At 41.5% G+C, this 277,296-nt stretch overlaps 1 protein-coding gene across 1 annotated transcript; it reads left to right on the top strand.

Annotated features, from left to right (window-relative positions):
* Positions 1-31,809: 31,809 nt before the first annotated feature.
* COLEC12 (collectin subfamily member 12) lies at positions 31,810-240,899 on the top strand. Its single transcript, XM_036905816.2, has 10 exons — positions 31,810-32,020; positions 49,944-49,994; positions 189,164-189,286; positions 196,168-196,266; positions 197,016-198,062; positions 207,626-208,114; positions 209,038-209,174; positions 210,373-210,482; positions 217,100-217,245; positions 239,116-240,899. Exons 1-10 carry the CDS (start codon positions 32,014-32,016, stop codon positions 239,133-239,135), a joined length of 2,229 nt encoding a protein of 742 aa, XP_036761711.2. The 5' UTR covers positions 31,810-32,013; the 3' UTR covers positions 239,136-240,899.
* The last annotated feature ends 36,397 nt before the right edge of the window (positions 240,900-277,296 follow it).

Raw genomic sequence — 277,296 nt, forward strand, 5'->3', positions numbered from 1 at the left:
TAATGTTAAACAATCTTTGCTGTCACTTTACTGAGATATTAAGTACACTGCCTCATATTTAAAATTTTTGGTTTAACAGTTTATGATACAGCTACTTGAAATTCTGGTTTTAGGTTCAGTTTTTTTCTATACTTGTTTTAATGATTATCATAGCTCAAAAGATTGGGTGCACTTTCTTTTTTTTAGCTCCAGGCACCAGTTATGCAGTTTTTCTTAAAATTTGGTTAGAAAATTTTCATCTTTGCTCATCTGAGAATGTTGCTTTTTTCTATATTTGACAAATGGTTCAAAACCACTTACATTCTTCATTTGAAAGAATTTTAAAAAAAATCTGTTTCCAAGTCTCACCAGGCAGATACAAGAGTTCTAAGAAATGAAACGCATCATTTAAGCAAGAAAGTTACGTAATAATGGAAAGATTTCTAAACATGTTCTGCAGAGGCTATCTTTTCTCTAGTTTTTTATCTTTGACATAACACTTAAGCTGAAGCTTCCGACTACCTTATAGATATTTCATTACATTTTACCTTAATCATTTTTTTATGTCAGAGATCTAGATAGTGGATAATTTAGAAACACAAATTGTTATTTATTATTATTACATATTTGAAATAGATAGAGAAATTGAGAACATGAAAATCCCACCATCCCTTTTATTTTTGACCCAGGTGGCCTTAGCAATAACTTGCATCCCTAAATCACTGGGCATTTTATTATCATTGCAATGCAGGGCACACATAGTAGGCACTGAGCAGCTCATGGCTGGGTGAGTATATGAATTAATTAATGAATGACCCGATTTTTTGGCTTCTCCTGTAGACCGTGATCTGAAGGGAGGGGGTCACCTCTTTCTTATCTTTGTATCCCAAGTATCTAGCATAATGTCTGCACTTAGTGGGTGCTAAATACTTTTGGAAAGTGGAAAAAAAGAAACAGGAAGGAAGGAATGGAGAAAGAGAGGGAAGGCTTGTGTATGTTATCTGGATGATTCAGTGAAAAGGAATGCTTGGTAGGTTTGCCCAGTTCAACTTTGACCTTGTTTAAAGCCCTTTCAGCGCTTATTTTTAATGAGAGTAGTCAAAAAAGATTCTCTGGGTAGCAGTTACCTCTCTATATGTAAAATTTTTTCCCAAGGGATAGAGGACCTAAGGAATTCTATTTTCTTTAAGTCTTAAAGCTCCCCTAATTGCCTATGGACAGGAAATTATTATTTGCCTTTGAATGTCTTCTTTCACTGTGTTTTTAAAAGATAAGCCCACACAGGCTTGAGGCGGGATTGTGCTCCTCCCACTACAGCCCTGGAAGTCCCGGTGGGATAGGATACAGTAGTACTTGGAGTCAGTCAGAAGTGAAAGTGAATAAAGCATAGTGAATAAATGACTGCTAATACTCAGCGCTGCATGCTACACAGGGGATGCACACTCTCCCCCGGACGCTTTACCTCACGCCAGGTTGTTTAATCAATGCCTCTAACAAAGTTATATGATTACCTGAAGTGAGAACCTCCTAATACTTTTGGAAACCAACCCACCATGAGCACTTGCTGTGAAAGTATTTAAATAATTAAAAACATTCCTCTATCAAAGGAGTCTCCTTCTGACAGTGGAATCCATAACTTCTGTAGCCTTTCTTTTCAAAACACATGATGAAAGAGATGGTTGTGTTTTGTAGGACACCAGCTTTTTTTTTTAATGGGGCCATACTTTGTTCAAAACCTTATGTGATGAGAATCTTAATCATAGATTGGGGCACCCAGCTTCTAACTGGAATATATGAAGTCTTCCACCAAGAGGAACAAATGGTGTAAGGGGATGTGCATATTTTTTTGTTTGGAGCTTGATGAGCTGTTTTTGTTTACATAGGAAGTTACTAGACAGGAAATCTCAGCAGCAGGTTTCAGGCTTAAATCTCTGAAGATCAGTGAGAATGGAAACAGAAGTGCCTGGATGCATGTGTGTGCGCACACGCACACACACACACACACAATTACCACATCTTACTCACTGGAGGAAATACAAACAGCCTCAAGAAATGTCCTTAGATTTAAGATGGGACACATCTGGAGGGGGAGGTTAAGCAGAGGGTATGATGACACTCAAGAGAGGGAATACCACCCTCAGAGAGTTTTTTTTAATGACAACCATTACAATAGCAATAGCTTCCAAGACTGAAGCTATTGAAATCCCCCCAGATAGGTCCAGATGGTCTGAAGCCCTCTCAGAATGAAAGGGCCCTGCTGTGGAGTTTAGAGACGTTACTGATGAGATTAAAACACCTTTGTAGCTATCAGAAGGAGCAGGCACTATCTCTGTAATGTTCATCCCTGGATTGTCACCCACAGTGAAAAGTGGATGACATGGAGAAGAAGGAGCATTGTCACTGCAACAGAAAGAACGGTCATCAGGGAGCCTGGAAAAGGAAGCTTCTGTCTAGCACACCAAGGGATTCTGATTTGTGCAGCAGGTTGCTCCTGTGGCAGAGCAGAATACCCAGCCAGATGAAGATCTAGCATTATGATCTTTGCATTATAACCCTCCATCCTCCAAGCAAACTTAGAAAGCAAGGTGGGCCCCAGCCTCCGGGCCACATGTGGTCATCTCCATGGCAAACATATGGGCTATCATTATTGAGAGATATGTTACAGGTTCAAAAATCTATTTTCTTGAGTTTAGTTAGTGTAGATATTCATTTCACACCTTAATGAACTGATGAGAGCAAGATTTTGAACCAAAAGGTTAAATCTGAGGCCCAGCCTCCAGGTCTCCATGACCTCATGACCTCAGCTGCCCCAAAGTCCCCAGCTGACCTAAAGAAGTGTTGGGCCCACTTGTGACACCAGCCACCTTGAGTGCCCAGGGAAAACTAAGGGGCCACATTTTAAAGCTGGCTAGTTTACTGCAGTTCCAAATAATTCTCCATTTTGTGCCTTTTCTGATCTTGGATTTCAGCTTTCAGCGTTGGTACCATGTGTACCCCCTTCTTTTAGTCTAATTTCCTGCTTACCTTTATGGGGCCCTTAGCTGTTTGTGAAGACTTTGACATCCATGGTCTCATTCGGCCAATGTAACAACCCTGAGAAGTAGGTCTTTTCACTATCCCAGTTTCATAGATGAGAACAACAAGGCTCAGAAAAGCAGGGGCTCATACAAAGTGCTCAGCTGCTAGGCCATGGGGCTGCAGCCTGAACCCAGACATTCCACACTGATTTCTGTTATGACATGTTGGTTATATCCTTAAACCACTGATAAGCTTTTTTCAACATCATAGTCCTATGAAAATATTTGAGCATGTACATCAAACACATGTATGAATAGTTATCTATAAATTGTAAAATGTATGACAATGTTAATGCATTATGTACATTATGAGCATACAAAAACATTTTCGAAAGAGTAAAAAAAGAAAAATGATGTTTTAAAAAATAATTCATTTCTTATATTAATTGAGCAAACACAATCTTTGCCCTAACTACAATTATTAATAGTGTTAATTTTTAAGGAGATGTTGTGATGGTCAAAACCTTAGTATTAATGAAAACATTGTTTTAATGCTTTGTGATGTAGTGATTTTTCAAGTTTGGTTCTCAGTTCAATATATTTTGACACTTAAAAAAAAATTTACAGAGGTAGCACAGAGCCACATATACTCCTTACCCAGTCCGTGCCATTGTTAGCTTCTTACATCACTGGGGTACATTTGTCAAAATTTAGAAACTACATTGGTGCATTATTGTTCACTGAACTCCAGATGTATTTAGATGTCAGTGGTGCACTGTTCAGTGGTGATATTCACATTGTTGTGAAACCATCACCACCATCCACCCCCAAGAGTGTTTCACCTTATAAATCTGAAAATCTGTACTCATTAACCAATAACTCCTCATCTCCCTCTCCCCACAGCCTCTGCCAGCCACCATTCTCCTTCCTGTTTCTATGACTTTCTAGGCACCTCATAGAAGTGGAATCATATAATATTTGTCCTTGTGTGTCTGGCTTATCTCACTTAGCATAATGCCTTCGAGGTCCCCATGTTGTAGCATGAGTCAGAGTTTCCTTCCTTTTTAGGATGGAATAATTGTCTATTATATATATATATCATATTTGTTTATCCATTCATCTGTTGATGGACATTTGGGTTATTTCCACTGTTCGGTTACTGTGAATGATGCTGCTATGAACATGGGTGTATAAATATTTGTTCAAGTCCCTGCTTTCAATTCTCTGGGATATCTACCCAGAAGTGGTATTGCTGGATCATATGGTAATTCTGTGTTTCATTTTTTGAGACATTCTTGGTCATTTTCCATCTCACTACAACCTCATTTTTATAAAATCAATCTCAACGAAGATATATTTCAAACTTTGACATATACAGAAAGTGAACTCAAAAAACAAGGGCAGTCTTCTTTTCTGAGTTAACAGTATATGTGAATCTAACAAACTATGGTTCAGTGAAAGTTTATGTTAACTATTAGGAAATCTTCATTTTTCTTATTTTTAAAACAGAATTTTAATATAGTCAAGAAACTTTTCCCCCCACTTCTTGTACACCAATGGACGGCTTCTCTAGATGGCCCGGGAGGGAAGAGGGGTGTGGGTGACCACCTGAGTCTGACTTTTAGTTTGCTTGTCCTAATCTCTGCACCTTGGGAGGTGGAGAAGGGGAAGGGAGGGTTGAGTCCCAGGCCTCTCTCCAGAGTGCTGTGCTCCCCACTGGCACCGCCACCCACTCCTGTTAGTCACTCCGTCCCATTAACCCTTTAGTGTCCCAGGCCCTTGGCTTAAAACAGCTTTCTGAGAGTTAATGCATTTTCTTAATTTTCTCACAAGCAAGTACAGCTGAAGGCTGAGTTCCTGGGGTGCCTCTGTCAGGATTGCCAGTAAGAGTTTGCTCAGTGAAAGTGCCCCTGGGCTTGGCGCCTCCTGTCAGTGTTGAAAAGCATTCACAATTTGCTACAAGCTTTTGCGATTAATTGATGTAGGTAGAAAAGCTCCTTCTGGGTTCTAAATACAGGGCTTTGGCTGTCTGTACATGAGACAAAGTAGTTACAAGCCTTTCTCACCACTTTCTTATGGAAGCCGTTAGCAGAAGACTGCGAGGCAAGCTGCAGAGTTGGGATGATGACTGCGTCTGAGTACACTGCTATGCATACACGTTCGAGTAGAATTTAGAATGACAACAGGCTTGGAGTTATTCTATTGTCATACATCTAGACCCGACATTTGGAAAGGCAGCCATTTTTAGATAGTTTAGTGCAAGCACACTTATTTAGACTGTCAGTCCGTTTATTTTCATGTTGGATTTTCCTCAAACATTCTTGGTGCTTTTCTGGTGATGGGGCCTGCCAGGACGCATATCAGCACCTCCCACCTCCCCCCAACCCCCGAGAGCAACGCTGACACTCTTCTGGCTGAAAAAAATGAATTTTCTCATTACAGCTTACTCATTTGGCAGAAATGCCACATCTACATGCCAACTCAAATAAAAAAGAGAAAAGGGGACACGTGCAGAGGGAAGGAAGGAAAACTGTTTTCTGATTAATCAAGATGTGCATTTCAGCACTTCATTTTTTACCCCTACAATAGCACTGAGCCCCACACACTGACATTTGGGGCTGCAACAGAATGTAAGCCTTGCTACATCATGAAAGAAAAAGATGTTGGTGTAAAAGAAAGTGCAAAATAAGTTGAGATCTTAATTATTGCACCCTACCGTGAGTGCAGTCCTATGACTAAATGCAACAGCAAGTCGCAAGAATCCCTCTGGTCAAGAATTTTTCTTAGTAAGAAAACAGAATTTTCAAAACTGCTGTTACCTACGTGGAGATCATTTCCCCATATTTTAATGATGAAAGTAACCTTGATTTATGCAAGGAAGAGCCCACAAGCACAGGCCTACCTTCCGTTCATACATTCAGTACTGGACAAATGATACATGTGAGTAAAGAGCTAGAGGGCAGATCATTTCAGGCAGGGGGATGAGGAAGGGTTGTAGGGAAAAGGGAACGTGAGGTGGGATCTGGAAGGACGGCTGATGGAAAGAAGGCTTTTGAGGCTGAAGACATGGTTGGGAAGTCATGGGGGAAGCAGGTAAAGAGGTACAGAGGGTTGAGAGCAGCACATGCGGGTCCAGGCTGCCTGGAATGTTGGGTGTGTTGTAAAAAAGTCTGATAAGGATGGCTGGACCCAGAACGCAGCTGCCCTTGGCCAGAGGTGAGGGAGTTGCAGGGGTCCATTCGATTTTTGAGTATGGGAGTGAAAACATTTCTATGCCTAGGAGAAAGAACATACGGCGATGTCCTCGTATGGCTGCTCTAAGGTTGAGGGAAGAAAGCCCGTCTGACATGAAGAACCTCAGGGACTTTATATTTGTTTTATGGAGTCAGGCACAGGCAAAACAACAATCCAAGTTTATACTAACAAGTGCATTCTGACCGTACATCATATATCATCCACTTTCTAAATGTACATTTTAAAATCTGCTCTCAGTTCATCTGCCCATCATCACAGGAAGTCACAGGGATTGTCAAAGCGAGTAGGAGCAAGCCCATCAGTGTGACCTTTCCCTGTGTGGGAGATGCCATCAGTAATGTTTAGTTCTTGGGGGCGCTTGGTTTCACACTTTCACTGCATGAACACTGCCAAGTCCAGTTTGGAACCCAGTCCCCCCAGCACCTTGGTACCAGTGCCATCACTTGGGTCCAAACACATTTCCCTCAATTTCAGCTTCAGTAGACCAGAACCCTACCAGAATTACACAAATATGCCATATCAAATAGGGAAATATGAAAGCAACAAGTTTCTAAGACAAAAATTGAATATGCATCAACACCAGCTGGCTCTATCCATTGATCCTCTGGATATTGTGGTGTCCTTTCAACATCCATTCTCTCTTTTCTTTGTAATGATTCCAATTTTAACTTCAATATCCACTCACCCAAATATAGGTGGGTGCTTTAGGGAAAAAGATTATACCCTTTCACTGGAAAGTTGGATGTATGGTTTAGCTGATCCCATAATCTCGGCTGCTGGCCACCCTTCCTTCTCTGGGATTGCCACAGGGACCTGTGCTGGGGAATAGGAAGTATGGACAGTTTGTGGGGGTCTTCAGAGAGCACCTCTGGAAGAACTGGCCTACAACACAGTTTCCCCTGGAAATCCAGGAGGAAACAATTTAATGGGGACAGATGGTTTTAGGTAATGATTTTTATTCTTTCTTTCGACAAATACTGCATGTCCCATCATGTACTGGGGCTAAGTTCCTGCCCTCACAACTCAGAGACCAGCAGAGGAACCTGACATGTAACTAGATAATGGCAACACAGAATGGTGAGGGAGATCATCACCCTGTGCACCTGTACATCCCCATAGACCCATCATGAGTTGTAAGCATATTGGCTGTTCACTCTTCTGATCCCGTGGCTGATGGGGAGCTGCCCAGCATCACCAGAAAGTTTCATATCACATATTGCTAGCTTGGGAGAAGAGCAGAATTCAGAAGTATGGTTAAAAATGTACAATTCAAAATTTGAAGTACAATTTCTACTGAATGCATATCACTTTCGCACCATTGTAACATTGAAAAAGCAGTAAGTTGAACCATTGTGAAGTCAGGGACCATTTATATGGTACAAGGACCCACAATTGAAAGGAATGTTTCTTCATGAGTTACGTGCTGGGATGAGGCTGAAGGCGCAGCTGGGTGGGAAGGACAGGATGGGCATGGCAGGCATGTGAGGCTACATGAGCCAAATAAGAAGCTAAGATATTTAGAAGCAGAGGCCCTTTGCTAAGCCTTCCTGTGCAGGCACGGGGTGGAGCAGGTAAGTGGTCACCCGTGGTAATGAGACCAATGTCATGTCTGGACACATAACTCAGACCTTCCAGATCAGTTGTTTCTCCTCTGGGGAAGAGAGTTAGAGGTGGGGAAAGAGGAGTAGTTCAGGTTTGTTGAGTTCTTACTGTACTTTACTTATTTTATCTATTATATTTAATAACCATGACAACCGCTATTAATAAAAAGATGCATTTGACATTCTGATAGGTTCAGTCATTTTCTAAGATCACACAGCTAGCAAGTGGTGGAGCAGGGACCTGAATCCAGGCCATTCTGGCTCCAACACTCAACTCTACACTTAGTTTTGCTTATGCAGAATCAGTTTGAAACTTCACTTTGAATGAAACCACTTGGTATTAATTAGAAGAAGGAGAAATTGGCAAATGCTATTTTAAATTCTTTGAACAATTCTCTGGAGAGCACATTAAATACCCAAAAGCAAAGCAAAAATGTATATTAATAAGAATACAGACATTCAAAAGGCAATTGTTCACCATCAGTTCCAAAAAGAATAAAAGGAGGGGAGTTCAATTTCCCCAGTTTCTCATGCCAAGTGCTCAGCCTCCAAGTTTCCCTCACTGCTCTTTCTGCACCTCTTCTCCTTACACGTTACATGTTACACGTTATAGCTTCATTCCATAAGATGTAAGTAGTATTTATAGGAAATGCTGATCACTGCCAACAAGTGAATACTCACATTAAAACACAATTTAAAACAACCTTCTCTCCAGTTGTTTATAATAACATCTTGGAAGTTTGAAATTAAAATCTGTATCCCATCCAGCCCTTTCTCCGCCTCTTACATTACACAAAGCCAAGAACTTGCCCTTGAACATACTTTAACTCCCTGGCCCACCAGCCTGACATGCTCTGTAGCTAATTATCTCAATCCCTAAATATTAGTCCTTTCTCTCGTCTTCTCTGGTTTCCTGGACATGATTCACCCTCCCTGGGTATTTCCTTGTTTATTTCAATGAACAAACTCTCTGTCCCTTAAACAGACTCTTTCCTCTTCCTTTGCCCTATCTTCCCTCAACACCTTTTGCACAAAATGTACATGAACGTCTCCTCTCTCACAGCAAGAGTTCCTAAAGTTGAGGTAGTCCAACCTTGTTAAAGAGACAAGGCCATTGAGACCCAGAGAGAGTATGTGATTTCCTAAACTCACACAGCTAGAAAGAGGATGAATCAAATAAAGAGTGTAGAACCCTTGCTTGGGTTCTAGTTCAATGCACTTTTTACCAGCTTGCAACACCCACCACTGATTCACACCCGTCCCACCTGCTTGTCAATTTGGGGTCAGATTGTGCCTGCCCAAAGCAGATCATATGTTCCACTCTCTTTTTTCAGGTGGCACATAGCATGGTGGAGGTCCAGGTGCAGTCACCTTGGGTGCTGTCACCCATGCCCCAGATGCTACATGGATGCTCCTCATTCTGCAGTGAGAACTTCCAAACCAAGATACCCTCCGAAGCCTTCCCTCCACAGCCGTTCGCTGGTGTGTGCCATTCCTTTTCCGGGGACATTTTAAGGCCTAAACATTTTAGCCTAAACATTTCAAAGAGAGAATTATAAAGGCAAACTTGTGAGGGTGGGTGGGCTGGCTGGGACTTCTAAGGCAAGGAACAGAATTGCTAAGCTATGCAAACATTTTGCTTTGGAGAATCTGGGAGGGATGTGACAAAAATAGTTTTGCTTTATTCCCATTGCCTTAAGTTTCTTTGAGACTATTCTATTCAGATGAACACAGCACACCACTCAGAAAGGAACCATACAAGGCAGACTTCTGTTTAGTTTGCCATGTGGTATTAGACAAAGCTGCCCTGGGGCCACTTTGGACTCCCATGTCCTGACATCTGCCCAGTGTGCCTATAGTCCTTCATGGGCCTTTAATAAAGCCTGAAATCCTTGTAGTACTGGGAAACAGAAGGTTAGCTTCTTGACATCCAGAAAGGTGGCATCGGTATGGGAGGAAAAGCCCCAGCACATATTTGCTGGGCCAAGACAATGGTTAACCCGCTATTAAAGGCTGGCTTCATGGGTAAGTAGATTGTGCCTGACTTAATGCTCTGCAGTTGCATTCTTGAAATTCTTAGTAATTTTTTAAATGAATCTCACATTTCCTTTTGCATCAAACCCCATGAATCATGTAACTGAACTTGCCACCCCCTGCCATTAACTTCTGTGTACAATGCCTTCTCTGCGCTACACTGAAGGGACTATGTTCTCTTCATTCTTGTTTCCCATCAGTACCTAGCAAATTGCATATTGATTATCATTCGATCACAACTTTTATTTCTGCCTTATCAATGCTCAAAACTTCATTATAAATGTCAATCTCTATGGGGGCCTTTCATCTTATTTCTAAGCTTTTCCTAGCTCTAAAATTCTATGATTGTAATTTCCTTCTTGCTTAGGTGCTAATTAATTTTGTAACCAGTCATTTACACCACTTTCCCAAAATCACCTTCAGAAAGCTTGAGAGACAGATTTCCTTCATTATAAATGAAAATTAAAATGTCTTATAAGAATTTCAGAATATAAGATTGTTCAAAGCCCTTTTTCTAAAAAATGAATTAAAAACCAGATAGTCTTTTAAATTTCAGTTAGCCAATGATAAAAATTTTCTTCTAAGAATTAGATTTTGGGCAATTTTCATGGATAGAAGAAAGCTATCAGGGACAAGAGTGAAATAGATTATTCTATTATGAACCACATCTGGGTAATATATTAATAGTCATTTAATAATGATTAATATTTTTATTAGGTTAATTTTAACAGTGTTTGGTGACAAGGAACTGGGCAGCTAGTAACTAATGTCTTGAGTAGACAAAATCCAAAACAATAAAAGGTAAAAAAAAACAAGGCAACCTGAGAGAAAGATGCTCTTCTACAATTCCCCATAAATCTCCAAGTCAGGCTCCTCTAATACAGGAAAGAAACTGAGTTCCCTCTTTTTCACATAACCCTGGGTTCTCTCCTCATTTTTGGAAAGTACAGTGGCTCCAATCATTCACTTCAGGTCAACTGTGCTCATTCCCTCAGCAAATGTTTCCCGTGGACTTCTAGGCACAGAAGTAGGTGTGTGCCACTTGGGCACAGAAGGGAAGGACTTTGTTCCTGCCTTCAAGGAGTTCATTCTCTAGACTGACATGTATACTGACACTTCATGCCATAGACTGAACTTTGACCAGGACCTGAATCTCTCTTGAATCACCTTTGTCTAGTAGATGCCTAGTACAGTGCCTAGAATATCTAAATGTGCAATAAATATTTCATAACTGACAGGCTGAATGAATATTCACTAGTGAGGTACTAATCAGCTTTTCTTTTTCTTATAAGTTTCAGCTCTCCTTAGATGGTGCTAACAAAACCACTGAACAAAAACACCTTTCAGAGTAGAAGGTAGAGAGGTCTGTATGTCAGGCTATATCAACTTGACCTTCTATACCTTAACTTTTTCATTTTGTTGTCAAATAGGGAGGAGTTGTAACAAACGGTTTAGGTGTTAATGATGTTTTCAGTTAATGACATGAAAAACCAGAGGCATCCTTAACTCAACAACCCAGGATTGGCTAGACAAGATAGAGTACATATATAAAGTAGATTTCTATGCAGTTATTACAACTCCCATTATAGAAATGTATTTGTGGGCATAGAAAGTATTCATGATATAGCACTAAGTAAAAAAAAAAAAAAAGAACAGAGTAAAATATAGGCCCCCAAACACCCTGAGAGTCACTTGCATGTCACCGCAATGTAGATCTCCACGAAGGGGCCTGCAGGTGGGTTTGCTGGGTTTGACTTGTAGTTTTCATGTATTTATTGTTGTTCCTGCCCTAGAAAGTACCTGTACTCTTCTATCCTGAGTTTCAGGATGAGATTGATGATGAAATAAATAAGGCCTAAATCCAGAGCATTACATTTAAGAGACGACTTTGGGTGAATGTGTGCAGATAGGCCATGGTGCTTATAGGTTGAGCCAGGACTGTCTGAGCAAATAGACTTTTCCTGAATCAATTTATAATGCTGATCTCACAGTTAAGAGCTTGTAACTCAATCCAGATCATTTCTGTGAACATATATAAATTGATGTGTGCAAAACTGACCTTAAAATACAAGAGTGACAGAGAAGACAAGTAGTGACTCTACATCATGTTACTACACTAAAGGACAGTGACTGTAATGGGGTTTGTGGGGGGGACTTGGTGAAATGGGGAGCCTAGTAAACATAATGTTCCTCATGTAATTGTAGATTAATGATACAAAAAAAAAAAAATACAAGTGTGAGAGGACATAGGAAGACAAGGTGGAAAGTAGATGACCTGAGCCCCGGAGGTCAAGCCCTGCCTCTGCCACTCCAGAGCCAGGCGATCTGATAGAGGATACTTGCTCTTTCAGCTTGTTATTTGTATAAATAATAATAGGGGTTGTAAATAGCCACTTCCTGGTCTAATTTCCTGGGCTGAGTCCCACATGGGAAAGGGCTTTGTAAACTGAAGAACTTTATCAATCTCTAAGATGTTAACTGTAATCAGATGACAGTGAAGAATGTCTGGGTGTTGGGAGATTTGGATTTTAATCCTTGCTCTAGGTGTATAACGCTTGAGCTCCTCGGGCCTGTTGACTCCTGGTCAAATGCAGAGTTGGCTGCCTTCTAAAGATGCTTCCAGCATGAAGATTCTATTATGTTAGAAAGTAACTTTTATGTTTCACTCTTGTTTTTAGTTTTTTCTCATTTAATGAAAGACAAGTCTTGAGTTTGACTTTCTGGACTGTCTGTGAGAATGTGTACATGGGGAAGGGGTGTTGGAGACCCTGAGGGAAGATGAGAGGAAGTCTGGGAGGAAGGGGCAGTGTGATAAGATAATACAACAGGCGTCACAGATTGGAAAAACAGACCACCCGGAATTGCAGACCCATGATTCCATGTTCTGAGGTGACAGGAACGCCCATATCGGGTGGTACTGATGCCTTGAGAAGCTCTGCTCTGGCTGTGTGTGGATCTATCAGATTTACTTCCCTCCACGTCAGTTCTACCAAGAGCTGCCTCTGCCATGCCAAGTATCCTTGGACCTGATTTTGTTAGATCTTTTGTTTTCTCAATGTGTTTCTGTGAGAAAAAACGACTTTCATCTTTTATAGATACAGTGGCTTTGATATGTGAAGAACTCTTTGAGAATAATTACAGACAAGTCCACATTGACTATGGGCACTCTTCTACTGAAATAGATTTCTTTCTGCTGTTCCCAATTAAGATTCTATCTCCTGGGGTTCAGCTTTAAAGGTTGCATTTCCTCCTTGTGGATGCCAGAGATGGGTTACAGTTAGTATCTGGACAATAAAAGACCCAACTGCTTCCAGCCAGGCCCTCACAGGTGAAGGACAGTAGGACACCAGAGGCTGCACCTGTGGTTCAGGAGGTCAGACAAATGAGCACAGTCAGGCAAAGGCAAAAAATGGCTTTGGCACTTCTGATATTATTCTGGGTGGTTAACTCAGCAGTTTATTTTTATCCTGCCTTTCTAGGCATGAATTCTGAAATAGAAAACAAAGTGCCAAAAATTAAATTCACAAAACATGTCATTGTATAAAGACTCTTTCAAGATTAAAGATGGAGAGAGTTGGAGATCCCAGAAGAGTAGCTTCCAGAATCACAGAATACAAGTGCTGGGGAGGGTCTCGTCCTTTACAAACAAGGATTCAGAGGTTCAGAGGGGTTGAGTGACTTGCCTATAGCACCCAGCTTGCTTAAGATGGGGCCAGCAAAACTTTTGACTTGTAGTCCTTTTTTTTTTTTTAATGACAGCACAAGGCCTGCTGAGTTGAAAAGAATTTTGAGCCTCATATATCACGTCAGGTAATGTTATAGAAATATATCATCAGCTCAACTTGAATGGCATCTAAACAAGCCCCCGTGCTGAAGTTTGAAGAAATTAGTACAACAAGAGATAATCTAAAAGCCACTTGTTTCAAGAGAATGCAACCTCTAAGAATAAGCTTGTTATCATTTCTCTCCAAAACAGCATCTGTTGATAACACTGCAAAATTGAGTGGCTAAATGAATGAACCCGGAAGTCTGAGCAGATGTGGAGTCGGTTTTGATCCTCTCTCATCCTACCTTTGGACAAGTTACCTAATCCCCCAAGCCTCATTATCTACATCTGTAAAATGAGAAGAACCATAGTCTTTACCTCATAGGGCTGTTGTGAAGATTAAACAAAACTAAATACATTTTAAGTGCTTATCACAGTGCCTGATACATTACACATACCTAGTAGACATTCACTGTCATGATTCTGGTTATTGGTTTATATTAGGGCCAAATTCTTTCATTCGTTGCTCAAGTGTTTTTTAACCTCTCTACACCAGAGGCACAGAGGAGGAAAGAGTGCATACGATGCAGTATTTGTCTTTAAAAACAGGAACAGATCATTACAAGGTAGTGAAAAGGCCACGCGGGAGTCCCATGGAGGGGTTCTTGGCTTGTTGCAGGAGGATTTAAGGATATCTCTCCTGGAGAAGGTGAGGTCTGGGTAAGTAGAAGTTAGCCAAAGGTGGTGGGAAGGGAGTGGGGGGAGGGGAGGGGAGTGGGAAATGGGAAGGGTCAGGGCTGGAGGGTGGCAAGTGAATGTGAACGGCAGTAGGCTGGCCATAAGTATTGAGTCACACCTGCCATTGTGATGGTGCTTTTACTATACATTTTGAAAATTACAATTTCAATTGAATTGTGTTTAATAGTTTTAGTAAATGTGTAGATTAAAGGTAGTTGCCAGGTTAAAATGTATTCTGTAGGTGGTGTGTTCCTAGTTATAGGCTGACCATGTGATTCAAGCATGAGCCACAGAGAACTGCAGTTTGATTCATTTTAAGTATCAAAGCTACATCAAGAAAGAGAATTCACCAAGAAGAGGGAGAAAGAGGGGGAGGGAGATAGAGGCAGGGGTTGGGTGGGGGGAGGGGGCAGAGAAAGAAGGAAGGAAGGACAAGGAAAGAAAGAGAAAGAAAAGAAAGAAAAGAAGGAAAAGAAAGCCTGTTCTTTGGAAGTGAGTTTGTCATGGAAACTGTTTTCCTTTTCTGCATGATTTGTTTTGAACATCTTCCAGGTTTTGACGGAGTTCATTTTGTCTTTATGATGAACTTTGCATAGTTCATACTCAAATTCCTCCTGTTAATGCTATCAGGAGTGGAAATGTGACTGCTTCATAGGTTTTTGATTCTCATGGGCTATCTTTCAAAACCCTGAGGAGCCTCGTGATAGACAAGCAGAATTAACAAAATCATGCTTAAGGGAGACTGACTATAGGTGCCTGTGTTTGCCTTTCAGAGCCCTTGTGGCAAAGTTCTGAAGCTTGACTGTCTTTCAGGTATGTTCAGATGACTTCAATGTGTTAAGCATACCTCACTAGAGCTAACTAGTCCGTTTTACTACTAATGGCATTCTTTCAGAGAGTGTCATGACTTTGTGTCACATGTCCCTAGAATTTAGAGATACTAACATTATTTAGAATCTAAATGATGTTCCCAACTTGGGAACTTCCAGATGGCAAAAGGTGGACTCTGTATATAGACAGGGTACGAAATGAACTTCCGTCTAACAGAACATTATTACCTCTGCAGAGACCACTGGACTTCCCTGGGAAGCTGCCCTCCCCCCGATCTTCCTCTGCTTATTCCATTATGAGATTTGTCTAGCAGTCTTTGTCTTATCTATAGCTTGATCTAAGATCAATGAATAAAATAATGACATCACTTGAAGTTATGCTTAGACATACCTTTTATCTGATAACCAAGGTTTCATCCTGTTGAACTGAAGCCAAATATTTAATAAACATTATCATTCATCACCTCTCTCCTTTATCCAATTAAAATTGATGTGTTGAAATTTCTTTAGTCCAAAAAGTCGGCATCAGTATTTCTAGTCCTAAATACTCTGTACAATATGATTTGTGTTTTTGTCCCTTTGGTATGTGGTGGCTCTAAATAAGATTCATATTGCCAAGGGTGCTCCAACTTCGATATCTGCACAACAAGGCAGAATGTATGTCAGGACCAGGGTAATGAGGTGGCAGAAGGGTTTGACATCAGGTCAGATAACTCACCTGAGAGTGCCAGGGGTTCGATGAAGTTTGGTTTGCATCTCTTAGCAGATTGGTGCAAAAGCAAATAAGAGCTGACTGCCAGGGAAAAGGGGTGGGTCATAAAACCAGGCAGGTCTAAGCTCTCAATGCTGGAAAGTACCACAAAGTCCATCCGAGCATTGATCCCCTCTGCACTGTCCCTGGCTGGTGGTAGTAGCAAGAGAGGCTCTGAGACTAAGCACACAGGCTGGCCCTGTAAAGGGTAAACCAGCTGATCAGACATCAGAGCCTCCAGGCAAAGACCTTAATTTTAAAGCAAACTCTCATCCCAAGGGAATGCTTTGTAAATTTTTCACCTAGAGTAGAAACTAAGCTGTGGGTTTGGTCTGACCTGGGCCTTTGGGAGTCAGGGAAGTGGTAGCCTTTGAGTAAGATGTAAGAGTGTGTGGTAAAGAACAGACCTGGTCAGTCTGGATAGTCTTGTGGCTCCCACCCCCTGAGCCTGAGGTGTGAGGACTTTGTAGGAGAAGCCTATGCCATCAATAGTCATGAACAGTCAGGGACTACAAAGTACTAGGGAGCACACTCAGACAAGAACAGAACATTCGGTGGAGATAACATACTTGAATTAGCCAACATTCTAGACACAGGCAATTCAATTGATCACAAAGATGAGAGGGCTTTTAAAAGCATCTGAAAACCGATCATCAACAATAGCTGATACTTATTGAGAGCTCACTGTTTTAAGCACTTTACATGGATCATCTCATTTAATCCTCACAACAGTTCTGTAAGCATATTATTTTCCTGATTTTACACTTGAGGAGTGTGAGATTCACAGAAGTTAAGCAACTTGCCCAATGTCACCCAGCTGATTAATATCATGACTGGGATTGAAATTCAGGCTTGCATGACTCTAAAGCTCATGGTCCAATCCTTAAGCTGGTGATACAGAGCACCTGTGCCGTAATACACATGTGCCATGAACCCTTCCTAGATGGGCCACCAATATTTGATCTATTTTTACTATTTATTGTTTTCTACAGCTGAGGGTCCACAGTGTAATAGAAGTAGCATGTCTTGCAGATACAATTTGCTGTGGTAAGATGCATATTCTACTGTCAATCCAACACCAAAGAAAGATATGTTTATGTGAAGGATTTGCTTCCTGATCATATTTATTAATCATGTCAATGACTAGTTTTATTTCAAGTGATTAATCAGGTCAAATAGCAACTTTGTTGAAAGATAGCCAACAGAATCATGAGACACTAGACGTTGCACTTTGTTTTGAATGTACCACCCCAAAATCTACATTCACAAGTGCTCAGCAAACATACAAAACTGAGAGCCTCCTCTGTGTGTTGTCAACAACCAAAGAAATCAAGTCACTCTAATGAAAGATCCAGATACTGAATAAATGGTTGCCAGAGGGGATTTCAACTATATGAATCTCCATTCTTTAAGGGAGGTGAGGAAATAAGAATAAGAATATTTACACATTCTTGAGATAGTCCTTGCTTGGCATGTTTTCTTAAGAACCAGTGCAATTTCACTCTATCAAGATGATAAAATACTGTTGAAGTGATTGAAAAATGTTTCAAATGATTTTTAGCAACAGTTTTACTGATTTATGAAAATATGAATAAGGAAATTAAGGGGAGGAAAGGACTGATTTTATGCTCAAAATATACAGAAATTTTTCAGACTTACATTTAAATGAGAAAGTCTCTTTCTGCTTTTATACATACACACTCAGATACTCTTATAAACATCTCATTTTTGGGGACTGAGTTATTAGAAATAATGCACATTTAATTAACATTACATGACTGTCCTCTATTAGTTCCAGTTTTATAGCTAACAAAGAACAAAAATTACATTCAGGGCTAAAGATAAAAGCGATCTGGTTTTTTAATTTTATTGTTAGGAAAAAGTCAGTGCACATATAAAGACCAATAAAGCACTCCTGATGAGAACCAGAATTTTCAATATAATTCTTTGGAAAGGGACAATTATTCACCCTGAAGAATCAAATGGATCTCAACCATCTTTGAGAAGACAGAGGGAAAATGGTTCAAAACAATCCATTTTGGCATTCCACACCAGCCACCTATAGTCTCCAGTTCTCATTACTTCCCTGGCCCAGCAGAGAACTGAGAGCCCTGCTGTCTAGGGACATGCAGCTTCCCACAGACCTGAAGCAAGTCCTGCTGCTCAGACAACAGAGACATGGTGAAAGGCAAACCCTCCGCGGTCATACAGCCATGCATTTGAGTCTTGCTTCTGACCCTGATCACCTGTGGACCTTGAGCAAGGTACTTAATGGCTCAAAGCCTCAGTCTCCTCATCTGTAAAATGGGCACAGTGGGAACAACCATACTGGCAAAGCAATCTGCAGATTGTTTGCGCCCTTATGTGATCAGTAAATGTTAGCTGCTGTCCTTATATTTTCAGAAGGCAAGTGCCTACTGGGCTGTGTTTGATATGTCTCTATTTTCTACCCTTAACAGAGTGCCTCACCCAGAGAAGTGACTGGGTGAAGGTTTACTGAATGACCTCTGACTGTGCTCTTTAGCTTGCTGATGGTAACTATAGGCACAGCTTCGGATAGTTCTGAGTATGGGAAGGAATGGGTTTGGTAAAGGCCAGTGTGTTCTCACTGACCTGCATTACCAATGGGTTAGGGTTTGCTTTTTGCCTGGAAGATGCCTCATTTCCTTTCTGTGGATTTGCTTTGCAGTGGCCAGTATTTCTTTGACTCATGGTTGATAAATCATAGATGCTCCAAGTTGGGCCTGTGTGTCTTTGGGGCCAACCTCTCACTAGCTTCAATGGCCTATGGAGAATTAACTCTGAACTCCCCCAACCCCTGCTGAACTTTCTTTTCTAACCTCTTCTTGCTATAAATCTACCAAACATAGCCAGGTGTTTGGCACATTGAAATCTAACAAAACAAAACAAAACAAAGAAATGAAAATGGTTTTCATGTACATACACCTTTAAAAAAACCAAATTCCAAAAATAATTTGCATAAACCAGTTATTTCCAAATTTCCTTTCTTTGAACTTCATTTGCACATTGCTCCCCTTTCCAAAAGCTAGTCCTCTCTGCTCACTATAGAAATTATATGTCCAATAAAATCATTGCATATTTCACTTAGAAAATGAAACACAAAAAACATTTCCTTATGAATTAGTACAAGTTCCATTTGGGGTTAAAAATTGGGGGACCAACCAGTCTACTCTTTCTTAAAAACCAATCCTCCTATTTCCTTAGATAACATTTCCTCATCCTTTAGGAGTGATTGTCAATGCCACTTCCTCCTGGAAGCCCTCCCTGACTCCCTTAGACTGTCTTAGGTGTCTTTAATACAAAAATAATAACTGCTAAGAGTGCCATGCACTATTTTAGACTCCTTGCATGTACTACCTCATTTAACCCTCAAACGAACCTCAGGGGTGAGTCACTATTACAATCTCTGTTTTATACTTAGGAAAACTGAGTACAAGGCAGGAAAGTAAGTTGGCAGAATTGGCATTCAGACATAGACAATATGACTTCAGAGCCGTTGTTTCTAACTGCTACACTATCCTGCCTCCCAGTGCCCATGACCTACTTTCCTATCACAGCACTTGCAGTAAACATTCATGAATTGCCTGCCCAGGACCCCTCCCCTCTTCCCAACACCTTTCTCTTTCAGACTGCCTACACAGGCGCCATGCCTGGACTCAGGGGTGAAACATGCCATATAGGCTAAACCAATCAACACTGCCCTCCTCACAGTGATTGGTTCAGGGTAGGCACATGCCTCAGGCTGGTCCAATCAGAATAAATCTTGAGACTTGCTGGGATGCTGGGATGCCAGGACACAGATTCTTTCTTCCCTACTTCGTGTGAATGATGGAGCCTGCAGCTTCAGGCGTTGCTTGGAGCCAGCCTGGGATCATGAGAGGGTTCTGATGACAAAGAAGCCTACAGCATGGAGGCAATGCTGAGACATGAAGACAAAGAAGAGCTGGATCTGGTCACATGCTTTGAGCTGTCTAGATCAAGCTTATCACCAAACTTAACAGACATCTGTCAGTTTCCTTTGTTGTTAACCCACTTGGAGTTGGGTGTTCTGTTACTTGCATTCAAATTCAAAACCTTCGTAATTCATCAACACTACGCATAGTTTTTTTTTTTTTTCACTTGTTTAATATCTTCTTTCCCCCAACAAAGGCTAAAATCCTTGAGGACAGAAACCACTCTATCTTGTCATTATTGTGTTCCCAGTGCTTGATTCCTAATAGACTCTGCATGAATGTTTGTTGAATGAATAAAATGAATGAATGGCAAATATTGGGTCATGTGTGACCTGAACCAAACTCTCATTTTCCTTAGATTTCATGCCATTTACAGGTGCTTGGAATCTCCAACATGGACCTGAAAAGTTTAGGGCAGCCAAGCCAGACACTGAAATGGAATTTCTGATTTCCAGAATGGTTTAATTGTACCACATTAACTAAGGTCTCCAGTGAATAAGTTTCTAAATCCTTAAAACAATAATATAAAATCCAAACAACTGCAAACAAAAGATTCCCATTAGAATAAAATGATAATCAAGTACTTTAAGTAAAAATGTAAATACTATATTAAAGAATCAGAAGTATTTGTGCACAATATAAACTTGGAGTAAGGTAGCTTTTACCTAACAGTCTTCTTTTTCATTTTGTTTGTAGTCTAAAATAACAACAAAAAAACCCAGGGTTAACTAGAAACATTAATTAAAGCTATGATCAATTTTACTGCCATCATATTTTGAGGCCTAGAACATCAAAGATTTACCTCATCTTATCTATAATCGTAATTTACATGTGAATTATAGTGAACATATACATTTGAGGCATGACAGTGGCAGAATGGTGAGCCGAAAAGAACTCTTAAAGGCCATCTAGTCTAATTCCTTCATTCACTAATGTGAAAACAGAAGCCTTAGTGGAAAAAAGACTCACCCACATTTAATCCTAACAATTCAACAAGCATTCTTTGGGTGCATATTATATGTCAGATGTGATGTTAGATATTGAAAAATAAAATGATACCTGCTCTCAACATGGTAACAACTTAGCTGGGAAAACAGATGTGTGCCAACACATGCCTGTTAGTGTGATAGGTTCTGCAATGGAGGTATAATACCAGATTCCTTGAAGCCACAGAGTAGGGATCAGCCAACTCCGGGAGTAGAGGGTTTGTAGAAGTTATTTTCAGAACAGGACATCCTTGAGTCTCGAATATTTTACAGGTGAGCTGTGGAGAGGAGAGGAAGGAAGCGTGAAGGTGGTGATCCAGGTGAAAGAATTTTCATTAGTGCAAAGGTCACAAAGAGAAATGTGTAGTCAGAAACAGGCTGACAGAGAACTGTCAATAGATTTGAAGCCAGAGCTCAGGCTGAGAGGGAATCATGCCTGCCCTTTCCACCATGCTGTACTAAGGAATTTGCACTTTATCCTTGAGCTAACTGAGGACTTTCAGGCTGTGGAGTCAGAGAATCTGATGTGCATTTTAGTGAGCTGAGGGGATTGAGGACCAGCAAGGGGAGGAGTTAGTAGTCAGACTGGTAGCAGATACATATGGAAGGTGAGAAAAAAAGAATGAATGAGGATTCTGACTTGAGCAAATGGATGGATGATAGTAATATTAACCAGATTAGGGCATACAGAAAACAGCAGTTTCGTGGGAAAAGGGGTAGGTGGAATTTCAGTTTTATTATGAGTGTGTGAAGTGTAAGTGCTTGGTGGACATACAAGAAGAAATGTCCAGAATTCTGGTTCAGAAGGCATGGTGAATCCATGTTTTGAAACACCCTTTCCCCACTCCAAACTCGCAGCAGTGATGGGGGAATATAGCTAGAGAAAGTTAAGAAGATATTGCTCTCTCAAAAGCATGACAACATTGGATGAAATTTAGAAGAGATGTACAAAATATTAAGCCCGATGAAGCTGTGGGCCTGCTGGGCTCAGGGTCTGGAAGCAGGTGGAACTGTGGTTTATCCTATCGGGTAATAGGACTCAAAAAACCTAGGCGAGGTAGAAAAGGTGATTCAAGCTCAACCCTGGAAACTAGGGGCTGGTTTTTACTCCTGCACAAACGGGAACTGAGAAGAACTTCAACTGACCTACCATTTGGGCCCCTACCTTATGTGAGCTTCATACCTAGAGGGCTAAGGAAATGCAAGCACTGCTTACAACCAGTACCTGGGCCAAGCTACCCTTGGGCTTAAGGATCAGATGTGACTATTCCCAATATTACCCATTCACAGGACCTGGAGAATCACTGTAAGACTTGGCTCTGGACAGAGGGCTCAGGGGTCCTGCTGAAGACTTCTCAAAGTTACTAGGCAGGTCGTGATAAGCACACAGAAGAAAGAGGGAAATAAATAGAAACCTTCACACTCAAAAATAAGCCTGTACACCAAAATGCTCAAAACATGTGAAGAAAACAAATGCAATAAAGTATAAAGTGTTAGCTCTCGCCACAACAATGCTGTGCAAGAAAACTCAGCTTAAAAATACAGCCATTTATTTTCAAGTACATGTAGTTGCTGGCAGGCTGCCACTTGGCTGGGCTTAGCTGGACTCTAGGTGCTAGGAACCAGGCTCCAAGCTGGTTTCAGGTCTGTGCGTATGTCTCTCAATTGCTGCCGAGGGCATGTGATTGGTTTCACATCTCCCTTCCTGTGACAGCAGTTACCTGGTTCATGTTCCTCTCCTGACAGATCATCAGAGAGCAGGAGGGCAAGCCCAAAAGCACTGGTATATTTCAAGTCACTTCATGGCGAAAGCAAGTCATATGGCAAGCCCAAAGTCAAGAGGCAGAGTATACTCCATGAAGCCAGAATAAAGATGTGAACACAAAACCTTCCAGGGAAGTTTTTAAAAAATCTTAAGTGACTACAATGAACTTTGTGCCAGTAAATTTGAAACCACATGAAAGGGAAAGGTTTTGTAATATCTAGTAAGCAATTGCATATTTGTGTCTGGAGCTCAGAAGAGTCCAGGCAGTAAACAGAGGTCATCAGAAAAGGACAGTTACTGAGGTCTTGGAGGCAGAACAAATGGCGTGATCCTTAGGAGCATCATTATTTTGAAGCAAAGTAGATATGACCAAGAGTGAAGAGTGATGGAGTTGGTGGGAGAATCAGAGAGATGTGATGACACCTGTCAGAAGGAAGAGAGAGATTCAAGATGAGTGTCAGCACAAGTTAAATGAATCAAGGTTGGAGTGCAAAGTGCCCATTGGATTTGCCCTTTGAATGGCTTGAATGACCTTTGTTAAAGCAGGGCCAGTGCCACCATGTGGCAGCAGACATGTGGCTGATGTTTGAAGAGGGAACAGGTCCTGGGAGTAGAATTTGCAAGTGTAGATGAGTTCAGAAGCTTGGTTCTGACAGAAAGAAGAGTGTAGGGCTGAGGGTGGGAATGTCAATTGGTGCAGCCACTGTGGAAAGCAGTGTGGTGGTTCCTCAAAAAACTAAAAGTAGAAATACCATACCACCCAGTAAGTCCACTTCTAGGAATTTACCCAAAGAAAACAAAACTCTGGTTCAAAAAGATACATGCACCCCTATGTTTATTGCCACATTATTTATAGCCAAGATATGGAAGCAACCAGTGTCTATCCATAGATGAACATCATACATATACACACAAATAATATTCAGCCATAAAAAGAAAAGAAATCCTGCCATTTGCAAAAACATGGATGGACTTAGAGGGTATTATGCTTCAAAACCAGGTGGAAAAAGACAAATGCCATTAGTGATTTCACTTATATGTGGAATTTATAAACAAAACAAAATGAGCAAAACAGCAATAGATTCATAGACCTGAGAACTGACTGGTGGTTTTCATGGCAGGAGGGGTTGGAGTGGGTGGGTGAAATAGGTAAAGGGGATAAAGAGGTACAAAATCTCAGTCATAGTATAAACTAGTCACAGGGATAAACGTACAGCATAGAGAATATAGCCAGTAAATCTGTAACATCTTTCTATGTTGACAGTAACTATACTAGCTGGGGTGAGCATTTAATAATGTATGCAACTGTTGAATAGCTATGTTGTAGACTTGAAACCAATATAATATTGTATATCAACTATACTTCAATAAAAAAATGAAAAAGTGTAGGAAGTAAAAGAATTAAGGAAGAGAGAAAGAGGGATGTAAAGGTGATGATAATAGATGTCAGTGGGGTGTGAGAGTGGGGAGAGGTGGGGTTTGAGAACACAGGTGGAAGGGGAGCCCTGAGTGGCAGATTAGATGCCTCTTCCTGTGACAACCAGGAGACGTGGCAAAGCCAGGTGCTGAGAGAGATAAGCTGTAGAGCAAGTAGGAATGAGGGAGAGAGTGCAGGAACTTGAGGGGTTTCCTGCCAGATAACCACTGATTTTCTGCTAAGAATAAGAGGGTGGCCATTAAACAGGCTCCTCAGGAAAAAGGTCAGGAGTGGTTGTGAGGAAAATGGGAAACAGGGTGCCACAACATTGAGAGACTAGTTCGGCTCCAGCAGAACTAACCATGGTCTGTGATGGGATCAGGAGCCTGGGTTCTGAATTGTGGGCATTGTCTTTGCAGCACAGAAAAATGTAAGATTCAAATATATTATAAAGATTTATAAAGGTTTCATTAGTGGTACTTTCTCCATAGGAGATTTTTAGTGGAATGTAAGAATTCTCTTCCCACTATTCCCTATGTTCTTGCAATACTGTAGATTTAGTTATACAATTCCTGTTCTTTCTATTCAGTCTCAAGGTTTTCACTCAGCTAAACTGCAATTACTGGAAAATCATTCAATGTGAGATGTGCTTGTTTTGAACACATCCAATAGGAATCTTAATGGAAACTTGTTCTTGACTGTCTTCAGCTTAGCAAAGTTGTGGAAACTTTCTGGGGTTTAGCTTCTATTATATGAAATACTAAATATTGTAATTGTATGCAATTGAAAATCCACAACTTTTTAAATCTATAGAGTAGGTCTACTTCAAGAGTAATGTGAGAATTCACTGCATCATAAGACAAATAATTTCAAATTCAAGAAAAAGTCTATGAATAAAAGATCTTTTTCAATAAGTTATTTGCACTTCTGGTGCTCTTTATTTTTAAATAAATCTCTTAAAATTTTGATAGTAGCATTTTTAAGTGCTAAGAAAGCACATTCAAGGTAAAGAAAAAGTTAAGCTTGAAGTACAATGTATTGTCTCAGTGAAAGATATAAGTAAGTGGAAAGAATTATTGGATCTTAACCTTGAATTTAAAATGTAGTGCAAGTTATTTATAGGAGTCAAAAACTCCAATGAAAACAGCTAGTTATTTATAGGAAGTAAGAAGTAAAATAAAATTTTTCCAATCTTGAGAGACTATAATATCAACAGATAGTACCACACAGGAATAAAACCATACTGTGAAACCTCACCAATCTTGATATACTTATTTGGAATTTAACAATTTTGACAAAAGCTTAGTAGAAGTTTACCTTTTCACCATTATTAATCAAATTATAATATAAACTATATTCATAAAGTTAATGTTTAAATCACTTCAGAGAACAAATTATGTTCAGATATCATGAGCATACCATACTTAGTAACAATGTACATGGGAATTATAAACAGTTTAATCTGTGCCTGAAGGTGGTTCTCTTAGGTATCTCTACTATTTTTCCACTTATTTGCTCTTAAAAATGAAACTGTCTCTTTAAAAAGATTCCATCATTCAGATTTTAAATTAATATTACTAGGCTCTTCCCAACCCAGTCAAATTGTTATTTCATATAAAATAATTGAACAAAACTATTTTACTTTTGTTCAGCTTGGTCTTCTGTTTTACCTTAAAGAGAAAAATAGAAGATAATAAATTAATATGAGAAAAAATACTACAATCTAATGAGCTTCTCCTAAGTGACAGGTAGTATGAGAGCTATTTTAAAACATTATCTCCAATCCTTCCCAAAATATTGCAGGACAGGTATTGGCCTCATTTCTCAAAGGAGGAAATAATACTCAAAGTGACTTCTCTACAATAGCAAGTATTTTCTGAATCTGCTAAATAAGACAATGTGTATCAAGGGCTAAGCACAGAGTCTGGAACACAGAAAGCACCAGCTATGGCTACTGTTATTACTGTAAAGAAGAGGCTTATTTTAAATAGGTGACAACTGATGGAAAGATAAAATAGCTCATCAATCTTTTGAACCTGTGAATATTCATTCATTTATTCCTTCAACAAACATTTACTGAATGCTTACTGTGCACTGGTAATAACAGCGTGATATACAAAGATGTACCTCTGAGGTAGTCCAATATACATACATACACACATATATATGTAGTTGACTACCAATTTGTGTATATATATATATATATTTAGGTAAATCTTTGTAGCTGATTACTATAGCTGATCAACTGATTTGTAGCTGATAAATAAATGTGAAAGTTGGAAACTCAAACATTTGGGGTATATATATACTTTATATTTTTTTTATAGTTTTATTATTTTAAGTATTTTACTTTCTTTAATTGAAGTATAGCTGACATACAATATCACATTCACTTCAGGTGTACAATATAGTGATTCTAAAATTATATATATACATTACAAAATGCTCACCACCAGAAATGTAGTTACTATCTGTCATCATACAAAGTTATTGCAATATTATTGACTATATTCTCTATGCTGTACTTTTCATGCTTATTCTGGTAGTATCCCTGAGAACCATCAGTGTGGTTGGTTGTGGGCTGAGGAACAACTTCAGACTGATCCTTTGGACTGTGAAACAAGTGGAATAAAATACTGGCTTTTTGGACAAACGGGGAAAGCAGCTCTCAATCAGAGCCCCTTTTCAAAACCGTAAGTTTGTGTGAAAACTAAAGAAATAGAAATACTGACAAAAACCCTAAGCTTTGAAAGACCTAAAACCTGTGTCTTTATCCAGAAAAACTTTTCATGCAGTTCTGAAGCATACTCACATCTCAGAGTATGGAGACATAGCACCTGGTGTCCATTACAATACCATTAATCTCTTTGAGGGATCATAACATTTTAGAGGACTTGCTTATCAGCACCATGGCTGCTCTGGCAAAACAAGGTTTATTCTTTGTCAAGTGCAGAAGAGAAAATGAAGATGACCAAGCTGAAGAAGCCAATATTCTCAGAAAACCAGCTCATTCTCTTGCCATACTTAAAGGCTTAATTTTCAGACCATGGAGTATCATCCATAGATGGTTATCCTAAGGGAATATGTTCCATACATTTTGCTTTCCTGGCTCTGCATTTTTAAGGCATTTCCCTACATTGTTAATCTCCTTTCCATTTATTCAGTTTTTTATTGTCTGTTAATTGCTGGAGCTATTGTTATAAAAATGAAGAAAACATGGTCCTTCTCATAAGAAGCTCATAGAAAACTGTGATGATTCTCCAAGTTCCGTGAGCATGAAAATCAGCTCGGGAGTGATAGAAATGGAGCCTCTCCCTGCAAGATTCTGATTTGGAGATCGGAGGTGAAGCCCAACCACTTTCACTTTACACCCCTGAGTGTTTCTGATACAGATGGTCTGCAGACTCCATTGTTCAACCCACTAGTGTGTGGGGAGGGCGCAGCACAGTGTCAAGTATCTAGTAATCATGTAAGTCTTGCTTCCTGGATGAAAGGTCCATTTCTAAGTGGGGGTTGTGTTTTTAAAAGACATGGACCAACGTACTGATCAGGAGATCAGGAGATCAACGTACTGAAAGGAGAATATTTTTGGAGGTGGAATGCTAGGTGCAAAGCTTCGTCAATAGAATAAGCACATGATGTATGGGGAGACACTAAATAGCCTGGCTGAAATAGAGCAAAAGATGCTGCATAAGGAGAGAAGAGAAATGAGTGGCAAATGGGAGGTGGTGGTGGCTGTGACAGTTGCCAGAAGGTGACTGGCTGCTAGCTGGAGAGGAAGCCTAGAGATGGTCAGAGATCAAGGTATCCTCGTGCTCTCAGTGGGCAGCACAGACTGCCCACTCTTCTCCCTCCTCCACTGTTCTGTCCTGCCTTGGTCTCCCTGCACTCAAGGAGTTCACTGGGCTCAGCCTTGGTTCCCCATCCTCATGTCAACAGCCTGGAGCTCTCTGAAGGCACTAGGCTGGGAAATGGTTGAGTTCCATTTATTCATTTCCTAGCTCTCATCTGTCCTGCCTTGCCACTCGGGCTGCTGTGTATTGGAGTCCGGAGTGGAGAGCCACAGTGAGTGTGGGGAGGCCACATGGAAGGTTCTTGGGGAGCTCCAGATGGGTGGTCTTTACATGGGGAGACGGAGAGAAGCAGGGATGAATGAGATAATATTTTGAAGGTACAAGCAGAGCTTGGTGAGGATGTAGAGGTGATGGTAAGGACGAAGGCAAGGAAGTTGGGTCTTTTCCTTAGGAAAAAGGGACACTAGGACAGTGGTGGAGCGAGGAATTAATGTAGGGACACCTTCTCCCGGGTTAATAAATGTAATGTAAATGTGGGGCACAGTTGCTGCTTCTAGAGGTGAGGGGCTGGGGTATGACCTGAAGGGCATGTAGCCCCTTTCCTCTGAGGGGAGTTCAAAGCATATTCACGGGTATGCCTCAGGCCTTTCCACCCGTCAATGCTCCTCTTCCTCGCCTTTTCCCTTCCCTCCCTGAGCCCCAGCTCAATCCTCAACTCCTCCCAGAGATCTTGACCAGAAAAATCTTGATCAGCTGATAATCTGCAAGGACCTACAACCTTCAGCCTTTGTATGCTCCGGAGTGGGACTCGGAGAGGGACCCGAGCAGGCGAGCTGTGGGATGTACCACAGGACTCAATGCATTCTGGGGTGAAGGCCGTGGGCAGGTGGGTGGTGAGGGTTCGGAGGCATCTTCCACAAGCCCTCCTTAGAACTGTCCTCCAAAGAATTGCTGAGCTTGCTTTCTCATCAGTGTGTGAGTCTGGCTCATTATAATAACATCATAGGTTTCAGTTTTTGTGGTTTTTTCCCCCCAACCTCATAATTTTTCTGTTAGAGATATATTTTTTTATTGTGGTAAAATACCCATAAAACTTACCATTTTTAAGTGTGCAGTTCAGTGACATTAGGTACACCCACATTACGCAGCCATCATCACCATCCACCTCTAGAACTCTTTATCTTGAAAACCTGAAACTCTGTAATCATTAAACACTAACTTCCCATTCTCTCCTCCCCACAGCCCCTGGACACATTCTACTTTCTGTCTCTGTGAATCTGACTACTGTAGGTGACTCAGGTAAGTGGAATCATACAATGTTTGTCCTTTGTGACTGGCTTATTTCACTTAGCATAATGTCCTCAAGGTTCATCCATCTTGTAGCAGGTGTCAGAATTTCCTTTCTCTTTGGGGCTGAATTATAATTCCATTATTATGTCACAATTAGTATATATCACAATTTATATATCATCCATTCCTCTATTGAATGGGTATCTTGGTTGCTTCTATGCTTTGGTTCTTGTGAATAATGCTGCCATGAACGTACAATAGGGACAAATACGTATTCAAATCTCTGCCTTCAGTTATTGTGGGCATATATTCAGAAGTTGGATCATATGGCAATTCTATGTTTAGTTCTTTTTTTTTTTCTGGATAATAATTTTTTATTGAAGGGTAGTTGACACACAGTATTACATTAGTTTCAGGTGTACAACACAGTGATTCAACATTTATATACATGATAATTCTAGGTACCAGCTATCACCATACCAAGTTGTTACAATATTTTGACTGTATTCCTTATGCTATACATTACATCCCAGTTACTTATTTATTTTACAATTGGAAGTGTGTATATATATATATATATATATATATATATATATATATATATATTGTGTGTGTGAGGGCATCTCTCATATTTATTGATCAAATGGTTGTTAACAACAATAAAATTCTGTATAGGGGGGTCAATGCTCAATGCACAATCATTAATTCACCCCAAGCCTAATTTTCGTCAGTCTCCAATCTTCTGAAGCATATATGTTTAGTTTTTTGAGAAACCACCATACTGTTTTCCACAGTGGCTGCATCATTTTACATTCATTGACATTACCAGCAGTGCAACAAGGGTTCTAATTTCTTTACATCCTTGCCAATACTTGTTATTTTGTTTTTTTAATTTTAGTTTTTTATAATAATCATATTAATGGATGTGGAGAGGAATCTCATTGTGGTTTTGATTTGCATTTCCCTAATGATTAATGTTGAGCATCTTTCCATATGCTTATTGGTCATTCATGTATCTTCTTTGGAGAAAGGTCTATTTTGAGTGCTTTGTCCATTTTTCAATTGGGTTTCTTCTGTTGTTGAGTTCTAGGAGTTCTTTATATGTTCTGGATATTAATCCTTTATATATATGGTTTGCAAATGTTTTCTCCCACCCTGTGGGTTGCTCTGTTGATAGTGCTCTTTGATGGCACTGAAGTTTTTAATTTTAGTGAAATCCAATTAATTTTTTTCTTTTATCAACTGTGGTTTTGGTGTCATATCTGTAATTCAGGGTTTTAAAATCACTTTTTTTCAATCAAATATTAGAGCCAAAATTCTAATCTTCAGTTAGAGAAATTATTACACAAATAAATCGATGGGCTTACTGCATCCCACCATTGGTTAGTAAGGTTCTGAGCTGAGAACTCATCACCTGGGCTGCTTTCAGCGACCCTCCCTTACCCTGCAAGACAAGCAGGCAGCTTGGTGAGAACTGGAACAAGGCTCTGAAGTATGCTTCCTGTAGCTTCATCAAGCCCTAGCGTGGAAGAGTGCCAGTTTTTGTCTTTTTCTATGCTAGTCATCTCCAAGTTTTCCCTTCATGTTCAAAAAAGAAAGCTTTTGGAATGGAGTCTGTGAAATATTCTGGGCACTGCCTTTTACTATAGCAAAGAAGTCCCTGTTTAGAATGAATCAGTGGGTTGGTTACACCGTGTTACCAACTGCTCAGGAGAGAAAATCTGAAAAGCTGCAGCCACTGCCCAGCCAGCACTGCGTTGCTTTGGGTGTATTAAGTGCGTGATGACCTTTCGTTTCATGGTTATTGAAAGAAGTTCCTCCGCATCTTCCTCCCCACAGCTTCACTCACCACATAGTTTATGTTTTAGAGCCTAAAACAATAGATCTGCTTGTTCTAAAAGGTGAGATGACAGTGGGGCAACCCGATGGGCCACAGTGAAAGCCGCTCAATAGCCCAACCTCCTTTCCTAGTAAAACTGGAGTCAACCTGATCGTTTCAGGGACGTTGAGGGAAAGAATGACTTTTCCAACCAACGGGAGTGTGGTGGGTTTTGGGGGCTGTTTCTTTTCTTGAAGGTCCAAGATTTGTAACCTGCTCCAGGTTCTGCAGCAAAAGCGTCTAACGGTGACTTCGGATGTAGGCGCAGCTGCCCCCGGGTGACAGTGAGCACGCTCCCTCGTGCCCGTTTCCCTCGCGCGTCAACACGCGCGCGCGTGGAAGCTTTGGAGCCGGAAGGCGTTCTCCTACGCAATCCTGGAACCCTCCGTGTCCACAGCTGTCGGGGGAAGGGGCAGGCCTCCTCCGCCGCCCGGGGACACTGCTGCGCCTCAGCTCTCCCTCCCCACACTCGAGGTCGTTTGGCGTCTAGAAAAGAGCCCAGCAGCGGCACCGAGGTGAGCGCTTGGCCGCCCCGAGACGCTTTCTCCCGACCTCGTTCCGCCGCTGGTCCACCGACAAGGAGACAGAACCGGGCGAGCGAGGGCGCCGGGCCGAGGCGCGGCGAGAAAGCGGGCGCGCAGGGCCAGCGCGGGCCGAGGGCGGGGCGGGCGGGGGGCGTGGGCGCGGCGGGCCGCGCGCCCCGGAGGCCAGGGGGAGGGGCGCGGGCGGGAGCGGCGCCTCCCGCCCGGGGGGAGCGGCGCGCGCGGCGGCCCCGAGGCTCAGAGCGCCGAGCGCGGCCGGCGGCGGCGAGGGAGGGCTGGGCGCGGACGGCCGGCGCGCGGCGCGGCTGCCATGGGCGCGCAGTGAGCGGCTGCTCGGCGCGAACTTCCTCGGCGGCGCGGGGGCTCCTGGCTGGCGGCGCGGCTCCTCGGTCACCATGAAAGGTAGGGCGACGGCGGACCGCGGGGCTGCGGGACTCCGGGCGGGGCGGAGCGCATCCCCGAGCGAACTTTCCGCGGGCTGCGGGAACGCGTCGCGGGGTGGGGGCGTGCACACCGGGGGCGCTCCCCGGCCCCGGAGTCCGCACAGCCAGAGACCTGGAGGTTGGGGGATTTGAAGCGTGTAAGAGCCCCTCCCCGTTGTGTCTCTGCAAAGTAGTGTGAAGTCCTAAGTCGTTGTTTACGGATTCCAGTTCCCAACTTTTTAATTGAAAAAATATGCCGAGGAGAGTGGAGGCACCCGCGTTCCCCGCGGTGCGTCTCCGCGCTGCGGCGCTGCGCGGGCTCCCGGGTCTTCGCTGCCCCGCTGGTGCCGGCACCCCCTGCGGGAGGTGGCCGAGCCGCGGGCCGGTGTCTGCTCCGGGACTCGGGGATGCTCTCGGTGCTCCCTCCCCGCATCTGGCAATGATTAGGTGCCCGCGGAGTTCAGCTGGCTTGGGGAGCGCGTTTGACATCATTCTCCATCAGACCCACTGCCTGGAAAGTAACTGCCCTCGCTTCCGCGTCCCTTGCGTGTGCCCGCCTGTGAAGTTGGTGTGCCCACGTGTGTTCAAGGGTGTCACAAATCATCCTGTTAATCGTCTCTGGGCAGTGTCCTCTGCAAGCCAGTTTAGGAAAGTGTCATATGTTATGGTGCCTTTAAGCGGAATCGCAGGAGGACTTTGCGGGGCAGCCTTCTGTTTAATAGAAACACAGAGATTTGTCAGCAGAATCCGATGTATGTGTGAGATAAATACAGCGGCGGTATCAAAGGGACTCCTTTGGGGATGGGCCGGCGTGGTGTTTCACACAAACTCGAGTTCTTGGATTTGAGCTAGGATAACACGTTTCCGTCCCCGCGCGGGCCGGGCTTGCGTGAGGGCGCTGGTGCGAAATGCCGCCTGGCCGCCGTGGCCGGGGCTCCCGCCGCACAGCCGCAGAGACCACGCGCCGAGACCTCTTGGATTCGCCGGGGTTGCTGTCCGAGGAGGAACCCGGGGAGCCCCTCGCGCTGGAAAAGTAACTTTTGGCTCCAGGTTTCGCAGAAAGGAGGATCTTGCTAAACTATACGCAGCAATAACGTCCTACCAGTTGTCTGTGCTTCCAAGCAAGGCTTTAGGTCTCCTCATCAGATCTTGGGAAGGGAGGGGGCAGGAACTCCAGGTGAAAAGTGGCCCGCCCCAGGGGACGAGAAACAAAAGATGTGATACAATTTTCTGACTAAAGAATGTTAAAAACACCGGGTGCGTGTTCCTTGTATTTCCACTGTTTTTTTCCCTCTCATTTGTATTTTAGGAAACACGTAGTTTCATTAGCTAGAACTGATTCAAGGATCCTTCCAGAAAGGAAAGAGTTCACAGGGCTAAACGTTACCCTGGAGCTCAGTTACTATCGCTTTAGCCAGAAGTTAATCTTATCATTGCTGGTCACCGAGGTCAGTCGTTTTGAACTCTTGGGAAGATAAGCCAGCTGCTCACTCCCGTCAGCTCCCGTGTGGGTTCCTAAATCCTGAAAATCTTGTTAGCTTTTGGATGGATAAATGACTATTACTGCAATTTGGGTGTTTTTCAATGTTAATTCAAATCTGCGAATGGAAAACATACCTGAGAGTCCTAAACATATTTTTGTGAGATTAATGCTGCATTCTGGACCAGTTTGTAGACCCCCTGGAGCAGACTCATTGCTGTAAGAAGGTTGCTTACCAACTACTGCTGTGTGGTTTGCATTCATTTGTCTGGTTGGTGAGGTGGGGAAGGAAGGGAACTGTAATCATTTTTTTAATACCTACTAAGTGCTATAGGCTCTACCAGTACTCTATCAATTAACCCTCTCAACAACTCTATAGGTATTTTAACCCCTGCTTAATAGCTGTGGAAACTGCAACAGGGAGAAATAGGAACTGGCAAACAGGAGGATGGTAGGCATCTAAAGACAAGCTTTGCCAGTTTCCCTGTGTTGCTTGGAAAGAGCTAGGACACCAGATATGAAAATCTCTGGTGCAGACTAGAAGAAAAATGCATCTCAGACAGCTAAATACCCAAGTAACCCGCAGTTGGTACAGCAGCCAGGAAGGGGGTGGAGCCAAGAAATTGGACACAAACATAGTGTGTGTTTCTAGCCAAAAAGGAAAGCTGCCTTTACCAAGTGGAATTATTTTGACAATTTGCCATAGGTAACCAATCTAGTTTTCCTTGGGTTCATGATTATGTAGAATAGTTTTAACTCATTATGCTTAAGAAAGCCTACGTTTCATTAGAATTTGACTTCCCTAAATGATAGAAGTCAATGACAACCTTGCAAATGCTTAACATTAAAGTATCAACTAAAACATTCTTTAACCAGACTGAAAATTAGTGGTCAACTTAGAAGTCATGGAAGTTTATTTTCCAAAGCAAAAATTTAGCTCCTGTGGGAGTTAGATGCCTGTTGGACTTCTCGATTCTGTCGTTTAAACCTGGGACATGGCCCTTGTAATAACCCAGGCTTTTGGAGTTATTTCTGTATCTGCCCGGAGCCACAACGCCACCTATCTGTTGCATTCAGCAAATATGTCTCTATTTCCTCCATCTCTGGAGTCTCAAGTACCAAAATAATGACATCATTATATATTTTCCAGAAGAAAATTACTTGCTCCATTGCTGCAACACTTGAAGATTAAGACGTGATGTTGGTTTTAATTTATTTCCTATCTCATTTTCAATTAGCTGTATTCCTTTGTAAATCCATGGTTTTAGATAACACATTCTTTATGAAAGAATCTGACTCCTCTAGAGTTAGGTGCATCATTATTAAGTCACATTTCTAGTGCTGAAAGTTGGGAATATTGGAGAGTTTTAATGCAGCAGCACTTGTTGCCTAAGAGACGGCCGAAAGCAACCACCAGCACAGGGGACAACAGAGGCCAAAGCCACTGTTACAGTTTTATTCAGGAAGGAAGTTAGTGCCATCAAAGCATAGTATTCAGCTGCTGCTTTTTTGTGCTTTTGTGTATAAATATTTCTAGAGTACTGTTTGGTAATAATACTTTTAAAATGCACTAATAAGCAGTATATCTCCCTACTGCCTGTTGTTTTTCTGGACTCACAGTCTCCTTGCTTTCTCAGTGTCTTAAGATTTCTTGTCCTTAACTGGGATAAGCAAAAAGTGTAAGTGCCGACTGCATTTAACATTGAAATAATCGTTTTTTCTGAAAGGAAATGGAAACACAATGAGGCCTTTTCCCCTTCACCGATTGGGAATTGGGGCTGCCCCTTCCTCTGGAAGGCAAATTTACAGTCTAATTATACTTTTGACTTTCCATTAGTTTGGGGATGCTTGACATTCTTAATATGAGGTTTCATTGTTTCATTGTCTCCTATGCAGTTTCCCAAGATTGTTTCCCTGGCCCCACTCCCCCCAGCCATGAGGCTTATCCACTGTTAATGGTGTGAATGGGGAAAGCTGGCAGATATTAGCTTTCAAGTAGTAGCATAACTAGGTGTCTAATTTTCTGAATTAATGCTTATCTTGTTAAAATATAATTTCAAAACAGTTGATGCTGATGCAACTGCTGCCAAAGTAAGTTAAATGGCCTTTGAATTATTAGTTTTAAAATGGGAAAACAGACATTTAAATTTTGTGATAGAAATAGTACATTTTGCCTTGGGTAAAACCAGCATGTGAATAATCTCTCAAGAGCAAGCCTGACCCATGTCTTCCTTGGTGGGAGAAAGGGTGTGGTCTCAGGAGAGGCAGCCCAGAGCAGGGGCAGAGCACAGCCTTCCTGCAGGCAGTGTGTGCGCACAGTGCTTTGGAGCCTTAGTTGGTGGAGGAAAAATGCAAAGCATCAGGCAGGTGGGGGCAGGGGGACAGCATTCCAGGTCTTCAAGGTAATCTTCTGTGAAGAGAGTCCATCCCCCACCATGGGTAAGCTCTGTCAGGCTCTCCTGCCCCTTCCATCTTCTGCCCTTCTGACTCTCCAGAAGCACAGGCTTATTAGCTTCTAGAGCTGCTGTCTATGGCCTTGCGGCAGGGAACAGGGTCAAGTGTTGGAAGATAAATGCCAGGGACTGATCCGTATCATGGTTTGTGCTCACAAACAACCTAGGTACAACTGATGGGCCACTTAATATCCCTACTTATTATTTTTCCCTTTAATAATAACTGACGTGGAGCACCTGCCAAGCCAGGCATTATTATTTCCTCCACTTTACAGATAGGAAAACTTACGCCCGAGAGACTGAGTTATACTTGTCAAAGGACACCCAGCTGGTCAGTGGGGAAATTGGGGTTCAAGCCTCAGTCTGACTCCAGAATCCACGTGTTGCCCCTCTAGCTTAGGGTCCCTCCCAGCCACACCCTAAAATTGCATTCTGCCCGCACATCTTCATTAAGTGCTACTGTGTGCCACACTCCACTAGGTACTGAGTGAGCAAGGTAGAGGAAGTCCTACCATCTGGACTCAGACCTGTAATAACCTGGCATCAAAGGTCTGAAGAAATTGATGTGCTCTTCAGTCAGCCACTAAAGGAGAGGCTAGATGGGAGCTCTTGCAAAGTTAAAGCAGATTCCCTGGGTTGCTGCTGTGTGTAGAGTTTATTTTCTGGAAGGTTTTGCTTAGGACTGGCTGAATTAATGTGAATAGCTCACTGAAACCATCAACTCTGAAAACAGCCCTTGCACCTGTCTTGCTGACAGGTTTGCCATGAAGCAAGGAGACATTGTCAGAAGTGCCATTTTCAAGAGGAGACTGTAACCACCTGTAGGTGATCAGTAAAAATTTTAAAAATAATAAAAAGTAAATATTTTAAACAACGGATGGGGAGGTAGAGGCATTCTTCATAGAAAGTATTTCGTTTTTAATTGCTGACAGCACAGTTTCTAACCATATCAAACAGCCAGAGCTTGAGGGAGGTAACTTTTCTATCAAGCAGTGATTTGATTTCTCTTTATGTGAATGATATTTGAAGTGCCCAAACTAATAGAGTATCTTGAAAATATACTGCTGATTGCTTAAGGCAATGTAAGAAGAAATTAGTATGTAAGAAGCAATGTAAGAAGAAATTAATAATCCCAAACTCAAGTTCCAAAGAGATCCCGGAGCTCTTTTAACCCCTGAATTTATTGTAAATATTATAGTCAATACTCTTAAAAAATATAAAGGAAATGTGTTTCTCAACATGGGAGAAGATTTAAAAATTAAGTAAGTTTGTTGGACTTGGATATATTAAATAGGATTCCTTCATACTTGCGGAATGACCTGGGATTATAAAGCCATTTCTGAAGTTGTGTTCACTAGCCTGAGAGATTGGACATTTGGCATTCTGCGTGAAAAACCAATGGCACCGGGTCTGTGGAAGTAGCTGCACTTCTTTGGGCCTAAGTCACTTCTTGGTGACGTAGAAATGTTAGGAAACTAGTTGATATTTATACAATTTGGATTTATTATTCAAAGGCAAAATAGTCCAACTTTATAGTTGATAATGTATACCTTAAAATACCATCATTGCATAAAATGTAATTGCACATAGTGATCCTAGGAATAGAACCTGATCGTTTCAGTGTGGTGGTGAGTGTGGGCTCTGAAACCAGAGGGCCTGGGGACCACATGCAAGTTACTCAACCTCCCAGGGGCCCCCTGGTTTCCTTATCTGTCAACTGGGGAATAATAATAACATCTAGCTGATGCCATTTTTTGATATGTTTGCTGTTTTGAGGATTAAATAGGCTAGTATAGATCAAGTTCTAGTGGAGTCTAGCACTTAATGAAAACTCAAGACATTTTCCTTACTGCTATGCTGTATAATGATAACCTGCTTCTTCCTCCAGGCGGTAATGTAATTGCCAGTTATGAACCATTTGTGTGAAGTTAATCAAGCGATATGGTTTATACCATGGAGAAAAAGTTCAGTTTTGAAATGAAAGCAATTTTCAAATTACAAGAGTGTTCAAGCTGACGTCTGGAATAGGGAGAACAGGGTTAGTGTTGGTCCTTCTCCAGCAGCCACCACACATGTGATGGTCATTCTTGTAATGTAGCAAAAAATCAGCCCTACTGAAAATGCAGGGACCATATTTATAGTGATGTTTGTAATTATAGTGAAATGGTATATTTTTTTCATTTGTTGATAGTGGTAGGAAGTTGATAAATATATGTAAATACATTAATTTACCTAGGAGCCCTGACTTTCCCAGGAGCACTATTGTTCCTGTGCCACCTAATGATGACATAATATTTTAAAAAATGTATAGCTCAAATCCAGTGTCCAGTTTTATCCAGTAAGGATATGACATCAAAGAATCAAAACATAAATTTATCTCTAAATACATATTAGGACAGATTTATATATATATATTTAAAAACATAGGATATCATGTCTATGTCATTGGTAGTATTAGTTTTCCATTCAGCTGTCATATTTCTATTTCATTTATTATTTCAACTGGGCCACCAAGTCCTAACTAGCTTTCATTTATTCTTTATTGAGTATATTCTTTAAATATATTCCAATATTCTTGGTATTAAGTATATTCAAATATTCTTCAGTTAGTATATTACTGAAATATATCCAAATATTTAGGGTATATAGCCTCTGTCCTTAAGAAACTTGCAGTCTGGAAGGCAGGGTAAGACTCATGCATAAAGAACCAAAGCAGAAGGTGAGAAGTGCTCAATCTGAGGGTCAGGCAGAAGACTCCGGCGGAGAGGTTGGCCTGGCTGAAGACACGGGTATTTTCGTCTGGAGGAGAGATTGAAGCTGATTCATTATCTTGAATTATATGTCATATTTCAGATTACATGACTCTAATAATACTCTTTAAGAGGCAAATGGTGCATCAGGACCACCCTGAAACTGTCAAGTATGATATTTCATTGTGGGAAGTGAGAAAAACATCTTAGTTTTCTCAAACTATGTCTTCTGTGCTCAATTTTGGTCCATCATTTGTAATTAATTATAGTATATTACTTTGGCACAATTGTTTGGATAACCTAAACATAAAGTTAAGTGGTTTCAAAACAAAACAGATGGGTCAGGTTTTTTGTTTTCTGGTTTTTGGTTTTTTAACAAAGACTACTAATTTTTTGTGTGCCTCCAGAGAAATAGACAGCCTTAGTTTTTCTTGCTAAATGATCCGTGTATTTGAGGCCCTTCCAGGGCTCTTATAAAATTTGAGGGCAAGGATTTAAGTCCTCATCCTGACTCTCATATTATTAACCTGACCGACATGATTGGATAAGAAGGCCCCCCCATAAAAGAAAGGAGGCACATCACCTCCCCTGCAGCTACCCATGAATGATAAATATGGGGGTCAAGGTTTTGTGTGTCATTTTTTTTCTTATTTTTTAGGTTGTTGAAGTTGGCTGCTGGGGGAAATCTGGTTTAGTCCCCACTAGCAATTTAGAGGTAGAAGTAACAACAAAAAAAATTGCTCCAATTTTATTGGACCATAAAGGAAGGGGAAAGGTATCATCTTTCTCATTATCCTAAAAACAAGTATCTGCTATTTTTTACAAGCATCAGAATTACAAGTTGTGCCAGAAACTGGAGTCATTTTATGTCTTTATAATTCTGACTTAAAAAAAAGACACCTATATCATTCAACCAAAATGATCCTATTGTTGCAAAACATAAAATTCAGAAAGTAGCTGAGTAATCAAAATAAATCTCCTGTAACGTTTGGAATAATGAACAAATATTTAAATAGCTTCAAATTCCTTTATCTATTTGGGGTGGTGGCAGGGAGATGGCTGGAGCATTTGTGGGAGGCAGATCTGATTAGCTGATCAAAATTATCCTGAACTTCAGGTATTTTATTACACTTCTCTGAGCTCATTTGTTTGCAGAGAACTTCACAACAGTGGCCCAGAAATGCCAGTGGGGCAAAGTAAACCATACAAGGGGCCACGTAAGATTTTATTTTTGTAAAGGTATGAAACCAGGGCAGATAGTACTTAAATGTCTCTTAGGGTTAAATCAAGGTTAGAGAATGTCTCTCTCAGTTTTTATAGCCCAAATACATAAAGATAAATCTTCGTTATCACATAGGTATTTCAGTGCCAGTTAGCTGCAGCCCAAATTGAATCCACCCCACGTATTACTCTTCTGCTAAGCAAACTCCATTCTGTCACCCTCCCCAAAATGCTCCCTTCAGACTACAGCTTTGTGTCTTTTGAAACTAGGTGGCTGAAGTAGTCCCTACCAAAACCTACAACTATCTTGTATTTCAAGAACATTCGAGTCCTGCAATATTTATTTTGGTCCTTAAAGCAGAGGAGCTGCTGTCACCACCTCTGCCCCCTTGCTTCAAAAAAACCCCTCCTATTTATTAAGCCCCTGGTATGTGTCGGTTGTTTTCAATGTATCAGTTCACTTTTCCCGCACAATAATGTGTGAGGGAGACATCATTGGTCACATCTTCAGGGAGACTGAGGGGCAGGTACGAGTTTATGTTGCCTGTACCAGGTGGAGCCCATGTTCAAACCCAAGTCTTTTAATTCCAAAGCTCAAGCTTTACCATTACATCAGCCTCTTGCCTTAGGAAAAAAGTCTTCCAGAATAGCACAGCCACATCCAAGGAGTTACCCAAATTCCTTTGCAACCCAGATGACACACTGCGGAGGCCACAGTTCCCACAGACAACTATACGAAAGCGACCCCATGGAGCACTGGCCAGGGGACCATGGCTATAGACTCAGGGGTCCAGATGGCACCAGCCATTCAGCTCCAGGGGTGTAGGGGCCCTCTCTCCCCTTCTCTCCACCCAGGCCTGATGCAGTAGGCAGTGGTGGTAGGGACACACAGAGCCAGCTTGCCAGAATGCTTAGAGCGGAGCACATTCAGCTGGTTTGGAAGCAGCCAAATAGTCTAACAACTGATGGGACTGTACCATTTTTTTCTAACAGTGTTGGGGCTGCCTCAAGGTAGAAACAGCTTAGGGCAGCTGGCAGAAATACACATGGGGATGGGGCTCTGAGCCCAGCTTGGAGAAGAAGTCTAAATCCAGCCTAGTCTCTGTCCACGGTCCTTCGGCCTGGCTCTTAGAGAGCCTGAACCTGTTCTTTTCAGCCTGGCAATTGTAGGAGCCTCCTGTAGGCCTGGTGGTTAAGACGGCAAGTCCAGATTCCTCACTCTGTCGCCTCAGGCTGACCTCCGCGTGCCGGCTCTCTGGGGCAGGCTGCCTTCCCTGGTTGGCAGCATTTGCTGGTCCCTAGAACTGCTCTTTCTGTCTACCTGACCCTCATCTTCCGTTCTCATTCCCTTCACATTTGCTTTCATTTGTTTTTTATTTTTATCAAAGCTAGAGGTGTGCATAAAGAGTCAAATGATATCACAGATTAATTATCGCACAACAATCTCCTGTCTACCCCACCATTTCATCATTTTCCAGTCCCCAGGACATTCTCTTGGGAGCATTTTTAGCATTTTCCTTTGGCATTTACTTCTCTTTTGGTTAATTACTGATGCCTGACAAGCCATCCCCAAACCCTGTCGCTTAAAACGACAGGTGTTTATTTGTTCATGATTCTGCCGTTCAGGCCAGGCTCGGTGGGCACGGCCAGTGTCTGCTTCCTGAGGTGTTGGCGGGGCTAGAGCATCAGTGGGGTGGCTGGAATGGCTGAGGGCTGGCTGGTTCCCTCTCCTCCCCCTTCTAATTTCTCACTTTCCAGGATCCTAGTCCAGCAGGGTACTCGGGCATTTCACGTGGCAGTTGGCTGCACAAGGGTGATAACAGAAGCTGAAAGGCCTCTAAGGCCCAGGCCCCAACGTTACTTACTGCTACTTCTGGCAGATTCCATCAGCCATAGCAAGTCAGGCTCCTCCCAGGTTCAAGAGAGTGGAAATGGACTTGCATGTGGAGGGATGGCAGGAATTGTTGGTAGCCCTTTATGCAGATGATCTACCACAACGCCAGGAGATATGCTTATGGTATCCTTCCTTACTATTATTATTAGTTTTAGACATTACATATAGACTTCCCTTTGTAATAGATAAGTATTAAGTTCTTTCATCCTTCACCTCCAACTAATAACCCGTCATGGATCCCTCCTGTTGTCCTACATCATCTCAATATAATTATAACACAGTATTAACTATAGTAGATCAATATATCAACACTCAGGGTGTGTACTATTCAATATTAAATCAGTAGTCAGTGTGTGTACTATTACAGTGATGTAAATACTATTCACAGCTAGCTCATATTTCTTCTTGCATAACTTAGTTTCCTCTGGGGTTAATAATCATCTTGGTCTGTGGTCATCCTGCCCAAGGCAATTTATAGATTCAGTGCAACAAGTGTTGGCAAGGATGTGGAGAAAATGCAACCTTCCTACACTGTTGGTGGGAATGTAAATTGGTGCGGCTGCTCTGCGAAGCAGTATGAAGGTTCCTCAATAAAGTGAAAAATAGAAATACCATACAACCCAGTAATTCCACTTCTAGGAGTTTACCTGAAGATAACAAAATCTATGAATCAAAAGGGTACATGCACTCCATGCCACATTATTTACAATAGCCAAGATAAGAAAGCAACCAAAGTGTCCACCAGTAGATGTATGGATAAAGAAGATGTGGTACATACATACTGTGGAATATTATTTAGCCATAAAAAAGAAGAAATCCTGCCATTTGCAACAATATGGATGGACTGAGCGGCTATTATGCTCAGTAAAATAAGCCAGGTGGAGAATGACAGATACAATATGATTTCACTTATATGTGGAATCTATAAACAAAAGAAAAAATGAACAAAATAACAGTAGACCCATACTCACTGAGAAGTGAGTGGTAGTTATCATGGGGAGGGGCTAGGGAAGATGGGGATAAAGAGGTACAAAATCTCAATCATAATATAAATTAGTTATATGGATGAAAGTACTGTGTAGTCATAGTTCTATAACATCTTTCTATGTTGACAGAGTAACAACACTAGTTGGGATAAGGATTTAATACTGTATATCACTACTGAATCATTATGTTGTATACCTGAAACAATATCATATTGTATGTTAACTATACTTCAGTAAAAAAAAACAACAGCAGCAGAAGAAAATAGTCCTCTTACTTTGTTTTACTTCCTACGTATATATGCATTATTATTTATCCCCAAAGTCTCTTCCACTTTCCAAAGTCTCTGAGTAATGTGTTCAAACAGTAGATTTCAACTTCTTCAAGAAATCTTGCCTGGAGCCTTCTGACCTGTTCAGGGTTAAGATTATGTTGGGGTGTGTATGCACACGAGCTCATGCACACACCCAACACACACTACCTTTCTGGGCTTGCTCTTTGTGTTAATGGAATGCATCCTCCAATAACTTCTCAGTCAAAGTGTGTATGAGAGGTACATTTCTGGGGAAATCTGCATGTCTGAAGAGATCTTTATGTCACCTACTCATTTAATTGAATGATCTCTGTGTTGGAAATAATTTAGCCTTAGAATTTTGAAAGTACTGATCTCTTTTCTTTAAGCCCCAGTTGTGCTGTTGAGAAGTGTGAAGCCAGTCTTTTTTTTTTTAATTCTTATAAGTAATCTTTTCTCTGTCTGGAAGCTTTTAGGATTTTCTTTTTGTCCTCTGTGTTCTGAGGTCTTATGAAGATGTGCCTTGGAGTGGATTTCTTCTTCCTTCCTTTGTGCTGGGAAGTAATGAGTCTCTTCATTCTGAAGACACATATCCTCCATACTGTGAAGTGTTCGGTTATTCCTCTGATGCATCTCTTCCTCTGGCTTTTTCCTGAAACACCTGTTATTTGGATATTGGACCCACTGAGTTGGTTCTCTAATTTTTTCTTTATTCTTTTCTATTTATTTGCCTTTTTTCCTACTTTATGAATATTTTAACTGTGTCTTCGACCTCTTCTAGGTTTTTATTTCTGTGATATTTTCAATTTCCCAGAGTTCGTTCTTTTTCTTTGATGGTCCCTTTATATTATGGCATCCTGTTGTTATTTTATGGATACATTATCTTCTCTTATCTCTGTGAGGGTTTTAATGGTAAGGTTAAAAAATTTTTTTATCATCCTGCATAATATGTATTTCCTCCAAATTGTTTTATCTGGTTTCTTTATTTCATTTGTGTCTTTTTATGTGAGAGTCTGCATCAGATGTCTGGTGGCTTCTCATATGTAAGGACAGAGTATTATAAAGATTAATTAGAGCCTCTCTGTTTTGAGGGGTTTTGTGAACTGTAACTGACACTCTAGCTTGACCTGGCTGGGCTGTTCCACCTCCTGAAATCAGGATTATTCGTTTTTCTCTTAACTGGGCAGATTCCCCAGGAAAAACCTTCTAATCTTTAGCCTTGAAGGGTACAGTCTGTCTGACCAAGGGGGAGAAGAGGACTGAGTGAACATTCAGTATGATTTCCCCTAACTCCATAACAGACCCCCTCACCTCAGCTTCTCTGGTGTCTTCTAGACAAGAGATCTCTTTTGTTTTAACTTCTCTGAATAATAAACCTTTGGTCTTCTGTTGTGACCAGGGAGGGATAGTTACCCAGCTCTGTGGGGATCTTGGGAGGTTCAATGGCTTTTTTGTTCATACACCACACTAATCACTCATTTAAACTGTGCAATTCAGTGTTTTTTTTTTATTCACAGGGTTTGAAACCATCATTACAATCAATTTTAGAACACTTTAATCACCCCAAAAAGAAACCCCATACCCATTAACAATCACTTTCCTCCAAAACCCCCAGCCCTAAGGTAACTTTAATCTGCTTTCTGACTCTGTGAATTTGCCTAATGTAGACATTTCATGTAAATGGAGTCATACAATATACAGTCTTTTGTGACTGGCTTCTTTCACTAAACAAAATGTTTTCAGGGTTCATCCATGCTGTAGCATGTATCAATACTTCATTCCTTTTTATTGCTGAATAATATTCTATTATATGGCTATAGCACAATTTATCCATTCATCTGTTCTTGGACATTGGGGTTGTTTCCACTTTTTTTGCTGTTATGAATAATGCTATTACAGACATTCATGTACACATTTTTGTGTGGACATGTTTTCATTTCTTTTGGGCATATAATATATATATACACACACACACCTAGGAGTGGAATTGCCAAATAATGTGGTATCTTTATGTTTAACTTTTGAGGAACTGCCAGACTATTTTCCAAAATGGCTGCACTATTTTGCAGTCCACTAACAACATATGAGGGTTCTCATTTTACCAAGTCTTCACCAACTCTTCTTATCTATCTTCTTTATTTTGGTCAACTACTTCTTAACATACTTTCATCCAGTCCTCCTACTTTAGGTTCATCTTTATTCTCCTTCCACTGTGAGCTGTGCCCCAAATTCCTAAGCCTTTTCAGGATTCTGTGGTGTAAATCATTGCCTCTTAGTGTTCTCTGCAGCTAGCACAGTGTGCCATTTCTTGGGTCTGTGGGGTCAATGACCATTGTCTTGCCAATGAGTTTTAGCCCCAGGCAAGTTCACTATGGATTCAGTGAGACCAAGGAATGACAATGGAACGTTCTTGGGGTGAAAGCATTTATTACTTGGCTTGTTCTCCCGGCAGTAGTTGAGCACTAGAATTATGTCTGCATCCAGCAGTCTTCAGGTCTGTAATCCTCTTTCATCTCTGCCTCCGGGCTCTCTACCCCACAGTCGTCTCAGTCTCTGTCCTCAGAGCTGCCACCACTCCAGTCTCTGCTCTCCTGCAGCCATGCAGCAGCCCAGAGCACTGGGCCGAGCTCTTTATAGAGTCAGTAACAACATATTGCCCACACGTGTGCAGTGAGCTAGCTGACCAGGGCCAGGCGAGACTCCTGGCCATAGGAACCTTCACTTTCTCCACAACCACCATGGCATGGAACTCTGCAGAGAGGGGTCTTAGTCTTGGTCTGGCTACTCACAAGCTTTGAGGTCCTGGGACAACCTTCTCTGAGCCTCAGTTTTCTCATCTGTAAAACAGAAACATAAGGAATGGGTAGTATCTGATTTTCAGGAGGGATTGACTAAATATTAGATCTCTTATCTTCCTCAAAGATGGTGATATTAAAAAAGACAAAGATTTAATCTCCTTCAGGAATTCATCAGCTAGCAGGAGAGATAGGCATGTGTATAACTCTAAACTGCTTGATTTTTAACAACTATTGAGCGCCCATAATGTGTCATTAGTGAACTGACTGCTAATGGTACGGTGTGACAAGTTTCCTGTTTTCACACGGCTTTCTCTGGTGGAGTGAAAGTACAAACTGGAATATGAGGCAGCTGGAAGTAAGTGCCGTCAGACCATTCAGAGGGAGAGGAGGTGGAGGAGAAGTCAATTCCTACCACAGGGATATTGCACAGCATGGTCCACAGATTGATTGGAACATTTTAATATGTATAACTCTCAACTCTCCAAGCCAACAAAACTAAACTTCACTGGACCTCATAGTGCTCTGGAATACCGAGGCTCAAAGAATAAACCGGCAGCAGAATTATGTGCAGCGTTTGCTGTCACACAACCTCTGGCTAGTGTGGCTCTGGGCCAGTTATCAAGGAAAGTAAAAAAGAAATAAAAATCACATTTTGAGATAGACAAGCAAAAGAAAGTGTAGCCCATAGGTATTAAAAGGAAAATGCTGAAGTACAGCTGTAGAAGCTAAGAAAATACAGACTTGTAGATATAAATCTCAAATTCAGTTGTTTAGTGTGTTAAGGTTACTTCTTCCCTGCAGACAAGCTTCTGTCAGAAGCAGGGATCAAATTATGGCTACTGCAGAGGGTAGAGGTCTTAAATCTTAACCAAACTCTTACCCATGTAGGAAAATAGCTGTTATGTGGCTTAGACTGTGTCACAGACAGCTTTGGAAAAGTGGCAAATTGCTAAGGTGACTGGATATTCTCTAGGGAGAATGAATGCCCTTTTTTGAGTCTGTCCCCTTTGCAGACCCCCAGTACTGTAAAGACAGTCTGGGACACACTTAGCTTGGGTCTACACAATGTGAGGAAAAGGTTCAGAGAGCAGAATGCAACATTGCACATAGTATCAGGCTGTTTGTCTTCCTCAAACCCATCTGTCAGCCATCATTGACCCTATCTTAGTCTTTTGCGGTAAAAAAGTGTTCAGGCATTAAGAACACCTGACCTCTCATCTCCTCCCATTTGGTGCTTGAAGCCAGATGTGGGTTGTCACACAGCCACAAGCCCTATTGGCCCTTGCCTTGCATCTTTCTCTTTCCCATTTCCCTGAATGCCCAACCATCGCCAGCCTGAATCAGCTGTTAACTGTACAGCTGGGAAAATTTGGCAGTGATTTTTGGGGAACATGTACATTAATAGAGTACAAATAAGCATTACCTGCCCATCTCTACCCAGCTTTCAAAGATATGAAAAAAGAGGATTCTAAAGTCAATCCTTGAAAATATAGAGTGAAACAATAGAACAAACTTTCCACCCTCCACTTTAGCACTTCTCAGCATCTCTAATAGTTCAAAAGCCATTAGGAATTCCCAACAAAGGGCGATAGTAGCAGCGTTTCCAAGTTCTCTTTTCCTACAAAGAAAAAACATTAAAAACTGATTTAATATACCTCTCTGTGTTCTAACAAGTTCTAAGACACTTCTGCTTTCCTTAACAAACCCAGTAAGATGGTATACTTGTACGTCTCATGTCTCATTTGATTTCCTATCAAATTTTAGAGTTGGATGAGATAGAACTTGTATTCTTTTATTAGCTGCATTAAGAATCCTAATCCTTTTAAGATGGGGTTAAGACAAGAAGAAGGAGAACTTCCTTGAGTCCTATTAGGGGTCACCTGTAAGGCCTTTGTTTTCTTGAACCACTAATAGGTTTGAGGATGTTAACTTAGAGGCACAGCTGAATTACTTTAATAACAAAAATATGAGACATTTGAAGTTCCCAGGGAAATTTCAGGAAGGAGAGAGGAGTCAGTCAGGCTAAATGCTGCAATGGAAGAAGATCAGAGAGGAAAAAGAAAACAAACAAACAAAGTAATGGTAGGCCTACTGAAAAGCTTGGGGGAGAACAGAAATGCCTAACAGGAAATTTTAAACCGTTTGCTGTTGGGGACACAGCATAAACTGCTCTTCCATTTCCACTGTGAAATATTCTGTGATGCCTCCTGGGCCTCCGACATCTGTGTGTGAGTAGATTGTTTTGTAGATGTGGCTTGGTGGCGAGGGGCTGTTGCTGACAGGGGAAGCTGACGTCTCGGGGCATAGTTACCTAGTTCATGTCTCATCAGTTCCACTAGGCTGTAAGCATGTGTGTATTGAATGAATGAATAAGTGCATGGATTTCCAAGCAGAAGCAGCAGGTAAGGGTTTCTCTTTAACTGAGACTAGACCAGGGCTCTCAGCCATTAATGAAATAGAACTACTTAGTAAAGTAGACATAGAGTAGGGGCTTAATCTGTATTAGTTGAACTAACCAGCCACTGAGAAAGGTGCTGTTTTCTTAGTTGTAAGCATTTCTTCCATGTGGAAATAATTAAAGCCCTAATCCTTGGCATAAAAACACTAATTATGAAGACCTGGCCATCTAGATTTGAAATAATATCTCTGTTCTCTGAATAAGGGAACAGTGGTAAAACACAAAGATGTGCACTTCTCCACTCTGGTAGAAGTCATTGCTCCCTCACATGTGTTTTCCAGCACTTCCTAACAAACTAGGGTTCTGAGGTTCACCACATTGTATTACAGATAGCATACATCGTGGGTTTTTCCATAACATTTCAAGGTTCAGGTCCTGTGTCCCAGTTAGGAATTAAAAAAGCAATCACAGAGGTTTTATTTTCCCCGTGCTTGCCTCTCTTCCTTGAAAGCCTGTCAGCTTCTTGAGGGAAGGGAGCGTGTTTCACTCACTTCTGAAGCCTCACTGCCTGGCAGTTCTGTGATTCATAGTAAATGCTGAATCAGTGCTTTTAAATTGAGCTGTGTTGGGGGAGAAAGCTGGGTGCTATTGGGCACAGTAATGGTGACCAACTCAAGAATAATTGGTTAGGGCTCTTTGGAAAGACCTGGTCTTGATACCTTTACTTGTCATCAAACGTGTCCTTTAATTACATTATAAATTGCCAGAGTCACACCTGTGAGAACTGTAAAATGAGTTGTTTTTATCAATGTGATCAGAAATTGCACCATCTCCATATTAGGAGTGGGATGTAGGCTTTTTGGTAGAAAGCTTGGCTTATATAACATCTCTCTTGTTTCCACAGCAGTCCTACACTTAGAAATTCCCACAGCACGTCTGTCTTCTGAAATGCATTCACTAGGAAACCATGTGTCAGTCCCATTTATCCAATGGAAGGAGAGGGGAAGGATTTGGTTGTCATTTCTGGAGTCATGCTGGGCTCCCGAGATGCCACAGTTGGTGGAAGAGATGACCCCAGAGCCCACATCTCACAGGGAGAGCTTTGGGCCCATTATGAGGAGATAACTTAACCCTTTGGACAGTTGATTATTTGACCATTCATCAAAATTTAGTAAGCCCCTGCTCTGTAAGAGGCACCATTCTGGGCACTGAGGATTCATGCATGAAACAAGAAGGAAAACGTTTGTGCACACAAGATGCATGATGATGCACACACACACATAAATAAGGATGATATCAGAGAGTAATAGTAAAATGCGGTGGTGAGACAGAGAATGGCTGGGTGGTCTGGGAAGCCTCTGAAAGGCATCACACTTTAGCTGGGACCTGGATTAGAAAGAGTCACATAAAGTGCAGAAGAAGAACATTCCAAGCAAAGGGAACAGCCAGGGCAGGGACCCTGTGGTTTTTCTCAGAAAGTGTGGTGTGGCGTAGGAGCAGAAGGAAAGCCAGTGTGGTGAGCATCATGGCGAAGGAGGGTAGGGAGCAGCTGGGGATGGCAGCAGCTGGGTCCCGCACTGCCCCCACATGCCAGGCCAAGCAGGTTAACCCAATGTCTTCTCTTCCCCTGCAGACGACTTCGCAGAGGAGGAGGAGGTGCAGTCCTTCGGTTACAAGAGGTTTGGTGAGTTCCAACTCTTTCCCTCTCTGTGCTCCATCTGGGATATAGTAACTAGGCCATTGCCGGATTTTTGACACACATGAGCATGTGTGGCTCTGAGGCGCAATCTTGGTTGGAAAATGAGTTTCTGTATAACATGTGGATGATTACTGAGGGCAGTGGAATGGAAACCACACCCAGGCTTGGGATGCAATGAGATGCTTACAGGGTTTGCCAAATAGAAACAGCTGTCTTAACAGGCCAAACATGATGGAAAGGTAAATCTGTGACAAGACTGGAGCCATATATGTGGGATTTCTCTATTTGGTATTTAGAAAACATCTTTGCCCCTCATTCCTCAGATCCCATATTCATAACTTAGTCGATGTTAGTGGACAACTGAGAGGAAGACTTTTGCCAGGAGCCAACTAGACACAAGTGCTCTGCGGTAGCTGAATAACAGCCCCCAGAGATGCCCCATCCCAAGCCTGGAACCTGAATGTTCCCGGTTGTGCACAGTGGCCTGCAGATGTGATTGAACTGAAGAGCTTGAGATGGGGAGATAGCCTGGGTTGTCTCGGGGTCTCTAAATGCAATTGCATGTCCGCACAGGGGAAGGAGAAGGAGACTTGATTAGGAGAGAAGGTGGTGTGATGATGTGGGCAGAGATCGGAGTGATGCACTCTTACGGTGGAGGAAGGGCCCCAGCTGGGGAATGCAGGCAGCCACTGGAAGCTGAAAAAAAACAAGGAAATAGGTTTTCTGTTCACAGCCTCTGGAGGGAGCACAGCCCTGCCAACATCTTGATTTCAGCCAACTGAAGTTCATTTCAGACTTGTGGCCTCCAGAACAATAAGGCAAAAGTGTGTGTAGTTTGAAGCCACCACATTTGTGGTGATCTGTTATAGCAGCCGAAGGGGAAAGCATGCTTCTGCCTCCCAGGCTGCTGCGCACAGGCGTTCTTCTCTCAGAGACCAGGCTTCCCATGCTCTGCAATTTGTCTTTGAACTGCCAGTGAGTGTTGCAGAGTTCTAAAGGCAGTGCAAGGAACTGAGTTTTTTTCCATCCAGCTTGTTTCTGTGCCTTGGCAAGACAGAGAGAGGAAAAAGAGTTAAGTGTGTGTGTGTGTGTGTGTGTGTGTGTGTGTGTGTGTGTGTGTGTGTGTGTGTGGTGAGAGAGAGAGAGGGAGAATATAAAAGAGAATGAATCTACTTCCTGTTGCTTAAAAAAAAAGTTCTGGCTGGACTTTGATTAATGTTACCAACCCCCAGCTGCTCTGGCTCCTTCCTTGCTTCAGCATTTTTCCTTCTGGATACACACTTCTGCATTTCTTTCTGGGGAAAATAAGGGCTTTAAAACAGGAGTGCAGTGGCAGCAGACCCAGAGCTTCTCCAGTCGTGTGCCAGCAGAGTGGCTCATGCCCAGTCCCTTCTCTCCTCCATAGCCCTCATCTTTTATCTACACAACTGCATATTTCTGGATTGGTACCCTGGGTTCTGCTTTCCCGTGGTGGGTTGACTTAAGGTGGTAGTAGGGGTAAAGAGGAAATCGACAATTTTAAAGGAAAACAAAATAAAGCAAAAATTAAAGAGCAGAAATAAAGAGGAAAATCAAACTTGTAAAAATAAAGCAAAACAAATGTTGACATGCCTATATATTTTGGAAATCAGTAGCTTCCAATTTTGTATTTGGAAATCAATAGAAGTAGGAAGACCCAAGTGAAAAGGTTTCTTTAAAAAGCGTGACCTTGAGGGAAAATTTCATAAATTTTATTTAAAATTTCAGTAACTAGCTAGATGAGTGTGTATTCGGTAAAAAACACACAAAAAAATAATCAGTTTGCTGAAAGGATTTAATTTATGGTGGTTAAATTGTGTGGGGAAATCACAAACTGATGACTCAGAGGAGACATGATAACAACTTACAAATATGGGAAAAGCATAAACAGATGTGTGGGGAGAGTGATACCAAGTGGTACAAGTAGAAGACAGAGATGAAATTAAAATGGGAAACCTTGACTAGGCATTTCAGTGTTGAGAATGCCTTGGATTCAGCTTTTAGGCAAAGTGATAGATATGCAATTAGGGGTAGAGTAGACCTTTGGAGCTGGAGAATATTTAAATCAGTTTTTAATCATAGAGAGAAGGAAGGTAAGGCCCAGATAGAATTAAGTCCTTACTCAAGCAGGTTAGCTGGAGCCAGGGCTGGATGCAGGTCTTCCCTTAAGTTAGCGTGATTTTGGGGAGGGGTCCAGACAAGGGGCTGAGGTGACTGCTCAGCTTCTGTCCTAGAAGCGCCCCAGCAGTTCTGGGATGCTGGCTCCACCAGGGAGGCCTCATCGCTTTTGCAGGGCCTAGGACTCTGGACCCGGTTTTATAGAAGGTAAATGGGCTTTCAGTTCCTAAGAATTGGCCAAAGCTGGTCACTGAAAGCAGCAGAGCCCAAGAATCCCATTCCTTCAGGTTAAACTTCAACCACTGAAGGACAACAAAGTGGGTGTGAGGTGGTGGGTGGGAGGCACCCAGAGGCAAGGCAGCCCTGCTGGCTCCTCCTCTTCCTCTGGTGACTTGAAACCAGGCGTGTAAACTCTGTGGGCCTCAGATGCTCAGCTGTCTGGTGAGCAGATAGCTGCCAAGGTAGGTAAGTTCACCTCACAGGCCTTCGGCCTACGAGAGATACCAGATGGACAAGGGCTTTGAAGGTGCACCACTGTAAAAACACTCTCCTGAGATTTACGGCTGTTAACACTCTGTGGACATTTTGGTACCACCACTGTTGAATGTCAAAGAGTGACAGGTCTGAAACCTCACTCCCAAAGAGATGTAAAGGTGTGACTTAACTCAGAACATGCTAATGTTGTTGGCTTTTATTTTTGCAAAAGTAGACTGGACAATATATAGGGTTTAGTTATTATCTAGTTTTAGGTATGTCTTGTTTATGTAAATACAATGATCATGACCTGAATTTGGACTACAGATGAACCAGGAAAAGTTCATTATTCACGTGTGTGTAGCCAGTTGTTATCTGGGGACTTGTTTCCAAAGTTATTCGTATATAGTTATTCAGAAATAACGTGCTATAGAAAGTCAAGGCTGTTCACATAATAATATTGTGCTTTTTCAAATTCAGCACTATGTTACAATACAGAGTAAAATGGGTGATCTCCAGTATCTAGCATGGTTTGGTATTACTTTAGGACAGTCATCTCTTGTTTATTTGGGGATTCATTACTATATTTTGGCCCTAACCAGGCCTTCTATTTTTCTTCAGTCTCTCCATATGTAATGCTTGTTAGCCCTTTTCCCAAAGTTCTGAGCGGGTGTCTGGAGAAAGAGTTAAATCTTACTAGTTTGCCACTTATCTGCTCCTCTGACAAATGCTTTGATAAGGGGAAATGTTGCAAGGTTAATGAAGTGAGCATTTGGAACTTTAATCAGGCTCTGAGGGTTGGCGTTTCTTGGCTTCAGTATGCAGAGCTAATTAATTTGGGGTGTGACCATAGTTACAGTTTGGCAGAGTACATTCCCTGGAACATGAGGTACATATATTAATTTTCATTTTCTAGAGATAGAATATTTTATATTCTATAATGGTATCTTTCTATTTATTTCCCAGTTACTGTTTTCTTAAAAAATATCACACTTGCCTCTAGTATCCTTTATTATTATAGTTAGCTGAAAGGGAAAGATGATCAGTTCATATTCTAAGGGAGAAATATAAATTTATAAATTCTGTGGTTTGTAATAAATTGATCCAGAAATGTATTCTAAAACCTTCTAATTAGTATGATTAACATGAATGCATTGAAGGTTTTTTTTTAATTTAAAATGATACAGAGTAGGAGGAATGAAGAATGTCATTTCAGTTCCAAGGGATTAGTGCATGAAAATCCATAGGAGGAAGGAAGAAGTGTGGGAAGAGGGGTGAGTTCCAGATCCTGCTTTTTATCCCACGTAGAAATGATCATAACAAAGCCAGCTCTCATTTGTGTATCACTTTTGTGTTCTCAAATGACTTACAAAAACGTATCTGTCCACAACCACTCCATGAGGCCAGTAGGTCAGGGGTCATCTTTCTATTTGACGGCTGCTTTCCCTCTTTCCTGGAGACAGTGCAGTGCAGTGGTTAGGTCTAGGGGTGTATGGGTGCTGGAACCAGGTGCAGGGGTTTGGATCAGAGTTCCAGTGCTTACCAACTGTGTGACCCTGGACATACCATTGTCCAAAACTGTAAAGTCTGTTTCCTCACTTGTAAAGTTTGGGGTATAATAGGCCAACTCCATAGGGTTGTTGTGGAATTAAATGTGATGCTATATTAGCACAGTGTCTAGCTCCCTGGCACGCAACCCATATGTGTTGGCCAACATTCTGATACTATGTTCCTTCTTGAACCTTTTGGTCCTTTTCTTGAACATGGTGCCTAGGACCATGTTGGCCCTGGACTCTTCCAACTTCCAGCAGCCTAATGGATTCTTGTTCCATCACACCCCCTGCTTTACTGCTGAAAAGTGGGAGAGGCAAGAAGACCTGGGGACAGTGACTGTCTGCCCCAGCACCCTGGCAAACAGTGTGGGAGGCTCACAGTGAGCACCACACCAGATGGCCCAGCCTCCCTCAAAGCCTGCTTCGCCCCCTTTCTGTGCTGGTTGGTGGGTGGGGGGTGCTAGACTGACCTGGTTTCATTGGTTGCATTGGGTTCTCGGGTGTAATAGTAGGATGTCCAAGGTTGGAATGATGGAGGAGCAAGAGATGCGTGGCTCTACCTGTGGAAATCACGGGTAGGTTTCAGGATTGATACTGAACAACTGGGGTCACCTGGAAACATTTATTGCTCATATTTCACAAAGTTTTGGCAAAATTGCTTCTTTGGATTCAGCGATAGGGAGTATTAATAGCTATGAGAGAAAAAGATATGAAAAATTACAAACTGTGACTCAGTAACAAAAAGTAAAAGGAAGCATTTTCTATGGAGTAGAACTCAAATCCTCTGTTGAAGCGAAGTGGAAAATTTCCAAGAGAACTGCTGAACCATCATGTAGGGGTCATAATCCAAAAGGTGATGTCGGATGCCTTTTCCAAAGTGCTCTCACCGTGGTGTGTCCTTGAATGGTTCTGTTCACCCACAGCTTCATAGGCCTCCCCGTACCTATGGTTTCAGACAAGCTGGGCTTTCTCTTTTCCCTTTCTTCCCTTGAAACATGATTTGAGATTAGCAAGAACATTCTGAACAGTTCGGCCTACACAGTGCTAGGCTTGTGGAAGCAGCGTGAGAAACCTATACTGAATAGAGCCCCACCCTCTCCCTTCCCTCCACTGTCCCCTCCTCACAAACCCGTCCTCCAAAGAGATCAGCATATGAAACTTCAAATCCATGGCTCTAGTTAAGTCATTGAGCTGTTGCTTGCCAAGAGTTTTAGAGGAACTGAATCTAAAACTATAGAGGACCACTTGGGCTTCTGAAAAAATAACAGCATGTATATGCTTAGCCAGGTGGCCAGAAAGGTTCTTTCTGAGACATGATGAGTTTCTGCTTTCAGTGCGGAGAGGTCTGAAAGACTGCCAGGAGGATGCTGAACTGTCTTTGGGAAGCTGCACAAGTTAAACACTTGGATGTCTTGACTTCTGGTTGTTCGGGCTTAGGGACCAGGCTGCCTGTCCCTCATATTCTGCGATTCTTCCCAGAAGCCTGGCTTCATTTTTGGGTTTGGAAAAGGCGCCACTTTGAAGTCATCCACCTCCAACAACAAAGGAGGGCTCCACGCATCCCTCTTCCCACAGGGCGTCAAGACTGACAGCGACAGAGTTCACCCCTTTCCCTGGTAAGAATGCCAGGAATTTCCATCATTTCCTGTGGGGAATGCCTAAATGAGCCCAGCGTGAGCTGACCTTTCGGCAGCCTCTTTCCCAAACATCTCTTAATGGAAAGGGTACCCCATCAGGCAAAGGACAGAGTTAAGGGCAGGAACAAGAGTCTGACTTGGTGGCTCTGTGGAATTTCTTTGAAATGTTCAATCATTTGCATCATTTAGTGGGAGGGTTTTATTTATGTGACTTTGTAAATCCTAATTTGGTGTCATGTGGTGTGCGGAGAAGTAGGTAAAAAACAGCTTTTCAAGCAGAATCATCTCAAAGGGAATTCACAGAGCAGCTCCACTGCCCCTCTGCTCACCGCTTCCAGTTGAGTGGGTGGGGCCCCAGAGACCTGGGAGAGAGAGATTACCCGCTGTCACTTTCTTTTCGGTAGCTGCTGGATATCTCCTAACTTTTATCACAACCTTCCTTGCCACATGTGTCCAAGTTTCACTTCTTTTCCCATCAAGAACTCCCTGGTAAGGCCAGATCCTCATTGCTAGTCTCACTTATCAGTGAAACTTTGTTCCTCACTATATTCCCATGTGATTATGATTTTTTTTAATTTCCATTTTCATGTGAAAGAAACCATTAAGTATCCTTTCTTGAATATGTGCTAGGTAGTTTCCCACTCAATCAGTTAATTCTCCCAGAAATCCTTTGTGGTAGGAATTATCTGCAGTTTGCCAATGAGGAGGCTGAAGCTCAAGATGGCAAGGCCAATGTTTGGGTTCCACTTGACTTCAGTCGCTACTGATCTTTCCACTCACTCTACCCGTGGCTGAGAAGCTCACAGCTATGTCCATTCTCAGAGCATCCCAAGACTCTGATGGCAGAAGAAATGATGGTAGATGTATGTGGATTAAACAGTAGTTGTTTATACATGGTGTTACATTCCATAATTTCTTAATATGTATAAATTCAATACTTGAGCCCTCAATTTTTCAACCTCTTTAAGTATAATTCCTCCCTGCCCTTTCCTGGTTTTCATTCACTTGTGAATCCTGGTGAGAGTATGGGAAGGGAGAAGAGAGGGCATAATTTTATTTTTCCTACAATTGGGTTCCAGCTGAATGTGGTTTGTTTTTATTTTTGGAAAAATTAAAGAAAAAAATCTACTCAGCCATTTTTCTGTTAAGACAGCATGAAGGCATTAGGTTGTTTCCAATGTTTGGTTGTTGTGGGTAGGGTGGGAAAGAGTTCCTCCTTTTGGCAGCAACTCCAAGCAACTTATAATAGATAAACTCCGAAACTTTCCCTGAAAGATTTGAGTTGTTCATTTGGAGGCCTGTGGGAAAGGAAAAACAGCCTAGAGCAGTGGGTTTTGATGGAAAACCATGGTCCTCAGCAAAGCTGTGAGTGGAGCGGCTCCTTTTCTCTCTCACATTCCCTCTTGGTATGCTTGGTGCTCAAGCTGGTGGCTGGTTAGGAAGCAAGGCTCTTCACTCTGACAGTTCTGGCTCACAGGCTGGCTTTGCCCCTTACCGGCCAGTCATCCTATTCCTTTAAACCTTACTTTGCTCATCTGTGAAATGGGAATAGCAAAGATACCAACTTTGCAGCACATACGGATTATAAAACCTATAAATAATATATACGAGGGGCCAGGTAGGTGCATGTAGGGCTGCACTAAACCATGGCTGTCATTAAACTACTAACTACTCCCAACCCCCAGCTCTCTTTTCCTTCCTGCCCCAGGCCCCCACGTTGTGTGTTTTCTGCTGCCTCAGTTGGCCCTTCAGGAGGCCTCATGGTACCTGATCCTTCCCCCTCTATCAAAATCTTACTGCCCTCACTCCTGTATTCTCTGCCCTGCATCAGGGCCATAATTTGTTCAGGGAATATCAAAGGCATCTATTTTATTCGAGGGCATTTTTTTTTTTTTAATTTAAAGGCCTGGTGGCCACCAGCAAAGCATACACTTTAAGTAAGGAAGCAAAAGGCAGGTAAATACATTTAAAGATGGTAGCACATACTGAAGAATAACTTCCATGGATGGATTGGTGGCAAAGCATCCTCATGGCTAAGAAAGTGGACCCTGGAGCCAGAGTGCCTGGCTTCAGTTTCCAGCCTTGCTACTTACTGGCAAGATGGCTTGGACAAATTAACCTCTTAATGTCCTCACCCAATAGGTAGGGATAGAGATAGTATCTACCTGTAGGGATGGGTGAGAACTGAATGAGTTAATACATAGAGCAGTGCTGTGCACATAGAAAGAGCCACAGAAATGTATGCAGTATGAAAAGTGGCATAAATGGTCATGAGGTGGCTGCAGCAGGTCCATGTGGGTAAAAGGTAGTATTTATTTCAGTGTCTTTAGAATTAAAGAACCTGCCCCAGAAGGCCATCAGTAGACTTTCTCACACATGTCACTGACCAGCATTGAGTCAGTACTTTCCAGTATGGACAGAGGGAATGAATGGGCTAATTCTGGTTGGCTTGGGCTAATCATTTAGGGTTGAATGGTGGTGAGAAATTAAGCACTGAGACCACTGTTACAATATATAATGTAATATCCATAATATATAACATTATAAATATATATTATAATATATAATACCATTATATTTGTAATTCAATGTTAAATTAGACAATTATTAGTTGTTTAATGACAATGTAATTTAATTATAATCTGATCCATTATTATTTATCATTGTTCCACTTATAAATTTATAATGTTTTATGTGACACATTGAAAAATTCAATTTATTCACAAAATAAGTACAAGTATACTTTTAAATTATTTATAACTTCATTATAAATGAAGCTTACAAGGTGCTGAACTCCCAAGAACTGAGTTCTTAGTTTTGGACAGTTTATAAAAAGAGAAAACTTCAAAAACAAGAAATCAGTGTGATAGAGAAGGAAATGAGTAAATGAATGAACAAAAGTTATTTTGCTTTCTTGGAATTCTCAGTAGTGTTACACAGATTTTGAAGAAATATTTTATTTCAGAAGAGGAACTTTAAAAAGAAAAATAAAAGGAGAAAGTTCCACATCTTAGTGAAAACAACTCTTGCCACAGGAAATATTGTGAAATTGGTCCCCTGTTCTGAGACACAACTATAAACACTTTCTGCTTCTTCCAACATTTCATTTTTATCCTTTTTATTCATTTTTGAAAACTGACACTTGGCTCTGATTAAACAAGCTTGTCTTTTCATAGACTAGGGTAGTTTGTTTTGATTTGGTTTTGATTGGTATTAATATTCCACATACAGATCAATATCTTTCACACAAGCAGAAGATGAAGGACTCCAGAGGTGTCAGGGAACAGGAGAATGGAACTAGAAGTCTGCAAAAGTTCTGGCAGAAATCCAGACTACATTTTTATATCAAAGGCTAAAGATACCCTCTATTCCCTAATATTTGAAATAACCTTTCTAACACATCTTCTGTGTTGTGTGAAGAAGGGACATTCATAAGTAAAATGATTGTTGACATTTTAGATTTTGAATCTTCAATCCAGGCTTAAGCATTCAAAGCAGTATAAGTGAGAAATAACCAAATACTTCCCTTTGAGTTTTATTTGGTACTTATAAAAGGAAGTCCTCATATTTAATACTTTCTGGCCATCTGACAATGAATATCAAGAGGTAGTAATTGCTCTACCTCACATTCCCCATAGAAGTCTTACTGCTCAATTTCTTTTGGAAATAATGGAGGGACATAGGAATCCTTATCATTCTGATGAGCATTCACTGATTGCCCTCCATGTGCTGTAACTAGGATTCATAGATGAATAACACAGGGTTCCGGCTCTTGACTATTTTATTCATTATCATCAACATTTATAATTCTTTTTTTTTCAATTTATTGGAAGACAAAAAAGGTATAAAAATCCTATGAAAACAGAAATTTTCCCCTAAGAATGCCCATACTGGTAATAGCCCAGTCAATAAGCCTCCAGGCTTCCTCAAGAGAGTCATTAAGTATATGGAGAATAGAGGACTGCCATTCTGTGATGGAAGTGTTATGAAATAGGGTACCAGAGAGTCCCATGTAATTCTGCAGGTGGGAGTAAAAAAAAGAGTAAAAGAGATGGCCCAGAGAAAAGGTAAGTGAAGCATTAGTGGGAATTTGGGGAAGAGATTCAGGCAAGGAAAATTGGCCTTTAACAGTGCCCTTTCTTGGGAAATGTATGCACTTTGTGAGTTTTGCTGAGAAACTGAAGCAAGCAAGACTCATGGGAAAATGTCATTCTCATTCAAAGCAATAAGAAAACGATGTGACGTTTATTAACCAACCATAACGTGTTGGACATCAGACACAGTAAAGAAAGGAGACAACATTTGCCTTTGGGAATTTCAAATCTAATGAAAGGCAGAGTATTCCAACAGTGGTGTATTTGCATAAAAGAAAAGTATCAGCCAACCCTACAAACTGCTTCCCCTCCTACCCGCAGAATTTCAGAAGGCACAACAGAGGGCACCACATGCCCCATGGAATGTCAGCCGCCTCTTTCTGTCTCCAGTGTTGTCAAGTTCAGTATTGGCAAAACTTCAATGGTTTCCAGATCACATTTGAACCCTCCTTTGCAGCCACCTCTCTCCAGCTGTGCAAGTGCAGAGGGCATATATGGAGTCCCTTTCCTTTGCCTCACAGAGCAGGTTCAGGAGGAGGTGTGAGAATCTGTCTGATATAAACCCGTGAAAGAAGGTTGGAAGGTAATTTCCATCTCCATATGGTATACATACCATCTACCGCAGCTGTTACTAAACTGCTACCATGTGAAGCCACTCTACTTATTAACAGCAGCTACATTCATTTAAAATACAATTCAGAAAGTGTGTAATCAAACATTTGGTTCAGAAGCCTTCACCATTTGTTCCACTAAAAGTGTACCACCTATGAAGAGTGAAGCCTGTAAATAAAGGATCTCAGAGGGGCTGAGTGACCTTAAAAATGTAAATTTACACCATAAGCCTTTATTTGTTTGTTATGGAAAGAGCAATAACAAGACTGCTATGTTTCAGGGGCACTCTGAGGATTAATTAATATAAGTGAAGTGCTTAGCACAATGCCTGGCACTTAGAAAGGTATTCTACAAATGCTCATTACTAACCAAGGGAGAAAGACAAAGATAACTGGATTTTTTAAAAAACTGAGTTCAGTACTTCATTTGCATGCTCTCTCTCTTCCTATCTTTCTGTCTATACACACACACACACACATACCTACTTGGGTGTATATACTATGTATGAGTGTGTACATGCATGGCCATCACGGCTTATTCAAAGAGGTTTTAATTGGAAGCATAGAGAACAGAACTATAGTCTTCCTTTTGCTACATATTAACTACCTAGTTTTTGCAAAATTACATAAACTCTTTGGGTCTCAAATAAGCTCTTCTGCAAAATAAGGGGGTTGAAGTAGAGGATTCTGAAGACTTCTTTAGGCCATACAGTGCCATGGGTTTGCATCTGTAATGTTAATGTTTGACCCAAGGCTCTATTCTGCCACTGTACTCAATTAAAAGAAAAAATATATATATACATTATCTATATTATGCTTTACTCTTACTTACTCTAATGATTCAGAATAAATATTTTGGCACCCTCATTTCAGATATATTTTCCCAGGTAATTGATACAAAATTAAGTTGGCAAAAATTAGCAGATGGAAAACTCTCTTCTCATTAGTTTTTTCAAAATGTTAGTGATCTCATGATTATTTTCCATTTGGTTATATGTTCCTTTCAGGTAATTTTAGAAGTTTTGAAGCGTTTTCTAAGCTAAAGTGTTTTGGATTCACTTTATTCTAGATGTCCATACTCAAACAGGGAAGGTTCTTTTCCCTCCAAGCTTCATATATTCAAATCCACAGATCTGCAGATTTAAGTGAGAGTATGATACATCCATTAATAACCCCCAGAAAATTCAGCAGTTTCTCTCAGTTCAGTGACCTGTTTATATTTATCATTTTATGAATTTTTATTTGTGCTTCTCATGTTAATGAAAGAAATATTGAATGAAAACATAAATACACTAGTTGTCACCAAAGGAAAAATTCACTTTAGTCATGCCCTTTATTGAGAAGGTGGTCCACTGGGAGCTGTGACTTTCCTATCTGATGGATTAGTGAGCAGGTATTAGAGTCTATCTCACACACACACACAAAGTACCAGGTAGTCTTCTGTGTTTACGGGCTTTTGTCTTCCTCCAAAACTGTGGTGACGTTAAGTGGAAACACTTAGATTTAGAAAGCTTGTGAACTTGTTCTTTTCCCAGCTGGGAAATTATTGGTCAGTTCCTTCTCTCTCTGCCTTTTTGTAAATAGTTAACCTCACTTTGAAAATTGTGAATGAGTCAGCTCTGGAACAAAGGGAAGAATAAAGGAGGGAAAGAAAAAAGGAAGACTATTGAAATTTTTTACCCATTTCTAATTGTGGATACCTAGAAAAGGTGGATTCTAATAAATTGAAAGTCTTTTATTTATTTCCTTGTTGGGTGGATTTGGGTGCACACACAGTTGCAGGCAGCTGAAGAGTTTGGAGTTTCCAGGGTGCTAAAGGCAGGAAGAGGAAGGAAAATAAATAGGGGGCAAGAGAGAAAAGAAGACTGAAGGTAGCACAAAACTCTGCAGGCTTGGGACTGGGGATGTAAGGCGTTCTTACTTAGTTCTCAAGGGCCAGGGATTACAGGAAGAAGGGAATGAGCAAACCCTTGCATCCTTATAATTACTTACTTTTAAAAAATTTCATTCAATATGTCTTTGATTAACATGAGAAGCACAAAGAAAAAATTCATAACATGGTGAACAGGTAATTGAATTGAAAGAAACTGCCAAATTTTCTTGGGGTTATTAATGGATGCATCATGCTTTTAATTAAATGTTTCCCTGCCATGGTGTAAATTCAATTAAGAGAGAAATAGTGTCTGTTTTATTCGCCATTGTACTTAGGACAGTTCCTCAGCTCTACAAACATCAGAGAAAGGAAGAGCAGTATGTTTTGCATGCTTGTGATGTGTGTTGTACTCAGGGCATTTTCTTAAGTCTTACCGAAGCTCTCCCCAAAGGCTTCTGTGTGGAGATGATCATTTTCTGAAGGTGAATTCTGGGGAGGCCAAGGCCCAGACCCCAACCCATGCATTTAGCCACAGCAGACTCACGTGCAGCAAAAGCAAGGTGCAGCAGGGGCTGGGTCTGAGAAGGAAGCAGGCAAACTAGAGCTCACATTGGGGAAGGGGGATCAGAGAATTTCTAGTGTCAGAGACTGAGGGAAGCAAGGAGCTGCTCTGAAACTCCTGAAAATCTCTGAGGTAGGTCCAGGAATCTGCATCCTTCTTCAGAAAGACACATGGAAGGTCCTTTTGCTTCATCTGAATTTATTTTGTGCTTAAACTTAATTAAGATTATAGGCCTCTTGTGAAGTGCACATACACCAGGCAGTTTTAGGAAGGATGGTAGTTACTAGTAGTCATCTGCACTTCAGGCAGGAACTTCTGTATTTAATGAGATTCCTTTCTCCCTAAAACCTAACAGAAATCAGGGAAGTCATTGTTTTTAAGAGATTTGTCCTTCAGAGGTATGAAATGCTCAAGGAGTGTTGGATCTAATGTGCCTGGGATTGGGGAAGAAAAATGTCAGGTTGTAGGCCAGAAACTCAGGAGAGTGTAAAATACAAACTTTCCAGAGATAACAATTTTGTTTAGGTCTATTTCTGCATCCACTTCATCCCAGAAAGCAAGGATGGGCTGTCTTTAAAGGGGTTTGGGGAGAATGCAATTCCAGGAGAAACTGTCTTTAATGTAGGTCCTATAACTCCAGGAGGAAAATGTGTTCCCAGCCTGGGACAAATAAACCTTTGAAGCTGAAATCAGTCAAAGGGAAAAATAAAGTGGGAGAAACCCGTTTATTGCTTACAAGACATCATCTACTCACCCATGTCTCTTCCTGTCCTGGCTGGGAAAAGCTCCCCCAAAAAACCTCTCTGGTCCCTGGTTGTCTTCGCCTCTCCACCCCCCTTGTAATCACCTATTGATATGGAGATGGTACTTCTCTCCACTCCTTGGAAACACCTATTGATACAGAGAAGCACTAAGGCCAGGGGAGAGATTCTGGAAATACTGCAATTTTACCCACAGTCCCCAGAGAGACAGCTGTCTCCAGGGCCCAGCTTTGCAGAGCCTGAGGGGGTCAGCTTCCCTGGGTCATGGGAGGAAGAAGGACTCCTCAACCAAGTTCTATGAAAACGGTTAACTTTAGGAATAGCGGCGAGTCTTGGGCCTTCAGATGAGAGCACTTCACATAAAACTCAACACCTGTTATGTGCCTATTATATTCTACACATGTGCCGGTCCCTGGGATTGGGTTGCTAAGGCATGGCATCTGTATGGTCTCATGGTCTAACAGAAGTAAAAAAACAAAACAAAACAAAACATAATCATACTGTAGTTTGAAAGATACTTGAAAAGACATAGAGGATAAATAATGGACCCAGATTCTAAAGTTATTATTTCTGCCAGAGGGGAGGAACCCCTGAACAGAGAAAGCAATAGAAAAGGATGATTAAGGGACAGGCATTAAAATGAGAAAGCCCCCAGGCAATCAATGGGAGAGGCAGAAGAAAGAATGGAGACAGAGCAGTAGCGACAAGGAGCATTAGGTACCTGTCTTCACAGGTTCCTGTCCCAGGAGGGAAACAGAATCCCTGCCTCTGGGATCCAAGACCCAGTGACAGTCATTAATTGCTGGGTCTGTTGGGCACCTGGTTGGGGGCTTGGTGCTGTGGAGAATTCACATTAGCAAGCCTTGGTCCCTCCTGTCAGGATGTTGTAACCAGGCTAAGAGGATGAAAGTTATTCACATGAAACATTAGCAAACAGTCCAAGTCAGTTTATCGGTAGAGATCTGTGGTGAAAATGAGTCTAGATGAGGAATTTAGCACAGGAAAGAGGAAAACAACAAAAGGAAAAGGCAGAGAGGCAGGAATGAGCACAGGGTGTGTGTGGGATGGGGAGGAAGGCCACCAGAGAGGGCAGCAGTCAGAGAACCTGCCTGCCTGGAGCTGGGTCTGTACATTGTGGGGCGACGGGGCCAGGCTAGGGAGCTGAAAATGAGGCAGAAGAATTCAGACTTGATTTGATTGAAATAACTAGTTTCTGTAAATGTTTCAGCAGAGCAGACTGTGCAGCCAAAGGTACTGAGAGTGACCGGCGTGATGTCCCGAGGTAGTATTAGACAGAAGGAAGGGAAGGCAGAAGCTGGGGTGGCGGGAGCCGGGGCTGGCACGGAGAGTAAGCTGATAATGTCCTGTGACAGCGGGAGTGAAGTGACAGAGACCCTGTCACCTGTGCCTCCAGGACGTCGCTGACTTACCTGGGACGCAGATAGCATCTGCCCCCAGATTCAAAGGCCAGGGAGGGAGGTAGCCGCCCAGAGGAGCCCTGCGGCGCTCTCAGCCCCCAGAGGAATCCAGGCATGTGCGATGTTTGATGTTCATGACACATGCCGCCGATGTAATTGCATTGAGACAGTGAGGCGACCAATTATTTTTCTTTGTGTGTATGGTTTGTTATTGTTTTTTATTTTAATAGGTCTTTTGGTTGGTTTGGTTGGTCATTGCCAAAGCTCTTAAGTGCAGCCATGTATAGTCAAGTACCAAGAAAAAGCACTTTTTACCAAGCAGCTGTGGCTTCACAGTGCACCACTATGGTCTTGGAAACATTTTTGATTTGGGGGAAAACAACAAACAAACCAAACCGAAAACACAGCACTGTAAAGAATAGTACAAACCTCAGGGAGGGCGATTCTGCCCCGAAGGGCGAGTGGACCGCCTTCTGGAAGGGCAGGTGCTGATGGCTGGCTCCAAGGTCAGAAGGTCTTTTTGGGAACCACGCCCAAGCAGGAGGAAGTGGTAAGACACAGCTGACCTGCACGAGGAAGGCAGTGGGATTGCAGGAGTGAGGGGGCCTCTCAGTTTGAGCCTGGCTTCTGCAGAACCTGCCACTGTGTCCCCAAGCTCCCCATCACTCCTGCAGCCTCCCGAAAGCACAGCCGCGGAAAGAGGTGGATCTCCTGTTGGTGCTGGAGAGCTCTTCAGTCTAAGAGTGCACTTTCTCTTAATATACTCTGACCAGGGAGAAATTGACATGGGCCTGTGTTACTTTGCCTTTTTTCCAAATAAAAGAAATATTCAGGCTTCAACATTTTAACCATGGTTTGTGTGTGTTGGTAGAATGCTTACATGTCCATATGCATGTGGTCACATGCTCAGTCTCACATGAGCACTTGATAAGATGCATGTAGTGCACAGGGGCCTCATGTGGCAGCCCTCCTCCATTATTTTTTTATAGAAGCTTCATTGAGATATAATTCCCATATCATACAATTCACCAATTTAAAGTGGACAGTTTGATAATTTGTGGTGTCTTCAGATTTGTGGCAATGATTACCACAATCAATTTTAGAACATTTTCTTCACACCAGACCAAAACCTTGTACCTGTCAGCAGTCACTCCCCATTTCCCTCCAATTCCCCATACCCCTATCCTTTGGCAACACTAAGTTACTTTCTGCATCTATGGATTGTCCTGTCCTGGACAGCTCATATAAGTGAAATCAAACAATATGTGGTCCTTTGTATCTGGCTTATTTCACTTAGCATAATGTCTCAGGGTTCATCTGTTTTGTAGCATATGTCAGTACTTCATTCCTTTTTATTGCTGAGTAATATTCCATTGTGTGAATATACCATATTTTATTTATTCATTTACCAATTGATAGGGATTTGGTTGGTTTCTACTTTGGGGCCAATTAAGTTGAATAATGCTGCTGTGAACAATTCTGTACAAGTTTTTATGTGGATGTGTATTTTCACTGCTCTTTTGTTTATACCTATGAGTGGAATTGCTAAGTTATGTGGCAACTCTATGAATCAGTCTTTGGAGAAACTGCCAGACTATATTCCAAAGTGGCTGTACTCCCCTTCATTATTGAGTATCCCCATTTCCTTTATCCCAAAAGAGATATAAGCCATCTCAAATTATTTTTCTATCATACAAGGTGCTGTGTATTCACTAAAAAGGAGTAAAATTGAAATGATCTGAGAGTGGTTTTAGATATGATTTTAGTACATTTATTTGCATCTCAATGTCTATACATTTCAGTATACTTCAGTTTGCTATTATGTGGAAAAGAAGGCCTTGTTGACATTCCTGTTTCTCCCTCTTTTCCGAAGTTCCAGTTTAGGTCAGTGAGGTGCAAGGCAGTGTCACACCTCAGCTTGCCAGTGTTATAGGCAGGCTTAACGGATCTGTAGGTGGCCCTGGAGCCCTCAAAAATGCAGCTAGTCCAAATTGATGTGTGCTGTGAGTCTAAACACTGGATTTGAAAGACTTACTATGAAAGAAAGAATATAAAATTTTTCATAATAATTTTTATACTGATTACACATTGAGGTGATGGTACTTGGGGTCTAATGAGTTAAATACAATTACTGTTAAATTAATTTCAACTACTGCTTTTTCTTTTTCTAATGTGGCTACTAGAAAATTTTTAATTACTTGTGTGGTTTGTGTTTCTATTGGGAAGTACTGGTAATACACATTTGCAAGGCTAGTTTTTTGAACTACTGGGAAATAAACGTTTAAATATGCATTGTGTAAACTGAGATGATTGTTAGCACATCTTTTTATCAATGAAGAAAGACCAGGAATCCACATGCTCCTTGAGTGAGGACCGCAAGGTAGATGAATGCCAGTCAGCTTTCTGCAGTAGGGCCTTGACAGTCCACCCAGCCAGCCTTCCTTCAAAGTTAATTCATCACCTAACTTAATAAAATAAGGCAAAGCCTTTGTGAATAGAAACATAACCATACAAGCCACGAAAGCCGAGTCCTGCAGTAACTGGATACGGCTCCTTCACTGACCCTCCCAGGAACAGGCTGGCCTAAGACAGCACCCCCACTTGGCTGTGTAACCCGTGACAGTGATGGGTGGACATTACAGAGCAAAGAAGGAGAAAAGATAGGACATAGGTGCCAAACTATCGGGGATGTTGGGGGAGGTTGTCCTTCAGCTAATGTGTGAATACCACTTAATCATAAATAGAGCTGGCCCTGGGCTTCTTACCTGCCTCTTTTGTTGGAGGTCAATTTTCAGATTACCAGGGACACTATCTTCAAGGCATACCTGGCAACCCTCTTTTGTAAAACACATTATGTACTGGTGTTTTTAATCTGAAATATCTGGACATAAGATTACTGCTAGAGGTTTCATGATTCAAAACAGAGAACAGACCTGTGTTTTGGCAACATCCCCAGGTAACATAATTTAGCTTGACTCCAGACCTTAAGACAGATAAATTCCTGAATTCCACTCCAATGGCAAGAAAACTTCTTCCCCTTTGGCTGAGGCTTTCACTGATGCATGAAATGAAACTTGGGGTGGCGTTTCAGGGAATGGCTTTAAAAGGTGAGGCAAAGTCCATAAAAACCATAGGGCATATAGTAAACGAAGAATCCTGATCTCTCTTATGGCCCATCCCAAGTGACCAGAAAGAAGAAGAAAAACGGTTAGGAGCCAGTCAGTATTTTATCCTTGGATGATAGCAGAGGGATGCCACGTGTGCTTAAATGATGGGTGCTGTCAAAAACATTCTTACTGTTTCAATGACATTGCTTACTTGAGCTCACTGCCGAATCAAAATATAGCTGAGTCTGTTTTCTTCTTTCTCTTGACAAGTTCTTAAGTGAAGGATTCGGCAGGCTTATCCCTCATCACTCATCACTTGTCCGTTTTAAAGGAAGAACTCCAGGGCATTGCCCCTGGGAAGTACTGAGAGGTCAGTGTGGTTTACTGAGCAGCAGGATAACTAAGAGAGAGACAACAGTCCAGTAAACTAATTCAAGTGTTGAACATACGTGTTCTGTTGAATTTGTAGGTTGATTTCAGGGCCAACCATATGAGCAACGACCCTCCTTTGAGAAGGTCCTCAGCAACCTTTTCCCTCCTCCCCCCCTCATACCTCATAGCTGAGAGGTAGAAGACAGTCAGGAAATCATATCCTAGCCCTAGCTCCACTTCCACCAGGAAGCTTCCAGAAGGTGGAGAAATGAGTACACAGAAGCATCCAGCATATAGATAATACTCACTGCATGAGGTGCGGGGACGAAGCTGGTCTAAGGTCTCCTTCCATGGACCTAGCCTTAGCAGAGTTTTAAGGTAGATAGAATTATCTTAAATGCCCCTCTTATCAGGTTTATGTACCGCACCCCTGTCAGTCTCTTCCAGGCATTCAGCCCCTTTTCCCCTTTCAGCTCTCCCAGTGAGAAAAGCTGTCTGATCATGATGTCACATATACCTTCATCCCGCCCACATGTACCAGGTGCTGTGCACACACATCCTTCCCTTGTGATAGGGCACTGCTTACCTTCAAAGATGAGCACACAGCAAATGGCTTTCCAGATTGACAGGATAGAGTCAGTTTTGATGGCACCCTTCAAATCTTGAATAAGAAGGGTTTCTCTGCCCTTACCTACATCCCTAATCTGTACAAGCTCCTCATTAGAGTCCGGGTGATCTAACTGTATCCACCAATTATTTAGATATCAGGTGGGAACTCTCCAAGTACCCTCTGTGCCAAGTGAGAACTTCTTTATATGTGATGGTGCAGCAGAGAGGAAATTGGGAGAGAGGGCTTCATCCAGGCAGAGAAGTCTGGGGAGTGATGATGTGGGGAGAGAAACCATGATCGTGAATTTTTCTAGATGGGAATGAGAACAGAAGTGACCCAAGATAAGGAGGGGGTGGGTTTTTTAATAGGTCACCCCAACACCGGTCGCCCCATGAGTCCTCAGCAGACCTACGTCCTGAACTGCCTGCTCTCTCACCGAAGGGAAGTTGTGCCTCGGAAAGTCGATCTGCCCAGTCAGAACATCCATGCACTGATGCGTGTGGCCAGGGTAGAGAGAGGGCCACCTGGACACTGCAGGCAGCCTCTCCTCCTCTCCCTGGCGCCCCCTCGGGTTTTCTCAGTTGTTTGGAGAAGCCTGAAGGTCAGGTGAGGGAGAATTGCTGTAAGTCACCAGAAACTTGTGTCTGCTCAAACGTGAGACTTAATGCAGCAGTTAAAATGATCATTGCTTTTCTCAGTCTGGAAGAAAAATATAATACTGAGCGGGATGTTTCAAGGGTATGTTAGGAACTTAGCAGTAGAGTTCTTGATTCTGAGAGGGTCCTTTAAGAGCCTTCTTAGAAAAGACTCATTTTATAGATAAGGAAACCTAGAACAGTAATATAACTGCAAATGGAACCCAAAAAATGATCTCAAGCAAGCTGAATATTTTTCTCCTTCTCCAACTCTTGGGCTTGAGGTTTATTTCACATACATAGTCTTCCTCCTGTCCAAACTCTTTTCTGGCGAGGTCCAGCTAGTCCCTTTGCCACAAAGAAAATGCAGTGCCTCTCGCAGACCATGTCTTTATGCAGCCTTTGACATGTTTGTGTAACTCAGAAGAATTTAAAAAGATAAATTTTCAAGTTCTGCAAACTTAGTGTAACTTTTGAAAAACAACCTATATGCTGCCAGTCAGATATGCCATCTCCTTAATCAAAAGCTCCAAACAGTCCAGGATCCCGTTTTTGTTGGCAGTGATGTTCAAGAATGCTGACTGAAGAAGACTTGTTTTCATTCTGCCTGACTTGGTATGGAGTGCTGAGGACAGCCAAAAGGAAGAAACAGCTGAGAAGCCCCACAGCTGCAGGGAGCAGCAAATCTTCCTGGAAGAGTCTAGTTAGCTTCATATACACCTTATTGTAGATAAACAAACAGTGGGCTTGTGGGCATGCATTTCCTGACAGTTTAGCAACTGCACCAAAGGATTTTGCAGATTTTTTATGGTTGCCCCACCTTTATTTCAGAGATGAGAAACTCATCTACATATTTTTAGTCCACTTTCTGAATATGTATGCCTTGCTTAAATACCATACTCGATTCCATTAGCTTGAGCATGTGACCTGGACATTCTTCAAGGCAGGGTTAAAAACATCTGCAGCCTAGAAATCAGCAGAGTTCCCCAGGGAGGGTGTTAAATCCAGAGTGTGCTGATCTGTTTCCTGTCTTTGTTATGATTTCTTCACTGTAACTGAATAGCCTTTGGTGCTCCAGTGACTGGGTACTCCGGGCGCAGCTGTGTCAGCAGCCCAGAGACTGTTGGCTTAGCGGGCTCCATTCACGTTTACACCACGAGCTGCCATAATCCCAGTCAGGCCTATTAACTTAGAGAGTAAGCCTCTCCTTGTCTGCAGATCAGCGGGCCTCTCTGTGTAGTCCATGCTGTTAAACATAATCTAATTAAGGCTCCTTAAGAGGAAGAGCAGTCACCTAACTGTACCGATCCTTGCCGAGAGAAAACTCACAGGCACATGAGCAAACCACCATACTAGCAAAATACCCATCCTAACAAACACCAAGAAGCAGCGAAATAAATCTAAGAATGTGAAGGCATTGCTGGTCTGGTTCTAGGAGAAGCTGCAGGGCTAAAAATTTGAGCAGAGAGAGGGAGCTGCAGTCTCAGGGCTCGGCACTGTGTGGGCATGCCTGCATAGCTCTTTCCTACCACCTGTGTTTTATTTTTACTCTCTGGCTGGAAAGCTGATCTTGCCATCCCAACTGCCTTTGATCCTCATGTGCCATCTCTCCAGCATCTAAACAGTGAGCAGCCAAGGGGTTACCACTGCTCACAGCCCACAGAATCTGCTCTTTGTTGGAAGAGAAAATGTGCCTTTTGGAAATCTTGAAGATTACATAGTTTATTCTCAAAATACTACATCAGCCGCCAGTGGGTTTCCAGTAAGCTGTGAGAGCATTTAACCCAAAGTGGGTTTGTGACCTTCTTGAACTGAGAAATGGGAAAGCCCCAGTGAAGCATGGAGAACAGATCGTTGTTAACCCAGAACTCATTCAGTTGCCTCTGGCCCTGAACGGAGACTGGAGCCAATAGTGAGCATTTCTCCAGAGGAGTTTCTGGGCAGCTTTTCCCTCCATGTGCGGAGTGTTTCATCTGTGTGGGCCTGGCTTAGGCACAAGTTGCTTACAGCACACTGTTGGTCCAGATTCTCCAGTGCTTTCTGACCAGCACTGGGTTTGTGTTTCATAGGAAGGTTGTAGAAACAAGAATGTGCAGGATGGAAATCAGTGACCATTTATTTCCTTAAGACAAATACAGCATAACACTAGCATTGTAGTTCTTCACTGAGAATTTAGACTGAGCACAGCTACAGAGTTCCTGCCAATGTTAATGCTGCCATGCCTGCCTCTACAAGATGGGGTAAATGTGGAAGTCAGATGTTTTTCCTGAATTCTGTGGCTAAGTTCAATTCAGAAAAGTAGTAACACGTTCCACATAATGTATTGCAAGCCCCTCTTAAACCAGTCAGCCTTCAGCCACGTGCTTTGTAATCCCACCTGAGGGCTAACATATGGTCTGATTTCACACCGTGCCTGGCTGTGCCCGATATACTCAAGTATTGTGTGATTTAAAATAGGTCACACCATTTTAATAACACTGTAACATCACAGTGCCTTTTGTTTCTATTTATCTTTCAGTATAACTTTCCATTTAGCTACCACACAGTTGTGGATTGGGAAACAGTGATTTTTTTAAACATTGTTTCTGTGTGAATGATGATGTGTGGTCTGTGCTCATAAAAGGTGGCCCTGCTGGGTGGGGTGGAGGGAAGGATGCTTGGACATTACCAGGGTTGGGAACATCAGTGATCTTCAAGTAGGATTCCATCCAACATGTATCCTTCATCACTTTGAAAATAAAACTCAAGACTCTGATTATAGGATGCTCTTATTGGCCAGTTTCAGTGGTTCAACATTTATTTGTTCAGATATTTATTGAATATCTATTATATGCCAGACTCTGTCTCAGGCTCTGGGAATGGCACAGAGAACAGATAAAAAGTACCTCTCCTCAGGCAGGTGGGGGAGATAGATAATAAACGAATAAGAAAATAATGCACGTGGTGTTAAATGCTACCCCCAGGCAGGGGGTAGGGGGCGATAGAGATGGAGAGAGCATGGAAAGTCCTCTCAGAGGAGGTGACACTGGAACAAAGATAGGAATAAAGTGATGGATGCTGTGATTTGAGGGCAGCATTGTGAACCGAGGATACGGTAGGTAAGAAGTCTCTGAGGTGGAAACAGCCTGGGTGTTGTAGGAATAGAACTAAGCCAGATGTTGCTAGAAGAGAATGAAAGAGAGCTGGAAGAATGAAGTCAAGAGGTGCAAGGGGCTAGGCCATGTTAAGGCCTGGGGCCCATGGGGAGGACTTTGGAGTCTGTGGAAAGCCTTTGTAGGGTTGAAGTAGAGAAGTGACGTGGTCTGACTTACACCTCATAACGTCAGCCACGCTGACCCTCTATGGATAAGTGGTTATGCGGTATGGAGGGTGGGGAGGCAGGAGTGGAAGCAGGGAGACCTGTAGGTTTGTCAGGGGACTATGTGGGAGGCAATGTGTCTTTGTGGGAATGGTAGTCCTGGAGATGATGGAAGCCATAGGATTTAGGGTGTATTTTGGGGGCAGAGCTGACTGGGCTTGCTGATGTGACTGTAAGGGAAAGAGTGGGGTCAAGCATGTTCAGGTATTCGGTCTAAGCATCTTGGTGAATAGTGGTACCTTTACTGATGTGAGGAAGCCTAAGGAGGAGGATATTTGAAATTTTGTCTTAGACACCAATTTTGAGATGCTTATTATATGTCTGATATAGTTGCATAAGTCTGAAGCTCAATGGAGAAATTGTGGCTGCAGATAAAAATTGGAAGTCTTCAACAAAAGCCAAGGGACTACATGCAATTACACAAGAAGAGACTATAGATAGAGAAGATGAGGGCTATGGACCGAACCCTGGGGTGTTATTTAAAGTTTGAGGTGAGAAGGAGGAACTAAGCCTTCTGTTCTGCCAAGTTCAGCACTGACACATGTAAGTCATACCCACCCATTTCCTCCCAGGCTCCCAGCAGGCAGCTCTGCTCTTCGTGCATGGTTAAGGGCAAGGGAGGCAGAGCCTGTTCATTTTTCTCTTCCTCCTTCCTCTTTCCTTCCTTGATTAACTCCCAAATTCTAGAGCTCCTCAACCTGGCCAGGAGTGGGTCTTGTTCCTGTGTCTCCTAGCACATCCCTGCCCTTGCTGATCTCCAGAACAAGCCCAGTGAACACTGATCAGATGACATTAATTCACAATTCTTTGTTGCTGAATTAACTGCCACTCTTAACAGGAGAATTTGAGCCATTTGGGGGCAGGGGGTAGGGGGGAGAAAACTAAACCATCAAACCCCAGAGACCTCTCTTTGTTGTTCAGTTCACTGTGTGTCAGAAGATGGGTCTGGCAGTGTGTAATAAAAAATAACTCGTTTCCTGCTGGTTTTGGGGTGGTGTCTTCTGGTTACATTCTTTCAACTTGTAGCATATTAGTTTCAAATTCCCTTGGGTTAGGACTTTCATCGTTGTGTCCCTGAGGGGCACTGTTTGGTGGGACCAAGGCAGTGTGCTTACTGCCTTCCACGGCAGCCCTGTGCTCTGGCAGGACATGCCTCGTGCCAAGGCCCTTAGGTTTGTATGCAAGGAGGAACAGATGCGAAGGTCAGTGGGAGAGAACTACAAAGCGAAAAAGACGCTGGTAGAACACTATAATCAAACAAACAATCCTGCAAGTCAGTCCTGGAGGTCCAGTCTTTGGCTTGGCTTGGATGGGGAAAATTTTCAGTTTTGACAGGGGTGATACCAGGTGATCTTCTGCACTTTCATAGAATCTTGCCTGAACCAACACCTGCAAACACAAGATTTCTTTCAAGATTCTTAAGGTATGTTCTTTAATGGTGGTAGTGAGGAGGAGGAGGAGGAGGATGCCAAAGAGGTTTCTAGAAGCAGCAACCAGAGCCCTTAGAGGAATAAAAAAATTACACTGATGATGATAACCACAACTAAGTGAGTACTTCCATGTGCCAGCCCTGTGCTGCACTTTACGTGCCTTATCTAAATTAATCCTCTATATAGACCTATAAAGGAGATACAAAAGGAGGGATCCTGTTTTATTGATGAGGAAGCCAAGGTTTTCAAGAGGTTGTATAAATTGCCCAATGTTACGGGCTAGTATGTGGTAGAAATTTGAAACCAAGTCTGATTTCAGAACCCAAGCTCTTCATCTATATCATTTATATCACAAGCAGCAGTGCACAGTTCACGCTGGTTTTGTTTTTCTGACACAGTGTGTGAACGATGACTGATGACAATGAAATTTGTTCACTTAATGACATCTGTTCTGCTTAACACTAGATCATGCATGGTGGGGGCTTTCCAACATATGTGACATTCTTCTTTTTCTCAAGCAGCTTACAATCTAGATGTGAGAGAAGGCATAATCTTAAAATAGAGAAGAGTGTAGGAGTATAAAGCAGCATGAAAAATTAGGCAATCAGAGGGATAGACAAATACTACAGAAGCTCAAGGGAGAGCAAGACACTGAGTGGCCAAGTCAAGTTGATATCTTTCCTCTGTAATATAACTATCTTTTTTAACTACTGGTGCGATCAGCATTTACTGAGTATACTCCACATGTCAAGCTCACTGCGAGGCCAGCAGGATTCCAAGATGAATGGGACACAGTTCATGCAGCCAAGAGCTCAGAAGCTAGGAGGGCAGATGTGAGAAGGACAAGATGGGAGGATGGCAGGCAGTCTTACTCAGGTGGTCAGGGACTAAACTCTTAACCTAAAGGCTTTTGCTGAAGAAATGGAGAGAGGCTGATAAAATCAATAATTACTTCAGAGGTAAGATAAACAAGATTGACTGTGGAGTTAAGAAGAAAGCAAGGTATCAAGGACGCTCCAAGACTTCTGCCAGGATTGGCGGTGGTGGTGTGTCACCATCTCACGAATGGAGTGCAGGAAGAGCAGGATAAATTCTGCTCTTATGGGAAGGAAGATACATTCTGTTTTGTACATGCTGAGGTACTTGTTTATGAGTTGAATTACGTTCCTGCAAAAGATGTTGAAGTCCTAAACCCCCAGTGTGTGAATCTATTGAGTTAAGGTGAAGTCATTAGGGTGGCCCCTTATCCAGTATCACTGGTATCTTTATAAAGGGGAAACTCGGACACAGAAGACATGTGCCCAGGGAGAGCACTGAGTGAGGATGAAGGCGGAGATCAGGGAGACACAGCTGAGACCGAGGAATGCCCAAGATTGCCAGAAAACCACCAGCAGCTAGGAGAGGCGTGGAAGAGATTCTCCAGGATAGCACTTGGAAGGCACTGACCCTGCTGTCACCTTCATCTTGGACTCTGGGCTCCAGAGCTGTGAGAAAGCATTTCTGTTTACATCACCCAGTCTGTGGTACTTTGCTACAGCAGCCACCCTAGGACACTAATACAGTGCTCTATCAGTTTCCTGTAGCTGCTATAACAAATTACTCTACACTTGGTTGCTTCAAACAATGGAAATTTATTCTCTCATAGAGAGCCCAAAAGTCCAGAATCAGTTTCACTTGCCCCAAATCAAGGTGTTAGCAGTGCTAGTTCTCTAGAGACTCCAGGAGGGAATCTGTTGCTTGCCTCTTCCAGCTTCTGGTGCCTGCTGGGGGTCCTTGGTCCTGCCTCTGTCTCTGTCTCTGTGGTCACATTGCCTTCTCCTCTGTGTGTTTGTCAAATCTCCCTCTGCCTCTCCTTTCTAAGAACCCTTATATTTAGGGCCCACCCAGGTAATCCAGGATAGTCTTATCTCAGAATCTTCAATATAACTATATCTGCAAAGACTCTTTTTCTAAATAAGGTAACATTTACAGGTGCCAGGGATTAGGAGTGGATATCTTTGGTACCCCTTATCAGCCTACGACAGGTCCTCTGATACCTAGGTGGACATGTCCAGCAGTCAGTAAGATGTGAATCTGAAGGGGAAATGGTCTAAACATGTGTGGGAATGGCAACAGGAGAGTGTGAGGGGCCAAGGACAGATTGCAGGGAAATGCCCATTTTAAAGAGGCGGGTGGAAGAAGATAATCCAGTCACAGGAGCTGAAAATTGATGGTGTACAGGTGGAAAGAACCAGGATAGCAGGTCATGGAAGCCAAGGGAGGAATTTAGAATCAAGTCCTTCATGAACTGCATCATGGGTGAACCTTGTGGGCATCATGCCTAATGAAATTAACTAGTCCCAAAGGGACAAATACTGTATGATTCCACTCATATGTAAGTCCCTTAGAGTCAAATTCATAGAGACAAAAAGTAGAGTGATGGCAGGGAAGGCAGTATAGCACAAAGAAGACAAGTAGTGACTCTACAGCATCTTACTACACTGATAGACAGTGACTGCAATGGGGTATGTGGTGGGTACTTGATAATGGGGGGAATGCAGTAACAACAATGTTGTTCGGGAAACCTGAGCATAAGATTGTATATCAATGATACCTTAATAAATAAATAAAGTAGAGTGATGGTTACTAAGGGCTGGAGGAAAGGAGGATGGGGAGTTAGTGTTTAATGGGTATGGAGCTTTAGACATGCAAGATAAAGAGTTCTGGAGATTGCACATCAACATGAACACACTTAACACTACTGAACTGTACACTTAAAAATGATTAAATTGAAGGTGTATTTTACCACCATTTTAAAAATGAAGGAAAAGAAAAAGCTCTTATATTTTAATTAATTAATAATTTGTTCAGTGTTAATGTTATTCCTTCATGTAACATAAATGTCTAAGTGCAAGTGAATAGTCTTCATTAAATAGTCTATTAACAAATGATTTACCTAGCATACATATTTGACATGAGAATAAAAAGAGATAAAATGACATTATGTAGGTGAAAGGGTTTTTTAAATTATAAGAAATATCCCAATGAAAGTTTTGTTCAGCAGTATTATCATCAGTAACAACATTATTTTTAAAATGTTAGGTAATTTCTGGGGATACAGTTTTTAAAAGGGAGAGCATTTCCTGGCTATAGCTGACCCAGAGTTAATCCCAAGGCTCTGTGAGCTGCCCTGCAGTAGAGAGGGGAAGCCAGGCCTGAGCGGGTGAGCATGAGGTAGCCCAGATACTCTCATTAGAGATCTGTGTCTACTACAGGTATTCCACAGCTAGCCCTGCATGCTGTGAATGCAGGTTGGAGCCAGGGTAGCTACATTCATTTGAGTCCTCCAGAAAGCCGCAGCCAAGACACAATTAGATGTGCGAGAGATTTATTGATGGAAATGCCTGTGAAAGATAATGGGTGAGGGAGCCGAAGTGTCCAGGGGGAGCCTTCAGACTGTGATAGACTGTGATGCACGTCCAGCACCTGCACGGAGAGGAGGAGGGCAGGAGGGCTGGGAGGGGGAGCGCCAGACTGCAGTGCTGGCCTGAGACTCAGCGTGCCCCTGCGGAGCGCCTGAGCAGAGATGGCTGTTAGAGGCAGTCCAAGCCAGGAAGAAGTGATCTGGCATCCCCGTCACACGCAGTCATGGCTGGGAGCAGACCCGAGACAGCGTGGCCTCAGCAGGAGCACTGTGACAGATCCCAAAGGGGCAGCAGCTGGAGGTCAGGGCTGGTTCTCTCTGGAGGGAGACCTGAGTCTGTGTGGTGCATCTGCATGGCTGCACAGTGGTTTCCACACTCTAGGCCAGACCATGGTGCGGGAAGCCCTGCGAGAGTTTGCTGAGGAAGCGTCGCTGTGCCGGCTCATGAGGCACCAAGAACATTTCAGAGTTTGCCGACATGGCACTGTAGGTCACTTTCAAAACAAGCACTGGTGCTTTTGATGTTTGTCTCCATTAGGCTGTAAACAAAAGTGAGAAAAACATAGTTTTTCTCAGTGCAGCCCCAGAATAAAATCTCTTACACTAGAGTTAATTTTTAACATTTTTTTCTGCTTGCCAAAATCATACACAGTTGCTGTAACAATTTAGGTATAGAAAAGTATCACTTAGAAGGTAAAAGTCTGCTATAACACACCAGTCCCAAAAGATAATCATTATTTTTCAAAAGATATATATGCTACATTTTTTAAAAATGTTAATATACAGGCGTCAGTAAAATTTCAATGACAGACATGAATTCAAGTGTTTGTCCCTACCTTCTCCTAGATATTATTTCTTTGGAAGCAGAGAAATGACCTCAGTTTGTATATCTGGCCACTAATTCTTTTTATTGTTTGTGAATATACTGAATGCACAATATTCCTTCAATGAAAATAACTTTTTTAATGGAACTCTAGGCTTATTGCTCTGTACACTAAATAAAAGACATTGCTTTATTTTCATTAGGTTTACATGCAATGTAGTAATTGTAATAAATCTCTTAAACTCATTAGCATTGGTATTTGTTCTTATATAAGGGAAACAGAATCTGTTAAAAAATTTCTCCCTGCCAATTTCGTTGATTATTTTCATTTACTTAACTGTTCTAATTTATACTTATCTGTGACCACTGACAACCTAATTGGCCTCATAGACATCTCATTTTATTCAAAGTCCATCGGCAGTTAAATACCATCTCCCCTTTGAATGCCACAGGAATTTGGACAATATCTGTGAACTTTTTGGTAGGGGGCTGGGGGCTGGACTGCCCATATATTATGAAAAATATGTATTGAAAGGAAAATTTATGTTTCAAGTTAATTTGGTTTTACTTAGCAGAGTCTGTGCCTAAGCATTCATTCACCATACCCATTGAGGGTTTTGGGAAGTCAGTCTGTTTATACTGTATCTGAAGTCAAGGGTCCTATTTTTACACAGGGTTTGCCAAACCGACATACTACAGCAGGGTTCTGCTAACACAAAGATGACAGAGTCAGGCCTGTCGTGAGCACTTGTTTGCCAAACAGAGCCAGTCATGTTTTATCTAGACAAACCCATCCTCTCCAGGTAGTTTTGGAAACTCTGTTGTGTTTACCGCATGATGAAGGCAAAGGGGTTAAAAGGAAGATGACTACACAAAGTCTTATTTTCAGGAGAGACAAAAGGCATCTATACAGATAGACTTTAGAGAAAGACAAACTTTGTGACCACCACATGGATATTTGAAAGAAGCAGAACTACTGTTTTTCAATCACAGTGGTGCTGCGTTCCACACTGAACTTTTTAGATACACATTTTCATGCACACTATTCCCCAAAGTCAGATTTCTTCTCTTCTCCCTCCCCACCCCCACCATTATGATTTACCTTGACTACTCTTTTTGAAAAGAGTTTTAAAACTATTTGATAATTATAAAAAATGAAAATGGGAGTTTTTCTTCCCATATGAGGACATTATTGATATATTTTGCTAGAGGAAAAAGAAATGATCTGTAGCCCTTTATACTTAGTAAAATCAGAGGGGACAGGATATGAATTTATAATTTTACCTGTATATTCACTACATGTTAGTAAAAGATCCAGGAACTAGAGCCTGTTTCTTTGTAATGTTGTCAAGTATAAGTGGGGTGGGGGGGGGGTGAGTTTTGCAAAAGGAGAAACTGGGACATTCCCTCCCACTTTTGACAGTGGCATGTAAAGAGCAGTATACCAGACTACACTCTACTGTTTTTACTGGAGTGCCTCTCTGGTGTCTGTTTCACTTGGTCTGGCAAAGTCATCAAATTCTATTCAAGAAGCCACAATGGGTGGCCTCCATTCAGCAATCCAGGCAAGAACTGTGGGTGCATTTCCAGAAGTGTTAGCTGCTCTGCTTTGCCTCTACCTCCATGACAAATGGAGAGGGGTTTCATGCCACCCCAGGGGAAGTTGGAGGTATATCCAGTCACCTTCTGATGAAGTCAGATCCGCAGAGGAGCCCGGTCACTCCCCATGTCGGAAAGTGCCATTGATACAAGTATCCCGTAGATGGTGCAGTCATGACTGACCCCATGGTAGGGGGTAGGCGGCTGGGCTGCCCATATATTATGTGTAGAAAAAGAAGACTTACTAAAAGACCATTCTTGTTGGTCAACAAAGGCTATAAGCCAATGAGGAAACCTGAATGTATGGGTCAGCTGCACAACGTGAATAGCCTTTTATAAGGATGGATTCAACATGTGACTGTCTTACATACAGGCCATGTAATTCCCAGGAAGAAGTCATTTCCTCCAATCACATGAGCCACAGGAGCACGTAAGTAGTTAGCATCTTGAATATGGGAAGATAAACCAGTAGAGATGATCAAAATAACTGTGGGGGTGATACCAACCGCTCTACTGTCAAAGATGAATGTGCTTTTTTCAGAAGCCTGTTGATGTGCTTATGTGCACCAGGACCCTTGTATTCTGAAGATAAATGGGTAAAATAATTGAGGATGATTAGGGAGAAGTCAAATGGAAAATGTGAATGAAATAAATGCATTTTTTATTATTTTCCGGGTGTTTAAAAATATAAATGACTGACAGAGGTGGCAGTGGATTGTTGAGATCAACTGAACTTACTCTAATACAACAGAATAGATTGCAACTATGTAAATATTTTATGCAAATAGTGCTAAAGTTCTGAAAAGTTTGGAAATTGTTCTAGAAAAGCATTGGAATACTCTTTGCATTTTTCATTTTAGTTTGTTAGCAAAACTTGTTTATGTAGATAAAAGATAAATGTCAGAACAATCAGGAAGTTCCTCCAAAAGATTGAACATAGAGTTTTCGTATGATCCAGCCATTCCACTCCTAGGTGTGAAATGAAAATGTGTGTCCACATAAAACTTGCATACAGACATCCACAGCAGCATTAGTCAAAAAGAGGAAACAACCCAAGTGTTAAATCAACTAATGAATGGATCAGTAAATACAGTGTAATCATAAATGGAATAAAAAAGAGGTACTGGTACATGCTTCAACATGGGGTAAACCTTGAAATTATTATGCCAAATAAAAGAAACCAGACACAAAATGATCCTATTTATATGAAATATCTGGACAGGCAAATCTGTAGAGTCAGAAAGTAGTGGTTGGTAGGGGCTGGCAAGCACAGGAACTGGAGGACTGCTAATGGATATTTAGTTTCTTTGTAGGGTTATGAAAATATTTTCAGATTGATTCTAGTGATGGTTGCACAACTCTATGAATATGCTAAAACCCATTGAATTAAACACTTCAAATGAGTGAATTGTATGGTACTTGAATATGTCTCAATAAAACTGTTGTTAAAAAAAGCTAAATGTCATTCCATCCCTATTAGAGTTTTCATAAATATGAATAGTTGGTAACCATATGAATAAGATCTTACATTATAATGTGAAAACATCTGCAAGTTAAAAGGAGCAAGTTAGAGAAATGGCAGCTGAAACTTTGGAGAGACTGATAATGTTTTTTCCAGGGTGCTCTGAAATCCGCTCTCACTGGAATCTGCTGACAGATTCTTCGTGCCACACTAAGAGAACAAGTGCGTGTTATTGTGCCCTCTGGCATTCACTTCAGTCTGTTCTCCATATGAAAATTATTGCCCTGCTCAGGTTTGATTACTATAGCTTCACCTCAGAGTGCGAATATCATGTGGGAAAACCATTTTCAAAGGGAAGAAATGAACTGTGAATGTCGTAAGAAGAGGGCAATGAGTCAGATTTGACTTCCGTTTCAAAATAATACATAAGAAAAAAATCTTAATAAAATGAAAATAGCTTAAACTGACAAAGCAAAAAAACATAACAAATCACAGAGGAAGTGTGTTCCTGGATCTGGAAAAGCATTGTACATGCTCCCCTTTGTCAAATTCAACATGCTGCTTAGCAATATGCAGTTAACATGGGCTTAAGACCTGATGCAATGATTTCAGGATATTGCTTCTGACAACTCTAAAATTCTAGCTTTAAGGCAATAATGGAAGTATCATGTGTCTGTCTCATTTATATACATATGTATTTTTTCAAATAAAATTTGTTTTTGCTTTGGGGAAAGATAGTTCTCTTGTGTTTCATACCTATACTTATATTTTAACCTTTTCTTTCCTCCCATTCTGTCTTCCTCCTACCCCCCACCTCCCAAAAAAATCCCCAAAGAAACAAAAAACACTGCTTCAAAAGATGTTGACAATGTCAGGACTAGAAGCCATTCTGAATATCATGTCTCAAAAGTAATTTCACGTTAGAACTGCTTCTTATGTTTTTCACTGAAATGTAAATATGGGCTTGTAGTTTCTGTCTGCGCAGCTTTATTAGCTGTGCAGATGGTGTATTATTTTCAGGTTTAACTTCAATTAAGTCAGCATTTTCACCTGCCCCAGCCTTTTCACTGGACCAGCCCCTAATTATGGATTCTAGCTCTACCCCAGTGATCTCCAAAGTGCAGTATAAACATGTCTGCTTGTTTTTTACCTGAAAAAAGTGAAAGACATTTAAGTTGTAATACAGCTTAATGTAGGGATAAGCATAGTGGGCATATATAATTTATAAGTAAAATAGGTATGCTGGAGGGTATTTGCTCATTATTTTGTTTCTGATAAGGGTGCTTGAGCATAATGTTTGCAGAGCACTTCATTTTCCTTTGCTTTCTCTTTCCCATCATAACCCTTATTAAGAAGCATAACCCTTATTCTTAGGCTGTAGCTCCATGATCCCTTTCTTCCTGTTCCCAGCCTCTCACCCTGTACTGTTAGGCCAAGGGAACATAGGCACTTGTCTGTAGCCAAGAATAGCTTAGGCTTTGTGAACAAACACACATTCCCATGTAAACCTGAGAGGATAGCCATACTTCCAGAGCCTGCCCTTCTGAACCATCATGTCAGTAGAAGGCCCAAAAGGATATTTAAACAAAGAGGTAGAGTGTTTTCCTTTTACTAACCAAAGGACATGACAATAAGATACAGACTAATTAAGTTTCAGGTTTGACCTTTGGGTTCTTTCAACCATGAGAAAATTAATGTATCCATTTTTCCAGATTTGTAGATTTTGATCAGTAGTTTAACTCCAGTGTGAAGATACCTAAAATCAGTTAAATACTCATCAAATACATACTGTGTTTTAGATGCTGTAGGAAAAATTAGAAAAGTATTTGTTCTTCAAGAGCTTAAAAAGTAGTAGGCAAGAAAATATGCACATATGGAATACTAATTTTTCACCTGTATATGTTCCATGTTAACACATATATAGAAAATTAGTGAACGATCAGGACTGTAAATGAGATAGCCTTGATTCATCAGTAGAAAGAGATGACTGTTGAAATAAGTCAGGCAGAGAAAGACAAGTACCAAATGATTTCCCTCATTTGTGGAGTGTAACAACAAAGCAGAACTAAAGGAACAAAACAGCAGCAAACTCACAAACTCCAAGAAGGGACTAGTGGTTACCAAAGGGGAGGGGTGGGAGAGGGCAGGTGGGGAGGGAGGGAGAAGGGGACTGAGGGGTATTATGATTAGTACACATGGTGTGGGGGGTCATGGGGAAGACAGTGCAGCACAGAGAAGACAAGTAGTGACTCTGTGGCATCTTACTACACTGATAGACAGTGACTGCAATGGCGTATGGGGGGGACTTGATAATATGGGTGAATGTAGTAACTACATTGTTTTTCATGTGAAACCTTCATAAGAGTGTATATCAATAATACCTTAATTTAAAAATTGCATATAAAAAAAGAAAAACAGAGATGACTGTCCTGCTAGCAGCTGGCTAGAGCAAATGAACTCGTGCAGTGGCTTCTCGCTTTCAGGCAGGTGACTCTAGGATCATGAAGAGGAGCGGGCAGTAAAGATCCTAGGAGTGTGGAGGAAGCAGAGGTCACTCTGGGCTGAAGTGCTGAGAGAAAGTTCCATAATCAAGGTGAATCTGGGACTCACATTGGAGAAGTGGTATATGCAAAGAGTGAAATTGAGTAAGTGGGCCTTCCTCATCGAGGGGGCTGAGGGCTCAGCATCGGCCTGAATCCTGCATTCACTCCTCAGCCTGAGTTACTCGCACGAGGACTTGGCAGTCCAGACCCAGAGGCAGGCTTCTGCCTTTCCTCCTATCCTCTCAGCCAGGACCCTGACCTGGTTAGGACAAGGTAGTTGTTGGAGATCAGCTTAGAAAGTCTGGGTGCTGTCACATAATGGAAGGCATACTGCAAGCCTGGTTTAGGAGCATTAGCACGGTGGTGGTGTATAAAATGGATCAAAAAAGGAAAGATTGGAATCGGAAATAGTCGTGAGTGATGTATTGCTCTTACTTGTTTAAGGTAAACAGGGTGAGGTGGTGATAAGATTTCCAAGTGGACATATCCACAAAGAGTTGGACCTATCCAACTCCTATCAGGAGAGAAGTCAGAGCTGAAGATGATGATTCAAGTGCCCTCTTCATAGACATCATGATCAAAGACTTAAATTTATAAACCATCTCTGAAGGGTTATAATATTGTGGAGATGGAAAGTAAGAGAGCCACAGTATGAATACAGAGGAGAGAAAATGCCAGCCTACATCTTACACTTTGTAACCTCTTCCCTCTCTAAATCTTTCCCTGATTTGCACGTCAGGCATCACTGAGGAGTACAACCCTGGCACACCAGCTCAGAATCCTTACACATAATCCCTCTCATTCCCCGATGATGGTCATCAGGAGCAATGCTGTTTTTTCATTGGGTTCTGGATGTGGTGAAAGAAATCAGAATGATAATGCCGGGAGAGACTTTAGACATCTAACCATTGCTCATAGTTCAAGGCTCATTTTAAGCATTTCATTTTTCTGACACTTTAGCCTTCTCCCCAATCTCCAGCAGATTTGGGTGTCCCCTCTTTCACGCTCTGAGACCACTCTTTTCATTCTTTTATTTTGGCAGTCATTGTGTCAAAATGATATTTGTTACGCTTGTCTATTCTATAGACTCTGTACAACTTGAGGGAGAGATTTGGTGCCATTCATCCACATCCCCAGTACCTGATACAGAGTAGATGTGCAATTAACTGCTTGTTGACTAATTGTCCTTCCAACACCCTGATATATTTTCTTTTTCTTACAAATCTGGGTAAGGAATATCCCTAGTTTTCAAACCTGTTGACTGAAGGAAATTGCTCTGCTGGATCTGATAATGATTTTTTTAAACATTAGGCCAATTTCATGAAACCAAGAGACATTATTAATTTCCTGCTAAGCTGGGTACAGATACAGCTATATAAAGAAAAATATTCTTACTTGTCTCCAAGTGAGTTTTTATGGGGACACATTCACTGTCAAAAGGAAAATGTGAGCACGAGGTAGAACAGACACCACTTTGGTTAATGCAGGCATGTGGATGGTTCTCCGTGTTCATCCTCGGGAATGCCCTGGACTGCAGCCGGCACACTGCAGAGGACAAGGACCACGTCTGCTTTGCTCACCATCATATACTTACCATCGTATAGTATGATAGGCGCTTCCAACTGAATGCTGAATGAGTAAGTCCAGTGTTTCCTAAAGCATGTTTCTTCGAAAGAGTCTCCAAAGGTGATCCTTGAAAGAAATGCCCCTTGATCATGTAGGGAGAGCTGCAGAGCAGAGCCCTCTGTGGGCATACACAGTGTTCTGAGCACCTTCAAGTGCAGCCCGCTGGCGGGAGCCTATTTGACTGGGTCTAACCCACCCAGCCTTTCCCAGAATCACCTGTAATTTTGAGTATTTTAACCAAAAACTCTTCCCAAACCTTTCTCCAGATGGAGATGATTACATCTATGGTATGTAACTCAAAGCAACATTGGAAGAATCCAGTGCATTAATGTATAGGAAATGCTTTTCTGTAAAACTCTATTCAAATGTAAGGTATTTATTACTGTTTCCTAATGATTATTACTGCATTTGCTGTTCTCCAAATAAGTGGTAGGTGAATTATATCTCAATAAAGGTTGTTAAAGAGAGAAAAAAACTGGAAAAATTTTTAAAAATCACTCTGGAGACCAAAAGGTTTTGGAAAATTTGAATTGTTGTGGCTTTATTTCAGATACGATTCTCTCCTCTCTGTGTTTTGGGTTTTCTCTCCCTTGCTAGCCTAGATACCTCTTTCCATTGATTTGCTCATTCATTAATTCATATCCATCCAACAAATATTTATTAAGCACTGAAGGTGATGTACCATTTTGAATAGTATAGGCATATGGACACTGAATATGAAGAAAGCAAAATTTCTTAAGTTGCTCTTAAGTTGGTTTTGAGGAAAAGGCAGACATCAAAACAAATAATTACAGAACAGCAAGGAAAGTGCCATTATGGAAGTAGGTACAAAGAATGCTGGGGTGCAGTTGATTTCTTAGCATGAGGTGTGGCATAGGCAGATAGAGATGTTTAGGTTGGGTCTTGAGAAAGTTTCCCAGATGGACGAGGCATGATAAGGGCAGCCAGCTCTATCTAAAGTTACTATTCCTGCTTCCTTTATTTACTATTTCTTCCCTCCAGTTGCTCCTTTAACTTCCCCCAATTTCAGGTCTGCTCTTCTTTCTTCTGTGGCTGTTCAAAGAGATTCAGTGAAATTTTGTAGATCTGGGGTAATGAAGACTTACTAGAATGAGATTTCTGATCTTACCTTGTATCTCTTTATTTTTGATGAATTGCAGCTAAACTTGACATGTAAAGCTTTAAACTATTGAAAGTAAAATGACAAATATTCATTTAATATTTTAATATGCCTAAAAATAATAAACAGCATAAATATAGATAATATTAAAATTTTGAATTAATTTTAGCTCCACGATTGAGTACCACTTTGTATTTGAGGCTAAGCTATCAGCTTAGAAGAAAAGAGTTAGGAAAAGTAAGCTATTAATTCATCTATCAACCCAGGTTGTAACAGGATGAGGTTTAAGCCAGCACTCTGACTTTACAACATCTGAAATCACTCATGTCTACTTTCTTATATCCAATAGATCTGTATGGCCAAATTAATTCCTCTTTAACATTTATTTAAGAATACGGCTTTTACATTACAATCTAGCACATATGTCATCTTACCCTTTTAGAATTTTTTAAAAAGTTAAACACAAAATATATCCAAGAGTTCAAAGCTGAACTATAATAGACTGTATGCATTTAACATATGGATGTAGACTATAAATTTCTAAAAAGCATATTTCTTCAGAAATATGTATGCTATGGGATAACAGGGCAAAGCTTTAAATTTTACTTCCTTTATCTATTTTATTAGTTGCCAGAGAAATATTAGGAATTTTCTTTTACCCAATTTGTAGCTCAGACAGTCCATTAAATGAATTAATAGATGCAAGAGAGCTTAGAGAAGTGTCTGACACCTGGTAAGGGCTCAGTAAATGCAAGCTGTTGTCATTACTAGTATTTATACGGCTTTTCTTTTAATTCAAATACTGTCACATGCAGTATCACCATCTGTGTTGACTCAAGACACTTATCCAAATCAGAATAAAACTTTTAGTCCTGGAGTCATTTCCTGTCCTTTCTAATTGTACTTAGGAATATACCAAAGAGAGATAAGTCAACCAGCTATCAACTGAGAAAATGATTGAAAATTCCTTTTTCTGTGTGCATGCACATACCCCACCAACACAATGAAAACCAAGTTGGAAGTATGAGACAAAAAAGACTACGGAAATAGGCTTGAAAAAAAAAAATCCAGTTTAAGTGGAGAGTCATGGGACAGGTCAAAATGGGCAGGGGAAAGAATTTTAGAGAAATGAAAATGCTGTGCAGGTGGCCACCCTGAAGCTAATTTAACTTGGGTCATCTGTGATCTCTTCCAGCTGTGAACATGTGCACTGTGGCCCAGTGGCCCAGATGTTCTTCTTTGGTCTTTATGTTGCATAGCCCATAAAATTTAAACAGGATTGGAATTTAATTCTAGACCTTTCACAGTCCTATTATCAATATTTAATGGAGCTATTCTCTGAAAATATTGAACCCTAGTAAGAGAGGTCCTGGTTGGGCCAAGACAGCCTGGTATCCTTTCTCCGCAGTGACTACTGCCTCCCTTTCTCCACTTATCCTCCTCATCCTACCTCCAGTTTTATTTTCAGAGAAATGCTTCTCATGTTAAAAGCTCCTGGGTCATGTGAATGTGTGGTTATTTCTAGTTATAAGCTAGAAATCTCTGAAAAACACAAGCATTATGCTGTTACCCTTTAATGGCAAAATTGATGCTGCTTATGGAGCATGTGCTAGATATTTTGACATTGGTGACTCTATCGGCCACGTGAGGGATACAAATAGAATATGAAACTTGACCTTGGCCTCAAGAAACTTGCAGTCTGGTTTTGGAGGGAAGGTTAACATGTAAGGTCACCAGAGAATAATACAAAACCCTTCCATAGCTGCTCAGAGGAAAACAGCCCTCCTCCTCACGATACCTACCTCTGGTTGTGCCTTTTGGTTCAGGTAACTCCAGAAAGGCTGGAAGTAAGGCCTGAAATACCCCTTTCTCTAGCTAGTCCCCTGGCAAAGCAGGGCCTATGTGAACAGAATTTTAATCACTAAGTACATCTCTTCCATGCAGTCGAGTGACCTGACCAGAAGTAATGTTACGACAAAGAGTAGATGGCTAGCTGGAGGTTCCTTGTTCCGTAGCTGACTGACATACTGTAGTAGTCTTGCTGACATACTACACACATTAGTCACGGATTCTGAGTTAAATTCTCTCCATTCTCTCCAGAGACAACACAGGCACAGAGAAGACTAAAGGGGAAAGGTGAAGGGTTTTTAAGACTGTCTGACTGCCAGAAACTCAATCGAGTCTTTTGCAGACATTTGCTGTAAGAGATGAAGTCTAGGTTTCAGTCCAGATTTCTGTTGTGTGTTATCAGAAATAAGAGTACAGAGTTCCAGGAAATTCTTCAGGCTGACCCATCAAAATAATTGTCATTGTATTTCAACACTTTGTGCATTTTGAAAACAAATGGGTTTCTTCAACTTATATGTAGAAAATTACTCAATGTAATGCAATGTGCAGATTTTAGATATCTGAAAGGATTGTGTTTAAAGTAGGTAAATTCTGAATGCTTTGTCTACCTCTGGATATTCAGAAAAAGCCACCAGATAAAAAGAGACTTCAAATATGTGCCAGCCATATATCTATCTGTATCTGTATCTCAAAGAAATTTCACTTCTCATCTTTTCTCTCATGAGAAGTTTGGCTCAATTATGTTTTAGTGGATGTGAATAGGTGTTCATCACATGCAGCAGAGTGTGCTGGGTGCTCAAATGTTTAAGAAACTGAGATTCAGCCAAGGAAGTATAAATGCAGCAAATTATAACAACAGGAATGTACGTTAAACAAACACCCAAAAACTGGTAGTCAAGATCAGGGACAGTAGACGAGGAAGAGAGAATTGATACTCCAAGCTGAACAAGTGGTATGAGTACTGGCCTGGAGGAAGGACCAGGTAGGGCATTTCTGGGAATGGCAAGTGTTAGGTTCAACTGGGGCATGTGTAGATGGCAGGATGAGAGATGACACAGGAAAAAAATGGTTTAAGCCAAATCAGTGGGGATGATGTTATATTAAAAACTAGGTGAAGAGAGGGAGAGGAGGAGCCAAGATGGCAACATGAGTAGGGCAGCGGAAATCTCCTTCCAAAACCATATATATATTTGAAAATACAACAAATACAACTATTTCTAAAAGAGAGACCAGAAGATACAGTACAACAGTCAGGCCACATCTACACCTGCGAGAACTCAGCACCTCACAAAGGGGGTAAAATACAAGCCATGGCCCAGCAGGACCCAAGCGCTCCCCCCACCCCAGCCCACTGGTGGTAGGAGAGGAATTGGAGCAGGGAGGGAGTGGGAGCCCAAGACTGCTAAATACCCAACTGTAGTCATCCACACCAGGAGCGCAGACACACAGTGCATGGTGTGCTGGATATTAGGGAAAAGGAACAGTAAAACCTGTGAGTGGGTCCCCACAGCCAGGGGCCCTGGGACAACAGAAAAGCGAGTGCTTTTTGAGAGTCTTAAAGGAACAGGGGATCCACAGCTGGAGGAATCGTCCCAGCACACTCAGCCCAGCAGGCTGGGAATCCCAGGGAACTTTGGCGCCCTAACCCCCTGGGTGGCAGCACAGCTCTGAAGCCCCTCATAGGGATAAACAGCCTCCCATCCATTCCCCATCCAGCGCAGCCCCGCCACAGCAGGGAAGCAGCCTGAGAGTGGCCATGCCCACAGCAGCTGCCCAGAGCCTCCTCTGCAGCTGCCCAGGCCAGACTCAGAGGCCCCACTAGCACACGGCTGCCTGGCACAGGCAGAGGAATCAGGGACAGGGTGCGAAGGGTCGCCAATCTCACAGGAGAACACACCCAGTGCCCCTGCCACTCCCTGCAGGGCTCTGGGCTGCCCCAAAAGCTGCCCCGCCTGTGGCAGCTCAGGAAATAAAACCAGAAGCTGCACCCCATGTGTGGGTAACTGGCACAGGCAGCAGACAAGGGCAAGGTGACCAACAAGCAGGAAGGGACTTTGTTCTCCCACTTGACATGTGCCAACTGCCTACGATTACCTCTATTGCCATGAAAAGGCAGAAGAATTTGATACAGTCCAGAATTACCCAGACAACCCCTGAGAGGGAGCCTGGGGAGATATATTTAACCAATCATCCTGAAAAATAATTCAAATTAAAGGTCATAACCATGCTGGTAGACTTGCAAAGAAATATGCAAGAGCTAAAGGATCAAGTTCGGAGGGAGAATACAGAAATAAAACAATCTCTGGAAGGACTTAGGAGCAGACTGGATGAGGTGCAAGAGGCTGATAATGGAATACAAATCACAGAACAGGAACACAGAGAAGCTGAGGCAGAGAGAGATAAAAGGATCTTCAGGAATGAAAGAATATTAAGAGAACTGTGTGACCAATCTGAATGGAAAAATATTTGCATTAGAGAAGTACCAGAAGAAGAAGAGAGAGAAAAAGGGATAGAAAGTGTCTTTGAAGAAATAATTACTGAAAACTTCCCCTAACTGGGGGAGGAAATAGTCTCTTTAGACCATGGAAGCCCACAAAACTCCCAACACAAGGAACCCAAGGAGGACAACACCAAGACACATAATAATGGAAATGGTAAAGATCAAGGACAAGGACAGAGTTTTAAAGGCAGCCAGAGAGAGAAAAAAGGTCACCTACAAAGGAAAACCCATCAGGCTATCATCATACTTCTCAACAGAAACCTTACAGGCCAGAAAAGAATGGCATGATATATTTAATGCAATGAAACAGAGGGGCCTTAAACCAAGAATACTGTATCCAGCATGATTATCATTTAAATATGAAGCAGGGATTAAACAAATCCCAGACAAGCAAAAGTTGAGGGAATTTGCCTCCCACAAACCACCTCTACAGGATATTTTAAAGGGACTGCTCTAAATGGAAGGATTTCTAAGGATGAATAGATATCACCAGAGAAAATAAAATCACACCAAAGAAAGCAGACCAACCAAATACTAACTAAAGGCAAAAAATAAAATCAATTACTCACAAAAGCAGTCAAATGAAACACAAAGGAGTACAGAATAAAACACCTAACATATAAAAAATGGAGGAGGAGGAATAAGGGAGAGAAATAAAGAATCATCAGACTGTGTTCATAATAGCTTAACAAGGGAGTTAAGTTAGACAGTTAGATAGTAAAGAAGCTACCCTTGAACCTTGATAACCACGAATCTAAAGCCTGCAATTGCAATAAGTACATATCTATCAACAATCACCCTAAATGTAAATGGACTGAATGCACCAACCAGAGGACACAGAGTAATAGAATGGATTAAAAAGCAAGACCCATCTACATGCTGCTTACAAGAGACTCACCTCAAACCCAAAGACATATACAGACTAAAAGTCAAAGGATGGAAAAAGATATTTCATGCAAACAATAGGAAGAAAAAAGCAGGTGTTGCAGTACTTGTATCAGACAAAATAGACTTCAAAACAAAGAAAGTAACAAGAGATAAAGAAGGACAGTACATAATAATAAAGGGGTCAGTCCAACAAGAGGATATAACCATTATAAATATATATGCACCCAACACAGGAGCACCTACATAGGTGAAACTAATATTAACAGAATTAAAGGTGGAAATAGAATGCAATGCATACATTTTAGGAGACTTCAACATACCACTCACTCCAAAGGACAGATCCACCAGACAGAAAATAAGTAAGGACACAGAGGCACTGAACAATACACTAGAACAGATAGACCTAAAGGACATCTACAGAACTCTACACCCAAAGTATCAGTACTTCTCAAGTACACTTCTTCTCAAGTGCACATAGAACATTTTCCAGAATAGACCACATACTAGGCCACAAAAAGAGCCTCAGTAAATTTAAAAAGGTTGAAATTCTACTAACCAACTTTTCAGACCACAAAGGTATGAAATTAGAAATAAATTGTACAAAATAAACAAAAAGGCTCACAAACAGATGGAGGCTTAACAACATGCTCCTAAATAACCAGTGGTTCAATGGCCAAATTAAAACAGAGATCAGGCAATATATGGAGACAAATGAAAACAACAGCACAAAGCCCCAACTTCTGTGGGACGCTGTGAAGGCAGTTCTAAGAGGAAAGTATATAGCAATCCAGGCCTCTCTAAAGAAGGAAGAACAATCCCAAATGAATTATCTAATGTCACAATTATTGAAATTGGAAAAAGAAGAACAAATGTGGTCCAAAGTCAGCAGAAGGAGGGACATAATAAAGATCAGAGAAGAAATAAATAAAATTGAGAAGAATAAAACAATAGAAAAAATCAATGAAACCAAGAGCTGGTTCTTTGAAAAATAAACAAAATAGATAAGCCCCTAGCCAAACTTATTAAGAGAAAAAGAGAATCTACACACACCAACAGAATCAGAAATGAGAAAGGAAAAATCATGATGGACCCCACAGAAATACAAAGAATCATTAGAGCATATAGATGAGAATCCATATGCTAACAAGCTGGAAAACCTAGAAGAAATGGACAACTTCCTAGAAAAATACAACCTTCCAAGACTGACCAAGGAAGAAACACAAAATCTAAACAGACCAATAACCTGCAAAAAATTGAATCAATAATCAAAAAAACTTCCCAAGAGCAAAACCCCCAGGCCAGATGGATTTACTGTGGAATTTTTTTTTTTAAATAATTATTTTTTATTGAAGGGTAGTTGACGCACAGTATTACGTTACATTAGTTTCAAGTGTACAACACAGTGGTAGAACATTTATATACATAATTCTAGGTTCCAGCTATCACCCTACCAAGCTGTTACAATATCTTGACTATATTCCTTATGCTATACAATACATCCCAGTTACTTATTTATTTTACCATTGGAAGTCTGTCTTTTTTTTTTTTTTTTTTTGTGAGGGCATCTCTCATATTTATTGATCAAATGGTTGTTAACGACAATAAAATTCTGTATAGGGGAGTCAGTGCTCAATGCACAATCATTAATCCACCCCAAGCCTAATTTTCGTCAGTCTCCAATCTTCTGAGGCATAACAAACAAGTTCTTACATGTAGAACAAATTCTTACATAATGAATAAGTTACATAGTGAACAGTACAAGGGCAGTCATCACAGAAACTTTCGGTTTTGCTCATGCATTATGAACTCTAAACAGTCAGTTCAAATATGAATACTCATTTGGTTTTTATACTTGATTTATATGTGGATACCACATTTCTCTCTTTATTGTTATTATTTTTAATAAAATGCTGAAGTGGTAGGTAGATACAAGATAAAGGTAGAAAACATAGTTTAGTGTTGTAAGAGAGCAAATGTAGATGATCAGGTGTGTGCCTGTAGACTATGTGTTAATCCAAGCTAGACCAGGGCAATAAAACATCCACATATGCAGAAGATTTCTCTCAGAACAGGGGGGGTGAGGTTCTAAGCCTCACCTCTGTTGATCCCCAATTTCTCACCTGATGGCCCCCCCTGCGACTGTGCCTGTCTTAGGTTGTTCCTCCCTTGAGGAATCTTATCCGTCTCTGGCTAACCAGTCATCTTCCGGGGCCATACAGGGAAATGTGAAGTTGGTAAGTGAGAGGGAAGCCTTATTGTTTGAAAAGGTTAGCTTTTTACTTCTTTGCATATTTATGCCCTGTGGCTTCTATGCCCAGCATTTGTCTTGAGGTATCTTTACCACTTGGAGGAGTTATGATACTCGGTAAATTTGATATGAGGCACGAATTCTATTTAAGGGTTGTAAATAGGGAGGAAGAAGAAAAGCTATAGAAGTAGCAGGCGGAAGAAAACATGGGAAGATTGATTATTTCTTTGACAAATCTTGTTGTAGAGTAACTTCAGCATATATAGGTTTTAAGCTACTACTTAAATTGTGCACACACATTAACATAATAGGAGTATAGTTACATAACCAAAGCATATCTGTAATTACCAGCCATCTCCAGTGAAACCAAGAAAACCATTAAGGCACCTTAGGCATTTGTGAAAACTTATCTATGATATGGTGGATATTGTCCAACTGAACTTGAACAGTCTGAGAGAAATCAGACAAATTAAAACAACCCATTCCTGGGGACTGTTCACATGCCATATGTTCTTTTAACAGTAAATAGTCTGTAGTTGTAAGAGTTTGGAGCGCTACAATTTGCACTTCTCCAAATTCTTGGTTGAGTTCCAACAGTATAGATCCAGTCAAATTTGTTGTTTTACTGTATGCACAGGCCAGCTTAGATATCTCCTTCCTCATTCCCATGGCAAGTCCAGGAACTGGTGGGATGAGTGGATCTACAGCTGTAGCAGTACGTGGATCTTTGTTGGGGTTTTTTGATGATCATCTTCTGGCATGAGTCTTCCAGAGAGTGCAGATGTTGGAAGTTCTTTTTCATATCGTATCTTAGTTCATTTTCGGGGTAGCCCAATTAGGCTTTGATCCTCTGTATAAACACAAACAGACCCTTTGCCTACACTTTTATATGCCCTTTATACCCTTGTGTAGAACTCGTTGGAGGTTACCACACAGGAACTGCTCTTTTTTTTTTTTTTTTTTGCTTTGTTTTTGGTATCACTAATCTACACTTACATGACGAATATTATGTTTACTAGGCTCTCCCCTATACCAGGTCTCCCCTATAAACCCCTTTACAGTCACTGTCCATCAGCATAGCAAAATGTTGTAGAATCACTACTTGCCTTCTCTGTGTTGTACAGCCCTCCCTTTTCTCCTACCCCCCCATGCATGTTAATCTTAATACCCCCCCTACTTCTCCCCCCCTTATCCCTCCCTACCCACCCATCCTCCCCAGTCCCTTTCCCTTTGGTACCTGTTAGTCCATTCTTGAGTTCTGTGATTCTGCTGCTGTTTTGTTCCTTCAGTTTTTCCTTTGTTCTTATATTCCACAGATAAGTGAAATCATTTGGTATTTCTCTTTCTCCGCTTGGCTTGTTTCACTGAGCATAATACCCTCCAGCTCCATCCATGTTGCTGCAAATGATTGGATTTGCCCTTTTCTTATGGCTGAGTAGTATTCCATTGTGTATATGTACCATATCTTCTTTATCCATTCATCTATCGATGGACATTTAGGTTGCTTCCAATTCTTGGCTATTGTAAATAGTGCTGCAATAAACATAGGGGTGTATCTGTCTTTCTCAAACTTGATTGCTGCGTTCTTAGGTAAATTCCTAGGAGTGGAATTCCTGGGTCAAATGGTAAGTCTGTTTTGAGCATTTTGATATACCTCCATACTGCTTTCCACAATGGTTGAACTAACTTACATTCCCACCAGCAGTGTAGGAGGGTTCCCCTTTCTCCACAGCCTCGCCAACATTTGTTGTTGTTTGTCTTTTGGATGGCAGCCATCCTTACTGGTGTGAGGTGATACCTCATTGTAGTTTTAACTTGCATTTCTCTGATAATTAGCGATGTGGAGCATCTTTTCATGTGTCTGTTGGCCATCTGTATTTCTTTTTTGGAGAACTGTCTGTTCAGTTCCTCTGCCCATTTTTTAATTGGGTTATTTGTTTTTTGTTTGTTGAGGCGTGTGAGCTCCTTATATATTCTGGACGTCAAGCCTTTATCGGATGTGTCATTTTCAAATATATTCTCCCATACTGTAGGGATCCTTCTTGTTCTATTGATGGTGTCTTTTGCTGTACAGAAGCTTTTCAGCTTAATATAGTCCCACTTACTCATTTTTGCTGTTGTTTTCCTTGCCCGGGGAGATATGTTCAAGAAGAGGTCACTCATGTTTATGTCTAAGAGGTTTTCGCCTATGTTTTCTTCAAAGAGTTTAATGGTTTCATGGCTTACATTCAGGTCTTTGATCCATTTTGAGTTTACTTTTGTATATGGGGTTAGACAATGGTCCAGTTTCATTCTCCTACATGTAGCTGTCCAGTTTTGCCAGCACCACCTGTTGAAGAGACTGTCATTTCGCCATTGTATGTCCATGGCTCCTTTATCAAATATTAATTGACCATATATGTCTGGGCTAATGTCTGGATTCTCTAGTCTGTTCCATTGGTCTGTGGCTCTGCTCTTGTGCCAGTACCAAATTGTCTTGATTACTATGGCTTTAAAGATGCTTTGAAGTTGGGGAGTGAGATCCCCCCTACTTTATTCTTCTTTCTCAGGATTGCTTTCGCTATTCGGGGTCTTTGGTGTTTCCATATGAGTTTTTGAATTATTTGTTCCAGTTCATTGAAGAATGTTGCTGGTAGTTTCATAGGGATTGCATCAAATCTGTATATTCCTTTGGGCAGGATGGCCATTTTAACGATATTAATTCTTCCTAGCCACGAGCATGGGATGAGTTTCCATCTGTTAGTGTCCCCTTTAATTTCTCTTAAGAGTGACTTGTAGTTTTCATAGTATAAGTCTTTCACTTCTTTGGTTAGGTTTATTCCTAGGTATTTTATTTTTTTGGATGCAATTGTGAATGGAGTTGTTTTCCTGATTTCTCTTTCTCTTCGTTCATTGTTAGTATATACGAAAGCCACAGATTTCTGTGTGTTGATTTTGTATCCTGCAACTTTGCTGTATTCCGATATCAGTTCTAGTAGTTTTGGGGTGGAGTCTTTAGGGTTTTTTATGTACAGTATCATGTCATCTGCAAATAGTGACAGTTTAACTTCTTCTTTACCAATCTGGATTCCTTGTATTTCTTTATTTTGTCTGATTGCCGTGGCTAGGACCTCCAGTACTATGTTAAATAACAGTGGAGAGAGTGGGCATCCCTGTCTAGTTCCCGATCTCAGCGGAAATGCTTTCAGCTTCTCGCTGTTCAATATAATGTTGGCTGTGGGTTTATCATAGATGGCCTTTATTATGTTGAGGTACTTGCCCTCTATTCCCATTTTGCTGAGAGTTTTTAACATGAATGGATGTTGAACTTTGTCAAATGCTTTTTCAGCATCTATGGAGATGATCATGTGGTTTTTGTCTTTCTTTTTGTTGATGTGGTGGATGATGTTGATGGACTTTCAAATGTTGTACCATCCTTGCATCCCTGGGATGAATCCCACTTGGTCATGGTGTATGATCCTTTTGATGTATTTTTGAATTCGGTTTGCTAATATTTTGTTGAGTATTTTTGCATCTACGTTCATCAGGGATATTGGTCTGTAGTTTTCTTTTTTGGTGGGGTCTTTGCCTGGTTTTGGTATTAGGGTGATGTTAGCTTCATAGAATGAGTTTGGGAGTATCCCCTCCTCCTCTATTTTTTGGAAAACTTTAAGGAGAATGGGTATTATGTCTTCCCTGTATGTCTGATAAAATTCCGAGGTAAATCCATCTGGCCCGGGGGTTTTGTTCTTTGGTAGTTTTTTGATTACCGCTTCAATTTCGTTGCTGGTAATTGGTCTGTTTAGATTTTCTGTTTCTTCCTGGGTCAATCTTGGAAGGTTATATTTTTCTAGGAAGTTGTCCATTTCTCCTAGGTTTCCCAGCTTGTTAGCATATAGGTTTTCATAGTATTCTCCAATAATTCTTTGCATTTCCGTGGGGTCCGTCGTGATTTTTCCTGTCTTGTTTCTGATACTGTTGATTTGTGTTGACTCTCTTTTCTTCTTAATAAGTCTGGCTAGAGGCTTATCTATTTTGTTTATTTTCTCGAAGAACCAGCTCTTGGTTTCATTGATTTTTGCTATTGTTTTAGTCTTCTCAATTTTATTTATTTCTTCTCTGATCTTTATTATGTCCCTCCTTCTGCTGACCTTAGGCCTCATCTGTTCTTCTTTTTCCAATTTCGATAATTGTGACATTAGACCATTCATTTGGGATTGCTCTTCCTTTTTTAAATATGCTTGGATTGCTATATACTTTCCTCTTAAGACTGCTTTTGCTGTGTCCCACAGAACTTGGGGCTTAGTGTTGTTGTTGTCATTTGTTTCCATATATTGCTGGATCTCCATTTTGATTTGGTCATTGATCCATTGATTATTTAGGAGCGTGTTGTTAAGCCTCCATGTGTTTGTGAGCCTCTTTGCTTTCTTTGTACAGTTTATTTCTAGTTTTATGCCTTTGTGGTCTGAAAAGTTGGTTGGTAGGATTTCAATCTTTTGGAATTTTCTGAGGCTCTTTTTGTGGCCTAGTATGTGGTCTATTCTGGAGAATGTTCCATGTGCACTTGAGAAGAATGTATATCCCGCTGCTTTTGGATGTAGAGTTCTATAGATGTCTATTAGGTCCATCTGCTCTACTGTGTTGTTCAGTGCTTCCGTGTCCTTCCTTATTTTCTGCCCAGTGGATCTATCCTTTGGGGTGAGTGGTGTGTTGAAGTCTCCTAGAATGAATGCATTGCAGTCTATATCCCCCTTTAGTTCTGTTAGTATTTGTTTCACATATGCTGGTGCTCCTGTGTTGGGTGCATATATATTTAGAATGGTTATATCCTCTTGTTTGACTGAGCCCTTTATCATTATGTAGTGTCCTTCTTTATCTCTTGTTACTTTCTTTGTTTTGAAGTCTATTTTGTCTGATATTAGTACTGCAACCCCTGCTTTCTTCTCACTGTTGTTTGCTTGAAATATGTTTTTCCATCCCTTGACTTTTAGTCTGTACATGTCTTTGGGTTTGAGGTGAGTTTCTTGTAAGCAGCATATAGATGGGTCTTGCTTTTTTATCCATTCTGTTACTCTGTGTCTTTTGATTGGTGCATTCAACCCATTAACATTTAGGGTGACTATTGAAAGATATGTACTTATTGCCATTGCAGGCTTTAAATTCGTGGTTACCAAAGGTTCAAGGTTAGCCTCTTTAGTATCTTGCTGCCTAACTTAGCTCGCTTATTGAGCTGTTATATACACTATCTGGAGATTCTTTTCTTCTCTCCCTTCTTGTTCCTCCTCCTCGATTCTTCATATGTTGGGTGTTTTGTGCTGTGCTCTTTCTAGGAGTGCTCCCATCTAGAGCAGTCCCTGTAAGATGTTCTGTAGAGGTGGTTTGTGGAAAGCAAATTCCCTCAGCTTTTGTTTGTCTGGGAATTGTTTAATCCCACCGTCATATTTGAATGATAGTCGTGCTGGATACAGTATCCTTGGTTCAAGGCCCTTCTGTTTCATTGTATTAAATATATCATGCCATTCTCTTCTGGCCTGTAGGGTTTCTGTTGAGAAATCTGACGTTAGCCTGATTGGTTTCCCTTTATAGGTGAGCTTTTTCTCTCTAGCTGCCTTTAACACTCTTTCCTTGTCCTTGATCTTTGCCATTTTAATTATTATGTGTCTTGGTGTTGCCCTTCTTGGATCCTTTCTGTTGGGGGTTCTGTGTATTTCCGTGGTCTGTTCGATTACTTCCTCCCCCAGTGTGGGGAAGTTTTCAGCAATTATTTCTTCTAAGATACTTTCCATCTCTTTTCCTCTCTCTTCTTCTTCTGGGACCCCTATAATACGGATATTGTTCCTTTTGGATTGGTCACACAGTTCTCTTAATATTGTTTCATTCCTGGAGATCCTTTTGTCTCTCTCTATGTCAGCTTCTATGCATTCCTGTTCTCTGATTTCAATTCCATCAATGGCCTCTTGCATTCTATCCATTCTGCTTATAAACCCTTCCAGAGTTTGTTTCATTTCTGCGATCTCCTTTCTGGCATCTGTGATCTCCTTCCGGACTTCATCCCATTTCTCTTGCGTATTTCTCTGCATCTCTGTCAGCATGTTTATGATTCTTATTTTGAATTCTTTTTCAGGGAGACTGGTTAGGTCTGTCTCCTTCTCTGGTGTTGTCTCTGTGATCTTTGTCTGCCTGTAGCTTTGCCTTTTCATGGTGATAGGAATAGTCTGCAGAGCTGAGACGAGTGACGGCTGGAAGGACTTCCCTTCTTGTTGGTTTGTGGCCCTCCTCTCCTGGGAGAACAGCGACCTCTAGTGGCTTGTGCTGCGCAGCCGCGTGCAGACAGGGTTTCTGCTTCCTGCCGGGCTGCTATGGAGTTAATCTCCGCTGTTGCTCTGGGCGTGGCCTGGCTCGGGCAGCTACTCCAAAATGGTGGAGTCGCATTGGAGCAGGAGCTGCTGGGAGGCAATTTATCTCCGTAAGGGGCCTCCCTGCTCCCTGCAGCCCAGGGGTTAGGGTGCCCAGAGATCCCGGATTCCCTACCTCTGGATTAAGTGACCCGCCCTGCCCCTTTAAGACTTCCAAAAAGCACCCGCCAAAACAAAACAACGACCACCAAAAAAAAAAGAAAAAAAAATTTTTTTAATTAAAAAAAAAAAAAAAGTTTTTAATTAAAAAAAAAGGTGGTCGTTCGTTTTTCTTTATTCTCCAGTGCCAGCCTCAGGCCTCTGCTCACCGGTCGGTCTTTCTGCCCTGTTTCCCTAGTATTGGGGTCCCTATCCCTTTAAGACTTCCAAAAAGCGCTCGCCAAAACAGAACAGCAAAAAAGCAAAAAAAAATGATCGCGCCCTTTTCTTATGTCCTCTGTCACCCAGCCTCCAGTGCCTGCTCACTGTTCTTGCTGCCCTGTTTTCCTAGTATCGAGCGCCCTGCACTCTGGCCCGGATGGCTGGGGCTGGGTGTTCGGCAGTCCTGGGCTCCGTCTCCCTCCCGCTCTGCCTGCTGTTCTCCCGCCGGGAGCTGGGGGGAGGGGAGCTCGGCTCCCGCGGGGCCGGGGCTTGTATCTTACCCCCTTCGCGAGGCGCTGGGTTCTCTCAGGTGCGGATGTGGTCTGGATATTGTCCTGTGTCCTCTGGTCTTTATTCTAGGAAGGGTTGTCTTTGTTATATTTTCATAGATATATGTTGTTTTGGGAGGAGATTTCCGCTGCTCTACTCACGCCGCCATCTTCCGCCCCTCCCTCTACTGTGGAATTTTATCAGACATACAGAGAAGACATAATACCCACTCTCCTTAAAGTTTTCCAAAAAATAGAAGAGGAGGAAATACTTCCAAACTCATTCTATGAAGCCAGCATCACTCTATTATCAAAACCAAGCAAAGACCCAAATAAAAAAGAAACTTAAAGACCAATATCTCTGATGAACGTAGATGCAAAATACTCAACAAAATATTAGCAAACTGAATTCAAAAATACTTCAAGAGGATCATACACCATGACCAAGTGGGATTCATCTCAGAGATGCGAGGATGGTAAAACATTAAAAAATCCATCAATATCATCCACCACATCAACAAAAAGAAGGACAAAAACCACATGAGCATCTCCATAGATGCTGAAAAAGCATTCGACAAAATTCAACATCCATTCATGATAAAAACTCTCAACAAAATGGGTATAGAGAGCAAGTACTTCAACATAATAAAGGCCATATATGACAAACCCACAGCCAACATCATACTTAACAGCAAGAAGCTGAAAGCTTTTCCTCTAAGATTGGGAACAAAACAGGAATGCCCACTCTCCCCACTGTTATTCAACATAGTACTGGAGGTCCTAGCCATGGCAATTAGACAAAACAAAGAAATAAAAGGCATCCAGATTGGTAAAGAAGAAGTCAAACTGTCACTGTTTGCAGATGACATGATATTGTACATAAAAACCCTAAAGACTTCACTCCAAAACTACTAGAACTAATATCTGAATTCAGCGAAGTTGCAGGATACAAAATTAATACGCAGAAATCTGTTGCTTTCCTATACACTGATGATTAAATAGCAGAAAGAGAAATCAGGAAAACAATTCCATTCACAACTGCATTAAAAAGAATAAAATGCCTAGGAATAAACCTAACCAAGGAAGTGAAAGACCTATACTCTGAAAACTACAAGACACTCTTAAGAGAAATTAAAGAGGACACTAACAAATGGAAACTCATCCCATGCTCTTGGCTGGGAAGAATTAATATTGTCAAAATGACCATCCTGCCTAAAGCAATCTACAGATTCAATGCAATCTCTATCAAAATACCAACAGCATTCTTCAATGAACTGGAACAAATAGTTCTGAAATTCACATGGAAACACCAAAGACCCCGAATAGTCAAAGCAATCCTGAGAAGGAAAAATAAAGTGGGGGGGGGGGTCTTGCTTCCCAACTTCAAGCTCTACTACAAAGCCACAGTAATCAAGACAATTTGGTACTGGCACAGGAACAGAGCCACAGACCAGTGGAACAGAATAGAGAGTTCAGATATTAACCCAAACATATATGGTCAATTAAAATACGATAAAGGAGCCATGGACATACAATGGGGAAATGACAGCCTCTTCAACAACTGGTGTTGGCAAAACTGGACAGCTACGTGTAAGAGAATGAAACTGGATCATTGTCTAACCCCATACACAAAAGTATACTCAAAATGGATCAAAGACCTGAATGTAAGTCATGAAACCATAAAACTCTTAGAGAAAATCATAGACAAAAATCTCTTGGACATAAACATGAGCAACTTCTTCATGAACATGTCTCCACGGGCAAGGGAAACAAAAGCAAAAATGAACAAGTGGGACTATATCAAGCTGAAAAGCTTCTGTACAGCAAAGGACACCACCAATAGAACAAAAAGGCATCCTACAGTATGGGCAAATACATTCATAAATGACAGATCTGATAAAGGGTTGACATCCAAAATATATAAAGAGCTCACACACCTCAACAAACAAAAAGCAAGTAATCCAATTAAAAAATGGTCAGAGGACCTGAACAGACTTTTCTCCAAAGAAGAAATTCAGATGGCCAACAGGCACATGAAAAGATGCTCCACATCACTAGTCATCAGAGAAATGCAAATTAAAACCACAAGGAGATATCACCTCACACCAGTAAGGATCGCCACCATCCAAAAGACAAACAACAACAAATGTTGGGCAAGGTTGTGGAGAAATGGGAACCCTCCTACACTGCTGGTGGGAATGTAAACTAGTTCAACCATTGTGGAAAGCAGTATGGAGGTTCCTCAAAATGCTCAAAATAGAAATACCATTTGACCCAGGAATTCCACTTCTAGGAATTTACTATAAGAATGCAGCAGCCCAGTTTGAAAAAGACATATGTACTCCTATGTTTAAGGCAGCACTATTTACAATAGCCAAGAAATGGAAGCAACCTAAGTCTCCATCAGTAGATGAATGGATAAGGAAGACGTGGTACATATACACAATGGAATATTATTCAGCCATAAGAAGAAAACAAATCCTACCATTTGCAACAACATGGATGGAGCTAGAGGGTATTATGCTCAGTGAAATAAGCCAGGTGGAGAAAGACAAGTACCAAATGATTTCACTCATATGTGGAGTATAAGAACAAAGGAAAACTGAAGGAACAAAACAGCAGCAGAATCACAGAACCCAATAATGGACTAACAGTTACCAAAGGAAAAGGGACTGGGGTGGATGGGTGGGAAGGGAAGGATAAGGGGGGTAAAAAAGAAAGGGGGCATTATGATTAGCATGTATAATGTGTTGGGGGGGCACAGGGAGGGCTGTGTAACACAGAGAAGACAAGTAGTGATTCTACAGCATCTTACTTCGCTGATGGACAGTGACTGCAATGGGGTATGTGGGGGGAACTTGGTGATGGGGGGAGTCTAGTAAACATAATGTTCCTCATGTAATTGTAGATTAATGATACCAAAAAAAAAAAAAAAACTAGGTGAAGAAGCCTGTAAGGAAAAGGCAGCTGCTGTATGATTGCAGAAGAGAGCGAACTTCAAATTTGACCTTCGGGAAGACAACTTTGACAGCGTAATGCATAGAGAAGTGATTAGGAGAGAAGTCATCTGAGATAGGGATTTGAGTTTGACAGTCCAATTGCATCACCCTTGGCAGGAGGTGGCAGCATCTGAGCTGATCGGGATAGTGACAAAAACACCTTGAGGAACAGTGAAGAGAAGCCTTGCCGAGGGAGGATGGGCCAGATGGGGCTGCTTAGACAGTGCCGAAACATGAGTGATAAACACAGAAACACAAAGCCAGACCTAGGACCTAGTTGATTGTGGAACTAAAACATTAGTCCCAATTATGAAGATTTGTCATGAAAACACTGTGTACTGCATTTATCTTTCTGGATCATTATCAGCCATTAATGGTTTATATTTTTGAAAATGTCTGCAATTTTAAGCATGGTGTATCTTCTTTTATATCTTACATTTTCAAATGATGCTTTGAACCACTTTTTGATCTTTGGTGTTTTCTTTCTTTCCTGGTATTTTGTTAGCAGTATATTCTAATAATTCCTATCCCTTTTTCTCAGCCAATGATAATAGCTTAATAATTTATGGGTAATAATTCAGTTCTGTTATGTTATTAGTAATAATAACAATGGCCTCATATATTTGTGCAATGACTCACTCTTAGGGTGGGAGTGGATTTTTGTGGTAGACTTCACAGGGTACTTAATTCATCCTCCTCTCCTTTATTCTTTTTCTCTCTTAATGATATTTAGAAGATTACCACCTGCCACAAGCAAATCTCTTCTCCAGCCTTTTAATAAACAGAACTGACCTGGATTCAGGATGTAATGATCAGACCAGACCTATAAAGCCTTTTGTTGTCTTCTGTGAGTGGGGTTTCCTAGAGCTTGTAGGCTTCCATGTTGAGCAACAGCTTGACTTCAGAGCCTCCTGGGGATGCCAGAGTCTTTTAAGAAAGTAATTGTTCAGTTACCACAGGAGTCTCAGAGAAGAGCTGGCAACTGCACTCCAACAGCCTTCAGACTCTACTAGGTTTCTTGGGCCCATGCGGGTCCTGCCTTATATGAAGCCCCAAGCATCCTTGCTTGGTCTAGGAAACCGAGGGACAGTCTTTCTAAAGTGCTGACTTTCCAAGCCAAGGAAATAGGTGCTCCCCCGAGACAGGAGTGAAATTGATAATGAGTACATGGTCATTTTCATGATGTGACTGGATCCTTCTTTTTCCCTTGTAGAGAAAAACCAGTAAGCTCAGACTTAAGTGCTACTTCTTATTTTAGCCTCTTATTGATAGGATTCAGCTTCTTAAGTTTTGTTTAAAGGACTACCAAAGCTAAACATTCAGTCTAGGAACGACACAGTGAAGTTATGCAGAACCGAATGTGAAATTTGAAAATGATCTGTGGGCAGTCAGTTCTGTCATGCAACACATCACCTTCCTAAAATCCATCACACTGTGCAAATCATGTGACATCATGTGCCGCTCATGAATTCATCCTCCACAGGCTCATGGGAAAAGTGGGGTAAGGGGCTCATGACTCAAAATAGATAGAAATAAAAAAAGAGATAAGATCCTAATAAAACTGTTAACACAGTTTTACCTAAGTTAAGTGGTTAAGAAATATAGAAATACTACAGTAAACATGGCATTTTACTGTGAAAAGTTTGCTTGAGGAGGTAGGCATGGAAGGGTTGTAGCTGGTGAGTTTCTTTTTTCTTTTAATTAAGGTATCATTAATATACAGTCTTATGCTCAGGTTACACATGAGCAACATTGTGGTTACTGCATTCCCCCTGTTATCAAGTTCCCACCCCATACTCCATTACAGTCACTGTCCATCAGCATAGTAAGATGCTATAGAGTCACTACTTGCCTTCTCTGTGCTACACTGCCTTCCCCGTGCCCCCCCAATATTATGTGTGCTAATCATAATGCCTCTTAATCCCCTTATCCCTCCCTTCCCACCCACCCTCTCCAGTCCCTTTCCCTTTGGTAACTGTTAGTCAAATCTTGGGTTCTGTGAGTCTGCTGCTGTTTTGTTCCTTCAGTTTTTGCTTTGTTCTTATGCTCCACAGATGAGTGAAATCATTTGGTACTTGTCTTTCTCTGCCTGCCTTATTTCACTGAGCATATAATACCCTCTAGCTCCATCCATGTTGTTGCAAATGATAGGATTTAATTCTTTCTTATGGCTGAATAATATTCCATTGTATACATGTACCACATCTTCTTTATCCATTCATTTACTGATGGACACTTAGGTTGCTTCCATATCTTGACTATTGTAAATAGTGCTGTGATAAACATAGGGGTGCATATGTCTTTTTGAATCTGTGATACTGTTTTCTTAGGGTAAATTCCTAGAAGTGGAATTTCTGGGTCAAATGGTATTTCTATTTTTAGTTTTTTGAGGAACCTCCATACTGCTTTCCATAATGGTTGAACTAATTTACATTCCCACCAACAGTGTAGGAGGGTTCCCCTTTCTCCACATCCTCTCCAGCATTTGTTGTTGTTTGTCTTTTGGATGTTGGCCATCCTAACTGGTGTGATGTGATATCTTATTGTGGTTTTAATTTGAATTTCTCTGATGATTAATGATGTGGAGCATCTTTTCATGTGCCTGTTGTCCATCTGAATTTCTTCTTTGGAGAAATGTCTGTTCAGGTCCTCTGCCCATTTTTAATCGGGTTATTTGCTTTTTGTTTGTTGAGGCGCATGCGTTCTTTATATATTTTGTGTGTCAACCCCTTATCGAATATGTCATTTATGAATATATTCTCCCATACTGCAGGATGCCTTTTTATTCTACTGATGGTCTCCTTTGCTATACAGAAGCTTTTTAGTTTGATATCATCCCACTTGTTCATTTTTCCTTTTGTTTCCCTTGCCCAGGGAGATATGTTCATGATAAAGTTGCTCATGTTTATATTCAAGAGAGTTTTGCCTATGTTTTCTTCTAAGAGTTTTATGGTTTCATGACTTACATTAAGGTCTTTGATCCACTTTGAATTTACTTTTGTGTATGAAGTCAGACAGTAATCCAATTTCATTTTCTTGCACGTAGCTGTCCAGTTTTGCCAACACCAGTTGTTAAAGAGGCTGTCATTTCCCCATGGTATGTCCATGGCTCCTTTATCATATATTAATTGGCAATGTATGTTTGAATTAATATCTGGGCTCTCTATTCTGTTCCATTGATCTATGGGTCTGTTCTTGTGCCAGTACCAAATTGTTTTGATTACTGTGGTTTTGTAGTTGAGCTTGAAGTTGCAGAGCAAAATCCCTGCAGCTTTATTCTTCCTTCTCAGGATTGCTTTGGCTTTTTGGGGTCTTGTGGTTGTTTGTGAGTTTTTATGGAGGGGTGGGTGGGGGAGTTATCTGATATCAGATGGAAAGTTCTAACACCAGATGTGGATGGATGTGGCTCACAACACGTGGGGAACTGAGATAGCTCAGAGATGTCAAAACTTTGTGTGTGTGTTTTGTATATTCCAGAGTGGCTCAGTTCAGCTGGATGGAGTTCCCGGCATCCACTTAGTGTTTGTCTCAGAAGAAACTGTGCATAAGTAAAAAAGCAAAATTCATTTTACACTCAGAGTGTCCTCTAATGCAAATGGGTTGGGAAGAATTTGTATTTTCAAAACAAGTTATATGGCAGAACTGATTGTAATCTTACCCCTTAATTTTTATGTAAGAACATTGAGACCCAGTCATGCTATATGAGGTTTCGTGGCCAGGTTGGTAGTTGAGCTGAGTATGGGTTCTAGGCACCAGGCTCCTTTTACAGTCACATGTCCACATACTCTGTTGCCTCTTTTGCTATGTTTTATAAACTCCTGCTATTATGATTTTTTTATTGCTGGTGATAACATTATTTTAGTACCTAATAGTTTTAACATAAATTTCAGAATTAGCTCTTTTGTACAGATGTCAGCAGTTAACATGGTATCTGGAACTGAATAAATATTTGTTACTGAGTGAATAAATTAATGAAGTTAGTGAATGGATATCATCAAGTCCAGGTTTACTGCAGATCCACTTCCAGACCTGAGTATAGATGGACATATAGAGAAGATAGATATTTAAAGGGTGGCAGTGCACTTTCCTTCTTCTTCTCAAGTCATCTTGGGTTGGTTTGGATTTTAGTTAAATGATTAAGGGTATGGACTTGAAGCCAACCACAGGCAAATTATTTAAACTGCCTACATAATACTGGTATCTACCTGACTGAGTTTCTGTAATAGATGAGCCCTTAGCACAGTGCCTGGCACAAGGCAGTGGGTCAGTAAGTGTCAGCAATTATTTCCACCATCATCACCATCATCTGCACCACAGCCCTGCTGTTACTGCTCCTTTGCCAGCCTACCTCTTTGTGTGTTGGGAGGAACCCCACCAGTGAACATGAGAGAGGAAGCCCTGGTACTTCTGAGCTGTGGCCAACTACTTACTAGACATCTCCACCTCAATACATAACAGGACTTCAAACTCAACACATCCAAAATCAAACTCACTAGCTTGCCCCCAGTGTGCTCGCCATCCAGAATTCCCACTGCCATCAGTGCCATCGCTATTTACCCAGGCTGGAAACCTCAGCTGTCCTTTACTCTCTCTGTCCTCCACATTCCATGGGTCATTCATTCATTCAACTATGATTTTATTGAGCAGCAACTATGTGCCAGGCACTCCCCAAAGGGCTTCAGGTAATAAGTATGAATGAGACATGGTCCTTGTCCTGAAGAATCCTCAGTATATGATAAGACAGAGCTGCAAAGTATGAAGTGCCAGATGCTAGTCCACATCAGTAGGCCAGTCATGATAAAATGTACCAACCTGTTTTAAGAGGCCACATGATATGACCATAGTTCCTGTAAGTTGCCTCCCACTTAAATGCAAAGTGCAACCACTTATATGCAAACTTGATGTAGGGTATAATCATGGGGTCATTCTATATTTTTAAAATTTTGGCCCTTTGGGTTAACAAAACATATTTGTTGGGAAAACTAGCTTTATTACACATTATAGTCTTCATTTTGGGTCCTAAAAATCTTCTTTCACATGACAGTGACTTTACAGTGAAGTTTTGCTTCTTTTTTTAGAATAGTCAATCATTCAGTTGTATTTGTGTTTGTATGATGACTGCTTTTTTGTGGTGATATAAAGATACATATTGGAAAATAATTTAAAACTGACTTACCAGTTAAAATTTTTTTTTTACTCTTTATGTACTAGACTGGCTTTTTAAATTTAACATAGTCCATTTATACTCATATTCTTAGCAGTATTATCTGTACAAATGAAACCTTAGAGATTTCTAATTCACTGTTAAGTTTCAAATTTACCATACAAGTGAAAGGGAATATTGTTTTTTAAGAATGTACTATTAATAATTTGTTTATTTATTAATGAATAGGAAGGAGCTCTGGAAAAATACAATTTTTCAAAAAGGGATAATTAGTAGGCCCAGTCATCTAGGTACAGGGTCTGCAGTTCTCCAAAGGATTTATTGATTTTTTTTCCCACCAAATATTTATTGATCAACTTCCACTTGCGAGGCCCTGTTCTGAGAGCTGGGGATGGATGCAGCTGGAAGCAAACCAGAGCCCTGCTGTGAGGCAGTTTGCATTCACCTGGGAGAGAAGGAAAATAAATGACTAAACACTAAACTTGTCATGCCAGGCCCTGATTAGAGCTATTAATTAAATAAGGGCAATAAGGATTAGAGTGCAGGATGCTCCATTAGATAGATGGGGCGGTAGGGAATGTCTCATAAATCACAGGGCTTCTCCCTACTTGGTTCTTCATTGGAATTTCATTAATTTCCAAAGGTCCGGAATTAGACATCCAAATCCACATTTACCGTCACGCAGCCCTGCCTTCCCTCTCAGTCTGGTTCATATCCTTTGCTAGCTTGCTCTGGTTAAGAGTTGCATAAGGAAATAGCTTGTCGTTTACTGTCTAATCAGTGAAGTATAGAGATTGTCCTAGAGTGGTACACACTGTTCTTACAATAGTTTAAATACTTGGAAATCTGCATCATTGCTATGGAGGAGACAAAATGCTTTCTTAAAGAAAACAAAAACACACAAAGCAGACGGTTAGCTAGCGGCATCGTGGTGTGAGTAAATTTCTAGTCTCAAATTCTGTGATTTCACAATCTCAGAGGGATTTTCCTTCTTACTGTTTAGGAGAAATCACTCCCCACTGTATTTTAAAGAATTAAAAGAGAAGTCTCACTTGTATATTAAGAATATTCACTTTGGCCTGTTAAAAAAGTTATGATTGCCCCTGAAAAGGGGGTTTTTATGACCTTTTACATTTATAAAGTAAAGCCTTCCATCTGGTTAAAAAAATCCTTAAAAAAAATTCCTTTACTCTGTTTGTGTTCCCTAGTAAATATTATATTTATTCCTTAGAAAATCTGCTCTAGGGTGAGTTCATTTTGGCCTGATGTAATTTAAACCAAAGGCAGTAAAATGTTAAGTTAATCAAAGCTTAATGGAAAGCCATTATATTTATATATAGTTTGGTGTCTTACTTATTATTCTCCCAAATTATATTGCCTTAGAAGTTTTAATTTAAGTCTCTAAAAAAGATACAGTTGTTAGTTACCTAATTAAATATAATACTGCTTCATTTGGGGAATAATACTTTATTTAATGTAATTCTTTTCAATGAGCTCCCACAGACATGTGTCTATACATAGCAATTGGATGTAATTTCTAATCAGTTACTTTTTTAGCCATAATACCAGACTGCTGAGCAATTCATGGCTTGTGTTCTGATACTTCCATTCAGTTGCCCAATGAGTAACTTGAAGTAACCGACTATTTAGCTATTTTTAACAGAAAGGTCTTGATTTCTCTATTCTTTGAATATGTGAAATATTAGACAATCATGTGGAAATCAGCCTTTTGGCCATCAATTAACTTGTTCTGGAAAAGTATGAATTTTTATTGCTTAGGTTTTTACTTTATTTTTGAAATTTAAGACAAGATTTCTAATAATTTTTTAAAGTTTAAAAGTTCTTTTTTTCCAGCTTTATTAAGGCATAATTAGCAATTTTATAAGATATTTAGTATACAATGTGGTGGTTTAATATGCATATGCACTGAGAAAGGATTCATTCCATCAAGTTTATTAAACACCAGTCATGTCACCTATTTACCTTTTTTGGGAGGCGGTGGGAGAACATTTCAGTTCTACTCTCTTAGCAAATTTTAATTATACACAATGTTATCAACTATAGTCACCATTTTATACATTAGCTCCTCAAACCTTGTTCATCTTATAGCTTAAAGTTTGTATTCTTTTACTAACCTCTTCCTATTTCTTCCCTTTCCCCAGATCCTGGCAATTACCTTTCTACTGTGCTTCTATGAGTTTGAGTTTTCTTTTCTTTTTTTTATTTAAGATTCTACATATAAGTGACACCATATAGTAGTTGTCCTTCTCTGGCTTATTTCACTTAACAGCAGCTAAGTGTTGCAAATAGTAGGATTTCCTCTTTTTAAAGGTGGGATAATATTCCATTCTGTATTTATACCACATTTTCTATATCCATTCATCTGTCAATGGACTCTTAGGTTGTCTCCATACCTTAGCTATTGTGAATAATGCTGCAAAAAATATAAGAGTACAGATAACTCTTTGAGAGAATGAGTTCATTTCCTTTGGATATATACCCAAAAGTGGGATTGCTGGGTCATATGGAAAGTCTGTTTTTAATTTCTTGAGGAACCTCCATACTGTTTTCCATAGTAGCTGAACCAGCTTACTTTCTTACCAACAATGTACAAGGGTCTCCTTTTCTCTACATCTTCACCACCATTTATAATTTCTTGTCTTTTTGATGACAGCCATCCTAACAAGTCCGAAGTGGTACCTCAATGTGGTTTTGATTTGCATTTCTCTGTTGACTAGTGTGTTGAGTACCTCTTCATGTACCTGTTGGATGTTTGTATCTTTTCTTTGTAAAAATGTCTATTCAGGTCCTTTGCCCACTTTTTAATTGGGTTATTTATTTCTTTGCTATTGAGTTGCATGAGTTCCATGTATATTTTGGAAATTAATCCCTTACTGGATATGTGGTTTGCAAATATTTTCTCCCATTCCATATGTTGCCTTTTCATTTTATTGATGATTTCCTTTGCCTTTTAGTTTGAAGTATTCCCACGTGTTTATTTTTGCTTTTGTTGCCTTTGTTTTTGGTGTCAAATCCAAAAAATCATCTCCAAGATCAATGTCAGAGAGCTTACTGCCTATGTTTTCTTCTAAGAGTTTTATGGTTTCAGGTCTTGCATTCAAGTCTTTGTTTTGAGTTAATTTTTGTGTATAGTGTAAGATAGTGGTCCAGTTTCATTCTTTTGCATGTGGCTGTCCTGATTTCCCAATGCCATTTATTGAAGAGACTATTCTTTCCCACTGTATATTGTTGGATCCTTTGTTGTAAATTAATTGGCCATATATACATGGGTTTATTTCTGATATCTCTATTCTGTTCTACTGATCTCTGTGTCTGTTTGTATGCCCATACCATAATGTTTTGATTACTAAACTTTGTAAATATAATGTGAAATCACAGAGCATGAAGCTTCCAGCTTTGTTCTTCTTTCTGAGGATTACTTTGGCTATTCAGTGTCCTCTGTGGTTTGTAAAAATTTTAGGGTTGCTCTTTTTTTGTAGAAAATACCATTAGCATTTTTATATAAGTTGCATTGAATCTGTGGACCACTTGAGGTACTATGGCCATTTTAACAACATTAATTCTTCCAACCCATCAGCAGAGACTCTTTCCATTTATTTGTGTTTTCTTCCATTTCTTTCATCATGCCTTATAGTTTTCAGTGTATAGGTGTTTCACCTTAGCCAAAAATATCCCTAAGTATTTTCTTCTTTTTGATGCTATAGTAAATGAGATTGTTTTCTTAAATTTTTTCTGGCAGTTCACTGTTAGTGTATAGAAGTGCAACTGATCTTTGTATATTTGTATCCTGCAACTTTGCTGGATTTGTTTATTAGTTCTAACAGTTTTCTGGTGTGTTCTTTAGAGTTTCCTATATATAATAACATGCCATCTGCAAATAGAGACAATTTTACTCCTTCCTTGCCAAGTTGGATGCCTTTTTCAAAAGTTCTCTCATCCCACTATCCTGTTTCAATATAAAATGTAAACAAACTCTGTGGGAGAAGAGACTTTCTGAATTTTAATACAGTGCATCATAGGACAAGGCATACATACAATTAAACATTCAATTAAAATTTGTTGAAAAAAACTCATTGAGGAATACCTCCAAAGGGGGCACAAATAATAATTTGTGTAGACTTGGATGTTTAAAAAAGATGATAGTTAAACACCAAACACAACTTTGAAAGGATAAGAGAGTTTCTCTTCAAAGGCAGCCAGAGTGGAGAGCTGAATCCGGTGCACATGACTCACTGAACCATGAACCCTGTGCGGCAGGCTTGGAGCCTCCTTCATCTGGGATAATGCTGAGCATGTGGTAGATGCCCAGTAAGTGTTGTGGTTTTTTTTGCATTATTTAGTTAATGGGCTTGAATTCAGTTCTATGTACATTTGAGGATAGTTATGACCTGTTCATGTCACTGGGCAGACACAAAGGTGAATAAGAAAAGGAGATAAGCCTCAATCTTTAGTCCTAGCCCCTGAGTTTCACTTGTCTCCGAAGAAGGCTGCATCCCTGTGTCACTACCCAGGGACCCACTGATGAAGCATCTCAAGGGCTAAGCCGAAAAGATCACCCACAAGAGGCAGCATATGGAACGCTTCCTCCTGCACATGCTGGGTGACCCTCAACTCCTGCTTCTTTACTAGTTTTTAAATGAGGAGTTTTCCCCCCAGGCCCAAGATTAATGACTGAAGGGGCAGGAACCCAGTGCTCGCCTGGCTCTACACACATGATGTTTGTTAGCATTGTGGGCACACCTAAGTTTGTCCCTTCTGCTCACCTCTCTGTCCCTCTGCTCTTCCTCACTTTACAGACAAGGACCAGAAAGGTTAAATGCCTTGTCTAGGATAGCACTGCTTGTCAGTAGCTGAGCCAGGGCAAAAATATGCATCTCGTAACTATGGGTCCATTGTTGTTTCTAGGACATCATCTTCCCTCGACTCACACTGTGGGGGAGATAGATAACATTGAGTACACCCCAATCTGTCTATCATGGGATATTGATCAACATCCAAAATGAGAATGACTTTAACTGGACAGTGCATGAACTGCAGACTGCCATCCACAACTGCACAAGAGGGACTCATGTGTCCACCTCTGTCAGGGACCTTGCTGCCCTAGTTTTAGCTACAGATATTACAGCCCCCAAAGAAAAATCAATAGCAATGGCCTCAGAGACAACCAAGAGAGAAGTGATTCCAACCCTCAGTGACTGCGGGAACTTAAGTTATTTAATGTTTCAGAACCTCTGTATTCTCTTTTTCAAAGCAGATGATAAGAGTGCCCGCCTTATGCTTAACTGTGAGAATTGAATATATGTAAAGCTCTTAGTAAGGGCTTCTAGTAAGTGCTCAAGATATATCAGCTATTGTTAAAGGATCATTATTTTAAAAGGTAAAATCATGACTCTCATGCAAATATCAAGTGAATGTGAGTTAAAGATTAATTTAACTCATTAATTAATGAGATTATCAGTAAGATGTCACAGCCAGTTCAAAGGAAAATCCATAGGGCAGGGGCATATACACACAATGGGGAATGCTGAAGTGAATTGGCCTTATAGATGCAAAACTGGCTTCTTTCACAGGAGAGGGAATCAGTTACACTTCCAGTGGACAAAATTCACTTCCATGTCTATGGGCAAGAATCATTTACATGCTTTCAGTTATCTACAACTTACAAGTTGTAAAATAGCTCAAAGACCACAAAATGTGCAAAGACCTCATAGAATCAGATAACCTGGAAGAGTGTGCTAAGCAACACCTAGTTTTCCACTGATAACACTTATTCAACATTCTGATCCATTTCAAAATTTTTCACAGTTATTTCCTATACACAGTGTTTATTATTACTAGTTCCTTATTTGCATCCTAGGAATGTTTTGAGGATGAACAAAATAATGTATATATAAAGTTGCTATATAAGCTCTGATTTATTTTGCAAATAGTAGTATAAAGAAGAGCTCTGAGGCAGACCTGCCTTTGAGTCCTACCTATGATACTTTCTGTGTGACCTTGAATGAGTCACTTAGTGCCTTTGTGCCTCTTTTTTTCTTAGCTGTAAGTCAATGTATTTAAGATTCACAGCACAAGGTTATTTTGAATTAGATGTGGTGGTAAGTGGGAAAGTACTTTGGAAAATAAAAAATGCTATGCCAAAATGAGATGTGATTATATTATTGCTCTCAACCTAGAGTTTGGTTCATTTTTCTTTAACTAGAAACTATACAGCAAGAGGTGGAGTAGTGAGTTCTTCTACTCACCAGGTCACTGTTACTACAAGTTGTAAATCACATGGGGAAGTCTTTAACTCAGTAACAGTGATTTATGGTACTGCTGTTGATCCAAAAGCACTTCCCGAATATTCATCCCCATGTCCTGATGGCTCCAGAGAGAAGTTAGTGGTGCCGGGAGTGGTAATGTTGATGACCACAGGGGCCATGTGTCCCTAATGAAACCTTTATAAGGACTGTATTTCACTCTCCTCAACCTCTTCCCCCAGTGCTGTCAGCCCAGAGTCTCTCCTGGTTATCATGTAAAAAGAGACTCATTTAACCAGCCTGTGGAGGCTAAGGAATTTGCAGGAATTGGGAGGAAAATCTTTGTTTGGCCCAGCACACTCCTTTTCTGGCCCAGTTGTGGGATAAGGAGGGGTGGGAGAGATGCCAGGACACGCCACCGAAGGCGCTGAAAGAGATGAACAAGGCCTGATGGGAGGGGCTGGGACTGCTGGCCTGGAAAGGAGCAGGGGGTGTGCCTCTCAGTATGGAAGGATGCTTGCACAAAGGAGGCCGGCCCTTCACCAGGGCTGGCTGGGGAGAAAGGAACTTCAGCAACAGCTCATGGATTGTAGGTGTGGAGATCAAAGAGCTTTCTGCCCCAGTGGGTGAATTCTACAGACACGTTTCTGAAAGTTGCACTATGTTCTTTTCTAGAGGTTTTGAAGAACAAGAATGGGTCTCTGTTAATCTGAAATTTTACAGCTCATGCCCCCCCTTAGAGGCAGAGGCCTGGGTCAGATGTGGAGAAGCATAAAACTGAGATGAGAAACCGCAGCTTGACTATCCTTCCTTGTTTGTTATGAGTAAGGGAGAGAAGTGAGGGCAGGCAGGCTTGATGATGACCCGGCCTCCCTGTTCATCTCCTCCTCTCCTTCCCTGTGCCCTGTGTGGGGACCCTAGAACACCCTGCTTGTCTGTGACAGCATTTGTCACCTGTCTTTCCAGTTGTTGGTTGACTTACCTCCTCTCCTTATACTGAGCTCCGCAGAAGCAGAGTCTTGATCTTCATCTCCATGTCTCCAGCCCCTGACCCCAAACCTGATACGTAGTAGGATTCAGCAAATATTTGTTGAATGTGTGCATTGATGAATGACTCCTTGATGGGCTGAGGTCAGGTCAAGAGAAACCTCAATGGCAGAGACACTGAGAGAAACCCCATTTAAAAATCAGTTGAGCAGGCCAGCCTTTGGGCTTGAGTGCTGTTGAACTGTTCACCATAAAAGATAAGGGAAGCCTGAGTCCAACTTTCAGCATTCGTAGTGAGACTATTTTCAGCTTTCTCAGAGACAGCATCTGTAAATAATCAGGCAGAAGCCTTTTATAAAAACAACATAGAAAAACCTCAAAGACTATTCTAAGGCTGCAACATTTAAACAAGATTTTTAACCCACAGGGACGCCAAGATCAACATGGAGCTTCCTGCACATAAAAGCCTGGAATTTCATAGCAGTGTGGGGGCAAAAGCTATGAGCGCATTTCCCCCTTTCTAAATTATATACTGCTTAGTGTTAATGGGAGCAGAGGGTTGGGACAGAGACAGCCTGTGGGCTACGTAAGTCCCACTACGACCTCCATTCCTTCTGTAATACAGCATCCACAGTGACAGTGGTTGGGGGGCAGCCCAGGCTGGCTGGACTGCTGGAAGGCACAAGGTCACTTGTAGGTCATGCCATGATTTCATATTGGGTGTACTTATGACTGGGCTTTCATTCGACATAGAGAAAACAATCAAGGACATTGGTTGTATAGTTTTTTCTCTCACTAGAAGATACTGAGTTCAGTGGCAGCTAGAAAAGCTCATTATAGCACATTCCAGAGTCACTTTTTCTTACCAATTAGAAAGAGCTACAGACTGTCTTCTACCAAGATGAGAGGGAAAGGATGATATTAAAGCTTGAAGTCAAACTCTTCAGCAATCTCAACCTACATAATTACTGCCCGGAAGGACAGATGGGTCTCTAGATGGCTTCCGCCCCTGAACCAGGGACCACATCGGCATATTCTAACTCAGCCCACCTCAATTATAAACAAGTGAAAAACAGTGCTCCCAAACCATCCTCAGGCCAGCCCTGTGAGTGTGTGGCCAGTGTGATGTCACTGCCCCAAGTTTCTCAAGTTACTGAAAAGACACTTCTCAAGGATCTTCTGGGGGACACACACTGAGACTGAGTTGCTGTGCCTATTACCGAAAAAGGCTTGTGTTTGAACAACCATCATTATAACACCTGAGAGTTTATGCAATTCAAGTGTAACTATTTATTACCAAAGGAATTTTTGTGGTTATTTTCTTAAAAAATTAAGATGTTATTTGGAAAAACAGTGTGTTCTTGTATATTATGGACTGGATGATAAAGCTGTGTCTTCATTTTTATGTTCCTAGTTAACATAGAATCTGGAAGATCATTTAGGACCCATAAATATTTTTGAATGAATGAGTGAGAAGAATATTTACAGAGCAAAACCCTCTAGGCTGCCTGGGTATGAGTCCAGTGGTGTCTTCTTTCTGTAAACTCTGAGAAATCTGTATAAACAAAAAGATCAGAGTGGGAATTTAAAAAGAACATTTAGTATAATTCTCAGTAATTTATACTTTTTAACCTCATGAATACTATATCTAAAATTGTGCATGAACACATATACCCCCAACACTGCCATGTGTACATGCTTAGAATATAACTGTGTGTGTGCACATGTATATGCATTTTTAAAATATGGAAATCCTAGAGTTAGCAGTAGTTTTTCTAGAGAGGGAGTAGAATTGGGAAATATAAAGAGAACTTCCGCATTGTTACCTTACATGTTTCTCATTTTTTGAAATCTTCTTATAATGAGTATGCATTTGTATATCTCCAGTTAGTAACACATGGTCAGGCATTCAGAGGACTTTCAATGTTGGGCAAACACACAGATGAATCAGCCAATAGAGTGGCATAAAAACCATATGCAGACATTTGACTTTGAGGGTTAAGAGAGAGATGATTTTAAGGGAATCAAACTGAAGACTTAGGAAAATGAGAACATCATCTGAGTCTATTGCTGGAAGAAGTCATTAGAAATAAAGAAATAGTTATGGGTGGCCATTGCTAAAGTGTATATTTTCCAATTTTAAAAATAAAACTGCCCCAAATTAGCTACCTAACTGCTACTGGCAAACCACATAGTATTTTGTATAGCAATAGTATTATATCTAATCATAGATGTTCCAATGGATTTATCTGCTACCTGAACAGAGGCCAATGGCCTGGCAAGAAGGCCACTAACCCTGAAAGGACTAGACAGCCATGATGGTCTGAAAGGCCTTTATACTCACAGCCATGTTCAGGCACCAAATGGTTTGCTAGATCCCCTGCAAACGAATGAGGCTCTCCTGGGAAGGAGACAACAGTCTAGTGGCTCAGTCTCCAGTTATTGCCTGGGTCGACCAGATGACCAGAAATTGGCAGGATGAGTGAGAACTTTAGACCCCTATCCAGTTGGCGTGACCCAAATACATGAAACCCATTTTTGGCCCCTCATTTAGGAAATGAGTTGGTGATATTTAAAAATTCTTGAATGGCTGCTTGGAGTCTATTTGAAGAAGCTAGTAGAAGGATCCCAATGGCAGGAATGCCTAGATAAGATTGCCATCAGTAGTCAATCACTGGAATCACTTAAATATTTTGATCAAGGGAAGAAAGTGCCTCTCAGCTTCAGTCTGGATGGTGGAGAGTCCTTGTACATGTGGCTACAGCACAGACTTATTGTGCCTTAATCATGTTGTGAAGTAGGTGATAAGCCACTGACTTCCTAAATTAAAGGCACAAAATGGCATACATGTAATTCTTCTAATTACACCCCCAAATTTCCCCTAGATTTCTTTGAGTCATTGTGATGTTTGTCTCCTGCTTCATCAACCTACCAGCAGAAGATGAGCAACGGTGAAGGTGGAGGACCTTTAAGGGGATGAAAGACTTGAGTTCATTTGTTTTCACTTTCTCAAAACAAAATAACGGCACACACCTGGAAGTTTCCAAGATATGAACTGTGATTTCTCCTGATAGTAGGGAATAGTAAAGCATTTCAAGATAGAAGTGAGTCATATGTTTGTACGTTTTTTACCATCTGCTTTCTACTAACATGGGCTGTTAATATAACATATTTGGTTTATCTCATCAGGCAAGAAGGTTCAATTTCATCTTGTATTTCTATTCAAGTACATGCTTGTAATGTTAATATGTTAATATATAGTTTTCATAACTCAGCAATAGAGACAGGCTTCATTTTGAGCAGCTATGTAATCCTGTATAATTTAAAGCTGTGTACACTTTTTTAAATGCCACAATAATTAAACTATTTTATTTATAACAACTAATTGAAGTAGGTACTTAGAAAGCTACATCACTTTTTTTTTTTTTTGCTAGAAGATATGAGAAACCAAATTTTGGGATTAAGCACCTGAGTTTTTCCCCTTCTGCTCTCTCTCATCTGTTCTTTTTTATAAGAGAGATGACGTGATTTGTCCTCCCTTTACAGTCATGGTTTCTGGGTTGGTTTTCTAACCTTGATGGGAGACGATGTGACCCATCTGCACTCCAAACCAGGCCTTACAGACATCAGTCCACCAGTCAGGAGGATGCTCAGTTTCAGAACAGAGAAAAGCCTCTCTCTCAGTAATTCCAGGGTCATAATACTAACCTAACCTCAACCATCCAAATTCCCACCAGTTACACTTGACTTCAGCTAAGGCTTTGAACATGTAATCCTTTGAATGATGTTCTAAAAATGTCCGTTTTGGATATGGTGTGGTAAAGTAAGTCCATAGTTTTCAATGGGGTTTCTGAGAAAAGGCAAGGCAGGACAGAATAAATGGTTTAGGATTGGCTACTTTGCATAATTTCAGAGGGCTTTGGGCTACAGGAGTGGTCTCTAGCTGCCTGGTACCTGGCCCAGAGATGATTAAGGCAGAGGACTACTGCCCCCTGGGATGTACAGGGGGTAGGGGTGAGGAGGAAGGTAGAGGAGGTGTGGCTCAGGATTGGTTAGTTTGCATATCAAAGGCGTGTTCCCTGCTGGGGGCTTTGCTATCTCCAAGGATTGGCTAACCCCAGGAGGATGTCAAAACATCGTAATGTAAAGAATATTTTTAAAATGTGTAATACAAATGAGTTTAATATATTTGTTAGTCTGAGTCTTTCTTATTTACCTCTCGTGGAGTTGCACAATCACTTGCCAAATATTTCTAGAAGTATTTCTTTAGTGGTCTATGTGATTTAGAATGAATCGTACAGTATTTATTCCGGATAGTTATAGTCCTTAGTGAGTTTAACTCCAGCCTTGAAGGTAATCCAGAACCCCATTCTCCTCACCCAGAAACTTTGTGAGGATTTTTATTAGCTATTTAGACTTTTTCTGTTGTATTTCAGGAGAAGAGATTTAGCCTATATAGATTTTGTTGCTTTACAAATCTTAATGAGGCTTTTTCCCTTTTCAGGGTACTTGGAAATATGAAGGAATCATTCCAGTTTGCCATACTTTCTCAGACCCCGTTGGCAGCTAACCACAGGAAAATGTTTTCCTGTTTTAAGACTGAAGCAACTTTGGTGCTGAAATTTTATTTGGTGACACACACTCCATAGATTGCCACTAAATATATTTTCATTTCATGTTTGGATGATTTTCCAGTTATCTATTGCTATAAAACAAACCACTCGATAACTCAGCGGCTAAAGCAATTTATTATTATTATATCTCTTATCCTGTGGGTCAGAGATTCAGATGGTACAGCAGGTACAACTCACCTCTGTACCACTCTCTTGGGGTTTCAGCTGGGACGACTGGGATAGTGGGGAACTGGAAGACCTGGGGGTAGCGGGAAACTCTCTCCCCATGTGGTCTCTTCAAGTGACTAGCTTGAGCTTCTTCACAGAAGGGCAGCCTTAAGGTAGTCCAAGAATCAGAAAGTGGAAGCTGCTAGTCTTCATAGCCTGCAAATTGGCATGGTATCCTTTCTGCCACACTCTGTTGGCTAAGCTATTAAAGAGATACCGCCATGCCCCTCCAGATTCAAGGGGAGGGGGCATAGACTTCACCCCTCAGTAAGAGGAAAAGTGAAGAATCTGTGGTCATCTTTAACCTAGCATAGATGATAAGTCAATAATGCCCAGCCACATTTAGCATATCTACAAAAAGGAAATTATTTTTTAATCTCACTCTGCACCTGCCTTTAAAAGATAGATATTCAACTGTAGTTCATTTCAGAATTCTCCCTAGGTAAAGATAGTTGCAATCTTTCTGTGGGAAAATTTTAACCTCAAACTCATATTATGACTCCATAATCATCTAAAACATATACAGTGTATATGAAGATATCCAAATATATGTCCTTATACTTATTGGATATTTTCCAAATACTTTTAAGATATATTTTCTCATCCCTACATCAATGCGTGGCTATTGTTATCTTCATTTTGTAGATGAGGAAGCAGAGGCTCTGAATGCTTAAGTGTCCCAGGCCACACAGCTGCTCATGGTGGCAGAGGCAGGACCAGAATTAAGTTAGTGTTTATACTTTTGCCGATGGCTTTTTTGAATCCCTTCATGTAGGTAAAAGTAAGACAGAGGCCATGGTGAGGATGGTCTTTAATAAATATCATCATTATAAATAGAGTAATATATTTATAAGTAAATAATAACTTAGCATTTTGGATGTTTATTTCCAAAAATGAAGGCAAGATCTTCTGCTTCAATCAAATACTTTGTTTTGGCATGGCTGTAATACTTACAAAGTATTTTCACACCTATTATCTATTTTGTTCCATGTACTGATCTCAAGAAAGAGCTATTGTTAATAGCACCATTTTTAGATGGAAAGCGGAAGTACAGAGATGCTACATAAAATGCTGCAGGTCATCTGGTCAACTTGTAGACTTGGTGCCCAAGCCCAGAACTTTAAACTCTGAATCCTGTGATTTCTCCATTTCTGAACTCCCATCCTTCAATACCCACAGGCCCAGTTTCTTTCCCTTTGAAGGCCAAGAACAGCATACAGATGACTTACTTGTACAGAGCAGGACCATCCTCTTCAGGGACAAAATTGGGAAGCCTCAGAAGCTCTAATAACAGAGTGGTTAGACAAAGGCAAAAAGTTCAGGGCAGTGCCAGCATCTTTAGAGGAAATGCGGAACACTCTCTAGTAGCAGGCAGTTCCAACTTTGACTGTCTCCAGGAAAAACTAATATTGTTATGATTTCTCCTGATGCACGTGAAATCAGTTGCTACAGCAGTGACCAATGTTTCTTGGAACTTGCTCACAGCAACAGGCCTTAGGAATGAAATTTCTCCTGTTGATCATACTTATGATGCTGATAGTGGCTAACATGGCTCCTCCATTCAGCACCTCTACCATGTCCACTTTACACCATGACCTCCTCCTAGCCAGAAAGAAGGGCAGGATAGGTCTCTGCCACACCACTACATAGACATGTTGACAATGGCCTTAGGACACAGCTTGGCCATGGCTGTGTTCTAGGAAAAGGGAGCCAGGCTGACAGCAAGGGAGACAATGTTTTCGTGAATTTTGGGGTAGATCTGGCATCTTGCATCTGCAGGGTCACAGACAGACTAGGAAATAAATTATTTAACTTTTTGTTTAAGCTGAAGGAACATTAAGAAACACTTCAATTTTTCCATTTAGATGTAAGAAATTTCTCTGAATGTTGGCTGAAGCTACAGGATGCATTTCCTAGCTGCACATTCCTTCCCCACTGCCTCACTGTCCATCTCTCTCTTAAGCTCTTTGTGTTTTGGGACTCTGACAGTAGCTGCTCCTCTCTCCAGTGTTCTTGCTATGACTGGCTCTTTGTCATTTAGATCTAAGCTTAATAAAATAATCACCTCCTGATGCCTTTAAAAAATTAGTACTTTTTTTAGTTTTTTTTTATTGAGGTATACTTAACATGACATATTAATATCAGGTATACAATGTAATTATTCAATATTTGTATACATTGTGAAATGATCACAAATGATCTAGTTAATATCCATCACCTTACATAGTTACAAAATTTTTTTCCTTGTGATGAGAACTTTTAAGATGTACTCTAAGTAACTTTAAAATATGGAATACAGCATTACTAACAATAGTCACTATGTTGTATGTTACATTCCCATAAATAAAAAGTATTTATTTTATACTTTTTTTACCTTTTGTACCTTTTGACCCACTTGACCTATCTCTCCCATCCCCCACCCCTTGCCTCCAGCAACCGCTAATCTGTTCTGTGTATCTGAGCTTGATTTTTGTTTGTTTTTTAGATTCTACATATAAGTGAGATCATGCAGTATTTGTATTTCTCTCTGCGACTTACTTCATTTAGCATAGCATAATGCCCTTGAGGTCCATCCATATTGCAAAAAGCAGTATTTCATTTTAATGTCTTAATAATACTCTTTTGTATATATATGTCAAATTTCCTCTATCCATTCATCCACTGATGGACACTTAAACTGTTTACATATTGTGGCTATTGTAAATAGTGCTGCAGTGAACATGGAAGTGCATATATCTTTTTGAGTTAGTATTTTCATTTTTTTTGGATCAATACCCAGAAGTTAAATTACTGGGTCATATGGCAGGTTTTGTTTTGTTTTCTTCATTTTTAGGGGAACCTCCATACTGTTTTCCTTAGTGTCTGCACCAATTTACGTTCCCACCAACAGTGCACAAGGGTTGCCTTTTCTCCACATCCTTGCCTACACCTATTATTTCTTGTCGTTGTGAAAATAGCCATTCTAACTGGAGTGAGGTGTTTTATTAAATTGTGGTTTTGATTTGCATTTCCCTGATCATTTGTAATGTTGAGCATCTTTTCATGTGCCTATGGGCCATCTGTATGTCTTCTTGGGAAAAATGTCCATTCAGATCTTCTGCTTGTTTTTTGATTGGATTGTTTGATTTTTTTTGCTGTTGAGTTGTATGAGTTCTTTATGTTTTTAGATATTAACCCCTTATCAGATATATGATTTGCAAATTTATATCATTTGCAAATGAAAGGTTGCCTTTTCATTTTGTTGATGGTTTCTTTTGCTGTGCAGAAGCTTTAGAGTTTGATGTAGTCCCACCTGTTTATTTTTTGCTTTTAGTGCTAGACTGAAAAATCATCCCCAAGACCAATATCAAGAAGGTTACCACCTATGTTTTCTTCTAAGAATTTTGTTATCAGATCTTAAGTTAGTCTTTAATCCAGTTTGATTAATTTTTGTGTATGATGTAAGATAGTGGTCTAGTTTCATTCTTTTTGCATGTGGCTGTCCAGTTTTACCAACACAATCTATTGAAGAAACTCTCCTCTCTCCATTGTGTATTCTTGGCTCCTTTGTTGTAAATTAATTAGCCTTGTATGCTTGGGTTTACTTCTGGGCTCTCTATTCTATTCCATTGATTTATATGTTTGTTTTTCTGCCGATACCATACTGTTCTGATTACTATAGCTTTGTAATATAGTTTGAAGTCAAGGAGCATGATGCCTCCAGCTTTGTTCTTTCTGAGGATTGCTTTGACTATTGGGCCCTTTTTTGGCTCCATACAAATTTAGGATTATTCTGTTTCTGTGAAAAATGCCTTTGGAATTTTGATAGTGGTTGCACTGAATCTATAGATTGCCTTGAGTAGTATGGACATTTTAACAATATTCTTCCAGTCTATGGACAAAGACTATCTTTCCATTTATTTTTGTATTCTTCACTTTCATTAATGTCTTATAGTTTTCAGTGTATGGTCATTTACCTCCTTGATTAAATTTATTCCTAGGTACTTTTGTAATGCAATTGTAAATGGGATTATTTATTAATTTCTCTTTCTCATTGGTCTTTATTACTTTATAGAAATTCAACAGATTTTTTATATTTTGAGTCCTCCAACTTTACTGAATTTACTAGTTTAACAGTTTTTTTAGTGGAGTCATTAGGATTTTGCATATATAATATCATGTTATCTGCAAATAGTGACAGTTTTACTTCTTCCTTTCCAACTTGGTTCCCTTTCATTTCTTTTTCTTGCCTAATTTATCTGGTTAACACTTCCAATACTATGTTGAGTAAAAGTGGTAAAAGTGGAAATCCTTGTCTTGTTCTGATCTCAGAGGAAAAGCTTTCACCTTTTCACTGTTGAGTATGATGTTAGGGGTTGGGTTGTCATATATGGCCATTATTATATTGAGATACACTCCCTCTATACCCACTACTGAAAGTTTCTATCATGAATGGATGTTGAATTTTGTCAAATGCTTTTTCTGGATCTATTGAGATAATCATGTGATTTTTTTATCCATTATTTTGTTAATGTGGTTTATCACATTGATTGATTTTGCAGATGTTGAACCATCCTTGGAATAAATCCTACTTGATCATAATATACTTTTAATACATTGCGAATTCAGTTTGTTAATATTTTGTTGAGGATTTTTGCATGTATCTTCACCAAGGATATTGGCCTATAATTTTCTTTTCTTGTGGGATATTTTTTCTAGTTTTGATATCAGAGTAATGCTCACCTTGTAAAATGAGTTTTGAAGTGTTCCATCCTCTTCTTTTTTTTTTTAATGAAGAGTTTGAGAAGGATTGGTATTGATTCTTTGTTCAATGTTTGGTAGAATTTACTAGTGAATCCATCTGGTCCTGGGTTTCTGTTTATTGGAAAAATTTTTATTACTGATCCAATCTCCTCACTAGTAACTTGCCTGTTCTGATTTTCTGTTTCTCCATGATTCAATGTAGGTAGGTTGTATGTTTCTAGGAGTTTATCATCTTCTTCTAGGTTGTCAAATTTGTTGGTATATAATTGTTCATAGTAGTCTCTTATGATCATTTGTATTCCTGTGGTATTAATTGTAGTGTCTTCTTTTTCATTTCTGATTTTGTATGAGTCCTTTCTCTTATTTCCTTCATGACTAGCTAAAGCTTTGTTGGTTTTATCTTTTCAGAGAACCAACTCTTTCATTTTCTATTGTCTTTTTAGTTTCTGTTTCATTTATTTCTACTCTGATCTTTGTTATTTCCTTCCTTGTAATTTTGGGCTTCATTATTTCTTCTTTTTCCAGTTCCCTGACGTGTAAAGTTAAGTTGTTTGGTATTTTACTTGTTTCTTGAGGTAGCATTTATTGCTATGAATGTCCCTCTTAAGATGGCTAATACTGAGTCCCATAAATTTTGGTATATTGTACTTCCATTTTCTTTAATTTCAAGGTTTTTTTCTTTCTCTTGATTTTTTCTTTGATCCACTAGTTATTCAGTAGCACAATGCTTAATCTCTACCTATTTTTGAATTTTCCAGTTTTCTTTTTGTAATTGATTTCTAATTCCATACCATCGTGGTCAGAAAAAATGCTTGATATGATTTCAATCTACTTAAGTTTATTAAGAGTCATTTTGTGGCCTAACATGATCTATCCTAGAAAATGTTCCTTATGAACTTGAGAAGAATGTGTTTTCTGTTGCTTTTGGATGGAATGTTCTCTGCATATCTGTTAGTTTCATCTGGTCTAACATGCTGTTTAAGGCCAGTGTTTCCTTATTGATTTTCTGTTTAGGTGATCTGTCCACTTCCTGACTTTTTGAGGACCCAATAGTAAAAGAAGCCACTTTGATTTTCTGTGTAGTACTTATCACTTTGATATTTTCATGTTACTTTGTTTACAGTGTGTCTCTTCCCCAGCCCCTTATTCCCAACTCAGAAGCAAGTTTATGGGGACAGAGACCTTGTCTGTGTTGGTCAACACCATAACCATTAGAACAATGTCTGGCCCAGAGACTCCAAATATATGTAAAACTAAAGAACTATTCCTAGTTACTTCAGTTATTTCCACCTGGCAGGCTTTGTTACACACCCATGCCTTTGCACATGCTGAACCACCTACCTGGAATTCCTTTTCCTACCTTCTTCCTTTTCTACCTCACCCCAATTAGATTGCCAGACTTTATCTCATGCTGTCCAAATGTAGGGCAAGAAAGGTCTTCTAGCCTTAATATTACTATTTTTTGAAAACTTTAAGTACAGACACCTATCAGACCTTAATCTTTTCTAGAGCTGGTGCTTCCCCATGACTCCCTCAAGAGAAACACGTCAACAGTGTTCCTGCTGTGTGACTGAGTACAGAGGACATGGAAAAGTCCCAAATCTTTATCAAATGGATAAAAATTTGAAGTTACCTCCCTGCTCATAACAGAAGTGATTCCTTACTGGAGGGGAGGCATAGAAGCCACTTTTAATGCCTTGTGGAATTCCTCTAGGATATAGTAACAAGATATTTAACCAAATGTCAAGACAGCAATTAGAAAAAGACCCATAACTCGTATATATTGTGTCAGTGACTCTCCTATTACATTTCTTTTCAATCTCTGACCTGATTCATCATTTTTTTCTTCCTTTCCTCCACAGCAGGTATATTTTAAAACCCAGTTCTGTTTAATGTTTCAGTCACTTACAGTAGCCAGCATGTGATAAGTACTTCACTAGATATTCCTGACTGGTCTTTGCTATTTTCAGTTTGCTTCTGTTTTTTTGATGAAGCTTTCTGATACTGAATTTGTAAGTCAACACACATGACATGTCAGGTTTGAATTCTGATCTGTTGGACATTTTACTTTCTTGAGGAAAAAATGAAAACATGAATTGGAGAATCCAGAAAGAAGATTAAAAGTCATCTCTCCACCCAACAAATATTTTACCCACATAATTAGCATGATGATAACTCATTTGAGGGCATGGAAATCAGTAGCCTGACCAGGAACTACTGACATCTAATCATTTCTAATTTATTTTTCTTCAGTATAACTTATTTTAAGCCTAACATATTTGACAACAGAATATTGAGTAGTTGAAGAAAGACAGATATGAAATACAGTGCAATTAGGTTCATAATTCACTAAGACTGGTGACTGAATACTTTGATGTTATTGCACAGTTAACCAGAAAAGCTGTGCTATTTATTCCATTTCTCTAGACCTCCATTTTCAACTTCAGATTAAGAAGTCAAACAAGTTGATAATTAAGAATTCATCCTTAGATGAACATGAAACTCTTCATCTGTGTTTGCATAAGAGTTTGGTTTTTGTTTGCTTGTTGTGTTTGCTTTTGCTTACTTTTTTCACCAACTTGCAAGTCACTTCAGGAGCATTAAATATTTTTAAATGAAAATTTTGTTAGGGGTTAACATCCAAAATATATAAAGAACTCACATGCCTCAACACCCAAAAAGCAAATAGCTCTATTAAAAAATGAATGGAGGATATGAACAGATACTTCTCCAAAGAAGAAATTCAGATGGCCAACAGGTACATGAAAAGATGCTCCACATCGCTAATTATCGGAAATGCAAATTAAAATCACAATGCCATATCACCTCACACCAGTTAGGATGGCCAACATAGAAAAGATGAGGAACAACAAATGCTGGAGAGGATGGGGAGAAAGGGGAACCCTCCTACACTGCTGGTGGGATTGTAAACTAGTTGAACCATTGTGGAAATCAATATGGAGGTTCCTCAAAAAACTAAAAATAGAAATACCATTTGACCCAGGAATTCCAGTCCTAGGAATTTACCTTAAGAAAACAAGTTATCAAATTCAAAAAGACATATGCAACCCTATGTTTATTGCAGCAATATTTATACTAGCCAAGATATGAAAGTAACCTAAGTGTCCATCAATAGATGAATAGATAAAGATGTAGTACATATACACAATGGAATACTATTCAGCCATAAGAAAGAAACTAATCCTACCATTTGCAACAACATGGATGGAGCTACAGGGTATTATGCTCAGTGAAATAAGTCAGGCAGAGAAAGACAAATACCAAATGATTTCCCTCATTTGTGGAGTATAACAATGAAGCAAAACTGAAGGAACAAAATAGCAGTAGACTCACAGACTCCAAGAGGGGACTAGTGGTTACCAAAGGGGAGACATGGGGGAGGGTTGGGGGAGGGAGAAGGGGATTGTGAGGTATCATGATTGGTGCACATGGTGTGTGTGGGGTCATGCGGGAGACAGTGTAGTTCAGAAAAGATAAATAGGGACTCTGGCATCTTACTAAGCTGGTGGACAGTGACTGCAGTGGGGTATGGGGGGACTCGATAATAAGGGTGAATGTAATAACCACATTGTTTTTCTTGTGAAACCTTCATAAGAGTGTATGTCAATACCTTAATAAAACAATTTTTGTTTATTTAAAAAAAACTAAATTTTGTTTTGAAATCATTGTAAAATCCCATGCAGTTGTAAGAAATAATACAGAAGGATCCTTTGTACTCTTTTATACAGTTTCCCCCAATTTGACATTTTTCAAAATTATAGTATAATATCACAGCCAGGATATTGGCATTGGTAGAGTCAAGATACAGATAATTTTCCATTATCACAAGTTTCCCACAGGTTTCCCTTATATAGATAACTTCATTAACTTCTCTAGCCTCTACCGTCTCCTTAATTCCTGGAAACCACTTATCTGTTGTTCATTTCTATAATTTTGTCATTTCAAGAATATTGTATAAATGGATTATACAATATATGACCTTTCATGGTTGTCTTTTTTCCCCCACTGAGTATAATTCTCTGGAGTTTCATTAAGATTGTTGAATATATTGATATTTCATTCCTTTTTATTGCCAAGTAGTATTCCATGGGATAGCCATTCATCCATTGAAGGACATCTGGGTTGTTTCTAGCTTGGGTCTATTATGAACAAAACTGCTTTGAACATTCATTTATAGATTTTCTATTTTCTGGGATAAATACCCAGGAGTGCAATTGCTGGGTGCTATAGTAGTTGCATTTTTTTTGTTGTTAAGGAACTGCCAAACTTTTTTCCAGACAGGCTGCACTATTTTATATTCCCCCCAGCAGTGTACAAGTGACCTAGTTTCTCTACATCCTCATCAGCACTTGGTGGTGTCATTATATTTATTGTAACTATTCTGACAGGTGTGTAGTGGTATATTATTGTAGTCTTAATTTAAACTCTAGTGGCTAATGATAGTGGTTATCTTTTTTTGGGTGCTTATTTCCATTTGTCTACCTTCTTTGGCAAAATATCTCTTCACTTCTTTTGGCCATCATCTAATTGGATCATTTGATTTTTGCTATTGAGGTTTTGAAAGTTTTTTATACATTCTATACTAGTTCTTGGTTGGATATGTGGTTTTCAAGTATTTTCTCCCATTCTGTAGCTTGTCTTTTCATCCTCTTAACAGGACTTTTTTCCAGAGGCTGTTTTTTATTTTGATGAGTTTCAATATATCACTTTTTCTTTTTATATATTCTTTTTGGTATACATTATAAGAACTCTTTGCCTAGCTAGAGATCCTAAAAATGTCCTTCTAGTTTTTTCTAAAAGTTTTATATTTTATATTAAAGTCTGTGATCCATTTTGAGTTAACTTTTAAAAGGTTTAAGAATTACCTATGGATGTCCTTTTACTCCAGCACCATTTGTTGAAAATGCTGTTTTTCCTCTTCTGAATGACTTTTACACCTCTGTCAAAAATCAGTTGGCCATGTCTTTGTGGGCCTGTTTCTGGGTTCTCTATTCTTAATTGTCTGAACAATACAGTCTTGATTAATGTAATAATATAATGTCTTGAAATAGGATAAACTGATTCCTATGACATTATTATATTTTTCCAAAGTTGTCTAAGCTGTTTCACTTCTGCTACTTTTCCATATAAATTTTAGAATAATTATGTCTATCTTCTTGCTGGGATTTTGATAGAAATTGCATTAAAGCTGCATATTAATTTTGAGATAATTGATACCTTTCTATGTTGTCTTCTAATCTGTCAACAAAGTATTTCATTGTTTATTTAGATCTTTTATTTCTTTCATCATCATTGTGTGGCTTTCAGCATAAAAATCCTATTAATTTTGTGTTATATTTACACCAAAGCATTTCATTTTCTTCAACCATTTTTTAATGGTATTGTTTTTTAAATTTTGATCTCAGTGTGTTCATTGCTAGTAAAAAGGTATATAATTAATTCTCAAATATTGAACCATCCTTGCATTTCCAGTTTGGCTTTACTTCATCATGGTATATAATTCCTTTTATATATTCTAAACTATATTTGCTAAGTTTTGGCATCAGGGAAATTCTAGCTTTGTAAATTGAATTGCCAAGTCTTCCTCTTCTTCTATTTACCAGAAGAGACTGTGTAGAATTATTGTTAATTCTTCTTTAAAGATGTAGTGAAATTCTCCAGAAAAACTGTTTGGGGTTGGATATTTATTTTTTGGGATACCCTTTTTGGGAGTGTTAAAATAATGAATTCATTTTTCTTAATAGATTTAGGGCTACTCAAGTTATTTCATATTAGGTGATGTTCTATTTATTTCATGTTGCTAGTTTCTGGGGTTTTTCTGAAGAATTCATTCAGTTCATATAAGTTGTCAAATTTATTCATGTACAGTTGTTCTTAGTATTCCTTTTTTTAAATTTTGGTATCATTTATTTATAATTACATGACCAACATTATGGTTACTAGACTCCCCCCCATTATCAAGTCCCCACCACATACCCCATTACAGTCACTGTCCATCAGCATAGTAAGAGTCTATAGAATCACTACTTGTCTTCTCTGTGTTATACTGCCTTCCCCATGACCCCCCCAAAATTGTGTGTGCCAATAACAATGCCCCTTTTCCCCCCCTATCTCTCTTCACCCACCCTCCCCTGTCCCTTTTCCTTTGGTAACTGGTAGTCCATTCTTGGGTTCTGTGAGTCTGCTGCCATTTTGTACCTTCAGTTTTTTCTTTGTTCTTATGCTCCACAGATGAGTGAAACCATTTGGTACTTGTCTTTCTCCACCTGGCTTATTTCACTGAGCGTAATACCCTCTAGCTCCATCCATGTTGCAAATGATAGGATTTCATTCTTTCTTATGGCTGAATAACATTCCATTGTGTTTATGTACCACATCTTCTTTATCCATTCATCTACTGATGGACACTTAGGTTGCTTCCATTTCTTGACTATTGTAAATAGTGCTGCGATAAACATAGGGGTGCATATGTCTTTTTGAATCTATGATTCTGTTTTCTTAGGGTAAATTACTAGGAGTGGAATTCCTGGGTCAAATGGTATTTCTATTTTGAGTTTTTTGAGGAACCTCCATACTGCTTTCCACAATGGTTGAACTAATTTACATTCCCACCAACAGTGTAGGAGGGTTCCCCTTTCTCCACATCCTCTCCAGCATTTGTTGTTGTTTGTCTTTTGGATGTTGGCCATCCTAGCTCGTGTGAAGTGACATCTCATTGTGATTTTAATTTGCATTTCTCTGATGATTAGCGATGTGGAGCATCTTTTCATGTGCCTGTTGGTCATCTGAATTTCTTCTTTGGAGAGGTGTCTGTTCAGCTCCTCTGCCCATTTTTTAATTGGATTATTTGCTTTTTGTTTGTTCAGATGAGTGAGCTCTTTATATATTTTGGATGTTAACCCCTTATCAGATATGTCGTTTATGAATATATTCTCCCATACTATAGGATGTCTTTTTGTTCTACTGCTGGTGTCCTTTGCTGTACAGAAGCTTTTTAGTTTGATGTAGTCCCACTTGTTCATTTTTGCTTTTGTTTCCCTTGCCTGGGGAGGTATGTTCATGAAGAAGTTGCTCATGTTTATGTGTAAGTGATTTATGCCTATGTTTTTTTCTAAAAGTTTTATGGTTTCATGACTTACATTCAGGTCTTTGATCCATTTCGAATTTACTTTTGTGTATGGGGTTAGACAATGATCCAGTTTCATTCTCTTGCACGTAGCTGTCCAGTTTTGCCAACACCAGCTGTTGAAGAGCCTGTCATTTCCCCATTATATGTCCATGGCTCCTTTATCATATATTAATTGATCTTAGTATTCCTTTTTATTTTTCTGATGTCTGCAGGGTCTGTAGTGATACCCCATTTCTTTCCTGATATTGGTAATTTGCATCTTTTCTTTTTTTATTTGTCAGTCTTACTAAAGGTTTATTTTATTATCTTCCAAAAAAAAAAAAACAGCTCTTCATTTCACTATTTTCTCCAAAGTTTTTCTATTTTAATTTTATTGGTTTCTGCTCTTTATCATTTCCTCCCTTCTGCTTGCTTTGGGTTTATTTTGCTGTCTTCATATATTTCTGAGAAGCAAGATTAGATTATTGATCTGAGACTCTTCCTCTTTGCTAATGTATGTACTTAGTGCTATAAATATCCTTCTCAGCACTGACTTAGCTATATCTCGCAAATGTTAGTGTGTTGTATTTTTATTTACATTCAATTCAAAGTATTTTTTAAATTTCCCTTGGGACTTCTTTCTTTTTGACCCATGGATTATTTACCAGGTTGTTGTTTAGTGTCACAGTGTTTCAAAATTCTACTTTTATTTTTGTTTTATTGATTTCTAGTTTGATTACATTTGTAATTGGAGAATACATCTATGATTTCAGTTCTTTTAAATTTAATGATACTTGTTTTATAGCCCAGAATTTGATCTTGGTGTATGTTTCGTGGCACTTGTAAAAAATGAGTATCCTACAGTTGTTGGGTGGAATGTTCTATAAATGATAATTCGATCCTTTTGGTTATTGATGGTGTTGAGGTCTTCTGTCCTTGCTGCTTTTCTGTTGAAAATCAATTTCAACCAATTGTTGAAAAAATGGTGTTGAATTCCCAAACTATTATTTTAAAGTTGTTTGTTTTCCTTTCAATTTTATCAGTTTTGCTTCACATATTTTGTAGTTCTGGTGTTGGGTGCATACTTTTAGGATTGCTGTGTCTTCTTGGTGGAGATATCCTCTTATCATTACATAGTGTACCTCTCTGTCTCTGGACATTTCATTTGCTCTGAAGTCTACTTTATCTGATATTAATATTGTCACTCCTGCTTTCCTTTGATTAATGTTTACATGGTATATCTTCTTCCATTCTCTTACTTTCAACCTTCCTTTATTATTATATTTGAAATGAGTTTCTTGTAAACAACATGTAATTGAGTCACATTTTTAAGTCCACTCTGCCATTCTCCATCTTTTAATTGGTTTATTTAGATCATTTGCATTGAATATAGTTACTGATATGTTAGGGGCTTAAGTCTTTTTTCTTTTTTTCCTCTTTTCAGTCATTGTTCTCTCTGTTTTCTATAAATCTATTTTCTTTTTCTTGCCTTCCAGTGGGTTACCTGAATATTTCTTAGAATTCCATTTTTATTTATCCATAGTGTCTTTGAGTGTATTCTTTGTGTATTTTTTTAGTGGTTGCTCTAGGCTCTACATTATATATAACTTCTATGTTACATGTCTATATAACTTCTCACAACCCTCCTGCTGTTTTCTTTTTACCAATTCTAGTGTCATATAGAAATCTTACCTCCCTTTACCTTACTCCATTCCATACTTGTCTTAAATATTTTATCTACATACTTTTGCATTTGGGTCAAATGGTTTTATAATTTCTACTTCACCATCATACATAATTTAGAAAATTGAGCAAGAAGAGAAAAATCTGTTGCATGTACCTGTATTTTTGTTTGCTATGTCTTCCTTCCTATGTTTCTTCTTTCCTCTTTTCTGCTTAGAGAACTTCCTTGAGCTATTCTTTCAGAGTAGATCTGCTACCTACAACTGTTCTTAGTTTTCTTTCCTCTGAGAATGTCTTCATTTCTCCCTTCATTCCTCAGTACATTTTTGCTAGGTATGGGATTCTGGGTTAACAGTTCCTTTCTTTCAGCACTTGAAATATATTGTTCCCATTTCCATATTCTCTGATGAGAAAGCTACTGTTGTTTGAATTGCTTTTCCTCTATAGGCAAAGTGTTGTTTCTCTCTTGCTGCTTTCAAAATATTTTGTCCTTAGTTTTCATAAGTTCAATTATGATGTGTGTTGGCATGGATTTCTTTGGCTTTAACCTGTTTGGGTTCCTGAGCTCCTGAATATGTAGGTTTATGTCTCTTGCCAAATCTGGGGAGTTTTCACAGCCATTATTTCTTCAAATACTTTTCCCACTCCTCCCTCTTTCTCCTTTCCTTCCAGGACTCTGTTGATATGAATGTTAGACTTTTCTAACAGGTTCCTGGGTGTTCATTTTCTTTTTAATCTATTTCTCTCTATTCAGATTGGGTAATTTCTACTATCCTGTCTTCCAGTCCACTGATTCTTTCTTTTGTTCCCTCCCTTTGCTGTTGAACCCTTCCAATGAGCTTTTTATTTTGTTGTATTATTTTAGTTTAAGTTTACATCTCATTCTTCTTTAGGTCATTTTTTTTTTTCACTGCAACTTTGTTTCTTTTCCAAGTTTTCTATTTTTTTCATTTGTTTAAAGTGTATTCATAATTGCTCATTGAAGCAGTTTATCATGGCATCTTCAAAATCTTTGTTGGGTAATTCTAATATCTCTTGTTATCTGAGTATTGACATATATTAATCGTTGGTTTTCATTGAATTTGAGATTTTCCGTTTTTTGGTATGACAAGTGATTTCAGTTGAACTGGAGTATTTTCATATTATTTTATGAGGCTGTAGATCTATTGAAACCTTTTTAAAGCTGGCTTTCTCTGACAGGATTTCAGCAGGGAAGGGGTGGGTATTGCTTCATTACTACTTAGGTGGAGGCAGAAGTCCGGGCCCCCTAGTCAGCCTCTGTTGACACCTGAGGTGTGTCTTTAGTGCTCTTTACCATCATTGTGTGTTACTAAGCATTATCACTGGACAGGGTTGGAAATTCCATCTCTCTACATGGTCTCCTTTGACACCACAGTGGGGTAGCCTCTGTATCAGTAGGTAATAGTAAAAGTGTCTGACCACCCCAAGGGAGGGGTTGGCACCTTATTATAGCCTCATGGGGGTGGAAGTCTAGGCTCCCCAGCTGGGCTCCTGCTGCCATGGCTGGAGATTGGGCCACAGTTTTTTTGGTGTGGTATTTGGCTAGAGCACAGTGTTCATTTAGAAGTTTGCTATCTTGCCAGGCTGCCCCTTTCCTTGAGAAAGCAAGCTTTTGTTGGGGCAGATAACACAAAAATAAGAACAACTCACTACTCTATTGTTTCAGGGGTCTGAGATTTCTAGCTAATCTACTTTCCTGTCTCCACATTTTGGAGTCTTATGTTTGTTTTATATCTGATATCCAGGGTTTTACTTATACTTAGCAAGAGAAATGGGGGAAAGTGTGTCCACTTCATCTTCCTGGAAGTGGAAGTCCTAGAACTTTAATTTTTAGTCAGCTTGGTTTTTCAATTTCAATGTTTTATGAACATGTGGCACCACTTAGCAAACAAGAAGGACACCAAACCACCTGCAGGAAACATTTGTTTCTAGGATTTATGTAAGAGGAAAAGCGTCTGCCATGTGGTTGGTACTTCATGCATAATTTCACTTAATCCTGAGCATAATGCTACAAGGAGGGAATTATTAACCCTGACTTACAAAGGTGAGAACCAAAGCCAGAGAAATTAAATAATTTGTTCCAGATTGCACATATAATAATTGGCAGAGCCATGATTAGAAGCCAGTTTTGCCCACACTTTTCTTCCACCATGTGCCTCAGTCCCCTTGTTAGCTCAGCTAGGACAGAGATGATCTTTCCTTCTTTTGCAAGCCCATACCTAGTAAATCCCATGCAACTCCAAATCAGTTTTCAGTTAGGTCTAGCAGGTGTGAGATTATGTGGATAAATGTAGATACAACTGCGCAGCTTCAGAGAAGTCCTATACTTACAGTAGGAAATGAGTAAGTACCTATAGGCTCAACGCAGTGAAAGATTTCACAGTGTTAACATGTTCCAGTATTGCTATATAATTTGTGCCCATAATATAACAGACTGATTCCAGAAGTGAAAAGTACCTACAAAATCATAAGTAAAGCAACTCGTTGACACTCTATAATATTGCTTGCATTTTAGGGAAGGAGACATTTCTTTAAGAGCCTAAAACATTTGTTTGCTGGCAGAATATCCAGATAATATTCTTTCCGTTGTAAAAAATAGTTGACTTTGCTTAAGATTATTGAGCTGATAATAACTGTGGAACACAATCATTTCTGAGACAGACATTTCAACCCCTATTTTAGTGTAAAAAAAGTTGTGGCAAAATTATTTTCTAAGGAGCGCTATACACATTAATGAGTTTAGACCTATTTCCTGTCTCTGAAATTTGACTTAAAGAAATAACTTAAAATCTCTTTGTTCCCTTTTACTTGCCCCATTTTTTTTTTCTTTTTCTCGATACTTGGCAATGCTTGAATTCCTTGGAGAGTTTCAGCTTTGAGAGAGCTATGAATAATTCAAGTTTAATCCTGCATTCATTCCTTTTCCAATCAAAAATCTGACATCTCTTTTTCTGTTTATGAACTACAGGAGTTTTTGGTACAAGATAGTGATTGAAAAGAAGGACTGCTAAATGAAGTGCAGTAAATGATGCATTATTTATTTACTGAAAACATAGATGGGATTACATGTGTGATGAGAATGCTTCTGATTCTCAAATTTTAATACTACTTGATCCCTACTGAATTCAGAGGAAAAGACTGATATTTGCTGGTATGCTCTCCAGGGCCAAACACTGTGCTGACCTCTTAAAAGTGTTCTGTCAACTATCATTATCCCTAGTTTACTGATTAGGAAACTGGGACTCCAAAAGGTTAAATAACTGTGCCATAGAGCTGGGACTGAACCTAAGCCTTTCTGACCCTAAACTCATCCCGTGCTCCTTCCAGGACACACACCAGGCTGAAAAACCCTCTTAAGCTGAAGTGCAGAGAAACTGACTTATCACTTGCATTCTGAAGGCTTACTAAGAATTCATCTCCTAGGTTAGCCCTGGCAACTGGATTCCTCTATGCCTCATTCATTTGGCCACTTTTTGCAGTCCTTCCTTCTAGTCTAGAGCTTCACAATTCTGTCTACACATCAGAATCATCTGGGAAGCTTTTTAAAAATATGTCAGGCTCCACCCCACAGAGATTCTGATAATTGGCCTATGGTGGAGCCCAGGCAACCATTTTTAAAATCCCCAGGTGAATCTGATGTGCAGCCAGGATTAATACATTGCAACGTGTCTGTAGGAAGAGATTGCTTCCTCTAATCTCTAACATCCCTCCCATGTGAGAGTTAATTTTAGGTGTCAACTTGACTGTGCCATGAGGTGCCCAGACATTTGGTCAAACATTATTCTGGGTGTGTGTGTGAGGGTGTTTCTGGATGAGATTAACATTTAAATCAGCACACTGGGTAAAGCAGATTGCCCTTCCTCATGTGGGTAGCCTCCTATAATCAGTTGAAGACCTGAATAGAACAAAAAAAGCTGACACTCCTGCAAGTAGGAAGTTCGGTCTGTCTGACAGTGTTGAGCTGGGACATTGGTCTCTTCCTGCCTTCCAACTCAGCTGAAACATCAGCTCCTCTTAGGTCTCAGCCTCCCTGGCTTGCAGACTGGCTACCAGTTCTTCTGGGTCTATAGCTTGCTGAATGCAGATCTTGGGATTTCCCACTCCATAATTGCATGAGTCAATTCCTTATAATAAATCTGTTTATACACATGTGCATATACCCTATTGGATCTGCTTCTCTGGAGAACACTGGCTAGTACACTCACTTTTTAACTAAGACTCCTAGGCACCTTTTCTACCTCTGAGGTTTTTCATGCTTATGTCCCTAAAGACAACATAAGGAAAGCGCATCTAAAATGGGGTTTGGATGGTCATCCTGCTCAGGTTTGTGGATAAAGTGAATGTTCCTATGGCCAGGATTCTCACCTGGCCCTGGTCAGCTAGCTCACTATACACGTGTGGGCAATACGTTGTTGTTGACTCTATATAAAGATCTCGGCCCAGCACTCTGGGCGACATGGTGGCACGGCTGCACGGCTACAGGAGAGCAGAGACTGAGACGGCTGTGTGGGCAGAGAGGCCCAGAGGCAGAGACGGGCTTGCTGCATGCAGACTCACTGAGTAGATGGGATTCTAGTGATTGACCTGCCACCAGGGTATAAAGTTGGGTATAAACTCTTTCACCCCATGGATGTTCCATTGTCATTTTTCAGTCTCATTGAATCCATAGTGAACTTTTCCAGGGCTGAAACCCACTGGCAAGATAATTTGCAATAGCAGGATTCATTGCTGACCACAGAAAAGAACAGGCTGCCCTTATGGGAGGAGTGTTTCAGGGGCTGTGCCTATGGATGGGCAGACATTTGAGTGTCCCCCAGTGGACGTGTGGTCTGACGTGGCTTGCCTCCTAGAGGACTATGCTCCACCCCAGGACTGGGAATGGGTGGAGGCAACACCTGAGGCAGTGAAGTTGGCCCTCAGCAAAATAGGGAATTCCTCAGAGAAACAGAGTGCCCATGAGGCCACGGGAATGGTGGGGAGTTTTGTCCTCACAATATTAAGAGAGGCCATAAGGGAGAAAGGCGCCCTCCTGCAGGAAGCATGAGAAGCAGCAGCACAAGAACATGAGCTGCAAGGTGCCATTGAGAGGTAAAGAATTTGTTGGTGACTGAAATGATGTCACTGCAAAGTGCTGTGGAAATGGTAAAGGATGTCATGGTAGCGGGAGAGGAAGCAGCCCGAGAAGGAGCGGCAGCCCGAGAAGGAGCAGCCTGAGAAGCAGCAGTATGGGAGCACAGGCTGCCAGGTGCCGTGGGGCAGGTGAAGGATGTAGTGGAGCCATCAGCCCCAGAAATGGAGGAGCAGAGGTTTGACGAACAGGTGGGGGTGGAGGCCTTGCCATTGCCGGAGGCATCAGCTCCCCCTCGGTTGAAACCCCACCTGGTTGAAAGCTGGTGGAGAGCCCGAAGGAAAATAAAGACTCAGCAACAGGGGTTCTTCCAGGAGAGGTGCAGCCCCCTCCTCAGGTTGTGGAGCGCTCCATGCTCTGCTTCTATCCTCAGGCTCAAGCGAGCCACTGAGGACAAAGCAGAAGCCAGAGACAAGAGCAACAAGATAAGCCTGTGTGTCTCCAAGACTTTGCTGGAGAGGCTGGAGAAGGTGGTATTGTAAGACCCACCCATGGTCCTTTTGGTTACGGAATTTGGTTACAATGTTCCAGCTTTCTCGCACAGGGACCATTGCAGAGGATTGAGGGCACATAGATTGAGAGGCAAGTAACCTGGAGGGGTGGAATGTGGATAAAGTGAAGGTCTATGGCCAGGATTCTCACCTGGCCCTGGTTGACTAGCTCACTACACCTGTGTGGGCAATACGTTGTTATTGACCTTATAAAGAGCTCTGCCCAGTGCTCTGGGCAATACGGTGGCACAGCTGCAAGGCTGCAGGAGAGCAGAGCAGAGGCTGAAATGGTGTCAGCGCCAAGGACAGAAACTGAGATGGCTGCAGTTAGAGAGGCCCAGAGGCAGAGACCGGCTTGCTGCATGCAGACTCACTCTGAGTGGACAGGATTCTAGTGATTGACCTGCCACCATGGGAATAAAGTTGGGTATAAACTCTTTCACCCCAAGGATGCTCCATTGTCATTTTTCAGTCTCACTGAATCCATAGTGAACTTGCCCAGGGCTGAAACCCATTGGCAAGACAGGTTCCACCTTAACGTCGATGCAGAGCAGAAGCAGCTGTGAGATCAAGGAACACACTAGCTTATCTCAGACCATAGCCTGGCTGAAGTGGAACTGTCACAGGAAGAGCAGCCCAGGTGGGTAGGGTGTCGTAAAGGCGCCTTAAGATTGTTAGGTTCCTACTGTTACCTCACATTGTCCTTTCATCCCTCCTGGTGGTCTGGCATCAGCCTGCTCAGGTGCTGGCCAGATGGCCAAAGATGAACTTGGGGTCTGGAGACCAGTACTGAATGGGATGATTACCCAAAGAGACAAGAGAAAGATGAACCAAAGAGGAATGCAAGTCCTAGACAGCACTAGGGGCAGGCCATGTCCGATCCAGTCCAAGGGGCAAGGAGAGAGCTGGGTCAGATGGTCAGAAGCCCAGTAGATGTAGTCAGAGGAGTATCAGATGGGCTGGGGTCAGAGGGACATGGGAAGGTAAACCAGAAGTCTGCACTGTTGCCTATCTGTGAACTCCCTTGTGTCGGCCAACAGCCATGAATAGGTCAGCTGGTTGAAAGTCCTGTGCTGGGGTGGCAAATTTTTCATTCAATTTATACAGTCCTCTCCATAATCCCCCCACTTTAAGATGTGGTTCCATCTTATTATTTGAAGACTTCGTTTTGTTCAGTAACACAAGTTCATGACTTGGTCAAAAAAGCCTTGCTTTACAGCACCATAGGCCAGTTCCCCATAAATTTCCATCACAGTGATAGTATCTATAAACATCTGAAAGACACTCTGGGATTCTGCATTAGAGTAAATTTTATTTCATTTTAGTGTCTTGTAAATAGCAAGCAGAGGAATGATATTCTCCTTTTATCACTTGCTTTTTCTTTTTGCTACATTTTCCCAAACTTTGAAAAACAATTGCTCATAAACAAACAAAGCCACAGGAATTATTCCTGTTCAAAGAATAAACAAATTTTGAGGGATCAAAAGAGGTTGCCAGAGTTCATCGAGCAGCACTTTCATTCTGTCCTACACCAGCGCATTAGTGTGCCATGCGTGAAGATGAAAGCATCAGGATTTCCAGTTCATGCTTAATTTTCAGATGACTTTGCTCTTCTCATTGTACCTGAAATAAATAAATAAACTAACCAGGAATACATCTGGGAGAAAAGGGAGATGTCCTGGGCTGGATCTTGGAGTTCTTCCGATTCTAAAGCAGCAAAAGAAAATCTCTTCCAACCCCTTTTTTGGTACCATAGGTATGTGAGAACAAAGCATAAGCCATCCCTGTTCCTTGTTTACTTGGCTGTAGGTGAACCAGAAGGCTGCCCAAGTGGCCTGTTGACACTGGCTGTGAAGGCGGTGTGGACATTTGAGATCTGAGAAGTTGTCTCTTTTGCCCAAACTGGATGATTTCCTTGCTCTCTGCTTTGGTTAGCTAATGGAAGTACAACTATAATAATTAACTCCATTTATCTTTTGGATTGAAATTTCTAAAAGAAATTAGGTTGATGTGTTTTCTGTCAAAGCTGTCTTTTCAGAAAGTTGGACAATTAAAGGTCACTGAAGAGTAAAACAAAGGCCACCAATAAAACACTCTTTGCCTAATATGCTGTTCTTTTGTGCACATATATATTCCTTATGTATCATTCCTATATATTCCTTATATATCACTCTTATAATATGGTTGTCAGTACACAGCATGCACTGATAGTGCCAGCACACCCAGTGGCGTCTGTATTCTGTATGCTGTGTGCTGAAAGATGAGGCACATGGGAGCCGCCAGTCTGGATTTTCCCACTCTGGACAATAGAATCTTCTCTCAGAGTCACCTGTGTCCACCCAGTTCATACATCTACCTACAACAACCTCTGGAGGTGTTTCTTTAACCCAGGGTCTATATGAAAACAACAAAGGGGTTTCTTGAGAGCGATTACAAACACACCCTTGTAGTATGTAAGGACCTTCTACAATCTGCCGCTCATGTGTAGGCACCACAAACCAGGAGGAGGTAAAGTGAGTCTTGCCTTCAGCTGCAGTGCTGCCTCATGAGGGACTTGGTCTCCTTGGCCATTGGTACTCTGGTCCAGCCTGAGTCCTTTCTATCCAAATCTTGTTCCACTTGCTCAGTTTGCACCCCTTGCCCAGGGTCTCTCATAAGCTGGTTGCACAGAGCTCTTAGTCTTTGTTTCTTCAAGTCTGGTCCTTAAGAACCAAGTATTTAAAAGTCCTCTGAAGTAGATTAGCATTCTCCTGAGTGTTAAGACCATAGTTGGGGGGTTGAAAAGCCCTTTAGAATGGCAGAATAACTTAACCCTTAAAGGAGAAGTGAAGATAGATGGCTCATTGTCAGGAACAGACACCCTGGGACCCTTTAGACCCTCCCCAAAGCAGTACCACAGCTGTGGCTGCCTAATCACTCTGTACCTAACAGGTGTGCTTCCTGCTTTTGTCCTCACACCTAGCCCACCAGGAGATCCCCAAACACACACCTGAAAGCAGGGAACAAACTTCCCCTGCTGCCCAGGGAGGGGAGGGGAACGTTACACCGGTCATGGAGAGAGCCCACGTTCAAATACTGCCAAGACCTTTATTATGTGAGGGCTGAACACTTCACAAGTCAAGTCTTCTGGATCTTTTGGATCCCTGGGAGATTTCCTAACCGTATGGGAGATAAGAGAAGGCGCCTCCTCACCTTACTTCTGGGTAGCCTGATGTCATCTGGTCACGGTACTGTCATAAGTACTCTCTTTCCTACTGTTATTTTGCGGTGTTGCCCTACCGTGCTCTGCTAGGGTGTAATTCTGAGTAGAATAGAATTCCAGAACCACACAAATGAGAACTGGAAGGCTTCTGAAGGTTGTTGAACACCCAAATCCTCATGGTACAGTGAGGAAACCACAAACTATGCAACACTGCCATTGGACCAGAGTGCATGAACCGTGCCTTCCAGTGCAGGCTTCTCTCTGCTGTCAGGATGGAGGCTTTGGTCAGAGCACAGTTACCTCCCCCAGAAGCTGCATGTCCCCTTTGGGCCCTACTGAGTCCTCTCAATTCCAGGTCATCATGTAGCAATGCTGGCTTTCAGCCATCCTGTCCCTGGACCTGAAAAAAGAGGGCCTGAAGCCTGCTGTGAAGCCTCATGTAACACAAGTGGCCAGTGCTCTGTCCCCAAGAAGTATATTGAATGCAAGTGTTTGAGCATATTCCCGTGAGTTGCTTCGTAGAGTATTTCCAAGAGATGAGATAACCCAGCTCCATAAAGAATACCATAGGAATGCAAGATGGTGCATTGGGAATCTAAGTTCAGTGCTGGTACCAGCCCTGCCATTACACCTGGGGACTCTGGGCCTGGGGACACTGAGAAGTCCTAGGTGAAATTAGGAAGTATCCTTTCTGTTCATGATAATTGCACTGTCGCAAGCAGCTAACAAGCCAAAGACTGGCATTTTGAAAACCTGGCTATTTCCATTGGAATAAGGGTTGAATCCCTGAAGCTGAAGGTAACTGCATTGCTTTGAGTGACAGCTTTTGGAGATTTTACAGAATTATTTGAAAGACCAACCACATTGAGCAGTTACAGATCTGAAAAACTATAATGCAAATAAAAATACTTGATTTCACTCATGAATACTATTTAGATACCTAAATACTAAGAAGACTGAAGCAAGCCTGAATGCAGATAGTATTGAAAAGAACATGTACAGTTCTTAGGTGAGAATTGTTGGGTTGTGATCAGAAAAGTTCATGTGCAAGACAGTCTACATCCCACTAGCCCTCGCCTTTTGAGGTTCTAATGAGATTGATGTTCCTATGTAGATAAGTCCCAAGAAATAAAATTCTGCTAACTGATTTAGCATTGGTTTCACTAGGGATAAAGAATGCATCTTAACAAAATAAGGAAGGAAAGTTTATTTTTCAGGAAGCTGAAACCATATGTTTCCAGATGCTGCCTTCCTCTAAAACACAAGGAAAGAAGGTTTAGGCGACTTCTTAAAAAAAGAAAAAATACACACTCAACTTGTTATTTCTTAAAACAACAAACCCTCCAAAATGGTAAATGTTACTGGGACAATAATAAATAATGGCACAAATGTCCATCTTACATCTTATGAAAGACAGTCAGTCACGTCTGATATTGCATAACTGACAGCCATGTGCTCACGCATTTTTGTGATGATTGAAGACATATTCCAACAGTTATAAACATCCATCGCAGATTCAAGTATGCCTCTTGGGATTCCAGAACCACAGTCTGCCAGTTGTTGACCATTAGTGGCATACCAAGTATTACTAAGATCTCTGCAAGATCTCTGGGTTTGCACAATACAGCTGAAATACTACTCACTGCTATAAAGTACCTGGGATGAAATAACCCCCCAGGAAGCCTAATAAAGAAGAAAGGAAATGTGCCATTTTAAGCCAAAATTGCTTTTCTGAAGCATAGTCAAATCATACATGAAATACAATGGCCTTCCCATGCCAGAGGAGTAATAGCTCGTTTCCCCTGCACACCCAGAACCCTCTTTTCATGAAGTTTTATTACATGTTTAAATATACATTATTGTTCTTTCCAAGTACATGAATTTATAATGACTGACAGGATCTATTTACCCCAGAAATTGTTGAACACACAGTAGGCATGATTTAACTACGTCGCTCCACTTTTCAAACCAGTGCTTCATTATCTAGTACTCAAAGATTATCCAGATTAGAATTCTCTGGGGCTCTTTCTACCCTGTAGGTACCCCCTTGCCACTGTCTTCTGGCAGCTCTGCTCCTCCGTGCCACTGCCAACACAACTGCACTGGGGACAGAAACGGAGATGAAAAGGGTTAGCCACTAAGAGAAAGCTGAAAGTTCTTGCTAAAACTATCCTGGGATTTTCTATAGATTCTGTATAGAGCCTCTCCCAGTCACCAGCCTGGCTTCCCCAGCACACACCCTTTAACAAAGGTTGTCTGAGGATTGAGCCAAGAAGTGGGATCTGTTACAGGTTGGGCTAGTCCCCAGCAAACTGAAACAGACGAAAATTAATTTTCCAAGTGTTCCACCACCATCTTCACCACACATCTGCTCCCAGCTGGAGCAGGGGCCTATTCCTTCCAAGCACTCAGTGTCAGCCTCAATTCCAAAACTCTCCTTAACAGGTGGTAACAGAATGTAGTTCTACCCTACAGCATGTGCATTTTAACCAGAATTGAAACTCAAGCAAACAACCTGCCAGGGAGACTTAGAAAAGGCTTCAAATGAAGGTAGAGGCTATGTGTGTCCATCCATGTGTATATCCCCAGGGCCTGCCCTTTAGAAGGAGTTTAATAAACATTTGCTAAATGGATGAATAAATTAGTGAATGGCATGACCTGGGATGGCAGAGCATGGTCTACCGTTTGGTCAGGTTTGACAAGAAAGGACTCCAGCTACAGTAGTATAGCCCATGCAGGGACACAGAGCTGCCTACCAGAGAGTAAGGAGAAGTACCTTTTCGAGTGAGTGGCTTTCCTGGCCCACTTCCCTGCCACACATAGTAGGTCTGTAGCAGGGGTCATCTCCACCCCAGTCATCTCAAGTTCATGTCTGAGAACAGCAGGGCAGAAAATGCCCTCAGTCTCAGACTCCATTGTGCATTTCCTGGGTTGGCATTTCAGGTTTGGGTTTCTGTGTTGCGTTCTGTTGTTGGCTGGTTTTGCTTTTTATAAACAGTGCCTTGAGCTGCTGATGGGGTAGCCTGGCATACATGGGTGGCCCTGAATGCTTGGCATTATATAGACCTGCTCTGTTGTCTTAAATTGGTAACAAGATCAGAGAAATTTGGATATGTTTAGGTTAGGACTTAGGTCTGGATACTACATATAGACTGGCTTTTAATTTCTTCTTTGTTTCTTGTATTAAGGCCAACAGACACTTAGAATCAGTATATAAACACCTCCAAGCAGGTTGAAAAGAGGCAGCACATGGAGTTTGAGGTCAAAGCTGTCGGCTCACAGACTGCCCCCCGCAAGAAAAGCCTGGAGAGTTCAGATGTCTCAATCCATATCTGCAGTTGGCTTCAATGTCAGTTTTCTTCTCGTTCTTTATATAATTATTGACTTTTCTCAGCCTTATGATGGATGCCAATGAGTTGGAGCGTTCAGTGCATGAGCTGACTTACAGCTGACTAACTCCTCTCCGTCTTCCACAGTTTGAATCTTCTTCTCCCATCTGTGGGTTTTCCTCAGCCTGACCTTGCTGTAATCAGCTGCCTGCCCTTTCCCCATCCCTTCCTGTGTAGGGCCCGCTGAAGGTACGGAGCTGCTTCTGCCTTCAGAGAGAGGCTCATGCATGGAGAGGGGCCTGGGGCATCAGGCCAGTTGTCACCAAGGGTTGAAGAGGTCTTCACTGTCAACACTGGAGAAATCTGCTGATCCTGTGTTTTTACTATAGAAGTGGTGGGAAGGGGAATTTGTGGCTAGTTGCTTTCATCTTGACAGTGGTTGCTTTTCTTGGATAAAGTAGCCACTGCTTCTAAAACTAGAAATTGTGACCCTTGAGATTGCAAACGTATAGAGCAGCTTTAATTTTTTCAGACCTAGAATGGGATGACAAAATCAATTTACTGAAGGTATTAAGACCATAGGTACAATTATTGCTGAACCAGAGGCAATGTGGGCTAGTGGGAAGAGGAGCAGTGTGCCTTTTTCCACTTTCTTGTGGCTTCCTTGCTTTCCAGAAGTGCCCATGGAGGAAAGATGTGCAAAGACAGACAGGCCCTGCTGTGTGTGTGTGTGTGTGTGTGTGTGTGTATGTGTGTACCCAGAAAGTTAGGTCACATACCTTACCTGCATCCCTGTGGAGGCACATAGACACTTGGACATATTTTGTATCCATAATTTCCCTTCCCTTGTCAGAAAGTGCACTAAACCAGAAATGATGTAAATGTGAAATCAACTGTGAAACTCTCATTTTTCTGGCAGCCCCAAAACCCTTGGCATTTTTTCCTGGCTGCGTGACATAGTATTAACCCTAAATGAACAAATGGGCCCATCCTTAGACTTTTGTCTCCAAGTTCTCAAGTCCAAGAGCAGAGAGTATTCCACGCCTGATTACTTATACCTGGTTAAATGGATTTAACAGTTGTGTTTTCTCATTTTAACTTTCACAAAGTGGACATGTGGCTAAAAATGACTCCTACAAAGAGGCCATGGATTAAAGATAGCAGTCTAACAATATAGTCCCCCAGTAAACTAAGTCGGCCAAACCCGCAGGGCTGGCACTTCTGGCACTCCTGCACTGTTTGCCAACCACATGACAAGGTGACAGCGTGACAAGGTGGGAATAGTGATGGTCTGATTTGGTGTGCCCAGCAGTTGGCCAAAAAACCTTCAAAATTTATTAAAATGTCACCAGAAAATATGCATGAAATTCACATGTATAATTGTTATTATATATATTATATATATATACACATGTGTAATATTATTACATGTATATATCTTATTCTAAGTATATTTTGTGCTTTGAACTATTAAGTACTGATAATAGCCTATGTAGATAATTTATAAGTTAACAAAGAATAAGGAAACTGGCGTACGTATGTCCAAATGTTTGGAACCCACTGCACTAGGAAATGTCATCTACTAAGGTTGATTGTCAAAATTTGGTGGCATGTTTGAAGGTAGGGGTGGCCTCAGAGGACACTCCTGGCTGCCAGCAAGGTCTGAGCAGTGGCAGAAGCAACTGAGCAGTAAGGAAGCGGGAGCACTGACTGTACAAACCAGGAAGACAGGAAATCTCCCTAGCTTTCCAGAGAGAATGCAGGACTAAGGAAAGACCCAAAGGAAGTGGACACAAACTTACCAAAGCAGCAGTTTCCATTTGGGAGCTGGTTCTAGAACAAACTGAGTATTATAAGCTCATCTGCCTGGATGGAGGCCTGTCACGTATCGGTAACTCGTGCCCGCCTCTCCGGTCCTCTGTGTGGTTCAGTGTTCAGAGGACACAGACAGAGGTGCACGGTAGGTTTTAACTCCCACCTTAGGCCTCTTGCATTTAGTGTGGTCATCACCGAAGTGTGGCCTTTCCCATTTAAGGCAAACAAACTTTAGAGTTTCCATCACTTTTCAAGGATTCTATAAAGAAAAAGCCTTTGAGCTCTTACCAGGGCCACTGTATTCAGCTGTGTAGGTTTTGCTCTACAGAAAGGCTCCCAGAAGGGCTGATCCATCTGGAAGGGGCACTTTTTTATATTCATACAAAGGCCTTTATGTTGACCACCCCCTCACCCCATGGCCATGGCTGGGCTGTGAATTTTGGCAGAATAGAGCCAAAATCATAAAAAGGGATCCAACAATAAAAATGCTATATCTGATGAATTTTCACTTTTCAACCCAGAGTGTGGCTTTGTGTAGGCCTGGGAAAAGTAGATTCATGTTGTACTCACCGTCAGTGTTGTAAGAGAAGCCACTTGAAATCAGATGGTGGTGGAAAGAAGCCCCAGGTGGAACACGTACTGCAGTCACCAAGAGCCATCCCAGGACTTTGGGAAAGGCAAGAGCACATCGATTTCATGTTGTGGGCCAGACTTTTTGACTTGTTGCACAAAATACCATCTGTATCGAGGAACAAACAAGCTGTGTGTTTCTCATTCCTTATCTGCTGCTGCTCTTCCCCAAGCACGCCCGCTTTGGGGACCTCACCCACCCTGACTGGCTAAGGAGGGGTAGAGTCAGCTGTGACTCCAGCTGGGCAGTGACAAGGGAGCTCACTGGAGGCTGAAGAGGGTGTCATCTCCAGGTACAAAGCTGGTAGCAAAGTAATCAAACCATGGGGCACCGAGGGCCCAGCCCAGCTCCTGGCGCTCCTCTCCCTGCGGTACACTCGCAGGGTGCAGCAGGCCTGGAAATTGCATGGTAATGGCTGGTTCCCAGCAGGAATAAACATGTGCTTTGAGTTTTCCAAATGAGTCAGACGCATGCTGTGAGATAAATGCTGATAGCAAGCAGATGTGACGTGTGCTTTTCAAGAGGGACTGACAAGAGGGATCGTGTGTTGGCATCTTCCACACTCTTTGTAATGATGGACTGACAGTTAATGGGGTCTGGTCCCTTAACAAGAAACACTGGGTGGTGGGTGACTTTTCCCCCCCTTCTTTCTTTCTGTAAGAGGAATCTACGTTTTAAGCCTTAAATGTAAACGTGTTCTGGCTCCCATTTGTCGGCTGACTCTAATCGCCTCTGAACTTATATAAACTCTAGGTGAGTAATTTCTCCAAGTACAGTGCCCCCTTGAAATGTGTGTGCTGTGAACTCAGATTAAACTTTTAACCTCACATTTTTCTGGGAAGGATTATTATCCATGTTTTTATTGTTTAAAAAGGGCAATCAGAAACTCAAAAATGTCTAGTGCTGGAGAGCAATGTTCAATACAGTAAGCAGTGACTTTCTACCTTGAATGTTTCCCATTTTTGCCTTTTGCTTGATGTTTGCTTTCCTTGAAACATTACAGTAAAACTAATGGGATGATTATTCTTTCTATAGGAAGACCACTGAGCCCAAACCTTCATTTTCTAAGTGGACAGGCAGAGGCCCTATCAGATACCCTGACCTTTGTGAGACACCCACTCGTGAGCCTTTCCCTTGTGCTGGGCATGCCCAGGGATTGTGGGCACACTTGGCCCCCTAAGAGTGGGATTCTGTGCCAGAATTGAAGCCAAACGGCACCGACACTTGTCTTCCTTATGACGCCCCCAACTGAACTGTGAACTGTTTGTAGGGCCCTGTGCCATCCCAGTTCCGCTGAGAGATCCTGAGTGTCCCTTTGCTGAGGCGCGCCATGTTCTAGTTACCAAGTGACATACATAACACATTCGTCAGCAGAGCAGGAGATCCGAGGCCTAGATTTCTGGGGCATTCCTCCGCGCTTAGCTTTCATTCACCTTAGATCCTTCTGCCAGCAAGTGGGTCAGCAGATGCTAGGCTCTCCCAGGGCATTTGCAGAACCAGTCCCAGAAGCCAAGCTTGAAGATACAACATTCCTTTGCAGCCTTGTCCCTGTCCTGTACCCATGAATCACTTGCTCTAACCTCTAATGGAGTCTGGTAGCCCTTTAATACAGAGGCTTCTTTTTTTTTTTTTTTAGTGAGTTAGAATTAACATAGTAACAAATGGACTTCCTTATTCTCCCAGGAGCTTCTGGTTATTTGTACTTAGATGACTTACTAAGAAGCAGCTGGAATGGTATCCTGGGAAGAACAGTGGGTGGGAGTCTAGTATTAGTTCTGAATAGCCTTGGGCAAGTCAGGGTATCTGAGAGGGCCTCCGCCTGCCCATTCAGAAAATGAAGGTTTGGGCTCAGTGGTCTTCCTGTTGAAAGAATAATAATCCCATTAGTTTTACTGTAATGTTTCAAGGAAAGCAAACACCAAGCAAAAGGCAAAAATGGGAAACATTCAAGGTAGAAGGTCACTGCTTACTGTATTGAACAGTGCTCTCTAATGCCTTCTTAATATGTTTTGATGCAGTATTCTGCCATAAACACTATGATGCTATTTTCATGTTCTATTTCATCATCCAATGGATATTTTGGGTTCTTGAATGAATAAGAAACATGATTCTGGCCCTGAAAGAACAAGGAGACTGTGGTAGTATAATTTCCACCCCATTGTTGGAAAATTGACAGAATAATTGGTTTTGGGTGTCACCTTTTCTCAGTACTAATACGTGTGTTTACACCTTTCATGCCCCAGTGTGCCAGGTTGCCTCCACCCCCTCTTTGGTACCTCTCCTCTGTCCTATGGAATCATAAACACAGAATCACGTGTACCTTCTTATGTTTCCGGCTTCATTTGATTGATTTAATGGTAGCCTCATCAATGACAAAAGCTGGTATTTGACTGAGTATCAAATGCCAGAGGCACATATTGTGGGGGTAAAAGGGAAGCATCCCCATATTCCTGTCTCTAGAAGAAAGTTTGAGGACTGGGGTCTGCTCTGAGAAAGGACTGACGTGGCCAAGTATCCCAAACTCTGGAAAATACTGTCACCTGCACCTGTGCCTCCAGCACCCACCACTGTACAGCCCAAATATCAAAATTTATTTTGTTATCAACCTTGGTAACAAGCATCCCAAGGGTCCCAGTGTTGGTGTGAAAACAGGAGTATTCATTTATTTGTTAATTTTTTTAACAGTTTTTTTTTGAGCACCTATTGTATATCTGGAGCAGTGGTTAGGCACTGGAGATGCAAAGATAAATAAATGCAAATGACATTCTATAATTTGGGGCCTCTTTATGCTCCCACCTTCCACCTAGAGGTCACAGCAAGATACATGCTGTCAGGCCAGGGAACTCTACTTAGCAACCCAGCCTTAATTCCAGGTCAGTCTGAGCAGAGCCATGGGATTTCACTATTACTACAGGACGATCAATTACTTACCCTCTATAATTAAACGTCTTTGGAAAATTTTCTTTCCCAAAACTTTAAGAAGTTTGTGATCTAGCAAAGGACACAGATGTTTACATAGTCTACTGGAATATAAGTGCTACACTGGTGGCATGGATGAAAAGAGACCGGAACTCTGAGATCTGCCAGGATTTCACTTGGAGAAGAGACAGGCAAAGGGTATTCCAGGCAGAGCAACCTGCAGAGGCAGCTGCAGGAAATATGAAAGGGCACACCAAGGTCAAGGCATGGCTGAGTCAGTGTGATTGGATCACACACTCAGGATAGAAAATGGGGGGGAAAAACAAGGCTAGAAAGGCAGGTTGGAATCTGGAAGAGCTTCCTGAAGGGCCAGTGAGTTAAATACACATTTGTTTTCAAAAAGATTCAAGAGAGTTTACAGAAGCACACAATACATAAGGAAGAAATTCAAGTGTAGAAAATATAAGGGATGAAAAATCATATAAGACCACAAACAGTTAGTCGTTCATATAGTTTATGTAAAGTTAGTGGTTAAAGCCAGGGCAAAAATTTGACTCAGCTTCCTAGATGCCAGAGCAAAAAGGGAAATGTGAACTTTGCTGTGCCCTTATGAAAAAAACCTGTTGCTCAAGAGAAACAGGCTTTTGCTGGAATAAGAGCCAAGGGAAATTTCTCCATTGATTCTCATCAAAGGCTTAATGTGGGGATACGGTGGAAATATCTTCAACGATATCCCAACACTAGCAATGTTTATAGGACTGTTTCTTGTAATGTCTCTCAGTGCAAGCCAATGGCATACTGCCAAAGTGTAATTCAGTAAAAGCAGTTCTACGTGGGGCCAAAATGATTCAGCCTAAGCCTGCTGCTTTTTGATGATTTGGCTTGATGTGTGGATACAATTTAGGGTATCTGGAGGAGTATAAGTTCTTCTTAACTTTTAGGCAATCATCCATGAATATTATTTCTTACAATGGAGCTCTTAAAAAGTATTGGATGGCAGGCAGTGAACTTGAGCTTCTTTTCATTGTCAAAGACCTCAAGAACAAAGGAGTTTGAACTTTGGATTATGTAACAAAGAAAGAAATCTTTCACAAAGATGTTTAATTATGGAGAAAAAGTAATTGGTCATCTTGGACTAACAGTGCAATCCATGGCTCTGCTCAGACTGACCTGGAATTAGGGCTGGGTTGCTAAGTAGAGTTCCCTGACCTGACAGCACGTGTCTTGCTGTGACCTGTAGGCAGAATGTGGGAGCATAAAGAGCCACCACATTATACAAGTAACGCTGTGGGCTGAGTATCTTTTGAGATTTGACACTTTTCCTTAGCAATGGAAGCAATTGTGTGAAACATAAACCTAGGTCCGTGTGTGTGTGTGTGTGTGTGTGTGTGTGTGTGTGTGTCAGCCCGAAAAAGTTCACTATGGATTCAGTGAGACCAAGGAATGACAATGGAACGTTCTTGGGGTAAAAGGGTTTATTACCTGGTTTGTTCTCCCAGCGATAGGTCAAGCACTAGAATTATGTCTGCATCCAACAGTCTGCAGGTCTGCAATCCTCCTTCATCTCTGCCTCTGCCCAGAGCACTGGGCAGAACTCTTTATATAGTGACTCAGTCAATAATAGCTTATTGCCTACGGGTGTGGAAGCAGTAGCCTAGCAGTAGGCCAGTTACATCATCAAGTAGCTTAGGTTCAAGTGAGAATCCTGGCCTTAGGAACTTGGATTTTCCCCACAGTATGCGTGTGCTGTTTTGTCTGACAAGGCTTGTGACACTCACCAAATAATATGTAAGCTAAAAGAGTGTAAATCTTGCCAAAGGTAAATAACAAATCCCACATATTTACACAACATGGTACAATTTGTAAAATATATTCCCATCAGATATCTAATTTGAACTGCATAAAAACCTTGAGCAGGACTGGTATGATTATCACATCATACAGATAAGAAAACACAGGCTTGATCAAGTTAACATGGACGTGGGATGGGAGAACCAGGACAATAAATCAGCTCATTTGATGTTTAGTGCAGTTATTTTTCTACTCTCCCAGGCTCACCTGTCTTATCTGGAGAAATAGTGAATTGTACAGCATGATAACCATACTCAGCAGCCATCTGGCTACAGCAGCACCTGTTGGAAAAATCCTAAGCACTATACGTATGGAAGGCTCCCTGCAGTTAACTCAGAAGAAAAATAACTCCTTAGGCAAGAATACTAAAGTGATGCATCTGTTCAAGGGAAGCACTCCCTATTTTCTGGCCCTCATGGATTGCCCCAGGTCTCAACCTTGTATTTACCAAACATACAAATTGTGTTGCCACATGTGAGTTTGTGGACGTACATGTTCTCAATATAACGCAAGATCAGTTTTGCAAATACTGTAGAAAATTTAAATAATAATCTTACCTGTTGATATTAAATAGCCAAATCTTCCCAAAGGCACTTTCTGTAAATATGTAAGGGAGAACATGAACTCTGTATGTTGTAATAATTGCTTTTCTGAATACTCTACTTAAGTTAAAATAAACTCTTGCCACCTCCTGCCTACATTTTCATTGAACATCTGAAGAAAAAGTTGCATCTGTTTACTTTGGTGTACAGTGGAGAATTCATGGATATAGACTGTTTTCTCTTAGTTCCCCCCAAAATACAAAGATAGGAGGTAAAATCCAAACACTGATGCCACTGTTGGCACAATTCACTAAATTGTAAGCTAGTGTCCCCAAAGACAGGACTGTCCTCCTGATCGAAAAGAGTACTTATAACCAGAGAGCCACAGGCGCTCAAAAGAAATTATCTCAATGTGACACCAAATATCCCTAATGTGTAGCCAGGGAGGAGATTCCAGATCTTATTATAGTAGACAGACCTGGAAACCCAAAACATGTTGTGTATTCACTGAAAAACTGAGGTGCAATTACTTGCCAAAGTTTCCTAAAGGCAACTCCATCCCCAAATTGGTCAGGGTAAAACATTCTTATAATGTTCTTTCCTGTTCTCTGGGCACACACATTACCACTCACCCCTTTCCAGTTGGCATCTGCACATACTCCTAAAATGAGAGAATACATCATCTTCTGTGACTTTCAGTTCAAAACCTTGGGAGTTTACAGATCTGGGTCTACAAGATGAAAGTAGCTGCACACCAAAGAGCCTTCTTCTCTCCATCCACCCGAATTGTTGACAGAGGTCATGTTAAGTCAGTGGGAACAAGAGCCTCTGACAGCCAAACCTGACACTGGTTTGGAAAACCCATTGCCTAGAAATGGCTTTGCAAAAAACTGGAAATTCAGGTTAAAAAAGAAAAAAGAGTGGAACCAGTTCCCTGTCAACACACAGCTGCCTGCAGCCACTTGCATGGTGGCTTCCTGACAAACACATTAGCTGCTGTGGAGACAATGTGTGTCCCACCAATGTAGCAGGAGAGGAGTGTCATGGTGCCTTATTTGACCTCCTGCTACACAGTGATAAGGTCATTAGGAAAGTAAGGGCTTCTTATATCATATCCAATAGAAGGGCATTGCCTTGGTTACCTTTTAAATCTTTGATTTATAGAAAAATCGTGTGCTGAATGATGGTTAGTGCCTTGAAATAATTAATAGAACATCTTTGCAAACATCTGAGTCCCAGAGAAGAGTATCTATTTTGAAAGATTTAACTGTCTCATCTTGCCTCTTTTTCAAAAATAGCTCATAGGAGAAGGTGTAGGCCAGCACTGCTTCTGTTACAAACCAACATTTGGGCTGCAAGACTGGCTTCCTTTCCCAGATTTTGGGAGTACCTGAGGCCTGCTTTGGGGAAATGCAGACATGACGTGGAGCAGCATAGCCCCTGCTGGGCAAAGCACTTATGGGTCCTGGGAACGGCCTCAGGTTGAGATGGCGTCCTGTGAAATAGTCTGGTGGTATGTTTGCTTAATGCTTTGCTTTTTGCTTATTTGCAATCTTACTGTTAAAGAAAGAATCCCATCAGGATCTTATCTTCGGCCTTTCAGTTAGAACAAAAGCCAGTCATCAGAAAGTTGTAGATGAGGTTTGTAGATACCAGGGTGGAAAATGAATTTGTGTTCATGGCCTGGTCTGTCAGTGTGATTTTGACCAGATGAGATTTCCACACCCATTGGCCAGGCCCCAGGAATGAGCAAGTTATCAGAAGTGCCATGCCAGGTTTCCAGCTCTATTCTTCAGGCTCGAGCCTTCGGGTGGCACCGAGTGGCCTTGATTTTCTCAGGGAATTGGGGGCACAGATGCGAAGATGTTCTACAGGGATGACCTTACTTGTGACCTTGTGGTAGGAGTAAAGAAGCCCAAAAGGCATTTGCTGTTACCATGTTTAGAGAGTTTCCATTTTAGTACATGCAGGACTATCTCATTCTTTAAAGCTGATGCATAGTACTCCATAGCTTGGCCACATGTGAAATGGGTATATATGTACCTTGCTTTTCAAACACTGTTTCCTAATTCTGGATGAAATAACTTCCTTTCCAAAATTACACTGGCTGAAAGTCTGTCAATTATAAATTCAATTTACATCAATAAGTTCATTTTTTCCATCATTACTACCGTTGGGAAAGTATGGCGAGTTGTTCCATCTTCACACTATATTGTGAATCATGCAATCAGGTTGCTTTCCTAACACCAGGCTTACGCACTTTCCAGAAGGAGTGTTTAGGAGGAAGAGGTACTTGGAACCAAGGAGAATTGGGAAGGAGGGCCCCAAGTGAGGAATTTCCCTTAGCCAGCAGGCAGGAGAGCACATGGCGGGGCAGGAAAATGGTGTATGAGATGGGGGGGGAAGAGCGACACACAGATGGAGGCAGGAAGACTCCAAAGGTAAACTTCTTCCTGTGTTGAAAATGTAAATAAAGCAGACCCTGGTTTTGGGAGGGAAGGTGTGTGCTCTCCCAAGGGTTCCTTGGCCTAAAGGAAAGGGAGCAATGGTAGGTGAGAATTTTACAAGGATAACCAGTTATTGCAATTACTGATGTGTCTACTTTGGGTGACCCTGAGAATCAGATTTTATGGCAAAAGCTGGCTTTAATGTCACAGTAAATAGTTACCCCATTACTGCCAATAATACCTTCAGTTGTTTCTCCAACATAATCTCTGTTTAGTTCATGTCTCTGACATACTGGCTCTCAGACATGGGTGGCCAGCCACAGGTAGTTAATGAAATGGCTTCAGTGTATTAAAACTGGGGTTTCTAATTTTTGCTGGATGTGTGGTTGACATTTGGGGAGACTCACAGACATATAAAACCTTGAGTGAATCTCTTCACAAAGGGGCTAGTGGATGATGCTAGCTCATACTTGGAAGACATGTGAGCACGTGCAGTAATGATGGCGCCATGCTAACTAAGACTAATGGCCAAAGGAACTGTTGCAGATGACCCAATTAGGTGGATTTATTTAGAGATTATACAGATAACTCTGATTAAGACATCAATCTAGTTCAATTTTACAAGGCCTCTATTTAAAATGAGATAGTATTTGACTATAATAAAATAGTATAATACGTAGCTTACTGTGTCTTGCCATTGTGAAAGCTGAGCTCTACTAACAGCCTTAAAAATTACTGTTTAAGCTAGATTTTTTTGAGGACCAATTTTGTAGATGGCTTATTACCAAGTTTTTTTGTTCCTTATCCCTCCTGCTGTACAGTTGAGACTCTTTTACAGTTCATTAGCCACTTGCCTAGAAGGTAGAAATGAAAGAAATTGAAACACAACTATCTGTGTAGATGCAGATCTGGTAAAATATTTTGTGAGGAAGTTACAGAAACTATAGGCTCATACAGACCTTTTGTTCCCCACAGATTAAATCTTCCTTTGATTTCCCGAGATCCCCAATGTTTGAGAGAGCTAATAATTGGCTGAACTTAATATTTCTGGGTAGGGTAAAGAGTAAAGTCATCAGGATTCATCTCTCTGTGACATTTATTTTGTCACATGTAAGGAAAAACACCAATAAATAGTGAGGTTTTAGAAATTATACATGGTTTGTACAGTGATTACATGCATCAAAATGATTTTTGCTTAACTCTGTAACTGCTGTTAACAAAGATTTGTATTTTCCTAGAGCATATTTTTTAAAAGCCATGAAAATATGGTCATATATGGTTGTATCTGAATCCATGGGGCAATGAGATTGATCAGTTCTCAAATATTACATAGAACTTCACAGAGGGATTCCACTGTGGCACAGAAGCCTTCAAACATTTCTGAAGTGGGAAGAGGGAAATCACAGTATTTCACTGGTGGGAATTTCATCTTAGGCCTAGACTGGAAGCAGATGTTTCTCTACCTCTTATTACTAAGCATGGATTGGGGGTGGGCATGAGAAAAAGTATGAGAGGATTAAAAAAGTCAAGGGGAAAGGCAAGTATGAGGGTACTAGAGCCTCGACTTATTTTTTGCTTTTTCTAAGGCGTTCCTTTCAGTCCCTGCCATGTGATGAATTTCTCACTGCATTCTTCAGTTTCTTGTCCTGATTCAAAAAAATGCCAGCTTTCCCTTATAGGACATACTTTTCCCCTTTGGAAAAAGAAATAACAAATAATTAAGACCACAGCATACAGGAACCCCAGTTTATTGGCAATAAAAGGCAGCTGTGCTGACAACTCTACCAATTAATCTGCCAAAAGTGAGCATGTCAGTGTGTTAGAAAACAGGACTGGAAACATCCAGGGATCTATACAAAGCACGGACTATGGTGTGAAAGAACACGGGTAGCAGTGTGGTACCGCCCCCCCGCCTTCAGTAGATGAAGTGGAGTTTGGCATTCTTTGCCCAAAAAAACTCTTCACCACGTGGAGAACCCCTCAGGCCTGGGTCAGGTGTGCACCTGGCCTCTTCCAGAGGTTCTGTATCCTTAGAAGGTGCTGGTAGGAACAAAACATTTTTGAAAGAGAAATATTGTGAGCACCTTGGGCACTGTTCAGGTATTTCACTGAATCTTTGCAGGTACACTACTAGGGAAGTATAAGCATCTTAGTTTCCATGGGTGAGGGAGCTTGAGGAACAGAGCTTACAATTCAGGTCTCTCTGGTTCCCATAGTTGTTCTTTTTCCATAACAACATGTACTTCCAGATGAAGCATCAAGAAATGTTTGCTCTAGACCTGGCTGCCATGAATTTGTGGTGTGACTTGGGTAAGTCACTTAAGCTCTCTGGGCCTCAGCTTTCTATCTGAAAAATGAGAGATTTTTCTTGCAAAACTTAACATACTCCTGCTATACAATCAAGCAATCTCATTCCTTGATATTTACCCAAAGGAGCTGAAAACTTAGGACTATGCAAAAACCTACACATAGATGTTTATAGCAGCTTTATCCATGCTTGCCAAAAATGAGAAGCAATGAAGATGTCCTTCAGTAGATGAATGGGTAAACTAGTATATCCAGACAATGGGATATTATTCATCACTAAAAAGAAATGAGCTATCAAGCCATGAAAACACATGGAGACTTAAATGCTTACTAAGTGAACGAAGCCCGTCTATACGATTCCACCTATATGACATTCTGGAGAAGGCAAAACTACTGGGGCAGTAAAGTCACTTAAAGTCACTTAAGCTCTCTGTGCCTCAGCTTTCTATCTGCAAAATGAGAGATTTTTCCTGCAAAACTAAACATACTCCTGCTATACAATCGAGATCAGTTGTTTCCAAAGATTATGTGGGAGGGCTGAATAGGTGGAACACAGGGTTTGTAGGGCCGTGAACTGCTCCATATGATACCTAATGGTGGGTGTATACATTTGCCCCAACCCATAGAATGGCAGTATCAAGAATGAACCCAAGTGTGACACTCGGCTTTGGGAGATTATGACGGGTCAGTGTTGGTTCATCAGTTGTAACAAATGTCTGTGGGGGGGGTTTTGGCAGGGGTGGTAATGGAGGAGGCTGTGTATGTGCAGGGTACAGGAGGCACATGGGAAATCTCTGAACCTTCCTCTCAAGTTTGCTATGAATCTAAAACTGCTCTAAAAAGATAAAATCTTAAGTTTTAATGGGAGGATAGAAACTGTAAGGTCTCTTACTGAAGTGTTTCTCCAACTTTAATGTGCATAGGAATCACCTAAAGATCTTGTTAAAATTCAGATCCTGATTCAGTAGGTCTGGGAAGAGGCCTGAGGTCTGCCTCTAACAAGCTTACAGGTGATACCGTTGCCCTTGTGCATAGACAGCGCTTTGAGTGTGGAGGGCTCACAGCTTTAGCATTCTGAGATTCCAGGATGGCAGCAGCAACCTCTTACTCTTGCAGTCATCTCTGCATGCCCATGTTTGGCCAAGTGCCCTGCATGGTTGGTACTCAATAATGTTAGAAACACTGGATCTAGTTAGTATAGATTAAGTGGCTCAAAGGGACACAGCCAAAGGGAACATTAGCTGCCCAATGATTCTGCATTTTCCTGAAAGCTCCATCCCTCAAAGGCCACACCAGAGCTTGGCCTTTCCCCACTGCTACCACAGCAGGTTCCCTGATGATCCTAACTTCCTCCACAGTGGGCTTATCCACCCTGACTCTGTCCCCAGCTCACTCTCACTGACTTGATCCACAATGAGATCAACCTTCCAGAACATCTGGCAAATGCCATTAGGAAGCACCTTACTCTTCCAGAGATTTTGATTTTGCACATCAAATCACATCCTCCCCCTGTAAAGTTTCTTCCGCCATTGCAGCACCCTCTTTGTTCTGGTAACCAGTGCCAGCAGGCTGTCAGTCATCTATGATAGCTCCATGCATTTTTCCTCACACAGTGGAAGTTACTACTTTTAGTAATGGTTGCAGAGGCCAGAGGTCAGCTTTTCTTCATCTCTATGGAGAAGCATATTCATAAACTTGAGACAAAAATGTGACATGAATTCAAAAAAATTTTTTTAATCCCATTTTAAGCCACTTTTTTAGAGTTGTGTCTAATTAGAGTACTTCAGAAATAAGGACTTACTGTGCTGAGCCTATAAAGATGCTATTATTTTAACCTGATCTTTACTTATAATGCCCAAAAGGACAACACTCTGTATTTTTGTACAACTGTCAAGGGACAAAGGCAGTTCTAAATATTTGACCTAGATAAACAGATTACCATTCACTTCATCTGAAAATATAGGGATAATTAACTTGGACAACCATATGAACAGCAGGGGTCTCCTCCAGAGTGTCGGCCTTCTTTCCTTAACTCAGCAGATAGCTCCTAGAAAGCTGCCCCAGTGAGGCCATTCAGCATAACTGCCTTTTATCGCTATATTTTGAATTGTCTAATGAACTGTATGGTATTGTGGAAAGAGCTTTTGGGCATTTCAATCTCGGGTTTATTTCTCTGTCTCAGCCCACTCATGTTTATCCATTTGGTAAGGTTTATAATGGATTTGTTCTTCTGAGTTAAACAAAACTTTTCTGTTCATCATGCAAAGTTGGTAATTTTGTCCACTACTAGCTACTGAGCCCCTGGAATCAAAGACACCTGGAGACAGAGTTACCCCAGACCTGAAAGATCATCCAGCCTAATCCCCTGTCCAACACCTGGTTTCCCTCTACAGAATCTGCCCACTGGGGCCTCTCGCTGGTCCACGCTCACACGCACTCAGCTCTAGATTGTCAGTTCCTGCAAGGCCTCCTAGTCTTTGAAGAGTTCTCCTTATAAGAAAATTCTTCCTGAGATTGCACTGGAATCCATTTCCCTGGATTTCCCACGCTTTGGTACTCATGCAGAGAGAACAAAACAAAGCAGTTTTCCCTCACACGTGACAGGGCTTCTGGCATTTCAAGTAGGGATTATTCTCCCCTGAGTCTCTGCATCTCCATGTCCTTTGCCAGTCATCCTCATGTCAGAGGTCAGACTTGTCACTATCCTTGTCACTCTTTAAACAGGCTCCTACCTCCCTCCACCCTTCTTCAAGTTTGCGGCCCAGAACTAGTACCATCATCCAGGTCAGAGTGGGCGTAGCCTGGAGCAGCTCTTCTCAGCCTTGGCTTCACACTGGAATCACCCGGGTGGCACTGACACTGGGGTGTGGTCTGAGCATCAAGATTTGTAAAAACTTGTGGTGGGCAGGGGCAGTTATCAGATGTAGCCAAGGCTGAGAACCAGTATTCTAGAATCTCTGCCCATCAGACTGCTGGCTGCATGAGTTAAGTGTGGTGAAGGGATGAGGGTGGAGGAAAAACTAAAACCTTTCAGGTTTTAATCTTGAGATTTTTCACATTAATACAAAGCCAATATAATCATAATTCTCACAGCTGAGCTCATGTTTTATCATGTTTCTGGCAGGTATGATGGTATTTTGCTCTCTGGAATGTTGTGATGAGGCATTTGGGAGTTGGGATGTTGGGGAATTTATACCTGCCTCCCGAGATTTCACTCCCCTCCTTACTGCATATTAGCTGTACCATCTCCCTAACTCACTGAATTTGCTACTCAAACACCTAGGTCTTTTTCCCTCATGCTACTTTGAAGCCATTATTCCCATCTTATATTTTGGCAATTGCTTTTTTTTTTTTAATTAAAAAAATCCACCTTTAATATTGATAAAGGCTAGGTGGGAGGATGTGACTTAGGTGTGCCACGGCAGTGAGCTTCCCAATCCTGGACTGTAGAATTACCTGGGCTTCCCCACACAGTCACAGGCAGTACTGGAAAATCACAGGCTTTTCCTGTGGGGACTACCTTGTAAAGATAATGTAAAACAGCATGAAGGTGCAGACTAGAAAGTCTGCTCTCTTGTCAGCAAGCAGACACCCCCCAAAAAAATTGCCTATTAAAAGTAGAAAAGAAGGAACTCTAATACCTTGGCCCAAGATATGCCAATTTTAGCATATGCATTGTAAGTGTGTGATCTCATTTAACCTATCACATAATCCTGTGATGGAATTATGTCTATATTACAGATGAGGAGACTGGCACTCAGAGGGGCCAAGCATTAATAGAGGAGTGTGTGATGTGGGTCACGCTCTTTCTACCACATCTTATGTTAAGGTAAGGCAGGCCCTTCCTACCTACAGTGTTTCACTGTATCAGGTTCACTCCAGAACTCCAACCTTTCAAGCCTTTCTGAATTCTATTCTCAATGCCATGCCTTTCTTAGTTTAGGAAAACCCACTCCCCTGTGATGTGATGCAGAACACTTAGGAGACACTCTTCCTGTCTGAGCAGTTTGGTAGATGAAGTACAAAGTCACACATATACTTGTGAAACTAATTGATCCTATATTCCTGACTCTGTGCGTGAAAAGTAGAAAGAAAAGGAGATGTTTCTTCATTGGTGTGTCTGAATGACTTATACAGTTAGTTTCCAACTTCAAGTAGGAAAGGTGGTTTGTAAGACAGATGTTTGATAATCTAAAAATACATTTTGCCCTAGAAATAATATTTTATCTTCTAGCCATCAGCAGTGCCTTTTTAACCCATAATGTACCTTGTATGTGGTAATGAAAATACTATTCCAGCTCCATCATGAACATATCACAGGTGATGATAGTAATGCATTCCTAATCCCTGCCAAGCTCTGTCTCCTCCATGATGGCAGTAGCTTCAGTTAGATCTGCAGAAGATCTCAGGCCTGCTATGCTTGTTTGATATGCCCCAATAATGAGTTCTTGACATTTATAAGTCCAGCAATTATTTTCCTGATGAGAAGTGGGCTGTTTTAATGGAACACAAACTACACCAAATTTCAGAACTCTAGAACATTTGAGATTTCGTAGCTCTATCTCCTCCTGTCAGTGTCATGCCAAACTTACTGAAAATTGAGATCTGGGGAGCTGAATTATGTCACAGTACAATGGACTATTTCAAAAATTTCTTCATACGTAAGTAACTATTTCTGCACTTTTCTGCACATGCTTTGGAATGCAAGGGGTCCCTCCCTGTATCTGACTTTCTCTGAGTCTGGTTCCACTGGCCTTGACATTTATAAAAGTCTCAACTGCTTATCCCAGCACCTTCCACATTCTTTGGCTCTTTGAGAAAGGACTAATTAAGTGGAATTAAAATTGATGGAAAAAACATGTGACTCTTTATACAGACTCACTAGAAGTGGCTGTTTGCCCCTGAGACTGCAGAAGACCCTGTACCTCTTGCTCTGCTCTCACTCACTTGGATCTACTTTCCTCTCTCATGCAAACATATATTCTGCCTGAGTTAAGAGGTGAGGCCTGTGCATGTGAGGTCTCTAAGCCTTTGAAGCCATTCATGTCTGTTTCAAACTCGATTTCAGATACACCACTCACTCTGTTCCATCACATCTTTCCCAACCTTAAGGCCCTGGTTCTAACTAGAACCCTGGAGATTCAGGCAGTGATGACATCTGTGTGTGTGTGTGTGTGTGTGTGTGTGTGTGTGTAATTAAATGTGTATACATGTAGAATTCAAATGAATGCTACCTGAATAGTCAATGCACATATGTTTGGGTGTGTGCAGGGCACTGGTGACAAAAAGATGAAAGGATACATTTCTAGTCTCTCATACAGTGAAAGGTAATTCATGTGAAGGTGGGGCATTCATAATGCAGTGGGCATCTAGGAGAAGGAGCCCCTTAGAACAAGCTTCACAGAGGAGCTAGATTTTTTTAGATGGATTATAGAGGCTGGGTAAATTTTGGGTGGGCAGGCAAATAAGAAAGGGAAGATGTTCTGAGAAGAGAGAAAAGCATGTACAAGGGAAGTGTGAGATAGTAGAATGTGCTCTGGAAGACACAGGTGTTCTGAAGTCTGCACTGAGTGCGGGAGGAACACAGGAAGAGCTAGGTGAGGGTCATATAATGAAGGCCTTCGGGCCGTGCTGTGGAGTTTATGCTTTATCATTGAGGCAGTGGGAAGTAAGTGAAACATTTCAGGCTGGGGAAATGACATGGCCAGACGTGTCAGGCATCAAAGCTGAGGCATGTATGCTAAAAATAATCCAAATCAGAGGGAAGTAGGGTTCTTCTTCATCATTGGAAAAGAAATAATAAAGCTCTTACCTCAGCTTTGGGTAGAAATCTTTGCTTTTCCTCCGGAAATACAGCTTCATCTTCTCCTTTGTGGTTTCTGTGCTGGTATTTTCCTAATCTGGTCTTGCAAGCAAAGCTACCAGATGGCTCCCGTCCTGTGCACTGTCCCGGGCATGCTTGCCTGTCGGGGCTGATGAATGAACTCCTCCCTTATACGCCTGACCTCTGCATCACCACCTTCCCAACTGCAACTCTGGACTCTCTCAATCGAATCGTCATGCATGGAGACTTATGAGCCCCTTTGGGAGCAGACCACTTCTCCTAAATCACTTGTCAGAGGCACTGAGAGTCCACTACTTAGTGGAACATTAGAAACAGTTTTAGTGTTTTGAACTATGACCTGAATAAGTTGTGATCACTCTGAAGTTGAGTCTTTCTCTTCTGCTCTTTGTTCCTTTTGCCCTCCAGTTTTCCTCTATTTCCATTGCTTTTACAAAATGGTTAGGTTGCAGGGACCTGTTCAGGAGTAAGTGAACCTTCCTGCTTGTTACAACTTTCTCTCCTAGGGAAGGTTCAGTGTTATGACAAAAGGGCTTGTTGTCTCTGGACTCCCAGTGAGCCCTGCGCTGGGGCGGGTGGGGTCACTGGAAACCATCCTCCCCATTTCCACCAAGTCCACCCAGTCCGCACCCATGGGCTTTCTGGATTCCTTCTGCCATTTGGATGCAAGGTTCTTGAGAGCATTGAAAGAAAGAGAGAAGCAGAAGGAAGAGGTGGAACTGCTAAGAAGGAGAAGGATGCCAGAGGAGAGAGCTGGCATATAGGGGGAGGAGGAGAGACAGGAGAACTGAGAGGGGGGTGATCTAGGAGTGAGAAGGAAAAGGGCAAATAGATTAGGGAGAATTACACAGCATTGAAAGGACAAGGCAAAATGGGGCTCCCTTGGTCTGTCCTCTGGTGCTCAGAACGTCCCCACAGAGAGCCGTGCAGACTGCTGCGAGGAAGGAGCTGGTTACCTGCGACTTCAGCGACAGGAACAGGTGCTGTTTGCCTGCTGCTTTCTCCCCACAAGCCACACCCTTTGGCACTCGGTTGGTCACTGGGCTGAGGGCCCTGGTTCTGGGCATTGTGGTTCACAAGGCAAAGCACTTGGGGTTTTTACAGTTTCCCCAGAGCCGAAGAATGTTCTTTGGTCCTTGGCTCTGTCTTGCAGCTACTTTCCCAAAAACACTGGAGTAACTTAAAATAGCCATTCATCTACTTTTTAACAGCTTTTAATTTACAGCGGGGGCATACAGTCCATCTTGTGAGGCACCATGGGTTCTGTGTGACCAGGCTGCCGTGGAGCCGGGTGCCCTCCGGGGAGAGCACCAGGCTGTGAGGACTCCGTGGCAAGAGCCGAGAGCACGTGGGCTGCTCCAGGGTATTCCACCTGTGAGCAGTTGCTGTGGTATTTTGTAAATGACTCTTTGGGGATATAGGCAGGCTGGTACTTGGCTGGGGAGCACCGAGCTATGTCCTTTCTGGCTGATCAGTGTCTGTGCCAGAGGATTAGTTACATATTCAGAACTCACCCTCAGATGAAGGTGTAGGGCTGAACTTGGGCACAATCACATATCCTCCTTTTGGTTGAACTGGTATTTGGGATACGGGATGTCTTAACATCTGAGTTAAACCACAGCCCTCTCAGTGGGGAAGGAGTGCATGCCCCACCCACTTGCCCCCACACCACTCCTCACCTGGCCCAAGACCAGGAGTGAGGGATGAAACTGCCTGCTGGGAGTGCCCCTTGACTCCATGCCCCCTGCCCAGTTCACCGACTTCCCTGTCTTTCCCTGGAAGGCAAATGCTCCAAGTTCAGGCTCTGAATAGACAGAAGATTAAAAGCTTTTGAAGGCAAAAATAGGTTTTCAAAGCTGCCAGCAATGACCAGGATTCCCTTCACTACAGCATGGGTCCAAAACCCCGCCCAGCACACATCTCCCAAATGTTTGGGAAACTCATTTCCTTTGTGCAGCAAGGCCTGTGCTGTCTCTGGATCTCAGACGTGGATTCTCAGGAGCAAACAAGCATTGCTGGAGGGAGAAGGGAGGTGGCTTCCGTGCTGAGACACTGCAGAAATACAGGGGTGTGCCTGTTACTGGGACACTGCAGATGTACTGCCAGTCCAGCTGGGGGCGCCGAGCATGCTGGGGGGCCAGCTCTGATTCCTCTGGGTTCTTTATGAGTTTGGGCCACTAACTCAGCTGAAGGTAGAGATCCCTTGGGCTCCCGTGTGCCAAGGGTATCACGTGCTGGTTGCACTCCCGCCATCTGGAAGCCATTAGCACCGAAATGGTTTCAGCCACTTGCTGTGCTGTCAGTGTTGCAGGAGGTGCAACCCAGAGCAGCCCTGGTCCTAAGGCCGGGAGCCTTTGCTTCCTGTAGGATTTCCAGTGAAGCTTACCCTCTAGGCCATCATCAGGTGCCCTTTTCTTCCCTCCCTCTCCTCCCCTTTTGGACCCCAAGAACAATGACCCTTACAGGAGGATCTGGCATCTATCCTTGTTCCACTTCTTGCCTTCTTTGTAGGTTTAAAGGGAAAGAGGTACAGGTAAGTTACTTTTTGAAAAGCCCCTAGGAAAGGAGTTGCATTTTACATGCTCTGCTGTGTACATTTTGTAAAATGGATTATCTTGGGAAAGCTGTCACAGGAAATCAAGACTCAAGCCTCTAGGAGCTCTATTTGCCTTACTCTGATGCTTGGAATAGGCCTGTGGATGAGGACACAGAGTCTGGGAAGGCTAAGCAGTTAATAAGGGAGACACTGGGTTCTAACTGAGGTATTCACAACCTCAAAGCCCACACTCTTTATGCTCTACAAACTCATGGCCTGTTGAGACCTAGGTAGGGTGGAAGACCCCAGAGGACAGAGGAGCAAAGGAGGAACAACCATCTGTAGTTCCTGCTAGATAGTCCAGTCATGGGTTTTTCTAAGGAAGCAAAATGATCTTTTAAAAGGAAACTCATGCAGTCTGTCCATTTCTTGCCAACTCCAGTACCGTGCAGCCTGCCAAAAACAGCCAAACCTTGTTTTGGGTATGAAAGCAGCTGTTATAATAAACTCCTCTGCTCTACCTCTTTTTCCTGTTATGGTGGAATGGCTGTTTAAAGTACATGTCTCCAACATACAGATTTTCTGGGGTCATGAAAACATTTTTTAATTGGCAGGCTCTGTTATATTTTTTGGTGAAATTAGGAAGTAAACAGAATGCCACACGCCATTTCAGATACATGAATTCACATAAAGGACTCTGGATTCTGGAGATTTGATTCCCGGCCCCTTCCCCATTAAGAGGAGCCTTCTCAGGTTTTGAGCTTATTCCAGAACAAATGGACTTCTGCCTCTCTTCTATCTCAGGACTTTCAGAGCAGAGTGAGGGAAATGAGTGCCCAGAATATAGAGTCGACCAGGGTTTGAATCCTGGTTCTGGCAACTACAAATGTGTAATATCAAGGAAGTTCCTGTGAGCCTCAGTCTCCTAATCTGTAAAATTGGGTAATAACTACTCACTGGGATTGTCATGACATTTTAAACAAAAATCAGTATAATAGCAAACATTCCCATAATTCTTATGTGCCATGTGCTGTTAGGTGTTTTACATGTATCAACTCATTTTATTTTCTCAGCAAGCCTGTGGGGTTGGTGCTGTGTAAGCCACATTCTAGCCCCTAGGGATGGCAGTAGTAAGTTCCACTGACAAAATCTCTCCCTGCATGAAACTCACATTCTTATTGAGGCAGGCCAGAAGGTGAGTGAAATAGTGTGTTCAGTGGTGAAAAGTGCTAGGAAAAAAATAAGACAGGAAAGGAGGACAGATAATGGGAAGGCATGGCAGGGAGGGCTTTGCAATTTCAAAAGAATGATCTGGAAAAGACTCTCTGACACCTTGACGTTTGAGTAAAGACCTGGAAAAAAGTGAGGGAGGGAGCCATGAGGATGCGCAGGGGACAGAGTCCTAGGCAGAGGAAACAGCAAGTGCAGAGGTCCTGTGGCAGTGTGTCTGGTGTGTTCAAGGTGCAGCAAGGAGACCAGTGTGGCTGGAGTGGAAGGAACAAAAAGGAGGGCAAATTAGGTCAGAAAGGTCGGGGCAAGGGTGGGGGGACCAGGTAGGGCCTCATGGGCCTCAGCTCTCTGTCTCAGTGAGATGAGAAGCTACCAAAATTGCTGGAGCAGAGGAGGGACATGATCCAGATGAAGCCAGACATGTAGAAGGACACTTCCAGCTAGTTCACTACAGCGGCCTCTCCTGCTGCCAGTTACCACAAGGACTGTTGCCAACTTTTCGAGACTAAGTAGGACATTTCTTAACAGGACATCTGGGCCTCCATTGTCAACACTGTACTTGTTGATTTTAACAACAGATGAACTTTCCCCAACTTCCCCTGTATCAGTGTCCAGCCTCCTCCCTTCTTCTGGATGATTCTGTCCTTTGCTGTGCCTAGTTGCCTGGTTCTGGATCGCCTAGTTGAGGCTATTTGCTGCATAGAGATGGCTGTGGTCTACACTCCCTTTTCATGAAGTGTTGCAATGTTGAGTTAGTTAGTGGGGCTGGGGGCTTACAGATAAATATTGTGTGGGTCAGGCAACCAAGAAAATCAATGGAGAGAAAGGGTGAGAGAGATGTTTGTCAGTGGAATTGCCCCTGTATGTGACAGACCATCAGAGAACTTAGTAGCACCTATAAAGTCCTCTGGGAGAGGATTATGATATCTTCATATTTCCTGTGAGAGTTTTGAGCCTCAGGGCTATGGGAGTTTTTCTGGAGCCCATGGTGGATATCCAGATATCATGTCCAAATGTGTGTCTGTGCATTTTTGTGCGGGGAGATCACAGCTTTCCTGGTACTTGTCCCTTGAATGGCTTCATCACAATGGCAGGTTGTATTTGTAACATTGGACATGCTAGTGCATTAACTTACGTGCAGGCTTATGAAAATGTACACATTTCAAATAGGGGTTTAAAGAGCCATTTTAGTTTCCTTAAGAACCTGTAATATCTATATTTGACAAGTAATACTTACAATTTCCTAAGATAGAAGATAAATTATGGACTCTTAGAAGGCATGAAATGTATTTTTGAGGATGTCAAGGTGTACTATCACTCAAGGTCTGTTTTGCCTCTTTGCTCAGTGACTAAATCACCAGGAATTCACCGTCTGTATTAGATCATTTATTCTCATATGCTCCTCACTGCCTTTGAAACACCTCCAATTCTAGCAGTGCTTTACAGACACACACCTGAGCCAAGTGGTTTAAAACAATCTAGCCTTCAATAATTGGAAGCCCCCCATCCCCTCGGGTCCCATGTGGAACAGGGCCCACACACAAGATGAGGTCCAAGCTCAGAAGGGGGAATAATAAAGAGAAGAACTTAGCAGGGCAGCATAGCGGCTTCACAGCAGCACAGGGATAGAACTACCTGTTCTTAGCCACACTGGCACACACAGGCCTGTCCGCACAGGAGGCAGTGTGGACCCTGGTGTATCTGCAGTTGCTGCCCATCTGCAGGTGCACCTAGAGCACCCCAAACAGAACCGGGTGTAGGGGGCACAGCTTCTTCTGGGCACTTGAGTTCTGCCACATGAGTCAGTCCCACCCAGTTCAGAGAAGCCCTCGCAGAGTTCTTAGCCGGGACTTCGAGAAGTCAGCAGAAGGATTTGCTGAGAATGACTGATCCCATGCCCCGGAATGCAAACCCTACACAGTTTATGGTACATAATTATATACAATAAACTATAAAGGACATACAGTGGGTTTTGATATCAGGTTCCAGTTCCTCCTCTCTAAGGAACTGGTAAAAACCCTTCATCAGTGCGGCTAAGGAAATAGTTCTGGTCCTGTCTGAATCCATTGCCATGTGTTCACACTGCCTTTTCCCAACTGTTTAGTTTTACTGGAGATGTCAGTGTCAGACACATCAACACGCCCCTAATGTATTGGTGGAGGAGGGAGAATATGTGATAGAAACAATCAAATATGGTAAGCCCATGTTTATAAGTAGATAAAATCAGCAATAAAAATTATTAGACAGGAGTCTGTTCACCCTTCAATTACACAGAAACTTCGATTTTCCATCAAGGAGGATATTTACAAAGAGGAAAAGTATGAAAATTGCCCTTGGTACCGATCTGGCCCCTGTCTACCTCTGCTGCCAGCATTTCCGTTTGTCCTGGTCACAGGAGAGCTGCGGGCTGTGCTCTCTCTAACTTGAATATATTCAAATATAAAAGGGACACTGAGGCATATTAAGAACTGTAAAAATGTATTTGAGTAAAACTTGATTCCAGTTGGGCGGCAGCAGACAAGATGTAGTTAGGAGCAGTCCGCTGACAGGAGCCAGGGGAAAGAGACAGAAGGTGGTGAAGCAAAAAAAGGAACTTACTTGATTAGCTATGGTTTAAAGCATGATTGGCTGTTTGTGATTGGCTGTCCTTAGGGTTGATTTCATTGCCTTGAAGCATTTACAGGCTTAGCTTTAGTTTGTTTACATAGGCCCCCGGGACATTAGAGCCCCTTCAGTCTAATAACCTCCTGGCTTACTTAACTTAACAATACCAATCTCTCATTATCTTTTGCTCCAGAGCTATAGTCTCTCTCCTTAAAAGACAGGAAGAGGTTTATTTAACCTGTTGGGCCAAAGCCTTTTTCTGCTGGAAAATCAGACTAAAAAAATGGATCCCATATTCATGAGGCATGAATACACTTCTTCTGTCACAATATTAAATGATTCCTTGGCAGAAAGTAGTTTGAAGTACAGTTGACTCTTGAACAACACAGGAGCAGGGCTGCCAGCCCCACACAGGCAAATCTCCACATATAACTTTTGACACACCCATAAATTAACTACTAATAGCCTGTCATTGACCAGAAGCCTTACCAATAAAATTAAGTAAATTAACACATATTTTGAATATGTTAGATACTGTGTTCTTACAGTAAAGTAAGCTAGAGAAAAGAAAATATCTTTTCAAATTGTTGCAGACCTCCAAAAAACATTTCAAATATATTTAGTAAAAAAAAAATCCAAGTATAAGTGGAATCATGCAGTTCAAACCCATGTTGTTCAAGGGTTAACTGTATACCTTGAATCATTAATTGTTCAATATTGTGTGAATTATATTGCCCAGTGTCAGTAAATAACACTTTCAGGTGTACCCTACAAAATGATTTAAGTAGGAAACTATTTTGCACCAACCTCTATACCAACTTTAGAGTTGAATAGTCTGCTCCCAGATGTGGCTTAGGGACTTCAGAACTGTGGCACTTGACTTAATAGAAATGAGACAGAAATAAAAATAAATAGTCAATTTGGTCTTTTCAATTTATTACTTATTTTTGTTTCATGAGGGTGTGTGGAAGGAGGAGAGTTGAGACTGGGAAAGAACTCTGAAATGCATTTACCAGAAAAGGCTTTCACTGTGCAGATGTAGCACCCCCTGTGGGGGCTGCTGACAAATGGAGCCACAGTGTCTGGTCCCCAGTTTTGGTGCCACGTGAATGCACCTGGCCATGGCAGCAGGGTGAGGGGATGGGAGCCAAGGCCCCACCCTGCTCTGAGGACCAGATGCACAGACATAAAACCTTAGTAATGGCCATTGGGAAATACAGACCATTTTCACAGTGGAGGCTAGCTTGGTACTCATTTCTTAAACCTGACCTACTCGCTTGATTTTGTGCTAGATGCCGAAGTAATTTTACATTGACTGTTAATGCAGACATTCGTTTCATGCTATAGTGTTCCCTTCACTGTCTAGAACCTGCCCTTCATTACTAACAGAAACACCTATCTCTAGTGTCCCGTGAGCAAAGCACAGACACTCCACCAGTGTCTCCCAGCTTGTTAGCCACAAATGACTCACGATAGGAACCTCCCTTATAGTCTGTTTCACAAGGCCTGGCAGTTGCTTATTTTCACTTCCCTGTTACCACAGCTCTACCCCTTCTCCTGTTCTTTCTAGATAATCTTTGCTCTTCTCCTAAAAAAAAAATTGTTTTTGTTTCTATGTCCTTCTCTGTGATCCTTTGCATCCTACCGTAGGCCTGTACAGATGAAGCCTTTGAAAGGAGGGACCCTCCCAGAGTCCCTGACTTTTCCAACCCCCTTGAATAAACATTTCTCTTACATGATTGGTGCCCAGTTGTGATGTGTGTCTTAGGAAGTACGCAGCAGTGAAGACAGATGGATCTGTCCCCCATGCTCAAAGCCAAGGAGATTTACTTCCATGCAATACTCCTGTAGATAAAATTTAGTAAATACACAATCACACAGTCATTCAGGGCTGTGTGCCCTAATAAATCAGTGCTTCTAATTTTATAAGCACTGTCATAACCACAGTTGTAAGTGGGATTTTTCCTTTTACTGTATTACATGTTCCTTTGCTTTACTAGGTGTTGTTTATTAGGTGTTGTTTCCCCTAAGTGCTATGTAAAGTGATAGATGGTTTCAGGGCAACCAGTAGGTTGTATTTACAGGTGGTTGGTTGTCTTTACTAGGAAGGAACATTGCCTCGTAGCTGGAGCTGTTAAGTCCAGACTTCATTTTATTCCTCTTTTGGGAATGGACATTTTGTGAATCACTGAATCCTTCTTTTTCAGTTCCTCTTCAGAGCCATGCATAATGGAAAGGTAATGAAATAGTGCTGTCTTTGTGTTTGCAAGACAGTTCTGCTGGCTCGTCATCAGTAGGACCTGAGCTTCAAGTAGGATTTTCCAGCAGAAGGGCTGGGAAGTTTCACTATCCCATTCCAGAAGGGCTGTGCATGCCCAGAGTGCCCAGCTGAGTCCGTGCCTGACACCCCATTGTGTGGTGACCACTTAAGACAAGTACTTCTTAACTAGAGGGACCACAGGATGTTTTAAAGACTAGTAAGCAATGAACTCACACTGTACTCTGAACTGTATACAGTTTACTAGGAATTAATGTAAACAAATATATGCTGCATATTAGAAATATATGAATAACTCTGTGGTGGGTGATCCTGAATCTAATTCCACATTCACTGGTGTAGTGGAGAAAACCCTAAGCTAGGTGGATTGGACAGTGCTGTTAAGGACTTGTCCTGAGCCTTTTGTTCTTTCACCTGTTTAAATAGTTTGCACCCTAATTAAGAGCTGTTTTGCTATTTGCAAAATAAAATTCATATCTTTGGGTATTAAACACAATTAAGTGATTTTACCCTAAGAATTTTATATCGTGTGAATTTTATGTATATAAATGATATATATTATATGATAACATATGTATTATGTGATATATAAATTTTATTTATATGTGTGTGTATGTGTGTGTGTGTGTGTGTGTATATATATATATATATATGCACACACACATCATATGAAAATATTTTCTATATCTCTGATCTCCACTGAATAATGGACCAGAGTTAATGTAGCCCTGATCAAACTTTGTAGTCCTGTGCTGCAAGAGGTCAAGCTCACAAGGCATTCTGCCTCCACTATTTGCAGTTCGGCTGGTACATTCCTAATGTTTTGCTGTTTCTGTCGCTGGGTCTGATTGTTGCTGCTGCAGATGTTTGTGCATCTCACTAAGGTTGAGAGGCTTCATGCTCCTTTGGACTCCTGGATTTTTTTCTGCCTAGCAGATGGAGCTTTAGTTCCTGTGTGATTTTAGGAGGCAAAGAGAATATCTTCCAGACTGAGGGTTTTCTTCCAGTCTCTTCCACTGTAGTGATTCCTTCATCAGAATCCAAACATTTCTTCCACAATCACCTCTTTAGGCCAGTTCACCTGCACTCTGCACCTCAGGTGGATGGCAGATCAGGCCAGTCCTTCTGTATGTCAGCTCCACATGAGGAGGAAATTTGCTTTCAGAATTTGGTCAGAGTGAAGTCAAACCTGTATTCATGGTATGAAGTTACAGACATGTGGGAATTTAACCCTAAATGCTATCAGATTTATTGGGAAGCTAAGATTACCTCCCACCAAAGAGTTTATGAACTTGAAATTTATAAATTCCCATGAAAGTTTTGAATTCAAAACATCTAGTGTGCACAAATATCACTAATAAGAATATATATAAGATCTCTGTAAGTTGAAGGGGGCAGAGAAGGAACAAAGGTCCAGTGTAATCTCCACCTGTCCGGTGATCCTGAGCTTCCCCAGTGATGTCTCCATAAAGACAGAGCAGTTGTTTGACTTGTTTAGATGGGATGTGTCATTGCCAGGTGCAGTGGTGTGCTGGCAAATGCTTAATACACAGTTCTCCAGAATGCAAAAGCCCTTATTTGCAGTGTTCGCTCATTTCCATGGTGTAAATGCTCCCAGCATAACCATTTTCAAGCTGCCAGTGTAAAGCCATTAAATGTGGAGTTGCAGAGAGACGTAAACATTTGGTTCCCACCAGTCAGTGTAAACTAGCTCCAGCACACCCCTGAGAGATCCATGGGAAATTGTGACTTTGAATTTTGACTTTGAAATTCTGTTTTCAGAACATCTCTACAACCTGAAAAAAGTCACTGTGCATGTGTGTGTCTGTGTGCATGTACAAGTGTGTGTACTTTTCCATCTTTCTAGTTACTTCAGTTTTGAATAATTTTCTAAAGTTTTTTTATAGTAAATTTTAATTTGAAAAGTATCTTAAAATTATAATGCTACAAGAGAGCAATTGTAGTATCAATGAAATATAGTAGTCACACCAAAAGGAGATAAATCAAAATTGCTTTAAAGACAGAAACACACAGATGTTGTGCTGTGGTTGTAGGTGTGCAGGACCCAGTTGCTGGGAGCTGAGTCCAATGTGCAGGTGAGCACCAACCCCTGGTCTCTCATGGTATGACCCTCCTCCTTCCCGGGAGACCAGGAAGGTTCCCTGATACTTCTGGGCTCTGTGGGCTGCGGCTGGAGCAGCAGAACAAAAGGGCCACTTGGGAAAGGCTGGAGGCTGGACTTGATGTGGACCAGCATTTTCCTGTTGTGATCACTGTCTTAGTTCTTTGAGGATTCTCAGTCAGCGTGGCTGCCCTCCAGCTTCCTTGGGCTCTTTTGTCATGGAAGAGGACTTCCTTTCAATAGTAGGAAGATTCTTCTCAATTTCTCTCCAATGCCTTGTCCATGTCTTCAGCCATCTTCCTGTAGGGCTTGGGAATCTGAAATGTGGAGCTCATGTTTCTACACATGTTGGGAAGTTTCTTCTCAATTTCGAAGCAGTGTGTTTCCCCCTCAGACAATTTTCTCTGGAGTTGCATGACATGTTCTTGATGCAATTCAGGCAGAATTTGAAGTTTCAGCTGAAGCTGTCGAATCTCACCTGTCAGCTGTGAATTTTCACACTGCAGAGATGCTTCCTCAGTTTGGAGACTTATTTGTTTTATATCTTCATTCATTTGCTTTTCTTCTCAGTTGTCTGGATATTTATTGATGTTCCTCTTTAGGACTTTGCAGGGAGATGTTGAAGTTAGCATCATCGACGGCAGCCTTCAGATCACCTTCTAAGTGATGGACAGAGTTGTCACCATCTCCTGTTTCCCTCTTTTGCTTTACTTCCCAGGTCACTTGATCCAACTGACAGGTCTAATGGGACCAGGCAAAGGGATGTTCTCCATCCGGTTTTCAGCCATTGACATTAACCAGCTGACGTCATCTTTCAGGACCTGCTCCACACATGCATTTGACTGCTCCAGAACTTTCTTCCTCCTTCTATTCCTGGGCACTCTGCCTGTATCTCACAATTTCCTAGTTGAGCAATTCTAGATTTTCTGGAAAATTAGTGTTTTCATTCAAATTACCCATTATTCTCTTCTGAAGCTGTTCTGCATCCTTCTCTGATGCTCTTGAGATGGGACTTGGAAAAGTGTAGGAGGCTGGCTCTTCAGTGCCTTTTCCAGAAAGCAGACAGTGTCCTGCAGGGACCACCTGCTCAGGTTCACATTCATGGCCAACAAGCACAAGGTTTGCAGTGGGGGAGGACTGGCCTCCTCCCCAGGTGGCCTGAGGGCATCATCAGCTTGTGTCACTGGTCCAGTATTGTCACTGCAGTTTCCACAGACTTAATCCTGGCCAGAACACCTTCTCCCTAGCACCTTCACACTTGTTAAAATGTGTAGTCTCTTTACTATCAAAACCAACACTGAAGTACACATCAGACTCTCCCAGGAAAACACACAGAGACCTGGGGCATGTCTCCAACTTTCAGAAATCACCAGCACCCCACAGGTGTTCCAGGATCTTCTGGAAAGTGGATCCGGCAGCAGGCAGCAGGCCTTCCGTGGCTGTGTGGGCCCCACGATTCTGCCTCTGAGTGCCAGTGTCCTGTGAGCCACCACTGACCCCTTGGAGCCTTGCAGTGTTCCATCTCTTAGATAAACAGGTGCCTGGCGGCCAGGGCAATTCAGTTAGGTTGGGGGAGGGGAGGCCAGCCATGTTCTAGAAAACAGTTTTCCCTAACTTCGCTCTAAAATAGAAAGTGATCTCACTCATACAGACATGGGGGGAAGTGGAAAGGTCTCCTGATTACAGCTTGGAGTTCAGATACTCTAGGCCCACCTGGCCCTACAGCAAACCTAGAAGGTCAAAACAGGGCCAGACTATGTCCTTTTTTGTGTATATGGGCAAGTCAGGGCAGAGTGGTGGGGCCCCATCCGTTCCAGGGCAGTGAGGCTCATTCGCCTGACTTAAAAGTTTCCTTCTACTGAGATACCTGATACTGCCACAGAGGCCCGAGCAGTCTCCCTCCCCTGAAGGTCCCTCTCTCCTTGTGTGTGGTCACCATGGGTAGGCAGGTGCCAGGGACTAGAAGGTCTCCCCAAAGGTATTAATTAAAATACCAAGATTTCAATCCTAACAACTCAGGAGAAATTAGTGAGAACTTGCAGGATCTTACAATTTTTGTCATGGATTTTTTGTAAGGCCAGCGTGTCCCTGTTCAGTCGAGGTATTCCTGGAAGGGGGTGGCCCTGCTATGGGGGGAGCACAGTGACCCAGGCTCCTTCCTTCATGTGCTCCTCCATCTTCAGCCCATGTCTCCCTATATTTTTATTTGCAACTTTCTAAGGTTTGCTCTGCCAGGGCCTACAGTACACACCTAATAATGCTCATAATTCCCAATTTGACTATCATAAATCTTAAGCTTTTACTTTGGATTTTGTGTCATCAGCTCATCTCTGTTTTGACAGTGATTTCCTTTTTGCTTTGTTTTATTGTTCACTGATCCTCCACACCCCTCCCCCACTACGGCAACCACCAGTCTGTTCTCTGCGACTGAGTCTATTTCTGTTTTGTTTGTTCATTTGTTTTTTGGATTCCACATATAAGTGAAATCACATGGTATTTGTCTTTCTCTGCCTGGCTTATTTCACTGAGCATAATACCCTCGAGGTCCATCCATGTTGTCACAAATGGCAAGATCTCATTCTTTTTTATGGCTGAGTAATATTCCATTGTGTATATATGCGACATTGTCTTTATCCCTTCATCTATTAATGGACACTTAGGTTGCTTCCATGTTTTATCTATTCAGTGCTATGATAAACATAGGAGTACATGTATCTTTTCAGATGAATGATTCTGTTTTCTTTGGGTAAATTCCCAGAAGTGGAATTGCTGGGTTATATGCTATTTCTACTTTTAGTTTTCTGAGAATCCTTCATACTGCTTTCCATAGTGGCTGCACCATTTGCAATCCCACCAACAACATACAAGGATTTCTTTTTCTCCACATCCTCATGAACACTTGATATTTCTTGTCTTGTTGATATTAGCCAACCTGACAGGTGTGAGGTGATATGTCATTGTCGTTTGGATTTATATTTCCCTGATGATTAGTAATGTTCAGCATCTTTTCATGTGCCTGTTGGTCACCCGTATGTCTTCTTTGGAAAAATGTCTATTCAGGTCCTCTGCCCATTTTTTAATTGGGTTATTTGTGGGGAGGGGGGTGGTTAGTGTTGAGTTGTATGAATTCTTTCTAGTTAGGATATTAACCTGTAATTAGATATATCATTTGCAAATATATTCTCCCATATAGTAGTTTGTCTTTTCATTTTGTTGATAGATTCCTTTGCCGTGCAGAACTTTTTTAGTTCAATGTAGTCTCATTTGTTTACTTTGCTTTTGTTTCCCTTGCCTGGGTAGACATATCCAGAAAAAAGTTACTAATGTTTATGTTTAAGAGTTTACTGCCTGCATTTTCTTCTAGAAGTTTCGTTTCAGGTCTTGTATCTACGTATTTAATTCATTTGGAGTATTTTTGTGTATGGTTTAAGACAGTGATCCAGTTTCATTCTTTCTTTCTAAACTTAACTGTCATTTAAGAACTCTGTACAAAGTCGTGGAAAATTTAGTAAGCACACATTTTCCTGTTTACCTTACATTCAATTATAATTCTCTGCATGCCTTCTAACATTTTTGTGTAGTGGTTTTTTATATTTATTTTCCAGTTTCATTCCTTTGACTTCTACAACTACACCTGTCAGCCCCATGAAAACATTTCTTCCTTTCTTTGTTCTTGCCTCTGTTTCAACAACAAGCAAGACTAACAAGCTGGTTAATGAGATATTCTTCCTGGACTCTGGAGACCTTAGTCCCCTCACTACTGGGCCACTAATTTGTAAAAATAGATCTCTCCCATCTCCCTCATTATTTATTTGCCAACTTTTCTTCATTTGGGTCATTTCCAGTCAATGGACCATTTCTCATTAAGGTTTAGAACTGAGGTTACATTCTCTCTGTCTTGGCTTACTTTTGCCATAATTTAAGTGTCCTCAACCATAGTCTTCACCTGAAGAAAGTAAAAAACACATGTCCCTTAAAAGAATGAGAATGTCTGCCGGGCTGATTGATATTTTCATTTACATTGAGGCCTTCCTTGTTTTTTCTCTCAAAACACTAGTTCTGTTGTTTTAAAAAAATGAAGTAGGTCTATGAGAGAGCAGATTTGCCCTTTCCTTTGCCAGCACCTGTTGGGCAGCATGATTTTCACATGCCCGACACGGTCGCGCGGACAGACAGCAGGTATGCTGTCATTAACTGAGACTTGCCTCCCAGCTCAGCGGGGTTCCTGTCATCTCTATATTGTCAAAACACTTTTCAAAGCAACAACAGTCAAAGCAAATGTTGGGTTGTGGGTTGACTTTTCCCATCTCTGCCCTATCAGATCAAGTTTTCCAAGTGCTGAGGGACACAAAACGCAGAAAGGCTGCTGTGCTCCTTCAGATCTTGGGGTTCATTTGGGCCGGGGGCAGGGGCTCAAGGAATGCTTTGCTTATCTTCAAAGCCAAATGCCACTGCACTCCCACCTCCAGAGGTGAAAAGAAAACTCCTCCTTTCAAGCCTGGGGTCCTGGTGGTTTGGGAGGAACATGTTCTGAGGAGCTGCATGTTCACCGTCAGGCCCCTGAGCTGAATGCCTCTCCCTGGACGTCTGCACTGTGGCCCCGAGGACACTGATCACTTACAAGGCTGGACACAAAGGAGGGCAAGAAGGTGTGAAATGCCCCGCACCAGAATGCAGGTGAAGCATGCTGCTTGCAGTCTATAGGAGGTAGATTCACTGAGCAAGTGATAAGCTACTTTCCCACCACCAGGATCTGCATGCCAGCTGCGTGCTTGTCAAACTGCGTGACAGGCAGAGTGCTGGTGAGCATGGTTTATTTGGAGACATCCAAAAGCAATACTGCAGGAAAGAAAAAACCCATACCTACAGGAGGTGGGGGGCTGGGAAGATGGCATTTCAATTATTTGAAAAACATAAAGATGAGCACAGATTTATGCAATGGGAACTACATAGGTGCTGAAAGGATTCTGGCCCAGCTGGGCTTGGGCAAGGCTAGTTAGAAAAGTATTTATTGAGGAGGAAATTTGTGAGTCAGGTTTTTAAATAAGTCATTTGGCAGAGGGAAAGAGTGTTGTGGGGAGGAGGGCAAATCTCAAGACGTGGAGAAGAAGACCAGACCTTTGTGGGGACACGTTGCACTCCATTCACATGCCCTGTGCTCTGGCCCACACTCCTCTGAGCTCGTGCTCAAATGTTTCTCTGTGAAGCTTTTTCTAACCACTCTGTTCAAAACTGCCATCCACCCCCTCTACCACATGCCCTTTGACACTCCCCCCACCCCCCGGCACCTCGTTTTTCTCTGTGGCATTTACCGCCTTCTGACATATTAAAATATCCTCCTGCTGGAATAGAAGCCCAATAAGGGCAGAGATTGTCATCTGTTTTGTTCATCATTATACCCAGTGCCTGGTACATAGTAGGTGTTCCATACTTATTTCTTGAATAAATGAATAAATGGGGTATAGTTAGAAAGAAGCACGGGAAACTGGACAGTGTCTTAGGGTCTTAGGGTCTACCTTAGGAAAGTCTGGCAGAGAATCTGGAAGCCTTAGTCCTAAAGCTAGGGGAGCCTGTGTGTGAGGAGCACAGACAGGGCACTTCATGGGGCTGCGGTTTCCTCACTGGTATGGTGGATGTTGGCTAAGAGGACAGCAGATGCTCCTTCTGGCCCTGAAGTTCCAAGAACCTGCATGGTCAGAGGATGCTAGCTGGTGAGCACCTTGGAATCTACGTTGAGGCACCTGGAGCTGTCACTGTGGCAGTGGAGAATTACTGTGGATTTCTGAACCATGGAGTCAAGCTGGTACTTATAAAAACAATTGGTTTTGCAAGTGTACTCCAGATGGGATTCTTTTTTTTTTAAGGGGGTTAAGAGGCTAGAGATAAATTAATTTTTGTCACCATTTAATACATCTTTCTTTCACCTCCTTCCTTTCCTAACTTTTCTCACCCAACTCCTGCAGGCTTGAACCACCCGCAATTGTTTGGGTCCAGAGATGAATGAGCCATTAGAGACTTGCTCTTGAGGCTCTGATTTCAGTGTACTGGAACTTCAAAAGGGAACTCAATAGGGGAAACCACCTTGCTTTGGTTTCAGGCTTAAGCTCAGCAAGACCCTTGCAGTCTCAGAGTTTCTCAATTTTCATCATTCAAAGTTCATCAAAATTTCAATTGCCTTGAAATTATAAAGTTACCTACTCTCTCTGGCCCACCCCATTCCAAAAATTCTACCACCACTGGGGGATGATTCCCCTGAAGGGCTAACAGAGCTTACCAACCAACCTCCAAGGCCATCCTGACCTCTCACAGAGATAATGAGCATTTATTTAGGGAGGATTAACTTGCTGCTCAAGTATGTCATCATAGAATAGTAAGCAAGAAATTACAGCCTGTAGAAGCCTCACACTTGTAGTAGTTTACTTACTGGAAACTAAATTTTACTGCTCACTTCTGAGAAAGGTTTATCAATCAAAATGTGAAAGGATGTTTCTGCACCTCTTTATTTTGACAGAATACTTCTACAAGCCTAACCTGTCAGCTTTCTACAGTTTATCTTGTTAGGTATCCTTAATCTTGCTTAGTTTTGCTTTCCACTCTGTGAGTCAAGAAGTTTGGAGAAGCAGCGTGTGCTAAGTCCTGGTTCAGTTCCCAGCTCAGCCACTCACTGGCTTGGGTACTCGACCTTTTTGATGCCCACTTTCCTAAAATCTATAAAATTAGAGTCAGAATTTCTACTTTGTGGGATTATTAAATTGATTATATGTAACAAGGTGGGGGGGGGTGCTGTGACAGGTCCTCAGTGGGGGCAGCTCCTTAGCAATTCCTCCAGTTCCTCTTTGCATTCACAAGAGCAAACTCTCACCCACTAAACAAATGTCCAGTGGCTTCCACTGAATACCTGTGCAGTGTTAAGTGTCTGGCTCAATTATACAGCAGACTCAGATGGCCCGAGCTGGAACTGTATTTTCATGGATGCTTCTAATTCAAAGACGCAGTGTCGAACCACAGAAGGACATTGTTTCATAGTATCAGATAGTGAAGTAGTCAGGGCTTCTGAAATGCATCATTTGTTGCATTTCACTCTGTGTCCATAGAATGAAATGAACGGGAACAGAGTCAAGAGAAGGGGGCCAGCTAGGAGAGAGAAATGGAAGAGAAGTGATGGCTGAGCTCCCCGGTGAGAAAGGATTCCTCTCCTCAGAATTGAAAGCATTTGTGTACAGTTCATATAGTGAACGATTTCTTATAAAAACCACAAGGAGAAAATAATGGCATTCTTTTGAGAAACTATATATTCTGGCAAACACTATATATAGTGAGTGGCACCACTGCATCTGACTTTTGCCTACAACAATTGTTTGTTAGTAGGCAGGGCATAAATTATAAGTTTTAAAGCAAATAATACATACTCCTTTTTAACATTAAAACCAAAGTAGAACTAAATGCCATGTAGATATATACTATACAAAAATATTTTAATGGAAAAAGGCTATGCTGTTGTTAAATCTGCAGAGTATCAGTATATGCTCAGACTAAATGCTAAAGATTTCAAACTTTTAAAACTTTCTTCAAAATAATTTTTCTGGTTTGAATACAGAGATGCTATTAGGTTTTGTTTATTTTTCACAGAAAATTATTTCATTTCCAATTATTTTCTTGCTTCCATTTTAATAATTCTCCACATCACTTAGGAAATTTGGCATAATAAGGTGTCCACGGCTGGAATTTGTATTTGGGAAACTAAATTACTCACAAATAAAAAAAAAATTTCTACTAACTAAATCCATATCCCATCATTTAATAAGTGGCTTTTATGCATTCGACTTTAGTTTTGGTGATATTGCATAACACCCAAATAACTAACCAGGACATTAACTTGTTTTTGTTGCTTTTGAGGGCATTTTAATTATTGGAATTTATTTGAATGATCAGTTTTACTGTTAGAGTCAAATCATTCTCATGGGCTTATGGGAATATATGCCACCAGGCAGTAGATTAATAACTATAAAAAAACCACATGAAAAGGTCACTGTAAGTCTCAGATCAAAACCTGTGGTTTTCTAGATTTTGCAATCCACCAGCTTTTTGAAGCTTCTCTTTGGTAACATGATCTTTATGGCCACCCCACTGAGCTCTAAACACGTGTGATAATTAAGACAGCCCAGAAGTGCCCTACTCGCCCACAGTGCCAGCCTTCACCTACCAGGGAAGGGGACTGATCATCATGTGTCCATTTTAACAGACAAGCCCTCCTTTACTGATGGCAGAAAAATATGATAGGGAAGGAAACTCTTTGTTCTTCAAAAGATCAAAAAAACAGACTGGATTGGAACACAGACCACAGTACTTGGGAAGGCTTTTTATGCAGAACCACAGCAGAAAGGAATTCTCAGCTGATGAATTCTTCTGGCCCTCTGCACTGTCATTCCTGCAGTGGTTCAGTTATTCTCTCCAACCAGCTAACCACCCTCCCTCCACCGATCAGTGGCCCCACCGGACATCCACTCCTCTGACTTGAAACGTGTTATTGGAAACAGGGCAGTGCAGGGAACTTGGAGTTTGGGCCCTGGGGACCAAATTGTCAGCCTATTCTGAACTTCCGTGGCATACTCCAGGAGTTAACCAGAGAGATTCTGGCTTCCAAACATTTTTTTATATAATAAAGACTTGGACACTGGAAAATACATTCAGAACATAAGCCAAGAATGAATTTCAATGGGAGATAGTTTACGAAGGATAACCAATGGAGAGGCATGGATCCTTCAGGCACATTCTGCCTGTGGCCTGCTGAATTACAAATTTGCTATTTCTGCTGGTTTGTTGATAAGCTGGATCTCCTGGTGCTAAGGGGCAAAACCGCCTCACTTCCTCCACTAGACTCTCAGTCTGCAGAGATTCCCTTGCCTTCCTACCACCCGCCCCCTCCAATGGGAACAAAGTCCCCAGTCTCTGGAAAGTAATGCTAAGTAAACAGTCAGTACAAAGTCTGGTAACAGAGGGATATCTCTATTGAATGTTTTTTGTGACCATCTAGGTTCAAGGGGGAGGGGGTCCCCCTGCTCCGTGAGCCAGCAGGGCCTCTTTGTAGTAGGCATCTGTATGTTTGGCCAGATGTCCTCCCAGCGGAGGGCAGAGAGGGAAAGATAAAACAGAATTCTTATTAAAAATAAGTCTCAGGGGGGAGAAAAAACAAGACAGAGAAAGTGTGTCAAGTGGAAGGGGAGGCCAGGCGGTGCCATCTGATATTGATTAAGTGCTGATACAGTCACCAATGAGAAATGCACATTGTTTGGAAGTGATCCTGCTCTTTAGAGTATGAACCAGTGGCAGCGGTCTGGGAGCAGATCTGCACAAATGCCACACAGACAGGATGTCCGGTGGCAGACACAGCACTAGCACACATGGCCAGGACAGGAGGGAGGCCCCTGCCCTGGGAGTCAGGGCACATGGCTTCTGATTCTGCTTTCCCTCACCAGCTGCACTGTCCCATCAGTGACCCAGTGATGCCCGACCAGATGACCTCTAGGCAGCCTTCTAGCCCCAGACTCTGTTATCTTCCGTAATCTCCCCTCTGACCAAATCTTCCAAGCCTTTCCTAATGGAATGCAAGAAATAGTCCTAGCAAGACATAAAGAGCTCACCTACCACAGTCCTAAAATCCAAAAGGAAGGCAACCCCCATCAGCCATAAAAGTGTCGTCCAGTCTTTCCATAGCAGGTCAGTCCAGCACCCCCGTGTCTGTCCTCTTTCTGTGTTTTACAGTTGCCACCGAAGCAGGTTCATTGTTTCTGCACATGGGATGTGGCTTGTTTGTGGGACTACCTATAGTTCCTCCTCCCCCAGTTCCAAAATTACTTTCACTCCAACTGGATGTGAAGGGTCTTTTTTCATTTTAAGCTGCCAGATTACAGGGCTGTGTGTGCATGCCTGTGCGTGTTCATCCCTTAGTTAAGGGTGAGCTCTTGAAGGATTATTTGTTTTTGTTTTTTTCCATTGTGGCCACATCATGAGGACAGCAGTATTTCAGAACAGGGTGAGGTTGGATTCTGGTGGAAATGGAAGAGGAAGCTTGCATGAGATTAACACACCTCACAGGATAGTGGAGTGGAAATTGAGAGGAAGGAATGGCCAGAGAGAGGCACCATGGCTTGAGGAGAGGTCATGGCATTAGAAATCATATAGACCTAGGTTTGGCTCCTGGCTATGATGTCTGTGGGATGTCATTGCAGCTCTCACTACCTTACCTCTTTGAAGGGTGATTGTATCATTAAAGATAGTACTCAACTCAGAACTTGGTACCATGGAGGCAGTAAATGAACACGCATAAACTGCAGATGAGATGATCATCATAAAAATATCCCACAGGAAGTTTCACAGGGCCTGGTGACCAGTTGAACAGGGAATAAGTACAGGAAAATACATGAGAGTATCTGAGTTTAACCACCTTGGGGGTTGGGGAGCAGTAGTATTTAGGTTGATGGAAATTAGAGGGTCAAGTGGAAGGTGGAGATCTGCTCTGGCAGGGCTAGTGCTGAGGTCGGTTTTGGACAGAAGAGGGGTCACTGAGACATCCAGGTGGCAATTAAAGGAGGATGGAAAGGAAAAGGAGTAAAAGAAATGGGAAAGCTGTGATGCAAAGCATCTGACTCACGCTAGGTCTGTTTGCTCAATGAGTCTGATTTTAAGCTTCACCTTCAAAGCTGTGGGTAACCAAAGGCTGGTCCAGCATGACCATCTGCTAAAATAAACCTTAGTTCAGAATGTGTTTCTCTGACTAAGCATCCTCAGGACCTTGTTTCTTAGCTCCTGCCTCAGACCTACTGAATTAGAATCTGTATTTCAACAATGCAACTCAAAAGCACTTTATGGTTTGAGAAGTGCCATCCTAAAGCATGGTGACCAGACAGCGGCTGAAGCAGACCTGGGGACTTGTTAGAAATCCACACTGTCTGGTGCCTTCTCAGGCCTCCTGAATTAGAAAGGCTGTATTTTAATGAGCCTCTCGAGTGAGTCTGATGCACCCCAGACTTTGAGATTCACTGTTCTAAGTCATGGAACAGATTGAACCCCCTCACCTCAGGTCTGTAGCCCAGAACATCAGAGGGATTGGTTGAACCCTGAAAGTTAAATGTGAGTCTGTTTGATGCTGTTTCTCTCATCATTTTTAATTAAACACAGCTGAAGAAGTCTTCACTACAGAAGGGCACAATGCATAAAATTACAAACTGAAGAAGAGAAATTTGGCTGTGGTTTAATCTTCACGACTTACCCATCAAAAGTTATTGAGCATAATTATCAGAGATCAGTCCTTTATGTGCCCTGCTCCTGCGGGACATTATTAGACACACACTGGAAGGCAGAATCTCCCAGTACTCCTTACAAAGTGATTTTCACAGTAACATGTCCAGGTTGTGTCTTCTGTGCTTCTCATCAATCTGATGGAAAGTTCCCTTTTTTATGGGTTAGTTTCTGGAGCCACTGCAGAAGTGGTGGTGGTTTACCACTTAACACTAGAATGTTTTTCGAAAAGTTGCAGTGTGAGCAGTAAAAATTTATATCCTCTCAACAAAAATGTCTGGCTTTTCTAGTTGTTATTCAAGTCACTGTGATAACTTAAAAAAAAGCTAGTGTCTGTTTTCTGTATACATGTGATGTACAAAAATGGTTATATATTGAGAAATTTAATCATAAGATTACCTATATTTTCTGCTATAGGTTATAGTGCATTATAGGCAGTGACATGCTGATAAACCCTTTTTGGAGGGTGAAAAGGTTTGCCGATTTCCGTGGTGTAAATTCTCCCTCCAGGGCTGATTTCCAGCTACCAACTATTTAACAATCAGCTCCCAAAAGTCCTACAAACTGAACAATCTTGCAAGCAAGTAGGAGCTAGCTGGAGCTCACTACTGAGACAAGTATTAAGGGACAAGTCGCAATTTGGGGGGGGTTGGTTGTGCTTGGGTTACTATATAGGTCCAATAATGACTGAAACAAGTAGATTTGAGTGTTTTAAATCTTTTGTCAGGTAGAGTTTTTTATTGAAATTAGAGTCATAATTATAATGGAATTTGATTTGAAATTATTCTAGGAGACAAAGTTATGTTCTTTTTTCAGGTCATATTAGATACAACAACATATTAAAGTACAACAAGGTTAGTGGTGATATTTAAAGGATGTGTGTGTATAAATATGTTTAATTTAAAAATACCACTCATCCTATAATAAGGCTTGTGTAAAAACTATTCTTAGTCATGGTATTTGAACCAAAATGCAAAAAGATAGTTTTTGAAATGATGTTTCTGGTTACTGTTATTAAAATTTGACTTCTCCTACAGGTATCCAGGAAGGAACGCAATGTACCAAATGTAAAAATAACTGGGCACTGAAGTTTTCTATCATATTATTATACATTTTGTGTGCCTTGCTAACAATCACAGTAGCCATTTTGGGATACAAAGGTAAGTACTCTTTTCTTTTTCCCTTCAACCACCACCTTTCCCTGTATTATTTTAAGCATGGAAAAACCCATGCTTGCAGCACAAAGTATTTCATTGATACAACTCAGATGCAAAACTAGGCAACATCTTAAGTGCCATCATTGTGGCTTGAGTGTCTTCTACCTGTGGGATCGAAAAATAGCAATTCCTTCTGCCTCATTTCAGTAATGATAATGGTCTTCAGCAATAGGAATGGTCCTCTATGAGTTATAAAGACTTTTCCTCTTTGTTAGTTTTTCCTATTTCCAGCTATTTCCCCTTCCTTGATCTTTTTTTGTCATATCTCTGAGAGACCCTATGGAAACCCTGGAGTCAGCACATAGGAAAACTATACTGACAGAGCGTAAGCCAAACCCGCGATCTCCAAGATATGCCTTACTTCCCCCAGGGACTGGCCACCTGATTCCCTTTTTTCTCTTTAGCACATTTACTGTGGCCACTGTTGTTTATACAGCTCCACAAAAATATTGCCCTGTAAAAATTAAGCAGAGGCAACACTGCCACCTCAACTACATTTCATGGGACGTTAGGTATTCTTTCAGCATGTCTGGTTTAAGGTCAGTGGAGAATTTTTTGCCTGAATGATCCAGGCTTCCAGACAGAGTGGGTTCCCCCCACCCCCACCCCCATTCCAGACGCCACAGGTAGAAGGTGTCATGATTCAGAATCACGAGCCACATAAACTTTTATAGGAAATAGCTATGGAAGCCTTCCCATCACAGACAGGTGAGACAAACATTCATCTGGTTTTAGACAGAGGCAGACATGGGGTCTGCTGACCTTCAAAACCTTCACTCGGCAGCTGTCTCAGCTGCCTTCCCTCAGAACTGACAGATTAGCAGTGGAGAATCCCCACACATTCCCCTCTCTATTCCTTGGCCCATAGACTTGACCTGGGGAGAGAGAGACAAAGTGAGTCCCTCGATGGGTAAGCCCCCTTACCTCTCTCCCAGTGTCCCGTGGCTTCCTGAGGGAACTGTCCTGGAATAAGAACGGGCTTTTAGAGCCAGGCAGTCTTAAGTTCATTCCTGATTCTGCCATTGTAACACAGTTGTGATGTACCAAGTGCCAAGCTTCAGGCTAAGTCATCTGAGTGGCTGTGTTTGTGATTTACATACAGTGTAAGTGAGCAAAGACAATGTACTTGAACCACCTGTCCTGTAGCTGGACCCAGTAGATGGTGGCTGTGCCACTGTGTTCCTTGCTTCTTCATAACTGTCATTTATACAGCTCTATCAGGATGGAAGAACATGTTAGAAATACACGATATAGCTGAGGCTTAAGTCCCATCTCTAAGACCAAATACATGGAAAATGGTGTGCATCCTGTAGTGTGTCTACTGATGAACTTGAGCAGTGGAAACTTGGAAAATTACCAGGTCATTTTATCCATCTGTGGTGAGTTAATCTAACCATGGATTAACAGAGTAAATGTTAAGAAAGGCTATTAAATTGTGGTGAGATCTGGACAGAGGGTGAGAGAGAATCTAGTAGGGAGAAAGAGGGTTCCTTTAGGGTCTGGGTGATTCAGACTGGCTCTCCTGCTGTACTGGGTTCCTGTAGTTATTACTCTCTTCTCCATGACCTTTCCCAGCAAGCCCAGATAAAGGAGAAGCTTAGAATTAACAGTCTTACAAGTACCCTTAGGGCTCAGTACTGTGTGATATCATGAAAATAAACACTACTGAAAGAGGAAAATTGGAAGAGCATACTTCCATATGGTAATTTTTACCTCTGCAGGAGTATAAGGTCTAGGATGAAGTACAGCATAGAGAAAATAACCAGTAATATTGTAAAACCTTGGTGTGCTAACAGGCTAATTACACTTAACCATGATGCACAGGTACTGATGTACATAATTACTGAGTCACCATGTTGTACATCTGAAACCAATATAATATTGTATATCAACTATAGTCCTATTAAAAAATAAAGTGTTCCTCATGTTGAAAAATAACAGAAGGGCTAGGATAGTTATGCCTTCAGCCTGACACAGAAAGATCCAGAAGAGAGGGGGAGTTGTCTTTTTCTTTCTAGTATAGATATTTCCTCCATTTTTATGACACTAGGAAGCCTTTCTCAGCTCTGGACAGTGTTGTGTGTGCCTGTCCATTTGCCTGGAACGCCTTTACTCTGCTTCCCACCTACATGACTCCTGTCCCTCTGTGTCTCACTTAGTCACTGTCCTGCCAGAAGCCTCTGAAGGCTGAGCTAGGTGCCCTCCTGATGGTTCCCAGAGTGTCCTTCACTTATTCTTAGCCCCCGTCACACCATATTGTCACAGCCAATGGGCTCGTCTGTCTCCTACCCAAATGATAAGCTCCATGAGGACAAGAGACTACTATCTTTTATTTGTTTTATCTCCCACTAGCACCTAGCCTCATGGTACTTAATAGGTACCCAAGAAAGTAAAGTTTACAGAATAAAGTAATGACTGTATAGATGGCTGGAATTGTGGATTAGGGCTGACTTGTAATCAGCCAATGTCCAGGTGCCTCTAAGCCAGTCTACACTTGGGATTGCTACAAGGCGAAGCCCTACCTGGAAACCTAGCTTCCTGGCGGTAGGCTTGGCCTGCACCCTGGGCATAATCCCACCAGGATGAGGGGTGGAGAGATGGGAACAGTGCAAGTGGAGGCAAGATGGTGGTCTTGCCCCTCTCTGCCTCTCCTTCCAGGCCCCATCACTCAGGCCTCTACTGACAAAGTAAGGTAATAACAACATGCAGTTTGGTTTCTAAACATGGTCTTAGTGAACTAAAATGTTGATACTTTCCTGGTGTGTTTTCTCTTTACTTGTGCAATGATTCCTGCCTGACTGGTAAGACTTCAGTGGCCTCACACTGTAAGACACAGAAAGGTAAAACCCCGTTCTCCCTTCACTCCCTTCTCTCTTTGAAGTCTAGAGGGACCCTCCCCATTAGAAAAAAGGAAAGATCAGGAATAGCCAGCAAAAGATGTTTCCCTGAAGGAGAAGTTGAAAGGAAATAAAACAGAAACTCCTTATTTATAATAGTTACCAAAGGCAACTCTACAGTGTTTTTCTCAAAACTATTCTTTACTTCTCCCTTTACATCACTTAAGCAGCTACAAGTTAGGATATAACCTAAGTTCCTTCTAGAGAATTTGCTGAACAAGTCAAAGAATAGCTGAGTCACCCAGATAGGTCTGTACAGTGGCCGTGACCATGAGCCCCTCAGCTTCTTGGCAGAAAGTACCTTCTTGGACAGTAACAGTTCGGTGCATCTTCTGCCATGGGCTTTGTTTCTTCCATGGAGAAGCCATCTCTTAAAGTTCAGTGGTTTATGTTTCCTCTAGACTCTTCCATGAATAGGAAAATCCTATTCAGCAGGCAGTATCTTAAGGTAGTTAGGATAAAGAAGAAATGGAAATATACATCTTCCTAATTAAGGATCTCCTTTAACTCAACATTCCTAGTGATGGAACGTGAACCTTGCTGCTAAGCTCTGCTAAAGTAGCAGTGACAGCCAGATAAGTGGGCTTTCAAAATATGCACCAAATCACACTGTGTAGCTGTTGGTGGAATCCAGGGTGGCACCCTACAACCAGATGTTCTATATTTTTGTAATAAGACCTGAGATCGTTTTCAACATAGAAATGTCTTTATTGCATTCCAGAGGAGACCCAGGTACCGATGAAGGGGTGTGTTCACTTCTCAGCACCTCCGTGAGTCTGGTACAGACACTGGTGAGCGCCAGGCAGGAGCTCTGTGCTCTCTCCTCTTGTTCCTGTCCTCAGGGCTTGGGCCATGAGTGATGTAGCTCTGTGCTCAGTGTCTCGCCCTAGGCCACAAACATGGTGGATGTTTAGTACACATTTGAGGATGATGACTGTAAAGAGAGGATAAAGAAGATATATTCCTTCCCCTCAACAAATTGTTATTGGAAGAAACCTTATTTAGGAAAAGGAAATACTAAATGAGAGGCAATGTAGAGTTACAGAGAAATCATAGAGTTTGGAGTGAGATCTCCTGGCCTGGTATCCCGCTGAGTCATTTACAAGCTGTGTGAGTCTGGGCAAGTTACTGAACATCTCTGAGCCTCCAGCTCATCTGTGAAGCAGGAGTTGTAAGGACGAACTGCAGTGCTGGTGCCGTGTACCTCGCAGAGTAGGTTTTCAATAAATAGAGGCTGCTACTGTTGCCGTTCACATGAGGTTCAGTTGGTGTGGTGCAGAATCAGATCATCAGGGAAGGCTTAGCACGATGGGGTGGTGAGATTTGGAGTGGAGTTTAAAGGGTGAGTGGAGTCAAGACAAGGGAGAAGGAGGTTAGTGTCCCAGGCCAACGGATGATACCAAAGTACTTTCACAGAGAAAGTATTACTGTCAGATTATCCTAGAGAATTAGGCTTTGGCACTTGAAGAGGGACAGCTCTTCAGGATAACAATCTGAAGTAGTAACATTCTGAAGAGAAACTCTGTTTTCACTAAAGGGGAGCCCATGAAAAAACAGAGTGCTAGTACCCTTCCATGTTTCACCTTTATTTTCCTCATGCAAGAATATTCTACAGACTGAGGACTCCATCTATAGACTGGCAGTCTCTAAGGGGAAGGAGGATGGCTCTGCCACTTTTTCCCTGATTGAGAACTTGTGCTAGTCAATTAAGAGTAAAAACCAGTGAAAATCCTGTGTGCTATTGTAGCAAGTGTTGGTTCTGGATCTTGATCGGTTTAGTATTTTATGTAGTAGCAAGCTGCCAACTTTGCAGCCTTAAAGTTTGCAGCTTTATACCCAGGTCCTATTTTTAAGCGCAAACACACACGCCCTAGTGCATGTAACTGGTTCATTAGCACTGTGGCCAAGGCAAATAGTTTCCCTGCTGCGCTAAAGAAAAACCTAACAGGTTTTTCAATTTTTATTTTTAAATGAATGAATTTATTCCTTTTCCTCTACTAGAATCTGAATTATCTGTCCACAACAGTTCTGTTTTTTAAACTAAAATGGAAGAAAAATTACAGAGGGAAGAAAATGACTGCCTGCCAGCACATTCAGAGGTTTCTTTGGCTTCCAGGAAAAAAGGGCAGGACTTAAGATCCTGCATGTGGTTTGAGGACAGACTGAGGCATGTGTTTTGATCTGAGGATCAAAACTGAACCTAAACTTGTAAACATTCCATATTTTACTTTTTAAAAGTTTAACTTTGCTGAAATGCAGATGAACCATTTTGTTCTTCAGAATTTCCAGGGATTTAGGAGTAGGCATGCCTATCAAACAACTCTAAGGTGTAGATTATTATAACTATATCTTTCTATCTGCATAGTCCCTTTAAAAAAACTAATTATTCAACTAGCTGTCACGCTCACTGCCGGTGCTGAGACTCCCCCGAGCTGGCTGGCTTGAGTGTTTGTTTGCACAACCTCTCCCTCGGCTGATTTTTCACAGGCCTTAGCAGCCAGCAGGCAGATACCCATTTATTTTCAAAAACAGCATAAAAATGTATTGAGCACCTACTAAGTGCTACACACTGAGCTAAGGGCTAGAAATAAGAAAGAATGCAAAATTTCCTTGCCTTAAAGAATCTTAGAGTAAACAGCCTCAGTGAAGTAAGTTTTAGGGAAAGGGTTGCTTGCCGGGATAACTCTGCATGAGGCCCTTCAGCAAAGATTTCCCACAGGAAGTGATGAGCTGAGTCATGAAGAGAAAGTAGAGTTTAGCTTGATGAAGAGGTCAGGGAAGAACATTCTAGGTGGAGAGAAGAACGCCTGGGAAGGTTCGGAGCATTTGGTGTAATGCGCACATTTCACTATGGCCAGACTGGAGGCTGGAGCGAGAGCCCAGCAGTCACAGAGCAAGTTCACGTTAGGTCAGACACTGGGAATGAACTCCACTTCTCGACAGGAGCCAGGAGAATCTTCTCACCCTGTCAAGCGTGGGTGGAATGCTTCATGAATAAAATCAACTGGATCCACTGGCTCAAGTTAATATAAAAAGCATATTTGCACTTAAAAAAAAATAAGGTCATTATTTTTAAAAAGCTGTTGATACCAAGAGAAGAGCAGTCAGACTTGATCTCAAGCTGCTAGAGGATGGATCTCACAGGAATCACTTCTGGTGAAATGCACTCTTATTAGATGTTTCAGAAAGATAAACTAGTATTCCCAACCATGGGGAATGACTGCCTTCTGAGAATGAGTAAGAACATGGTATCACCACCTTTCTCTATCTGCAGACAAAAAAATACTAGAAAAAAAAAGTCATCTTGGTAAGTGACTGTTTGGAAACCCACTCAGGCATTCTTGGGAACTGGTGAACTACAGATTCACTTGTCACTGAGGAGAAGCCAATGTTCAGGCCTCAGTAGCAGACCTCATGGCAGACACTCTTGCCTTTGCATCCCTTCTGCAAGGACTTTGTGTGTGGAAGTGAGCTAGGTGCTCCTTGTCACGCGCTCTCCTGCCCGATAGGCAGGTACCACCTGCCAGCGAGTCAGGGGACACAATGAGTGACAGAGTTTTGTAAAGGATCACAGTGTTATGCCTCCCTTTATGGAAGGTAATATAGGAAATAATCCAGACTGAGAATTTCCAGGATACATAAAAATTCACTCCAAACACTTTTTTAAAATATCCAAGGCAACACTAAGTCGTAAGAACAGTTAAGAATGTGGAATTCTCAACCAAGCAAACTACCACTGGGTTTTCTGACAAGTAAGTTATTTATTTTTCTAAAAGAATGGCCTTCTCCCCTACTTCATTTCATGTTACATTCTTTGTTTCAGTCTGCTTGCTTTATTTTGTAATGAAATGAAATGGTCTCTTGTTGAAACTGAAAAATAAAATATGAGCAGATGTGTGTACTAACGCACTGATTTCCAAATTTTAGTTGTAGAGAAAATGGACAATGTTACAGGTGGCATGGAGACATCTCGCCAAACCTATGATGACAAGCTCACAGCAGTGGAAAGTGACCTGAAAAAATTAGGTAATCTGTAATAAGAACAAGCCAGTAAGCTTAATCCTCTAACTCTACTTTATATAAAGGACCACAACCTTTTAGAATGACATGAACGAAATATAAACACATTCAGTGAGAAGGACATTACATTCTTGTGTTTAGTGTTGAGTCTTTCCTCATGATTTAATTTAAGGACTTTTAAATTTAAAGATAAGGGCCGATTTTAGCATTGAGCCTCCCCCAGAACACTTAGATTTTATGTGCTAAACAAAATCTAGACCAACCTGATCAAAGGCAATCATAAGTACCCTTTATTAAAAGCTCTTTAAAAATGCTCAGTATATTCCTGTTTGAAATACTTTAAACTACATAAAACAATTACAGAAGTGACTTTAAAAAATAAAGATTCCAGCCTAGCCTATCCTTTGGTTTTTATTTTCATTTTTTTTTAAAGGAATTTTGGTGAATTTAACAAACACTAGGTTATTTCCTTCTTGACACCCTGCACAGTGCTGTAGAATCAGGTAATTCCCCCTCCTTCTTTGAGAAAACTGTTTACCCCAGTTAGTCAATCCTAGTACTCAGCACCCTTTCTAATTCCCCAGGACACAGTTTTAATAAATACATGGATTTTACTAATGCAGAGCAGTCTGTTTATATCATGAATTTTATATCTGAAATACAGCACATACCAGTTAAGTCTTTTTCGGATCTCTAACCTCACCTGACCACTTCCTCACACCACCAATCTTTGTAATGAATGTGTCTTATTTCAGGGGACCAAACTGGGAAGAAAGCTCTAAGCACCAACTCAGAACTCTCCACCTTTAGATCAGACATTCTGGATCTTCGGCAACAACTTCATGAGATTACAGAAAAGACCAGCAAGAACAAAGATACGCTGGAGAAGTTACAGGCTAATGGGGATGTGCTGGTGGACAGACAGAGTCAACTGAAAGAAACTCTGGAGAATAACTCTTTTCTCATCACCACTGTAAACAAAACCCTCCAGGCGTATAATGGCTATGTCACGAATTTGCAGCAAGACACCAGTGTGCTGCAGGGCAATCTGCAGAGCCAAATGTATTCTCATAACGTAGTCATCATGAACCTCAACAACCTGAACCTGACGCAGGCGCAGCAGAGGAACCTCATCACTAACTTGCAGCGGTCTGTGGATGACACAAGCCAAGCCATCCAGCGAATCAAGAATGACTTTCAAAATCTGCAGCAGGTTTTCCTTCAAGCCAAGAAGGACACTGATTGGCTGAAGGAGAAAGTGCAGAGCTTACAGACGCTGGCGGCCAATAACTCTGCATTGGCCAAAGCCAACAATGACACCCTGGAGGATATGAACAGCCAGCTCAGCTCATTCGCAGGTCAGATGGACAACATCTCCACAGCCTCACAGGCCAACGAGCAGAACCTGAAAGACCTGCAAGACGTACATAAGGATGCGGAGAACAGAACAGCCATCAAGTTCAGTCAGCTGGAGGAACGCTTCCAGCTCTTTGAGACGGACATTGTGAACATCATTAGCAACATCAGCTACACAGCCCACCACCTGCGGACGCTGACCAGCAATCTGAATGAAGTCAGGACCACTTGCACGGATACACTGACCAAACACACAGATGACCTGACCTCCTTGAATAATACATTGGCCAACATCCGTTTGGATTCTGTTTCTCTCAGGATGCAACAAGACCTGATGAGGTCAAGATTAGACACGGAAGTAGCCAACTTATCAGTGATTATGGAAGAAATGAAACTTGTAGACTCCAAGCATGGCCAGCTCATCAAGAACTTTACAATCCTACAAGGCAAGTGAAAATTCTGGATTGCGTGTATTAGTCATAGAACAAGTCACCCTAACACTTGGTAACTTAAAACAGTAAACATATATTATTTCATAGTTTCTGTGGATCAGGAAGTCAGGAGTGGCTTAACTGGGCGGTTCTGGCTCAGTAGCTGTCACTGGGTTGTAGTCAGCTGAAGCCTTAACAGGGGCTAAGAATCTGCTTCCAAGGTGCCTCAGTCCCATGGCTCTTGGCAGGAGGCCTCCATTCCTTACTGTCTGTAGGTAAGAGGCCTTGGTTCCTCACAGTGTGAAATTGCTGTGTTCTCACACCATGGCAGCTGGCTGCCCCCAGAGCAAGGGATCCAAGAGAAACAGCAAGAAGGAAGCCACAGTGCCTTTTATGACCCAGTCTCAGAAATCATTTACCGTCACTTCCACCATATTCTGTTCTTTAGAAATAAGTCACTAAGTCCAACCCACACTTAAGGGGGAGGGCAATTAAGCATCCTGTCTTGAAAAGAGGTGTAACTAAGAATGTGTGGACAGTGCCCAAAGGCACTCTTAAATATGTTTTGAATGAAAGATGGGTTCGTTTGGATTTTCTCAGTGCCTAGCTATTTTGATGCCATTATAGACTGTGCTCCTTTGGAAGCATGATTAATTCTTTTAAGTCAGAGTTACCATGAAAAGATCCCTATTTCTAAGTGTCATGGGCAGATGGATGTTGGTCATCATAGTAACTGTAAGGCCAAAGAGGAGAGAAACAGTGTGACTCATTGAGAATCAGTCCTTGACTCAGATTAAGTCTACTATTGAAGATCTGCAGTAACCATATGTTAATAGTATTTTTCAGTCATAAACTATTTTCATAGGTTTTAACTTGAAAGTACAATGTGGAAGATGCTGTGCTAAGCACTGCAGGGTATACAGAGCAGACCAGATAGTCTTTGCCCTCAGGTAGTTTAAAATTGAGAAGGTCTTAGAGCATCAAGAGACTGGTTATAAGAGGAGTAATCCTTGTTTCCAAAAAGGGGATAAAGATGGACTCCACACACTATGTAGAATGCGTAATTTGTTTTCAAGCCTGAGAAGAGATTATTAAAGGGATAATTTGTGAGTTTTCAGGAAAAGGAGCCATCATCAGAATGAGTTCACTAAGAAGAAGGCAGGTGATTCTAATCTTATTTCCACATATTAACCAAGTTATTAGATTGTTTAAACTAGGAGAAAGAAAAGAGCATATCTGGATTTTCCCAAGGCATTTGGCACTGATAAAAACTGGAGAAATAGGTACTGGATTACAGCACAGTTAGGTGGACTTACTGGTTATATTAGTTCTCTGAGCTTCATAACAAATTACTTCAAACTCAGTGGCTCAAGACCATATCCATTATCTCACAGTTTCTGCTGGTCAGGAGTCTGGGCCCAGCTTCCATGGGTCCTCTGCACAGGCTCTCACCAGGATGTAGCCTCACTGAGGTGCTGAGGTTTCATCAGAGGCTCAACTGGGGAAAGATCCATTTCTATACTCCCTCAGGTTCGTGGCAGAATTCATCTCCTCACAACTGTAAGATTGAGGTTCCTGTTTTCTTTTTGACTATTCACTGGAGACCACTCTTAGCACCTGGAAACCACCTCCAATCCCTTGCCATGTGACTATCTCACAACACTGCAGCTTCTTCAAAGCCAGCAGGAAAGTCTCTCACTCCAGTCTGCTAAAGCAGGGACTTATATAAAGCAACATAGTCAAGGGAAAGACATCTCATCACCTTTGCCATATTCTATTCAGTAGAAGCAAGTCATAGGATCCACACTCAAGGGGAAGGGATTCACAAGGGCATGAATTTATTGAGGGTGATGCTAGGGTGTGTCTGCCACACTGGTTTAATGACTGAGTACAAAGAGTATCTCCTGAGCCCCTGTGAAACTGGATACAGATCTAGATGACAGAGGGCAGGTGGCAGGGTCCTGCTCAACAGCTTTGTCAGTGACTAGCATGAGGATGTGGGTGACCTGGAAATCCAATACTTGTGTGACATAAAATTGTACATACTACCCAATAGATGATAGAATCGTAATCCAAAATGATCTGGAGAGGCTGGAATAGTAAAGAGATGCCAACAAAATGAGATAGGGAATACATCTGAAATCCTGCTCATAGATGGAAAAGACCAAACAGACAAATGTTGATGGGACAGCAAAGCCTAAAGGAAGTTGCATGAAAGGCATGGTGGTTTTAGTTGCCTATACACAAGTAAATGTGTCTGCCAGGGAATCTAATGTGACCTTTGATGACACACAAACTATGATATCCAAAATGAGGGAAGTGGTATCGTACCCCATTCCATATGGCAGAGCCAGCCCTGGAGGAGAATGTGTATTCTGGGGAGCCCCTGTGAGAGGGATGTTCACAGGCCAGCATGGTCGAGAAAATATGACCAGGATGTTGGGGTCTAGACAGTGTGTGCTGTGAGGAAGGATTAAAGGACCTGAAAACTTTAACCTTTAGGAGAAATTTCTTAGTGGAAACAAGGCAGCTGTCTACGACTATTTAAAAGGCTATAATGTGGAACAGATTCTAAATGACATCTGAGGAGTTCCAAAGGGTCAAACAAAGACTAGTGGGCATTCATTAAAGGAATATAAACTTCGGTTTTATATGATGTTCCTTATGAAAATTGGTGTTGCCTGAAAATATAATGACCTCGCTGAATAATGTGGGTATCCCAACTCTAGAGGGACCGGACAATTCCAAGTCAGGGATATTGTAGGTGTGAGTCATACTCTGAATAAAGGATGGACTTTCAAAGGATAAGAAAGTTCTTCAGTGCCTAATTAATTTTTTTTTCTATTCTTTTTCAACCTAAATTCAGAATGAGGGCAGATATCAGCAGATGTGCAACCTCATAAAATAAGAGCTTTCTAAATTTCTCTTGGGACTGTAATACCTAAAAGAAATTTCATAGTCATTTTATTTCATTAGTTCAGTCATTTGCTTATCTTCTACAAGGAAACTTCTGACATAGTTTATAGACAATGTGGCTTGTCAGCTAAGGAAGGATATGAAAAGCTCATGACTGAAGATTCAGATCCTGGTTTTAAACTAGTTAGTGTTTCCATTATTCTGGTTATTTTTATTAGTTAATATTGAGTGTGAGTATACTGATGGCTTTTCACAAACCGTCTCAGTGAGTTCTCACAACAGCTCTGTAAGACAGATACTTACAAGATTGATAGATGAAGAAACTCAGGCTGAAAGGTGTAATGAACTTGCTCAGATCTGCACAAATGGTAAGGAGCTAAACAGGATCTGAGCCCAGGTCGTCTGGATCAAAGCCCAAGCTGCCAACGCCATCAATAATCACTAAAAGTGCACACCCCCCTCCCTGTCCCTTGCTGCCCCTGCGAAAGGGGGATCTGTGAGCACAGGGGGTTGGGGTTTCATTCCAAGTGTGAGGGGAAGGTTTTAAGCAAGTGGCGACTTGACCTGATTTACATTTCTAAAAAGTCTTTCTGGGTGTTGGGGACCCCAGGGAAGCAATTGCAGAGGCAGGGGACCAGCAAGAGGCTGTGGCATGAAATGGGATGGTAGCAGTACAGATGAGAAAAGCAGGTCTCCCCATGCAGGAGTCTTAGAGGTGGACTCAAGGTCAGCCCTGCCCCTCCCAGGACAAGAGCTCTGGGATCCACAGATGTGGATACAAGTACTAGGCCCCTCGGCCTTTCTCTGCCTCAGTTTCCTTGTCTGTGTCTACCTTTTAGAGTCAGAGAATTTAATGAGATAATGTAAATAAAGCATGTAGTGCAGTGCCTAGCAGAGGGCTACCTAATATTCATACCAAAGGGTGAGCTCAGTTCTATCAAGATTTCCCATGCGCTGTAGCACCTGCCAGTACTCACAGTGGAGAACAACAGCCTCATGTGAGCAAGGAATAAAACTGCAAGGCTGGGTTAAGCTTGATTTTGGTCCAAAAGAACTTACTGCTGGCTTCCTGGCAGCCAGCACAGGAGAGGAATCAGACTCAGATGCGGTGGACAGCTAGCTTTCATTCATTTGGTAATCCATGTTAGTTACCTGCAATATGCCAGTCCTGCTGCTGCACACTTGGATAAACTGTCTGCTGTCATTGTTACCTCTTTTCAAGGTAGGAGTTATCAGCACCCCCCATTTGTGGGGGAGGGAACTGAGGCACAGAGAGCCTGAGTAACTTGTCCAAGGTCAGGCAGCTAGTAAATGCAGACAGCGCTCTGCACTCGGGTCTCGGACTCCCACACCTGTGCTTCTAAATGCCACATCGCTGTTCTGTGAGGACGTAAGAGCACGGACGTTGGGTTGGGGGAGGTTAAAATTCAGGAGAGTTTACTTCAGGAATGCAGTCATTAAGGCTTCCATAAAGGATAGACATTTGAACTGGACCCTGCAAGATACATAGGAAGGCTGAAAGGATGGGACAAAGCAGGACAGGAGACAAAGCAAAGTGGATCAGGCTGGAGGCCTTAATTTCTCCCACTGAACACACCCCCTGGGCGATACACTTCCCCACACAAGACTGCTTGTCTAGGGATCCTTGAGAGCAGGTGTTCTCAGGCATAGAAGCAGACAGGCCAGTTGGTGAGAAATGATGGTTTAAATATACCATCTTTGTGAACAGGCACTACCATGGCTTTCCAGAAGCCTGTCTTAAACATGACGGCAAGAATCAAATTATTCTTCAGAAACGATTGCCAGATAACCTCTGTTAGGTTTCCCTTTAATTTGTTGCATTCCCTTTCACCTCAGTGAGGCAGAATGACTTCCTCATATTCTAGGTGTTTAGTAAATGTTTAATGGCATGCAAAGGAGATTTTTAAATGAGAAGAAAAATGTGTCAGATTATATTACTGTTTTTCTCTGTCTTCCAACCTTACCACTAGTGGTTCTAAAATTGAGTCTCTAAGATTTTGGATGGCAGTATGAATTAAGTGGTTTCTCTACTTTCTGTTTTGTTAGAAAACAAATTGGAAACAGACCTCAGGGGCAGGACGCAGGGCTGAGCCCTTGGGCAGGCCTGCCATTCAGTTGCCGGCACGGTGATTCGGGTCTTCCGCCCGCTTTGACCTGTTCGTTCGTGCGGAGGATTCAGGCGTTCAGGGCTTCCGCCTCTGGAGCATGGGCACATGGGGAAGAGGTTTTGCTGGCTGCTCCGAGTTCTGATCTAGGTCACACTCGGGCATTTCTGGAGCTTGCGATGGGCTCCGCCAGCAGCACGGGTGTGCTGGCATTTCAGAATCCTGAGCCAGGGAGCCGCCGCTCGGCCTTGAAAGCAGATCTCAAACTTGCTTCTGCGTGGGCGTCGCGTGAGCCTCCCTCCCCACAGCCAGCACTACCGTTTTCTCGGCTCTGAACTCGAGTTGTCACTGCACAAGCTCATAAACACTCCCATGTCATTTATCTCAGTATTTTCAGTGTTGAGGCACTAAGAGAAGTTTATATTTAATTTCATTTTCACTTTAACAGCTGCCTAATAAAAGATGTAAGTAAGACCTAAAAGGCTGGGCTCATCCAGATGCTTGCAGGCAACCCAGACCCCAGGTCCTAGGGGAAGCTATACCTCTGGTATTGATAAACAACTTCCTATGGGAATCCAGTGCTGACTTTTAAAACACTTGTAGGTTTTTTCTCATTTTTAAAAACAAATAACAGCAAATGTCTAGGTCTTTATGAGCAAAGTGCTGTCTGAGTGAGCAGAGTATATGAATGAATCCCCTTATGTATGGGAAACACAGGGTACATTTTCACTCAGCCCAGCACCTGAAGGCAGGGTGCCAGCTTCCTGCTGTAGCTCCAGATGGTTTTCCTGAGGCTGGGCAGCTGTCGATGAAGACACATCCATAACAGTGTACTTGCAGGTGTTTATCCACAGCCATCAATATTCAACTGTATCTTATTAAGAGAGAGATAACCTATTTGTAATGGATGTAGCACTTCATATGAAAAATTCAGTTTTTATGCCAGTCCAGCTGGGAACTACATCACAAGTAGGATTTTAGACTTTTATCAAAGGCAAAATTTTGCATTTTCTCCCAATATCTCTTCCCTTTTTTCACAAGATCTAGACATTAGCATCTGCTGGTATTTTGCGCTGACCATGGCATCTACGTTTGATGCCGTTCTTAAGCCACAGCTTCTATGTGGAGTAAGAACATTCAGGAAACATTTCCAGTTCAGAGGGAAATAGCTGGACACCATAAGCCACCCAAACCCAGAAAGGAATGAGACGACTGAAAAGTTATCCCAGGGAGAGGAGGTCTCAGATTCGTGTCAGAAGAGGACGAGAGAGTTATGTGTCTTTGGGATTGTCAGAAAGCAGAGGAAGGTATTCTGGCAGAAACAGAACTCCCTGCCGCATCGGTCTATCCGATCAGAGAGGAAAGCTCCAGAGTGGTCGCTATTTCTTGAGTGTGGGTGAACTCACTTCCCGTAACTTGCAAGTATAGTCAGCTCCAGATGTGAGTGATTGAGAAGCACTGATTATTTGCACAATTTGTAAGGAGAATAAGGATAAAGAATTTCGAAAGCACTTGAATTTCCTAGCAGATCTTCATTAGTTATATTTCTAAAGGCTTAAACACAGAAAATAAAACATAGCTGAGAAGAAAAGATACTTCTATTTTTATTCCAGAATAACCTTGTTTTTCCAAAAAAAGTTTGCATTTGTTTTGTTTTAGCCTATTGTCAGTATTGTTCCACCATAATGCTCTATCCATTTTGGGGGAGTGCACACACCACCTTCCCTACTGTTAATCTCTAGGATGCTAGTTCTCAGTTACCCACTAAGATACATTTTTAAAGGAGATAATCAGGCAGTAAAACCTATCTTCCCTATCTTTACTACATAGTCTCAGCTGTTTAATGTGCCTCCTCAGGTTAAACCAAAAATAAGCTCATGTTGCAGATGAGGCCACAATACTTAAATGTGAGCAGAGTCAGGAAAGAGAAGTCTCGCCATTGTCATTCCACAGTGGCAGCCAGGCTGCTGAGGCATAGATTGAGGGGGCTCTACTTCCTAGGATAAGGTGAGGCACACCAGGCAGGTCACCATTCCCTAAAAATCCTCCCTTCTGGTCTCTCCTGGGGCTCAAAGTGTTGGCATTAGCATGCTGGACCTTTTAAGACCTGTGATGTGCACTGATTTGGTAACACTCACTGAATAATGACTATGTGCCAGATGCTGCTAGCTGCTAGATGGGGAAGCATCCTGAAAGAACAAGCAAGGACTAAAAGATTAGAGAAGAAGGGAAAACTTCCATCTGGAGTGACCTGGAAGGATTATATGGTGGGTGAACGGGAATTTTCCAGATGGCTCTGGGCAGAGGAAATTCTAAAGAAGACATGTCAAAGTACAGACGAGAGTGGAATAAACATGTGTGAGACCAGGTCATGAAAGCCTTGATACAGATGATCAAGTAGGGGCTTGAATGTTCTGGAGCAAGTGGAGATCAGAGTTGTGCATAAGGAAGACAAATGTGGGAAAGATGCAGAGGACTGAATGGAGAGGACTAAGAAGAACACTTAAGAGGTTACTATAAATATCTCAATATCTACTAAAAGGGGATAGAGGGAGGGAGGGAGAGACAGAACACCACACAAGGGTCACAGTGAGTAATGGGAAGGAAGAGGTGGCTGGGGTTGTGTAACGACACAGGGGTGATGGACAACAGACGTGCAGCAAAGGGAAGGTGGGTCCGTTGTAGGCGTGCCAGGTTGGAGGTGCCGGCAGGACATCCCAGAGAAGATGCACTACCTGGCTGTGTGATGGAAACGAGGACCCAGGAGAGCCAATGATGGGGAAGAGCCAACGAGAGCTGGTGGCAGAAGTCAGGGAGTTGGGGTGAGGAGAGGGCGCTTCGTCTCTAAGTCGGCTAGTCTGGCACTTACGGAGAAGATCACCAGAGAAGGAACACACTGAAGCTAGTCCCAGCCATTGACATGAACTCTTCCAGCTCAGTGGTGGGTCCTGCCAGGAAATCCATGGCTGACATTATGGCTAGTCTTAAATAAGGGAAGCTGAGTCCAGGGCCCAGGCTCTTGCTGAGAGAGAGCAGAGATGGGTGGACTGGAGCTGGGGGCATGGATAGTGTCGGGGTACAGTGGACGCCAATCAAGGCAAGGCAGAGTGGTCCCCCTGAGGTGGGAAGAGCTGCTTCACACTACTGTCCTGACCAGCCACAGGGCAAGGACAGGGGAGGCATGGGGATAAAGCAGACAGGATGGAGGCCTGCCCACTGCCCTTGGTCTCCCCAGCACTTGTGCCCATCCAGCCTGAAAGGCTTTCTGCTTCCACAGCCAGGGTGAGTGAGGGACTCTTTTACTTGCTCCTGTGGAAGAGTAAGATCTCAGAAGCTCTAGATTCTGGGGAATGGAATATTTGAGAACAGTGTCCTCCTAGACACATTCCTTTCAAGGCTAACTGCAATCCCAGCTTCATGACACGACTGTGGTTGTCCATGTCTTACTCTCCTGACCACGTCTGTCCTGGTAGCGGACCTGGGACAAAGAGCTTGGCATCTCCGGCCCTGCGTGTCCTCAAACATGCGGTGGGAATAATACGTCACAGATGAAGGTCAGGTGACATACGTATGTGAAAGTACCTCGAAAACTGTAACTCAGATGACAAATCCTGGTTGTGGTGTATCTGTGACGTTCCTTGTCACCCCTGAGAACTTATTCCAGGGTGAAATGAGCTGCTTTATGGGATGAAAAGAGATGAGCAGCTACTGCCTCCTTCGTTCTTCCTCCCTTCTCCTCCCCACCACCATCTTTTCAAGGGAGAAATGCCCTTTTCCTCCTTTAGAGGAAATCAAATTGTGTCCGTTTTTCCTCCGCTGTCAGTTACATGGTCTACCTTCTCTATCCACCTTCCCTGTGTGACTGTTAGGCTAACAAACTCGAAAAAGTGATACCCCTCCCCAGCCCTAAGGACAGCCATGTCCCCACAGTGCCCGTGGAGGGGACAGGAGCGCCAGGTGGGAGGCAGCAGAGAGGAAGAGGCCAGGGCTTCAGAGCGAAGGCAGTAATGGGGCAGTGCTCACAACACTCAGGGCCTTCCGTGTCTGATTCAAGCCTTTATCTCACAACACCTGACACGGGATTTGTCATATACCAGGCCACTAATGAATACTCGTCAGATTAATGAAAAGAAGCAGAAATAAGTAGGAGGGAATCCCAGTCCCAATCTGCACTGCTTTTCCGCTGGTGACAGAACAGCCCCAGACGACTAAGAGGATGCAAGTTGGTGGTGTGAGTCACGTGCTACAGGGTCTGCACGATGTCCCTGCCCTAAAACATCAATGGGTACTAAGAAGTTGTGTGCCCTTAAGATATATTCCAAATGCTTGGAGCGGGAGGGTGAGCTTACTAAAGAAATGTTTTTGTTTAAAAAACAAATCAGCAAGGAATGGTATGGTAAAACAAGAAGCGCTCCTTAATGTATACATTTTGTGCATCTTGGTTTTTTTTTCATTAGAGACTTTGTAAGATAAATTCCTCCCTTTCACTCACATGGAATTTATGTTTATTCCATTTCACATCTTTTTATGTCTTAGGTCCTCCTGGCCCCAGGGGTCCAAAAGGTGACAGAGGACAGCAGGGACCCCCTGGTCCCACTGGCAACAAAGGACAGAAAGGAGAAAAGGGGGAGCCTGGCCCTCCCGGCCCTGCCGGAGAGAGGGGCCCTACCGGGCCAGTAGGCCCCCCCGGAGAGCGCGGCGGCAAAGGCTCCAAAGGCTTGCAGGGCCCCAAAGGCTCCCGAGGATCCCCCGGGAAGCCCGGCCCTCAGGGTCCCAGTGGGGACCCAGGCCCCCCAGGCCCGCCAGGCAAGGATGGACTCCCCGGCCCCCAGGGCCCTCCTGGCTTCCAGGGACTGCAAGGCACTGTGGGGGAACCCGGGGTGCCTGGACCGCGGGGACTACCGGGCTTGCCTGGGGTACCAGGCATGCCAGGCCCCAAAGGCCCCCCCGGTCCCCCAGGCCCATCGGGGGCAGCGATGCCCCTGGCCCTGCAGAATGAGCCAACCTCAGCACCGGAGGCCAATGGTAAGTGTGGGCTGCTTCATCCCAGGGACAGGGGTGGTGGGCGTGCTCACAGCCAGGCCTGCCCCCAGCATGCAGCCCCATGCACCCCGTTGCCCCATTTAACTTGGCCGTGAAGGCACCAGGCTGCTCTCACACTCTAGGTGGCGCCACCGAGGCATGCGGTTCTCCAAACACTGTCAGTCTCTCTGGCATTTGTTTGTTTAGCTGAGTGGGGCCCTCGGGGACAAACATTTCCTTCATGAAAGTCCGAGGCTGGCCACCCTCGACATGTCCTGTCCTCATGTTATGCCCTTCCCCTGGGGATGGGTGTCCCTCAGTAATGTGCAGATGGAACACTCCATTACTGAAGCCCAGACTGTATTTCTTTTGGGAAAGGCGTTGTGGTTCTTCTAGTCCTTTGATAATTCAGCCTTTGGCAAAACCCTCAATGTTTGGTGAGCCGCCAGCCCCGTTTTTCCTCTCCTCTGGCCCACACCTGATTCCACTGGGTTTCCTTCAGCACGATTCAGGCCATCGTTCCTATTCCATGAGCCCAGCTGTGGTCCTGGGTCTCCCGTCCAGCTGTTTACAGGTTTCACATGATTCCAGACTGACGTTGAGCATCTGTGCCTGTGTTGTTGGTTCTGTTATTTCTCTCATTGTAAGACTAATCCAGAAGCAGAGGAGCAAAGACCCTGCATAGACAGTGTCCAGGTTACATAGGTCTGGCTGCTGTGTGTTCTGCAGTCCACCCACCAGCTTGTCTTCGCTCCCGGAACATCCGTGAAGGGGAGTCAGGGGCTCGGCTGCAGTGCTGGGGCTGCCCCGGCCTGCCAGGGGAGCAAGGCCCTGGCTGTCCCACTGGTGCAGAGCTGAAGAAAGGCACAGAGCTTTCTGTGTTCTGTTTTGTTTTAAAATATTATTTTAAACCTTTGCATTCCCAGGCTGCCCACCTCACTGGAAGAACTTCACAGACAAATGTTACTATTTTTCGGTTGAGAAAGAAATTTTTGAGGATGCAAAACTTTCCTGTGAGGACAAATCCTCACATCTCGTTTTCATAAACACAAGAGAAGAACAGGTATGTTTGCAGCATACTTAGTTGGGAAAAACTGTGATTTAAGGATAGCTAACATCTGGAATTTGCTTCCTTACTGGGGATTCACAGATACCAAGAATTCAGTTACATAAACCAGAAGGCTGCAGGAGGGAGATTTGGCTTCATGCAATGACAGGAGGGTTCATGGCATGGGAATTACGTCCTCTTGCTTCCCCTGGAGATGCTGTTTTTTCACACCTGGAGATGTGTGACTCCTCCCGGCAGCTGAAAGAACCACGATACCAAAGAGAGGCCTGGGCACCAGACACCTGTGGGGAGAGAGGCATGAGCACCAGTGGGGTGGGGGTGCAAGGGACCAGAAGTGGTCTCAGCAGGGTCAGGAGGAGTGGAGGCCCTGGGGGCGCAGCCCACGTAAGATATTGACGATGACTGCTCACTGGGCCCCTCCCATGGGCCACGTACTTTTTGCCTTTTAACCTCACAACAACCCTAGAACCGAGGGGTATTATTAATCCACTTTACAGGTAAAAAAACTGAGGTCCTGAAAGTCTTAACTGCTTTATTCATGGAACAACAGGTAAATGCAGAGCTGAGACTAAAGTAGTAACAATGCCAGTGCCCTTTTTTTGGTACCACACTGCTCCAGTGACCTCTTTCCCCTTCCCTAAGTGTCCCTGGAAGGCACAACCCGGAAAACAGATGTTTCCCACAATAACTGACTGGCAATGAGCATGTGTTCAGGGGCCTGGGCTTTAGAAAATACAGACCTGACCCAACCCAGCTCAGCCACTTACTACCTTGGTGATGTAGGTTTCTGTTAAGGCTTAAGGACATCTGGTGTGCAACACACTGGACACTGGACCTGGTCCAGAGGGAGAGCTCAATAATGCCGTCGCTGTTACTGTTACTGTCACATGGGAGGGACGGGTGATAGAAAAGGAGGAAGCCTGATGAAATTCACTGAGTCAACGGGGTAATTTAGAAGAGGGACAGCATCACTTCAGTATCACTTAAAACTTCTAATAGGAAAAAGTGTCAAAGGCCCAAAAAAGTACAAAACAAAACACATGCAGTGAAAAAGGGAACAACAAATAGAGTTTACATGTCCTGATTCTCATCCTCTTTTAAAATGTCCTTTTTTCTAAATGTTGGGGGAAGAAAGTCCCCCAGACATCTGCTCCAAGCAATAGTAACACACTGTCATCGGTTTATTTTTCAGCAATGGATAAAAAGGCAGATCGTAGGGAGAGATAGCCACTGGATCGGCCTCACGGACTCAGAGCAAGAAAATGAATGGAAATGGCTGGACGGGACATCTCCAGAGTATAAGTGAGTGCTCAGAACCTTCCAGGTTGGCAGTCAGACACTCTCTATTCTGTTTTTCACCTATTACCTGACTCTGTACTGTTTCTTCCTTAATGATCTTATATCCTAGATGCTCCTCACACTAAGGCTTTTGGGCCACATAGGGAAATTATGGTTGAGAATCAATATGCTATAAAATAGGTTTTTTCTTTTTTCTTTTTGTGAATTTTTTTCATTTCTATGGATAAAATAAAATATCAGAGACTCATAAAATCTCACCATATGGTACTTGTGGCCAAGGCATTCTCTTTATACACTGCTATGAAGGATAAGGATGCCCGGACCACCCCAGGCATGAGCAGCGCTCAGCCCAGCTGAGTTTCTGATGAGGGCTGGGGAGCTCCCTTCGGGGTAACACTGTCAGTGCCCCAGACCCTGGTTGGGCTGCTGGCCAGAATGCGCTTATGAACTACATGTTTATGACTACTACACACCAGAAGTTCAGGTGTACCAGGAACAAAGCTGTATGTGGGATGATCTCCCCCTAAATGTTTGAAAAGTCCCTCTGAATCCAAGATGACCACAGTTCTATACAGGCACAAAGAATGGGAGAACTTTACAGCACGTTCTCGGGCTCCTGGGGCCTCCTCCTACCATGGGAGTATCACGTCAGCTCCCTCCCTAACCCAACCCAGAGCTCTCAAGACGACTGAATTGTACAAGCTTGAATTTGACTTATTCCTCCTCCTGCTTTGCTTTTAATGGATGTGAAAATATGCAACACACTGTACCAATGGAGCAAAACTGATAAAAACTCACCTCTGAATAACCTTCGCTTTGATGGAGAGAGGGCAGGCTGTGCAGATGCCCAAGCAGGCGTGGGGGCATCGTGGCTTCAAGACCCCAGCACCCACAACACACAGAGAGGAGAAAGTGAAGTGTCAGGTCTAAGACAGGATAACAGGTATTGAGACCAGACCTGTAGCCATCACCATCGAGGAGTACGGGTCAGAGGTATGGAGGGGCCAGACAGTTTTAGAAATGTTTGTGTGTGTGTGAGCCTGTGCCTGTGAGTAGACACACAGAATGCTTTCTACTTTTTAAATACTCCATGTGAAGAGCATATTAGCAGAAACCAAAATAAGACTATTTCCTTACTAAAGAGTGACCAAGCATCAAGATAGAACATTTGAAGACTTTAAGTTACCTACGAAGATGAACCTCGCAAGGCCCCCAGGGCAAGTGGCTCTATGCCTGCTGGCCCAACAGATGTCCTGTGGCTCCCTCTGCACCTGTCCTCAGGGAGAGAAAGGCACACCACAACTTGTTGCTCAGGAATTTGGCTAACAGCCTGAGGAGAGCACCCAGCAGGGCAGCTGTGCTTCAGGAGACCCAAAGCAGCTGTGAGAGTTGACATCTTAAACACTAGCAGGGGAGGGTCTAAGGTGGGGGGTGGGAGGCTGAGATTATTCAAGAAAAAGGTAAATCTGTGCCTTTGGAAGTCAAGAGTGCCAGGATCTTTTTTTTAAAGGAACTGAGGAAGCTAAAAAAACATCAGTCTCTTCCACTTTTCTCACAGCCACAAATGCAAAAAAGGTCTGGGTTAGACTCACTGAGAAATTCAATCTTAAGCCTTCCTCCAAGAAAAACCCAGATTGGTCCGTATGGAATGGATTGAGCTGGAACATGACTGTCTATTCCAGCTCTCCCAAGGGGTGACTTTTCTCATCTTCCCTGGGCTTCAGCAAGAATTATGTGATTTGGGAGGAGAGCAGCAGCGTTGGTCCCTGGGCCCTGAGAAGGATTACATCACCAGACACCTTTCTGGAAGTCTGCATCTAGCCACAGCCACCCTGGAGCCTCCTGAGAGCTTTGGTTTTTGCACCCCAGCCACAGCACAGACTGTGCTTCTCATTTTCCACCCACAGGAATCCATATACATGTAAGATTCCCCAGGATCAAATTTTAAAAGCAAGAATCAATTAGGCAGACATGTCACAAGACCTCAATAACTAAAGGCCAATTTAACTTGACCTATAATAATAAACACTGCACAAACTAGAAAAAGAGCGAGTGCAATGAGGGGAAAAGCACTGGGTTTCAGGCCTTGGCACAGCGCCCAAAAGCTACTTGTCCTTGTGCAGGTCACTCAGCCATGTGAACTTTAATGTCCTCATCTAGAAATGAATATTCCAGAAGGACCTTCATTAGTATTGTGACAATTAAGTGATAATATATATAAAGCATTTAATACAGTGCTGGGCCTGTGGGAAGTGCTCAAGAAATGTCACCTGCTAGTACTGGTATTATTAACTATTACCTTTATAGTCAAAACTATTTTCATACTAGTCAGTAACTGCAGAATATCACCTCCTAGCATTTACATATTTTACAGTATTCTGGGTGAGATTCTATGTACAGTATTTCACTCAGACCTCACAGCAGAAGGTGATGACAAGGAGAATGCTCCCTGCCATGGCCTGAGCATGGGGACTGGGCTGCAGGCTTTTGGGAGTCTCCCACCAGGATAAGTCTCCCCAGATATTTCTCCCATCTATTCAGGCTCAATTTTATTCTCCCCTTTGCTTCTATGACCCGCAAGCACTGGCCCATCTGTCCCCCTTTCCCCTGCCACCATCAGTGATTTCTGTACCTGATGCTTCCCCATGCTTTACCCAGGCTACAGAGGAATCAAGTCTCTCAGATTTCCTCTTACCCTTTTTCCCAAACACAACACACACACTCACACACACACACACACACTCCCAACCCATTTGAAATTGTTTCAAGCTTTTGTGGTTACTGCTGAAGAGGAAACAGACAAGGGATAAAAGGTCCTCCCCTCTGCCCCTTGCCCCCTCCCACTCCATTTTTATACTGAGACTTGGTTGAAAAAAAGAGCTGGAATAAACAGACAAAAAGCAATGGTAACATGGCATGGATGCCAAAGACTGAGGGCACATAAGACCTAAACTAAGGTTTATTTCCAACAGACCCATTGAATTTACAGACTTACCTTATCTTACTGCTACTAGGGAAAAGGAAGGCATAAGAAATATTCTTCAGTTCTCAGGATGGTGACGCAGAACAGGTTCCCAGATGCTCTGGGTCCACATACCAGTACCTATAGTATTATTACCAGTCCAGTAATTCCACTTCTAGGAATTTACCAGTTGAAAACAAAATCTCTTATTTGAAAAGATATATGCACCCCTGTTTATTACCACATGATTTACAATATCCAAGATATGAAAGCAACCAAAGTACCTATCAACAGATGAGTGGATAAAGAAGATGTGGTACATGATAGGGAATACTACTCAGCCAGAAAAAAGGATGAAATATTGCCATTTGCAACAACATAGATAGAATTAGAGGATATTATGCTAATTGAAATAAGTCAGAGTAAGATGAGAACCAGATGATTTCACTTCTATGTGGAATCCAAAAAACAAAACAAGCAAACAAGTAAATGAGAAAACAGACAGATGAGAGACAATATTGGTGAAACCAGGGGCATGTCAAAGGTTATCTTTTTTCTCTTGATGGAATAAATACAAGAACATTATTTGGCAGGGGCTGTCACTGTTAATGGAAGCTGCCTAGTAGCATGGAGGAAATGGACACGAGTGGGACATAGACTCTGTCCACTTTCTCAGAGCAGAACTCTAAGGTAGCCTTTTAAGAACTTTCCTGTCCATCCTGCTTGCAGTTGTCCACCTTAGATCACCAGAGACGTGCTTTGTTCCTGGGGGCTTCCCAAACACACCTGAAGCTCCCCTATTCCTCTTGTCCACTTCTTGGATGTCATTTGGTGGGAGTATGCTGTCAGGTTATGAGTAACAGCTTTCATGTTTACATCGTAAAGATAAAAACATGGGCTTCCTTCTGTCCACACAGACTGCTGCATGTAAAATTACATGTTGAGTTTTTTTAGAACATAGTACCAGAGGGTGGTGGGAACCAGAAAGGGACCTTCAGCATCACCTAATTCACTAATAACTCACTCTGGTCTACACCTCATGTTTCTGTCAGAGTACAGTAGGCCACTTAGGCTACAGGAAAGAAATAGTGTAGCAAGAGAAAATTCCACAACAAAGAAACCCTTCTCACTACTAAGATTTTCCTATTTTGTGGCCAGGCTCTTACCAGCAGAAGTTTTTTGGCCATGAAGCTTCAGTCAATCTTGTAGTCGGTGTGAAAATAGTAAGTTGTGAGGTTGGAAGGGGCTATGCCAAAGATGGAGAGTTTGTGCTCTGCCTCTTAAACCCAAAATCCTGGGGAGAGGATGTCACCCACTAGCTGATATTCTAGCGTGTTTCCAGCTCACTGGAACAGTGAGTCCAAGTGCTTCCAAGGTTCCTGGTGTACAGAGTCTGCAGCCCGGGTACACGTGTGTGTACCCAGCCACTTCTGCAATGTGTGTTGTAATATGGGATTCAGGGATTTTCAGCCCAGGATTCAACCATTCTTCTTCCTAGAATCTACCTGTAAATGAGATGACAACACTATTTAAGATGAAATTCTCCAAAATATATACATTCTGTTGAGCTGACGTGTTCTGTTCTATTACAAGATTGCCGACTGAGGGGATTTGCCACAATCATGCCATGTGATTTTAGATTTTCCAAAGAGATGCTTGGGACTCTGGGTGCTCAGTCTCCAAGTCAAATTGCCCCTGCAGCCGGGCTTTAGGCTACTCCACAGCCCACCCGACCGGCCCACCTCCACCCGACCGCCACCGCCACAGAGCTGCTGCTCCTCCCACCGCAAAGGAGGCCCTCAGGCACTTGAGCTCATGTAGAATCCTCATGACCTGGAAAAGGAATGGAGAAGGGTGATAATGATTAAATCCTTTCTTACCAAGCTGTTACCTTTTGCTAATGTTATCTTTTATCTGCTTGACTTAAAATGATAAGGAAATGCAAGGGAAAAATATTAAGCAGCTCTTCTACCATAAGTCATATTTATACAGTTCCCCAATGAAGTGAGAAATAACAGATTCAAATGTCCCATCATTATACATTTGGAAATCACAAATCTGAAATTCTGTAAGCAAAACAGGAATCAGAGCTCCTCACATTACTAGCAGAAAGGAATACAATTTATATCCACAAGGTCAAATTGCCCAGGCACTGCTGACATTTCTGGAGGGGTTCAGCAAAATGGACAGAAATACACAAAAAGCACACATGAAAGTGAACTGTTTTTCCTTGCAGCTTTATCTCTCTCTGGCATCACTGTGGCAGTCTGAGATTTTAGTTCAGTTGCTTCTTGGCTCTGACGTTAAATTCTGTGAGGGCTGGAACGCTGTCTGTTATCTGCATTGCTACGTCGCCATCACCTAGCATGATCCCTGGTACACAGTACGTGCTCTGTGGATATCTGTTGAGTGAATGTGTGAATGAATGACTATTTCTAACTCTCCCTAAATATCATCTCATTTTCACTCTCATCAGTTGATGGTTTCATTTTAATTGGCTTTTCATCATTACAGTTATTTAAATGAGGTCGCTTTCATTTTCAAAAAATCTGAAAATACACATTTGGTCGGTGGAGTGGGGTCAATTCTACCCTGTTTCCACACCCTTTAAATTTCAACTGTTTTCCCCACTGCCCTCTAGGTTTCCTAGTCTTACTGTCAAAGATGGAGAGCAATGAGGGCTCCCTCCTCGTAACCTAGGACACGCTGTGGCTGACGGCCTAATGAGTCATTGTTTATGGGACGCGCCTCTGCTGCAACCGTTTTTTCAGCCCTTCCCCACGAGGCAACTTGTCTTCTCAGGCAATAACCACAAGCTTCTGTGCAAGAACCTGCTTCTTAGAGAAACTTTGGCTTTCAGGTTTTGAGTTTTGGAAGCACGTCCAATTGCATGGAAATAGAATCAAGAACGGTGAACCCTGGCAATGTGGTGTTTTGAGCCGCAGCATCCAAGTTAGCAAGAACCAAGTGAACTCATCCTAAAGAAAACTTGTTTTTAAGAATCTCCCAAAAAAGGTGGTGAAATGTATGGGCCATTTTCAGTAAGATTAAATTACCATTCCTTTTTAAAGCAGTCAACCATCTACAATTTACCCAGAAGACCATAAGCAGGTGTTTGTAATTGTAAGGTCTTGTAAATGTCTGTCAATGGTCTCTCACTTTCTCTGCCAGAGGCTTTGACCTGTCAGGGACAAAGTATCAAAATGCACAAGGATCCTCTGGGTTCTCATAAGAGTGAGTGAGTGAGTGAGTGTGCGTGCGTACGTGTGTGTGTGTGTACAATGTGCTCAGAGGGCATATACAGTCACATGCAAATATATGCGCACAGAGGTCAGCATTCCAGTACACACAAGAAAGTTATCATTCATGTAACCTTTAAAGGTGGGTTTACTCCCTCAGCATTGTGATGGAGCAGCTCAATGAGTTCATTTCATTGTGGCAAAGATTACAGGCCTGCAGGGCGATGCTGCATCACACACCACTCTGCAAACAGCTGCTTCTTATTGTGAAGAGCATGCATGGCTTTTTAAATGGGGCATTTTCATTCCAGGACAAACGACATGCTCCAGTTTTATTTTTTACATTTCTCTGCTGCTCTTAAGTAAAGAAGACTTTTGTGTGACGTGCAAATAACACTCCATTTCTGTTTTGTTAAAAGAAACTGGAAAGCTGGACAGCCAGATAACTGGGGTCATGGCCACGGGCCAGGAGAAGACTGTGCTGGGCTGATTTATGCGGGGCAGTGGAATGATTTCCAGTGTGAAGACATTAATAACTTCATTTGTGAAAAAGACAGAGAGACAGGTAAGCAGTAGAAGGGATTTAAGAAGGAGCTACAGAACTTATACCCTATGAAAGGGTAAGAGGTGATGAATATAAGGGCTCTGCATGCAGACTCTGCCTTTGAGTTCTAGTTCTAGCCACTTAATAGCTGGGAGGGTTATTAACCTCATGGAAATAATAGGATCACCTTCATGGGGTTGTTGTGAGAACAAGTTAATCAATGCATCTTATGTATAGGAATAATAAATGTTAGACTAACTGGCTTAAGTCCTTATCTCATGTCGGTTAATTATTCTTTAACATATGGTACTAATGTTATACCTTCTTCATAGAGTCCCCTACGTAGGCAGTTTGGGTGGCCAAGCATTAAAGTCCATGTATATTTATTGAGCATCTACTGTGGGCCAGATGTGCTAAATAATGTAGGAAAATAGTCTGTGCCCTCTATAAGCTCATAAGCCAAAAAGACTTTGGAGATTTTTTTATTTCAAGAGATACTTATCTAAAGTTTTATTTAATACATGACCCTCTTCAGAATGGGTTTCTTAGTTTTCTTCTTCAAAAACTAAATTTAAAAATTTGTGGTGGGGGAAGGAGGAAATGGGGAATGAATGCTAAAGGGTATGGATTTCATTTTGGAGTGATGAAATGTTCTAAAACTAGGCTAAATAGTTCTAAATTATATAAGTTTGTGAACTTACTAAAACCACTGAATTGTGTACTTTAAATGGGTGAATTGAATATGTGAATTATATCTCATAAAGTCCTCATTTAAAAATGGTGGTGGTAAGCAGAAACCTCAAATACATTTTGCTCAAATTATTTTTGTTAGTAACTCAGGCACAAATTATCCATATATCTATTCCATAGACATTTATTGGATACTTGCGGTATGTCAACTATGGTTCCAAGTGCTAAGGGTCTTGAAATGCATAAGAAACTCCCAGCCGCATCAGTTGCAGGGGACAATCTCTCACATCTAAACAAGAAATCACGGGTTCCAGTTTGAAATGGTAATTAGGAAGATCCTGAACTTACCTCCTCACATGGACATACCAAGTCTACAGATACATATGGAACAGTTCTTGTGAAAAAACCTAAAAGCCAGCTATCCAACTCCTACACAACCATCAAACAAGGAAAAAGAAAAACACATCAAAGCAGGTAGTAGAGGCTGGGACACAATCTTGCCATAAACCACACCCCTGGTGTAGTGACCCATAATTGAGAGAGAACCCAAAACCCAGAGCTTGTCCTAAGAAACAAAGGGTTTGAATCCTACATCAGTGACCCCAGTTTTTAAGACCTGCACCTAACAGACCAGCCCCCAAAATTCCAAACATTTATCTATTGGACCCACAGGCTGTAGTGAACTGAGAAATGGCCCTTAAAAGACTTGCAAGTTTAATCTCACCAGCCTCAAGACCCACTCAGAGGCAGCTGACTATACACAGACTTTACATAAAAGAGATTGACTTGCTTATATTAAAACATAAGCCTGAGGCTCAGACATCTACTTTAACATGCACATCTAGATGCCTGCTGGAATACGCTCTGAGATGGAGACTGTCAGGTGCCACCTTCATGCCCTACCTCTGCCCTGCTTCAGAGTACCAGTATCTCCTGGAAGGGAGCTTTTACATGTGTCTGGTGCCCCAGTTTTTACATCCAGTGCCCTGGTTTTTGTGGCTGCTGCCCAAGGCTTCCCCTTGGTCCCCTGGCTCTAGACGCCAGGGGGAATTGGGTTCCTGGGTTCCATGGGCTGTAACAATCTGAGAGACAGTTCTTTGCAGGCTGCCACCCCAGGGCACTCACTGCACAGACAGCAGGCTAAAACACACATTCGTTCTTTTCTATGAAAGAGGCCTTTTTCTTATCCTAGAGTTTTACTCTGAGAGGTAGGCTGTAGATGCTGGTGGGCAGCATTTTTGTGTCATCCCCCTGCCTCACTACAGCTTCCTGCTTTCTCCCAGAATGGAGTGTATATACTCATCTGGAGCCCTGATTTTTATAGCTACTGCTCAGGAAACACCTCTACCTCACCTGGCTTTGGTGGCCAGTGAAGCTTACACTTGTGTCCCACAGGACTGTATATATTTGCATACTTTAAAAGGTGCTGCCTGAAGGTCTGGCTTCCAGTCAGCCTGAATCTAGATGCTAGCTGAGATCCTTCCCTTTGGAACACTGACTGATTTTGGCACACCCTCAACAACTGGGAGTTGTTAAAAATAAAATAGACTGAATAATCACAAAGACTTAAGAAAAAAACAAGAGCTAGGGCAGCGTTGAATGATAAAGCTCATCTAAATGAGGTCACTCCTTCAAGACTGGAAGAAGTGGTCATTTCATCTAATGCACAGAATCCAACACAGAGAGGGAAGTAAAATGAAGAAACAGAGACATATGTTCAAAATGAAAAAACAAGATAAAATTTCAAGAAAAAAAAAACTTTTTTATGAAATAGGGGTAATTTACCTGATAAGTGTTCAAAGTAATGGTTATAAATATATTCACAGAACACAAATGGATGAACATACAAGTTAAACAAAAGATAGAAAATATAAGGAAGTACCAAATAGAACTCACAGAGCTAAATAATACAATAACTGAACTGAAAAAAAAAAACACTAGAGCACTTCAACAGCAGACTAAATGAAGCAGAAGAAAGGACCGGTGAAATCAAAGACAGAGCAGTGGAACCCACCCAATCAGAGCAGAAAAAAGAAAAGAGAATGGGAAAAACTGAAGATACATTAAGGAACTTTTGAAACAACGTCAGCTAACATTCACATTATGGGGGTCCCATGAGGAGAGAGAACAGGGGCAGAAAACTTACTTGAAGAAATAATTGTAGAAAATTTCCCTAACCTGAGGAAGGAAAGGGACATCCAGATCCAGGAAGCTGAGAGAGTTTCAAAGAAGATGAACTCAGACACCCACACCAAGACATATTGCAATTAAAATGTTTAAGTTAAAGACAAGGAAATAATCTTAAGAACAAGAGAAAAGCAACTTGATATGTACAAGGGAAACCCCATAAGACAATCAGTGCTTTCTCAGTAGTAACTTTGCAGGTCAGAAGGGAGTGGCATGATATATTCAAAGTGTGAAACAAAAGAACTTCCAAGCATTAATACTGTACCCAGCAAAGTTATCAGTCTGAATTGAAGGACAGATAGTTTTCCAGACAAGCACAGCAAAAGGAGTCATCAACACTAAATTGGCATTATAAGAATTGTTAAAGGAAATTCCTTACACTGAAAAGAAAGGGTGCTAATTTGTAACAAGAAAAGACATGAAAATACAAATCTCACTGGTAAAGGTAAATATAAAGTAAAGGTGGTGGATCAGTCACTTATAAAGCTAGTATAAAGGTTAAAAAAAATAAAAATGACCATAACTACAATAATAGATAAGGGATACAAAAGATAGAAAGATAAAATGTGACATCAAAAACATAAAACATTGGGGGAAGGAACCACCCCACAAGAGGATTAAAAATGGTGGCGTGAGAGGTGAGACAGAGGCTTCTTCCTAAAACCGCATATAATACAAAAATATAATTAATATAACTAATCCTGAAAGAGCAACAGGAAAGAAGGCTGCACCAGACTGCATACACCTGGAGAAAAGAATAAGCCTCATGAAACAGGGTAATGTACCAAAGTTGTGGCCCAGCAGGACCCAAGCCCTTCCCCCACCCCAGCTCACCGGTGGGAGGAAGAGAAATGGAGCAGGGAGGGAGTGGAGTCCTGGGACTGATGAACACCTAGCTCTGGAGATCTGCTATGGGAGGACAAACCTACATTACATGGTAATCTTGTGATTAGAGGGGTTGGAAAGCTAAGACAGGCAGAATACCTGGAGAGACTGAGATTTCAGCTGCTGTGGAAAACAGGGATCCATATCTGGCTGCTCTGGGACAAAAGAAAGGCAGGCATCTCAGAGACTTCCTAATAGCAAGAGGGCTGCTAAAGGGGCAAGGATTTCACAGAGCTTACTGCTCAGAGGAAACGACATGTAGACAAAATTGTGTGGGTGCGCTCTACCCAGCAGGTTGGGAACTTTCATGATCTCAAGGTGCTCCAGCTCCCTGGCTGGCTACGCAGCTCCAAGGCCCCCTTCATGATATACAGCCTGCTGCACCTTCCACCCACTCAGTCTCACCTGGCTTGCAAACTGGCAAACCCTACTGTGGGGTTAGGCCAGCCAGAGAGAAGACCTGCCTACAGCAGCTACAAACACAAAGCACAGAGGCTTATACCTGTGTGCTCAGCCCACTGGTTCTGGCAATGGAAACAGGCATAGCAGCCAGGAAGCAGGAAACAGCTCTTTCCTCCCCTCAAGCACCAACACCACACCCCTGCAACCCCCGACATTGCTCCAGTGGCTGAGCATCTCCAGAGACTACAACTTTTGGGCACTAGAGGGTGCCACATACAAATATGAAACGTCAAAGGAACCTGGTTCAAAGCAAAATTATGTATACACCAGAGAAAGAGTCAAATGAAATCAAAATCATGAATCTTCATGAAAGAGATTTCAAAATAAAAATCATTAATAAGCTCACAGAGGTAAAGAAAAATATTCAAGAACTCAGGAATGAATTCTGGTTGGAGATACAAACATTACAAAACTCCATATTAGATATGAAACATAAAATGGAAGGTTTTACAAGAAGATGAGAAATAGTGGAGGAGACAATAAATGAAAAGAAATTAGAGAAGAGGAATACAAAGAAGCTGAAGCACAGAGAGAAAAAAGGATCACTAAGAACAAAAGAATATTGAGAGAAATGTGTGACCAATCCAAAGGGAACAATATTTGCATTATAGGGGTACCAGAAGAAGAAGAGAAAAAGGGATAGAAAGTATCTTTGAGGAGGTAATTGCTGAAAACTTCCCCAATCTGGTCATGGAGATGCACAGATCTCCAAACACAAAGGACCCAAGGATGACAACACCAAGACATATACTAATTAAAATGGCAAAGATCAAGGATAAGGACAGACTATTAAAAGTACCCAGAGAGAGAAATAAGATCACATACAAAGGAATGCCCATCAGGCTATCATCAGACTTCTCAGCAGAAACATTACAGGCCAGAAGGGAGTGGCATGATGTATTTAATGCAATGAAGCAGAAGGGCCTCAAACCAAAATACTTTATCCAGCAAGATTATCATTTAATTTTAAAGGAGGGATTGAACAATTTCCACATAAGCAAAAGCTGAGATAATTTACCTCCCACAAACCATCTCTACAGGGTATTTTGGAGGGACTGCTATAGATGGAAGTGTTCCTAGGGTTGGATAGCTGTCACCAGAGGTAGTAAAACCACAGTAAAGAAAGTAGAACACCTAAATACTAAACAAATGCAAAATTAAATTAACTATCCCCAAAGTCAATCAAGGGATAGAGAAAGAGTACAGAATATGATACCTAATATATAAAGAAGGGAGGGGAAGAAAAAGGAAAATTAAAAAAAGAGCCTTCAGATTGTGTTTGTAATAGCATACTAAGTGACTTAAGTTACACTCTTACATAGTAAGGACGTTAACCCTGAACCTTTGGTAGCCATGAATCTAAAGCCTGCAATGGCAGTAAGTACATACATATCGATAATCACCCTAAATGTAAGTGGTCTGAATGCGCCAATCAAAAGACATAGAGTCACTGAATGGAAAAAAGACAAGAACCATGTATATGCTGCCTACAAGAGACTCACTTTAAACCCAAAGACATGCACAGACTAAAAGTGAAGGGATCAAAAAAGATGTTTCATGCAAATAATAAAGAGAAAAAAGCAAGAGTTCCAGTACTTGTATCAGACAAAATAGACTTCAAAACAAAGAAAGTTACAAGAGACAAAGAAGGACATTACATAATGATAAAGGGGTCAATCCAAAAAGAAGATATAACCATTATAAATACCTATGCGCCCAACACAGGAGCACCTACATACATGAAACAAATACTAACAGAATTAAAAGGAGAAATAGAATGCAATGCATTCATTCTAGGAGACTGCAACACACTACTAATTCCAAAGGACAGTTCAACCAGACAGAAAATAAATAAGGAGACAGAGGCACTGAACAACACATTAGAACAGATGGACCTAACAGATATGTACAGAACTGTGCAACCAAAAGCAACAGGATACACATTCTTCTCAAGTGCACATGGAACATTTTCAAGTAGATCATATACTAGGCCACAAAAAGAGCCTCAGTAAATTCAAAAAGATTGAAATTGTACCAACAAGTTTCTCAGACCACAAAGGTATGAAACTAGTAATAAATTATGCAAAGAAAATGAAAAATCCCACAAACACATGGAGGCTTCATAACATGCTCCTAAATAACCAATGGATCAATTACCAAATAAAAAGAGACCAAGCAATATATGGATGCAAATGACAACAGTAATTCAACACCACAATAATCTGTGGGAGACAGTGAAGGCCATGCTAAGAGGAACGTAAATTACAATACAGACCTACCTCAGGAAAGAAAAACAATCCCATTTGAACACTCTAAACTCACAATTAACGAAAGTAGAGAAAGAAGAAGAAATGAGGTTCAAAGTCAGTAGAAGGAGGGACATAATAAAGATTAGAGCAGAAATAAATAAAATCAAGAAGAATAAAACAATAGAAAGAATCAATGAAAGCAAGAGTTGGTTCTTTCAGAAAATAAACAAAATAGATAAATGCCTAGCCAGACTTAGCAAGACAAAAAGGGAGTCTACACACACAAACAGAATCAGAAATGAGATAGGGAAAATCACTATGGACATCACAGAAATACAAAGAATTATTAGAGAACACTATGAAAAATTATATGCTAACTGGATAACCTAGAAGAAATGGACTTTCTAGAAAACTGCAACCTTTCAAGGCTGACCCAGAAAGAAACAGAAAATCTGAACAGATGAATTACCAGCAACAAAATTGAACTGGTAATCAAAAAATTACCCAAGAACAAATCCCCTGGACCTGATACCTTCACCACAGAATTTTATCAAACATTTAGTGAAGACCTAATACCCATCCCCCTTAAAGTTTTCCAAAGAGTACAAGAGAGAATACTTCCAAACTCATTCTATGAGGCCAGCATCATTCTAATACCAATACCAGGCAAAGACACCACAAAAAAAGAAAATTACAGACCAATATCCCTGATGAACATAGATGCAAAAATATTCAACAAAATATTAGCAAACCGAATTCAAAAATACATCAAAAATTTGTTCTACATGTAAGAACTTGTTTGTTATGCCTCAGAAGATTGGAGACTGACGAAAATTAGGCTTGGGGTGGATTAATGATTGTGCATTGAGCATTGACTCCCCTATACAGAATTTTATTGTCGTTAACAACCATTTGATCAATAAATATGAGAGATGCCCTCACAAAAAAAAAAAAAAAAAAAAAAAAAGGACAGACTTCCAATGGTAAAATAAACAAGTAACCAGGATGTAATGTATAGCATAAGGAATATAGTCAAGATATTTTAACAGCTTGGTAGGGTGATAGCTGGAACCTAGAATTATGTATATAAATGTTCTACCACTGTGTTGTACACTTGAAACTAATGTAATGTAATACTGTGCGTCAACTACCCTTCAATAAAAAATAATTATTAAAAAAAAAATACATCAAAAAAATAATCCACTATGATCAGGTACAATTTATTCCAGGGATGCAATGATGGTACAGTATAGAAAATCCATCAACATCATCCACCACATCAACAAAAAGAAGGACAAAAACCACATGATCATCTCCATAGGTGCTGAAAAAGCATTTGACAAAATTCAACACCCATTCATGATAAAAGCTCTCAACAAAATGGGTATCAGAGGGCAAGTACCTCAACATAATAAAGGCCAAATATGACAAACCCACAGCCAACTTCATACTTAAGCTGAAAGCCTTTCCTTTAAGATCATGAACAAGACAAGGATGCCCACTCTCTCCAGTTTTATTCAACCTAGCTCTGGGGGTCCTAGCCACAGCAATTAGACAACACAAAGAAATAGAGGGCATCCAGATTTGTAAGGAAGAAGTTAAACTGTCCCTGTTTGCAGATGACATGGTATTGTATATAAAACACCCTAAAGAATCCACTCCAAAATGACTAGATCTAATATCTGAATTCAGCAAAGTTGCAGGATACAAACATAATAAACAGAAATCTGTTGCTTTCCTATATACTAATAATGAACTAGCAAGGGAGAAATCAGAAAAACAATTCCATTCACAGTTGCATCAAAAAGAATAAAATACCTAGGAATAAACCTAACCAATTAAGTGAAAGACCTATATTTTGAAAACTACAAGACATTTAAGAGAGAAATTAAAGAAGATAACAGTAATTGGAAACACATCCCATGCTCATGGATAGGAAGAATTAATATTGTCAAAATGGCCATCCTGCCTAAAGCAATCTACAGATTCAATGCAATCCCTGTCAAAATACCAGCAGCATTCTTCAATGAACTAGAGCAAATCATTCTAAAATTCATATGGAACCACAAAAGACCCTGAATAACCAAAGCAATACTGAGATGGAAGAATAAAGCTGGGGGATTATGCTCCCCAACTTCAAGCTCTACTACAAAGCCACAGTAATCAAGACAATTTGGTATTGGCACAGGAAAAGAACAATAGACCAATGGAACAAACTTGAGAGCCCAGATATAAACCCAAACATATATGGTCAATTAATATACAATAAAGGAGCCATGGACATACAATGGGGAAATGACAGCCTCTTCAACAACTGGTGTTTGGAAAACTGGACAGCTACATGCAAGAGAATGAAACTGGATTACTTTTTAACCCCATATACAAAAGTAAACTTGAAATGGATCAAAGACCTGAATGTAAGTCATGAAACTGTAAAACTCTTAGAAGACAACATAGGCAAAAATCTGAATATAAACATGAGCAACTTTTTCCTGAACACATCTTCTCAAGCAAGGGAAACAAAAGCAAAAATGAACACATGGGACTACATCAAACTAAAAAGCTCTGTATAGCAAAGGACACCAGCAAGAGAACAAAAAGACATCCTACGGTATGGGAGAATATATTTCTAAACAACATATCCGACAAGGGGTTAACATCCAAAATATATAAAGAACTCACATGCCTCAACACCCAAGAAGCAAATAACCAGATTTAAAAATGGGTGGAGGATATGAACAGACAATTCTCAAAAGAAGAAATTCAGATGGCCAACAGGCATGTGAAATGATGCTCCACATCACTAATCATCAGGTAAATGCAAATTAAAACCACAATGAGATATCAGCTCATACCAGTAAAGATAGCCAGCATCAAAAAGACTAAGAACAACAATGCTAGCGAGGATGCAGAGAAATGGGAACCCTCCTACACTGCTGGTGGGAATGTAAGCTAGTTCAACCATTGTGGAAAGCAATATGGAGGTTCCTCAAAAAACTAAAAATAGAAATACCATTTGACCCGGGAATCCCACTCCTTGGAATTTACCCAAAGAATGCAAGTTCTCAGATTCAAAAAGACATATGCACCCCTATGTTTATTGCAGCACTATTTACAATAGCCAAGATATGGAAGCATCGTAAGTGTCCATCAGTAGATAAATGGATAAAGAAGAGGTGGTACATATACACAATGGAATATTATTCAGCCATAAGAAGAAAACAAATCTTACCATTTGCAACAACATGGATGGAGCTAGAGGGTATTATGCTCCATGAAATAAGCAAAGAAGAGAAAGACAAATACCAAATGATTTCACTCATCCATGGAGTATAAGAACAAAAGAAAAACTGAAGGAACAAAACAGCAGCAGAATCACAGAACCCAAGAATGGACTAACAGTTACCAAAGGGAAAGAGACTGGGGAGAATGGGAGGGTAGGGAGGGATAAGGGCGGGGAAGAAGAAAGAGGGTATTATGATTAGCATGTATAATGTTGGGGGTGGGGGAAAGGGGAGGGCTTTGCAACACAGAGAAGACAAGTAGTGATTCTACAGCATCTTGCTATGCTGATGGACAGTGACTGTAATGGGGTTTGTGGGGGGGACTTGGGGTAGGGGAGAGCCTAGTAAACATAATGTTCTTCAAAAAAATATAAATAAATAAATAAAAGAAGAGGTGGTACATATACACAATGGAATACTATTCAGCCATAAGAAAGAAACAAATCCTACCATTTGCAACAACATGGATGGAGCTGGAGACTATTAACATTGGTGAAATAAGCCAGGTGGAGAAAGACAAGTACCAAATGATTTCCCTCATTTGTGGAGTATAACAATGAAGCAAAACTGAAGGAACAAAACAGCAGCAGACTCACAGATTCCAAGAAGGGACTAGTGGTTACAAAAGGGAGGGCAGGTGGGGAGGGAGGGAGATGGGGAGTAAGGGGTATTATGTTTAATGCACATGGTGTGAGGAGTCACGGGGAAAACAGTGTAGTACAGAGAAGGCAAATAGTGACTCTGTGGTGTCTTACTACACTTGATAGACAGTGACTGCAATGGGGTATGGGTTGGGACTTGATAATAATGGTAAATGTAGTAACCAATTGTTTTTTCTTGTGAAACCTTCATATGAGTGTATATCAATAATACCTTAATAAAAATTAAAAAGAAAACATTTGGTGAAGAAGTATAAATGTAGAGCTTTAGAATGCAAACAAATTTAAGTTATCAACTTAAAATAGACTGTTATAAATAAACATTGTTATTTGTAAGCCTGATAACCACAAAGCAAAAATCTATAGTAGCTACACAAAAGATAAAGAGAAAAAATCTAAGCATACCACTAAAAAAGTCATAAAGCCACAAAGAAAGCAGAGAAGAAGAAAGAAACATAGAGGAACTACGAAACAGCCAAAAAACAATTAACAAAATGGCAATAAGTTCATACCTATCAATAATAATTACTATAAATGTGAATGGACTAACTTTGCCACATAAGGTAGCTGAATAAATTTAAAAACACCCATCTATATGCTTATAAGAGATGTTGCTTCAGATGTCAGGACACATGCAGATTGAAAGTGAAGGGATAGAGAATGATATTCCACACAAGCAGAAACCAAAAGAAAGTGGGGGTAGCTATAATTATATCAGACAAAATAGACCTTAAATCAAAACTGAAGTAAGAGACAATGAAGGGCATTACATAATGATAAAGGGGTCAATCCAACAAAAAAGAAGAAACATTTGTAAATATTTATGGACCCAACAGAGGAGCACTTAAATATATAAAGCAAATATTAACAAACATAAAAATAAAAAGAGAAAACAATACAATAATAGAAAGGTACTTTAATAATCCTCTTATATCAATGGATAGCTCATCCAGACAGAAAGTCAATGAAGAAATATTAGCCTTAAATGACATGTTAGACCAGATGGAATTAATACATGTTTACAGAACATTCCATCCAGAGCAACAAATACATATTCTTCTCAAGTGCATGTGGAACATTCTCTAGGATATGTCATATATTAGGCCACAAAACAAGTCTTAATAAATTTAAGATATGATTTCAATCTTCATATCAAACATCTTTTCCAACCACAATGGTATGAAACTAGAAGTCACAAAAATAAAATTGTAAAATCCACCAATATGTGGAGATTAAACAACATGCTACTGAACAACTAAAGGACCAAAGAAGAAATTTTTTTAAAAAGAGAAAAAATACTTTGAGACATATGAAAATGGAAATACAGCATACCAAACTTAGAGGATGCAGTTAAAGCAGTTCTAAGAGGGACATTTATAGCAATAAATATCTATCTTAATAAACAAGAAAAAACTCAAACCTAATTTTATACCTTTAGCAACCATAACAAGAACAAATTATGCCCAAAGTTAGGAAAAGGAAGGAAATAAAGGGCAGAGTGGAAATGAATGAAACACAGACTAAAAAAAAATAGAAAATACCAATGAAATTACAACCTGGTTCTTTAAAAAGGTAAACAAAATTGACAAACCTTTAACTAGACTCACACAAAAAATGAGAGAGGACTCAAAATCAAAAATGAAAATGAAGACATTACAACTTATACCACAGAAATATAAACTATCAAAAGATAGTACTATGAGCAATTATACACCAATAAACTTGACAACCTAGAAGAAATGGATAAATTCCTAGAACCATAAAACCTCCCAATACTGAACCACAAAGAAACAGAAAATTTGAAAAGGCCAATTAGTATTAAGATTGAATCACTAAGCAAAACCCTTCCAAACAATAAGAACCCATGACCAGATTGCTTCACTGATTAATTCTACCAAATATGCAAAGAAGAATGAATGCCAGTCCTTCTCAAGCACTTCCAAAAAACAGAAGAGAAGTAAACACTTTCAAACTAATTTTTTGTGGCCAGCACTACCCTGATACCACAACCAGACAAGAACACCACAAGAAAGGAAAATTGCAGACCAATATTCCCAATGAACATAAATGCAAAGATCCTCAACAAAATAGTAGCAAACCAAATTCCATAATACATTAAAAGGATCATTCATTCACTATGATCAAGTGGGATTTATTCCAGGAATGCACGGATGGTTCACAATCACCACATTAATAAAATGGAGGATAAAAATCATATGATTATCTCAATAGATGCAGAAAAGGCATTTGACAAAATTCAAAATCCATTTATGATAAAAACTCTCAACAAAATGAGTATACATGGAACGTACCTCAACATAAGAAAGGCCATATATGACAAACCCACAGTTAATATCATAGTCAGTGGTGAAAAGGTAAAAGCCTTTCCTCTAAGATCAGGAACAAGACAAAGATATGCCCACTTTCTCCGCTTTTATTCAACATACTATTGGAAGTCCCAACCAGAGAAATCAGGCAAGAAAAGAAATAAAAGTCATCCAAACTGGGAAGGAGAAATTAAAACTGTCATTATTTGCAAATGACTTAATATTATATATGGAAAACCCTAGACTCCATCAAAAAACTGTTAGAACTTTTTAATGAATTTAGTAAAGTTACAGGATACAAAATCAATGTACAGAAGTCTTTTGTACTTTTATACACTAATAAGAAACTATTAAAAAGAGAAATTAAGAAAACAATCTCATATACAGTTGCATCAGAAAGAATAAATACCTAGCAATAAATTTAACCAAGGAGGTAGAAGACCTGTGCACTGAAAACTGTAAGGCATTGATGAAAGAAATTAAATAAGACACAAATAAATGGAGAAGACATAAAAGCTATTCTATGGTCATGGTTTGGAAGAATATTAATACACTGTCCATACTGCCCAAAGCAATCTACAGATTCAATGCAATCCCTATCAAAATACCAATGACATTTTTCACAGAAATAGAACAATCCTAGAATTTGTATGGAACCACAATATACCCCAAATAGCCAGTGCAATCTTAAGAAAAAACAAAGGTAGAGGCATCATGCTCCCTGATTTTGAACTAGACCACAAAACTATAGTGATCAAAACAGTATGGTATTGGCATAAACTGACACATAGATCAATGGAACAGAATAGAGAGCCCAGAAATAAACACATTAATACATGGTTAATTAATTGATGATAAAGCTAAGAATATATAATGAGGAAGGACAGTCTCTTCAATAAATAGTGCTGGGAAAACTGGACAGCCACATGCAAAAGAATGAAAGTAAACTAGTATCTCATACCATACACAAAAATTGACTCGAAATGCACTGAAGACTTGAACATAAGAATTGAAGCCATAAAATTCCTTAAAGAAAACATAGGTGGTAAGGTCCTTGACACTAATCTTGGTGATGATTTTTGAATCTGATACCAAAATTAAAAATAACAAAGAGGACTACTTCAAACTAAAAAGCTTCTTCATGGCAAAGGAAACCATCAGCAAAATGAAAAAGCAACCTATTAATGGGAGAAAATATTTGCAAATTATTTATCTGGTAAGAGACTAATATTCAAAATATGTAAATAAATTGTACAACTCAGTAGCAAAAAAACACAAATAACCCAATAAATATTGGTTAGAAGAAGATCTGAATAGACATTTTTCCAAAGAAGGCATACATAGCCAACAGGCACATAAAAAGGTGCTCAACATCACTCAACATCAGGGAAATGCAAATCAAAACCACAATGATCTATCACCTCACACCAGTCAGAATGTCTGTTATCAAGAAGAAATAACAAGTGTTGGCAGGATGTGAAGAAAAGGGAACCCCTTCCACTGTTAATAGGAATGTAAATTGGTACAGCCACTGTAGAAAACAGTGTGGAAGAGTTTCTTTAAAAATTACAAATAGAGGGAGGAAAAAAAGATGGCAGCATGAGTAGGGTGATGGAAATCTCCTCCCAAAACCACATATATTGTGAAAATACAGCAAATACAACTATTACTAAAAGACAGACCAGAAGTATGAGTACACCAGCCAGTCTACATCTGGGAGAAGTGAACATCTCACAGACAAGGGTAAAGTAAGAAAGCCACAACCCAGCGGGACCTGAGCACTCCCCCTACCCCAGCTCACTGGCAGGAGGAAGAGAATCAGAGAGGGCAGGGGGTAGAAGCAAAGGACTGTTAATGTCCAGTCCTAGAAATATACTCCAGGAGTACAGATCCATATTGCTTGGTGCTCTGGAGATTAGAGGGGCTGAAAACTGAACTCAGAGACTAGGGACTAGGACTGCAAATAGGTTTCCTCAACCGGTGGCCCTGGGACAAAAGAAAAGCAGGTGCTTTGAAAGACTTCTCAACAGTGAGAGGGCTGCTAAAGGGGCAAGGGTTTAAGAGAAGGAACATATGGACAAAATCCTCTGAGCACACTCAGCCCAGCAGGTTGGGAACTTTCAAGAGCTTCAGGCACTCCATCCCCCTGATTGACAACACAGCCTCGAGGTCGCTAACCACGATAAGCAGCTTCCTCTCCATCAGCACCTGTGCACCAACCTGCTGTCCCCACCATTGCTGCAGACCACCCAGAGGGCAGTCCTGCTTACAGCAACTACACAGCTTAATGCAGAGGCTTCTCCCTCTGCGTGGCTAATTGGCCCTGACAGTAGAGACAGGCACAGTGACTGGGAAGCACAAAAAGGCATTTGCCCTTACAGCAAACACCCACATGGCTCAGAAGCAACCCCCACCATCACCCTAGGCCATCCTGAGGGGTGCGCTACCCATGGCAGCTTAGGGGATTTACCCAGAGGCCATTCCCTGTGCTTTAACCAGAACAGACAGCGGAGACAGGCATAGTGACCGGGAAGCATGAAATGGCTTTGCCCGCCTGGAAAACACCTGCATTGCTTGCCTGCAACCCCTACCATTGCCTAGGCCAGCAGGAGGGCAACCTTGCCCATGGCAATTTAGGGGATTGACCCAGAGGCCACTCCCTGTGCATGGCTAACAGGCGCAGATGGCAGAGACAGGCACTGCAACCGGGAAGCACAAAAGGGCTTTGTCCTCAGGGCAGGCACCCGCACCACTCACCTGCAACCCCTGCCATCGCAGTAGGCCATTCCGATGGCCACCATGCCCATGGCAGTTTAGGGGATTAACCCAGATGCCACTCCCTGCTTGCAGTTAACTGACACAGACAACAGAGACAGGCATTGTGACCAAGAAGCAAAAAGGGACTTTGTCCTCCAAGCTGACATCCGTGCCACTCACCTGTGACCTGTCCCATTGCTCCAGGACTATGAAAAGGCAGGAGAACCTTGTTCAATCCAAAATCCCTCAAACACCATAAAGAGGGCTCGGTAAGACTGAAATCACCAATTCTTTCTGAAAAAGAATTCAAAATAAAAGTCATAAGCATGCTGATGGAGCTACAGAAAAATATTCAAGATCAAAGGGACTAATTCAGAAGGAAGATAGACACCTTAAAAAATACAGTAACAGAAATGAAACAAACAATGGAGGGATTTAAAAGCAGATTAAATAAGGTAGAGGAGACGGTAAATGGAATAGAATTTAGAGGAGAGGAATACAAAGAAGCTGAGGCAGAGACAGAAAAAAGGATCTCTATGAATGAAAGAATATTAAGAGAACTGTGCAAACAATCCAAATGGAACAGTATTCACATTAAAGGGGTACCAGAAGAAGAAGAGAGAGAAAAAGGGATAGAAACTGCCTGTGAATAAATAATTGCCAAAAATTCCCCAATCGGGGGGAAGGAAATAGTCTCTCAGACCATGGAAGTCCACAGATCTCCCAACACAAGGGACCCAAGGAGGACAACACCAAGACATATAATAATTAAAATGGCAAAGATCAAGGACAAGGAAAGAATATTAAAAGCAGCCAGAGAGAGACAAAAGATCACCTACAAAGGAAAACCCATCAGGCTATCATCAGACTTCTCAAGAGAAACTTTACAAGCCAGAAGGAAGTGACATAATATATTTAATGCAATGAAGCAAAAGGGCCTTGAATGTGCTACCTGGCAATGTTATCATTTAAATTTGAAGGAGGGATTAAAATTTTTCCAGATAAGCTAAAGTTGAGGGAATTTATTTCACACAAGCCATCTCTACAGGTCTTTTAAAGGGACTGTTCTAGATGGAAGTGTGCCTAAGGCTAAATAGCTGTCACAAGAGAAAATAAAACCACAGCAAAGGAAGTAGACCAATTAAATACTAACCAAAAGCAAAATTAAATCAGCTACCAACAAAGTCAGTCAAGAGATACAGAAAGAGTACAGAATATGACACCTAACATATAAAGAATGGAGGAGGAAGAAAAAGGAGGGAAAAAAAAAAACCTTTAGACAGTGTTTATAATAGCATACTATGTGACTTAAGTTAGACTCTTAGACAGTAGGAAATTACCCTTGAACCTGTGGTAACCACAAATCTAAAGAGTGAATGGCAATAAGTACATACCTGTCAATAACCTCCCTAAAAGTAAATGGACTGAATACACTAATCAAAATACCTAGAGTCACTGAATGGATAAAAATGCAAGACCCATCTGTATGCTGCCTACAAGGGACTCACTTCAAACCCAAAGACATACACAGACTAAAAGTGAAGGGATGGAAAAAGATATTTCATGCAAACAGTAGGGAGAAAAAAGCAAGAGTTGTAATATTTGTATCAGATAAAATAGACTTCAAAACAAAGAAAGTAACAAGAGACAAAGAAGGACATTATAAAATGATAAGGGGGTCAGTTCAGCAAGAATATATCACCATTATAAACATCTATGTACCCAACATAGAAGCACCCGAATATGTACAACAAATACTAACAGAATTAAAGGGGGAAATACAATCCAATGCATTCATTTTAGGAGACTGCAACATACCACTCACTCCAAAGGACAGATCAACCAGACAGAAAATAAGTAAGGACACAGAGGCACTGAACAACACATTAGAACAGATGGACCTAACAGACATCTATAGAACACTCCACCCAAAAGCAACAGGATACACATTCTTCTCAAGTGCACATGGAACATTTTCCAGAATAGATCACATACTAGGCCACAAAAAGGGCCTCAGTAAATTCAAAAATATTGAAATTGTACCAACCAACTTCTCAGATCGCAAAGGTATAAAACTAGAAATAAATTGTACAAAGAAAACAAAAAGGCTCACAAACACATGGAGGCTTAACAATATGCTCCTAAATAATCAGTGGGTCAATGACCAAATTAAAACAGAGATCAAGCAATATATGGAGACAAATGAAAACAACAGCACAATGCCCCAACTTCTGTAGGACACAGTGAAAGCAGTTCTAAGAAGAGAGTATATAGCAATTCAGGCCTATTAAAGAAGGAAGAACAATCCTAAATGAAAAGTCTAAATTCACAATTATTGAAACTGGAAAAAGAAGAAAAAATGAGGCCTAAAGTCAGTAGGAGGAACATAATAAAGATCAGATAATAAATAAATAAAATTGAGAAAAATAAAACATAGAAAGAAATAATAAAACCAAGAACTGATTCTTTAAGAAAATAAACAAAATAGATAAACCCCTACCCAGACTTACCTAGAAAAAAAGAGAATCTACACATATAAACAGAATCAGAAATGAGAAAGGAAAAATCACTATAGACACCATCAAAATACAAAGAATTATTAGAGAATACTATGAAAAATTATATGCTAAAAAACTGGATAACCTAGAAGATATGGACAACTTTCTAGAAAAATACAACCTTCTAAGACTGACCCAGGAAGAAACAGAAAATCCAAACAGATCAATTACCAGCAATGAAATTGAATCAGTAATAAAAAAATTGCTCAAGAACAAAACCCATGGACCAGACGCCTTTGGCACTGAGTTTTAACAGACATTTAGAGGTGACATAATATCCATTCTCCTCAAAGCTTGCCAAAAAAACTACAAACCAATATTCGTGATGAATATAGATGCAAAAATACTCAACAAAATATTAGCAAACCAAATTCAAAAATACATTAAAAAGCTCATCCATTGTAATCAAGTGGGATTCATCCCAGAGATGCAAGGATAATACAACATTCAAAAATCCATCAACATGATCCACTACATCAATAAAAAGAACAAAAATCACATGATCATCTCCATAGTTGCTGAAAAAGCATTTGACAAAATTCAACACCCATTCATGATTAAAACTCTCAAGAAAATGGATATAGAGGGCAAGTCCCTCAACATAATAAAGGCCATATACGACAAACCTACAGCCAACATCATACTTAACAGTGAAAAGCTGAAAGCTTTTGTCCTAATATCAGGAACAAGACAAGGATGCCCACTCTCTCCACTTTTATTCAAGAGTGTACTGGAGGTCCTAGCTGTGACAATCAGACAACAAAGAAATAAAAGGCATCCAGATCAACAACGAACAAGTTAAACTGTCACTGTTTGCAGATCACTTGATACTGTACCTAAAAATCCTAAAGAATCCACTCCAAAACTACTAGAACTAATAGCTGAATTCAGCAAAGTTGCAGGATACAAAATTAATACACAGAAATCTATTGCATTTCTATACACTAATGATGAAATAGCAGAAAGAGAAATCAGGAAAACAGTTCCATTCACAATTGCATCAAAAAGAATAAAATACCTAGTAATAAACCTAACCAAGGAATTGAAAGACCTATACCATGAAAACTACAAGGTAGTCTTGAGAGAAATTAAAGAGGACACTAATAAATGGAAATTTCTCCCATGCTCTTGGGTAGGAAGAATTAATATTGTCAAAATGGCCAAACCTGCCTAAAGCAATCTACAGATTCAGTGCAATCCCTATGAAAATACCAACAGCATTCTTCAACAAACTGGAACAAATAGTTCTAAAATTAATATGGAACCACAAAAGACCCCAAATAGCCAAAGCAGTCCTGAGAAGGAAAAATAAAGCAGGGATTAAGCTCCCTGATTTCAAGCTCTACTACAAAGCCACAGTAATCAAGACAATTTGGTACTGGCTCAAGAACAGACCCATAGGCCAGTGGAACAGAATAGAGAATCCAGATATTAAACCAAGCATATATAGTCAATTAATATATGATAAAGGAGCCATGGATATACAATGGGAAAATGACAGCCTCTTCAACAGCTGGTGTTGGCAAAACTGGACAGCTACATGTAAGAAAATGAAACTAGATTACTCTCTAACCCCATACACAAAAGTAAACTCAAAGTGGATCAAAGATCTGAATGTAAGCCATGAAACCATAAAACTCTTAGAAGAAAACATAGGCAAAACTCTCTTGAATATAAAGATGAGCAACTTTTTCATGAACATATCTCCTTGGGCAAAAGAAACAAAAGCAAAAATGAACAAGTGGGACTACATCAAACTAAAAAGCTTCTATACAGCAAAGGACACCATCAGTAGAACAAAAAGGCATCCTACATTATGGGAGAATATATTCATAAGTGACATATTCGATAAGGGGTTGACATCCAAAATATATGAAGGGCTCATGCACCTCAACAACCAAAAAGCAAATAACCCAATTAAAAATTGGGCAGAGGATCTGAACAGACAATTCTCCAAAGAAGAAATTCAGATGGCCAACAAGCACATGAAAAGATGGTCCACATCGCTAATCATCAGAGAAATGCAAATTAAAACCACAAGGAGATATCACCTCACACCAGTTAGGATGGCCAACATCCAAAAGACAGACAACAACAAATGCTGGAGAGGATGTGGAGAAAGGGGAGCCCTCCTACACTGCTGGTGGGCATGTAATTTAGTTCAACCATCATGGAAAGGAGTATGGAGGTTCCTCAAAAAGCTCAAAATAGAAATACCATTTGACCCAGAAATTCCACTCCTAGGAATTTACCCTAAGGAAACAGGATCGCAGATTCAAAAAGACATATGCACCCCTATGTTTACCGCAGCACTATTTACAATAGCCAAGAAATGGAAGCAACCTAAGTGTCCATCAGTAGATGAATGGATAAAGAAGAGGTGGTACATATACACAATGGAATATTATTCAGCCATAAGAAGAAAACAGATCCTACCATTTGCAGCAACATGGATGGAGCTAGAGGGTATTATGCTCAGTGAAATAAGCCAGGCAGAGAAAGACAAGTACCAAATGATTTCACTCATCTGTGGAGCATAACACCAAAGCAAAAACTGAAGGAACAAAACAGCAGCAGAATCACAGAACCCAAGAATAGACTAACAGTTACCAAAGAGAAAGGGACTGGTGAGGGGTAAGGGGATTAAGGGACACTATGATTAGCACACATGGCGGGAGCACAGGGAAGGAAGTATAGCACAGAGAAGACAAGTAGTGACTCTCTAGCATCTTACTATGGTGATGGACAGCAACTGTAATGGGGTGGAATGTAGTAACCACTATGTTACTCATGTGAAAACTGAGCATAAGATTGTACATCAATGATACCTTAATAAATAAATAAATAAATTACAAATAGAACTACCATATGACCTAGCAATTCCACTTTGGTGTATTTATCCAAAGAAAACAAAATCACTAAATTCAAAAAAAGCTTTGGGCACCCCCGTGTTCACTGCAGTATTATTAACAATAGCCAATATATGGAAACAACCTAAGTATATCCATCAATGGATGAGTAGATAAAGAAAATGTGTTATATATACATTGGAATATTATTCATGCATAAAAAATAATGAAATCCTGCCATTTGTGACAACATAGATGGGTCTTGAGGGCATTATGCTAAGTTAAATAAGTCAGAAAAAATAAATACCATACGATTTCATAATCTAAATAAACAAACTATGCTCATAGATACATAAAATAAATTGGTGATTGCCAAGACAGCAGATAAAGGTGAGCAAAATGGGTGACAGGAGTCAAAAAGTACAGACTTCCAGTTTAAAATAAGTAAGTCATGAGGATGTAATGTACAGCATGGTGACTATAGTTAGTACTCTATTGCATATTTGAAAGTTACTTAGAGAGTAAATCTTTAAAGTTTTCATCACAAGAAAAAAATTTTTGTAACTACGTATGGTAACAAGTGTTAACTAGACTTACTGTGGTGATCATTTCACAGCATATGTGAATATCAATCATTATGCTGTGCACCTGAAACTAATATCAACTTCTATGTCAATTACATCTCAATAAAAAGAAAAAAGAAATTACAGTAGGAAATGAAAAGTGACCCAGATTTGTCATTTGTTGCCATTTGGGATTTGTCTTGGGAACTAGACTTCCCCAGAATAGGCTCCTCCTCCAAAATGAAATTTACCTTTTACTTAATCTGAATAAGAACTTCTAGCCATTTCTTTGGAAAAATTAATGTAACTGAATGATGTATTTTGGAATCTTTCCCATAAAAATACATGCTCATTTTTTGATGAGTATATTAACATTATTCTTTAAGAGAAACTAACGCTCATTCTTTTTACCCTCTTTTAGTACCGTCATCTGCATTATAATGGACTGTGATGCAGTAACATGAGCAAGTTTTCGGATGGTTCTCAAAGGCAAAGGACCCTTCTTTCTGATTGCATTACCTTCTCACCAGATGGAAAAACAGCACTGATAACCAATTACTGAAAAAACTGACAGCTAGTGTTCTTTACCATCATCCTTTACTCAAGGACTTTAGAACTAAAATGTTCCCCCAGTACAATATATTGATTTCCAGAATGCAAATGGACTGAGTCACACGGATTTTCTCAGCCATACAATTATGCAAATCCTAACTTCCAAAGTATGGAAAGCTCCAATCATAGAAAGACTGTCATTGGTTGGTGAGCTTTAGGAAGAACTTAAAACATACTGTGTGAACAGTACCTTACATTTCTAAAATCCCAAATGTAGGAAAAATATGCAGACATACAGATTTATAGGCCAACTCTTAGTAATAATATGAAATACACTTAAAGAGCTTTTAAAACTTTGTATTTTTGTACAAAATATTTGCCTTTTTACAATTTTTTCCTTGTTTTACTTTTTTTTTTTTTTTTTTTTTTTTTGTCTTTTGTCATTTTACCAATATACTACATGGAACCAAAGAAAACAGTAATGGTACTAATAAAAACTCCTAGGGTTTCTTATCAGATTTAATTCTACCCAGTGGCAAAGAATTTAATTTCAGTTGTGGTTTAAAAATAAATAAATATATGAGTGTATATATTTATATTTTTTTAATTTATCGTTTCCTCAGAGGAAATAGCTATGAGAGTATGGTAGGCTCTCCAGGCACCTGAGCTGCTATGTGCTGTGGGAAGATGCAAGACATTTTTCTTTCCGAATAGCTTTTGAACAAATGAATGCAGTGGAAGAAAAAACCCTTTATTTTCCTCCTCCATTATCTATGTTCATCAACTCCTCCATCCTTCCTAACTAGCAGTTAAAGCTGAAGCAGACAACAAAGGTAACAGCTGTTCCCATTTAAAAATATATATTTAAAGAAATATATATAAGTCAGGTTAACAATACCAACCATGTGTATTTGCCTCAGATGACAAAGCTGGTCTCTAGTTGAAAAAGCATGTGAACTCATTCATGACTCAAGTCACACAATAATAATAGTTTAAATATATTTAGCATTTTCATGTACATTATCTCTTCTGCTCCTCATGCAAAACCTATTGTCCCTACTTTAGAAATGAGGCAACTGAGGCTCATATGGAGATTTGCCCATTACCCACATTGCTGTCACACTTTCAAAAATGCAAATTTGATCAGGTTCCTCCTTCTTATGTCCCCAAATCTGAGTCCATCCTACCCCTTACCCCAAATTTAAAATCTTCCAAAGGATCCCAGTTGCCTAAAGAACCTTAGTGACCAGGTTCCAACCCCACACTCCCTCAGCCAGGCCCAGGACAGACTGACAAGCCACCTGCACGTTCCACCATGCTCTTTCTTCCCCCAGGGCTCTACCTGGACTTCCTCCCCATCCTTCGTGCCTGGGAAGTACCTCCTTGAAGATTCAGCTCAAGCATTACTTGTCTGAAAGCTTCCCTGACAAATGCACCCCTGGGTAAACTTCGTGCTTCCATGCCAGACACTGGCACAAGTGCTCTCGGTGCTGTGGGAGAAAACTCTTCACTGCCTTAGGTGATCTACACATCTGTTTAGAGGACTAAAAATTGAGAGAGAAAGGGGAATATGGCTGACCAGTGAGGACATCTTAAAGGAACGGAAGCATGAGAGAAGCCAACCAAGAGAAATAAAGGAATTCATGTTGCTAATAGTTGGTTATTATACATCCATACATTGGATATGTGTATAATATCCATATTATTCCATGAAAATGAATAGAAGACTGGGTGAAAGGATCAAATGGTAAAACATATTCATTCTACTTACCAAAGTAGGGCCCTTGTCAGGGAAAAGCTTTAGAAATCTTTCCTAAAGGGCAGTGTGATGGAACATCTCTTTTCTTACCACTGCACTCAACAGTTTTAGATGTGTAGGTGAACTTTTCCATCCTTTTGAGGTGTTGCTCTGTACAATAATTCTGTTTTCCTGGGAGGAGTCCCTTAGTAGCATGGCATCTCACTTATTTTATAAATCACAAAGCAGATGTTGAAAGATTTTGCTCTGCCATTCATCCTTTTTCTTCTCCTAGATATCATTGTTGAAATAAGTGCATAGCATACCCAGGCTACACCAGTTACGCAGAAGTTTAGAGAAAAGCAGGCTTAAGATGACCAATTTTAATTCTCCAGTGGCAGGGCTTCTGGTTTTCAAATTTTTCAGTGAATAAGTCTCAAATGAACTCCCTCGGTCCACCCCTGCCAGCCAGAGCCAGGATGGTGTCCGGGCCTCCCAGCGTCCCTCCAAGGACTTGTTAGCCCTGAGTTTGCAAAGTAGGGATCCCTCATGCTGCTTGGGCAGGAGTCAGTGGCTAGTGTGGAAAGTTCTGCCAACAGCCTCATCCAGATGGGTCATTAAACGGGCTTAACCAAAGAGCCTTGATTTAGTCCCCTTGGCCTGGGATGGAGAATTGTCCTTTGGCCAGTCTTCTAACCTTGGTGCTGGAATTTGCAGTATTCTGTAACCATCACTCATTGCCATGACCCATTCAGTTGTGCCTGGAAGCTGCAGAGAATTAAAAGATTCTTAAAATCAATTTCTGTGCCATAGAGCCAGGGAGTTAGGTCAGGCCTGACATAAACAGGCACAAAGTGCTGGCTCTAAGTAAAGCTATAAAAGCACCTACTATGGTTGAGGAGTTTGACATATACCATCTCCAGTCCCATGGAAGGAAACTGAAGATTAATGGGTTAAATAATGTCCAAGAACTGGGATTTGAGCCCATGACCCCTAGCTTCCACCCCATAATGCTATCTCCTATAGCCCAACAGTGCCCTTCCTGAGAGTCTGGGCCTTTTGCATTGTATTTTGTTCTTTGCCACAAGAAATCAGCCAAGCCACCAAGATTACCTCTCTCTTTCTTTACAGAACCAGGGAGATAATGTAGGAATCCCCATCTGCACACTTTAGATAAAAGTACTAGGCCAACCCCTTTATTATCAATGAGCAAAGAAGCTAAAGTTAATTTGGTGCCCATGCCATGGATGTCCAAAGAGGTCTAGTTTGGAAAAATCACCCTAGATTCTAAAATAGCTGGACCTCTCAGACAGTTCTCTGATTAATTAGAGTTAAATGAAAGGATAGGCTTTGGAGCCAAATAGGCTGAGATTTGAGTCCTCTCTCTACTACCTAGTTGTGAGACATATTCAAACAAGCAGCAAATAGCTCTCTCCCCTGGTGTCCCTCCTTTTCCTTGCTCACATACAGAATGAGCATGGTCCAGAACTGGTTCAGCACTGGCCTCCCGTGTCCTGATATCATTAGAGAGACTTTGCATTGACAGTTAGCTCACTGATAATGCATCCTTCCAAAATACTGGACAGGAGTGACATGGTGAAAAATTAAAATTGTGATATCTCTTCTCTCACACCAGTAAATAATGAATGAAATTAATTTGTACCTTTTTCTGTGCCATCCCTTCCATTAGGTATCAGAGTAGAAGTTCCTATCAATTTGTATTAATTACAGATTTGGCTGCTGTAATAAACACACAAATAGTGGCCTAAGTAAGATGGAGGCTTCTTTCCCTGGCGCCCAACAATATTTGCCTAAGCATCTCGGGAGCCACCCACCGACTGTCTTTCTGCCGGCCGGAAGCTATCACTTGCACTTGCAGGGTCCAGGAGGGCTCAGCACCACGCCCACAGTCCAGGGCTCCCTAACCTGCCAGCAGCTTTGTCAATTACCTGTGTATTGCGCACACCTCCATTACCCAGCTTGAGCGTCATCGTTTTCTTGTTGGACCCTGACTGACACCCTGCCTGCCTGCACCCACCTCCACTTCTGGGGCCTTTGCTCATCCTATTCCTGGCCTCTTCCCTGCCATGTAGTGTGCCCCCCATCCTCTTCATGGGTCCAAACATGACTCTCCTTTCAAGACACACCCCCTCTTTCAACACCCATCCTCTAAAGTCCCCAGCTCCCAGGGAGCTCCCCCTTCCCTTAATTCCCCCACCACCCATCACCTGTACCTTGTTTCACATATCAACAATACCTTGTTTCACAGCAAAGCACAGCAGTCTACAAACTGTGCTCTGGGCAGCCCAGGCTTCCTGTAAAGGTGCCAGTCATTGGAAGGAAGGTATTTGCAGGGGACATGGCACTCCAGATCACTATCCAGACAGCTATGGGTTTATCTTGGGTATGAGGCTTCAGGTGAGGTTTTAAAAAGTTTGATGCAGTACAGTCTTTAGCTTTTCTTGCATATAAATCCTGCCAACCAAAATGAATAAAATTATTTTAAATATTTCCAAAATCAAGGAATATGTGTTCTCTCTGTGTTAGATGCAGATGAATGATGGACAGATGGAAGGATGGATACAAGGATGGAGGCATGGATGCACGGACAGACGGATGGGTGCACATACATGCGGATGGATGCATGGGCAGATGAATGGATAGATGCATGGACAGAAGGATGGATGCATGGACAGATGGATGGGTGCACAAACGGATGGGTGCATGGACAGATGGATGGGTACATAGATGGATGGATGCATGGACGGATGGATGCATGGATGAGAAGTCTCTGGCCCCCATCATAAGCAGTTTCTTCACAGGTTCTACCCCCTTCCTCATAATCAGTAGGAACATGTCTTTTTGCACCTATAACTTCATCCAAACTCCAAAAGATCAATTAAAGGGGAATGTAAGGTCAGAAGGACGTGGGGGAGGCTGGCTGGACTCAGCTGCACGAGGTGGCTCCTGATCCCACTTTTCTGACACCTGAGAGCAAAGTGGCGCAAGAGGAATGGCACGGAAGCCTGATGCCGTGGGAACACCTGCTCAAAAATACAAAAGGCAGGAGTCCACAGTGGACTTGCAGACTTTTTAAAAACCTAAAATTCTGCCTCCAAAAAAGATGTCTGAGCTCCAACCTTCCACCATGACGTTCACAGATAGTAAAATGGAGAAAGCAATCCTTTTCCTCTTGTGCAGTCAGCACAATGGTCATATGTGCTCCAGCACTCGTAGTACCTCGTTTCTGAAGGTGACAATAACTTGTATCTAAATAACTATTTGCTATGTCTCCGTTTGGACAATACAATGTGAAAAGAAGACAATTTTTTCTCCAGAAGCATAGTTTGGGGCCCATTTTATAAAATAGTCCAGATTTCAGGTCCTATAAGATGCCACTTAATTGACCCATTGCAAAGAGATAATCCTTTTATCCTGGAACATCACCCATTCCAACCCTATACCTTTAGCAGCTTCACCAGGTGAAGTGTACAGGAGTCCTGAATCAATAGGCACGAGGAATAATGGCCAGCATCTTCATATAGGCCCTGACATTTCTCCAAAAGGAAAGATAAAGCCTAGAAAAATTAGATGATGGAAGGATGGATGGGAAGACAGAGATATATACAGATACATAGATATATAGATAGACACACAGATACATAGATACATACACACACCAAATAGAAAAGAGAGATTGAAGGTCAGCTAGGAGAAAGCTGTTACTTTTTAACCTGGAGTCCATCTGAAAGAGTTCTTTCAGTGGAAAAGAAGCACTGCCCTCAAAGTCCACTGGATGCTCCACCCACCCCACATGCCTGCATTTTTAATTATGACAGGTTAGGAGAAGCTGGCTCTGCTACATGCACTCTTCTAAAAGCATGAAAAGCATCTGCTCAAAATAATTTTTGCTCGCTTTTCAACTCTGCAGCTATACTGTTTGGAAATTATAGAGCCTCGGAAATTACCTTTTCCTGTTTTCATTTTCCATCGCAGGCTACAAGATCACACACATTGCGTTTCCTGCAGGGTGCAGGAAGAATTGGCACCCTGGTCAACTGGCCCCAGCACTGGGGATTGCTGCTCTCCTCCTCCTGTAGGGACTGTGTTCCTCCCTCTGTAATTCAGCTCATTGACATGCATCCTGGAAAAACAGGCACCTAGAGGGGCTGGAGCAGGAGAGGCCAGAAACCCAGCATGTTATCCAAACACGGGTAGAAAATGAACCTCCCCAGGAGCAGATCTGCTAAACTGAAACCCTCATGGGAAAGTACTTGGCACCAGTGAAAAGCAGACAAGGTTGATCTGCTGCCCCCTCTACTGTGTAAGCCTTTGAATGAACTCTGGAGTCCCATCCTTTCTGTTCCAGCCCCTTTGCTATTTCTGAGAAATAATCTCATACTTAGTGTTAGAGATTACATAGGAAAATACCACTTCACCTAAGAAAATAAACCAATCTGCCAAGCTTAGCACTTGAAGGATAGTGTCCCAGACCACACAACCTGCCATGTCCCTAAGCTTCACATTCTCCTGGGGCCCTCGCTGATCCCTCCTGTCATCACAGCAGGGAGGGGAGCAGTGCCCAAGCACAGACCAGATCCCCTCCCTGCATTCTCTAGATTAGAAGCTCTGAGAAGGCTTTACACTGAAGCCTGGAGCACAGCAGAAGGCAAGCAGTGCCGGACAAGCAGAGCTCACTGTCCATGGAAGATTCCAGGGAAAACAGGTCTCACATGGACTCCGCCCTCCCCATGCCAGGTTGTCTCCAGACATCACCTCGAGAACCTGTCATCCCAGAGCACTTCTTGGGCACTGAGCCCCTGATGTTGCCCCTCCTTCCACACAGGTCCGTGGGGCCACCCTGAGAGATGGCGGCCTCGTGTTCTCAGCACAAAGACAGCCCTCAGCCCTCAGACGGGAGTCCAGCGTCTCCCTGCAGTGGTCTGCGTCAGGACGACCAAATCTCAGGAAGCCCCACAGCCACTGTTACAGGAGACAGAAGACGGGAAGGAGGGGAAGGCGACACTTCGCCCAGAGAGGCTGTCTCTGAAGATGGGCTCTTAGGTACTGGGGTCAAGAATCAGGGGATAGGAAGCAAAAGGGGACAACATTTATAAGGGGACCATGATTTTGTTCCTTAGCTTCACAGATACTACGTTTTTAGAGCAGTTATAGATTTATAGAAAAATTGATCAGAAAGTAGATTTCCTACATATCCACTCTCCCCCCACTCAGTTTCCCCTATTATTTACGTTTTGGAGTGGTGTGGCACCTTTTCTTACAGTTGAGGAACCATATGAATACATTATTATTAACTAAGGCCCATAGATGACATTAGGGTTCACCTTCGTACTACATAATATAGTCTATGGATTTTGACAAATGTATAATGACATCTGTCCATCATCACTGGACCCTATAGATATATATAGGTATCTGGACTATATAGAATAGTTTCATTACCCTAAAACTCCCCTCTGTTTCACCTACAAGTGAACCATATTTATTGAACAAAATATCAATAGAAGATCTGACAAAGCCATTTGCTAAAATTTATGAATGTGAATTTTATAAAAAAAAAAAAAGGTTAAAAAGATTCCCCCCACAAAATCTTGTTTGGTAATTTTAACTTCCTTTTTACTGGAGAGACTGACATGACACAAACCCTGAGCTCTCAAGGAAAGCTCAGACCTGTGTGGTTCCCCATGACCCATCGCTACACTTAAAGCCAGCTAGGGGAGGGGCCGGCCAGCATCTCATGGGTACCTCAGAGGGGCCAGCAGGGCAGAAAAGAGACCCCAAAGAGGTGCTCAGAGGCAGAGGAGTGACAGCCAAGCCACCAGCCTCTATACCCTTGGCCAGCGTGGAATTCTCCTTAGCCAACATCCACCAGTGAAACTGGGCTTTCCGTACAAACTCACAGGCTACATCCTCTGAGAAGACCCCAGCCAGAATCATTTTTAAACTCTCTCATGCTCCTTTCTCCCTCTCTTAAGGCACTGATCTCCCACGGGGCATTACAGTTACTGGAACATTTGCCCGCCCTGCCCCACACCAGGTGACAGGCACCTCTGGAAGCAGGAGCTGGGATTTGACCATTCATTCCTGTTGGTGCCGGCCACCATCCATGTGCACAGAAGGCACTCGGCACAGAAGAGTCGAATTGAATTAAGAAAGGAACATGGGACAAGGGCAAAGAGGGAGCTACTAACCAGCAGTCATAAAGGTGCAGTTAAGCAAGATGAATGAAGTCAAAAGATCAGCTGTGCAGCACTGTGCTAACAGTCAGCAAGACCACACTGTACACTTAAAGAATGTTGGGGTGGTGATGGCTGTTACCTAAACTTACTGTGGTGGTCATTTTACAATATATACATATAGCAAGTCATTATGTTGTACACCGGGAACTACTACAATGTCGGGGGTCAATTACACCTCAATAAACAAGAGGGTAGATCTTGTGAAGTGTTCTCCCCACTGCAAATTTTTTTTTTAATGTTAAAAACAAAGAACGAAATGAACAGAGTCCTAAACTGATCTCTATTTAATCTGAACTTAGCCTTTCCATAATGTTTGTTTCTAGAAGAAATAAAACAGTCAAGAGTTTGGCACAACAGTAGAGGCCAGCCTCCCGCAGCAGGGTGGCCTCTCCCCCGAGGCACACCTGTTCCCTCCACCCAGCCCTGTCCCCACCCTTACACAGGACAAGACCATGAGGCCAAGGGAAATTGCACAGGTGGAGTGCAGTGCCTCCGTGAGGCCCTTGAGGGGACAAATCACTGTGAGGCCCTTTGCCCTGGAAACAGCTGTCACAAGGCATTTAGGAGGCACTTATAGAAAAAAAAAAAACAAGAATAAGATCTGTCCTCCAAGATGAAGGTAGCAGCTAGTCCCCCTGTGGTAAGGTAATAAAGACTGCATGATTAGCACACAGCTAGGGAGGGCTTGTAAACTGACACCACTTATGTAGAAAAGTTTGCAAAACTTTTGAAAGAACAAAGAATACCTTCATGGATGGTAATTGTTAGCCTGTCTTCAAAGGGGTAGTCCTTCCAGATCTTCTCTTTAGGGGGACTTAGGGGGCACTACAAGGAATTGGGCACCCTCGTCCTCACTCAAACCCAATTTTTTTTTTTAGTAAGATATTATTGATATACACTCTTAAGAAGGTTTCACATGAAAAAACAATGCAGTTACTACATTCACCCATACTATCAAGTCCCTACCCATTCCCCAATGCAGTCACTGTCCATCAGAGTAGTAAGATGCCACAGATTCACTGTTTGCCTTCTCTGTGCTACACTGGTTTCCCCGCGACCCCCCACACCATGTGCACTAAACATAATACACGTCAATCCCCATTTCCCTCCCTCCCTCCTCACCCGCCCTCCCACATTGCTCCCATTTGGTAACCACTAGTCCCTTCTTGGAGTCTGTGAGTCTGCTGTTATTTTGTTCCTTCAGTTTTGCTTCGTTGTTACATTCCACAAATGAGGGAAATCGTTTGATACTTGTCTTTCTCCACCTGACTTATTTCACTGAGCATAATATCCTCCAGCTCCATCCATGTTGTTGCAAATGGTAGGGTTTGTTTCTTTCTTATGGCTGAATAGTATTCCATTGTGTATATGTACCACCTCTTCTTTATCCACTCATCTACTGATGGACACTTAGGATGCTTCCATATCTTGGCTATTGTAAATAGTGCTGTGATGAACATAGGAGTGCATATGTCTTTTTGAATCTGAGAAGTTGCATTCCTGTGTTAATTTCAAGGAGTGGGATTCCCGGGTCAAATGATATTTCTATTTTTAGTTTTTTGAAGAACCTCCATATTGCTTTCCACAATGGTTGAACTAGCTTACATTCCCACCAGCAGTGTAGGAGGGTTCCCCTTTCTCTTCACCCTTGCCAGCATTTGTTGTTCTTAGCCTTTTTGATGCTCACCATCCTTACTGGTATGAAGTGATATCTCATTGTGGTTTTAATTTGCATTTCCCTGATGATTAGTGATGTGGAGCATCTTTTCACATGTCTGTTGGCCATGTGAATTTCTTCTCTGGAGAATTGCCTGTTCATATCCTCTGCCCATTTTTTATTCTGGTTATTTGCTTTTTGAGTGTTGAGGCATGTGAGTTCTTTATATATTTTGGATGTTAAACCCTTGTCAGATATGTCATTTACAAATATATTCTCCCATACTGTAAGATGACTTTTTTCTCTGTTGATGGTGTCCTTTGCCATACAGAAACTTGTTACCGTTCATTTTTCCTTTTGTTTCCTTGCTCGAGGACATGCGTATAGAAGAAGTTGCTCATGCTTATATTCAGGAGATTTTTGTGTAGGTTGTCTTCTAAGAGTTTTATGGTTTCATGACTTAGATTCAGGTCTTTGATGCATTTTGAGTTACTTTTGTGTATGGGGTTAGACAGTAGTCCAGTTTCATTCTCTTGCATGTAGCTGTCCAGTTTTGCCAACACCAGTTGTTGAAGAGGCTGTCATTTCCCATTGTATGTCCATGGCTCCTTTATCATATATTAATTGACCATAGATGGTTGGGTTTATATCATGGCTCTCTAGTCTGTTCCATTGGTCTATGGGTCTGTTCTTGTGCCAGTACCAAACTGTCTTGATTATTGTGGCTTTGTAGTAGAGCTTGAAGTTGGGGAGCATAATACCCTCTGCTTTCTTCTTCCTTCTCAGGATTGCTTTGGCTATTCAGGGTCTTTTGTGGTTCCATATGAATTTTAGAACAATTTGCTCTAGTACATTGAAGAATGCTGTTGGAATTTTGAAAGGAATTGCATTGAATCTGTAGATTGCCTTAGGCAGGTTTGGCCATTTTGACAATATGAATTCTTCCTATCCATGAGCACAAGATGTGTTTCCATTTATTGGTATCTTCTTTAATTTCTCTCATGAGTGTCTTGTAGTTTTCAGGGTATAGTTCTTTCACTTCCTTGGTTAGGTTTATTCCTAGGTATTTTATTCTTTTTGATACAACTGTGAATGGAATTGTTTTCCTGATTTCTCTTTCTGGTAGTTCATCGTTAGTGTACAGGAATGCAACAGATTTCTGTGTATTAATTTTGTTTCCCGCAACTTTGCTGAATTCAGATATTAGATCTAGTAGTTTCAGAGTGGATTCTTTAGGATTTTTATGTTCAATATCATGTCATCTGCAAACAGGGACAGTTTAACTTCTTCCTTGCCAATCTGGATGCCTTTTATTTCTTTGTGTTGTCTGATTGCCATGGCTAGGACCTCCAGTACTATATTGAATAGAAGTGGAGAGAGTGGGCATCCTTGTCTTGTTCCCAATCTTAAAGGAAAAGCCTTTCAGCTTCTCACTGTTAAGTATAATGTTGACTGTGGGTTTGTCACATATGGCCTTTATTATGTTGAGGTACTTGCCCTCTATACCCATTCTGTTGAGAGCTTTTATCATGAATGGGTGTTGAATTTTGTCAAATGCTTTTTCAGCACCTATGGAGATGATCATGTGGTTTTTGTCCTTCTTTTTGTTGATGTGGTGGATGATGTTGATGGATTTTCAAATGTTGTACCATCCTTGCATCCCTGGCATAAATCCTACTTGATCATGATGGATGATATTTTTTATGTATTTTTGAATTTGTTTACTAATATTTTGTTGAGTATTTTAGCATCTATGTTCATCAGGAATATTGGTCTGTAATTTTCTTTTTTTGTGGTGTCTTTGGTTTTGGTATTAGAGTGATGCTGGCCTCATAGAATGAGTTTGGAAGTATTCTCTCTTTTGGAAAACTTTAAGGAGGATGGGTATTAGGTCTTCACTAAATGTTTGATAAAATTCAGCAGTGAAGCTATCTGGGCCAGGCATTTTGTTCTTGGTTAGTTTTATGATTACCAGTTCAATTTCGTTGCTGGTAACTGGTATGTTCAGATTTTCTGTTTCTTTCTGGGTCCACCTTGGAAGGTTGTAGTTTTCTAGAAAGTTGTCCATTTCTTCTAGGTTATCCAATTTGTTGGCATATAATTTTTCATAGTATTCTCTAATAATTCTTTGTATTTCTGTAGTGTCCGTAGTGGTTTTTCCTTTCTCATTTCTGATTCTGTTTATGTGTGTAGACTCTCTTTTTTCTTGATATGCTAGAAATTTTTCTAGGGGGTTTATCTATTTTATTTTCTCAATGAACCAGCTCTTGCTTTCATTGATTCTTTTTATTATTTTATTCTTCTCAATTGTATTTATTTCTGCTCAAATCTTTATTATGTCCCTCCTTCTACTGACTTTGGGCCTCAGTTGTTCTTCTTTCTCTACTTTCTTTAATTGTGAGTTTAGAGTGTTCATATGGGATTGTTCTTCTTTCCTGAGGTAGGCCTATATTGCAGTTTACTTTCCTCTTAGGCTAGCCTTCGCTGCATCCCACAGATTTTGTGGTGTTGAATTATTGTTGTCATTTATCTCCATATATTGCTTGATCTCTGTTTTTATTTGGTCATTGATCCATTTGTTATTTAGGAGCATGTTGTGAAGCCTCCATGTGTTTGTAGGCTTTTTTGTTTTCTTAGCATAATTTATTTCTCATTTCATAACTTTGGGGTCTGAGAAACTCATTGGTACAATTTCAATCTTTTTGAATTTTCTGAGGCCCTTTTTGTGGCCTAGTATATGATCTACTCTTGAAAATGTTCCATGTGCACTTGAGAACAATGTGTATTCTGCTGCTTTTGGGTGTAGAGTTCTGTAAATGCTGGTTAGGTCCATCTGTTCTAATGTGTTGTTCAGTGCCTCTGTCTCCTTACTTATTTTCTGTCTCATTGATCTGTCCTTTGGAGTGAGTGCAGTGTTGAAGTCTCCTAGACTGAATGCATTGCATTCTATTTCCCCTTTTAATTCTGTTAGTATTTGTTTCACATATGTAGGTGATCCTGTGTTGGGTGCATAGATATTTATAATGGTTATATCCTCTTGTTGGACTGACCCCTTAATCATTATGTAATGTCCCTCTTCATCTCTTGTGACTTTCTTTATTTAGAAGTCTATTTTATCTGATACAAGTACTGCAACTCCTGCTTTTTTCTCCCTATTAGTCGCATGAAATATCTTTTTCGATCCCTTCACTTTTAGTCTGTGTATCTCTTTTGGTTTGAAGTGAGTCTCTTGAAGGCAGCATATGAATTGGTCTCACTTTTTTATCCATTCAGTGGCTCTATGTCTTTTGATTGGTGCATTCTGTCCATTTATATTTAGGGTGATTATCAATAAGTATGTACTTATTGCCATTGCAGGCTTTAGATTCGTGGTTACCAAAGGTTCAAGGGTAACTTCCTTACTATCTAAGAGTCTAACTTAACTCACATAATATGCTATTACAAACACAATCTAAAGGTTCTTTTTTTTCTCCTCCTTTTTCTTCCTCCTCCATTCTGTACTCTTTCTCTATCCCTTGATTGACTTTGGGGATAGTTGATTTAATTTTGCATTTGCTTAGAAATTAACTGCTCTACTTTCTTTACTGTGGTTTTATTACCTCTGGTGACAGCTATTAAACCTTAGGAACACTTCCATCTATAGCAGTCCCTCCAAAATACACTGTAGAGATGGTTTGTGGGGGGTGAATTCTCTCAGCTTTTGCTTATCTAGAAATTGTTTAATCCCTCCTCAAATTTAAATGATAATCTTGCCAGATAAAGTAATCTTGGTTTGAGGCCCTTCTGCTTCATTGCATTAAATACACTATGCCACTCTCTTCTGGCCTGTAAGGTTTCTGCTGAGAAGTCTGATGATAGCCTGATGGGCTTTCCTTTTATGTGATCTTATTTCTCTCTCTGGCTGCTTTTAGTAGTCTGTCCTTATCCTTGATCTTTGCCATTTTAATTAGTATATACGTTGGTGTTGTCTTACTTGGGTCCCTTGTGTTGGGAGATCTGTGCACCTCCATGGCCTGAGAAACTATCAACTTTCCCAGATTGGGCAAGTTTTCAGCAATTATTTCTTCACAGACAGTTTCTATCCCATTCTCTCTCTTCTTCTTTTATGGTACCCCTATAATGCAAATACTGTTCTGTTTGTTCACACAGGTCTCTTAATATTCTTTCATTTCTAGAGATCCTTTTTTTCTCTCTTCTCTATTTTCTATTTCATTTATCTTCTCCTCCACCATTTCTAATCTCCTTTCAATTCCCTCCATTGTGCTTTTCAACAATTAGATCTCTGACTGGAATTCATTCCTGAGTTCTTGAATATTTTTTGTACTTCCATGAGCATACTAATGATTTTTATTTTGAAATCCCTTTCAAGAAGATTCATGTGGTTGATTTCACTTGAATCTTTCTCAAGTTTTGTATTCACAATTTTACTTTGAACCAGGTTTCTTTGGCATTTCATATTTGTATATGGCACCCTTTAGTGCCCAGAAACTCTACTCTCTGGAGCTGCTCAGCCTCTGAAGCAATGTCAGTGGTCATAGAGGAGCAGTATTGGTGCCTTGGGGGAGGAAAGAGCTGTTTCCTGCTTCCCAGCTGCTATGCCTGTCTCCACTGCGTGAACCAGTGGGCTGAGCACACAGGTATAAGCCTCTATGCTTTGAGTTTGTAGTTGCTGTAGATGGGGCTGCCCTCTGGCTGGCCTAATGCCAGAGTAGGGTTTGCCAGTTTGCAAGCCAGGTGGGGCTGGTCGGGAGAAAGGTGTAGTAGGTTGTGTATCACGGAGCTGTGTAGCTAGCCAGGGAGCTGGAGCGCCTGAAGATTGAGAAATTTCCCAACCTGCTGGGCAGAGTGCACCTGGACAATTTTATCTACCTATCCTTTCTCCTGAGCAATAAGCTCTGTGCAATCCTTGCCCCTTTAGCAGCCCTCTTGCTAAGGGTGTCCTTGTTAGGAAGTCTCTCAGACTGCCCACCTTTCTTTTGTTCCAGAGCAGCCAGATATGGATCCCTGCTTTCCACAAGCAGCTGGAATCTCAGTGTCTCCAGGAATTCTGCCTGTATTAGCTTTCCAACACCCTAATCATGAGAGTACCACGCAAGCACCATGAAATGTAGGTTTGTGCTCCCAGAGCAGATGTCCAGAGTTAGGTATTCAGCAGTCCCAGGCCTCCACTCCCTCCCTGCTCCGTTTCTCTTCCACTGCCGGTGAACTGATGTAGGGGAAGGGCTTGGGGCCCACCAGGCCATGGCTTTGGTACATTACCCTGTTCCATGAGGTTTATTCTTTTCTGCAGGTGTATGCAGCTTGGCACACACCTCTTCCTGTTGTTCTTTCAGGATTAGTCATATTAATTATATTTTGTATTATAAGCAGTTTTAGGAGGAAGCCTCTGTCTTACCTCTCATGCCACCATCTTTAATCTTCCCCTCTCTCAAACCCTTTTATCCATTCTCTTCAATACTTCTTTTTCTACTTCCTTCAAATTGGCACCTTGCTTACTCATTACCTGTGTAATGGTATACCTTTGCTGACGCTCTAGTCCAGAACCTTCTCACACTGGACACCCAGAACCAAATGGCCTTGGGAAGGCTTCATAGTGAGCAAAGCCACAGTGGGGCACCTGGCCCCACCACCGAGACTTCTGAATCCCAGCCTTATGCTAGGGGACAAAAGTCTAGTGTGGAACAAAGCACAGTCCTGTCAGGAACTACCCGTGACCCCCCCACCCCCAAAACCTGTCTTCACTCTCCTCTTTCTGGGCCTCTCTGCAGCAGCATTTGAAACTGCCAGGACTGAAAACTGTGCCCTCACCTTGTGTCTGTTTTGTAATTAGGTAGATCCAGCTGCCGAGCCCGTAAGGAACCCCAGGTCCTCTGCTCTCTCCAGCATATTCCTGGGCCAGCCCCCCAACCCCTTGGGCCTCTGTTTCCTCTTGGATGAGGATAACGTTTTGAGATGCTACCCAAGGTTTTTCCTCCTGCTGCTTCCTTGTGCCCTTTACCTGGCCTTTATCATTTAGGCAAAGAAACAAACAGAATCCTAAACTGATCTGTATGTAATCTGATCTTAAGCTTTTCATGATGTTTGTTTCTAGGTAAAAATGAACAAACAGAATGAAAGCAGTCCTCCAGACATAAGGCTTTATACATAATGCCAAAAGTGGGAAGCAAAGAGGCCTTCAATAAATGAATGGATAAACAATCTGTGGTACATCCTTACAATGGAATATTATTCAGCAGCAAAAGGAAATGAGCCATCAAGCCACGAAAAGACATGGAGTAAACTTCAATGCCTACTCCATAAGGCTATGTACTATCTAATTCCAGTGACGTGACATTCTGGTAGAGGTGAAATATGGAGAGAGTAAAAAGATTAGACGTTGTCATGGGGGAAAAAGGGGAGAAAGATAGATAGGTGGAGCACAGAGGATTTTCAGGACAGTAAAACTGTATAAAACTGTGAAGGTAAACACTTGTCATTATACATTTGTCAAAACCCATAGAATTTTGCAACACAGAGGGAACTTTAATGTGTGCAAAATGTTTAAAAATCATAAAGGAATTTCAGGGATTCCAGGATGGAATGCAGGCTGTGACATGAGAATCTGACTATATTACAAACATATGAAACAACCTCACCGCACAGAAGGGGGAAACTGAGTCACTTGGGAATGAGTGGAGTCTGTAAGATTAAAGGCAGAGGGCGCTGGGTGGAGGCGCAGTACGCCAGTGGGTGAAGTGGTTCTTCTGGGGGCACACATTGGCAGTTCTGACACTGCTTCTCACGCAGCCCAGAACTGAACCACTGAGTAAGTGGATGGAGTGGACTGTGGATGGGGAGCAGGCTTCTCACTTTTGAAGTGAGAATTTACAGGTGAGCAAGGGAAGGAAGCTAGAATGCTCTGTGTGCTTAGAGTGGGAGACATCAGTAAGAACACACACTTAGCTTAATATAGAGACAAATGGTTACAACAAAAATATTTGTATTTGTATATACACACAGGTTAACATTCATACATATATTTCTGTGTTGTCAGCTGAGAGGACCTAAGAGAAACAACGGCCCATTAGCAACAGGCATGCCCAGCACCCACTCTCCATGAGCCCATATAAATATGATATAATAAAGGACTGAACATATGGATGAGTGGGGAGAAGAGAGAAATCTCCCAGAAGAATAATTCCAGATAATTTGTACATCTTCCAAGCTCAAGGAGGGGTAGCAAAACTCCCCACTCCTTAGGAATGGCTAGCACACAGACTTCCTTCCAAAGAGGATGCAGTGGAAAAGAGGAAGAAAAGAGTGAGTTTACCATGCAGAAACCTGACAAACATTACCTGAGCCAGGTGATCAAGGCCAATATTAAGGGGAGTAAATCATGTAGATAGTATGAATCCCTGATAGGATGTAATGAAAATGGCATTTTACCTCTGTGTGCTTCTCCCCAAAGCTCCTAAAACCAGCCCATTCAGGCAGAGAATAGCAGTCCCACAGGACATCATACAAAATCGCTGAGCAGTAACAGGAACTGTCAAGGTCATCAAGACAAAGAAAGACGGAAAACAGCCAGGCCAAGAGGAGGCTAGTGGGACTTGCCAACTACATGTGATGTGCCCTGGAAGGGATCCTGGGACAGAAAAAGGACATTAGGTCAAAACAAAGGGAATCTGAGTAAAATTTAGACTCTAGTTAATAATAATGTATCAATATTGGTTCATTAATCATTACACATGTACCATCCTAATGTAAGATATGAAAAATAAGGAAAACTGGGCATGGGGCATAAGTGAATCTTCTACAGATTTTTCTATAAATCTTCTCAATTTTTCTATAAATCTAAAACTGTTGTAAAAAATAACATCTATTTTTTTAAATAAAAGTTGCTAAATTTGATGCAAAACTATACAACAGAGCAATAGGGCCATAAAGCTTTGGAGTTATCCCTTCAGCCAGACAGAAATCATCTGCCCCTCTGCTGGGTGAAAATCACTGGCAGCTTGTCAGTCACCTCCATTAATATCCAGCTTTACAGAGGCGGAGCCATAACCCACAGAAGGATTATTGTTGTCTAGGTTCCATTCCCCTGGGAGTTCCCATGGCCCTTAGCTGGGCGTGTTAGTCGATGTGACAGGTTGATACTTGCATGGGTATGCACCCATCCTTTTAACTTATTTCCAAGCTTTCAATAGTTTTATCTTAACAAATATAACTTGTAACTCCTACACTGTTTTCTTCACAGGAATCAGTGTGTTTCCATGATGGAACCGGCTAGACTCAGGGCTCTTAACTGGTGGGTCACACAAAGGACTGTGGCATCTCACATACCCATTGCTAACATGCAGCCAGGTATTCATCAAGGTATAAATTTTATTTTTGGCACAACTAGACACTGTTACAGAGCTGTTCAAAAGATGAAACACAGAGGTAGGAGTTTATGAAAAGCAACCCAGAGCTATTTGCAACTTAATGAAAGGGGGTATGAGATATATTTTCATCAGAAAAGGCCAATTTTATGCTAACAAGAGCATGTGCGTGAAAGGCCAGGACACTGAAAAGATCTTTGCAAACAACAGCCTCAATAAACCTGTCCAGTAAGTGAGGCAATAATTGTGGGTGTTTTCGCAGACACCGCAAGAAAGTGTGAAACCCAGCAGTGACCACGTGGTAATTTATTGCTTAATGTTTACTGTTGCTTTGAGTATTTCCATCTTCTCAAGAATGCCACCAAAATTCCAGCAACCGAGAATGGACTAGAAACATAAGAGTTGAGAGTCACTGAGCCAGACTGTCAAAATAGCAAAACTAAGAAAAATCAAAAAAGATGGGAAGAGAAAGACTGGTAGATCTTGACACTATCCTCAAAGCCTCCACCTTGGCAGTTCGGCACTAGGCAGAACCCCCCTCCCCGGGCCACCCAGGCCCATGGACATTCCCAAAAGATAGCTCTTATATCAGCAAGCTCATCTCCCACCAACCCATCCCAGGAGGGAGAATTGAAGGGTGGAGGGAGAGCAATTTTTCATCTAGCTGAGCCTTAGACCACTGTCAAGGCTGTAGTTATATTACACTTGCTGTTTATTTTGGTAATTTATCAAGGTAAGGTACATGGGATAATTTTAAAGCTAAATTCATTCAGTCACTTACAAAAAAACATTCAACTGGTTTATGTGTAGAGCAATAAAGTGTGAAAATGATGCAGCATCCAAATTGTAGCCATGTGCGAGCTGGTCTTTGGCTTTTTCACCTGGGGGAGAGGAAAGAGTTAAGCCCTAAGGATTGTATTTCTCTCCATTGCTCTGACTCTGAAGGATAATGAGTTCCTGCTGGCGACACAGTGGCCGGGGAGGCAGCAGAGAGCTGGTTTAGTGCACCTCCCAAGCTTTGTGTGAGCCTTCACCCTGGGACCCTGAGCCTGCAGGAGGGACAGCTAAGGAATCTTGCTGAAACAGGGGCCTGGAGTACCACGTGCTAATGACAGAATTTCCTCCAAGATCCCTAATCAGTTTTCAATCATGAATTAAGTTAAGCACCTTTCCTACAGCACACAGGGCAGAGTTATTCATTCATACTGTCATCAAAGTCATAGAATAACCACATAGGGCCTCCCCTATTATGGCCCAGAGTCTGTGTGAGGTGCTGGTGATCTTTCTAGAGTTCAATGAGAGCCCAAGATAAAGGCTTCATTTCCCTTCTCTACCACGCATTCTAGATTTCAGTCACTCTTGGCCAGTATTCCCAACAGCCAAGGCTACCTGCCTGATGGACTGATCCAGAACCTCAGCCCTTCGCTGCCTTGCCCACATCAAAGGCCACAGCTGTTGAAGTTGCCCGCATAACTGTCATCCCTGGCATGGAAGCACCAAGAGACACCCAAGTGAGTTCTCTGGGTTCCAGTCTATTCCTCCATGCTTTCATTATATGGCAGCACTCCTACTCCCCATGGTAATTAGGGTTAATTTTGTCCACCAGTGTGGCAATACTTTTTCTTTGCCAGTTCTTCCACTGACACGAAGAGCCAAAATGACCTGGCAGTAGTCGCATCTTCAAGTTCAAATTACTGCCTGTTGTTTCCTTTGCAGGAACCAGGACCTTTAATATGGCAGAACCTATAGTTGCAAGCTTGAAAAGCAATGATTGTGAGAGGATGCATACCTAGTCCTACCCCTTGGTTCCTGTACCTGTGAATTCTAGTGACTGGAAACAAGCACCGTAGCCACTGATTTAGTGCATATACTGCATACTGGAGAACAGCACCCTAGCCCTACAGGTTCCTGCCCCAACTCAGCACCCTCGCTGAGCCACCAATAGTCTTTCCACTCTCCCATTAGACTGACTACTTCTCGCTGAGCGGACACCTGGAGAGACCAGCAGATCGTGTGGTCATGTGCCCATTGCCATAATGTTGTGCAGGATGCCAGGTCAGTAGATCAGGAATTACGCGAGCCCTTGGGTGGTACTGCTAACAAAGACTTCTGGACAGGGTAGGTATTGACTCTGGTAAGGACAAATTGGAATTGAAATCACTTGCCACCAAGTGAGTGGTCTGGTCTCCTTAAAGCTCAGCATTCATTGTCCACATCCACAAGATGAGACATCTTGTCAACCTCATAGTTGAAAACTTCCTCTGCAGTGGAGTTGTCTGGTGGGCATTAACATACGACACAAGGACACACACATTTTCTGCCCACAACCATAGGTTCATCGTCATCCCTCCTGCCCTGATTACCTTATCATGGATCTTCCAAGCTGGTTCCTTCTGGGCCCTGCCAAGCCATTCACCCTTGTCCCAGAGCTCATAAAAGCCTGTACCTCAGGCTGCTTTCCCCTCTTTATAAAGGGAGCCACCAAGCACACTGCTTACATCCCTGCCCCTGGAGGCATTACCCTTGGCCCTTTCTGTTCAGGCCACCCTCAGAGGGGCCATCCTGTAGTGGCAGGCTGGTTCCAGCCAGCACCAAGCCCCCATGACCTTCCTCTTCCTCTGTGCTGGTAAATGCATGTTGGGGGGCTGGTTAACACTCCTGCTGTGGTAGGTTCAGGGCAGAGATGTAATATGAATGAAGCTCTTTGGCACCTAAGTCTGTGCTTCTCCTTGGTGATACCCCCTGCCAACCCAGAGAGTGCTGGGCTGGGGCACACATGGCTTCTCCCATAAGGCCTTTGCCCAGTGGGTGGTCACTGCTACCCGAGAGAATGGCCACAACACGATACTGTCTATAGAGCAGAAAGGTGTCTGAGTACCAGACCCCACTTTGCCCAGTTCAGGGAGGGCACACTTTAGGCTGAATGCCATTGCTATAGAAAAATGAAAAGCCACAGTTTGGTTTGGGCCAGTCCTGGCTCACAAACTATGTCCCAGCCAGCTGAGAGGTTGGCATTCCTGGGAGAACAGTAAAGTTAAGAAATCTGCAAGAGGCCTGCCTTGTGTTGATTTTTCCAGGGATTTAGAACATGCTGGATGCTTCGAAGTATTGTGACTAATTTCCCTTCCTTTTTTCTAAAATTCACATATAAGCATTTATTCCCTGAAAACCTGCCAAAAGAGTAATTTTTTTTCAGTTGGAATATTACTTTAAAATGTAAAATAAAGTCCTGAGAGCAAATATCATCAAAGCAGGCCCTTGAATCTACATACAGCTTAAGAAGTACTGGCTCCTTTTGGTTTCAGGTTTGGGAGTTTAAAAAAAGAGAAAGAGAAAGAACTTCCAAAGGTTTCTAAAGGGCTACTTTTGCGCTGAGATTCAGGTTTGCTTATTGGATGAGAACAGTCAATCCAGGACCGTTGGCATCTCCAGGTAGGGCTGTGCCTACAGTTTGCTTTTAGTTGTATTATTACACCTCTAAGCCAAGGTTGCAGACTGGCAGTGCCCTGGAGAAGGGAGAGAACCAGGCACCCCCACACATCCCCCGTAGGGAGGCCTCCAGACAGAGCCTGGAGGAGCAGCCACCTCAGAACCAATCTTCACATGAGCCCACGCTGCATGCGCTGGTCTAGGGGCATAGACACATCTGCTAAATGGGTGTTTGTTTTGTCCTAAGAAATGTCTCTGGCCAACCCATGATTTAGGTTGGAGGACGATGGCACAGTACAATGGGAGGCACAACCTGTTTTTGCCACTTAGTTAAGGTGTAGGCCTTTCATTCCAGAAGGTATGGATTGAAAGAAAGATATTTTGTCTCAAGAGGTATAGACACAGTTAACCTAGGATTTAAAAATATTTCCCCAAAATAACAATAAACCTTATTTTAAATGAAACAGTTTGAATGCTTTGCGCTCCATGAAATTCCTTTGAGGAGTGAATCACATTATTCATGGACTGTTGGAAGACCAACCTTTCACTGTACAAATTGCCAATCGGTCATTTGGGAAAGGAACCAAACAAAGGGTCCAGAAGAGCACTTTATCACACTAACGCAGAAGGACACACAAAGCAGGACCCAGACAGAAGGAGGGGCCAGCACTTTCAGCAGATGCCATTCATGCCTTTGCTGAGGAGGCTGCTGCCTGGGAGCTCTACTGACAAAGAAAGTGATGGCAAAGAGGCCGGGCGGGGTGGAGGGGCTGAAGCACACGCGGGAGGCCAGGAGGACCTGAGAGGGGTCTGGCTTCAGTAAAAAAGAAAATACATAAAAGGATTCTGGATCAACTATACTTCAATTAAAAAATAATAATTTTAAATAGAGTGAAATAAATAAGTAAAGAAATGTGTTTTTTTCTAGGTAGTTCCCCACCAACCCCTCCTGAAAATGGGAATCTAATGAGACAGCACCTTTGACTGCAAGACCCACCCTTTCTGCATGTTCCATCATGGTGACAGTTACAAGAAGAGTGTGCTAATTTGGACAACACCAGCTACCATAACAGAAAGCCCCGCAAAAGTGTCTAGTGGCTCAAAGACCACAAACATTTATTCCGTGCCCATAATTGAGCATGAGGGAGATGCGTCTAGATGTTTGGCAGCTGTCTTCTACGTGGCAATCGAGGAACCCAAGATCCATCCTTTTGTGGCTATCATTTCCTAGGGCTTTGTCCCTGTCTGCATTGGGACGCTGGAAGGGGAACATGTACAGGGAGGGCACACTGCCTCCTAAGAACCCAGGCTCAAAGGCAACATGCAAAACTTCTACTCACAAACCATTGGCTGGAACTTAGCTGCATTCTATGCCTTCCTGCAAGGGTACAAGAAAGGTAGTCTAGCTGCCCACTCAAGAAAAAGAAGAAATGGAGTTTTTGGTAAAAGACCAGCCATCTGCTTGGAAGCAGCTAAATGCTGTATTCACTTCTGCATGAAGGCCTCCTGCTGTGCATTGCTGGGTTAGTGGGGATAAACATTATTATACCGAATGAACACTTGACTACTGAGCTCACAGTAATAATAATAATAATAATAAACATTTATTACTGAGAGCTTATTTTTTATACCTTTCTAAATTATTTTCAGACATAACTTATTTAACCCTCAAAGTTCTGTGTTTTTTTACAGATGAGGAAACTGAGGCACAGAGAGATTAAGCAACTTACTGAAAGTATAGTTGGCAAGTGGCAAGGCTGGATTCCAAATTCTGATTCCTCATTCTTACCCACTATGTTTTGCTGCCTCCCAGAGTGTAACTTTTTGTCACAACTTTTATTCATGCATGGAGAAACCAGCTTTCAGAATCTTATAACCCAAAGTTTAACATGGCATAATGTAGTATCATGGACAGGGTCCATTAAGTTTACCATGACAATTTAAAATTTTTGAGTTTCGATTGTAACAATAACCTTTAAAAAAAATACCATGAAGGGTTAGAATCTCAGTCTACAAACTTATTTATGGAAAAATATATTACTTAATTCTCTATAATTAAACTTAATTTCTAACTGTGAGTCTACCATTCCATCAAGAGGACAGACAACTTAATCTCAAACCTCCTAACTCCCCTCACCCACAGCTCCAGGGTCTGTCACAACTCCATGTTTCACAGCGCCCAAACACCAGTCATGGGGACGGTGTGGGAGGAAGGATATCTGTCCAAACAAGCAGCCACTGAGATGTGCCCCTCCAATCTCACACCATGCCTCCTCCTGGCCAATTCCAAGAAGAAGCCAAAAGGCAAGAGGGCTCAGTGATGCATTTCACAATGATCAACCCCCAAAGGCACAGGTCAGGATGGAGAGGAACAGAGAGCAGATCTGGAGGGATGAATGCAAGATGAGCGGGGCACACTGAGGACAGGAGTACTTGAAATGGTTCTTTCATTTGGAGACATAGGAAGCACAAACCAAGAAAGCTTGCAAACAATCTGCTTCTCTGACCCACCTGATCTCTCCCATGAGGTCACAGGCATAGGGCCTGCTTGGATGGTTGGGTAAGAAGACAGGAAGGGCCGGAGAGAGACAACACAGAGAAAAATCAACCAATAAATATATTGAAATATTGTCTCAGCAACATAGTCATGATTCAAATCACCTGGATGACCATCGAACAAACCCTTACTACCACTATCGGGATTTCAGAGCCTGCATTTATATGTACTAATGTATTAGCCCCAGTATTTTATTGTTCATTAACTCCTACATACCTGCTCTGTGCCATGCACTGTGCCAGACACCAAGAATACAGCAAGAAGGGTGGACAAAGGACCCACATTCAAGGAGTGGACATTCCAGTGACATAGTACTATTTTTATTGTCATGGGCCAATGAAACAGAGGTGGATTTCATAACAAGGTAATCCCTTGAGCCAAGCAAGCCTAAATCATATCACAATGTGCTGTAAAAACTTGGATTTTCACAGTAGTTCAAACAGAAAGCACTAGTGTGAAACGGAATCTTCCCATAGCTGACAGAAATACCAAACTGAAAAGAACCTACACCATATGAATCAGTATTGTATTTCTCATCCTTTGTTATGTCATTTGAAGTCTTGTTTCCATTTAATTTGTGTGTTTGCTTTTAGTTCTGTAGTTACATAAATGCCATAAGCATGAGATGTTTGTATCTTGTTTTATTCTTGTTCACTTAAGTAAATAATTTTAGTCAAAACTCAAGGGGTCTCTGGAAATGTTTTCCTAAAAAAGAAAATGGTTTATTGTTCATTCAACTTCAGGAAACCCCTGGGCAGTGGACTCAGTCTCAGTGTTATTCACAACCAACTTCCCCACTTCCACCAGCTTATTCAGTCTCTGCTGGCCTCTGTTGACTCCTCTATGAAATGGGGGTAAATACTAAGACATGATAGGGAGAGTTGGGAGTTAAATGAGATAATGCACATGAATGATTCATCTGGCACTTAGCATCTCCTCAGTAAATGCTAATTCCCTTTCTTTTCTTATAACATTTTCAAAAGGAATGATTAAAAAACTACTTGTTATGGGAAATTCTTAAGGCGATAAAGAATTTCTTCCTCTCATGGAAATGGAACCATAATTTGCCTGGAAATTTCCGGAGTCTCATCAACTAGAAAACTGTTCAACATGCAAATAAAAGAAAAAAGAGGAAGACGCTGTAACTAAATAACAAAGACAATGCTCATGATACAAATCTAAGTGAAAGTCTAGCTCCCAATTTTTGAGAAAGACATGAGAAGGAATATTGAAGAGAATATCCCTCATGCTTCTATTTCCACATGGCATGCTCAAACAGCAATAAACTACCCTAAGAAAAGGATTTTAAGAAAGGAGTGTTGCTTCTCTTGACTTGCCCATCCTGGAAATCCAAACCCTCCCTGTAGAAGCTTCCACGCAGATGGCGGTTACCTACTTTTTAAGCTCTTTTGGTCTTTACATTAGCAAAAGCTCAAAGTTCGTTTCAATACTAGCCTTTAAATAAGCTGCCTATTTGACTTGTTCACCCAAGTCATGAGATCTTGTTCTTTTCTCTTAGCCCTGCAACTCCCTCTAACTTGGAAGTTCTGGCTTGCTTCAATAAGTACTCTCCCCATTAATGACTACATCCTGGGGTCACAGGAGATGGGCCTATTTTGCCCCCTTTGGAAGGAAGAATCACTTCCTTGTTGGGGTTCAAGCTAAAAATGGGCTTCCGCCCTGCCCTAACAACGGTTCTTCCACGAAGCAACAGTGGTTGCCTCCCCAACGCTCTGCGGCTCTCCCGCGGGCACATTGGGAGAAAATCTCCTCAGGACTTCCGCTCTCTAAAAGCAGGAGCAGCAAATAAAGCTGAATAGATCAGGGAAGGCCAACCACGGAAGGAGACGAAATTGCGTCTCAAACGCCAGATTTGAACAGTTAGACCCTGGGAGAAAGGCATTTCGGAAGTAGCAAAAATGTGTGTAAGAGTTATTAGGCATAGAAGGACCTGAGGGTATCTCAGCCTGGCTGCAGAGCATGCGCTTGTGAGGAGAGGTGGGCTGGGAGAAGGGCAATGTAACGACTTTGAAATCAAGTACCCTCACGTTCAAATCCTAGTTGTGTAAAGATTTTTTTAAAGATCTTGGAATCCTGGTTTTCTCATTTGCATGCAATATCTCAAAAAGTAAAGAACGAACAAGCTCACGTATATACAGTATGAAAGCATTTTATATACAGTATATATAGTAAACTTTAAAGGATAAGGTATAGAAACTATGACAATAATGGTGTATGATGTGCTTATAGTAACTGATTATTACTGTATAAAGCTGGCAGGTCAGGCAGGGCCACATTATGAATACTAAGGGATGGGAAGCTAGTTCTGCTAGATCTTGAAAACTATTAAGAACCATCGAAGGATTTTTAGCTGGGAATGGATTGCTCAAGTTTCTGTTTTCATTAACGCAAATATTCAAGTACAAGGCAGTGTGCTAAGCACTGTGGGGATGGAGTTTGAATAAAAAGTCTATCTTAGACTCGCAGTCTACAATTCATTGCCATCAACACTGACAATTTAGCGTAGGTCTGGAGCTGACTTCAAAACGGGAAACTCTTTACTATTTCCCGTTTACAAAGTGGGTGGAAGGAAGCTGGAGCCGGGCAGAGAAACATTGTAGTGAAAAGTCTAACCAGAACCAAGTGGCAGAAACCTTTTCTAGCCCTGAGGGCAAAGTACTTCATTTTCCTCTAAGAGGTATTAATGAAAATAATGTATGCTAGTGTGAAGGTCACAGAACTTCATGAAATAAGCATTACTTAGTAATTCCCCACCACGTAGGGAGGTATCCCTTTTCTAAACTGACATAAACAACCATTCAGAGAAACTCCTTGAAAGAAAAACACCATGAAAGTCAAAGTGAGACTTCTCGACTTCTGCAGCATGGAGCTCCTGAGTTACAACTAGTGAAAATGAAGTATTCTAACGCAGCACTGCTATGTATACAATGGTATACGTACCATTTCTATAATAATATCTTACTTAGAATTTGCACTGACTAAGCCAGTTGAAGGTCAGTACCTGGAACCACTTCAGATAGGAAATAACATCTCGACGCAAAAAGATACTTTTGTCCTAGTTTACCCACACTACTCCTTTGCAAATGCTGACCTCTTGTGGTAAGAACCAGTTCCTTCAAAGAAAGCATCATTCCAATGGAATTAAGGATACTTTGCCTTTCTATCCATAACTTAAATAAATGATCATGTTTTCATGGGAAGAAAAAACTTCATTCACAAAATGCTTTTCCTTGGCAATCCACAGAACTCTTTCCTCCACAGGATTTCTCATTTTGCTTACTACATTCCTGTTGAAAATTGCAAAAGCAAAACATGATCACTCCAACCAGTGAAAGAGATTTATCCACTGAACAAACTACATCTAGTTCTTTCCTTTGCACTGCTTTACACATTCATCAAATGAATATTTAAAAATTGATTCACCAATTCATTGACTGGCACTTGGTGTTTCCAGTTCTGCACCATCACCAACTGTACTGAAACAAACATTCTTGTATACGTCTCTTTCTATAGATGTGTCCGAAATCGTCGTACTTGGACCTAAAGGAGAAGAGTTGGATTGAAGGGTAATTTATCTTCAGCCTTACTAGAGTGTCAAATTCTTTTCCAAAATGGTTGTACCAGATTACATTTCCATCAGTTGCGTGAACCAGCCCCACTTCCTCACTGACATTCATCAGATTTTTAACTCATGCCAGTCTGATAGTTGGGAAAACAGTATTTCAGTATTGTTTTATGCATTTCCCTTATTACTCATCTAAGTGTCTTTTCCCTGGTTCCACTCTGTATGAATTTTCTGTTTATGTCTTTGCTATTTTTGACTGGGTTTGGTTGCCATTTTTTATTGATTTATAAATGTTTTCAATTATTCTAGACACATTACTCGTTACATGCATTGCAGATGTCTTCTACAACTAAGTCCTGTCTTTCCACTTTTATTAATGTGTTTTTTGATGACCTGAAGTTAATTTTAAAGGAGCCAAAATTATCAGTTTTCCTGTATAGTTCATGTTTTTTGTATTTTGAGACATTCCTCCCTACTCCAGGGTAATTGAGACATATTCTAAATAATTTACTTTTACATTTCATCCTATATCTTTAATCCACTTGGAAATTTCTTTTTTTTTGTATATGTGGGTAGAATTCAATATTTCCAGAATCTCTCACCTAGTCTGGGTGCATCTCCATATAGTGTTTCCAAGAGGTAGAGAGAAGTAGTCTATCTCCATATCTATAGGTAATTACAAGGGCCAGCAAGGGCTTATCTGGACTGGAGAGATTGGGTGGGGTATCTTCTTCTTCGGTGGGGTCGTGAGAGACATAGGAGAGAAGTGGACTGCTTGTAAGAAATAAACAGGTTTCTCCCACTTTATCTCTCCCTTTGACTGATTTTGGTTTCAAAGGTATTTTGCCCGGGGATTTCCACCCCACCCCCAGGGGTTACAGTATGATACAAGGGATCTATTTTTATTTTTGTTTACATGTGGATAACCAATTGTCCAAGAATGATTTATAATACATCTCTATTTTCTTTTTGACTGTTAGTCACAGCGTCTTATAATGAAATACGGATAAAATTTCTATAGGTGTGTGGATCTGTTTGAGGGCTCCCTATTCTCCTTCACTAGTTTATTTATCTTTCCCTAAACCAGTAATATGGCAATGTCATCGTAATTGCTATGGTTATAAGTCGATAGCTAGTAGAGCAAGTTTAAATTTTTGTCCCATGTTACAGAGGAATAATTGACAAACAAAAATTGTATATATTTAAGATGTACACCTCATTTTGATATACATAAACATTCTTAAATGACCATAAGCTAAAATATCTATTACCTCACATAGTTAATTCTTGTATGTGTGACAAAACTTATTATCTGTTCTCTTAGTAAATTTCAAGTACAGATCTTCCTTGATTTATGATGGGGTTATATCCTGACAGACCCATCCTAAGCTGAAAATATTGTAGCTGAAAACATATTCACTGCACCTAATGTACTGAACATCAAAGCTTAGTCTAGGCCACCTTAAAGCTGCTCAGAATATTTACCTTAGTCTGCAGTTGGGCAAAATCATCTAAACCAAAGCCTATTTTACCATACTGTGTCGGATGTCTTACGTCATTTATTGCCTGCTGCACTGACAATGAAAAGGGTGGAGGATTGTCACAGGCAGGGTGGTGGACAGTCACAAGTGTACTGGCTGGTGATCCTTGTGGCTGGTGATCCTTGTGGTCACGGGCTGACAGGGAGCTGCACTCGCTGCCGCTGCCCAGCATCCCAGAGATGCTCACACTACATGCCAGGGACTGGCGAAAAGATTCAAATTCAAAGTGCGGTTTCTACTTCATGGTTTCACATTTGCACCACTGTAGTGTCAAAAAATCGTTAAGTCAGGGACTCTCTGTACACAACATAGCATCATTAACTATAATCACCATTAAATGTGATTGTACATCTGTACATTAGATACCCAGGTCTAATTCATCTTATAACTTAGAGTTTGTACCCTTTGACCAACATCTTCCCATTTTCCCAATCCCCAGCCCCTGGCAATCACCACTCTACTCTGCTTTTATGGCTACAACTGTTTTAAATTTTACATATGCATGAGATCATACTGTATTTGTCTTTCTGTGTCTGTCTTATTTCACTTAGCATAATGTCCTCCAGGTTCATCCATGCTGCCAAAAATGGCAGAATTTCTTTTTAGAGTCTGAATAATATTCTATTTTTTTTGTGTGTGTATACAGGCATACCTCATTTTATTGCACTTCACTCCACCACAGATGCTATGTTTTGACAAACTGAAGGTTGCGGAAGAGTAAGTCTATCGATGCCATTTTTTCAACAGCATCTGCTCACTTTGTGTCTGTGTCACATTTTCATAGTTCTTGCAGTATTTCAAGCTTTTTTATCATCTTATTTGTTATGGTCATCTGTGAAAAATGATCTTTGATGTTACCACTGTAATCATTTGGAAGCACCACAAACCACACCCATATAAGTAGATGTGTGCAACTCTGGGGGGAAAACATGTTCCCAGTCCAGAGCAAACAACCTTTGAAGCCAAAATCAGTCAAAGGAAGAAATAAAGTGGGAGAAACCCATTTATTGCTTACTAACAGTCATCCACTTCTGCTCATCTGTGTCTCTCTCTACCCAGCTGCAAAAAGGGGCCCCACCAAACCTCTCTAGTCCAGATACATCCTCACTCCCCCCACCCTTGTAATCACCTGTTGATATGGAGATGCACTAAGGCCAGGCAAGAGATTCTGGAAGTATTGCAATTTTACCTACAGTGTGCTTAATTGGTAAATGTTGTGTGTGTTCTGACTGCTCTATGGACTGGCTGGTTCCCACCTCTCACTCTTAGTAGGCCTCCCCATTTCCTGGGACACAATAATATTGAAATTAGGCCAATTAATAACCCTGCAATGGCCTCTAATGCTCAAATGGAAGGAAGAGTCGCAAGTCTCTTGCTTTAATCAAATGCTAGAAATGATTAATCTTAGTGAGGAAGCAAGTTCAAATCTGAAACAGGCTGAAAGCTAGGCCTCTTGCACCAATTAGTCATGTGAATGCAAATCAAAAGTTCTCAAAGATGGAGGGACCATGACAGGAGAACCCAGCATGTGCCATTGCGACATGCAGACTATGTGGAGCTGAAAACAATTGAGGCCAAAGTTTCAGAAAGAAACTTTGACCTCCCTGCCCACCAACCAACTGTAAGAATAATTTAGATGGAGGAATTGATCCAGGAGGAGGGCTATAACCTTTACATTATAATGTGAACTGCATGTGGTAGACAGGGAGGAAAGTCTTAAAATTCCTCTCAAAGTCCTGGTTTTCTGTGGGCCAGGAAATATTTGCCAAACATTTGTCTCTCATATTCCCGAGAACTGCTTCCCTTTCTTTTGAGGTTCCAGGCCCCCACCCCAACCCCCACCATTCTCCTTAGTTCATAGTGAACTAAGACCTCACTGTCCCTGGCTATCTTTGGAATCTGTGTCTGTGGATTGCCCGTATTATACAATTAAACATTCATTTTTTTTCTCCTGTTAATCCGTTTTATGTCAATTTAATTCTTAGACCAGCTAGAAGAACCTTTGAGGGTAGAGGGAAATTCCTCCTCCCCAGCAAAGGAAATTAGAAGTCCTACTCCAGTAAACACACAAATGATCAGAAAGTGAAACAGCCTTATTTCTGATATGGAAAGTTTTAGTGGTCTGGATGGGTCAAACCAGCCACAACATTCCCTTAAGCCAAAGCCTAATCCAGAGCAAGGCCCTCACTCTCTTCAGTTCTGTGGAGCTGAGAGGAGTTAGGAAGCTGCAGAAGAAAAAGTGGCAGCTAACAGAGGTTGGTTCATGAGGTTTAAGGAAATAAGTCTTTTTTTTTATTAAGGTATCATTGATATACAATTTTATGAACCTTTCATATGAACAACATTGTGGTTACAACATTCACCCATATTATCAAGTCCTCCCCACACACCATTGCCGTCACTGTCCAGCAGCATAGTAAGATTCTTGCCTGGAAAGAAGTCTTCTTAATAACATTTTGAAAATTAAGGGGAAAACCTCGCTGACATGGCATTGGTAGGCCTACAGGCGGAGCTCTCATGCCCACCACTCCTTGTAAATCTCAAACCCACCAGAAGAGAGGCCACCTCACTGGTTTAGCTACTTTACTCCCCAGCAGGAGGAAGAAAGGTTTCCACCTTCCAAGGGCCCAGCAGTGAGAGGCTGCCACAACGCAGCCAATGGGAAGCTGCAATACTTGGGCTTCCCAGTTTGTTCCAATGGGCTTTTTCCTTGGAACAGCCCTCCCAACTCAGCCCTCTACTCTATAAGAGAGGGTTCTTCTCCTTTTCTCTGGACTTGTCTGTGGTTCTGCTGCAGTTTGCATGTCCCATGTGTATGTCTTCTTTGAAGCAACATCTATTTAGGTTGTAAGTTTGTTTTTAGATGTACCCACATTTAAGATTGTTTTCCTAAGGAGATTGTCATTTAGTTATTATGAAATGAGCTTCTTTATTTCTGATAATACTCTTCATCTAGGCTTTTTTTTCCTATATTAATACAGTAATACTGTACTTCTTGTCCTTAGTGTTTACACATATATTTTCCCATTGGTTTACTTTAAACCTATCTGATGTTAAACTATATTCTTGTAAATAGCATATACTTTTTGTTTTGTTTTCTTGATCCATACTGACACTGTAAGATTTTTCTTTGATATTAAAACTATTTACATTTTCTTAATAAAATTTTATTTAGCAGTAAGTTTAGATTTGCATAAAAGTTGCAGAATTACTACAGAGAGGTCCTGAATACCTCTTATACAGTTTCCACTGTTAATAGCTTACAAAAGCATAGTCCATTTATTAAAACTAAAATAGCAACATTGGTATATTATTATTACATAAAGTTCAGACTTTATTTAGATGTCACCAGTTGTCCCATATTGTCCTTTTTCTGTTCCGGGGTGCAATACAGGATGCCACATTGTTGTTTGAGTTTTTTTAAATTCCACCAATTTTATTATTATTTCACCACTTACTTTTAATGAAAGCACTGAAATGGATGGGTGAATGTCAGCATGCTTTATTTTTCTATTTGTCCACTTTATCTTCGTCTCTCCTTTCTTTTGATTAATCAAGTCTTTTTTAGTATTCCGTTTTATCTAGATAACTGCCTGTGCTGTTATGTCTTTTTGGCCCTCATTAACAACCTTCCCTGGTAGACCACATCAAGCAGCCAGGACCCCAAAGAAAAAGATATTTTTAAAAGATGTTGCTCTGCTCCCCGTACAAGGCTCAATTCTCAAGCTTTGTGACTACCTCTTGCCACCAAGGCCTGGCTCACTGGGGGGCAGTGGGGAGAAGGGTACCTTTGGCAGAGAAGACACGGCTGGCTGGGCCAGCACTGGCTGTAGCAGTCAGGTGACAGACTTAGAGAAATCAAAGGGCTGGAGTTCTCAGTGCAAGAATCACCACCTGAGCAAGAACTGCTGAGGAAGTCACAGATTCTGGGCAGCAAATCCAGTAATTAGTTGTAAAGCTGTAAGAAAATTTTTTTTCTAAACAGTCAACAGTGACAATATCCACTATGTGAAGTAAAAGGATGAATTATCTTTCTGCTCTTTTTAAGAAAAACATCAATTAATCATTGTCCTATGGTGAGGTAATTGAACATGTAGTAAAAAAAAAAAAAACGGAGAGAAGTACTACAGAGAGGTATCAGATGTTATTCTGAATTTTGTGATGTTTGTGGCATCTGTATTATCTTTTTCTCATTCCAAATAAATATTCATTTTCATATCTAATTTTGTGTTTGTAATTATGTATTATTATTCTTAAAGACCAGTCCCCCCAAACCGTATAAACTTCAGGCTACATCAGTCACTGCTTTGATATATGTCTGTTTTGTTTCTACCATCATAATTTCCACTTCAGTGTATACATATACATATGCCTTCTTTTTATCTGCGCCAAATAGGTACATACACACACAGAGTGAGAGGTTTTTGCAGTTTCCTTTGCTTTCTCTTACAGGAAATTTTTTTCCTTATTTTCTCCAGTGATCTTGAGGTGCACATATTATTTTAGATTCTACTAACAGTTATCATCCATGTTTTAAAAATCTATACACTTTAATCTATTTTTTTAATTAGCAAAGATCCAGCTAAACAGTTTATTTTTACTCTGCTTATGTATGATTAAGAATTCAGCACTTTCCCCCATATATCTGGCATTTCTTGGCCCCTCACATCCCCTGGACCCACTTTTACGCTAGCCACTGCTATGATAGCCAGGGGCATGCAGGGGAAACTGACAGCACTGCAACTCAGCTGAATCACACATCTTTTTTTTCCTGCCCTAGGGCTTCTCCACTATTGTGCTGTGCTATTGCATAGAGCTCCTGTGGGAGCCCCCTATGACCCATGTATGCACAACAGTGATGTCCCCTCAGTCAGCCTTTGATCAATGGGGATTCAAAAATAATCAATGGATTATTACATAAAAGTTGCAAAATTACTACAGAGAGTAGGCTGTCCGGGAACTAGAGCCTTCCTCCCCATCTTTGGGTGGGCAATTTTGAGGTACCATGTAACTTCTCAAAAGATTCCAGCAGAACTGAGCTCCTGTTTTATTCTCTGTAGTTCTACTGCTTCCTGGGATCACTTCCTAGTAAATTACTTGGACACAAGACTTTAACTCTACTTTTGGGGGTAACCCAGACTAAAACACTCCTGACTTCAAAACTTCCCAACCTTTGTTGACATTTGAGTCGCCTTCACTACAGAAAAAGAATCCATTTACCAGATCACTTTCTGGTCATATAATGATAGGCTCATATTCACATCTACAGTTCCAGTTTCCCAGTCCCTACCTAAGAGACATGCCTGCTACTTCCCAGTGCCTCCAGAAAATGATCCACCACTGCTCAGAGGCAAAACCCAACTACAGACTTCACCTGGCTCTTTGGAGGTACTAGAAGTGCACACACCCTGCTACACCATAATCTCCAGCACACTGGATCATCTGAAAGTCACTGCAAGACAGTCAGAACTTCAGAGGGGTGGTCTAGTCTCTTCTTGGACTGAGATCTGAAAAGGAAGCTAAACAATAACTCATAAAATCGTAGATGAAACCCACCCAGCTTCTGCATTGACTGGGACATTTTGATGGCAAATGAATGAAATCCAACTCCAAAGAACATTAAGCCATTATAAAAGGGATTTAATGGTTTGTGTAACTAAGAAGATGGAAATGGAGCTGTCATGTGACAAGAAAAAAATTCAGAGCTCCAGCTTCTGCAATTTCTTCCCACCACTTTCCCAATTCCCTCTCCCACTACATCTCTCCTCCCCACCTAACATCTTTCTCTTCTTCTTTTCATTTCCTATAGTCCATCTTTCACCTCATTTCTGCATGTTGACCTCATTTTCTTTCTGTAGGTGGGCTTCCTCCAAATGATAGGGAGGATGGCAGTATCAGCTCAACCTTCGCCACAGCCCCTGAGGTGACAGAGAATCACACTGGGAAGCCAGGGCGGCCCATGCATGTGGTCCTGTGGGCTATTCAGCATGTAAATGCTCTTTCCAAGTGAAGGGAAATCCCCAAATCCCAAAATATGCAGCTCACTGCAGAAGTTGAAACTGAGGAGCGTTGGGTATAACATTTCCTGTCCTCCGGGAACTAGAGCATGAGCACAGGACCTGTGTGCAGCCAATCAGATACTCCCAGTCTGATCCTGAATCTGGAAGAGGTCAAAGGTTTGAGAGCTGGAGATTACCCGGGACAGCTGCAGCAGCATGATGTTCGGGCAGGAGTTCAGTGATGTGGCGGCAAGTGTCCAGGGGCTGCAGAATCCCGGAGCAGAGCCGCACCATTAGAGATGAGGGCGGAGGGGAGGGAGGATCTTCAAACTGAAGCTGTGTCAAGCTTCTACTGAGGCCTGCAAAGCTTTATCCCCAGGCTTCCACTTGGTTTTATGAGCTTCCGGATACCCTCCCAATAACTTACTTCTCAAAACACTGACCAGAGTAGGTTTCCATTACTTATAAAAGAGAACTCTGACTAGTACAGCAGCCACATTTTCCAGCTGCAGAAGAAAAATTACACAGTCTTATTTATGGCTAGGCCTGGTCATATACCCACAACTGTTTTTTGTCTGGTACAAGAATGGGGCCAAGGGGGTGGGAAGGGCAAGTGAGGAGTGGAATGTGCTGAGCAGCCCTGGCAGTAACTATTTAGCGCTGAGCAGTCCTGACCTTCATTTGTAAACATGAATACATTATGAAAAATTACCAGTCATGTGAAGGAACTCAGAGTGCATGCAAGGTGACTGATGGAAGCTAATGACTCCACTCTGAAACAGTTCACACAAAAAAATGGGTTATTTTTTAAACAAACTTTGTGTGTTCAATGAGATTCCAGGTTGCAGAGTAAAGAAGAGAGTGAAACTCCAAAGAAGTGCAGGTTCTGAACCCTCTAGCCCTGTCCATTTCTCCAGTCTCATTTGCCACTGCTCTCCGGCTTGCTCGCTATGGTGCAAAGAGAAGGTGGCGCTGTTTGCAAGGCGCCAACGTCCTTCCTCACCCAAACCATTGCACACTCTGTTGCCTCTACATGCGATGTTCTTGTTTGCCTTCCCCTGCCAAATCCCACCCTCACAAATATAAAAGTAATTGCCTTCCATCTTTCAAGCTATAGCTTAATGTCACTTCCTCAGAGAGATCTTTCCTGACAGCTCTATTTAAAGTTATATACTGCCCAGGCATTCTCTATCTCAGTCTCTCATTCCTTTGACTTTGAGTGACCTTGGGGCTAAGTTGAAGCACTGCTCTCCTCAGGTTCTCCACCTGTAAACTGGGAATAATAAAGAGTACCTACCTCATAAGGTTGCTGGGAAGATTAAATGAGTTCATATATAGAACTCATGTAAAGCACTTAGAATTCAAGCACTCAGTAGCACTCAAAACATACCATTTTTTCCTTCATAGTATTTATCATAGTGAAATTCTTTCATATTTAAAAAAATCTGCTATCCCACAGAATAAAAGCTACATGAGGGTAGTAATACTTCTGTTTTGTTCACAGTAACAAGTTCATATATATTTGTTGAGAATAAACACATGAAAAAATATTTTTCTGAAAAATGGATGAGTGAAATAGCATTCTATCAGTACCCTAGGCCAGCACAGTGGCCAAGAAAATGTTCCACTCAGTTCTTGCCGTGTAGAGCACAACCGATGGATGACCCCAGCTGCTGGCCCCTGGGTGCACCACACTGGCACGGAAGCCGGGTTTGCTGAGAGCTGCTTCTAATCAGTGACTGAGCCTGGCAGAGGTACTAGAGCAGGCCCATTCCGGCAAACCACAGGACTCCTCTGGCAAGCACTTTGGCCTGAGGAGTTCCCACTGGCAAAGTCAGACCTATCTTGGAGCTGTGCTTCACTCAGAAACTTCCTACCCAACCCTCCTTCCGTCTCTCTCTCCACAGGGGTCAGTGAGCCCTGCACTGTGGTCTGCAAGCTCTCTCTGCCTGCTACTGCTCCCTCTAGAATAAGTGTCTTGTATATCTAATGCTGCATTGGTGTCTGCTTCTTGGTAGAACCAAACTAACACAATCAGGACCTTTAGAAGTTGAAAATTTGTAAGCAAATGAGTTGCTCTGAGAAGCCAGTAAGGGAAAGAGAAAAATCAGCAGAGGAAAGGGGAGTAAGCCAACTAATGGTACAATTTCCAGCAAACTCTCTTGCCTACCCCTGGAAGGAAGCTGGGCTGACCAGGACACATCCACTACTGTCTTTCTCACCTTAAATTATGCTCATCTCTGGCTCCAACCAAACTCCCCAAACAGGAATTTACAATGTATACTAGATAGTGACATTATATACAGTACTTACAATAAAATAATACCACATAGAATCTAATAATGTACCTGCACCTGGCAGATAGTAGGTACACAATGTGTTGAATAGTGCAGTATTAACAATATAAAATGCTTGAAAATTGCCACCACCCTATAAAAAAATAGAGTACACAGTTTTCATGTAGCTCCTCTTTTTCTATAAAAATGTAAGTCTCAAAATATAAATACCCATTCCTCTCACACTTTGATTTTTCAGTTCCATTCCTCTCCCAATGCAGGGTTCTCACTCCTGTTGCTCTTTACCTCTCAAACATCAGTTCCCTGTCAGTATATTTCAATCCACCCAAATTAGAGAGAGAGAGAGAGACAGAGAGAGAGAGAGAGAGAGAGAGAGAGAGAGAGAGAGATGGCTAGGGTTCAGAACCTGAGCCAGAAAAAGCTGCAATCCAACATCGTAATGTGGCTGACTGATAAGCATGCAACACAGCTTCCTTCGGCCTGGGCTAGAGGGAAAGGACTAGAACAAAAGCCGACTAAGCTGTCTCCTGGGTCGTTTTCTCCTAGATCTCACCCCTCCAACAGTAACTTGAACCCAGTGAGAGCACACCAAGGAAAAAAAAAGATATAAAAATATAAATGTTTAG

This window comes from Manis pentadactyla, chromosome 6 (genome assembly GCF_030020395.1).
Source record: "Manis pentadactyla isolate mManPen7 chromosome 6, mManPen7.hap1, whole genome shotgun sequence".
Classification (NCBI taxonomy): Eukaryota; Metazoa; Chordata; class Mammalia; order Pholidota; family Manidae; genus Manis; species Manis pentadactyla.

What these genes read in the sequence shown, in the direction of transcription:
- COLEC12 (XM_036905816.2), top strand. An exon ending in TAAACACAAGAGAAGAACAG is followed by an intron (nt 209,175 to 210,372) that starts GTATGTTTGCAG and finishes TTTATTTTTCAG; the next exon opens with CAATGGATAAAAAGGCAGAT. An exon ending in TGAAAAAGACAGAGAGACAG is followed by an intron (nt 217,246 to 239,115) that starts GTAAGCAGTAGA and finishes ACCCTCTTTTAG; the next exon opens with TACCGTCATCTGCATTATAA.